We start from the raw sequence: 288,358 nt of genomic DNA, 5'->3' as shown, positions 1-288,358 counted from the left end.
ACTGGACTTAACCGTCCAGGGGTCCTTTATCTTTACCTTTTACCTGGCTCAGTATAAAGCAGTTGTGCTACTATCATTCAGAGCCCTGGGTATTCAGGGTTGTGGCCTGGGAAGGATTCACTCCCCTGCCTGTCTTCTCCTGCTTCTGTTTGTACCTTCATGTCACACAGCCACAGTCCTTACTGGGGATTCTGCCAAAGCCTGCCTTCTAACCAACTGAACTGAGTCCCGGAGGATAGATGGTGTTGTAAAGAAATAGACTGCAAAAGAGGACCATTATTCTGCTTCTGACTCCGGCAGAATGAAATGTTGACCACAAACCTTTTGCTTACAAAGTCCTCCTGTACATGCAGCACCAGGCTGAAGCTGTTTTGTATATCTGCTCCAGTTTGGAGCTGTTTCTGCATGTTTTATTATGCCATGCATGTTTTGTGCAAAATGAAATACTTCTCTCTAGGGCTAGGCCACCCAGACTTTCTTCTTTGGATGGAGAAAATTACCCAGGCTCTGGGCTCTGAAGCAAGGGTGCTGCTTGGTGCTTAATGGACTCAGTCAAAGACGACTATGGGATTGTGGCGCTCTTATTGCTTTAGGCAGAGGGAGCCGGCGTTTGTCCACAGACAGCTTTCCAGGTCATGTGGCCAGTGTGACTAAACCGCTTCTGGCGCAACGGAACACCGTGAAGGAAACCAGAGCACACGGAAACGCCGTTTACCTTCCTGCCGCAGCGGTAACTATCTACTCGGACTGGCATGCTCTTGAACTCTTAGGTTGGCAGGAGCTGGGTCAGAGCAATGGGAGATCATCCCGTCGCGGGGATTCGAACCACCGACCTTCTGATCGGCAAGTCCAAGAGGCTCGGTGGTTTAGACGACAGCGCCACCCGCGCTGGGCAGTGCCTGGATGACAGACTATCTGGAAACTCTAGTTTGCTAAGGATGCTGAGAATTGTACATCCCATAGGAGTAAGCTACAGTCCACAGGATCCTTTGGGGGAATTCAAAGAGTGCTTAAAACATACGCAGTCTTCAGCTGTATTCAAGCATTCAAAAGAAAGTGTGAGGGATGTAAAATAGGGAGGCGGGGAGAGGAGCAGACAGGACAGCCCCCAGTGTCCTTGTGTGCACTGAGCATGCCTGCTCCACCCTGTGACTCTCCTGGAAGGAGCTATAGTCAATAGATGAATGAAGAGACTGCTGTGGTGGCTGAATCTCTCTCTCTGTGGGTTGAAGTGCAGCACAAAAGCCCCATGCACCCTCTTTGTGGTCCAATGGGTCAGTGTGTCTGGCTGTCAACCAGAAGGTAGGTGGTTCGAGCCCACCCAGGGATAGCTGTGGGCAGAATTCCTACATTGCGGGGGGTTGGTCTAGATCAGGCATCCCCAAACTGCGGCCCTCCAGATGTTTTGGCCTACAACTCCCATGATCCCTAGCTAACAGGACCAGTGGTCAGGGAAGATGGGAATTGTAGGGATGCCTGGTCTAGATGACCCTTGGGTTCCCTTCCAACTCAACAATTCTATTATTCTTTTTGATGTGCAATGGGGGAAATATACCCACTTTCCAAATTCAGGTGCATACTTCTCCAAAAGTACTCCCAGCAGCCTCTCCTCCTTCCAGGGAGCATGGCCTTAAACCTGCCAGCCTCTGGAAGTTTTGGACTACAAATCCCATCAGCACCTGCTGGTTGGGGCAGATGGGAGTTGTAGTCCAGAACACCCAGGGGCTGGCAGGTTGGCAAAGGCTCCCCTAAGCCAAGAAGTAGGTTATGTGAGAGTGGTCACTGTCACTTTGATTGTGGTCAGCGGCCTTTCCAAACCAAGCCAGTACAGCAGCCTGGGATAAGCAGCCCACCCTTCCAGTCAGAATGCAAAAGGAAGCATTAGCACACACCCCCACCCCGCCCAATACATAACTTTGTGCAAGTTAATGGTTCTTGAGTTAGATGTTAAAATGATGCAAATTGGGGGAGGGGAGTGGATGGTTGGGGAGGCTTTTGAAACTATAATTGAGTTAATGGAAGCTCAGCAAGTGCCTCGTTTTGGGGGAGGGGGTAATTGGTCGTTTTTTTGTCACTTGTGTCCATTTACAAACTTCGCTTTTCTTTTCTTTATTGATTCCCCCCCCCTTAACAAAGTGAGGCACTTAAAGGCAATTTCTGAAAGCCCCAAATGATTAATAAAACCCCATTTCCCTCTCTCATTAAAACAAAGGAATTAGAAGCTACCACTTGATTTGTTTAACAATCCTGCAAAAACTTCACCGGAAGCTGTTAACAATGGCTGATTCCTTGTTGTAGTAATGGATCGAGGATTTATTTTATTTTAAAAAATCAACCCTTCAGAATGAGACAATGAGAGGGACAGCTCTCTTTGTTGAGAGGAAAGCATGAACTGTGTTGGGTCAATGTACCTCCTTGCTAAAGGAATCAATGATCAGGATTTTTAGTCCTCTCTCTCTCTCTCTCTCTCTCTCTCCCTAGCCAAAGACACTGGTATCCCTGAGACAGATGCCTGGGTTTATACCTTTCCCTTGTCTCCAGTCTCTGTTCTATAGACAGCGAGGAACAGTGAGATTTTGGAGCTGCTATACTATTCAGCTGCTAGTCTGTCTTAGAACAGTATAGTATTGTCTAATCTGACTAGCAGTAATTTCCCAAGGGTTCACACAGGGCCATTCTTGTGTGTGTGTGTGTGTGTGTGTGAGAGAGAGAGAGAGAGAGAGAGAGAGAGAGAGAGAGAGAGAGAGAGAGAGAGAGAGAGAGAAGGAGGGGGAGGGGGAGGGGGAGAGGGAGAGGGAGAGGGAGAGGGAGAGGGAGAGGGAGAGAATAGGGGCCATGGCTGTAGTGGCCTTGCAGGTGTTGGCACCACTAAAGCAGCAGCAAAAGGGGGAAAAAATGTCAGCAAGGAGGAGAGGCTGCAGCTGCTAAACTGGTGCAAAACAACGAAAACAATAAAAAGTTAAGCTGGAGGAGAGGAAGAGAAAGGGTGGTTGCCATCACCAAGGAGGAGTGAGCATTCCTAGTGAAATACTGAATGTCTGGTGTGAGAGGACCCTGAAAAATGAGGAGAGGAGGAATGGAATATCCTGGAAGAGGGCATGATTGGCTGGATTATTATTGAACAGCAGCACTCCCCAACCCACACTGCAACACTTTGCTGCAGTTCCACTGGTCCTGTTACGAGTCTGTTGGTGGGAGACTCTTTATGCTGTGTATGGAGGTCTTGGGTGATGGCAAGACCCCCCCCCCCTTGGCCTCACTGATACAGCCCAAAGGAAAGCAGAGCAATACGTTTGGCACATGGGCGTAGCCAGGGGGGAGCAGCTGTCCTCCCCCAAATCAAGTAAATCAATAAATATACTTAACTAACTGAGGTTTTCTCTCCCCTCCCCCCAATATAAATCCTGTTGGCTACACCCATGGTTTGGCACCAGCTTGGCTGCTGGAGTTGTAGGAAGGAGATGTACAAGATGCCATCCAACCATCTAAATGTTATTGATATTTTAGAGCAGGGGTCCCCAGACTTACCGTGTGGCGGGCCGGAGGGCAGGGGAGTGCGCGCGCAGCGGGCCGGAGGGCGGGGGAGTGCGCGCCCGTGCGCATGCGCACACGCACACGGGCGGGGGGAAAATCGCCGAAAATCGCTTGTGCGCATGCGTATGGGCCTCCCCCGACCCGGAAGTGCACCAGAAATGACCTCTTCCGGGTCGGGAGAGGCCCATACGCATGCGCACAAAGGATTTTCGGCGATTTTTTGCCGATTTTTTAGATCGTCGCTGCGCCGCACGCCGTGAGAGCGGGCGGCGGCAGCGGGCGGCGGGGGTCGTCGCAGGCCGGATTGGAAGGCCGATTGGGCCACATCCGGCCCGGGGGCCGTAGTTTGGGGACCCCTGTTTTAGAGGGAGACTAGTGCAACTGACTTCCCCACAGTTGGCTCTCTCACCACCCTGGAGTAGCTAGCAGCTGAAGTGGCACTACAGAGGCTGGCATGAACGGTTAAAACAAAACATTTATTTAACAAACAGCAAAAGAGCTGACTTCTTCATAGAAGTTATCAGAGGCACACACAAACTTCACTTCTGACAGAAATAACCGACACCAACTGACACACAGTCACATGACCCCCCCCCTCTCTTAAGGTGGAATGGAACATTACAACACTTAAGGCAGGGGTCAGCAAACTTTTTCAGCAGGGGTCCGGTCCACTGTCCCTCAGACCTTGTGGGGGGCCAGACTATTTTTTTGGGGGGGGGAATGAACGAGTTTCTATGCCCCACAAATAACCCAGAGATGCATTTTAAATAAAAGGACATTCTACTCATGTAAAAACATGCTGACTCCCGGACCGTCTGCGGGCCGGATTGAATCATAGGATCATAGAATCATAGAGTAGGAAGAGACCACAAGGGCCATCCAGTTCAACCCCCTGCCAAGCAGGAAACACCATCAAAGCATTCCTGACAGATGGCTGTCAAGCCTCCGCTTAAAGACCTCCAAAGAAGGAGACTCCACCACACTCCTTGGTAGCAAATTCCACTGCCGAACAGCTCTTACTGTCATGAAGTTCTTCCTAATGTTTAGGTGGAATCTTCTTTCTTGTAGTTTGAATCCATTGCTCCGTGTCTGCCTCTCTGGAGCAGCAGAAAACAACCTTTCACCCTCCTCTATTGAGAAGGCAATTGGGCCGCATCCGGCCCCTGGGCCTTAGTTTGGAAAACCCGACTTAAGGACTCCACTCTGAATGTGTGTAGGGTTTACTTCTTAGCCCTTCCTTCTCCCAGATGGGTTGCCTACCTTCGCAGGCTGACCATCCCCACCTGCCCCTTACTTTCCTCTACAGCAAGTGCAGAAACCTCCTTCTTGACCGTTGGATCCACTATTCCTCCCCTGAGCCTGTCTTTGCACACAGCATAGCGGGATCGAAGTTACTTATTCATACACCTGGAGATGATGCTCTTCCAGAATAAGTATCTGGGGAGATGATACCTAGAAGAGGATTGAGGGGAGGGGAGGGGAGGGAGGGGAGGGAGGAAACATCTCTAAAGAGACCACAGAATCAATTTTCTAAAAAGAAAGCAGAGAAGAAAGCAGGGATGATGAGAGATGCATTAGGCTGGTTCTCTCCCTCAGGATGTTTTCACTACGAGGCCTGGGAACTGAAGTACTGTAATACAAAGGATTCCAGTAAGGGTCCACCCTCATCTCCTTGCAGGGAACTTGCATCCAGCTGAGGAGGAGTGAAGTTTTACAAGGCCAGGTGGGTTCCTTTGCGTGGCGAGGCCCCAGACCCCCGAGCTCCCTCCCCCCCCCCCCCGAAATAAATACACAAACACAAGTATATTGGGTTAATGGGATAAATAAGGCCACGACTTTATTGGTTACAGATGTGAGCGGTTTGGCTTTGGCAATTGGGTCCTTCCACAACCAGAATCCCCCTACAATAGTTTTTAAGAGAGCTTAAAGTAACCTGAGAGAGGCATCACCTTTTATGGTATACCTTTGTCTTACTGTCACATCTGGCCAGACAGGTATTTGTGGGTATTCGAAAGTTAGTTAGTTAGTACAACAACAACAACAACAACAACAACAACAACAACAACAACAACACAACAAATACAACAACCCAGCTGAATCAGAGGGGGCACAAGAATGAGTGCACTGTATTCTATACTGCAAGTACCATTCCTGTCTTCAGCTCTGTTAGGGTGAAGATAGATGTAATATAAACAGAGAAGCCACAGCAGATTCTTCACCTGCAATGTGAGCTTAGTTATTCAGTTTACATGCCAGACACCAGTGAGTCAGACACTGGTTCAGCCATCAGTCTTGCTTCAGGTGGACTGTCTAACCTTTTAAAAATATTTAACGTACCAACTGTATGTAGGGTTGCCAAACGTCTGGGTTTTCCCGGACATCACCGGAAATTGATGATGGAATTGAAGGCAGAATTGACCGGGGGGGGGGGGCGTTATGAGTTAATCATTGCTTTTTAAAAAAGGTTAAGAAAGAATGTTTCATGAATAGATACAGTCTATTTCTAAAAGAACTGCAAACCATTTCTAAAACAATTAGAAACTATGTTTAAAAGAATTGCAAAACTGTTTTGGGAATAGGGGGGATGGCATTGTGATGACACAGGTGCTAGGCAATAGGTACCCTCTACAGCTATTTTAAATTGAGGCTGCATTTTTTAAATTTTAAATTGTATTTTAACCTGTATTTTAATTAATTTGTTTTTTTTCCTTTTATGTCTTATTGTAATTTTACTGTGTCAGCCGCCCTGAGCCCGGTTTTGACTGGGGAGGGCGGGGTATAAATAATTTTGTTGTTGTTGTTGTTGTTGTTGTTACTACTATTGTTACAGGCAGCTCCATCATGCTGAAAACTCACACAACCCTTTTAAAAAAGGAAGAGCTTGATTCCACATGAAAACAGTATGTTGAACTAGTAAAACTGCCTCTAACACTCTCAAGTCTCCCAATGTCATGTTGCATGTGTTACGTCACAAGAAATATCTCTTGTTGGCATTGGGAAATATGGGGATGTTCCCTCCCTGTGCGCATACATAGTAATTTTGAAATGGCCCTTGATGCAAAGCAGTTGCTTTAATTTAGTTTCACTTTCCATTCTGTTGGTTGGTAGTTGTGTTTGTAGTTATGCCCAGACTGAAATCAGCAGAAGCCTTTTCCTTTTGGCTCAGGCACCCCCAAACTTCGGCCCTCCAGATGTTTTGGCCTACAACTCCCATCATCCCTAGCTAACAGGACCCAGTGGTCAGGGATGGTGGGAATTGTAGTCCAAAACATCTGGAGGGCCGAAGTTTGGGGGTGCCTGTTTTGGCTCAACACTTCTTCGAGGAGGTGTTTGTGGAATTATTAGAGTAAAAAAGTATTCTCTTGTTTCAGTCTCAGGAACGGAGGCAGAGAGAGATGGGATACTGTGTATGTGTATATGTATATGCACGAGATCAGTGGATGTACATACAGGATATATACATACATATGAGTTATATACACTGACACAAGTAAGGATTGGGTGCATGTTTGTGATCAACTATACATGCACAATAATTTGGGTTGGGGGAGTGAAACACAATTGCTGCCATTTCAGATATAAACCCTTTATTTGTTATATCGCATTGATGCCAGTGTGCCCCACGGCCAGGATGGATCTGCTTCACCCTTTTTTCATGCCGTGAAACATGGATTAAATCTTCTCATTGCAAAGATGTTGACCTGTTACTTCAGCATGAAGCCAGATTCGCACTGCGCTGCCACAGAAACTGCTTTCACAGCGGAGTTTCAGAAAGCAGATTGGCCATAGCAAGTCACTTGACTGCTTCATCACAGTTTGAACTGGCATACACGCGTCGAGCCAAGCCACATTTCACTGTATATCATAAGAAGTTGTGTGGATCATTAGCGATCTGTGCAGTACACGTTTTGATTGGCGGAGACTGCGGGCACACCATACATTCAAAGCATGCAAGGATCCTGAGAGCTGTAATCTACCCCTGCAGTTCCCATCACCCTTAACAAACTATAGTTACCAGGATTATTTGGGGGGAGTCATGTGCTTTAAATGTACGAAATACCTACATTGGCTTCCAGTATGTTTCTGAGCACAATTCAAAGTGTTGGTGCTGGCCTTTAAAGCCCTAAACAGCCTTGGCCCAGTATACCCGAGCATCTTCACAACCAATTGTACAGCTCAGACACTGAGGTCCACCTCCGAGGGCCATCTATTGGTTCCCTCACTGTGAGAAGTGAGGCTACAGGGAACCAGGCAGAGGGCCTTCTCGGTAGTGGAGCCCGCCCTATGGAATGGCTTCCCATCAGATGTCAAGGAGATAACCACACAACCTTTAGAAATCATCTGAAGGAACCCCTGTGTAGGGACGTTTATAATGTTTAAATTTGTATTATGTTTTTATGTATGCTGGAAGCTGCCTATAGTGGCAGGGAAAGGGACGCAGGTGGCGCTGTGGTCTAAACCACTGAGCCTCTTGGGCTTGCAAATCAGAAGGTTGCCAGTTCGAATCCCTGTCACGGAGTGAGTTCCCGTTGCTGTGTCCCAGCTCCTGCCAACCTATCAATTTGAAAGCACGCCAGTGCAAGGAGATAAATAGGTACCGCTGCGGCAGGAAGGTAAACGGCATTTCCGTGCACTCTCCGTGCGCCATAAGCAGTTTAGTCATGCTGGCCACATGACCTGGAAAGCTGTCTGTGGACAAACGTTGGCTGCCTCGACCTGAAAGCAAGATGAGCGCTGCAAACCTGTAGTCGCCTTTGAGTGGACTTAACCATCCAGGGGTCCTTTACCTATACCTTATACCTATAGTGGCTGAGGCAAGCCAGTCAGATGGGCAGGGTACAAATAAAACAACAACAACAACTATGATGATGATGAAGAAGAATTGATGATGATGTGCATGCACCCCTTTGGAGAGGTGAGGTTAGTGGGCAGAATCAGGTTAGAATATGGTATATTAGGGTTGGACCCTGCCTAGCCTCTGGAGTTCGCTGCCATTTAAGACTTCAGCCTTCCATTTCTTTACACAACACAGTTTCATCTGTCAGATTGCAAAATACTGGATGGTTGTCCACTTTGCAGAATGCCTGTAACATTTGAAGGCTGCTTTACTTGGGAGGTAGCCATGTTTCCAGTGAGGTTTCCTTCCCAGATCTGGCTTCCAGAGAGGCCTCTGCTAAACCCAACCGTGGGACCCACTTAATGGAGCTGCCCATGGTTGGCACTAGGCACAAATGAACTGAGTGAGGAAGGAGTACTGAGCCACCACTGGAGCAGGGTTGTGCACACAGGAGTGCGGTACTGGCTGAGGCGTGGGATACATTTATTCAGTAGCTCGGGGCTGATTAGTTGCAGGTGAGCAGGTGGCACGTGGTTTGGATTTCGGCAAGGTTCGGGAGCAGGCGATTGGAAACACATTGCTTGGCAGAGCCGGCTGGCTCATTGGGGATACATCTGAAGAAGTGTGCATGCACACGAAAGCTCATACCAATGACAAACTAAGTTGGTCTCTAAGGTGCTACTGGAAGGAATTTTTTATTATTATTTTGGATAGTCACTAAGAGCAGGACTTGGGAGGTTCCCAGGAGGGGGTGGAGGAGAAATTTTATTCAGTTCACATTTAAAGTCGAATCAGTCAAATCTGCACGTTCTGAAACAGCACGAGAAGCAAAGTACAGTCGTCCCTTGGAACTGGCACTTGTCCAGATTTTGAAATGCAGGTCTACAACCAAACTTTACCAAAATGCATAAATCAGGGGAAAGTTCACAGGGAAAAAATGAATATATTATTGAGGTTGACATACAAAGATGCATTGTATTCAAGGAAATTGCTTGCAGAAATGTGTACGTTAGTCCAAACTGCATACAAACATGTGTTTTTTAGGAGAAATTGGTACTGAAATGATGGATTTTTGTGAGGATCTTTTTTTAAAAAAAATGCTGCAGAGTTGTGGAGAACTGAACTTAAGATTGGAAGAATGAGAAAGTGACAGACATGGGCAAATTCCCCGCCTCTCATCCACCAACTCTTTAACTGTCCTTTTTGGGCAGGTTGATTGCTCTCAGCCTCTGCCCTGCATCTTCATTATTTTGATGAAAATAATAACAGCACTGCCTTACCTTATTGGGCACTGTCAAAAGCTGCCAAGATAACATCTGCAAAATACTTTAAAAACTCAGAAGTGTTTTATTCATGCTAAGTAGGTAGGATGATGCCGATGCTTAAAAGAGAAGCCAAAACGGGATCTTTTGCTAATCTGTTTTGGAAGAAAATGCCTCCCTGATGCCAGATAGGATGATCAGCCAACCCCACAGTAAAAACTACATCTGCCGGCTTTTGTCAGACTAATCTTGTCTCCAGTTGTGGTCGACCCTGAGGACTAGAGCCAGAGCCCAGTTGCTGTGGCAAAACAATATGAGACCCTGGATATTGATGATATGCAGAGCTCTTTTGCAAGGGGAAGGATTCAGCTGGAAATGCCTGCGAGAGGACCAAAACATTCTGACGTTGATGAAAAAATATTGGCGAGAAGTCCCCCACTTGTCAGCTCAACTGCACTGGCTTTTAAGGCCCTTCCCTCCAAAAGACACCTGTCCGCTGCCTTATGACTGCAAAAGTGGTGAGAGAAGGGCAAAGGATCAAGGGTTGGTGAAAGAAACCACGTCATTGTTGTTTTATCGATCTCCATCTGAAATAATTGTGCAAACTGCAGTGCAGAGCCGTTATTGAGGGAGTGGAGGGTAGCCATTTTGTGATGCTGGGTTGGGGTGGGGGTGGGGAGGGAGGGGAAAATTTGTGGAAACCACAGGTGTTTAATTTGTTGTCCGCCTTGAACTGCAACCAATGCTTTTTTTCTTAAAAAAATGTTTAGGGTTACTCTCATTTTGACTAAAAAAAAATAACCACCATTTTATAGTTCAACATGTGGACTGTTATGTATTCAGTGGTCTGTGTTTGCCTGAGCTTGAGTCTGGACTCAGGATTCTGAGCCCCTGTGTTCTGATATCCAGTCACAGAAGGATTTGGGCCTCTGCCACTGGCCCTTAAACTCTGAGTTATGATTCGCAGCTTGGAAGTTGAGACAGCCAATCACGTTGGGAGTGGGAGTGGCCCAGGCCTTCAGAAATGTATATAAGCAGTTGCTTTGCCCCTGTTGTCCAGTTCTGTTAGTTCAAAAAGTTCTTGCTGTTATCACTGTGTCATGCCTCATGGGAGCCCACCTATACTTCATGCAAGACCATGTATGCGTGCGGCGCTGGGAAGTAATTAAATAAATCAATTCAAACTGCGGGTTTTTTTTTTTAAAAAAGGGTTTTTAAAGGGTTTCCAGAGGTTTAGAGGGTGTTTACAGGCTTTTTAGATGATATTCCCCACTATACACAATTTCATGTATATGTGCGGTACCCAGGAACATAACCCCTGTGTAAGTGGAGAAGGTGCTTTTATTTGTGTAAATTCAGACCTCTGGCAATAGTAATCTCTCTACCTCTATGTCCCTCTTTCTCAGCAACCAATGGGACGGAAAGAGAGAAAGGGGTGGCTCCACCCAATTTTGGCTTTGGCCCTGCCCACATCTGGCCTGCAGTCCACCTTCCCAGAGAGTGTGATCCTCAACAGTAAAAGCTGTCACGGAGTGGAATATAAACCAAAAACATAAACTACAAGGTACTATATTGCAATTGATTAATCAGCCGGATTAATTGATTGCAATATTTTAAGCGCTATAAAGGATGCCCTCCGATAAATCGGGCAGCATATTTAAAATGTTAACATTATTTTTAGAAGCATGGTAAACAGTATTAGAATATTAGAGTGATCCCCGCCCCCCTATGTAAATGCATGCACATTTAATCAATCAGTCAACCGACACTCATGCACTTAATCAGTTTTGATTTTTTTTCCCTAATTGTGTGACAGCACCAATAAACAAATAAAGGAGCTGCAATTGGGGGTGGGCACCAATTTGTGGGCAAACAGGAGTAGGCATTACTAATAGGGATGATGTCATGAGATGGCGTCATACCTACAAAGGCTGCCCTCAAAACCTTGGTCAACGATATCATAACTATTGGCCTCAACTTTTTCCAGGACACTGAGTGAATGATTCATTCCCAAACACGGCATCCCTCCCAGAGGTTCCAGACGTCTCATATGCAGAAAGAACCCCAGTTGCAGGTAGGCTGCATGTATTTATTGGCACATAGGCTACATTGGCCCAGACCGTTTTTGGTGTGGCTCTTTTGCACTCCATGAAACCCAGAATATGCAAAGGATAAGGGCAAAGCAACCAATAAATATCCAAGATAAGGTTCGCTAGGTTTGAGAAGTAGCAAGAGGGGCAGAGGACTGGGATAATGGGTAATTGATTAACCTGGAAAGGTAATAAGAAAATACAAGAAAAGCCCTGGGTTGTTGTGGTTGTTATTTCCTCATACACCCCTAATTTTGAGCTGCTTTGGAAGCCTTTTTTGGCTAAGAAATGGGGCAAAAAATATATAAACAAAATATATAAAATCAGCTCTGTACACAGCCATCTCTGAGAAGGGGGAGCGGCCATGTGATTGACACAACAGCCATCCATGCTCAGCACAGTCAGATCATGCTAAAAAACAGATGAATCGGTTTCCCCCCAGCTTGATCTGTGGGAGAAGGCTGTACATGTGCCCCTAATGCTGTGATTATGATTCCACAGTGGCCTCACTGCTGTTATTAAGTATGTCTTCATGCATTCTGAGTCATTAAGTGACTCCACATGCGCTGACTTTCTCTGTGACACTACTGTCGGCAGCACCTGAGTGTCCATTTTGCCATTTGCAACAGGTGGCAATAAAGTTTCTGACTAGACTATCAGTTGATCTTTGATCCATTCTTCCTGGACTTTCAAAATGCTTGCCTGAGCCTAGAGCAGGGGTCGGCAAACTAAGGCCCTGGGGGCTGGATCAGGCCCAATTGCCTTCAGGATCTGCCCCCTGGACTGTACATGGATCGGCATGGGAATTCTGTTCGTCCGGGTTGCGCCATTTTTTTCCTGCGCCATTCCAACCCCCCCTCCCTCACAAACACCGCAGTGGCACCTTCTCCCTCTCTCCGTCTTCCTGGCTTCTCCCCGCCCTGCCTAGAGGAGGAAGGGGGCTGGGCTGAGCTGGCTGAGCGGCATTTTAAGCAGTCCCTCTCTGGAGCCAGCCCTTTTGTGCCACTCATTTTTCCTCCACCGCCGCCCTGGTGCTCCTGTGGGCCAGAGAGCGGAACGAACGAGCTCCCTCTGCCTACCCACGAGAAGAAGAAGCAGTGGTGGTGGTGGCGGCGGCAGCCCCTGGGAAGGTAAGCGCAGCGGCTGGGAGTGGGGGGTGGGGAGGAGGACTACTTGCCTCCCTCACCTCTTCTTCCAGCTCCCCTCCCCCGGTGCCCCTTCTCCAGCCCACCACAAGGTCTGAGCGATAGTGGACCCGCCCGCGGCTAAAAAAAATTGCCGACCCCTGGCCTAGAGCATCAGTGGTGAAGGCAGCAGAAATCAGTTCATCTCCTAAAAAAAAACAAGAACTAAATTGTGTTTCATCATTTACTTCCATCTCTTTGCCGTTTAGTTTCAGGACAGGTAAGGAATGGAGGAATGGAATGACAGTACTTTCATGGGGTACGCAGTGCAATTGCAGAATACTAGAGACTGAATGAAAGAAGAGGTAACTTAATGGATTGCTAGGTCCAGGAAGAGAAATGCTCAAAGGGAAGGAGGAGACCCACGGAGAAACTGTATAGGATACCGAAAGAGGGAGCATCCTTCTAGCAAGGAGTCCTGGAACTGCTTAGAACTGGACAGGATGAGATTGGCTGGATGGTTCCATCAGTTACTCAAATATCCTTCATTTTCTCTTCTACTAATGCCCCCAGAGGCTCTGCCTCACCTTCCCAGCCAGTGGAGGTGTTGAAGAAGCCACGATACTGCCTAATATTTAAAAGCTTTCAATTATTTTAATCCATCAGAAGCTACGCTAGAGAATTCCTGTCAGCAGGAGGGGGAGGGGATGTGATAAATGAGTCTCTGCCTTTGTACTATTATGAGATTATACTGTTTATCCAGTTTTCAAGTTAATGTTAAGAGCAATTATGCCCGCATCTCGGATGCTTTGGGGAGCCTTGTCCCTGAGGTCCCTTAGGATGGTTCCTTAGGATCCTTGTTGAAAGGCTAGGTCAGATTTCACCTTTTCCACCACATCTTCTTTCCTGTTCTCTTTCTCCGTTTAATTCCAGGTGGGGCTTTGCTCATGTTTCCATCCACTCACCAGCCCCTATAAAACAGAAGGCGTTAGACCCAAACAAAGTCTCTTGGTAGAATCTCTGGGCATTCCTGAAAAACGTGGGGGGAAACCAATTGCTACAACATGCCCTCCAAAATGGACTGATGGTTTTAATCTGGAATCCTAAATCCTGCACCTGCCCTTTCTCTTGGATGAAAAGTGTGTATCTAGGCTTCAGTTCCATATTTGTACATTTTTGCAGAGGAGATGTATCAGCGCCTCTGAAGCTGGGAGAAACCATGGACAAGAAACTCAGAAAGTTTGCTTTTGTTTTCTTCCATCTTGCCACCCACAAAACAAATGTTTGTGTTAATTTATGTTTCAGTTTATGTGCACGTTTATGGTATTGTTTTCTTACATTATCTGCTTTGTTAATACTTAATTGAAAACCCCGATAAACATTTCTTTAAAGGGGAATTAGACAAGTTGATGGAAGATAAAGCTAAATCATAGAATCGTAGGGCTGTAATGCAGGAATAGGCAACTGTCCCTTACGGGGATCAAACCTGCAACCTTGGTGTTATCAGTACCACACACTAACCAACTGAGCTATCAAGGGCTGCTTAGCCATGATGCCTATATGCTACCTGTAGTACCAGAAGCAGCTTGCATCCAAACATGGGAACACAATGGGGCTCATGTTTTGCTCATGAGATTCTTGGGGGCATAGGGCTGGCCACCGTGTGAAACAAGACCAAGTCAGCCTTGGGTCTGATCCAGCTGCAGGGCTCTTCTTGTGAGCTTATGAGGTTTTGCAGAATTCTTCTAAACAGTGGTACCTCGGTTTTCAAACGTAATCCATTCCAGAAGACCGTTAGAGTTCCAAAACATTCACAACTCAGTACGGAAGCCTCAAAATGGAAAACTCAATACGAAAAACTCAATACGGAAGCTGCGTTTCATGTTCCAACTTCTGAGGTGCGTTCAGAAGCATTTACTTCCAGGTTTACTGAAATGTTCGTCAACGGAGACGTTTGAAAACCAAGGTACCACTGTATAATGTTTCAGGTTAAGGATCAATACATGAGAAGCAGCGGATCCCAGGCTCCCCTCCAGAGCGGGAAAATCTGTGATCCAAGAGTGGCACAGTCTTCCCAAAGCTGCCTTCCTCTCAGGATGAGCTTACACACGCTTATTCATCACTCGATAGCGGCAAAATCAAGTGATGACCTACAAATGTGAAGCAGCCATCTCAGATCAAACATCACAGCCAGAGTGCTTTCATGCTGTCTGACATCACCTATTTAAATAGAGTCAGTTACTCGGTCATCTGAAAGTCACTGAATGATGAGATATCAGGTGATATATGCTCATCTGCGAACCAGCCCTAAGAAGACTTTCCAGAGTCCAAGCAATCTTTCAACCACTTTGTGGGCTCAGCTAGACATCCCTTTGTCTACCTGTCCATCTGGGCAAGCCTATTTGTCCCTGTTGACGGTGTGGGTCTAAAGCAGTATGGTGCAGTCAGGTTCCCATTGTCTTGTTTAATTGTCCTGGTTACATGCCCGGGTGCAGGAGATCTTTGTCATTCAGAGTATGCCTTATTATGCAGGGTTCCAGCTTCTTCGCCTTTTTAAGGGAACATTGAATTTTTAGCCCCATTGACACCCTCAGGAAATCTGGCGTTCTCTACGCTTGGCATCTTGCAGGCCTGTGGTTGTCTTATATGGTGCGGAATAACGTGGCATTCGGCACCCAGGCCCTGTTGCTTCCTAGAGGAGGGCTGCCTTTGTAAAACGACGTGGCCCAAGTTTATGCCCTCCAACATTTCTCTGATGAAAATAGGGACATTCCATAGCAATGACAATAATTTTGTTATTTATGCTCCACCCATCTGACTGGGTTGCCCCATTCACTCTGGGCAGCTTCCAACACATATAAAAACACCATAAAACATTAAACATTTAAAAACTTCTCCTAGACAGGGCTGCCTTCAGATGTCATCCAAAGGTTGTATAGTTACTTATCTCCTTGGCTCAGGGGTCACACAATTCCATACCCTCCAACATTTCTTTGATGAAAATAGGGGCGTCCTAAGGAAAAGCGGGAAAAGGCCCTGCCAACCTAGCTGCTCGGTGGTTCGAATCCCCGCGACGGGGTGAGCTCCCGTTGCTCGGTCCCAGCTCCTGCCAACCTAGCAGTTCGGAAGCACCTCAAAGTGCAAGTAGATAAATAGGTACCACTACAGCAGGAAGGTAAACGGTGTTTCCGTGCGCTACTCTGGTTCACCAGATGCGGCTTTGTCATACTGGCCACATGACCTGGAAGCTGTACGCCGGCTCCCTCGACCAATAACGCGATATGAGCGCCGCAACCCCAGAATTGGTCACGACTGGACCTAATGGTCAGGGGTCCCTTTACCTTTACCTTTTAAGGAAAAGCGGGAGAGGGACGCAGGGGGCGCTGTGGGTTAAACCACAGAGCCTAGGGCTTGCTGATCAGAAGGTTGGTGGTTGGAATCCCCGCGACGGGGTGAGCTCCTGTTGCTCGGTCCCAGCTCCTGCCAACCTAGCAGTTCGAAAGCACCTCAAAGTGCAAGTAGATAAATAGGTACCACTACAGCAGGAAGGTAAACGGCGTCTCCGTGCGCTGCTCTGGTTTGCCAGAAGCGGCTTTGTCATGCTGGCCACATGACCTGGAAGTTGTACGCCGGCTCCCTCGGCCAGTAACGTGAGATGGGCACCGCAACCCCAGAGTTGGTCACAACTGGACCTAATGGTCAGGGGCCCCTTTACCTTTAAGGAAAAGTGGGACATTCCGAGATGAAATCAGAAACCGGGTTGACTTCTGTAAATCTGGGACTGTTCCTGGAGAATAGGGACACTTGGAGGGTCAGTGTCAATAGTCAGGAGCAAAGCAACTAACTGCACACGGGTTTCATTGGTCCCCTGTATTCAATTACTGTAGCCCTCCCCTTTCAGGGTAAGCAACAAATCCATGTGCAAGACCAGTCATGTATTGTCCCTTTCAGATTCTTCTTGCTGCTCTGCCATCCATCTCTTTTTTTGACTTTAAGATACTCTGAAGACCCCTGCAGTTGAGACTCCTCCTTCCCAAACCACACAGAAAAAGGCCCTAGCAAAGAGTTCTTGTCTCTCACAAACCTCGCTCACGGGAGAGGTACGAAGCTACCCTATCTGCCCCAAAGACCGGGTGTTGTTCAGAGGTTTAATGCAACCCTTAAGAAAGGCTCCAGAGGTTTTGCCGTGTCTTCTTTTTTTATGAGCTCAATAAGCAAGCCCTTTATGGAAGGGATATGAGGAATATCCACAGAAATGTCTGCACACGCAATAAGGGTCCTTCGCACTCTGCCACCCAGTTGGGGGAAGGGGGTGGAGATAGGGCTGAGGAAGCAACGTAATAATTTCAAACAAACAAGGAATAAAACAGGGCAGAGCACCCTGACCTCTGGCAATAAAACCTGCAGCTCGGTATTGGGGTGGGGGTGGGCTTAAAGACGCAGGCCTTGGAGCAAAACGTGTGGGAGAGCCTGTGAAACGTTAATTACCATCCGTGGACAGATACATTCTGGAAGAAATGGAAAATATTTATTGCTGGCAATAACTGGCCCAGTATTACAGTAGTAGCCTGCCTTTTTATCCAACCCCCAACTTGCTTTTCTTTATTCATTCCCTCACTCCCTATAAGAATGTGAAATGCCTTGTTTGCTAGGCTGTGCAGTTTGCAGGCAAAACATCTGCCCCTTGTGGCCTGGGGGACTTTGAAATGCCAAGAGGCCCTAAAGCAGGGTCCCCAAACTACGGCCCCCGGGCCGGATGCGGCCCAATCGGCCTTCCAATCCGGCCCGCGACGACCCCCGCCGCCCGCTGCCGCCGCCCGCTCTCACAGCGCGCGGCGCAGCGACGATCTAAAAAATCGGCAAAAAATCGCTTGTGCGCATGCGTATGGGCCTCTCCCGACCCGGAAGAGGTCATTTCTGGTGCACTTCCGGGTCGGGGGAGGCCCATACGCATGCGCACAAGCGATTTTCGGCGATTTTTTTCCCGCCCGTGTGCGTGTGCGCATGCGCACGGGCGCGCACTCCCCCGCCCTCCGGCCCGCTGCGCGCGCACTCCCCTACCCTCCGGCCCACCGTGCGGTCGGCACGGTGGGCACCGGCCCGCCGCACGGTAAGTCTGGGGACCCCTGCCCTAAAGTAAGCGTTAAAGCCAATCTCCCCAGCCTTCTTTTCTGAATTTAGGTTTCCTGGAAGTCCATGTACTTCAGGCCTCTCTGTGGTGAGGAACTAAGACTGTGTACATACCCTAAATTTAAAACACATTCTCCACATTCATCCTAAAATCTTGGAACTGTAGTTTACCCATGACAGAGCTATAATCCCCACCACCTTTAGCAAGCTACATTCCCAGGATTCTTTGGGAGGGCATTGTCAGATCATAGGTCTCATCCTGCTCAGTATTGTCTACGCTGACTTTTAGCAGCTGTCAATTATTATTATTATTATTATTATTATTATTATTATTATTATTATTATTTATACCCCGCCCATCTGGCTGGGTCTCCCCAGCCACTCTGGGTGGCTTCCAACAGAAAAATAAAATAAAATAATCGATTAAACATTAAAAGCTTCCCTAAACAGGGCTGCCTTCAGATGTCCTCTAAAAGTCTGGTAGTTATTTTTCTTTTTGACATCTGGTGGGAGGGCGTTCCACAGGGCGGGTGCCACTACCGAGAAGGCCCTCTGCCTGGTTCCCTGTAACTTGGCTTCTCGCAGCGAGGGAACCGCCAGAAGGCCCTCGGAGCTGGACCTCAGTGTCTGGGCAGAGTGATGGAGGTGGAGACGCTCCTTCAGGTATACTGGACCGAGGCCGTTTAGGGCTTTAAAGGTCAGCACCAACACTTTGAATTGTGCTCTGAAACATACTGGGAGCCAATGCAGGTCTTTCAAGACCGGTGTTAATGTGGTCTTGGCGGCTGCTCGCAGTCACCAGTCTAGCTGCCGCATTCTGGATCAATTGTAGTTTCCGGGTCACCTTCAAAGGTAGCCCCACATAGAGCGCATTGCAGTAGTCCAAGCGAGAGATAACTTGAGCATGCACCACTCTGGCGAGACAGTCCGCGGGTAGGTTGGGTCTCAGCCTGCGTACCAGATGGAGCTGATAGACAGCTGCCCTGGACACACAATTGACCTGCGCCTCCATGGACAGCTGTGAGTCCAAAATGACTCCCAGGCTGCGCACCTGGTCCTTCAGGGGCACAGTTACCCCATTCAGGACCAGGGAGTCCCCCACACCTGCCCGCCTCCTGTCCCCCACAAACAGTACTTCTGTCTTGTCAGGATTCAACCTCAATCTGTTAGCCGCCATCCAACCGCCAACTGCCATCCAACCGCCATCCAACCGCCAACCAATAATAATAATAATATTCCACCCATCTGGCTGGGTTTCTCCAGCCACTCTGGGCAGCTTCCAACATATATAAAAACATAATAAAACACTACTTTTTATAAAAACTTCCCTATACAGGGCTGCCTTCAGATGTCTTCAAAAGGCTATATAGTTAGTCATCTCCTTGACATCTGACGGGAGGACGTTCTACAGGGATGGTGCCACTACCGAGAAGGCTCTCCGCCTTGTTCCCCATAGCTTCACTTCGTGCAGTGAGGGAACTGCCAGAAGGCCCTTGGTGCTGGATCTCAGTGTTCAGTTCAATTTCAGATGGGGAGCATTCATAACCCTGAGACCTTCTGCATGCAAGGTAGAAACTTCCCACAGAGCTATGGTCCTTCCCCTGCTAGGAGAAGATGAAGACAAAGGAGGAGCTGAGCAGTCCAATCTTCTTGATGTTGCCTGGTATTTCCTCATCCTATCATTCCCTCCCTCTTCTTTGGCACTGAACAAGCTATTCCGTTGCTCTTGGCATCCCTCACCAGCTTTTTCTGAGCTTTAGCTTTTCTACCAACCTGGGCTCCTCATCTGTATTCATCCTAGTGTCCACCAACCATGGCTTCCTTCCATTTCTAACATGTGCCTTTCTTTTATTTTCAGCTCCTCACAAAGCTTTTCACGCAGCCACTCTCTGGCATTTTGAGGTGCTTCCTCACTCCTGGGGGATTGTGCCTCTAGTAACTCCTTTAAGAAAACTCCCATCCATTTGGGGCTCCTTTTCACATCAATATATCCATCCCACGTAGCATTTCTCTGAATTTATTAAAACCTCAGCTTTCCTGAAATTCACAGCACACATTTGACTATGCTCACCTTCAGCTTCCCACAGAATCAGGAATTTAGAAGCACATTGCTTCCCCCAAAGAATCCCGAGAACTATAGTATCCCATCCCCCACAGAGCTACAATCCCCAGCACCCTCAACAAAGTACAGTTCCCAGGACTCTTTGCGGGAAGTAATGTGCTGTTAAATGTGCGTTGGATGTGTTCTAAATGGGTGGCTTGACTCTGCCTTGCTTCCCTATTGGTAAAGAACAAGTCAAGGGTAACCAATCCCCTCATTCCTTCTTGTGCCTTGCTCTGAAAGAGGAAGTTTTCAGCAAGGCATGTCAGGAATTCACTGGAGACTCCATGCTTGGCAGGCTTTGTCTGCCAACAGATGTCAGGGTAGCTGAAGCCCCCATCACTACTAATTGTTGCTTATCTGAAACATCTATTATTTATTTCAGAAAAGTTATTATCCACACCCTTGCCTGGGAAAGGCAGTCTGTAGTAGGCTCTGACCACAATGCTGTTTTTTCTCTTTCTCTATTCATTTTTACTCAAATGCTCTCCATGGGGCTATGGTACAATATTTGCTCTCCTTAATGTCTGTGAAGGTATACATGTTTTTTTTAAAAAAAATATATAATGCTTCCAGCCACTTCTCTTTTTTTGTTGTATCTCTTGATTTTGAACAAGTTATATCCTTCAGTTGCTACATTCCAATCTTATCAAGTCATGTTTATCTTCCTGTACTAGGAGTTCATTCAAGCTCATCTTGTTTGTTTCATATACTCTGCATATTAGTATATAAACACTGAAAAACGTGGATGGTCTGATCCAATGTCTCTTCTGGTATGGTATTTTGCAGTTTGCTAGATAACAGCACAACACCCCCAGTTTCTCCTGCATCATCCAAGTCCCTTCCTTTTGTGCTTACTTTCATATTTACCGTTGGGCTATCACAGGATTTAGTTCAAAGCCCTTTTGAGTAGGGACTTAGCTACATTAGTAAGGAAAAGGCGTTTTAAATGCGTTATAACCCTGTGGCACCAGATGGCGCTGTAGAGTTTCATCTTACACCCACTTGATTTCCCATTATGAGGCTTACCACGCGTTTTCCTGAAATGTTTTTTTTTTTTTGGTGTCTAGATCCAGCCTAGGTTGATTATCAATAGCAGCCATTGGGGTGGGCTAGGGTAGGCGTGGCAAGGTCAGCCTGGTGCAAACACACCAGCAGGAGTGCTGAACTGGCTCTGCTGGCAGGTCTGCACCATGCTGATGTCACCATTTCCTTGGCCCTCCACCTCTCTGTCCCAGTATGTAGCATCAATGCAGATGACTAGAGATCAGGGGAGCACCTCAGCCCCACCCGGCAATGCACTAATGTTCATAATCCTTCAGCCAAACACATTTCACCTAATCCTGGTGAGGTGCTGCCCATAGTCCGGCGTTAAGGAAGCTTTAAACCAGGGTCCCCAAACTAAGGCCCGGGGGCCGGATGCGGCCCAATCACCTTCTAAATCCGGCCCGCAGACGGTGCAGGAATCAGCATGTTTTTACATGCGTAGAATGTGTCCTTTTATTTAAAATGCATCTCTGGGTTATTTGTGAGGCATAGGAATTCATTGATATTTTTTCCCCAAAATATAGTCCAGCCCCCCACAAGGTCTGAGGACAGTGGACCGGCCTCCTGCTGAAAAAGTTTGCTGACCCCTGCTTTAAACTATGGTTCCAGAAACCAGACATCTTTTGTGGACACCATCTCTTTTCTGAAAGTTTTTTGAAGGTCTAAATACACAATGTTGACGAACATCTCATGTGTGTTTGGAGGAAGTCATCTGTTTGCAGTGTTCTTTAACTGCATAGTGTGTAAGCAGCCATAGTCCAAAATATCTGAAGGGCACCAGTTTGGTGAAGGCAGCTAGACCTCAGCTTTGCTCGAACTTTGCCCAAAACTCAAGCTTAGTTCATCCTGTCAAAAAGGTTTCACTGGTTATCTTAGTTTGGGCTGAGGTGAACTATTACTTGGGAGTTGCTTCAGTTGACTTGAATTTGGCTGTGAGCTCCACTAATTCAGAAGACTTAGGAAATTTGGCCCCGTTTGCCTTCAAAATACACTACGGTGGTACCTCGGTTTACAAACAGTCCCGTTTATGAACGCCTCCGTGTTTACATCCGGTGCGTGTGCAGAAGTGTTTTATTGGCGCTTCGCGCACGCGCAGAAGTGTGCCTTCAGGGAACGAATGCCTCCGTTTACAAACGCCTCCGTGGAATGGATCGCGTTCGTAAACCAAGGTTCCACTGTAATTTAATTCAAGTTAGGGTTTTGGTCAAGGTAGCATACATTGAGATGGTTTACAAGTACTGTAGTTAAATTAGCTTGATTTGGGAGCAGGTTATGATGGAGGCGGCAACAATTAGGGAGGATGGGATATTTTAAATTGAGTTGTCTTAGGTAATTGTTCCAGCTCTGCAGCAACTGTGCTGGAATGGATTGAGTTTCTGGCTTAGTAAACAAATGCTGGAAATGTAAGGAAAAAGAAGGTACTTTTAATCATATGTGGTGGGAATGTAAGAAAGTAAAGGGAAATGATTTATAATGAGATTTTAAAAATGTTGAAATATACATTTGAAGGGGGGAAAAACCAGAAGCCCTTTTTCTTGGTATAGTAGGAACAGAGATTTACAAGCATGATTAAAAATTGTTTTTATATGCGACAACTGCAGCAAGAATACTATTAGCCCAGTGATGGAAGCAAGAAGAACTACCAACAAAAGAAGAGTGGCAGATGAAACTGATGGACTGTGCCGATTTGGCAAAGCTAACTGGGAAAATTCAGAACAAACAAGACCAGACTTCCTGAATGATTGGAAGAAATTTATGATATATTTGAAAGACAATTGTAATCAATTGACATCGCTTGTAGGGTTGCAATAAGTTTTGTAAGGAGAACTACCAGTATATTAATTATTGTGGAAAAGTACTAAGAAGGAGTTTATTTAGGATTTGGATTTTATAGCAATAACTATGAAAATAAAATACAAAATCGGGGGGGGGGGGGAGTTTGAAAACCAATAGTTGAGGTTGACAGAAGTTCTCTAGACTGTGATAGCCAAAGGTTTGTTATATTGTATAAGATGGGATGTTATGTTCGGAAAACATATGCAAAAACCAATAGAATTATATATATATATATATATATATATATATATATATATATATATATATATAAGAGTTTCTGGTTTAGTAAAGCTAACCTGTTTAGTGGAACTGAACTGACTGAAACTGGTTAGTTCTGAAAAGGAATATATTGCTCTCACCACTTTCCCTCATTTCTGATTGGCTCCCTCACCAGTTATTTTATTGTCTTTAAGGACCACCCTTTTCAGTTCAGCCAGAAAGGGTGGAGGCAGTTACCATACAGTATTACCTGACTAAGGGAAGTCCATTGCTATTGATTCTTGCCCTGTAGGTGAAATAGGACTGGAAGCTTTTGTGTTCCATGCAAAATACCTTTTCATCTGCAGTCCAAGCTTATGAGAAAGGATGCTTCAAGGGCCCCTGGGGAGAGGAGGGGTCCTTTTGTTATACATGTCTGAAGAGAAAGGTCAATGTGTCTGTTAGACAAAGGGCTCTGAAACTATTCCATACATACACTTTCCCCATATAATCTCCACAGCACGCATTCAGCAGAGTAAGGTTGTGCTTACCACACACACACACACACACACACACACACACACACACACACACACACACCATTTCTCCAGCCTTCAGCCTGCAGTTCCTCTGAGAGGCCCTATCCAAACGGCTGCCTCTGAGGATCATGTTGAAAAATTCATGCAAAAAAACCCCACGTCACACCAGATCCCCAAACCACAAAATTAGTGTTGCCAAAGGCCCTAACCGAGAAAAAGGGGGATTCGTTTGAGCATCCCATTTTTGTCTCAGCACTTAATTAAGGAACAAAAGTTCTGGGCTCTGTCTGCGCAGGTTCAAACAGGTACATTAGTTTGAATCTCAAGTTTTGAGGTTATCTGCACAGCCTCGAGGCCTGAGAACAAGAGAGAAGAAATAAATGATTGCTGTTTATGACAGCCCAAACCAGATCATCAATCATTTCCAAGCACATCAGACTCTGGCACTACGTGACCCTCAACTGCATAGTTTGGACTGAAGAGGTTCTGCCTTTGTGTCTGAAGCCTACACTAGTCCCTCTTCCGCATGAGCTTTCGTCCTAGAGGTTTAAACATCGCCAATACTGCAAGGAGTAAGTCTCACAGCCTGAAGTAAAGGATCAGATTCCAAAGTTGGCTCACACATATACTTGAGTTGTCTCCTCTTAAGTCTCCTCTGCAACTTATGAGCTCTCTGCTTGTTAAGCTCACTGACCAAGTCCCAAACCGAAATAGCTGTCAGGCGCATCAATAGTTAGCCATGCTACACGCTCCAAGCGCCCCTATTTTCCAGGGACAGTCCTGGATTAACAGAAGCCATCCTGATTTGATCCTGAAATGTCCCATTGTTCCTTAGGACATCCCTAATTTCATCAAAGAAAGGTTGGAGGGGATGGAGTGATATGACCTCTGAGCCAACAAGATAAGTAACTATACACCCTTTAGAAAACATCAGAAGGCAGCCTTGAATAGAGACGTTTTTTAAGGTTTAAGGTTTTATTATGTTTTTATATATGTCAGAAGCTGCCCAGAGTGGTTGGGGCAACCCAGTCAGATGGGTGGATGATGATGATGGTGATGATGATGATGATGATGGACGTCCCTACTTTCATCAGAGTAATGTTGGAGGGTTTGGCTTTCAAGTCCCAATCAAAAATGGCTGCCATGCACATCAGTGGTTGGCCAGGCTCATATTAAGGGAGTGGGGGGAGAGACTATTGTGCAGTCAGAGTGAATTTGGCCTTCAACACCCATTAGAGCAGGCATCCCCAAACTGCGGCCCTCCAGATGTTTTGGCCTACAGCTCCCATCTTCCCCAACCATTGGTCCTGTCAGCTAAGGATCATGGGAGTTGTAGGCCAAAACATCTGGAGGGCCGAAGTTTGGGGATGCCTGCCCTAGAGGGTGACCAAGAACAATAACAATGTCCATTGCCACCAGTAGAGCAGCAAAATCTGTACCTGTACTTGTGGCCTTGGCACAGCATCACAACAGGAGAGCCAGTCTCTATTGTCTCATCACATTGTATGGAACAGGGGTGGCAAGCTGGCAGTCCACCATGTAATCTTGGCTGGAGCCTGACCTGTAAGGAATATAGGAAGCTACCTTATATCAGATAATCTAGCTTACTATTCTCCACACTGACTGGTAGCAGCTCACCAGAGTTTCAGGTGGGTCTTTCGCACTATTACCTGGAGATGATGATGTTGATGATGATGATATTTGTACCCCACCCATCTGACTGGGTTGCCCCAGCCACTCTGGGCGGCTTCCAACATACCGTATATAAAAACATAACAAAACATTACACTTTAAAAAGCTTCCCTATACAGGACTGCCTTCCTATGTCTTCTAAAGGTTATATAGTTACTCATCTCTTTGACATCTGACGGGAGGGGAGGTGCCACTACTGAGAAGGCCCTCTGTCAAGGATTGAACCGGGGATGTTATGCATGCATGACAGATACTTTGCCGCTGAGTTATGACCCTTCCACGGTTGTGCCAACTTCTGATATTCAAAAATGTGGGTATCTCATTGCCCACTTCTGCAGAGAATCTGGAGTAGCGAAGGAGGCAGCAAAGCAGGTGTGAAAGCATTACGCACTCTGCCACAACATCACATTTCTTTGTCTACTTCAGTGTTTTTCAACCTTTTTTGGGCAAAGGCACACTTGTTTCATGAAAAAAATCATGAGGCACACCACCATTAGAAAATGTTTAAAAAATTAACTCTGTGCCTATATTGACTATATATAAAGTAATTCTCCCACGGCACACCAGGCAACATCTCGCGGCACACTAGTGTGCCGCGGAACAGTGGTTGAAAAACACTGGTCTACTTTACATACATAAACGCACGCGCGCACACACACACACACACACACACTTTTCCTGGCTCAACAGAACAGCCTATGGATGGCAGCTATGCAAGCAGCTCTTCCAGGCACGCTGCCAACTCACATGAGATTGCGTAAGAAACACAGCATTAGGGTTTCGTTCGGTAACATGGCATCTTAGTAGTGTGCAAGTATTGACTAAACAGCTTAACCAACTAAAAACAATCCTTTCCTCCCTCCAATTCTGGTGGCTAGCTCTCACGCAGTGCTACAAAAACCAAATATTACACCCAGGCAGTTTTTAAGAACCTGACCAGCTGGAAATCTTAACAAATTTCACTCGAGATGAGCTCTTTTGAAAATTGCTCCCACTTCCATTCATAAGGAAAATGGTTTTCAAAGCTATGTGAGATAAAGAGATTCTGTACTTTAGTGTAACATCTCTCTGGTCTTTATTATAAAACCCGATCCCTCCCTAATAACTGAGCGACGAGAGGCAGGGTAGTATGACAACATACACATCCAGCCTATGGTCCATTGTTTAGAGAACGGGAAAGCCTTTGAGAATACAGAAATTAGCCATCCCTGGAATGAGGAAAGATGAAGCTTTAATGGTATGCCCCCCCCAAAGAGTTATTATGAGCCCCGGGCTCACATAATCACAACTTGGTGGCCGGTGATCCATAAGGCATGTTTACTCTGAATATAAAGAAGCCCATTTACCCACGCTTCTCCGTATTGCGCAGCTTGCAAAGCTCCCTAAAACGTTTTAAATGCTCACCCCCTGAAAAACAAATGGCATCTGAAGTCTCTACCCTTAAAAAACAACACCTCCAAAGCAGGCTGGCACAACATTAAGCCCCATGGGCGATGAACCCTCCCTGACTAGCTGCAACTTCTTGGGGGAATACCAAGTACTGTACTCTTTTGTTTACAGGCCATGTCCTTCCTCTTTGCGGGAACTTCTAATGCTCAAGCAGCCCATCAAAGGCGAAGGTGGGGATGAGGGAATGCCAGCGTCATCTTTATTGCTCATGCAGTCCTTGGATTCCCACTGGTGTGTGCTGGAGTTGGCACCGAAAGCCTTGTAAGTTGTCGGGTTTTTTGCTGCTGAACTCAGCAAGAAGTGGCTGGGAGGAAAAGGTAGGAAGGGATTTTAAAGAGAGATTGGAAGTGTGTGGTATCCGTGTATGAGAGATGGGGGGGGGAATTGTAAGAGATGGGGTTGCAGCAAAAACCACAGGGTGGAGTGAGAAGGGGCTACAGATCATAGCTGCCAAGTTTTCCCTTTTCTCGCGAGGAAGCCTATTCAGCATAAGGGAATTTCCCTTAAAAAAAAGGGAGAACTTGGCAGCTATGCTACAGATTTGTGGTGGTTCATAGAGAGGGAAAGAGTATTTCTTTCTGTGTGTTATGGGGGGGAGGATACCTGAGAGGAGTTTTCAGAGTGAGGGGGGGTACTGTGTACGTATGGGGCACAGAGTTCAAAGGGAGCCTACACAGAATGAGTTAAAGGCTAGCACTGATTTCCCCACAATTAACATAGCAATATGCGGCCCTCAGAATTATTTCAAATGCAAAAGTGGCTTTTCAAGAGTGATTTGACCCGGTTCCCAAGCCTATTCTGAGCAGGTCTGTCTGCTGAATATCCAGCAGAGGGCATGCTTAGACTCTTGAAATACCAGAAGAGCCAAATATGGGGTGGAGGGGGGGGCCTTGTTCCTTAGACAACCGATCCCCCATCCCACTCTCATGGAAAAAGGTCATTTGAAGCACCCTCGCACAGAAATCATTAACCAAAATGCCAAACAGCAGTTGGTGACATCAACTACCCAGTGGCTTCGGTTACAGGCCCTGCCATGCAGTATCCGTGTGATGTATACATAGATTTTGTTTTGGCCACTAGTTCCAGGAACTTGGGGTAGGTTGCCTCTATATCCCCATCTCGTTCCTTTATAGCTTGGTTCTGCTAGCCTACAGCATCCTTTAAGTCTGTGGTTTTGTGCCGACCCACTGTCAATCCTGGACTAATGTGATTGGCGGAGGGATGCAAGGATGAGGATTCCTCCCAGCTGCCACAGGATATTTGTTTGCTTTGTTATTTATTACCGAGGTATTTAACTAACCAGTCCCATAAGAGATCATTGTGCCATGGTTTCCTACTTTGTGCTTCCTGTGTATGCCAGTGGTCTTCCTGTAGCTTCTTGTCATGCTCAAAACTGCTCCTCACATCCTATCTTCTTACATGATAGCCATGTTCAAATATATAAAAGGATGTCATATAGAGGAGGGAGAAAGGTTGTTTTCTGCTGCTCCAGAGAAGTGGACACGGAGCAATGGATTCAAACTACAAGAAAGAATATTCCACCTAAACATTAGGAAGAACTTCCTGACAGTAAGAGCTGTTCGGCAGTGGAATTTGCTACCAAGGAGTGTGGTGGAGTCTCCTTCTTTGGAGGTCTTTAAGCGGAGGCTTGACGGCCATATGTCAGGAATGCTTTGATGGTGTTTCCTGCTTGGCAGGGGGTTGGACTGGATGGCCCTTGTGGTCTCTTCCAACTCTATGATTCTATGATAAGTACAGAAGAAAAGTGTGACAATTGCTCAACTGTTTTTTGCCTTGTGTCCACGGCTTAGGGAGCCACCTGTTGCCATGCCAATCATGGGTTCCCAGCATCTGTGCACTTTATAAAATAGACATATACAGTATGTGATCTGCATTTTTGCAAAGGTATCCATAGATATTCCTGTGACCATCGAAGCAGGAAAATTGTTCCGCGTGAAACTGTCCTTTAAGTATAGGTACTAGAAGCATCGGCTGTTTCTTCTGCATTCATAGGAAGCCCATTCTTGCAAAGGCTTGCTCTGCAAGCCACAATTTGATGCCGTGCAGCAGTTCCTGATGATTCATGGTTATTTGTTTTCAATGTGGCTTTTTGAGTCACAACACTCCCATAGAACCCTGATGAAGCAGACTCCTTCCTCCCCAGCATGAAAGATCTTGCAGAAGCAACGAAGAGTCCAAATGCATAAATGCTTCCTGGCCTTTTGGCTATGATCAAATGTAGTACCTGTTAACATTCGTAAATGCAAAAGAAAGCAATTTATGCTCCTCTCCCCCCCCCCCCGAGCAGAAAATGCCCATCCATTGACCTGTGATAAAAAAAATAAGTCAATAAAACTCACTTGGGGATTTTGCTGCTCAGGTTTTAGCATGTATTTTATTTATTTATAATAGTATTTGTACGCCAACCTCTTATGAAATATCAGGACATTACAAAAAACATAAAAAATAAAAGCAATACAGAACAATCATAGAAATGACTGACTACTCAAGGAAATTTTAAACAACTGCACAGGCTTGTTGGCATAAAATAGCCTTCAAGAGACATCTACAAGTAAAAAGTGAGGCTGCCGCCCCATCTCTGCTGAGAGAGTATTCAAAAGCATGGGAGCAGGGATACTAAATGGCTGGCCTGATTGAGGCCAGTCAGGCCTCAGTTACACAGGGGACAACTGACAGTACTCCTTCAATTGATCGCAGGGTTCAAGATGGGATATAAGGCCTCAGGTATCCTGTAATTTATATTTGGTGTTAGCTGCCCTGAGCCCAGCCTTGGCCAGGGAGGGAGGGGTATAAATAAATTTATTATTATTATTATTATTATTATTATTATTATTATTATTATTATTATCATGGCTTTATAGGTCAAAATCAGCACTTTGAATTGGGCCCAGAAACTAATTGGTAGCCAGTGCAGTCGGACCAGGATCGGTGTAATATGCTCAAACCGTCTGGCTCCAGTGAGCAACCTGGCCGCCGAATTCTACACTAGCTGAAGTTTCGTAAAAATAACGTAGCCACAGATGCAGCCGAATTGTCAGACATGTGCAGCACTGTGTGCATGGAGAACTGTCTCAGCATCTTCTAGGAACTGGAGGGGGGGAGACAGGAAGGAGTGGCAGGTTTCTCCCTGCTGTAGGAATGTGTCCATTGCTCTATCTGTAGCATGCATGTAGCATGTCAGTGCTATATATGTTCCTATCTCGTTGCCTGGGGCCCAGGAATTCTAATGGAAGAAGTCTGATGTTTTCCTAAGTCTGCAGACAGCCTGCGATATCAGCTTGGAGAAATGTGATCAGCTTGAATCGGAGGCTGAGCCCTCTGGCCTTGGGGGTCTGGCTTTCTCTCTGCGGTGCCACCGAATGGGTTCTCCTCAGGTCACTTGTCTCTAAAGAAATGCAGATATCTGCCCTACAGATGCAGCTACATGTTGCTTGATAGGAGGAGATACTGTAGTATCTCTTTCACATTCTCTTTATCTCTTCCTCTCTCTTTCTCTGGCTTCTGGTAAACAGAACTGAGCATATGACACCATGCCTGCTTTCTTCCAAGATACATTCCTTCTGGCCAGAGCACACCCTTTTCCTGCAAAATCATATCCTTGTGAAGCCATCTCTTCCTGCCTTTAAGCTGAATTCAGAAATACCAAGTAAACACCTCCAATAAGAGCCTTTAAGCCAGGGGTGGCCAGCTTCCAAGAGACTGCGATCTACTCACAGAATTAAAAATTGGCAGTGATCTACCCCCTTTTGGGGGGTTCAGGTCAAAGTTGTTGAGCTTTTTCTAGGAAGGAAAGCCCTGTTTTGGGGGATTCACATAGAAGTTATTGAACTTCTCTGGGAAGAGGAAAGCAGTGTTGAGCTTTTTTTAGGAAGGAAACCCCTGTTTTAGGTGGTTCAGGTCATTTTAGGGGTGCAGGGCAAATATGTTGAGCTTTTTTTAGGGGAGCCAAAGATTTTTAGCTTCTTTGTGGGGAGCCACTGATCTGCCAGTGATCTACCACAGCCGTCCAGTGATCTACCGGTAGATCACGATCTACCTGTTGGACATGCCTGAAGTTTAAGCTAACCAACTAAAATCCCAGGATATTCTACCTAACTCACTCACTAGGTGGACATCGCAAAAGAAAAGCGATAGAAGAAACGCCTTACATCGTTTATTTCTCAATATGACTGGAAGATTACTCTCCCCACACCTAGCGCATTTTTGTCGACCTGCTGTTATTGGTCCAGGATGGCCTGGTTTGGAAGAAGCCTGGTCCTAATGCATCCTTACTCAGAAGAAGTAAGTTCCACTGAGTGCAACAGGGCTTGCAGTCAGACCAATGTGTTGAGGATTGCGGGCTTGGTATTCCGAAAGCCCAATATTATGTATGTCTATTTGGAATTCCCATTGAGTTCCTGGTAAGAACAGCAAGGAGTTCTGCAGCACCTTAAGGTCTCACAGGGCAATCCAAACACCCAGTCAGCAGTGCAGAAAGGTGTCTGGGTGAGACAGAGGTGTCCCTCTGCCCAGTCCTCCCCAGATCCACTGCGGAAGCCAGTGTTGGGGTGCTGCTGACAAGGAGCACCCCGAACAATGGGTGGAAGTTACTGCTGGTGGCATCCTTTGCAGTGGTACACAGCAGCACCGGCATAGCAACCTCCATTGGCGCCCGGGGTGCAAAGATGGGCCAAAGTTATGGCGCTTTATTTGGGAGATTGCACCCGGGAGACGGACAGTGGCTCTGGGGCCCTGAAGCTCATGTGTCTCCCACAAGCCCCCATACCACCTCCCTTCCTGTGCTGCTACTGCTCAGCAGAAACTCCCAAAAGGAGTCGTTTTGCAGATGGGGCTGCATAAAAACACAGGATCTGCAGAATCATGACCTGACTGTATGGACAGCACATGACTTGGAGGTCCCTCCGCATAGCACCAAGCCATGGATCAGGCTCAGTTTGGGAAGGGGGAGCCAGAATTCTTGGATGAGTCTGGGGAGATACTGTTTGCACCATGAAGGGGGTTGACTGCAGTTTGTTTAAGGGGGGGGGAGTGGGTCACCTACAATTGTGCGTCACATGTACTTTTGCCTGAATAAGTAGGCCTTCAATGCAGCTTGTAGCTGGCAGTGCAGGAAGAGATGCTTTCCTTAGGGAGGGAGGGAGGAAACACATGTATATCAGGGCTAGGTAGACAGCAAGGAAAAGGACAGCCACTGGGCAGGAAGTTGTGCAAGCACTAGGCTAGACGGAAGCCTCACCCCGTGGCCTTTGGGAAGAAGCACTGCCCAGCCAGCTTCAGTTCCTGAGACTTCACTTGATCCAACACACACACAAAGTGACCATGGGGGCTAGAAACACGCTTTAAATTAAATAAAATCTAAAATTCTCATTATGCCGATACTTCGATCAAAAACTAACTCTGGCTTGCTGAATAGAATATACACTGCCCTGGCTGAAAAACTCCTGCGTTTCTGTACCATTGATTTTTAGAAAGAGAGGAGGCTCAATCAAGCAGTTATTCGATGGGACTTCTTACGGAGGCTGGGGAGGGTTGTAGAGTTTGTTCGCTGCCCTTCTCTGATCAGAAGGTCCGCGGTTCGAATCCCTGTGACAGGGTGAGCTCCCGTTGCTTGGTCCCAGCTCCTGCCAACCTAGCAGTTCGAAAGCATGTCAAAATGCAAGTAGATAAATAGGAACCGCTACAGCGGGAAGGTAAACGGCATTTCTGTGTGCTGCTCTGGTTTGCCAGAAGCGGCTTTGTCGTGCTGGCCACATGACCTGGAAGCTATACGCCAGCTCCTTTGGCCAATAATGCGAGATGAGCGCGCAACCCCAGAGTCGGTCACGACTGGACCTAATGGTCAGGGGTCCCTTTACCTTTACCTTTATGCTGTTGACTATGCAGGTGGTGCTGTGGGTTAAACCACTGAGCCTAGGGCTTGCCAATCAAAAGGTCGGCGGTTCGAGCTCCCATTGCTCGGTCCCAGCGCCTGCCAACCTAGCAATTCGAAAGCACGTCAAAGTGCAAGTAGATAAATAGGTACCATTACAGCAGGAAGGTAAACAGCGGTTCCGTGTGCTGCTCTGGTTCGCCAGAAGCTGCTTTGTCATGCTGGCCACATGACCTGAAAGCTGTATGCCAGCTCCCTCGGCCAATAACACGAGGTGAGCGGCGCAACCCCAGAGTTGGTCTCGACTGGACCTAATGGTCAGGGGTCCCTTTACCCTTTACCCTTTATGCCCCAGAGCAGATCTTTCCACTTTACTGTGAATCTCCTACCCCTCTAAGATGCCCTTGGACCACCTGGCTCCTCCATCGCTGCCGACTAGTTGGAGATGGACAAGCAGAAGGAACTGGGCCTCAGAAGAACCCTCTCCAACATGGGACAAGGAGGCGACCTGACCCCACCACCACCTTCTGGTTCATTGTCCAGTGGGGTCAGGTCATTATTTTTTTCCCCAGTGGCCATTGACCTCAGATCAGATTGGAACCTTTGACCTCAGAGAGTCATCTTTCCACCCATTGACAGATTTGCCTCAAGAATCGACTTCCGCTCTCTTCCCCTCCCCCCCTTGGCTTTCTGCTCTAACACTAGTTTTACCTGTCTTTAAAAAAAACAGAGCAGGTCTCATCTCATTCCATTGTTCCTTGGGCTTCCCGGATGACAGGTGCTCCCCATACATCATCCGAGGGGGTCTCAGGGAACTGGCGAAATGCATAGTTCCAGAGACAAATTTATAGGGTGGGAGGGTTGTGCCTGATTCTCCCCCTTCGCTTCTTCGACCTCCCCTCCTCCCTCCACTGAGAAACACCTGAGCAAGAGGCAACCTGCATTTGACACAGACACAAAAGGTGGTAGAAAGAATAGGAGGAGCAGGAGGCCAGGCTGCCTCCCTGGCCATCTTTATTAGCAGCCAGACCATGACAATTTTCTTGCCTAGTCTTGCCGGGTCTGCTACCTGTGGAGGCGCCCCGATTTCTCTGATAACAGAGGACTGTCTCTCCCAGGTGTCTCTCCATCTCTCTGTTACCATGTCACGAGCATGGAATTGCACTTGATTTACAAGCCCTTCAATTAAAGGTGGGACAACTGTTTAGGAAGCAGCAAGGAGAGGTTTTTCTTTTGGTCCTGGATCCTCTGATAGGCCCGTGCTAACAGCTTGCAGCGAGGAGATGCTAGATTTGACAGAGAGAGGTAACATTTTTTGGTGGGGTTTTAAGGCTCTGAAGGCTGCTGTCTGGAGGTTCTTGCAAACTTCAGCCACGTCTACACTGTGTACATTCAAAGCACATGACTTCTCCCAAAGAAACATGGGAACTATAGTTTGTTAAGGGTGCTGGGTACTCCGGTTCTTTCCAGAAACTAGCAATTTTCTACCTAGCAGAATCTAGGGGGTTGACTAGGTTGGCCCCCACCAAGGGTGCGGACCCAGGGGGGCCCCCAAAACTGTGCCTCTCCATGTTGGGCTAGGAGCCCACCCACCTGTCTGCAACCCACAGCCCAAGACTGGCAAAGGGGCTGGAGGTATCCCAGCCCTGATTTAGAAAATCAATTCGTTCAGCCACTTTTGGAGCCACCACTATGAGATCATCTAATCCTCCTCTGCCCTGCCCCCCATAATAAAGTTTTTGTGTAGATTTAAATCCTTTACCTTCTACAGCCTGATGGCCAATGACCTCAAAATGAAGTAATGACAGAGGGCTTCTCCCCCCCCCTTTTTTTAGGAAGGAATGCATAATACTCAATAGCTTAATAATCCTCCAGGGCAATGCTGGGATGCTCAATGGACACCTTAACAGAGCTATCTCAAGTAAACATCCTCTTGTTTGAGGAATGAGAAGCTGCAAAGGGAGTATTATCAGAAAGCCCACTATTCAAATTCTGGCCACAATAAAAATTGCATTTTTATTTGGTCAGGTGTTTTACGGACAAGAGAAAGACTGGAGTCATTTTTCCTTATCTGCTGAAGATGTTTAGTTAGTACATGTTGTTTGTATTGTCTACAACTGAAGCAGGAGCACCCTAAATAGTGGAGGGGGGGGCTCCTCTGATGCCTGATGATGAGATATGTTGACTTTGGTGACCTTTTAGTTGCATTTACCATTGCTGGTGTTGCTGGATTTAAATGCAGTGCTTTGAACTTCATATAGCCCAGTGACTGGCTTCTTTAAAAAGTTTGCCTCTTGCTTGCTTACTTGATAGCATTTTCTGTGCATACCTCTGAAATGTCCTCCATTGTGTCAGATTTGTTGGGGCAAAAGCTCACCTGTTTTTCAGATACTTCAGACTATTAAGAGGTGTGAGAAGCCTTAAGAGCTTTAAGACACAAAAAGAAGAAGAATGAAGGATGGATGTTCCTCACAATGGGTTACATTTCAATTTAAAATACATTCCCCCCACAGGAAGCTAAACACATGTAAAAGGGAATTAAATCATGGAATGGCATTTGCCCATTTCATTCCCATTAGCATCTTTAAAAGGTTGGATGTTGTGTGTCTGCTGTACCTGGAATGAGAAGGCATAGCTGAGACTGATCTAGTTATCCTATATTGTTCTAGCTCCTCCTCAGCTCCTGCAGAAGGAAGTGAGAAGGGGCTTCTGGGAAACAGGTCTAGAGTTTTTCACCTGTAAAAGGTAAAGGTAAAGGGACCCCTGACCATTAGGTCCAGTCGTGACCGACTCTGGGGTTGCGGCGCTCATCTCGCATTATTGGCCGAGGGAGCCGGCGTACAGCTTCCGGGTCATGTGGCCAACATGACAAAGCCACTTCTGGCGAACCAGAGCAGCGCACGGAAGCACCATTTACCTTCCCGCCAGAGCGGTACCTATTTATCTACTTGCACTTTGACATGCTTTCAAACTGCTAGGTTGGCAGGAGCTGGGATCGAGCAATGGGAGCTCACCCCATCGCAGGGATTCGAACCGCCAACCTTCTGATCAGCAAGCCCTAGGCTCTGTGGTTTAACCCACAGCGCCACCTGCGTCTGTACATTGCACCATGTTCTACCTCTGTGAACTAGGCCCTTGAACCTGTAGCCAGAGTCAAACTTCTGCTCACCTCCATCTGGTCTGGTGCCCTGGACCTGACCTTGTTTGTCTCTGCCTTATTTGTCTCTGGTAGTTTGTTATGGGTGCTGGGAATTGTAGTTCTGCGAGGAGTATACAGTGGTGCCTCGCTAGACGAATTTAATTCGGGTCTATTCTTATAACGAAAAATTTGTCTAGCGAATCCCATAGGAATGCATTGAATTTTTTTGATTATTATTTTTTGCCCATAGGAACGCATTAATTGATACTTCCGGTCCGTCGCGCTGGTGAAGTTGGACGCAGGGACTTCGTGCTCCGAGGTCCCTGGCTTCGTGGAGGGGGGGGAAGTCCGCAGAGCGAGCGGACTCCCCGAAAAAACACCGGGTAGAGAGTCCCGGTGACATAGTGCCCAGCTGTTTGCTCCGGACGCGAATCCTCTGCTGCCCGAGAGCTCAGTAGAGCAATCGAGAGCCAGCGGAGTGGAGTCGCGGGAGCCATTTTTGGGTTTCATCTTACCTCCTTGAAGTGAAGCTCCGAGTCCTCAGCCTGCAAGCGGCGGATTCTTCCAAGGAAATAAAAGACTTCTTCAAAGTAAGTCAAATCTCCATTCGGATCTTAAAAATTTTAAATTTGAAGATAGGAAGAGATTCTAAAGTAACGGAAGCCGATCTCTTCCAAATGGACAATCGGGAGGCGCATTAAACATTCCCAAGCCGAAAAGGGAAAACTTCTTTCAAGATTGCGGACCCGAGAGAAAGAAAGACTTTTCCAAACCTCCCCAGCCCCCGGTGTCGTTGCCCCTTGAGGTTCAGCAGCAACAAGGGGGAGGACGCTTTGACAGCTGTCAAAAGCTGTCAAATTGCTAAAGGACTAAGAAAGACGATTTTATTCCTGTGAATTGGAAAAATTGATTCAAAAGGTTTTAAAAGGATTTAAGTGGATTGTAAATTTGAAATCTGATGAGGTTAAAGACAAAGGATAAGAACAGCCAAGATGGAGCCGACAACGTGGTAGAGAGGAATTTTCCAGTACCCTTCGGCCCTTATCTCTAGTCTGCCTGTGGTTAAGTGAGTTATGAAAACAAAGTTCTCTCGAGCTTTCCAGGAGGCTGTGCGGAGCTACCTACAAATATGGGAAGATATTTACAAGGAAAGGCAATGTTTGAATCCAACAGAAAAGGAGAATGAGGTGCAAGAGCAAGATTTAGAGGACAATTTTGAATACGAGACTGTGTGTGAGAAGCAACAACTTGAGGACAATTTGGAGATTGATTTAGACCAAAAAAAATATGTGTTGGATGATGAAAAACAAAGATCTGAACAAGGAGACGAGGCCGACAAGGAGAAGCAAAGTGAAGAGAAGATTGATGGAAGTGGAATTCCTGGAGAGACTGAAATGTTGAATGGTGTTAGTGAAGGGAGGGAAAGGCAGAAAGAGGGGGGGAGCAAAGGCCTGGAAGTGGAAGTGGGATAGAATTGGTGTGGGGTAAAAATTTTAGTTTAAGGTATACTTTTGGCTTATGAATAACGTTGTCGGAGTCTTGGCCTGTTAAAGGATATGCTGATCCAATTGGGAGGAGGGACATTGGGGGGGGGGAGAGATTTTTTTAAAAGTTTAGGGTTAAGAGTTTTCTGGAGGGAGTAGAAGAATGGCTGAGGAAATATGCTTAGAGTATGTTTTTTTTAGTAACTTTGGTGATCAGAAGTTGTTTGGGTGGAGAACTGCTTGTCTCCCTCTCCTTACTCTTGGTACCCAGTGGCAGGGGGTGCTTTGGGGAGAGAGGGAGGGGTGGAGGGAAACCCAGACACAAAAATGGAACCTTTTGACTGCTGGGCCCCTCGGGCTGCCCCGGTGCCAGGGGGGGGACTCAGGGGGGGACAGCATGAAGAAGGAGGAGGATTGTGTTAATATTGTAAGAATAAGATTTTGTATTGGAGTAGAAAACCCGCCATAACTATGTAATGAAGTTGGGAAATCCAGGAGGAGGAGAGTCGTGGAAGCCACTAATATTTTCTTTTTTTCTTTCCCCCCCCCCTCTTTTTTCTCCCTTTTTATATTTTTTTCTTTTTCCTTTTTATTTTTCCCCCTTTTTTTTCAATATAGCGAAGAAATAGCTGGGGGACAAGCCAAACCCCAGAGATCCTCCGTCTTTATCCTCTCAGTGGCAGGGGGGGGGTGAGGGGGGAGGAAGGAGGGGGGAGGTCAAACCCAGCTTGGAATGGACCCCTTTGTTTCCCAATGCCCATGGGTCTCACTGGTGGCAGAAGGGGGCCTGTGGGTGGAGGGAAAATGAAGGGACAGAGTTTATGTTGTATGCTTTGTATGTGTTCTTTTTATAAAATTAATAAAAATTATTATTAAAAAAAGGAACGCATTAATTGAATTTCAATGCATTCCTATGGGAAACCGTGATTCGCTAGACGAATTTTTCGTAAAACGAATTCGTCTAGCGAGGCAACCTCCGCTAGAAAAATCCTTCCTTTAAGCGAAAATTTTGTCTTACGGGGCGTTTGTTAAGCGAGGCACCACTGTACTATGGTTCCCAGGAGGGGGAGGAAAATGTGCTTTACGTGAATGGTGTGTATGCAACCCTGTTCTCCCTTAACTCTGAACTGGGGTCCATTTCCCTCTACAGCTAATTCTCCAAAGGTTATTCACATATCAGTTCATTTCCCTGACATCTGGTCAGAAAATGTTTTGGATTGCTGTGTGTTTCTGCGTTTTTAAAATAACTTTAAAAAATAAGCCTGGACTCTTTTTTAAATAAAAAATTAATAATAATGATAAAATATACACACAACAGGGGGAGATCAAAGGCAGCTGGGGGGGGGAATCCAAAACAGAAAAAAACCAGCTGCTTGAATTTGTTCTTTTATCCCCAATGCGTTTTGATATATAATCTTTTTCTAAGGGTGGAGGAAATCTTATTCTCTCTTCTCTAAAAAGGAGGGGGCAGAATTCTTTATCCCTTCTTTTCCAAAGAGTCATCAGAAATAGATGCCTGGGAGTTAGTCAGTTGCAGCTATGAATATTTTTGAGATGTTTCTTACCTTGTTTTAGGAATAAATTACAACTAATTGGAGGGAAGGGTTCCCTTGAAAAATAATATAGCAAAACACACCGAGAGCAGAAGAGCAATCCCGGCACCTGTTCTCCTTCTGTGTTGATCGTTTCAGCTCACACACCCCTTATGTCGTGTGCAATTGCTTTGAAAATTCAGCAACTAAATTCTACCAAAACCTGAACATTTTAAATGGATAGAGTGATAAATGCAGTACAAACTTACAACAAACCAAAGGCACAGAACCAAACCATTGTTGTTGTTTAGTCGTTTAGTCGTGTCCGACTCTTCGTGACCCCATGGACCATAGCACGCCAGGCACTCCTGTCTTGCACTGCCTCCCGCAGCTTGGTCAAACTCATGCTGGTAGCTTCGAGAACACTGTCCAACCATCTCGTCCTCTGTCGTCCCCTTCTCCTTGTGCCCTCCATCTTTCCCAACATCAGGCTCTTTTCCAGGGAGTCTTCTCTTCTCATGAGGTGGCCAAAGTATTGGAGCCTCAGCTTCAGGATCTGTCCTTCCAGTGAGCACTCAGGGCTGATTTCCTTCAGAATGGATAGGTTTGATCTTCTTGCAGTCCATGGGACTCTCAAGAACCATAGCTGGGGTTAAAAAGGAATCCTTCAAAATTACAGCCGGGTCAGTTTGGAGAAAGACCATCATTTCAAAGGGCATCCATTCAATATACAACATTATTTGTTCGAATCATAGGATCGTAGAGTTGGAAGGGGACCTCGAGGATCATCTAGTCCAACCCCCTGCAATCCAGGAATATGCGACTGATCAAACTTGCAGCCTTGGCATTATCAGCACCTTGCTCTATCCAGCTGAGCTATCCAGGCTGACAATAACAAACAGGTGTTTGTTTTGTTTCAGGGATGCAGGATCAGACTTTCCTTACTGTGCGATGATTAGCTGACATGAGGTTATTTCTTTTAGGAATTTGCACTTTGTGGTGGTTTCCCCTCTGCTACTCTTCGACCGAACTTTCCTGGTGGAGGCAAATGCTATTTCATATGCTGCAGCAACCAAAGTCAATACCAAGCAATAGCAGTCTAGTGAGTAGTGTCTGCTAAGTTCAGATTTGCCAGTGATCCAGACATGTGGCTGCTGTCAGTTTAGAGCCAGGGGTGGCTAACCTGCGGCCCTTTCATATGTTGCAGGGCCACAGTTCCCGTCGCCCCAGACCACTGGAGCCACTGCAGGGCCGGATTTTGGTTTGATGAGGCCCTAAGCTACTGAAGGTAATGAGGCCCTTTATATGTCCAGCTGTCCTTTGTCAATAACAAATTGTCGCTGGGTTTTTTTGTGTGTGTGTGTGTTGAATATATGCTATATGGTAATTGATGGACCTAATAGGTATCTAAAGCCGTTTGCACATGCAACCAGTCCATGCAGAAGGTAGGCACCCTATATAAAGAAATGAGCAAACCAGTGATAGTTTAGGGAGCAGGCTAGCAGGCCTTACATCATAGGAGCCTATACGACACAAAACACTGTTGCTGTATGTAGGTTTTATTTTATTAGTTTTTTATCTTATATTTTGGAAATGTACATTCAGGGGTTTTTTTTCCTTTACATTTTTTTTGTGGGGGGGGGGGGTGGCCAAGAGAGCTATAGCTTGTTTAAGGTAAAGGTAAAGGGACCCCTGACCATTAGGTCCAGTCGTGACCGACTCTGGGGTTGCGGCGCTCATCTCGCGTTATTGGCCGAGGGAGCCGGCGTACAGCTTCCAGGTCATGTGGAATGACTAAGCTGCTTCTGGTGAACCAGAGCAGCACACGGAATCACCGTTTACCTTCCCGCTGGAGTGGTACCTATTTATCTACTTGCACTTTGATGTGCTTTTGAACTGCTAGGTTGGCAGGAGCTGGGACCGAGCAACGGGAGCTCACCCCGTCGTGGGGATTCGAACCGCCCACCTTCTGATCGGCAAGCCCTAGGCTCTGTGGTTTAACCCACAGCGCCACCAGCGCCACTAGCTTGTTTAGCTATACGTAAATCTGGCACTGTGCCACTGTGAAAGTTAAGAGTATGAACACAGCTAGAATGGCACAGGTTCCCCCATCCCTGATTCAGAGCCTTCTTCACAGAGCTGTCTGGGATAGTTCACTTGGCAGAGCACGAGACTCTTAATCTTAGGGTCATGGGTTCAAATCCCACATTCTGCTGCCTGAGGCGGCTGCTTCATGGGTGGGTCGGATTTGCATGCAAAGCAGATGGTCCACCCTTGAGCTATGATCTTTCCGAGGAGAGCACTGGTGGATTTAAAGGACAGTTCCAACCCTCTTATCGCCCACCCCCTTTGCCCCCACAGCCCAGGGGCCCAGGGCTGGCGTCCAAATGGTGGACATTTGCCCAAGTATGCTCTGTGTTGACACTGGGTCTGCCACAACCCCACTTATACCTATGTTATAAAAAAGTTCAGACTGCTTTTCCCTCTTCTCTCTCCATGATACGTAGTTCGTAAGCCAAACTTGATAAATACTCCCCCCCCCCCCTTCTCTCGTTTCTTTTTCAGTAATGTGGGGAAGGGGAGCCAAAATCCAGCCCTGCTTAGGAAAGAAGCAACTGTTCCACTCCTGCTTGAAATTCCAGATTCTTTTTCGTTGGCTTCCGAGAGCTAAAGCGAATAAATATGCCCCAAAGTGATGCTAGGAGGTTGTAATTATTTTAATTAGAAAAGGTGGCCTCGGAGAGTCCCTGGGTCTCAGTCTATTTTATGAAAATGCAAAGGGGGGGGAGAGAAAGGATAGGAAAGGAGGGGGGGGAGAACCACCAGGAGGTCTAGCACTTAATAAATGTGAACTGATTACAAATCTTCCTCCCGACAACTGTGCTTTTGTCTTAAACTGGCTTAATAGGTTTTTTGTGCATGGGCCCACGTGCATTGTTTTTGTGTTTTTTTAAAGGCGATATAAAGGGGCACGACAGCTTAGGAAATAGAGGTGGATTTGGAATTTTAATTTGTAACACTGTTCCTGGGGAAAACGACTTGATTTGTGTTTGGCCTGGTGGAGCCCAATTGCAGGAGTTTGGGATTCATGTCCAGACCGGCCCTTGCAGCCAACAATTGATTTCATTCCCACGGCTGATATTTTTCACTCTAGGCATTCATCTTGTTGGCAGGTGGATGTCCAATAGCGAGTGAGCCCTCCCTCCCCCAAACTCAAATTTTAGAGGGTTTTTTTTCCTTCTTCTCCCCCAGCGTGGTGAGACTCTCCTTGAGAAGCTCTGCTGAGGTCAGCAGCAGCGGAGGATTTCAGAGGGTTTAAGAATTCCTGGTGGAGGTGCCTCTGCAGGTGTGAGGTCGGTTTTCTGATGGGGAAAGGCTAAGGAGGGGAAACAACAGCAACAGCAAAAGCAGCAGCAACAACAACAACAACAACAGACTTGCCAAGTGTCCTTGTTTTCCAGGAACAGTTCTGGATTTACAGAAGCCGTCCCGGTTTCTGATCCTGGAATGTTTCTGCTTTTCCTTGAAGGTAAAGGTAAAAGGACCCCTGACCATTAGGTCCAGTCGTGACCGACTCTGGGGTTGCGGCGCTCATCTCGCGTTATTGGCCGAGGGAGCCGGCGTACAGCTTCCAGGTCATGTGGCCAGCATGCCAAAGCCGCTTCTGGCGAACCAGAGCAGCGCACGGAAACGTCATTTACCTTCCCGCTTGGAGCGGTACCTATTTATCTACATGCACATTGACATGCTTTTGAACTGCTAGGTTGGCAGGAGCAGGGACCGAGCAACGGGAGCTCACCCCGTCGTGGGGATTCAAACCGCCGACCTTCCGATCGGCAAGCCCTAGGCTCAGTGGTTTAACCCACAGCCTTAGGAGGTCCCTATTTTCACCAGAGAAAGGTTGGAGGGTATGGAGTTATGTGACCCCTGGAGCCAAAGAGAAGAGTAACTATACAACCTTTAGAAGACATCTGAAGGCAGTCCTGTACAGGGAGGTTTTTTGTTAATGTTAAATGTTTCATTATGTTTATATAGGTGAAACTCGGAAAATTAGAATATTGTCGAAAAGTGCATTTGTTTCAGTAATGCAACTTAAAAGGTGAAACCAATATATGAGATAGATACATGACATGCAAAGCAAGATATGTCAAGCCTTTATTTGTTGTAATTGTAATTATTTGTCGTTAGGCGGGTCAATTATCAATGGAATGTAATCAATGAAATGTAATAGCGATGTTTATTTTTGTATTATTGTAACCATTTGTTTTATTACTGTGGAATTTCCAAAAGAAAGCATTTGTAAAAATCAAAAGAAAAATAAATAATATTAAGTTGCCTTATTGAAATAAATGCACTTTTCGATGATATTCTAATTTTCGAGTTTCACTTGTATATGTCAGAAGCCGCCCAGAGTGGTTGCGACAACTCAGCCAGATGGGTGAGGTATAAATAACAATATTATTATTATTATTGAAAAGGACCTTCCTATTTTCATCAGATAAATGTCGGAGGGTATGCAACAACACACATTCTTAGGACAGCATTGTGTGTGAATCCTACTGAGTTGGTAAGAAGCTATTGGGAAAAAAGTAAGAGAGGAAGTTATCGGCCTACTAAGACATTCCAAGCAGAGACTAAAAAATATTGGACTGGCTTTCCCGCAGCACTGTTAGAATGCGCTTGTTTGCTGCCAAACAAGGACCATTTTTATTGTGGTCATTCCAAGGGACTTCATTTCCCACTCTGTCCCCACTACAGCTAAGAAATTCAGAAGCCTTTATGGTGTCGTGTGGAATTTCTAGTCCAGATTTTTTATGAGGACACTGTCGTAAGCGATGTTTAAATGGGTTTTCAAAAAAGCCTCCTGGCTAGCTCGAGGAAGAACAATAAAAATAGCCCTGCTTGATCAGCCCACAGTCCCATCTTGTCCAACACTCTGTTCTCAGAGCAGGAACTGAGCTCAGCAGCCCTCTCCCCATTCTGTCCCACTACCCTTTGGGAACTGGTATTCAGCAGTTCAGTTCTTCCAGAGATGCATTTTTCGTTGTTGTTTTTTTTGCCATCCTGACTCGTGGCAAATGGATAAACTTGCCCTCCTCTGTGAATTTGCCTAATTCTCTTTTAAAGCCTTCTTCTTTTTATTAATGCATTTTATCTTAAGTATTGTTAGGGGCAAAAGCCCTCCTAAAATGGCTTAATATTTCAAATTGTAATGCATCTGAGCTAGTGGCCATCGCAACACTTTGTGGCAGCGGCTTCAATTGCCAATTCTTTCCCCAAAGTGACACTGAGTTCTAGGATTATGGGATAGTATATCCCCCCCCCATTGGCCTTTCCTTCCTTTTCTTTCTACTCTTTCACCCCTTTATGGAAGCCTCCGTCACAGATTGCTTATTCTGCAGCTGTTTTGCATCCTATGTCCTTGCCCCTCAAGCTTTTCAAGCTTCTCAGAATCCCTCCCACTATTTTGCCTGCACTGCAAATCTACTCTTGGCTCTAGGAACAAATTTCCATCCTCCCACAGAAGCTGAACTGCAAGCATTCGGACAGCTTTTTGCCCTGAGCAGCTGGAATGTTTGGGAGCATTCTGTGTCACCACGTCAGCACAGCTAATGAGTGTCGGAGACATCATCACCATCATCATAACAGCGCAATATAAGCTAATCTAGAGTTTCCATTGTGCCACAAGCTTTGTATTAATATTTCAATACCTTCTAATATTTAGTTTATCATTATTATTTATTAAATTTCTATACCGCCCTCTACCTACAGGTCTCAGGGCAGTTCACAGGATAAAATCACAATATGAAAACACAAAATGTGACTGAAATATACTCGGAGTCGAGAGTGAATTTCATGCTCTTTATTCAGCTCATAGTCATCAAGGAGAAGAAGAGAAGAATGGCTCTTTTCCCAAAACCATCTGCTTATATACATTATTTACACAATGGGCCTTGCGTGATTGGCTACTTCAGGGCTACACCTGTGAGCCAATCAGGTTGTGGATTGACTTCTGTCTGCAGCCTGATTGGCTGCTCCTACAGGCCAATCAGGTTGAAGATTCACATCTACCAGCCTCCTGATTGGCTGCTCCTGCAGGCCAATCAGACTGCTGATTCTGAATCCTATTGTTCTAGGATTCAGCTCAGTACATAACAGTGACCCAATATGACCCAAAAGACAAGGAGAAAATGATACATTAATCTCATCCTTATAAAGACTGGGCGGGCTCTAGGTTGAAGGGAAACCCTGTGTGTAAAGCAGGCATCCTTAAACCTCCAGATGTTTTGGCCTACAACTCCCATGATCCCTAGCTAACAGGACCAGTGGTCAGGGGTGATGGGAATTGTAGTCCAAAACATCTGGAAGGCCGAAGTTTGGGGATGCCTGTGTGTAAAGCCATTCTGTTTCATAGCAGGCAACAGGACTGGAAACGAGGACCAAAATATACTTTTAAAATCTGGAAAGGTGTGCCCAGATGTTGCCTGGCTGTCAGGGCTCTTGAAACCAAGCAGGTTGCATAGCAATGGTGCGACTGTCATGGTGATCTGAGGTAGAGGTCATCTAAATAAACCTATGTCTATATGCATAGGTGTCTGCAGGAATGTTTCACAGAGTTTCCCCATCTGTTTTGGGGCTATAATTCCCATCATCCCTGAACACTGCTAGCTTAAGGATGGTGGGAATTGTAGTTCAAACAATTTGGGGGGAAACCCTGTTCCAGGGGGGTGAGGAATAGTAGAACACCAAAAGGGAGGTGCAAGCTAGTTCTTCAGGGAAAAAAGAAAAGAATACATTGCCTGTACATTTCACCTCCTATCTCAGGCTCTACAAATCCTAGAATCTTATTCCTTTTTGAAAATGGAATCTGGGGATTATGTTTCAGCTGGATCCCCCCTTGCCACACACCCCCTGCAGACACTTCTGTGGATTTGGCTATGAAACCGGTGCAAGCACTCCAGGAGGAGGGCATTTTCACACATTACCACATTGGCTCTTCCATAATAGGCTAACTTATTCAGTGCTCAGTTGCTAAAAAGAGAAGTGCCAGGGAGGCGAGCCTTTCCACAACTCCGAAGCCCTCTTGGGTTCATTCCAGATGGGTCAAAGCAGGCCACAGCGGAAATTCTGTCTTGCATGTTTTCAGATGCGCTCCGTTATTGCTCCATATATTCCCAGGGCGTTCAGAGAACGTGGGTTGTGTTGCGTGGTTGACCCTGCCGAGCCCCTGCTTCAGGTTGTGGCCCTGACGGTAATATCGAGGGACAGGGCAAGTTGGGATCGAACCAGATGTGGGAAGCTGTGTTGGAGACGGAGGACATGGGTGCAGATCCAGGCACTCCTTTTAGTGCCACCTGTAAATGCTGCGAACTGGCCCTCAGAAGCTCTCGCTTCCAGGGCTGATTGTGCAACAGGATGAAAGAGTGGTACACAGAGGTGCTGCCTCTGAGAAACGGAGCACACTGCGTTTGAGGCCTGAAGCACTGCAAAATTGCCACACCGTCATCCTCCCAGCTGCTGTGCTTTGCCTCCAATGCTAATGGCTTTTTAGCCTCTCTCTCTCTCTCTCTCCCTGACTCCCTGCTCACCCCCAGCCCGCCCTGTTGGGCCTGATTAGTAATGAGAAGAGAGCCTGCCATGCTCTCCATCGCAATCACTCAAGCTTCCTTCTGGGAAAGTTCAGCAATTAACTTTGGGTGAAGATGCTTTTGAAGCGCACAAGGCATCTGAGAGCCAAAGGGGAGGAGGAGGAATGGAGTGGTGAACCCAGGGTTAGGGTGGGGTGAGGCACGCCGAACCCAAAGGCATTCCACAAATTGGAACAGGCTGGGAAGGCAAAGGAGGGGGCCGTCCCATATGGCAACAACAGATGTTGCTTCCCTCCGCCCACCCCTTCTCCGTTGGATGCAGGGTCAGCCCAGTTCCAGAAGCACGAAGAAAAAGACTACGCTCGCTAAAACCAGAACTCCAAGGGTAAGAGGTATAAGAGAACAGAGGTCTTTCATGCAGCCTCAAGGAACTAGATTAGAAAAGTCTATGGAGTTATATGGTGCTGCGGTAGACTGGATAATCTGTGGGTCCCACGAGGGCTGGGGTTGATCATCATGCTGAGTAAACCATAGATTGCTCTTACTGTTATTACTGGGGCCAGTGTGGTGTAGTGGTTAAGAGCGGTGGACTCGTAATCTGGGGAACCGGGTTCGCTTCCCCGCTCCTCCACATGCAGCTGCTGGGTGACCTTGGGCTAGTCACACTTTTTTGAAGTCTCTCAGCCCCACTCACCTCACAGAGTGTTTGTTGTGGGGGGAGGACGGGAAAGGAGAATGTTAGCCGCTTTGAGACTCCTTCGGGCAGTGATAAAGCGGGATATCAAATCCTAACTCTTCTTCTTCTTCTTCTACTGGTAGAGGCGGGTCATTACTGGTAGAGGCAGGCAAATGGCATGGCTATCTTCATTTGGTCATTAGCTTTCTTGGAAACATCTGGCCCGCCACTATTGGAGAGAGAGAACTGGACTCAGCAGTAGCATAGGAAAGCAGGGTGGCACAGTGGGTTGCAGGACAGCATGGGGGCTGCTGGTTGTCATGAGGTGCTGCAGTGTGTCGGGGGAGTCACAAGGCTGCACAGGGGTTGCTGGGCAGCATGGGGGTTGCAGGGCGGTGGAGCCACTGTCCGTCCCTCAAAGAGTCTTCCCCCCCCCAAAAAAAGCTCAATAAGTTTGGCTGATCTCTGTAAAAAAGCTCAACAACTTTGGGCGATCTCTCGCTGCTGGGACTCGGTCTGATTCAGTAGAGGCTGCTCTTATCTGATTCAGTAGAGGCTGCTCTTATTTGTAGGAGGGCAAACCATGTGTGGGAATTACTAGGTCTGGAGAGCACACTTCTTGTTGTATAAATAAAGCTTTCAAAATCCTCCACCGCTCAGAACTAGAGCAACTTTCCAATGCTAGGCCTGGCTGTCGAGTCTACTGCTCAGCGCTGGTTGGTCCATTTGCCTGCTTTTCTCTCACTCCTGCTGTAGTAAACAGGATCCCAGGTTTGCCCCAGGCAGCAAGACAGAAGAAACTTCTGCAAAATGGAAGGCACATCCAAACCTGAAGGAGGGACAATCCCCAGCTGCATATTGCCTTGCTGCCCTGGAGCTCTTAAAGTTGGCAGGTAGAGTCTGGCAGCCCTAGACGCCATCACAAATTAGAGGAGCAGAAACCATTTTTCCAGGTGTGGGAAAATAGCAAAAATTGCCTGCCGCCTATTACAAAAAGAAAAAGATTGCCTGCACAGCTGATACATGCAGGAATAGGACAGATTCAGGATAAAGTAAATGTGTGTGTGTGTGTGTGTGTGTGTGTGTGTGTTTTAGGGGACTCAGTATGCTGGTGCTGGTGGAAGAACAAGTGTCATTAATGGCATAGATGGGAGATATGTATTGCTGGCCACAGTATAAGTCAAGACAGGGCCCTATTCTATTTCAGGCCACAAACCTATACCTACTTCCCTGGGAGTAAGTCTCACTAAGCTTTGTTGTTGTTTTTTAGTCGTTTAGTCGTGTCCGACTCTTCGTGACCCCATGGACCAGAGCACGCCAGGCACTCCTGTCTTCCACTGCCTCCCACAGTTTGGTCAAACTCATGTTCGTAGCTTCGAGAACACTGTCCAACCATCTCGTCTTCTGCCGTCCCCTTCTCCTAGTGCCCTCCATCTTTCCCAACATCAGGGTCTTTTCCAGGCAGTCTTCTCTTCTCATGAGGTGGCCAAAGTATTGGAGCCTCAGCTTCAGGATCTGTCCTTCCAGTCAGCACTCAGGGCTGATTTCCTTCAGAATGTATAGGTTTGATCTTCTTGCAGTCCATGGGACTCTCAAGAATCTCACCATAATTCAAAAGCATCAGTTCTTCGGTGATCGGCCTTCCATACATCACTACTGGGAAAACCATAGCTTTAACTATATGGACCTTTGTCGGGAAGGTGATCTCTCTGCTTTTTAAGATGCTGTCTAGGTTTGTCATTGCTTTTCTCCCAAGAAGCAGGCGTATTTTAATTTCGCGACTGCTGCCACCATCTGCAGTGATCATGGAACCCAAGAAAGTAAAATCTCTCACTGCCTCCATTTCTTCCCCTTCTATTTGCCAGGAGGTGATGGGACCAGTGGCCATGGTCTTAGTTTTTTGTTTTTGTTTTTGATGCTGAGCTTATTTCTAAGCAGATGTGCATGGAATTGTTGCTGCTCATTTCATTTTGGCTACACAGGAAACTGAATGAGATGTACTATTCTGCTGAGCTGTTTTTGCATCACCAAGGAATAGGGATGTTTCTGGTCTGTGTCTGGTTCACAAGTTTGTGTTCCTTCACAAGTCTGCTCTATCCAGTTTCTGTATCAATCTGCAATGCATGTTGTTATTAACCCCAGAAAAATAGCCCTGTTGCCCTAGCAGAAGAAGTCTTTGAATGGGTTGAGCCTGGCCCATAGACTGATGTTTTCAAAATGTAAACAAGTTTGATACCCTCAAATACATCTGCATAAGAAGGGAAGGGCCCCCACAGCTCAGCGACAGAGCACATGCTTGGCATGAAGAAGGTCCCAATTACAACCTTCAGCGCTTCCAGTAATTGACCAGTAATTTGGTGATGGGAAAGACCTCTGCTGGAGACCCTGAAGAGCTTTTGTTACTCGGTGTAGGCTGTAATGCTGGACTAAAGGTAAAGGACCCCTGACAGTTAAGTCCAGTTGCAGACAACTCTGGGGTTGCGGCGCTCATCTCGCTTTACTGGCCGAGGGAGCCGGTGTTTGTCCGCAGACAGTTTTTCCGTGTGATGTGGCCAGCATGACTAAGCCGCTTCTGGTGCAACAGAACACCGAAACCAGAGCAGGGCACGGAAACGCCGTTTACCTTCCCGCAGGAGTGGTACCTATTTATCTACTTGCACTTCTTGGTGTTCTTTTGAACTGCTAGGTTGGCAGGAGCTGGGACTGAGGAAAGAGAGCTCACCTCGTCACGGGGATTTGAACCGCCGACCGTCTGATCGGCAAGCCCAAGAGGCTCAGTGGTTTAGACCAGTGTTTCCCAACCAGTGTGCCTCCAGATGTTTTGGGACTACAACTCCCATCATCCCTAGCTAGCAAGACCAGTGGTCAGGAATGATGGGAGTTGTAGTCCCAAAACATCTGGAGGCACACTGGTTGGGAAACACTGGTTTAGACCACAGCGCCACCCGCGTCCAATGCTGGACTAGATGGGCCCAAATTCCTGGTCTGAACTCAGCATCTTCCTACGTTCGTAAGATCCATTTCCCAGCAGGACCCATTATACCTGTGCCAAACCAATAGATTCTGTATCAGACACATCAGCCCACGTCAGTTACAAGGAGTGGGGGGGGAAACAGACACCATGATTATTAAATAGGTGCTCCGGGAAGGAATGTGCTGCGGCAGTTAAAACTTAACAGAATCAAGCCAGGAGTTTCCTTGTTACTGAGCCGATGCAGAGCCAATTTTGTGATGTGGGAAAGTTTCCCTCCTCCTCCCTAAAGCTTATCTCCTGTACCAGCCTATGTGAGGAGAGAGGGGTGGGGAAGATGCAGGCAAAGAACATAACACATTGTATGCCAGCTGAGGACATATTAGCAATCAGCGTGTGAGGCTGTGCATATAGAAGCGAAAGCAGTTAAGTAATGGAGCAGGCTGCTGTACTCTTGCAGCCAGCCGCATGGCGTCTTCGCAGGTACGTATTTCGTTGTGCTTCATGAAATGAAGTACTAACAAGAATTCTTTCAAAGCGTTAATTCTATCATGAAATAACAAGCTATCACTCGGCTTTGGAACACATTTTTAAAAGAAAAGCCTGGCTAGCTTTTCAGACACCCTTTAATTGAATAACTTTTTAAAGAAATGCCTGAAGTAACTGATATTGTACAGTAGTTGAAGTCTTGTTTATTCTGTTACATTTTACTCCAAGAAGATACATTTATCCTAAATAGAACCCAATAAGGCAGACATTTTTAAATATGATCCCACTGAGATCCCAAGATGAAATTTTGCAGGTAACTCTTAGAAATATTAAATAATCAATACAAATTTTCTGGAAATTTTTAATCAGATTATTTTTTTAAAAATCACTTTTTTAAAATTTGAAATTTTGTAACTTACCGGTACCTTTAAAATTTAGAGTAAGTCAATCATGTGACATATCATATTAAAGACCATGAAGTTCTGAAGAGATTGGTGTTTTTAGTTTTGACATGAGTCCACAGTGTGATACAGCTGCAAACAAACAAACAAACAAACAAACAAACAAACAAACTATCTAACTAACTAACTAACTAACTAACTAACTAACTAACTAAAGCTAATGGTATTCTAGGCTGCATCAACAGCAGTATAGTGTCCTGATCAAGGGAAGTAATAGTACTGCTCTATTCTGCCTTGGTCAGACCACACCTAGAGTTCTGGGTATCACAATTTAAGAAAGATATTGACAAGCTGGAACATGTGCAGAGGAAGGTGACCTAGATGATAATGGGTCTGTAAGCAAGCATTAAGAGGAACAGTTGAGGGAGTTGGGTATGTTTAGCCTGAAGAAGAGACAACTGATTGGTTAACATGGAAGATGGAACAAGTTTGTGTTTTTTTGTTTTGCTGCTCCAGAGGGTAGGATCTGAACTACTGGATTCAAACTGCAAGAAAGGAAAGCCTGACTAAACATTAGGAATAACTTTTTGATAGTAAGAGCTGTTTGCCAGTGGAACGGACTGCCTTAGTAGGTGGTCAATAGACTCTCCTTCACTGGAGGTTTTTTAACAGTTGGTATGGTCATCTCTCTTAAAAAGGATACAGGTGGTGCCGTGGTCTAAACCACTGAGCCTCTTGGGCTTGCCGATCAGAAGGTTGGCGGTTTGAATCCCTGCGACGGAGTGAGCTCCTGTTGCTTGGTCCCAGCTCCTGCCAATCTAGCAGTTCGAAAGCACATCAAAGTGCAAGTAGATAAATAGGTACCGCTCCGGCGGGAAGGTAAAAGGCGTTTCCATGCGCTGCTCTGGTTGCGCCACATGACCCAGAAAAACTGTCTGCGGACAAACACCAGCTCCCTTGGCCTGTAAAGTGAGATGAGCACCGCAACCCCAGTGTCATCTGTGACTGGACTTAACTGTCAGGGGTCCTTTACCTTTACCTTTTTATTGTCATCTCCCAGGGATCCTAGGCAACAAGGATGATCAAGGGTCTAGAAGCCAAGCCTTATGAGGAACGGTTGAAGGATCTGGGTATGTTTAGCCTGGAAAAGAGGAGACCGATTGCCATCTTCAGATATCTAAAGGGCTGTCACATGGTGGGTGGAGCAAGCTTGTTGTCTCCTGCTCTGGAGGGTAGGACTCGAACCAATAGATTCAAGTTACAAGAAAGGAGATTCTGACTATAGGAAGAACTTTCTGACAGTAAGAGCTGTTCAGATGTGCAACGGTCTCCCCCAGGAGGCTGTGGACTTTCCTTCCTTGGAGGCTTTTAAGCAGAGGTTGGGTGGCCATCTGTCATGGATGCTTTAGCTGAGATTCCTGCATTGCAGGGGGTTGGACTAGATGACCCTCAGGATGGCTTCCAACTCTACAACTCTCTCTCTACAACTGCTTCCAGAATTCATTGGAGGAAGCCATGATTGTTTAAAGTGGCATCATAGATGTATGGAGTAAATGCGGCCTTGGCTGGACAATTACATGGGCTCTCTCAGCAGAATGGGCAAAAGATGTTGTGTGGGTCCCTGCGGTGTGGCCCTTTGGTTCTCTGGGCCCCTGGCAAACCCCACTCCCAGAGGGCCACATGCAACACAATCATGGCCTTTCCTCCGCTTGCTGCCCTCTTCAAGCTCCCCTACAAACCGACCCTAATTAGCCAGCGCTATTCAGGTCTAACAGAGTTTACCTCCTCCAACTAATGTGTGCATATCACTCCTAATCTGTCTCCATGACAACGCTGTTTGACATCTTGGCTAGCTAGCGTAGGTTTTATACATATATATCCAAATACACCCACTTCCACAACAGTTGAGTGGTTTTTCGTTCTACAGCAGCTAATTCCCCCATCTGTAATTAAGACAAGAGGCATTGCTCCAGAAGAACACAGCCTCAAGCCCAACTCAGGTTCAGCCATTTTGGGGTGTTTCTCGAGCATACATAACTTGGAAGTAAGGTCCCATGAAAGAAATGGCCGCTATAGATTATTATTATACCCTGCCCATCTGACTGGGTCACACGAGCCACTCTGGGCAGCTTTCAGCATATGCAGAAACATAATAAAACATCAAACATTAAAACCTTCCCTATACAGGGCTGCTGTCAGATATCTTCTAAAGCAGGGGTCCCCAAACTAAGGCCCGGGGGCAGGATGTGGCCCAATCGCCTTCTAAATCCGGCCTGCGGACAGTCCGGGAATCAGCATGTTTTTACACGAGTAGAATGTGTCCTTTTATATATGGGGCATAGGAATTCGTTCTTTTTTTTCCTTCAAAATATAGTCTGGCCCCCCACAAGGTCTGAGGGACAGTGAACTGGCCCCCTGCTGAAAAAGTTTGCTGACCCCTGTTCTAAAGATTATATAGTTACTTATCTCATCTGATGGGAGGGTGTTCCACAGGGTGGGTGCCACTACCGAGAAGGCCCTCCTTATTCCAAGCCACAGCTGTCAACTTTCCATTTTTTTGCTGGAAATTCCCTTATTCCAGTGCCGTATCCCGCTGCTATCCTGGATTGTAGACTGTCCCCAGGACAGGTGAGGCTGCTGCTGATCCCTTATTTTCAAATCCAAAAGTTGACAGCTATGAGTGAGGGAACTGCCAGAAGGCCTTCGGAGGTGGACCTCAGTGAATGATGGGGGTAGAGACACTGTTAGAAAACACCCTGGGGTGCCTCTGCAGCCCCCGAACTCCGAGCGTCCCGCGGTATGTGCAGCTCTGGAAAAGGCATTTCCCTTCTTCTCCAGTGCGCTTCAGTGACATATACTATCAAATGATATATACACACTAATCTTTTAGCATAACACAGCAAGAAGCGTGAGACATCGTAGAGCTAATCTACGTATTTATTTACACACTATGTACAGACAAAGGAGTCATGGCGTCTTCTCTCTCCAGCTCCAAGAGGAACAAGAACAAGTAAAAGCAAAAGTACAGTACAATAGTACACACTTCCCACACTCTTCCCAGACAGGCATGTGATTTACACCAATCTCATCTGCAGCATCGGAGGCATGAAATACTAACAGACACTCCTTCAGGTATACTGGATGGTGGCCATTTAGGGCTTTAAAGGTCAGCACCGAAACTTTGAATTGTGCTTGGAAACGCACTGGGAGCTAATATAGGTCTTTCAGGACCGGTGTTCTGAAAGCCACATTCTGGTCCAGCTGCCACATTCTGGATGAGTTGTAATTTCTGAGTCACCTTCAAAGTCATCCCCACATTGTCCTTGTCTCACACTGTTGGTCAATCCAAAGTACATTCTGCTGGGAGGGAGAAATGACTTTTCCAATATGCATGGGTACAGAGAGAGCACTTTTCCCAGGTCACCTCCTACTGGGGCAGACCTAGTGACATGGCAGGGCTGGGCCACTTGCCCTCACCATGTTTAACTCGCCTGTGAATGAAACAGGATGCAATGCAGTAACTGAGCCGCCTCCGTATACTGATATATACACCCATGGTATATCAGTACATCGACACACTAGTTTCCAGTCCCTCTCTTCCGAAACCGTGCCCACCTGTGTGTACGAACAACATGGATAGCAGCTTCTGCTTTGGGTGACATTGTCGCACGAAGGTGTGTACAATCGCAAACTGCTATGCACAAAAACGCACTGTGGAAAAGCGACCCCTCTTCACACAACCTCCGAAAGTGATAGACTCTTCTTCATCGTAGGTTTTCAAGCAGAAAACCGATCAAGTGGATCTCCTACATCCCAACTCACTGATTCCATTTAAGGATGCAACCTTCACGTTTTTAGCTAGCATCCCCACCCCCCGTTGCCCCAAATTTTAAACAACAACACAACATATATACAGTGGAACCTCGGTTTATGAACACCTCGGTTTACAAATTTTCGGTTTACAAACACTGCGGACCCATCTGGAACGGATTAGTTCACTTTCCATTACTTTCAATGGAAAAGTTCGCTTCAGTTTATGAACACACTTGCGGAACCAATTACACCCATGCTTCGGGTTAAGTACACTTCAGGTTGAGTACTCCATGGACCCGTCTGGAACGGATTAAACCACTTTCCATTACTTTCAATGGGAAAGTTCGCTTCAGTTTATGAATGCTTCAGTTTAAGTACTCCACGGACCGTCTGGAACAGATTAATCCACTTTCCATTACTTTCAGTGGGAAAGTTCACTTCAGTTTATGAACAGACTTCCGGAACCAATTGTGTTCATAAACCGAGGTACCACTGTATGTGAAAGCCACATATACTTCTGAATTTGTTCTTTTTTTTAATCATATTATTTGTAAGCAGAAGTTGAGAGATGTTGAGAGAAGTTTGCTATGGTATTAGCTCTGGTACACATCTCCGACAGCTCTTGCCATGATGACTCTAGAAAACATGATTTTTAAAATAATAATAAAAAGGTAAGATACTATGCATCTATTAGTTCAATTCTGTTGGTGATATTTAGCCCCGTCTTTTCCAGTGTGGTATAGTGGTTAAGAGTGGTAGACTCGTAATCTGGTGAACCGGGTTCGCATCTCTGCTCCTCCACACGCAGCTGCTGGGTGACCTTGGGCTAGTCACACTTCTCTGAAGTCTCTCAGCCCCAGTCACCTCACAGAGTGTTTGTTGTGGGCGAGGAAGGGAAAGGAGAATGTTAGCCGCTTTGAGACTCCTTCAGGTCATGATAAAGCGGGATATCAAATCCAAACTCTTCTTCTTCCTCTTCTTCTTCTTCTTCTTCCTCTTCTTCTTCCTCATCCTGCTGCTTTTTGACCTCCATTGCCCAGGTATGGTTGCAGTGTCGCAGTGCTGAGGTGACTGTAGACGTGACAACTGGGAGAATCCCCTTTTGGGGGTTTAGAGAAGATAGTAGGTCTAAGAAGCAACTCTATCCCTCCAGAGGATCCCTCCCTTGTCTGCTTTCTTCATTCCTACTAATAATGCACAATGCCTCAAGGCTCTGTTTACACTTTTTACCCAGTCCTGCTTTCTCCTTGACTCTTCTTCAGCTTCATGTCTCTCTCTGCTATCTATTTGTTTCCTCAGGTTTCTGCTCTTAAGGCAACTGGCTCCTTCCTTTAACTGCTCTGTCTCTTGACCCAGGGCTGGCGTCAAGAGGTAGGCAAAGCTGGAAGCCGGCGTTGGCCCATGTTCCTGCAAGAGGCTGGTGTTGACCCTCCAAGCCTCTTCTGCTTTCCACTTTCTGGGCCTGTTCACCCACCGTTTCTGAGCCTAGAAAAAGCAAGCAGAGCGTGGAGAAACACCCTTCATGTGCCATGCACATTCCTTCTGGAAAAGTTGTGTCGATTGGGCCCACAGAAAGAGGGCAAAAGGAATTGGCAATGGTGAGGAAGAGGGAGAGGTCCATTCAGGGCATATTGCTGCCCAAAGGACCTCCATACTCTAGAGCAGGCATGTCAAACCTGCGGCCCTCCAGATGTTTTGGACTACAATTCCCATCTTCCCCAACCACTGGTCCTGCTAGCTAGGGATCATGGGAGTTGTAGGCCAACACATCTGGAGGGCCGCAGGTTTGACATGCCTGCTCTAGAGCTATCATGGCCTTGGTCAGCCTCCCTAGTGCCCCTCTCTTCTTCCCCCAGAGGAAGAGAGCCTCTTTCCTTCTTCCACGCTATGATGTTCTTCCCACCCCTTGGCCTTCTGATTACTCTATCCTTGCATCAGTTCCTTTATGCACCTGTTTCCTCACAACTCATTCTTCACCTTCAAGTCCTTCCTATTACTATTGCTTCTACTACCAATACTATGACCGATTCCGCTGCCTGCTTTGCACCCTTCCTTCAACCTCCTCGCCTCCCGGCTTCTTCTCCTTTAATTCATCTCCATCCCATAACCTCTTCGCTGGCCTCAATTTATCCTCAATTTTAACCCCATTGAAACGAACAACTTTCGCAGTCGTGCACAAACTCTAAACTGCAAACTGTTTGATTCATGTATTCCAATTCCAAGTTCCCACCCCCTTGGCCAGTATGGAAGGTTTTGCTGCCACAAGCACAATAGAATATGGAATATGGAAACATTATTTGCAAATTGGCCCTCTGGAGGGAGGGTCAATAGGGTCATTTTAAGGGGGGTGTAATATTGCTATCACAGACTATCTAGCCCAGGGGTAGGCAACCTAAGGGCCATGGGCCGGATGCGGCCCAATTGCCTTCTCAATCCGGCCCACGGATGGTCCGGGAATCACCATGTTTTTACATGAGTAGAATGTGTCCTTTTATTTAAAATGCATCTCTGGGTTATTTGTGGGGCCTGCCTGTTGTTTTTACATGAGTAGAATGTGTCCTTTTATTTAAAATGCATCTCTGGGTTATTTGTGGGGCATAGGAATTCGTTCATTTCCACACACACACACACACACCCCCCAAAAAATATAGTCCAGCCCACCACAAGGTCTGAGGGATGGTGGACCGGCCCACGGCTGAAAAAGGTTGCTGACCCCTGATCTAGCCACAGTTTACATGAGGGGGCCATGGGCCAGAAAGTGATGCCTTTTACCAGTTTTAAAGTCTGTTTGGCCCCTATTTCAGCATTGCTTGCTGCTCAGAGGACTTCTAAAGCCTAGCGCTTGTGGGAAGAGCTGTAAGGATTTATCTAGGAGATCCTGGAAAGTCAACTCTTGACTGCAATTCTTTGCCCCATTTGCACAATACTCCTGCAATTTCCTCTCGGCGCATTATCCACTCCTCATGGGATGCGATGTAGATATCAGAGTTGAATGCCTTGTGGTATAGCTTTGTGGCTTCTCCCTATCTAAAGCAGAGAGTTGAAATTGACAATCGTCCTTTCTGAAATCCAGGCAAGATGTGCCCAGAGTGGAAAGCATGCAGCCTTCTCAAAAGCTGTGCCTTTTAAAAAGGGTAAGGTCAACAATACGGTGAGCATTGTTGCAGACATGGGGAGGGGGGAGGTTGTTTTGCTATCAATCACCATTTTGGGGGCCTGAAAGCACTAGACCAGCACTCCCTTGCTGAGTGCTACACCGGAGAAGCCGCCGGCTTCCAATTATTTATTTACCTTGTGTTGTCATTCATTGGTAAGATGACTCACCGCATCACCAATCTGTGACATAAACTGTGTGCAACCATGCAACTGTGCAGCGGTTGTGATGGAAACACCAGCTGTATGAAATTGTGCACCTTACCCAGTCAACAATCTGTGTGCCACTGAAGTACTCAGAGGGAAATGCAGCTGTCTGCAACAGAAGCGCTACTGTTTTGTTTACATTTTTTGGTGTTAAAATATGAGTTAGGCAAGTAAAGTAAATTGGATCCAGAGAGCGACAGAAGAGCCATACACGATGGACGTAGTCTTGAACTCACTTAGCAGGGGAACAGTATTTTGGTATGGTCAGTGAAATGTTAAAATGTCTCCTGTGCTAGTACCAGCAGCATCCTGGGCTGCACAATCTTTCCTCAACCTTACAGCCTGACATCGCCGTGCTGTGGTCTAAACCACTGAGCCTCCTGGGCTTGCTGATCGGAAGGTCAGCAGTTCAAATCCCCATGACGGGGTGAGCTCCCGTTGCTCAGTCCCAGCTCCTGCCAACCTAGCAGTTCGAAAGAACACCAGTGCAAGTAGATAAATAGGTACCGCTGTGGCAGGAAGCTAAACGGCATTTCCTTGCGCTCTGGCTTCTGTCACAGTGTATCATTGCGCTAGAAGCAGTTTAGTCATGCTGGCCACATGACCCGGAAAGCTGTCTGTGGATAAACGTGGGCTCCCAAGCCCTGAAGCAAGATGAGTGCCACACCCCATAGTTGCCTTTGACTGGACTTAACCGTCCAGGGGTCCTTTACCTTTTACCTTTGCCTGCCCCTCCATTCATATTCACGTATATAAATCCCCTACATGGCCTTCTATCACATTTTCCGAGAAGCAGGGCTGAGACAAGCAGCGGCTCACCTCCTCCTCAGATAGCTCAGTCAGTCGAGCATGAGACTCTTTTATCTCAGGGTCATGGGTTTGAGCCCCACGTTGCATGAAAGATTCCTTGCATTGCCGGGAGTTTGACTACATGATCCTCGTGGTTCCTTCCAACTCCACAGTTCTGTGATTCTATATGGGATACAAACATCCAAGGAAAAGAGGATAAGGGAGCTCTGTTGGAGAGATGAAGGGTTGTCCTTTACAGGGCACATCTTGCAAGTTAGCAGCCTTTTCTTCTTCTTCTTCTTTTGTTCCCAATTTTATACCGATGCAATAAGGAGAGATAGATAAAGCAAAACACAGCTTGTGGACGGGAGGGAAAGAAAATGAGAAACAGGAAAGAAGGGGAAGAAACAGAGGAAGCAAGTCTGCAATTCACCAAGCCTCCCAAGAGCCAACCTATGAGTCTTTCAAAGGCCATACACCTCAGTTTCCCTGATAGTACCACTCATCCACACCATTTGGGAGGCAGTGAATAGCCAACAGCCACCCACCTAGCGTCAATGAGGAAAGGAACGGAAACAAAAGGAGGAAGGGAAGATTGGGGCATTTGCAGCTCCTCTCAAGGAGCTGTAACATTATTATTTTTTTAACAAAATTGAAGAGGGAGGCCAGCTTGCTTATTCATATCTGCTATGGCTGTTTTGCCCCTGATCTTGTCAGTTTGCAAATGCCATTTCTGTTATCATCTCCTTCTATTTTACACACATCTTCCTGCTCTTCGGAGATGCTCTCCTTGTGATTTCCCCATCGTGCAGGTGGCGGTGATTCTCTGCCAGGTTGTCAGACATAAAAAATCACAGGCTTAGTTATAATACGGAGCTTGATGGATTTATGGGTGGCATCTTACAAGGGGCTGGGCCACGAGTGCGTAGGAAGGAGGCTCCTTTTGTAATCTAGTACTACTTCAATCAAGTTGCCTGCAGAGGTCACAGAAGAATTTCTGCTCAAATCTGTCCCGTGAGTTCCTGCCCCACCCCCCTTTTGTGTTTTGTTTTGCAGTTTCTTTTCCCTTGGCTCTCCAAGGCAATTTTTCTCAAAGTATTAGGCAGGTCTCCATAAGGAAACATGGACTATTGCCAAGGCAGGCAAATGAATGGGCCAGGAAGCACAACGCGAGCCACGCCTTCCTGCTTGGTGCAATAGATTGTGTAATAGCCACCCTGCGTACTGTGTCTCACTTTCGACACAAGAGTTTGCATCTCTAAGAGCCAATGTTTCAGAGGGACTCAGGCCCGTCTTAACCACATTGAGCGCCGTGGCGCAAAGGTCCCTCCACCACCACCACCACCACCCCAACTCACCGCGGACGCAGAGGAGGGATAATAATAATAATAATAATAATAATAATAATAATAATAATAATAATAATATGTAAGGCAGTTGGAGATGGCCAAGCCAGGTAAAGAGATGGGGCAACAGATGTCTCAAGGCTGTCGCCCTTCCTTGGCCACTTCCTGTCCATCAAGGTTTGAGTTGCCATGCCAGCTTGCCATCCCAAGGGATGGTGCTGTTGCTTAATCATAGAATTGTAGAACTGGAAGAGACCCTCAGGGTCATTTATTCTAACCCCCTGCAATGCTGAAATCACATTATAAAACACCCTGATGATGGATGAGGAGGTTGACTTGGTGTGCATTACCGAGACCTGGGTGGGTGAGCTGGGCCAAAAGGGCCTGGCCCAGCTGTATCCACATGGATCTGCAATACAGTGCCAGCTAGGGATGCCAGAAAATCCCAGTGGCAATGGAAACGGCTGCAGAAATGGCTACTGATCACATAGTCACTCATTGTTACTCCATGCGAATGTAAGCAGCATTTGTTGACATCAGATCCTTCCCCCCCAAAAGCTGTGAATATTATGTAATGAATGATGTTATTGAAGAGATTATTCTTCACCTATCTCAGTAGCGAAGGAAGGCAGGGGCGGGGGAGGGGTTGCACTGGGCGCCGGGGGGGTATAGGGGGCTGCTGGGCTGCTGGGCATCATCAGGGACTGCAGAATAGCAGGGCCGCATAGGGGTTGCTGGGCATCTCAGTCTTTTCTCACACAGTGCTTCACAAAGCTGTCACAGCAGGCTGCTGAAGGTCCAAATAGCCTGGGTTTGGTCTATCCAGCATGCTAATCGGCTTTTCTGCATGGCTATCCAGAAATGCAACAGAGCTACAGAAGTATGCTTTTTTTTCACCTCCTTTGCCGGCCCAGGGCAGCCACGAGTATAATAATAATAATAATAATAATAATAATAATAATAATAATAATAATAATAATAATAATAATAATAAATTTATACCCCGCCCATCTGGCTGGGTTTCCCCAGCCACTCTGGGCAGCTTCCAGAAGGATATTAAAATACAATAATCTATTAAACATTAAAAGCTTCCCTAAACAGGGCTGCCTTCAGATGTCTTCTAAAAGTCTGGTAGTTGTTTTTCTCTTTGACATCTGGCGAGAGGGCATTCCACAGGGTGGGTGCCACTACCGAGAAGGCCCTCTGCCTGGTTCCCTGCAACTTGGCTTCTCACAATGAGGGAACCGCCAGAAGGCCCTCAGCACTGGACTTCAATGTCCAGGCAGAATGATGGGGGTGGAGACGCTCCTTCAGGTATACTGGACCGAGGCCATTTAGGGCTTTAAAGGTCAGCACCAACACTTTGAATTGTGCTCGGAAACGTACTGGGAGCCAATGTAGGTCTTTCAAGACTGGTGTTATGTGGTCTCGGCGGCCACTCCCAGTCACCAGTCTAGCTGCCGCAAACCTGTGCTCTGTCAAATATGCTATGAAATGTACGCATACACCCCAGTCCTCTGGTCTGTTTCATTGCTTGCCATTCCCTGGAAAAGTAGGGAGATGCACAAGCTGTACGATGCCCAAGAGAGTACTCAGGAGTGATGGAGTCCAAGGCTCATCCCCTCTCACAGTTCCATAGTGAGACCATCTGCTATGACAGTTAAAAACTCTTCCATAGCATTCAGGAATCCTTCTGATTCCATTCATCTCTGGGGACGGACCATCTGAACTGGTCCCCTACACCTGCAGGGGGGAACTACCACTGCCAAACCAATCCTCACCATGGAATGAACCATCCGTGGCAATGGGGATCCTAAGTTTATCAGCTGGTCGTTTCCAAACCATTCTGCTGCAAAAACTGGGCCAAGAGTGCAGCTTGCCAATGATGTACTGAGATAGCCCTAGGGTTGTCATGGTGGCCATGAAGTCCTGAGCCGAACCAGATAAGGCAGCCATAGTGTGAATATTCTCCAAAACCACCTCTGAGCTCACCTCCACCAACTCAGGCAGAGGAGGTCATTGGGCAGTGAGGTGGGTGGTACAAAATCCCTGTATTGTTTCTTTGGCTCAACACAAGAAGCAAATCTCCAAATCCACCTGCCTAATAGATGGGTCTCCTGGTCAGAAAGTTGGAATTTCTATTAAGGGTGCCCCCCCCCACGCCAATCATCCAACCTGTGTTGGAGTTAGGGATGTAACATGCTCTCAATTCCCTTGCTAACATGCATCCGTTAAAGAAAGGACATTCTCCATCTCGTTGCTGCTTGCATTTAGCATCACGAACCACAATTCAGTTCGTTTTGTTTTTTCACTGCTGAGTCTTTACATAATTAATATCACCATGTTTTCCTTTCGTATTGGCTCTAGAGGCAGGCATGCCTTATCCCCTCAGGAGGCTAAAGAGATGCCCGGCACAACTACCTGGGGCGGAGAGAGCTTCCATACGTCTGATGCTCAGGCAGGGGCAAGTACTGGTGACTGAGCAAACATCTTACACTTTGGAGGAAAAGAAATTGCAGTTCTAGTCCAAACCTAGATATGTCTGCTCAGAAGTGCCATGGAATTCAACGGTACTTATTCCCAGTACGTGTATAGGATTGCAGCCTTAAATATTTCACAGTTTTATTAATGAATCTAATTATAATAAAGCTATACGGTTCTTTGTTGCAGTCATAGACTAATAATGTTTCCATTTTAGATCTTCAAAAAAAGTAGCCATGTCAAAGTTCTTATTTGTTGATTAAATTTATATCCCGCCGGCTCCAGGGTGGCAAGGCTCTGTGGGCCCCCTCAATATATATATTTTAAGGGGGCCGCCCCCCATCGTTGAGGCCAAATGTGGAGCCAGGTGCAGAGCAATGTCAGGACGTGGCATGTGCGACCTCAGGACATCGCCTTGGGACCCCTCAATGTTCTTTGGATCTGCTTCCCAAGGAGTCCTAACCCCATAAGTGGTTTAGAAAGAACAGCACGACAGCACATGATGAAGGAAGCCCCTCTCAGGGGCGTAGGAAGATAGGGGCGGTGGGGGCGGGCAGCCCTGAGCGGCGCGATCCCAGGGGCGCCATCACGGCTGCCTGCCCCGCCCCAAAACGCACGCCCCGCCCCTGTGCACGGCACACCCCGCCCCAAAACACACGCCCTGCCCCTGCCCCTGCGCACGGCGCTCCCGCCCCCAGAACGTGCGACACGTCCCTGGGGGCAGCGCGCCTGCTCTCCGCCCCCGGTGGCGGAGCATGAAGCTCCACCGCTGGCCCCTCTGTTTTAGGAATCCACCAGCTCACTTGCTCTGTTTATGGAAGGAGCTCCAGCCTAAGGTGTGGTTTGGGCTGCACAACATCTCTGAGGTGCAACATCTTGGACACATTGGGAAGCAAGGTTTTTCTGTTTTAGGAATCCTCCACTCACCTGCTCTGTTTCTGGAAGGAAGCGTTTAGAGCCCTGAAAGGTTGGTCTTGGTCAGATAGGCCAGTGGTGTAGCAACCCCTGCCAGTGCCTGGGGCAGAGCTATTTTTAAAAGGCCAAAGTGGTTGAGGTTTTCTTTTTAGGAGTCAAAGATGGAGTTTTTTGCGCACATGTACACACCACATGCATACAGACACTAAACACACAAGCATCTCTTTTCCCAAGTACGGTACATCTCTTCTTCTCTCTCACAGACCACTCATTCACACTTCCACGCGTACCTTCCCCGCTCTCTCACACATTCACAGACCTTTCCTTCTCACAGAACATACATACATACATACATACATACATACATACATACATACATTCAGTATATCTCCCCTCTGCCGCAGTCTCTGTCTACATGTACATCCCTTCCTCTATCACAGGGGTGGCCAACTCCCAAGAGACTGTGATCCACTCACAGAGTTTAAAAAGTGGCAGTGATCTACCCCCCATTTTGGGGTTCAGGTCAAAGAGCTTTTTTTAGGAAGGCCCTTTTTTCAGGGAGGAGGTAAAATGTTGAGCTTTTTTAAGGGGAGCCACAGTTGTTCAGCTTCTTTGGGGGGAGCCAATGATGTACCAGTGATCTACCACAGACGTCCAGTGATCTACCGGTAGATCGCGATCTACCTGTTGGACATGCCTGCTCTATCACAAACAATACCCACAGGAATTTTTCCAAGGGGAAAAGATTTTTCCAGGAGGGCATTTTTTTTCTTGGTGGTGGGGCCAAAGTAAAACACTGAAAACACTGGGTAGGCTAATTCCTCACAACAAAATGAGAAGAATTGTGTCTGTACATTTTTTTGCTTCACATTTCAGGTTCTAAGAATGCCAGAAACAGCATTTTGTTTTGTTAGAAATGAAAGCTGAGAATCTGGGAATTATCATTCATCCTGGGGTCACCAAGGGCAGGCTTTATGGCACCTGAGGGCATGGCACCAGGTTGGCAAGCCCTACATTAACAGAGTTGGTAGATTTGCCATCAACTACCATAGCTAAAAGCAGGAATGTTCACATTCAGACTCAGCATAACTCTTATTGCCAAAAACTGGGAGCAAAGAGCGAGGGGTGCCTGTATTCCTCATGCTCTGCTTTGAACACTTTTTCTGACACCGCTGCTCTGATCTGGCACGGCAGTTCTTTCATTCTGAAATCAATGCAGAATTGTGCTAAAAAATTTTATGACTGTTGTTTCCTTGGAGCAGAATTTCAGGTTTGCCGGCGCAAATTTTCCCTCCAGCTCTGAGCATAGATCTGCAGGACTCCACGAAAATACTTTACAGAAAATACTTGGAAGTCAAACAGCTTAGTTCTTGAACGTTTTAGCTCCTGCACGCTGAAAACCCGGAAGTGACTGTTCCAGTTTGTTTACTATTTTTGGAAGCTGATCGTCCGATGCAGCTTCCGCGGCTTCCGATTGGCTGCAGGAGCTTGCTGCAACCAATCAGAAGCGGTGCTTTGGTTTTTGAACATTTTGGAAGTCGAACGGGCTTCCGGAACAGATTCCGTTCGACTTCCAAGGTACGGCTGTCTTTCTCTTGTGGAACCTCCAGACTGTCCCATATTCTGAATGCTGCTCTAGCCTGCGATGCCCTAACACAGGGGTCCCCAAACTAAGGCCCGGGGGCCGGATGCAGCCCAATCGCCTTCTCAATCCGGCCCGCGGACAGTCCAGGAATCAGCATGTTTTTACATGAGTAGAATGTGTCCTTTTATTTAAAATGCATCTCTGGGTTATTTGTGGGGCATAGGAATTCATTTGTATTTTTTTTCAAAATATAGTCCGGCCCCCCATGAGGTCTGAGGGACAGTGGACCGGCCCCCTGCTGAAAAAGTTTGCTGACCCCTGCCCTAACACAATCTTGTGGCTTCTGTGGAAAATCTAAACAAAATCTTATCATCAGGGCATGTGAAGGGAAAAGACATCAACATTTTATCTGGGCTAGCCCCATCCTGAATCAGCCTATCTGCGTTCTTTAACCACTCCATCCTAGCCAAAATGTCTTGATAGCACAATTGTTCGAGTTGGGGCCCACAATCTCAAGACTTCCATCATGCATGTGAGTTTCGGCTGTTTCTCAAGTGCTGCTTGTTCTGCCTTCTGAGTTATGGCAAAGGTGGAATAGATGCACTCTGTGTGTGCTTCTCTTTTTGAATTCAGTAACTCTTTGTCCTCCGCAAACATGCTAAGGAATAGTCACCAGCGAAGCAACTGGGCTACTGCGCACGCCTCCTGCAATTTTTCTCCTTTTTGTGGAACTCTCCTGGCGTCAGACAGATGCCTGGCAGGGCCCAATGAAGAAACTCAATGAGGATTTTCCAACATAAATTAAAACAAATTGCATTTTTATATCGCAAATAAGGGCAGTTTTATAGTTTTTATTGCATAACAACCATTAATGAAGTGCAGTTTCAGGAGGCCTTAATTGCTCAGAGACTAAAGTTCAATTCATATCTTCAGCGCACACTAGAAAGATGCAATGTGTCATTGGTCATGTATCTGGCATATTAGAAATGTAAATAAATTTATGGTCACTATTAGGAAAATGGGAGAGAAGGGGCTCTATTTATCCCATCTATGTATGTAAAAAAAAAAAGTGGTTAAACAGCGCAGGAATAAAAACTCTGAGGAGAAAAACAAAGCACCAGGAGGACTTTTATAATACCTGCACCCATTGAAAAGAGCCAACTATATGCTCAAGACTAATTAGATGGAACTTTAGGACAGTTAAAGCCGGAATTGTTGTTGGATTTTTTTTTATAAAAAAAAAAACAGGCTCTGCTCCCATTTGGCAAACTGTCTTGAAAATCTGAAGTATGGAGCAGTGACAGATTCTGGAAGATGTCTCCAGAATCCTGTAGTGAAACCTTTCTTCCAGGTGAACCAATGACTCAATATGAGATGTGTATCCTAGGATCCTTTGCAGAGCCAAACAGCTATCTGGGTCCAAACTCCCAGGCTGTCCATAGTTAGGCAGCACCCAGGAGTTTAACTGCAGCATCCTCAGTGACTTTGTAAAGCATCTCTTGAACTTAAGAATGTGTACTGTTGCAAGTGTTGGGGACATCCAGCCCATGGCGATATTTGACCCACCAGGCCTCCATTTGGCTCGCGATCCCATTTAAAAAAAACCAGCCACTTGCCGCACTCATGATGTACTATGAGTGGTGGTGCAAGCTGATTGGGCACCTGGGGCGGTGTGCGTGCCCTGCGCCCAGGGCCAGGGCCAGCCAGGATGCTCAGTGGGGCCTCCCAGGAGTCTGCCTGCCTCCTCCCACACAGACGCCCTACAGCTGAGGGGGAGGCGGTGGGCGGACCATTTGGGCCAGCGCGTCACTCCCAGGAGAGATGTGTGGCTCAGGTGCACTGCAGGCCAGGGCCGTCTTAAGCACATCCAGCGCCGTGGTGCAAAGATCCCTCCGGCGCTCCCTCCCTTTCCCAAAATTTAGAGCTCACTGGGGCTTGCAGCTTTCCCAAAGAGGGAGGGGTGGGGAAGAGGTGTTACCCGCCCTCTTCCAGCCCCGGGGAAGGAAAGTGTGGGCTGCATGTCGCCCAAAGTCTCTAGCTCACGGGAGAAAGAGCAGAAGCCCCAGCCAGAGAGACGCAGCTGCGTGTGCCCGCCTCTGCCCTGCGCTCCATGAGCTGAGAGGCTGTGCCGCGTCTCTCTCCTTCTCCGAGGACTCCGTGCCACGCCTCCTTCTCCTTTCCCCTGCGCTGGGCTCCGCTCAGTCGAGCTTCGCCACCAGCGCGTGCACCGCGGGACCGCTGCTTGGGTGCTGTGCGCACGCTGGTGGCGAAGCTTGACTGAGTGGAGCCTAGCATGGGGGAAAGGAGAAGGAGGCACGGCGTGGAGTCCTGGCCAGACTGCCAGAACCCCGCGCTCACTTGCGAGGCTCCAGGGCGCCGCCTCCTCCTCCGCTGCCGGCGCTCTCGCTGCAGTGGCTCGGTGGGCAGCGGCTGAGGGGATTCCTGCAGCCGAGGGAGAGGAGGAGGAGCCATAGGGCTTAGTGGCTGGTTGCGCTCCACCAGCGCCCCTGAGAGGCCGGCGCCCTGGCGCAATGAGCCACTGGGCCCCATGGGAACGACGCCTCTGCTGCAGGCCCTGCGGTGAGTGCCACACGGCATTTTGTCACCCCCCTCAGGGGTGACTCCCAGGGCGAACCGCCCCCGCCGCACCTCCCTTCCTGAAAGCAGGATTGAACTTCCTGCTCATCAGCAACTCCACAGGGAGTTCAATGCTATTTGGCTCAAGTGGCAAGACAGCTCCCTATAGGAAACTCACACACAAACCCTGATCAGCTGATGCACACCCCTGTGGAAATCACATTTCTGCACTGATTTCAGAATGAAAACTGATTTACAAGGGAGTTCAGTCCCCATTGGTCACTATCTCCTCCCACCCCTGCTGCCTACCTTTGACAGGTGGGCAGGACCAACTGCCTTTCAATCACCTGACCATATTATGACATCAGATGATTGGCAAGTGAGTGTTCCCACCTAGTTTTCAAACAGGACCAAAAAAAGATTTCCCCACCCAAAAGCTATTAGATTGGAGCAAATGCGTTTGTCTAATCCACATCCTGTTTCTATCAGTGGTCAGCCAGATGTTTCTGGGAAGCACCCAATATAGGCATGGAAGCAATAGCCCTTCCCTGTTGTGACTTCCCAGCATCTGCTTTGCAGAGATTTACTGCCTCAGAACACACAGGTTCCATCTAGCATTTGCAAATAACTGCTCCTAATAAGCAAATGGTGCTTATAAAGCCCTAAACAAGTTGGGACCCAAGTACTTGAGGAGCCCCTCTCCCTGTTTCAGCCTGCCCATGTAATGAAGATCTTCTGAAAAGGCCCTACTCCAGGTCCTATCACCAGGAAGGGTGCATTCCCGGCTGGCATGAGAAAGGGCCTCCTCTGTGGTGGTGCCCTGCTTAAGTAATGCTCTCCCCCTGAACCAGTTCTCCATCCAGGCATTTGTGAGAGGTTAATACAATCACATGGTGCCCAGGGTTGAACCACCTGCCCTGTAGTATTTAAAGGCTGCTTTGATGTGTAGTTTATTGATAAGTGTTTTGATTATGTCATTTATTGTCTCTGCTCTGCTCTGGCTTCACTATAGCTTGAGATTATGTTTGATGTTGTGGATCAGTTATGATGAGAGACAGGTTAAAAATATCTTAAATAAATAAATAAATGTCCACTATACAGTAGTTTTTTGTTTAAAAGAACATGATCCTGCAACTCCCAAGCAATGTTAAAAGTCAGTCAGTCAGTCAGACAGACAGACAGATATAGAGATATATACCTTTTCAGCAGCTTACAAAGCTGTATAAATCTATGTCATATCTCCTCCCATTAGACTGCGACTCATATTTCAAGAAGTAAAAATAGGGGCACAAAAGGGGTTTTTTTTGAGGGGGGGAATTGGCCAACTCAAAAAATTGTTGAGACAATTTTTCAAAATCCCCCCACCCCCTCAGGCAAATCCAAACATATGGCAATCCTTTACGAGCCTGTAAACCTAAACTTGGTTTTTGAACTACAATTCCCATCATCCCTGACCACTGGTCCTGCTACTGTGTTTCTCCGAAAATAAGACACCGTCTTATATTTATTTTTCCTTAAAAAAACCCCACAGTGGCTTATTTTCAGGGGATGTCTTATTTTTTATTATGCGTCCAGCCTTGCCTCTTCCTTGGGGCCCTCCAGAACTGCGCCTATCACTATGTCTTATTTTCGGGGTATGGCTTATATTGTGCAAATGCGTAGAAATCCTGCTATGGCTTATTTTATGGGTATGTCTTATTTTAGGAGAAACAGGGTAGCTAGGGAAGATGAGAGTTGTAGCCCAACAATAGCTGCAGACCCAAGTTTGGGAAACCCTGCTGTAAACACCTATGTGGAAGTAACTCACATTGAACTCACATTTGGGCTTTCCTGCCAGTCCTATCTTCTTCTACGACCAGCACAGGTGGTGCAGTTGCTTGGAAGCCTCAAGTGTCTTCTTGGCCAGCCTTTTGTTGGCTGAAGACAAGCCTCAGTTTGTATTAGCCACTCAGCCTGGGGCAGCAGTGTGAACCCTCTCTCTCTCTCTCTCTCTCTCTCTCTCTCTCTCTCTCTCTCTCTCTCTCTCTCTCTCTCTCTCTCCTTCCCTGCATTCCACTCATTCCAGGACAAGCCAGTCCGTGGTGTCAAAGCAAACTGGCCTCCTTTCCCTGCTGCATGTTGGTAAATAATGCTAATTGCCTCCAGTTATCCTGAAATACCAAACATGTGGTGGTAGCCAGCAGGGCCAGCCTAGCATCAAAGCCAGATAAATTTGCACCAGTTTCTGCTCCCGGACAACTGCTTGCCTCACACAGAGGCTGCATCTCCCACTTACGCATTTATTAAATCAGGCTCCAAACATGACAGGTCTAATACCCATAACAAAACAAAAGGAGTGTGTTATACCCCCACAATGTACAGTTGTGCCCATTCCATCACGAACCGACCGTGTTCAGCTTCGTGCCCGGTACATTATGTCCAATACATTCAACATAATACATTAGATAGATTACATTCAGCGCAAAGCATTACATGCGACGTTGTACGAGATTCCCTTCAGATACAGCCTGTCCAATGAAGCATATGGAAATCATTTCCTTGGCCACATTTTCTGGGTGCTCATCATCAGGTGGTAGTGCCCTTGAATTATGGGATCACTCTTTACTGCTTCCAGCGGAAAATGATCCCCTGCCTTCGACTCTGCATCTGCCTGGGCCTCCCTTGTCTCTCGTACATTTACACACCCAGGGAATCTGAACTAGGCTTGCCAGGTCCTGAGCTTCCTATTACATTGGCCACACAACGCATCACCGAAAAGGATCAAATGGACCACAAAAAAAGGATGGCATGCACTGCATAAAATCTGCAGTGGGGTCAATTTGTGCGTATAGATGCAAATTTAGAAATGGTCGCTATTATTAGAGTTTAAAGAGAGACGCAATATATCTCACCACAGCAAGGAAATCTGTGTGCTATCTACTAATGGGCCACTTTTTAAGGTCCTTGCTGCTCTCCCTTCTTAGGGTTCATTCCCTTTAAACCAGATTTGAGCCAAATGGGGCAGGGATGGGGAACCTGTGGCCTGACGGATGTTTGTTGGACTTCAACTCCCATCAGTCCCAGCCAGCCTGCCCAATGATCAGAGGTGATGGGAATTGTAATCCAACAAACGTCAAGAAGAAGAAGAAGAGGAGGAGGAGGAGGAGGAGGAGGAGGAGGAGGAGGGGGGGTTGGATTTGATATCCCGCTTTATCACTACCCTAAGGTTCGAATCCCCGTGACAGGGTGAGCTCCCGTTGCTCGGTCCCAGCTCCTGCCAACCTAGCAGTTCGAAAGCATGTCAAGTGCAAGTAGATAAATAGGTACCACTCCAGCGGGAAGGTAAACGGCATTTACGTGTGCTGCTCTGGTTCGCCAGAAGCGGCATTGTCATGCTGGCCACTGTTGTAGGAAAAATACCCCCCCCCATTCATTCTTCTTATAATACATAGGTTCACTATCAAAGGGGGGATCTTGGAGGGTTGACCCAACGCAACACATATGCAGCCTCCTTTGGCAAGGGAATTTCCACCTCCAACTGTGCCAGACAGCCCACTATCTTCTACACAATGGATTTTCCTCCCAAACTGGATTGACTCAGGATCAAATCAAAGAACAGCTATCACCTTCATAATGACTGTGAAACTTCTCTTTGTCCTGTGGAATGTAACAGGGAGGGGGTGAGAAGAGGCCAGGAGCAGCTGGCCAGGTACTCAAATTTCTACCTCTGGACCCCTCCTTTCTGTGATGTATCAATGGCATGTTGTTGTTGTTTAGTCGTTTAGTCGTGTCCGACTCTTCGTGACCCCATGGACCATAGCACGCCAGGCACTCCTGTCTTGCACTGCCTCCCGTAATTTGGTCAAACTCATGTTCGTAGCTTCGAGAACACTGTCCAACCATCTTGTCCTCTGTCGTCCCCTTCTCCTAGTGCCCTCAATCTTTCCCAACATCAGGGTCTTTTCCAAGGATTCTTCTCTTCTCATGAGGTGGCCAAAGTATTGGAGCCTCAGCTTTACGATCTGTCCTTCCAGGGAGCACTCAGGGCTGATTTCCTTAAGAATGGATAGGTTTGATCTTCTAGCAGTCCATTGGACTCTCAAGAGTCTCCTCCAGCACCATAATTCAAAAGCATCAATTCTTCGGCGATCAGACTTCTTTATGGTCCAGCTCTCACTTCCACTCTCACCTTGGTGGTGGGATGCTAATAAAAAGGGGAGACCCCCTTTGTTCGGGGTCTCCATCTTGCTTCACCTTGTTGCAGGTGGGGCCCTGTCGCGACAGTACTTTATTTAATAAAGGCCAAGCCTACTGGCTGCTGTTTTGCTCTGATATTCTTGGTTGGAGTCTTGTTTTGTCCAAGGGGAGCCCTCAGATTTTCCGTTAACACCACATGACCTGGAAGCTGTACACCGGCTCCCTCGGCCAATAACGCGAAATGAACGCCGCAACCCCAGAGTCGGTCACGACTGGACCTAATGGTCAGGGGTCCCTTTACCTTTACCTTTATGGAGTCTCAAAGCGGCTAACAATCTCCTTTCCCTTCCTCCCCCACAACAGGTTTCCAGCCCCTGAAACAGAGGATGCCTTCTAACAGAGGACCATGCTCTGTAAAGTGGGGCACACAATCTCCTACTTCCTATACTGTATTTTGCTGATAGCACTGAGGCTAGGGATAACCTGTTGGGTTCTCTCTCTGTCTCTCTCTCTCTCCTGACACCTAACTGGCGGGACCAGAGAGAAGCTTGCAGCACGCTGATAATATACTGTAATGCTGCTTCCCAGGAAAGCCAGTCTCCTACTTGAAGAACCATGCATGGCCTACACCTGCAGTTCTACAGCAGTTGGAAGGCTTGTTTCTTAGAGTTGCTGACCCAGCGATGATCAGTGATACCCTTTCAGTTTTGTAGATTTCAAGAAGCATGAAACTTGAGGCAGTTTCATGGCGAGGGGGGAACCTCCTTTTCCCTAACCCGATGGTTACACTACATTCCCAACAATGACAAATCTGGGAAGTGTGCATGCACACGAAAGCTCATACCAAAATAAAAACTTAGTTGGTCTTTAAGGTGCTACTGAAGGAATTTTTTTATTTTGTTTCAACTACGTCAGACCAACACGGCTACCTACCTGTAACTAAATCTGGGAATGCAACTGCCCTGCATCTCTGGAACAATTTTTTTGTTTGTTTAATAAAACCTTGATTGGTTTAAATGCTTTCTAGCATTAGCACAGGGACGTGGGTGGCGATGTGGGTTAAACCACTGAGCCTCCTAGGGTTTGCCGATCAGAAGGTCAGCAGTTCAAATCCCTGCGACGGGGTGAGCTCCCGTTGCTCGGTCCCAGCTCCTGCCAACCTAGCAGTTCGAAAGCACGTCAAAGTGCATGTAGATAAATAGGTACCGCTCCAAGCGGGAAGGTAAACGGCGTTTCCGTGTGCTGCTCTGGTTCGCCAGAAGCGGCTTTGTCATGCTGGCCACATGACCTGGAAGCTGTACGCCGGCTCCCTCGGCCAATAACGCGAGATGAGCGCCGAAACCCCAGAGACGGTCACGACTGGACCTAATGGTCAGGGGTCCCTTTACCCTTTACCTTTAGCATTACAGTAGTACACTGCACCTCAGGGTTTTCAAAAGAGCTTGGATCCTGTTTTGTTTTTTTTTAGGAATGGGGGGAGGTGATTAACCCTTTTAGGGAGGGAAAGAAGAATCCTCCCTTACTTTTCCCTGGAAGGAGTGACATGACAGCCTTCTGCCCTCTGTGAATGTCAACATGAAGGGGAGCCAGAGACTTTGTCTCTCTGCAGAGATTCTCCCAGAAGGGGGGTAAGTCCTGTAATGTTTAACATCAAAACAAAGAGGCCCTTCTCTGAGCTGCTGAAATGGTAACTACAGGGCCCTGTTATCTCTTCTCTGCACAGAATACCAGCCTCAGCAAGGTTGGCTGCTCCGCTTGTTTAATTTTTAACCAACTTCTGATTGCAGCTTGGGGTGGGGGGGGGAGAGGGGAGTTAAACAACAACAACAACACCACAGGACTTAAAACTCCTTCCCCAAGACCGAAACTAATTTCCAGACTCTGATGCTTGTATTGCTATTTGCCTTTAAAAAAAACAACAATTAATTTTCTCTTATTTTCCAAAATGGGGACCTTGTGAAAACATTCCAGAAGTGTAGCCTTGTCTGCCACAAGGGGGGAAAAAGACAGAAACATCCTGCCCCTTTAGAAACGGGTTTATTTTTTTGGCAAATTTGCGTAGAAGGGTAGGTCCTTGTGTGATAGGGCTTTGAGGCGGCTGTCTATTGGAAAAGCAAAACAAAACCCTAAATTGTTACTTATGTGAGTATGTTAAGCCATCAAAATGTATTCCAGATGAAAACTGCCCATTGCCCAGCGCTGAGGTTGGTCTTTAAAAGAGAAGAAAAGTAACAGCCAGATTGGAAAAGCAAAACAGGATAAAACAAACTCTGCTTCAAACCAATTCAAAATTCTTTATGTGATGTTCTCCTGAAGCCTGACAGAATATATGAAAACTTGTCTATTTCACATTCTTCCCGATTGGTTCACACAAAATTTACACAGAGGTTAGACTATGCTCGTTCTTTATTGAGCGTTTATTCTGACCTGCATGCAGAGATGAGCATTCATCTTATTTGTCTGTTTGGTGGTTATACATTTTCCTGTTAACTTTTCAGTGCATTTCCCCCTCAATTTCCTATAAGCAAAAGTGCATTTTTTAAAAAAATGTGGATTTACTTTATTAAATTTACATACTACCCTTCATCTGAGGATCACAGGGTGGGTTACAGCATAAAAATACAAAAATACATAACGAACAAAACAGTAACACAGAGAGAGAGTGTGTGTGTTTCCTGTTAACTTTTCAGTGCATTTCCCCCTCAATTTCCTATAAGCAAAAGTGCATTTTTTAAAAAAATGTGGATTTACTTTATTAAATTTACATACTACCCTTCATCTGAGGATCACAGGGTGGGTTACAGCATAAAAATACAAAAATACATAACGAACAAAACAGTAACACAGAGAGAGAGTGTGGGCCATAGATTTTTTAATTAGCCAAAGGGCTGGGAGAAGAGGAATGCTTTTACCTGGCACCTAAAAATATGCAGTGAAGGTGCCAGGCAAGCCTCCCAGGGTAGAAAACTCCACAGAGGGAGCCACTGCAGAACAGGCCCTCTTTCATGTTGCCACCTCTCATGGAAGAAGGGCCTCAGGTGATGACCTCAGGGTCTGGGTCAGTTCATATGGGGCAGAAGCCATCCTTGAGGTAGTATAGTGGTACCTCTGGTTACGAACTTAATTTGTTCCGGAGGTCATTTCTTAACCTGAGGTACCACTTTAGCTAATGGGGCCTCCTACTGCCACCGCGCCACCAGCGCGCGATTTCTGTTCTCATCCTGAGGTAAACTTCTTAACCCGACGTAGTACTTCCAGGTTAGCGGAGTCTGTAACCCAAGGTGTTTGTAACCCGAAGTACCGCTGTACGGTCCTGAGCCATTTAAGGCTTTATAGGTAAAAACCAGCACTTTGAATTGATACCAGAAACTGATTGACAGCCAGTGCAGTCAGTGCAGTCAGGGTTGGTGTTATATGCTCAAACCGTCTTGCCCTGGTGAGCAACCTGGCTGCCAAATTCTGCAGCAGCTGAAGGTTCCAAACTGTCTCCGGAGGCAGCCCCATCCCAGGGCAACAGCGCCACCATCCCCGTTCATTGGGCAAATCTAAAGTTCTGGTATTCACTTGTCAGGGACTGGGCAGAGGAGGAATGGTGGAGACCGCCTCCTCAGCCTGACCCTTCCCGAGAAGAAATAGACAGTTCAGAATTACAACAGGGGTTTCAGGGAGATCACAGCTCAGAGGAAGATGAGGTGAAAAGTTGGGGAATAATGGGAGAGGAGGAGGCAGAGCCGGAGCAGCTGGCTGACACGTTCTCGCTAGAAAGCATTATCCAGACCTACCATCTCACCTGGCGAGCCTTAAAAGTAGGAGAGCAAAGAGCTCAGAAGCAAAGGGTCCCTCAGCGCCGCCTGTAGAAGGGATGACAAATGAAAAAGTGGGAGAGAAGGAGAGGGGAGATTTACTCGGGGCAACGCCATTATTCCAAGAGGCGGCATTTTCAAGCCTCTCTCTGTGAATATTGAATAAAAAGCAGTTGGTAAGAACTTTTCCTTGTCTTATCCATTCCTGGCGAGTAGCCATGGGGTTTGGATCCACTGCCGCCTGACATCACTTTAGAAGCAACCTAAGTAAGGCTCATTTTTTGGGGAGGGGGGGTTTAACTTGTTGCCCATTGTTTTCTTTATGGGACACCCTTTAGATAAGGAGTGGAGGTCCCAAAGTAGCTGTCCGTTCCCACCCACCTCCAAATGCATAGCCAGTGTTTCAGACCACAGCTGCTTGTTCCTCTGCACCACCTCTGCTTCTGGCTAGCTCACTTGTTCTACACACCGACTATTCGTACTCACAATTAAAAATGGGGGTAGGTATGAATGCCAAAGGCATAAATCACGTTGCTGCTTCTTTTCTTTTTTTTAAGGTAATTGTTTGACATGTGTTGATATAGCACTGCTATATATAAAAATGTAACCACAACAAACACTGGGGTAAAATACGCACACCCTGATCTAGCCCTAGCCAGGAACTAGTCATGCAGGACATTTGATGCCTCCAGGCCTGGATGTGCATCGGAAGAGACATCCAGCCAGTTGTGGGGGGGTGCATGGCGAACACGACAATACAGATGGGGATTTGCATCTAATTGCAGAAGAGGAAGCCTTTAAACTTGGCTGAGGAACTTCCTCTCTCCCCACCAAAATCGGAAAGAGCACCCCTGGCTTGTGGTGTTAGGTTGCCTTTCGTTTTTAATTGCTGCTCTCCACTTGTGAGACATAACATTGAGAAGCGGCTTATAAATTTCTTAAATTCACACTTCATGGAAAGCAAGGCAGGGCAGAGATACAATGCTGTCCACGCTTCTGGGTGTGTGTTTGATTTAGGCCTGCAGTTTGTGATCCGCCACGTGAAAATGAACATAGAAGGCCGACATACCAGGTTAAGACCTGTTTCTCCGATTCTAGCCTGTTATCATCGCTTCTGTGGTCTCGGGTACAGGTGATTTCCTATCCCTTCCTACCTGGTCTTTTTTAAACCGGAGATGCCAGGGATTGGATGTGGTGATCTACCAATGGTAGATGATCTGCCAGTGAGCCATGCTCTCTCCTTGTTTCCATGCATAAATCTTACTATATCAGAACCATGGGTGGGAGATGGAGGATAAAAGGAGAAAATGTACACTCCTGCTTGCTCTGTCTCTTCCTCCTCCTTCATCGCCATCAAGAGTGGAAGCAACCTACAGGGGGAAAAGATCAACAACTTTTGTTTCCGGATTTTCACTTTTTGAAATACATAGCAATCCTAAATTATGGCTGTGTACGCTTTGTAAAGCACCCACCCCAAGAATCCTACAGTTCCCAGAATTCTTTTGGGGGAGGGGGGGTGCTTGAAAATGCACTTTAAATGCACTGTATGTACACAGCTGCGGCTCCGAACATTCTGTGGCCCTCTCCAAATCTGTCACACCGTGGTGTGACCAAGAAACAAGACAGAAGCAGACCTGCTTCTCAATAAGTCACACGTGGGAGGGAAAAGTTTAGCCTCCATCCCACATACCCTAACATCCTCCTACATGAAAGGGTGCCATTCACTCTTGTGTAGCAAAGGAAAGCTTTGGGGAGGGGAGGGAAACTGATGTGGGGAGGGCAAGACTTGACTGCCTCTCCCCCTGACCAGCGCAGAAGCTACCGACCCCAAGCGTCTCTCTTTCCAGTACCAACTGGACATCATACACCCTCTCTAACAGAAGGCATGCTATCACCTTCCATTGGAGAGTTTCTCTGCCAGAAACACGGAAGAGTTCCTGTGCCGTTCCTGTGCTGGTGCTGGGCAAACCTAGCAAGAGACCTGGCTGGTGTGTAACTTTGAGGTAGCAATTGGACGGCAGCGATGTCTCGTCCAATTTTGATCCCCAGAAGAATGTCCTCTCTCACATACATATGGCTAGCACATCGCTTGCTATTCTGACAGCCTGTAGGGAGGAATGGAGGACCAAAGGTCTCCCTGGTATTGTCCTTGTGACATCACCCAGAAACCTAGGAATCTGCTTCCTACTAGGTCAGATCCATTGGTCCATCTGTGTCCACTCACTGACAGCAGCTCTCCAGGGTTCCAGACAGGGAACTTTTCCCAGCCCTACCTGGTGATGGAGTGGAGCAAACGTGGGACCTATGGAAATGCAAGGCAGAGGAGCTACAGTGCTTTCATAAGCGATGGATGATACCACAACATTTCCCCCTCTGGGCCTGCCCCAACCATTTTGTGTTTTGCTTCTTTAAAAGGGTGAGCAGCTTCTCACTCAAACACAAGAGCTGTCATCTAGCCTTTAAAAAAAAAAGTGAACAGCATCAAGGTTTTCCCTCCTCTCTGCCTCTCCCATGCCAGAAGCGCTCCACCATTTTGAGAGTTCTTTGCTTTTATTTTATTTTAAAAGGTTTTAGTGGATATTGTTGAAAGCTGTGCAAGCTTGCCTCTTTAACCGTGTTGAATGCGCACATTTTGAAAAAAACATCAAGGGAGGCTTCAGTGGAAAGCTGTGGTAGCGTAGTGATGGAAGAGATAGCATACCTTTAAACCATGTAAAGGTAAAGGTACCCCTGACCATTAGGTCCAGTCACGGACAACTCTGGGGTTGCAGCGCTCATCTCGCTCTATAGGTCGAGGGAGCCGGTGTTTGTCCGCAGACAGCTTCCGGGTCATGTGGCCAGCATGACTAAGCCGCTTCTGGTGAACTAGAGCAGCACACGGAAACACTGTTTACCTTCCCGCCGGAGCAGTACCTATTTATCTACTTGCACTTTGATGTGGTTTTGAACTGTTAGGTTGGCAAGAGCAGGGACCGAGCAACGGGAGCTCACCCTGTCATAGGGATTCAAACCGCCAACCTTCTGATCGGCAAGCCCTAGGCTCAGTGGTTTAGACCACAGCGCCACCCGCGTCCCCTTTTAAAGCATGTGGCTTCCCCCAAAGAATCATGGGAACTGTATTTACCCTTCACCAGAGCTACAGTTCCCAGCACCCTTAACTAAAGTTCCCATGGTTCTTTTTGGGGGGGAGCCATGTGCTTTAATTGCAGTTTAAATATGCTATGTGCATGCAGCCTATATTACATCTCAAGATGTTGACACTGCGTATAGGTCAGTCGGTAGAGCATGAGACTCTTCATCTCAGGGCCGTAGGTTCAAGCCCCACATTGGGCAAAGGATTCCTAGATTGCAGGGGATTGGACTACATGGCCCTCGTGGTCCCTTCCAGCTCTACAGTTCTGTGATTCCAAGTCCTTTGTTCAAATCTCACCTTTGCCAAGAACTCATAGGCCGTCTTAGGTAAGCCATGCTGTTTCAGCCTCAGCCTCTCCCCACACCTCCATTTACAATATTGGGGGGGGGGAATAAGCTGGAGCATGTGCAGAGGAAGGCAACTAGGAGGACCAAGGGTCTAGAACAGAGATCAGCAAACTTTTTCAGCAGGAGGCCGGTCCACTGTCACTCAGACCTTGTGGGGGGCTGCACTATTTTTTTGGGGGGGGGTGAATGAATTCCTATGCCCCACAAATAAAAGCCCACATTCTACTCATGTAAAAACACCAGGCAGGCCCCACATATAATCCAGAGATGCATTTTAAATAAAAGGACACATTCTACTTATGTAAAAACGTGCTGATTCCCGGACCATCCGCGGGCCAGATTTAGAAGGCAATTGGGCCGGATCTGGCCCCCGGGCCTTAGTTTGCCTACCCATGGTCAAGAAGACAAGCCTTATGAGGAATAGTTGAAGGATCTGGGTATGTTTAGCCTGGGAAAGAAGAGACAGAGAGGAGATATGAAAGCCACCTTCAAATATCTAAAGGGCTGTCACATGGAAGATGGAGCAACCTTGTTGTCTCCTGCTCTGGAGGGTAGGACTCGAACCAATGGATTCAAGTTGCAAGAAAGGAGATTCCGACTACAGGGAGAACTTTCTGACAGTAAGAGCTGTTCAGCTGTGCAACGGTCTCCCCCAGGAGGCTGTGGACTTTCCTTCCTTGGAGGCTTTTAAGCAGAGGTTGGATGTCCATCTGTCATGGATGCTTTAGCTGAGATTCCTGCATTGCAGGGGGTTGGACTAGATGACCCTTGGGGTCACTTCCAACTGTACAATTCTATGATTGTATTATTCTATGAATCAACCCTCCATAGATTATATTGGAACAAGCAGGTAACCCAGGTAGTGCAATTATAGTGTGTAAAAGCCCTTCACTTCGCTTTGCACACCTTACACTGGTAGTGACCTGCAGCTGATACACACTTTATAATAATTATAATATAATAATAAATTATTATTTCTACCCCACCCATCTGGCTGGGTTTCCCCCAGGCAATCTGGGCAGCTTCCAACAGAATATTAAAAACACAATAAAACATCCAACATTAAAAACTTCCCTAAACAGGGCTGCCTTCAGGTGTCTTCTAAAAGTCAGATAGTTGTTTATTCCCTTGACATCTGGTGGGAGGGCATTCTACAGGGCGGGCGCCACTACCGAGAAGGCCCTCTGCCTGGTTCCGTGTAACCTCACTTCTCGCAGTGAGGGATGAACAAGTAATAGTCTGAGCTACCACTGCGTCTTAGTGGCCTACCTGAGTCCCAGGAGTGATGACAAAACTTGTCCCTCTCACTTCTGTGAAATGGGGACACTCTTAAACTAGGCTGCTGATTTCACAGAGGGGCTCAGAAGATGGTCATTGGCTCTTAGTTTTTTAAGGTGATTGCGTAGCTACTGATTTTAAAGTGTTAAATACTGACCCTGCACATTTCATATTGGGTTTTTAATGTAAGATTAGAATTCAGAAGTGGCACTTAGAATAATGGCATGAGGCAGCCCGGTGATATTTCTAGCAGGCGAGAGAAGATCCCGTTTTAGAAGCAGCGATCTTTAACCACAGTGGCAGATGCAGTTTCCATTCCTAGCTCCATCTAGGACATGTGTTAATTCAGCTCTTTGGATTGTCCTACGACTAATTTTAAATGTGCTTTTTCATTTGTTGGGCAATATATATTTAAATATATATACCAGGACCCAGAACAAACATGTCAGACGTCCTGTTCGATACTTTCATTACTACCCCCCTCCCATCTCTCTCTGTGTCACATCCTCTTTTAAAAATATTCCCATTTTACAGATGGGTTATGATCCATACTGTCTCGTCCAGTGGTTTGTTTGTTTTTCAGGGGCGGGGGACGCATGGGGATGCATACTCCTAAACATTTTGTGAATCTAAGTTTGTCCTCATTGAGCGGCAGTATTTCAATATGAGTAGGAAAATTAGAGTAGCCCTAAACATTTTTTTAGGGGCCGAGGGGAGCACTGGTCTCATCTAACTAAAACAAAAATGTCCAATTGATTTCCATTGGGTGGCATTATTATTTATTTATTTATTTAAAATGTTTATATACCGCTTGCTATGTGGTGGTCTCAAGGTGGTGTGCAGCCAGGTCCGGCCCAAGACATTTCAGCGCCTGAGGCAACTTACAACATGTTGCCCCCCCCCTCCCCACCAGGGAAGAAGGGGTGAGTGAAGATCCGCATCAGAAACAAGGGAGGATAAAGATCTACTGCTCCTGTGGATCCTGTCACCTGATGCGATCATCTCACCTTTCCACATGGGCGGGCCCGTCCCTGTGTACAACAAATCATAAAATACAATACAGAGAACAAAATGCGGATTGAACTAATCAGATCCAATACATTCTTAACTTTTGTCATTCAAATCCTCGGGACCAAAAATGTGGATCACATTCATAGTTTAGGCCAGTCAATAACTAGGGGGGGCCTCCAGTTGTTGTTGGAACTCAGCTTGTCTCAAGAACCCCCAGCCGGAAGGGCCAGAGGTCTGGGATAGTGGCAATTGGAGTCCAACATTATTTGCCACTAGGATAGGGAAGTCTGATCTATTGAGTAGAACAGGAATGGGGAAACTGTAGCCCTCAACTGTTGACAGGCTCCAATTCCCATCAGCCCCAGGCACCATGGGCAATAGTTAAGGATGATGGGAGTTGTAATCCAACAAGATATGAAGGACCGCAATTTCCCCATCTCTCCAATAAATGAATGGCTAAAATAAATCTTGCAATGAAGTTGTCACATTTTATCCAGTGATTCATACTGACCTTCCAGTGAGGAACAGAGGACTCTCTTCTGAACTTCACACTACTCTTTTAACACACACACACACACACACACACACACACACACACACACACACACTCTTACTTCTCTGGTCATCTAAGGACTGGTGTCATGTAGTGGTGAATTTTGACATGGGAGCTTAGAATTCCTTTCATAAAATCTCACCACCACAGCTATTAACTGATTAGGTGTAACCCAATAATAAAATGTGTTCTTTTTAGATGCTGTTCAGCAAACTTCTCTAGTGCATCTGCAACATGGAGACTTTAATTCTGGCCTGCTTTGCACAGTTGTTTGGAAGAGTTCCCGAGATAATGAAGTTGAAGTGTTTGAAATACTTTGAAGCACCATATAAATTCTAAGGATTTTCGCTAATTGTGCCTGATGAAAAACTTAACTGGTGATACCCTTAAACTTTTTTTTGTTTTTGTTTTGTTTAAATCAAATGGATAAAGTCGGTCTTTCTAAAAGCACCGCCTGAAGCTATTTTGTGTCTTTCGTGCATTGGGTCATTTTCTCCAGTCCACTCAGGGATGACTTCCACCGTATCTGCAAACAAATCTTCCCAAAGGTAATATTATAGAATAGATGGTTGTTTCGTCTGGCACCACAAAACTGCACTCTCCCCTGTTGCTTCCACTTTTTAACCCGAGACAACTGTTGTGATGGAACAGTCTTGAGTGACAAGGAACCTTCAGACAAGGTGAGATCACAAGCTGGTGCCCTGTAAAAGCCAGGGCGACTATCAGCCACTCACATCTGCTAATCTTTTTGTTTAAAGCAACTTTTTCCACACACCCAAAATTGGCTCTGCTCGTGTGTAAGCCCAAATTAAACAGCTCAGGCTTTTCCTGGCATAGGGATAAAGAGATGATGCAAATTTTGCATGCTTAATACCTGCATGCCAAAAAGTTATTAAAGGCATGAGATTAGGTCCAGTAAAAAAAAAAACCCACCAACCTCCCCCCTTCCCCCCACCAAAAAAAAAAAACTGGCAACCTTACCCAAGTGGGTAGCAGCAAGGAAAGAAGGATTTTTATTTTATTTTTCTTGCCTATGTAAAACAAACAAACATGTTTGTAAATAGACTGTCTTTCCCAAGTAGTGCATTGGTAGCACCAGTACTGATTCTGTACACCATACAAAAATAAAAAATAAATCTCATTTGCTTTGACGTCATCTCTGGAGACTCTTCCCCAAGCGTCACTATCATTATCATCATCATCATCATCATCATCATCATCATCATCATTTCTACTAATACATCAGATTATAAGGATGGGTACCTGCCCCACAGAGTTTACAATCTGGAATTCAACCCACAGGAAACAACAGAGGAAAGGAAAGGAAGGGAATTACTGTAAATTGAAGGCAGGGCTAGACAGTGGAGGAATATGTGATTGTTTCGGATTTCAAATAATCATACAATTGTAGAGTTGGCAGGGACCATCTGCTACATGTTATAGACTCTGTTATAGACTTAGACAGGGTCTTCCAGTTCATGGGTTTGAGCCTCATGTTGGGCAAAAAGATTTCTGCATTGCAGGGGGTTGGACTAGATGACCCTCGTGGTCCCTTCCAGCTCTATGAGTTAGTGATTCTGTAATTTAAGGAACTCCTTCTTGAAAGAAGTTTGCCTGTCACCAATGTTACTATCTTCCTGATGCCCAAATGAAACCATTAAAAAAAACAAAAAACCACAACGTCCCCCAGCTTTTAAACATGTTATTTTTAAAACACTCTGAATGTTAATCAGTGTAAAACACTGATTAACCTGACTTAAGAATTTCATCTCATTTTTGTACACCAGCCTGGAAACAATGCTGATGGGCAGTATGTAACTGATGTAAATAAGCAAACGAATAAGTCTGTCCACCGCTACCACTAAAGATCTGACTCAAGCTATTTGGGCCTGGGGCAGGAAATCTAAATCTCACCCCTTCTCTGAGTGGATGGCGGCTAACAGATTGAGGTTGAATCCTGACAAGACAGAAGTACTCTTTTTGGGGGACGGGGGTGGGCGGGGGTGGGGGACTCCCTGGTCCTGAATGGGATAATTGTGCCCTTGAAGGACCAGGTGCGTAGCCTGGGAGTCATTTTGGACTCACAGATGTCCATGGAGGCACAGGTTAATTCTGTGTCCAGGGCGGCTGTCTACCAGCTCCATCTGGTACGCAGGCTGAGACCCTACCTGCCCGCAGACTGTCTCACCAGAGTGGTGCATGCTCTAGTTATCTCCCGCTTGGACTATTGCAATGGGCTCTACGTGGGGCTACCTTTGAAGGTGACCTGGAAACTGCAATTAATCCAGAATGCGGCAGCTAGACTGGTGACTGGGAGTGGCCACCGAGACCACATAACACCGATCCTAAGAGACCTACATTGGCTCCCAGTACGTTTCTGAGCACAATTCAAAGTGTTAGTGCTGACCTTTAAAGCCCTAAACGGCCTCGGTCCTATATACCTGAAGGAGCGTCTCCATCCCTATTATTCAGCCCGGACACTGAGATCCAGCACCGAGGGCCTTCTGGCGGTTCCCTCACTGCGAGAAGCAAAGCTACAGGGAACCAGGCAGAGGGCCTTCTCGGTAGTGGTGCCCGCCCTGTGGAACGCCCTTCCATCAGAGGTCAAGGAGATAAACAACTACCTGACATTTAGAAAACACCTAAAGGCAGCCCTGTTTAGGGAAGTTTTTAATCTGTGATATTTTAATGTATTTTGGTATTTGTTGGAAGCCACCCAGAGTGGCTGGGGAAACCCAGCCAGATGGGCGGGGTATGTATGTATAAATAAATAAATAAATAAATAAATAAATAAATAAATAAATAAATAATTGGCAATCACAACAGCAACTGACCTCTTGCTCTCCTTTGGCATTGCCTAATGTCTTCTCTATGAGAAAACTGCCTCACTCATTGGGAGAGCCATCCCTGGTTGTTCTCCCTCCCTCTATGGTTGGGTCTTTGTGTTTTGCTTTTGGTTCCATGCTGTCCTCTCACCTGTCCATATACCAAGCAAGGATAAATCTGGGACCAGAGCTGGATGTGCAGTCTGCATGTCCAGCCTCCTGCTGTCATCCTGGGTGTGATGAGAGACAGAGGTAGGTACCTGGCTTTTCCAGGTAGATGTCCCACACCTGGTGTTAAACTGCACCACCTAGCTAGTGGCTATACAGGCACCTGTTGTATAGACATGTTCTTAGGGACAGCCAAGCTCTTTTTAACTTCCCAAGGACGTTTTTACTAAAGCAAAGTTGAAATAGTGCTGATCCAGTTCTTTTGTACCTCTTCCCCTGCTTATCTGTCCATCAGTTGTCTACATCTGTCAGCTGTTTTATGTAATATTTAGACGGAAAGATTCAACAGTGTGAGTAATGTTAACCAACAGGGATGACCTTCCATGTTGCACCATGTGTGTAGAAATCAGAAATCACAGAAGTCAGATTCTGTGTGATCAGACTTCGAGAGTGCCCGTGTTGCGTTTCCACAAACCAGTGGCCCACCACTGCTTCCCAAAAGACTGCTCCTTCATAGGTGAGTTTCTCTTGCTCAAGCGCCACGGAATGAACCAGGATACATGCCAAGAATGATTGTGCCCCCAGAGCACTGAGTCCCATTTCCTTTACAGAAAGATCATTCCTCATGAAGTCCCATTAAAGTCTGTGGGGATGAATCCCATGAGTAACCGTGGCTTCATACAAATGCAAGTAATGGTCAAGAAACCCCACCCCCCACCCCCAAACCAGACATAGGGCGGCCCGGCCCTACCATTAGGTAGAGTGAGAAAATGGCTTCAGACACCGGGGACAGCAGTGGTATCTCCCTAGTTATTCCTCCTGAGCCCCTTGGAGGAGTAACAGTTCTGTTGGGAGGACAGAACTATGTGCACCACTTGAAGCTCCATAGCTTGTCTGCTCACGCATGGTAGAGGACACTATCCCGTCGAGGACTGCATCTTGTCCCTTGCCTCAGGCAACAAACTTTCTTGAGCCAGCTCTGCACATAAGGCCAGTCCTGCCATTGGGTCACATGAGGCAGAACACTTCAGCTAGCAGGTCTTGAGATTTCATTCAGGAGTAGCAAACTGTTGATCATTTAGTTTCTTGTTATGTTTTCACAACCACAGAAGTGACCAGCCAGCCATTGGGACTTTCTCTATTGAGGTTCTAAATTGTTTGTGTATGAGCCCGGACAAAAATTATAACTTGTAAGTGGTATGGGGAGTGAAGGGTGAATTCCCAACTATTCACCAACTGCTGGAGCATTAGGGGGTACCAAGGAACCCTGCACTGTGTGGCCTGGCAATAATCCCTTTGCTGAAATGGCCAGAGCGTTTTTATAGCAGTCCCACGTTCCGAATTGCCTTTCTCTCAAGGGATCTCCCCTGTTAGCACTGTGCCAGAAACATGTTATCCAATGGGTAAAGCATAAATACTAAGACTGGAGACTTGTCCTCCCTCCCAAGTCATTTTGATTTAATTGTTTGCATTTGTCCGGTGATCTCATTTGTCCGGTAAACTCAATAAATTATTTGTGTAGGCTGGAAAGCTGCTGCTGTGTGTGAGCTGCGGCAGTTCCTGAAGGCGTCCAAAAAAGCAAGGTTCGGGACAGGTGAGCACTTCCAATACTTTCCCCAACAAAGCAGAAAGAAGAAACGTGGGACAAATTAAATGCATCTCTGCCATTTGCAGTGGGCAACCTGGTTAGCAGAAAAACAGGCATGTGTTCGCAGGAAAGAGGGAACTTCAGGTGTCTTCAGGTCCATTCATTTGCAGATGCTCATCTGCTGAAACAAGACCCCAAACCAGGCAGATTCTCCATTTCCACAGAGCATGGACCATGAGAATAGAGGCTGTTCAGGTTTGACACATATCAGCATCAGCATCACGAAAGGGTTCAGTTCCTGAACCTTAAAATGAAAATGAGCCAGTAGGACCATCACAGTTATTAAGAAGAGTGAGAGAGCCACCTTAGGCAGTGGAAACAGGTGGCGTTATATCAGGTGTGGACTTCTGCACTCACACCCTCCCCACACACAGCCACAAGGCGCATGAAACACCTGCAACAGTGCATGGATACCTGGGGGCTGCCTGCCAGTGGGTGCAACTAAAAGGGATGTGGCTGGAGCCAGTGATGTGCCGATGGTGGATGAGGCCATTCACATTCACACACAGAGAGAGAGACTTATGGAGAAGAGACATCATCTAGTTATTTGCTTAATTAATGTTCCACCCTTCCTCCAAAAGGAACCCACAGTGCCAATGCTGTTAACTCTCCCCTCCCTGAGCGACTGCTCCTCCCATCACAATTATGCAATTCTTGGCCTGCTCAAACTGCATGGGGGATGGCAGAATGCAGGAAGGGTGCTCCCCAGCCTGCATCCTTCCTGCACATCAGAACGGTACCCCTCCGAGGTCACCAAGCAGCTGTTTGGCAGCCTAGCAGGAGTCCAAGTGTCATAGGAAGGATGGCGCATGGGCTTAGGTAAGCACAAACTCCGCAGGGAGGCAGCAGAAATGTGGTAGGTGGTGAACACTTTGTAGACCTCGCTGGAGGCCTCAGAGGGCTGCAAGTGCCTGGTAGTCACAGGTGCATTCAGAAAATGGTGCCCTGACCAGGGTGGAATGTGGATTTTCCAGCTCAGGAGACAACACGTCTTAGGATCGGGCCTGGGAGCCATTCCCAACATTAACTACGTGAGAATACAATTCCCACGTTAACCTTGCAAAGGAAAGGGAACTTTTTTTGCATGAAAAACAAAAATGCAGTTCTGCCTTGCCCAGAGTTGTCCATCTCACTCCAGTTCAAACTCTTGCTAGTGTGTTTCGGATTACTTTTATTCCCGCCGCACTGCCCCGCCCCGCCCCGCCCCGCCCCACCCTCCCAGCCCCCAACAAAACAAAACAAAAAACTGTTATTGATCTATTCATTCATTTATTTAAATTTATATACTGCTTGCTTGATTATAGAAAAGAAACTGCAAAGCCGTTTACAAAAAGATAAAACAATAAGATTATCAGCTTTAAAAAAAATTACAACCATAATCTAAAACAGTGTTTCTCAACCAGTGTGCCTCCAGATGTTTTGGGACTACAACTCCCATCATTCCTGACCACTGGTCTTGCTAGCTAGGGATGATGGGAGTTGTAGTCCCAGAACATCTGGAGGCACACTGGTTGAGAAACACTGATCTAAAACATACAAAAAAATTGAAACAACAACAGAGCAGGCCAACACTAATTAAAGTTCCTACCAACTTTCTAAACATATAATAATGTCTAAACATAATGTCTTCAGCAGGCACTGAAACGAATACAGGGAAGGTAGGTATCAATCTGCTGGAAGAAACCATCTAGATTAGGCATCCCCAAACTGCAGCCCTCCAGATGTTTTGGCCTACAACTCCCATGATCCCTAGCTAAGAGGACCAGTGGTCGGGGAAGGTGGGAATTGTAGTCCAAAACATCTGGAGGGCCGAAGTTTGGGGATGCCTGATCTAGATTCAAGGGCTGCCTCTTAGGCTTGTAGAATAAAGATGGAGCTGGGGGTGTGGGTGTGGGACGGACATTCAGGATATGCTCACTGTTTTGCTCACTGGTTTCAGAGACTCGGAACAGAAGCCAAAACTGCAGTCATCCTTTGGTGTAGTCCCATGGAAATCCATTGGGGGTATTTTTTGCTAGTGCCAGCATATATATAAAGTTGAACTTCATCATGCACTACATACTAAGACTGGAGACAAGCATTTTCCAAAGTGTTGCTGGAGGGATCGTCGTTGCTTGTGAGGTGTGCAGCTATCCCACTTTTGCCTGTAAGGAAAAGGTTTGTCAGGTTTTTATATTGTGCCCCAAACCTGCTTGACCAGAGGTGACCCCTGGCAGGGGAAGACAGCCTGCTTGTGCACACGTATGGATGTACAGCAGGCATCCCCAGGCTGCAGCCCTCCAGATGTTTTGGCCTACAACTCCCATGATCCCTAGCTAACAGGACCAGTGGTCGGGGAAGATGGGAATTGTAGTCCAAAACATCTGGAGGGCCAAAGTTTGGGGATGCCTGACGTACAGTATGGGAAACCCTTCCTCAACCACTTTCAGCATACCCTCCAACTCCCGGATTGAAAAATCCGGGATCAGCGGCGGCACGGCACCAGAAGTCGCTTCTATGCATGTGTAGACATGCGCAGAAGCGACTTCCGGTGTCAGGCTTCCTGTGTCTGCATGTCTGGGCACCAGAAATTGCTTCTGCGCATGTCCAGACATGCGCAGCCAGCCGGGAGCTGGGACATGGCCGCCGGCAGGAGCTTTACGGGATATTTACGGTATATAATCAATTTGGGATAAGAGTGGGAAACGGTAACAAAACACAGGGGTTTCCCGTGAAAAACGGGAGACTTGGCAGCTATGACTTTCAGCTCTCTCAGAAACAATTGTCTGTCTTCTGCCAAAAAGCCTTTTGCTGTGAGGTTTATATTATAAACACATAAATGCTATTTAAGTGCAATGTGCTTAAGATATAAAATTGCAGGGTAAGTGTATAGTATTTGTCTGTTCCCCTTGTTTGCTGTGATCGCGCCATGGCTTTATGAGGGCACCATTTCCTTCCCACATTTATTTCTCTCCTTTTTACAATTCTGCCCTAGACACAAATTTATTTAAAAGCCAGTCCCATTGACTTCACTCAGGATCCTGTTCGGTATGCTTTTTTTTTCTGACTGTGGTTTAAACCTGCTCATTAACGTGTCGAGGGCGTGTTCATCCTCACAACGACCCTGCAATGCGGTTCAGCACGATCCCTGCTGTACATGGAAGCCAAGATGGCTTGCTTCCTCGGGAACATCTAAGTGAGTCAATAAATGAGCCAGGATTTGAACCCAATGCACCTTTCAATATGCTATGAAGCCGGTCTTGCATAGCTGCCATGCTTAAAAATGCTTTCTTCAGAGCTGCCCTGTAGAAGCATTGTGGGGCTGCATTCAGAAATGTTGCTCAGTGTGACAGTAAAGCTCCCACCCGCAGCACAGGGAGGAAAGAAAATGTTATTGCCTCTCCCCCTTGCAGATTGGGTCTGTGGTCTAAACCACTGACTCTAGGGCTTGCCGATCAGAAGGTCGGCAGTTCGAATCCCCATGACGAGGTGAGCTCCTGTTGTTCAGTCCCAGCTCCTGCCCACCTAGCAGTTCGAAAGCACGTCAAAGTGCAAGTAGATAAATAGGTACCATTCCGGAGGGAAGGTAAACGCCGTTTCCGTGCACTGCTCTGGCTCACCAGAAGCGGCTTAGTCATGCTGGCCACATGACTGTCTGCGGAAAAAATGCCAGCTCCCGGGGAGGCTGGACTGATTAACCCACACAGGAGAAAGAACATCTGTGAAACCTTGTTTGATATTTATCTCAGCAGCTGGGAAACAATCGGTTGAAAGTGGAAAACATCTATGTGACTGTAAGGGGAAGATCTGGATTATTATGAATTTGGAGAGACGATTTGAACTTTAGAAAAAAGACGGCAGTGGACGGTTGCGAGGAATCCCCAATTTCTTGAAGCATGGGAACCCAAATAAAAAATTCTCTAGATGATTTGGCATAACATTCGGTTTGATTGATATATATATGTGTATAATTTGAAATAATGAATGTGATATAATTGGTTTTAATTGGAAAATTAATAAAAATATATTTAAAAAAAAGAAAAGAAAAAATGCCAGCTCCCTTGGCCTATAGAGTGAGATGAGCACCGCAACCCCACAGTCATCCGTGACTGGACCTAATGGTCAGGGGTACCTTTACCTTGCAGATTACATAGCCCTAAATCTACTCCAGAGGGTGGGGCCCCTCTTGAGCAGATTTAGGGGGTCATGGGGGCTGCCATGGCAAAAAACAAAACAATAACACACACCCATGCTTCTGACATGGGCATAGCCAGGATTTATGCTAGGGGTGCAGACTTTATGTTAGGGGGTGCAGAACCTCAATAAGTATTTTTATTGATTTACTTTATTTGTTGGGCTACGCCCATGGCTTCTGTCCCTGTTCCGCTACCAGAAGCCTTACCACCAATGAGCAATACCACTACATACATCCCACTGTTTCCACGGGTTTTGGCTACACGACAACTTTGTATGCTTTGAAGTCTGCTCCTATATGGATGCCCACAAATGATTCAATTAAACAGGAGGCCATTAGGCAAGCACCCCCACGCATCACTTTGTATATCATCATGTGCTATCTGTTCCATAAGGCAATTTGGTACACACATTCAGGTCACAGTTCTGCGTTTCATGTTCAAACAGCAGCAATACACAACCCAACAGACTATCGCCATTAAGTTGGGAGGAACAGAAGAGGCTAGAAAAGAGACCGAGCACAATGGAGATACAGTGCAACATGGTGTGTGTGTGTGTGTGTGTGTGTGTGTGTGTGTGTGTGTGTTTGTGTACTTACACCAATGATCCAATTCCCTCTTTGAAGTTGGAACACCTGGTCACCCCCACACCCATTTTCAAAGGAAAAATGCAAACGACATTGTAATGTAATATATGCCTGGGAGATTGAGATATCAAGATGAGAATCGTTGTGCTCATTCAGGATACATTTGTAAATTGTATCTTCAAAGATTACTGAACACAGCTCTCCCAAAAGCCAGGGGAACCTGTTAAACATTGTGCATTATTAGTTTATGTGTGTATACACACACACACACACACACACACACACACACACACACACACACACACACACACACACACACACACTGAAGACTAGGCATATCATCTTGGCTTCCTGAACTTGTGGGAGGGAGAGGAGGTAAAGGCAAAGGAGGCTTTCCTATGGAAAGAATGGACAGCTCTGATTTTACTGAGGCAAGATACTGTTTCTCCCTTGCATCTTTCTCTCAACAAAGCAAGGAAGGAGAGAGAAGGAGCAAGGTTTTAGAGACTTGGGCACAAGGCAGCCTGACATTGTCAAGAACAATCTTTTTAAACTCACACTTCCGTAGAGCTATCACGAGGGCCATGCAAGAGTGGGGGGTGGGTGGGGTTGAGGTGACTCCTGCAGGAGGAGAATGAGGGTGGTTCTCCCACTCTCCTTTGTGTTTGAAGTGGGCCTTCTCAGCTCAGGATCTGGCCCTTCCAGCGGGCTTTTGTGGGGTCAGGGACGATTGTTTGGCCAAAGCAAAGATGCTGAAGATCGAGAACTGAGGTTACTCCCTTCCGCTGCTGGCCGAGCTCTCAGGCCTTCGTGCCGTCCCCAAGTCGCCCCAGCAAGCCAAATCTGCACTGAGGCAAAGGATGAGGGAGACACAGCAGCGGCCAGCCATCGCTGCGAGGGGAAGGCTGAGATGCTGAGCCCCGGGAGAAAGGGGGGAACTTTGTAGAGGTGGAGATGCGCGCTGGCGTGGGAGACGCAGCCAGGGACGAGCCTGGTGGAAGGAGCTGACGCCAGAAGGTAGATGGGCGCAGAATCCAGGAGACGGGAGTTTGGGAGCATAGCAAAGGAGGGAGAAGGGTCTGCGTGGATGGAGCTCCCTGTCTAGGGTGCCAAGGAGTGCCTTGGCTCACGTTCAGGTCTCCCGCAGAACAGGGAGCCCACCCAGCAGACTGGAACAAGGGAAAGGCGAGTTCCTCCTGCCTTTGGGCCTCATCGCAGCTACAAAGGGAGGCAAAATCCAGACTCAGGAGTCCGGAAAGAGACGGGACCCACGCAGCACCTTCGGGCTCAGCACAAAAGGCACTAAGAAACACCGCCCCCGCGGAAATCCAGGCGTCCCCGCCCTCCTCTCTCTTGCGCGCTCTCACAGATCCCACCGAATCTGTGCGTCACAGATTTTGATTTAAAGAAACTATAAATTCAAACTGCAAAAAATCCAAACCTTCGACCTTTGCACACATGCAAGGCTCTCTACAGATCCTTAGCGAGGGAATCATTAAAAGGTGGGAGGAGATAGTGAGAGATTCAGGCGCTTTTTTTGGTGTTCAAAAATATTTGGAAAGGTAATATGTAATCTACGAGTCTGTGATGCGTTAGGCGGGGTGCATTTGGGGGGGTGTCTCTCCCCCCTCCCCCTTGTTCTACAGAAAAGAGATTTATTTGAAGAGAAGAAACTCGCCGTTCAAGCTCCTGGAAGCTCCGAAGGAGCTGGCGTTAAAATATTAGCCTTCTAGGCAGGTAGCACCGCCTTTATATAAGCAATTCGGCTTAGCTGTTGCCCAGTAGGTATCAATATATGCTTGAGATATGGGGGTGGGGGGAGGAGAGAGACAAGACCCCAGCGCTGTTTCCCTAGATCCATCGTAAAATACCTGATTAGGTAAGATTGCATCAAGTTGCCTCTGATCTCCGCCGGCGTCATTCTTTGCCAGATGCTGTATTCGCTCTCGTCGTGGGCATCGTAAGAACGAACAGGGGGTGCATCCACACAGTCCGCTTGGGATAAACCGATAAACACACGAGGCAGCGCCCAGTGGCGACCCCAGCCCTCGATGCAATACAATTCTGAGTTGGTTGGTTCCGTTTGCAGTATGGGACATTGCAAACTGTGGGATCTCATTGCCCTAACAGCCAAGATTGGAGCTTCGGCGCGGAGCGCTCTCCTGCTCCCAAACTTCACTCTCCCACTGAAATTAAAGGGACTTGGAAACACCGGGGTGGGGGTGATTCCACCCTGCCTGTAGGGAAAGGTCTCTGCATAATGCGCGTCGCAAATGCACCGACACGTATTGGGGAAGCCGCGCGGATTCAGCGTGGAGCCCGCTCGGCCAGCGCGCTTTTAAAGTGTGTGTTTAAGAGGAGACTGCGACTCCTCGTCGTTGGCTAAATTTGGGGTCTCTTCTCCCCAGCACTTCTTTAATCGTGGGGGCGCGATCCTGGATCCTGCTGGTAGCCAAGTGCGTGGCCCTGGCTCCGCTTTGCGCGGGTTTGTGTTCCCGCGGGGACGCGTGAACCCGGCCCAGGCCTGCAAGATGCAGAGGTAGGTCTAAGAGCCGGCGCGCCCTCGCGCATTCAGGCGCTCGGCTCTCCGCCGCTTTCTGGAAGCGCAAGAAGCCGGAGAGCCTTGGAGCTCCGAAGAGGGAACCGAGAGAGAAACCCACGTCCTCCCGACGATACCGGGGAGAGGCAGGCAGGCAAGCAGCGCGGAGCCGACTGCACAAGGTGGCCTGCGCAACCCGCGCGCTCTGCCCGGCTCGCCGGAAGCCTCTGGCTGCCCACCGAAGCTGGAAATGTGCCGGATCTAGAAAACGCCGGCCAAGCGCTCTCTCTCCCCGCCTCTCCGCCTCCCAACAGTACGCCCTGCTTCCTCTCTCCTCGCTGCCGCAGGGTCTCTGCGTTGTGGGTCGGCTCCTCCGTCTGCACCGAAGCCGCCGCCACCTCCGTCCTTGGATCTGCTGCGAACTGGTTCAACTGAGAGCAGGGGAGAGGCGACTCCATCATATCTACCTCCTCCGAATCCAGCCCTTTGTTTACAAAGGAAGCTCTGGAAAAAAGAACCGTTAAAAGGGGGGGACTGGGGACCCCCCCCGTGGTTCTTTGTGTGCATGGTGACGAGGACAGGTCTGTGATAACACAAATTGTGCAACTCGCATTTATAGACGTGCATTTATAGAATATACGCACATCTCACGCGCACAATTACTGTCAATATTAAAGAATCGGTTCGGAGGCGGATGGCGAATTGAACGGTTTTACAAGAGAGTCCGTGGAGCGGGAAAAGTGCGTGTGTGTGTGTATATGCATATAAAATTGGACACCCATTTCTGTGTTAGGCTTCTTAAAATGTGCGATTTGAGGCTTGCGTTGCAAGAGGAAAGGGCCCTTTCTAATCTTAAGGAACTCCCTCTCGCGTCCGCTTTTTTTTTTTAAAGCTTCCCCCTGCTTTTGTCTTCCTCCCCAAGGGCTCGAATAGAAGATCCACCGAGAAAAAACCCACCCCCGCCTTCCCTGCCCCATCATAAATTTGCACCCTAGTTCTGTCTTTCCAAATTTCTCCGCCGTGGAACTTCCCCTACTACCCCTGGCCCGATGTTCAGCTCCCGATGGAAGGCAACGAAAGGAGAGCTCCGTTTGTTGCTTTCCTCGGAGAGAAAGAAGTGCACTTTTACCAATCGCAAATGCGGACGCGGAATCAACGGTTATTATCTCTTCTTAATCTCTCCAAGTCACCAAAAAAGTCACCAGTAACCAAGGAATAAAAGTAGCGGTTTCCTTAAAATTTAAATAAAGCAACTACCCCCTCATGTACGTCCCCAAACTGATTTTATTTTAAATAGACAACACAAGGCTTTCCAAGTGTGATCAAACCCTCCTTAAGAAGCAGAGGCTGCTGGAGCCGAAGCGAGGACGAGATACCCTATAGATCTGGTCGGTTTCACACCTGCCGCGTTGTTGTTGCAGATCGCCTCTCTCTTTCCAAGTCTTGGCCTCCAGAAACTACGTTTGAATCGTTTGTGTCCTTCCTGGCTTTCCCAGGCCCCTAGATTATTTCCCCCCCTTCCCCCACCATCGTATTTTTTTACTTACTTTAAAAATTATATATCTTCATGTCACAACCGTTTCCCTTTTAAAAGCACAAACATCCAATTTGGCTCAGTGTAATAAAATCAGTCGGAGATCCTTAAACGCGACCATTCCGCTGAATTAAGTTGTGAAATCTAATCTATTATATCCATAAAGGAGAATGCTTTCATTGTAAATTCAGGTTATAAAGAAAACTCTACCTGGAGCAGTCAAGTTCCTCCCCCCCCCCAATTTCTCCCCCACCTCCTCTCCCTCCTCCCCATTCGGATTTGCTACTTGATGGCTTATCAAATTACTTCAAAACGCCGGGCTCCCCTTTTTCCATATCTCATTGGAACCAAAATTAAATGTGGCAAGACGTCCCTTTTAACAGCATGAAAAGGTCATAAACCGGCAACAACAACACAGGAAAGAATAAAGACACACAAAATTATTCCAGCCCTTTGCAACAGGAGTTCTGTGATTAATTTGGACCTTTATCATATATATATATTTAGCTAAAACAAAGGCGATTAGAACCCAGGCAACTCTGCAGAGTCGGGGTTCGTCAGACATGCACGCCGTTAGAAATCTATAACAATTCGATCGTGGAAGGAAATTCAATAGACAAGAAAGGGGGACCCTTTGAAAATGGATCGAGTTAGCTGGATTGAGAGGTGACAGTCACGAAAAAACCCCAAACGAAAATAACCCGTATGCCTTAAAACGCAGAGAGGTCTTATATCAGAGCAACTGGGGAGGGAAAGAGGGGGGGAGCGAAAGAGAATGAACCCATCAAAATTAAATTTTTGGAAGTGTGGGGAGGGGAGGAGAATAGGATCTGGCGCCTGGGCTTTCTCCTGGTTCAAAGAAATCTCTTTCCCGGAAGAAAAGAAATCCCATCCCCATCCCCCCCCCAAATCCCACCATCCACTGATTACACTTTACCTTTCCAAATAAATTTACAAACGCACACAATGAAATTAACCTCCGAGTACCTGGCAGCTTCGAGCTGAGGCGCTGGGGCAAAAAATAACTATAAAGCAGATGCAAAGTTTTAGGTATTAAAGGGAGAAGTGGATGGAAAGGGGGGGGGGCGGAGGAGAGGGAGAAAAATCTGTAGGATGCAGCTTTTGTCAGAATCTTGGGAGAAAGATTTATTAATGTGTGGCTTATGTCCCTAGTGTTATATCCTCCTAAAGCCCTGCCCGATTTCCTAGTCTAATCTTTTATTTCCATCTAATTATTTTTCCCCCCTGCCACTTTCAACTCAAGTCTTAAAAGAGGGGAAAGGGGGTGGGGGATAAGCAGGGAGGGAGAAAGAGGCAATATGAACTCTGCAAAATCTCCGGAGGGTTTTTTTCCCCCTCCTTCCCAGCGCTGAAAACCTGAACGCCCCAATCCCAGCTAAAGAATATTAACAAGGGGTTCTCGACACAAGCCCTGTACAATATATAAATCGCGGGAGGGAAAAATCAATTAAAAAAAAAACTCGAGAGGGGAAGGATTGGGCGCGGGGGGACGACGACAGATAGAGGCGAGGACCCGCGAGTTTAAGATGTTAAGCTCAGTATAATAAATACGCGTAAAGGGGAAGAAACCACACTAGCCAGGGCGAGGGTGCAAAGATTTGGTTTAGTAAAGGATATTCAAAATGGAAACATTTTGCAAAACAAGTACTGCACATATAAATAAAGGAATGGAAGCAAAGAGTCTAGCTCCGAACCCCTCTTTTCTAATGAAAATAAAAACATTTACACGGCAAGTTTTAATTCCAGTGTAAAACTCCACAATCGTGGCGATTTCGATGCAGCAATACAGGAGCAAAAGCTAGATGTTCAAAATTAGCACCACTTAATCTTTTGAGGTGTGGAAGGGGAGGGAGGGGGAGACTCAAATGGTGAGTTATTTGAACAAAACGAAGAAAACGTTCAGCTCCATTTTCATTCTGGCTCAGCATAATGGATATTTTATCAAAGGGAGAAACTGAATTTTTTCCTTTGAAAAAGGATTTACAGTTCGGGAGTAGCTACGTTTACTGGGAAGCAAATCACAAGGATTTCCACAGCATCTACTAAAAATTAAATGGGACTAAGAATTCTAACCTTAAAATAACCACCCTCAAAAAAAAAAAAGCCACGTGGCAGATAGATTGAATCTAAATTATATTCTTTAAATATATGGATACTTTTAAACGCTGGAGAAAGGGGGGAAATGAAGCTTAAGGCACCCTTAAAGTAAAATAGAAAGAATTGCATAGATGGGAAATATTGCAAACAAATCTACTACAAAAATAGTTGTTGTTTTTCCTGTCCTCCCCCTCGCCAGTTAAATCGAATTTTTTTTAGAGGGTGTTTTAATTAATAAAGGAAAAAATGTTTTAGGTATTCAGAATTGGGCTCTTCGAAACTCCCGATCCACAATATATTTAAATATATTTTAAAATCTTGTATATAAATCTCTTTTAATTTTTAATTTATTTTAAAGTTCTAGTTGATTCAGCTTTTATATTACCAAAAACGACCTCCCTCCCAAACACACCAGCGCTCTAGTTCATTTAGAATATTTGTTCATTGCAAAGTGGAGTATACTAGAGCAGAATTTCCCACGCTATTGGAAAGGAAAGCCCTTTAAAAACGCCTGGGAAATACAATGGTAAAACTGGCTGTGGTATTGGTGTATTTTAGAGCCATTGTTCTACAAACCATTAACGTTTTTATTCATGAAAACTTGGAAGCAAATAACGTCATGGGCAGTTTTGAAAGGAAACTGGCGAGTATATTTTCTGCAATTGAAACATTCTGAATCCTTAAAATAAAAAGGGAGCGAGCGTTCATAAAAATCCCCGTTTGCTTGTTCGTATTTGTTATTACAAAAAAATTTAACATTTCATTTTATCCAATGTAGTTGTTGTTTTCGGCCTTAGATCTACTTCCTTTAAATTTAGAAAATTTAGGGTGTTTAGAATCTGCCGGTCCTCTTCCATGTAAATAGGGTTGTTGTTTTTTGTTCAATTTAAGGGGAAAGATCTTTCATCTTTTCCTGCAATTTCGTATTTAATACAACTATTTTCCTTTTACGTTAACAACCGCCAAACCCTGACAAAAGTGGTTCCAGCTGCCCGAAGCCTAGATTAAAATTAAAATGCCAACCGAAATATTTGAACATTTACTAGTTTCTGACCTAATCACCTAAAACTGTTTTTGGGGGGTGGGACTTTGAGTACACTAAAGGAAAAAAGAAAAAGTTCAAGTAAAGGTCCACAATGGTCCAAATATTACCGTTTATTTGTAAATTATTAATCCAGTATTATTGGAAATAATGTTACTGGTATTACTATAGGAAATTATATCACGTGCCTGTTAGCATTAGGAAATCCCTTTACGAAAGTGGATCATCATCAGTGTTTTTAACGTTCAGAAATCAAACGCTTAGTTTTCCCCAAGACCCACGGTTTTAAAAAGTTAAAAATATGTGTAAAACCTCCCTAATTTTAATACACTTATAATTTCTTATTACGTTTTAAGCGATATGTGACTGTTATAACCCTGGCATTTCCATTTTGGACCCGTTTTGCATTTGAATACTGTACAACCCTAACATGGGTTATTTAATTTTAAAAATGTTTTATTTTCCCTCCAGTACGATGATATTTTGCGCGCTCCATTTCCCAAGTATTCGAAACAATCAGATCCAACATATTCTTTTTTGTCTCTTTATTGGTTGTTATTCTGTTTTAAATAAGGTACAGTATTGGGGAGAAGGGAATGGGGCGAATTGTTCACAATCACGGGAGGTGGGGAAATAATATGGGAGGCGGGAAATAAATAAAACCACATACCTGCAAATCCAGAGAGCCAGTCCCTTTCCCCCAATGAGTTATTAACATAGAGAGAGGGATTGGGGGTGGGGAGCAACCGCCCCAGTGTTTCCTTTTCTCCTCCTGCCCTTTTTCATTCACACACACACACACACACACCCCTTCCCCCAATGAAACAATAAAATTCAACGCGGATTTTCTCTGCAACCCTCAAGCGGGGGAGACTTGCTTCCTCGTTGGGATCTCGCCTCTGGCCAAAATATTTTACAAGCTCAGCTGGGAGGCGGGGAGGAGAGCAGAGGAGGAAGCGGCATATCATTACAGGCGATCCCTCTCCCGTTTCCCCGTCACCACGTGTCTTCGCAGTCCCTGGGCTTTCGCACATACATCCGGGTCTCCGGCTCGCCATGCCTACGCTTCGCTATGGCTCTGCAAGCAGTTCGTCGCTGGAGACCGGAGCGCCGCAGAGATCAACCGCTTCGCCTGCCTGCCGTCTCGATTCCTCCACTCGGCTCCTTTTTTCCAAGCTTTGCAAAGAGCACAACTCGCGCAGCTCCTCGGCACCCCTCCCCCCCACGACTGCAGACCAGACGCATTTGTTCACCCCCAAAAGCCAGCGGATTTGCATCTCCCCAGCTCGAGAGGACACGGTCCTGGTGCATCCGGGAGAGAGCAACCCCCTCCAGGATCGAAGGCGATTCGCCCCCGCCTCTGCTTGACCGGCGATCTGCTGCTGCTGCTTTCAGCAAAAAATAAAAGTTATTGTGAGCGGCGCCTTCCTGCCAGAGCTGCCTGCTCCGTCGCCGGGCTGTGCCCTGCAGCAGCCCCTACGCCGCTTCTTCTTTCTTTGCAGAATCCGATCCTGCCCCCAACTCTCCCTTTCCCTCCCCTCCACCTCCTTCCTCCGGCTCTCCTGCTGCTGCTGCAGCCACCCCTCCTCGCGTTTGCACACAGCTCCGGCTGCATGCCTGCTTGCAGAGAAGGATTGCATGGAGACGGCCGTAGTGCATGCAGCTGGCCGCGGATAAATAACGCTCTGCTGCAGCCGAGGCTGCCCGAGAGGCTTCGCTGCCCGGCTCTGCTTCAGGTCTCACCCCCAGGGAAAAGAACGAAACGAGAGAAGCAGCGGCGGCGGAGCTGGGGAGAGAGGAGCGCCCGGGGCGGGAGGAGGGAGGGAGGGGGAGAGAGAGGAAGAGGGGGGAGGGAAAGAAAGGCAGCTTTGCTGGGAAGAGCCGCTCGAGCCTTCCCTTCCCCCAACCCTCGCAGCTTTAATCAATGGGAACTTCTCCGCCGTGCCTCTCTTAAGGAGGGGCGGGCTTGTTCTCCCACCCCCAACAACACACTTCCCCCCACCGTAGTCAAAGCCAGGCTGGCTAGCAACTGGGATAAGCTCTTGCAGCTCCTCTTTCCCGGCTCAGGTTCTTTCCTTTAGGTGCAAAACAAGCCAGCCCCACCCGCGATTTTCCATGGAGGGGGGGTCCCGAGGCGCTCGTCCACCTTAAATCCCCGCAGCCTTCCTTTCTCTCGCGCATAGCAGCTCTCGGCCAATCAGCGGGACGCCTCGTCTCGCTTGAATGACTCTTGTTCTTTGTTTGCGGAGAGGGAGGATCTCTCCAATCTGATAAAGGAGAGGAGGGTGCGGGGGTGGGTGGGGAAGGAGGCCCAGCTGTTGGAGGCTTGTGAGCCAATCGGAGGCCAGAGCTCTTGCCTTGGGTGTGCTTTTTTGCTCCAGAAATTCCTGCCTGCGCTGGGGGATGCCCTTGCTGCGAGCGGGGGGCCTGAAAAAATCTCTCCCCTCGCTATATTTATACTGGCCTTTCAAACTCAACTCATCCAAGGAGCTATTAGGCTGTCTGTCTGTCTAGGGCAATAATGTTTGAACAGGCCTTCCAATCTGTGACCGTTTAAACAAGGGCCATTTCAAGGAAAGGCATATGATTGATATTTCAAATATGTCTCTTAAAAGAAAAAGAGGCCACACCGTCAGGTTGCGCAGAACGTAATAGGCGCTGAGCTCGGCGCTCCTTTGTAGCGGCGCTCCCCACGGTGACCTTCCGGCCCTCGACAGAACATGAACTCCCCACCCCCACCCCACGCCACCCCTGGTTAGGAACCGAAAGCAGGAAAGCACACGCGCTGCCGCTTTCTCTTGTGTTTTGAAAGGTGATGTCGGCTCAAAATCAGTCCCATTCGGGAAAATAACAACTTAAGAGAGTTGTTAACATTTCTAATTCAATCTATCCGTCCGTTCTGGGAGAGGGGTGTGTGTGTTTGTAACTAGGACAGTGAAATCTGTTAATGGTTTTAAGGCTGCAAGCAAGTCCTAAGAGTAAGTTTCCCTGAAGTCAATGGGGCTTCCTTCTGCTTAGACGCCTCTAGGATTGTGCTGCAACGTCTTTTTGTTGTTTTGCTTTTAGGCAAGGAATACTGTATTGGAAACAAATGGATAATGCCTGAACCCAGGCGACATCTGGAGAATATGGCATTAGGTGAAGCTTTTTCTTTTTCTTTTACAGAGCAGCGAAAACTTTAAGAGGGGAGGTTTTGTGGGAATTCATCTGAAGTACAGTGATATACTCCAAAATCCTTTTCAGAAAGAGCAGCATTGATTTAATGTAGTGTTTTCTTTGACTACTGAATGAAAGCATGCAATTTGCATGTCCGCAGGAGACAGAATTCTAGAATACATAAGACTCGCGCTTAGGGTGAGTGTTGGGGTAATTTTGCTGTTTTGAATTAAATTTTTAGGAAGCTTCCTTATAACGAGCCAGACTATTAATTCATCTATCTCAATATCTTCTACACTGACTGGCAGCAGCTCTCCAGGTTGTCAGACAGTGGTCTTCTAGTTTTTCCTGGAGATGGGTGAGTGAACATGTGACATTCTGCAAGCTCTGCCACTGAGCTCTACTTTGGCAACATGAACCTCAGCATATTTAATCAGGATTATGTGCCACTGAATTATTGGGAACTTGTTCTATAGTAAGTGAGCTTAGAACACCCCCAACCACCCTCACCCCAGTCCCAATGTGTTTGAAGCTGTCCTGCTTCTATGACAAGCAGGTTGCCTTTTCACAGCCTATGTAAACCCATAAACTGCCATTATGATAATTTATAAAGGATCATCTGGCCTTTAGATATTACATAATCAATAATGGTTCCAATTTTTTTTTGAAATGTAAGATTTAAACATCTCATTAAAAAAATAAAAACTTTCAAAATCACCATTTAATTTTGTGGTGACATTTCAGAATCCAGGCAAAATAAGATCATTTCATTTTTTTTGGGGGGGGGAACCCTACAATTAAAGAATGAGCATTGATTTTCTTTTTGTCCTAAATTCACTTTTTTAAGTACCACACACACAGAGAGGGGGGGGTTATTAAAACTGGTAGGGAAATAAGATCTTCATATCGTCTGTTTTGAACATCTAACCAGATTAGATTTTGAGGTGTACGTGGATGCAGAATATTTTTTTTTTGTGCGATCAAAAAGCCCTTCTCAAAGAAGGGACTGCTACTAGCATATATAGAAACATTCCAAGCAATCCACAGTTAATCAGCCTTGGTTTTGCTCTTTAATTACCCCCAGAAGGCCTGAAGCCATTCTTCCAGCCATGCAAAGACCTACTTCCTGTATACAACTCTTCTGTATGGCAGAGAGAACAGAATCTGAAGTCGATGACAGGATGAAATTGACTCAATATTGCCATCCCCCAAGTAAGTAAATGTGGGGCCACAAGTGCCTTAAATCTGCTCATGTAAATGTTATCATAGCCTTTACATAAATTCTCTTGGGGTAAATAGTTCCTCGGGAGTTCAGATTTTCTCCTGGGTGAAGAAAGCAGTTCTGATTCCACCCTGGCAGCAAATCCGGGCCACATGTGAGGAAATCAACCATACACTTCAGAAAGCAGTTATTTTGCAGCACAAGGAAACTGGGTCATGGCACTCTTTAGCTAGTCGTCTTACTTCAGAGTAGTATTCATCAGTAGGAGACATTCACACTCGATGTTCATTCACACAGTCTAGGGAAGGTGACTGTACCTAGTCACACTATTAGGCAGGGCACGGTGGCTTGCCTCAGAGAGCAGAGTTTTGAGTATCATTAAAGGGCAGCAAACTGTCAATGGCTATGTTTGTTTTATTTTATCTTTCACCAGTGGGGGTGGCAGTTTAGATTTTCTGCCTCAGGCACCAGAGTGTCTTGGGCTGTGTCTCTGGCTGTACTTGCTTAACATCTGCTACAGGGTGTATCGTCGTTGCCTGTATGTGTGAGATGCACATGCTACATATAATTGACTGTGCATTCTAAAATCCACACAGCAGCTGTCTCTCATTTTGGAAATTAAGCACTGGAAGCATCAGGACTGGGGAAACCATTCCAGACACTTTGTCACTCAAGGGCTTAACTGTTGGCTGACGGTACCTAAGTATTCAAATATTTCCTCGGTTCCGTACAGGGCCGGACCCTAAATATTTGATGCTCACTCTTCGGAATTTGAAATATTTCCCCAGAAAGTTCTTGTGTGTCGCTACGTTGCGTGTCACTGAAAATGTGCACCCGGCCTAAAGTAGAAGATTGCAAAATTGCCAGTGCTACCAACTGAAGCACATTGTGGTTTAGGAATACAGAGTGCATCACTCTATGCCTCCTGGCTGTCAATATCATGGCATACACAGCTTGCTATGGATGATGGGAGCGTCAGAGCCCTTGACACAAGGCACTTTAACTTCAACAGAATCTTCTAGCGAGTCTGTATTTTCAGGATCGTCTTAATGGTTGACCCTTAAGGGGGAAAACATATAGCAAAGTCAACCAACTGAAGTAGTAACAGGAAGATATAAATGTGCGTACAGTAGATGCTTGCAATTTTGCAAGTAAGATAAGAACCCTTTTGAGTTAGCTGCATATTCAAAAGAAAGAAAACTGAGTTGTTGATGTCTTGGGTTATTGAAAAGGAACACATTTTAAAAACTTGATAATTTGCTTCTCAGTCTTTATGTTGTTTATCCATGCCAAGGGACCTTAGGGGGGGGGGAGTAGTTCCAACTGGGTAACCAGTTTCGTCTCATTTTATTTGCTCGTTTTGTCATTCTCGATTTTCATCCACGGCTATGATAATGTTGCAATCCTTGGGTTGGGCAAATGTTCTTTAGGTCTGGCCCTGCCCAAAATTATTTGCATTGAAATGAATCTTAAAAGCAATTACGGTAAATAGATCCTGTTTGGCAAACCCCACCCTCACCTTTCTTTATTGTTTCTATTGGGGTGGGGGGCTGTTAAGAGTAAAAGAGCAGCTGCACTGAGTCAAGTCCACTAAGCCCTGTATTGTATCTCCCAACAGTGGCAAGATCCAGATGCCTGAGGAAATCTACATCTACAGAGTGTATTAGCCAAGTAATCTTTTTATTGTTCCTTCTCAGGGCTGAACGGGGCCTATCATTGCTTTTGCAAAGGGTTACTCTGCTTATCTTGCACACATTCCAGCTCTAATTCAGTTGCTCACTATCTGTACTCTGTGCATTTAATTTCCCTGGGACCACAATTCCACACCCCTCACAACAATTTTTTTCAATTTTATTTTATTTACTTACTTTTATATTTGCCTTATCTTCTATCAAGGAGCTAAAGGTGGCCATCCATGCATGCACTGACAAGACCCAGACCTGCTTAGTTTCGGCAGGGTGGTGATTTCATGTGCTTTCCTTCTATACCATGGAAACCATGTGCATATATTGTACATACCTGAGACTGAGGATTACATCGGTGCTGTGGTTCGCAAAAGGGTGTGCCACAATAAAATGGGTTGTCTTCAGGCTAATTCAGGCACTCTTCTCTCCTACTTGTGCAAATGCTCCCAGCCACCCCTGAACAAGAAGTTAAACAAGGACCGTGCTACTTGGGAACTCAAGGTTGCTGATTAAAGTAACTTCCCTCATCTCAGGAAATGTGTCCTTCTTGGCTGGTACCGGTAGCAATGCTCATAATCTAGCGGCAAGGCTGGGAAGTGCATCCCTGACATTGCAGACGGTGCTTCCAACCTTGATCATTGTTGTTGTTGTTTAGTCGTGTCCGACTCTTCGTGACCCCATGGACCAGAGCACACCAGGTACTCCTGTCTTCCACTGCCTCCTGCAGTTTGGTCAAACTCACGTTTGTAGCTTCGAGAACACTGTCCAACCCAGTGGCGTAGCGTGGGGGGTGCAGGGGGGCCGGCTGCACCGGGCGCAACATCTGGGGGCGCGCGCTCGCACTCGCAGCTCTCTCGTCCTCGCCCTCTCTGGCTCCGTCCGCCCTCGGAGGCCTCTGTCCTTCGGGGCCCTGGCCCTGTGCCCCGCTCCCTCGCCCATCTCTCCCTTGCCGGCCCGCATATCCCGTCGCCGCCTGAGCCGAGGGCAGGGCTGGGCTGGGCTGAGGAGCCAATTCAGCCGCGCCACGCCCAGCAGCGGCAGCGCCGTCGCCGCTGCGCACAGGAGCGCGCCAGACAAAGCGAGCGCGAGAACGCGGTCTGAGGCTGCGAGGACCAAGAGTGAAGGAGGCAGCGGCAGGGAAACAGGCGCCTTCTTCGACCCTGGCAAGTCCGCCCCAAGTGCAGGACTCTCAGGGGGAGCTGCCCTCAGCCGAACAGCCGGCTCTCCCTCGGGGCGCTTCTCCTGGGACTTGGCCAAGAGCTGCCCGCCTGCCCGGCACGCGCGCCGGGGTCTGCCAGGAGGCGAGGCACCTGCCTTTCCCACTTGCGGGACGCCATCCCGGGGGCTGCCGTTGGCAAACCCAGGCGGGTGAGGTCGCCGAGTGAGGACTGGAGCAGGATAGGGGAGGAAAGCTGTGCCCAGCACGTGAAATGATCCACTCCCACCCAGGCTTCTGGAGGACCCCATTTTCTTTTGATCTGACAGGCTCATTAATAGCTAGCCCCTCCCCAAGAATGGGCAATTAATAAAAGCCAATTCAATGGCCCCATGGGCTATAGCCAAGGAGGGCAGGGCGGCAAGGAGGGCAGGGGGCACAAATTACTTGCCTTGCCCCGGGTGCTGACAACCCACGCTACGCCACTGGTCCAACCATCTCGTCCTCTGTCGCCCCCTTCTCCTAGTGCCCTCAATCTTTCCCAACATCAGGGTCTTTTCCAAAGATTCTTCTCTTCTCATGAGGTGGCCAAAGTATTGGAGCCTCAGCTTCAGGATCTGTCCTTCCAGTGAGCACTCAGGGCTGATTTCCTTCAGAATGGATAGGTTTGATCTTCTAGCAGTCCATGGGACTCTCAAGAGTCTCCTCCAGCACCATAATTCAAAAGCATCAATTCTTCGGCGATCAGCCTTCTTTATGGTCCAGCTCTCACTTCCATACATCACTACTGGGAAAACCATAGCTTTAACTATACAGACCTTTGTAGGCAAGGTGATGTCTCTGCTTTTTAAGATGCTGTCTAGGTTTGTCATTGCTTTTCTCCCAAGAAGCAGGCGTCTTTTAATTTCGTGGCTGCTGTCACCATCTGCAGTGATCAAGGAGCCCAAGAAAGTTAAATCTCTCACTGCCTCCATTTCTTCCCCTTCTATTTGCCAGGAGGTGATGGGACCAGTGGCCATGATCTTGGTTTTTTTGATGTTGAGCTTCAGACCACATTTTGCGCTCTCCTCTTTCACCCTCATTAAAAGGTTCTTTAATTCCCCCTCACTTTCTGCCATCAAGGTTGTGTCATCTGCATATCTGAGGTTGTTGATATTTCTTCCGGCAATCTTAATTCCGGTTTGGGATTCATCTAGTCCAGCCTTTCGCATGATGAATTCTGCATATAAGTTAAATAAGCAGGGAGACATGGATCAATGCCTTGTCGTGGCGAAGGGGCTTGAATAACTCAGAGAAGCTATGAGCTATGCTATGCAGGGCCACCCAAGATGGACAGGTCACAGTGGAGAGTTTTGACTAAACGTGATCCACCTGGAGAAGGAACTGGCAAGCCACTCCAGTATCCCTGCCAAGAAAACGCCATGGACAAAGACAACCTTGATCATAGAGGCATGGAATTGTAGAATTGTAAGGCACCACAAGGGCCAGGATCCCGTTCAACCCCGAGATGCAGGAATCTTTTTTCAACCTGGGGCGCAAACCCATGACCCTGAGATTAAGAGTCCCATGCCGAGCCTAAAAGAGGACTTCGTTTGTTTCTATTTGCCGTATCCATCATGCAAATATTAAAACTTTTGTTGGCTGGCATGTGCTTTCAGGTTTTACGTTTCTTTCTCTTTCTCTTCCTCATCGTATTCATAGAAAAGAGTGAAAGGGTCAACTGCTCTTTTTGTGTCTTGTGCGAAAACACTTGCTGTGTTTACTTATACCAATAAACATCCAAGAGTGCTTTTGCAAAGAATAAGAATAAACCTGGAAACGGAACTGACTCTTAAGACTGAGTCATCCTGAATTTGATACTGTATTGTGCTTTGCCCTGACAATTGTAGTGTATGTTTGCTCCACAGTTCCCTAATTCCCTAATAAGACACACTCATGAGTTCACACAAATACTTGGGGGGTCTTTCCTAGTGTCCAGAACTCAGGGGATCCCTTAGATTGTGTCTTCCAGAGGGCTGCTTGCTCTGCAAGTATTTTAGGGGCTGGCTTTGCCTCATAGCTAGCCTAGCATTGTTATTCTTGCCCTTTGTGAATTTGTCTAATCCTTTTCTGAACTTAGTTATGTGCATTTTGACCAAGGCTTGTTAAACTTTGTGGCTGAATTATGTAGCATGTCTGAAGTGCAATAAAGAGGTAACCAGTGTCTCCTTACCTTCTCAACATTGCTAGTTGTTCTCTCTGGTCTGTCTTAGGGTTTATGAGGTTTATTTATAGGTAAATGCATTGTTTTTTATGACTGAGGCCACCTTGACACTGAAGTTATCCATTCGTTTTTGGAATTAAGTAGAAGCCTTGCTAAAGTGAGCCTGAAGGTACTGGCTTCATGAATTGGAGAAGGGAGTTGTGGACCAGCATCTTTTTGGTCTTCACTTGTTTTCTGGGTGGCATAAACATTTGAAAATCAGGCAATAGGTAGTGAAGTCCTAGCTATTATATATTCTGATTATTTTAGGAGGCAGCTTACTCAACAGGCTGGCCAAGATCTGCTCAACAGGTTGGCCAAAATATTGGTTTTCATTATGCAGAATATTGGTTTCCTTATGTTTTTCATTTGCTGATTTGCATTTAAGCATTTCAAAGATCTCAAACATTGTTCTTTGCGCTGGAAGTTTTTGAAAACGGAAGGGTTTCAATTGTTAACAGTGGAACAAACAAATATAGATGTCATGGCTAGTAGATGTTGTTAGACCCATGACTTTGTCTCTAATCCTTTCTTTAAACACACACACACACACACACAAACACACAAACACACAAACACACACACACCCTTCAGAGATAGCGGCCACCATCTCTGTTTCTTGTGACGGAAAATTCCGCAAGTTAGTTCTGCATTGTATGAAACATTAATTCCTTTCATCCAGATCATCAACTTCATTGGATGACTTTTTCTTCCCATTTTTAATATTATAAGAAAGGAATACAATGTTTGTATTGTTCTTACGTAGTTTACATTCAGTTTGTATTCTGCCTTGATATTTTCTATGAATGGGTAGTACTGTATACAATTTTTTAAACAAATAAAAGTATTCTCTCTATCTCCATTGCCCATGTTCTTCAGAATGTTATAACATTTCCCCATAATATCTCATTCTTTCCCCAAACTCCAGTTGCCTTAGTCTTGCCTTGTAGCTGAGGACAGCTGGTTTCAAGGAACAGGCTGCCTATGAGCACATCCTGAGCCTAGGGGTTCATTTTCAAAGCAAGAACTGAACTGAGCTTTCATAAAAGTCCATTCCTAACCAGCTTTCGTCACCAAAACAGCCTCATTTAGATGGTTAAAGCAGTTTTTGTTGTCGCTGTTAAGCAGATGGGAGTCAGAGCCCCTCGCTGATCTATGGTTGTGGGCAGGGGGGCAACTGCACCCCCCACTCATCAAGTAAATAAATTAAAATACTAATAGAAATAATCAGAATATGTGAAATGGAAACGCTTGCTGAGGTCACTTGGATGATGATGTGGCGCATTCTAGTGATGTAAATGGCAAACCCGACTGAGCGATGGGCATTGCTTCTGCGAACTGACCAATTACCGGTACGTCGGTTCTGGAACATGACAGGTGGGTGACCTGCCCCCCTAAAATAAACCCTGGCTATGCCCATGCATCAATCTACTGTACTGCAGAATACCTGGAGATCTACCACCACAGACCACCCCTGGAGGATAAGACTTTCATCGGCTCTTTCATCGGCTACAAACCCTGATAGTTATGTTCTGTTTCCACTGTAAGATGAGAATACTGTTGTATGAAGTTCCTGCTTGTAGGCTTCCCGTTGGCATCTAGTTGGCTGCTCTAAGAAGTAAATTCTGGAGTAGTTGGGCTTTTGGCCTGATCCAACAAGGCTCTGGCCTGATCCAGCAAGGCTCCTCTTCTTATGTTCTTAAGTGTAGACCATTCTCAGCATGACACACTATTGATCTGATCCAGTAGAACAATGGTTTTCAACCAGTGTGCCGTGGCACCCTGGGGTGCCTTGAATGATGGTCAGGAGTGCTGCAGACAACACCGGCCTCTGTCCCTTTTTCTTTCCTTCACTCCCTCCTCTGATGCCCTCTCTCAGGTCTCTTGCCTGCCAAGGGCTTGCAAAGATGTTTGTTGCAGCAGTCCTGGCTACAAGCCCCTCAGGCGAATGGTGCCTCTGGGGGCTGGCTAGGGGGTGCTGGTTGCCAGGAGCTGAGTAAGGGAGCGAGGGAGCCTAGCCAGCCAGTCTTTCAGACCTTGCTATTGGGAATGGACAGACAAGTGGGAGGCCAGGCAGGCGCTGTGCTGGCCTTTATTGTGCTTGCTGTGTGCAAGGCCTGCCTGGGAGCTGAATGCCCGGTGCTGAAGGGGAGCCTTTCCACCATGCAAGCCTGGCAGCAACCGCTGCTGCCACTGCTGTCTCCCAAGGTAAGGCGCTGGCCTCACATTCACCTTTGGCCAGTCTTCTTTCGGCCAAAAAGGCCATAAACATCCTTTTCCCAGGCCCCTGTGGGGCAGTGTGAGGAGGCACCTCTCTTTGGGGCAGGGGGGGCATCTCCGAGACCAGGGGCAGCAGCTGCAGTTGCCAACAGGACTTCCAAGGAGAGGGGAGAGGAGAGGAGGTTGAGGGAACACTCCACAAGGGAGGGTGTTTGAAAAACGGTGAGAGGCTACCAGCTCTGCAGGCAAGGGGTGACACAACTGGGCTCCTGAGCCCCACGGGGGTGCCACAGAAAGAATATAGTTGGCCAAGGGAGCCATGGACTCAAAAAGGTTGAAAACCTTTGCAGTAGAACCTCTGCAGAAGGAGGCTCCTATTTTTGTTCCTATGATGCTGCTAGTCCTGATCACCATAAGTGGTGCAGCATTTGGTAGTGCCAAGCCAGTCACCAAGGTGTCAGTCCTCCATGATCAAAAAATTCCTTGTGCTTGAGCAGAAACATAACATGTAATTTTCTGGTAACCATAAAGCCTGGGGCTTGCCGATCAGAAGGTCGGCGGTTCAAATCCCCGTGATGGGGTGAGCTCACATTGCTCGGTCCCAGCTCCTGCCCACCTTGCAGTTCGAAAGCACGTCAAAATGCAAGTAGATAAATAGGTACCACTACAGCGGGAAGGTAAACGGCATTTTCGTGCGCTGCTCTGGTTCGCCAGAAGTGGCTTTGTCATGCTGGCCACATGCACCGGAAGCTGTACGCCGGCTCCCTCGGTCAATAATGCGAGATGAGCGCCGCAACCCCAGAGTCGGTCACGACTGGACCTAATGGTCAGGGGCCCCTTTACCTTTACCTAATAAACTACCCTAATCCAGGATTGTGTGTCTTGCAGCCCCAGTGGTCTGTCTAGGCACTGAAGGGAACAGGATGTGCACAGCATCGGCCCCTGCAATTGGCAGGCGCTATAAGACCTCCACATTTGCCAAGCCATGTGCAAATACTAGGAGCCTGGTCTTCTGCCCTTATTGGGTCCAAAGAGCAGATTTTTTTTGTTTGCTGGGGGCTCCAGATTCCGCCTGCAGGTACACACTCAGAATCTGATTCCTGGTAAATTGCCCATGCTTCCAGCTTGAGAGTATCTCTTCCTTGAGATACGTCCTTTCCAGTCCGTGTTATACATTCAAAGAAGCTTTTATTGGGGTGGGGAATCTGCTGACCCGCACAAGCAACCAACGACAAGCCCCAAGAATTCTGTGGATATAACTGTGATGTTCTCAAAACCATGTAACATGGCTACAAGTTCGCCAATCCAATCTTCAGCTGCAGTCAGAAGTTTTTTTTAGTCCACTTGTTGTTTATTATTGTTTGGAATGGGATATGCAGTAACTACAAGTTATGTTTACAGAGGAACAGTTTTATAATAAGACCAAATCTTGACATTCACGGACAAGTGGGAGGAATAATCTGGCATATTTCCCTATGAAGATTAATCTGAAAAGTCTCTTCCCAAGGAAGTAGGCTAGCCTGGACAAACTTGATAAGGTCAAAACAGGCTATTAACCATTTCTTTCTGTTGTATGTTGTTTTACTTGTTTGTATGCTTTTGTCCATTGAGATATCAGAACGATACTCAGGCAATTTGGGGGCTTGTAGCTGGCTGCCTATGTTGGATACTCCCATTGTATTTTTTATGGTATCCTGAGATTTTGCTGAACTGACAAGATGGGGAGATTTTTCTGGCTGAGGTCATCACCTTCCTACCCGAAGTATAGATCACATGCAAAACAAAGGCTGTTTGGGATTTGTACTGCCTGCTTCAAGCATGGAAGTGTCCTAAGAATCCTAATAAACTGAATTGCCAGCACCCAGCCTTTTACAATAGGTAAATTCCTGCACGTTTCAAACCACAATTCAATCTAATCAGAGTTTAAAAGAGACCATCCCAGGAACCATTTTACATATAAAGGTGGGGGGAGTGCCTCTGTGCATGTGCAGAATGCTATTTATTACTGAGGAATGCATGACCATATAGGTCAACAAAAAAACAGATAAGAGGACGTAGCATTTAAACAGGATCAAGCCTCTGCATTTCTCTCGCTGAGAAGAACACACCAAGCAATAAATCCTTTGGAAAGCTGAAAGGAAGCGTGAGAGGAAGCCTTGGCTACACAGAAGGATCTGGTCTGAATGAGGAAATGCAGACCCAATTAGTTCCTGACAGATGGACAAATGGAAACAGAGACGGATCAGTAGATGGATGGCGATACCTGGATAGGAAGAGGGAAAGCAGCAAAGATGAAAACACAGACTGATGTACTTAAACATGTTCAGATGGCTCGCCTATTTCACTTTCTTCATTTTCTTCTTATCGGTTGCTGTTCTCCTGTTTCCCCTAGGAGGAAGAGGAAGAGCCGCTTCTCAACATAGATTTTGCAGCTTTAATTGATGACCGGCTGCAGGTCAAACATAAATGACCTGCCTTGACTAATTTTGGGGAGAACTGCTCCCCCTCTACCCCCTCATATTTTTGTCATGCCGTTTCATTTCTGGGAGACTGGTCTGGCCACTGGATTTGGCCAGGAGCAGCCAAGGGCATCCTGCAGCTTGCATCTGACACCATTCCCGATGTTTTTTTTTATCCTATCGTCTCTGCCGTTCCCTGTATGAGAATGGATGCTCAAGGCGCCCTGCCACCCCTAACCACCCCCCACCTCTGCAAAAATTAGGACAGGCAGGTTGCTGAGAAAGATAATTCCATTCACCGCTGGAGTACGAGCCCAAAAGGACAGGTGAGAGGAGCAGAGAAGAGAACAGGGAAGTCCAGGGAATAAGCCTTTCTACACAGAGGTAGAAGATGGTAATCGAAAGGAGATGATGGGCCTCTGAGACTTGCCACCTTCTCCAGTACCCAAACATTCCTCCCTTTTTTAAAAAAGTATTTTTTTTTATTTCCAAATTTAACAAAGGGTGCCGGGGGGGGGGGTTATAAATGAATGGAAACGAAAGGAGAAAGGAGGAAAAGAAGGAAGAAAAGAAATAATGGTTTTGGTAGAATTTCAGGGTATAAAACTGATTGGTTGAACTCTGAATTAATGCCAGCGGGCTACGGTAGACCGCTGACTATATACACCCAATGGCCATTTTATTTGTGCCCAGAGGGCATAACATATCTACGTAGGTATTTTGGTTCTGAGAGAGATTTCTCAAATGATTAAAAGGAATTTAATTAGGGTGCTTTCCAGCGATTTGGAAAGATGGGCGCTACATGCTGTAAATTTAGTATTTGGGGCAGTTAAGATGAATGTTCTACCATGGATAATATACATACTTAATACATACATACAAACGTGGAATGGGTATTATGTGGCTGTTGAGTGGGCAATATATGGGGGTAAGGCAATCTCGCAATCACAGTAGCCTTTTCAGAAGATCACTGCATTTCTTTTGTTTTCTGTTCTTGGTTTTATACTGTGCTTTCACTGATTATTTTTGTAAGCTGGCGCTGTGAGGGTTGGAAAGATAGTACAGCAATGTTCAAATGGATTAATAATACCTTTTTTTCCCCTGCTGTGGCTCATACTTAGGCTGGGAGCCTCCCTTCCAAGACCGCCAAGATTTTGCTCAGTTCTTGGAATCCTGGACTAAGGTCGAGTCTTCCTTCAGTTTTACTCCATTGCTTTTCTGGCGGTTCCAGTTAGTACTTTCCCCCAGCCAGCAGTTCGCTTCCCCACCCTCTCCAGCACCATGGGAGTTGCAGTTCACATGAAAAACAGATGAGGTGGTGAAACTTTTCCTGGACCTTAGACTGCAAGTTAGGGGAGGGTGGCATGACTGACTGAATGGTCCTCCATTCAACAAAAGGAACACGCCCTGTCCAGGAGAGCGGTTAACCCCTCCAATGTGCTAGTTTTCCAAAAAGAGTTTTGTTTTGTTTTGCACAGAGAAATATGAAGTCACCAGAGAAAATTTCCCACCTCAGCTGCTCTTCATGCAAACTAGACCTCAGATTTGCTTCTAAAGGGGGTGCCCCACGCCTACAACAGCTTTCCTGCCTTGCTGGTTCTAGGCTCTGGGCATCCACCACTTTTTTAGGGGCACATCTAGAGATCTGTTGTGGCCACCACAAAATGCCCATTTCACACAAAAAAGGAAGAAACTGACAATGCAGAGAAATCCCCCTCCTAAAAAACCCCCAGGAGGAACACCTATAGTCTCTCCCTAAAGGTAAAGGTAAAGGGACCCCTGACCATTAGGTCCAGTCGTGACCAACTCTGGGGTTGCGGCGCTCATCTCGCGTTATTGGCCAAGGGAGCCGGCGTACAGCTTCCAGGTCATGTGGCCAGCATGACCAAGCCGCTTCTGGCGAACAAGAGCAGCGCACGAAAACTCTGTTTACCTTCCTGCCGTAGTGGTACCTATTTATCTACTTGCACTTTGACGTGCTTTCGAACTGCAAGGTTGGCAGGAGCTGGGACCGAGCAATGTGAGCTCACCCCATCACGGGGATTCGAACCGCCGACCTTCTGATCGGCAAGCCCTAGGCTCAGTGGTTTAACCCACAGCGCCACCCGCGTCCCTACCCCACCAATAAAACTCAATAAAACTCCAAAACAGAAACCGCTACCCAACCAAGCAACAGAACACACACACACAACCACAAAACACTTGTTTTTTTAAAAAGGAGAAAGGGGTCTTAGCAAGCCCCAAGAGAGGTATCTGAGGGGGCTGCTGCTGTCCATGGGAATCATAGCATGGTACCCAGGTCTTGGGTCTAGGTTCTAGAGTCTCACATAGGCTGAAATAAGTATTGGATTCCAATCCCAGACAAGGCCTGCCCAAGGTGTGTGTACACACACCTTTATAGGGAGGAAGAATAGCTCAATGAATTAATACATGGTTTCTATGCAGAATTTTCCAGGTTCAGACTCTTCAATTAAACAGATCGTGTGAAAGGCCTTCTGCCTGAGAACCCTGAAGAATCACCGCCAGTCCAAGTAGACCACTCTAGCCTAGACAAATAGTACCAGGTAGCTTCCTAAGTGTTTGTGGTAGTATTTTAACTGGGAATTGTTTACCACACTTCACTGACACTATCTCAGCCAACTGCATTGCCTCAGAAATCCTGGGAGCAGTTCCATAAAGGAGGACATTGTCCTTCAGTTAGTGGGTCTACCAAGTTGTGGCCTGGGTTGCAATGGCACCATTACCACCATACAAATTTATGGTTTAAAAAAAATGAGATATGGGTCCCCCTGGTGGGTTCGTGGTTGGGGATAAAGTAGGGCAGTATTGTTATCCCCATATTGCAGATATAAGACTGAGGTTGAGAATCACTTGTCCAAGGCTATCCAGTGAACTCATGGCTGATGTGAGATTTGAACTGGGGACTTACTTTCACCCACTAACACCATTCGCATTCTGTCCAAACTTTCCTGACCTAGCTGGAATTCCTGCTGAGGCATGCAATGCAGTATCACAAAGGTACTCCTAAAAGCGAGAGCTTCCTCACCATTTGAATGTAGTCAAAGGACTGGCCCTTGAACTTTGCTGCATGTGGAATCGCAATTCTATTCCTGAGTGAAATCTGAAAAGCTGGGCCTGGTAAGCCAGTCTTCCATATATTCTCATACCTTGCAACATTTCTCCAATGAAAATAGGGACATCCTGTTCTATAATAGCAATTGCCCCAGGCACTCTGGGCGGCTTCCAACATACAGTGGAACTTCGGTTGCTGAACGTAATCCATTCCAGAAGACCGCTCAACTTCCAAAATGTTCGACAACTGAGGCGCAATGGGCAGTCTGCACATTTCATTGAGAAAATGGAGAAATACGTCTCGGAAACCGTTTGACTTCTGTGGCACGTTCGAAAACGTAAGCATTCACTTCAGGGTTTTCGGCATTCGGGTTCCGAATCGTTTTGCTTCCAAGACGCTCAAAAACTGAGGTTCCACTGTATATAGAAACATAATAAAACATTTTTTTAAAAAAACTTTCCTATACAGGGCTGCCTTCAGATGTCTTCTAAAGGTTGTATAGTTATACTTATCTCCTCGGCTCGTGGATCACATCACTCCATGCCCTCCAACATTTCTCCGATGAAAATAGGGAGAAGCAGGACATTCCGGGATCAAATCAGAAACCGGGATGACTTCTGGAAATGTGGGACTGTCTCTGGAAAATGGGGACCCTTGGAAGAGACAGGCTGTTAGAATTATGGAAGAGCCTGCTTAGAAGCTGTAGAAGAGAGAGGGGAAGCGGAGAGGGGGAGTGGAGGATTTTGAAGAATGTGTATATGCATTGGGACCACAGCCATGCCAAAGCCAGCCAGGATGTCAGTGGCAAAGACTTGGCCATGGATCAATGGCGGGGAAACTGTTCCCTCAGACTAAACAGGCCTGGTTCCCTTCCAGTCTCTCCAAATAGCAAGCTCCTGACATCTCGGGGAAGGGAAGGATGTTTGATTTTCAGAGCAGGTCTGAAGCCAGAGATAGGATGCTCTTAACCAAGGGCGGAGGAGAACCACCCCAGGCCTTGGGAGGGAGGGAGACCGTTCTGGGAAAGGGAGAAAAAAAGTGATGTCAATGTCTCCTTGGCTTCCGAGTGGCTCTGCCTCGCCCATGCCAACTCTGAGCACGGAGAGGCAGCAGAGCGAAGCCAGCAGTGAGTGCCACACGAACAGGCACTGGGCCCAAAAGCCTCCCTTTTCCAAAGCTCGTCAATCACCTGGGGGAAAACACTGCAATTTTCCCAAATCAGAGCAATTTTCCCAAATTAGCAGAGACTTTGTTGTTATTACCCCGGTCCGTCCCGTGTTTCCCCTTCGGTGATGGATCGCACAAGAGAGGCCTGCCCAATTAACCAAGCTACTCCCCGGTAGAGAACTGGGGTGGGTGCCAGGTTAACTCTTTCAGCACCAGAGGGGTGTTTGGAAGGCTCTAGCTGCCATTTATGTTCCATAAAAGCCTCTTTTGTCTCTCTGCAAGTGCCAGTTGGAAAGGAGGAGAAAGATTCTGGGCTTGTATCTGATGCAAGTTTGTTCGCTGTCCAGGGTGGTGTGTGTGTGGGTGTGTGCGCTTACGGGGTGGTTTTTTTTAAAAAAATGGGAAATTTAAAATCACCTCGCAAGAAAACCCCAACACATCGTTTTTGCAAATGTTCCAGAAATGTTTTGCAGCTCTTGAAAATAGTGAGTTTAATCAGAAACTGTTTTACCTGTCAGGAAAAAGGAAGAAGGGTGTGTGTGCTTACCATATAAATGGTCCAAATATTAAAAAATGTGACATTAAAAAGAACCCATTGGGCATAAGGGATAGCTCAGTCGGTAGAGCATGAGACTCTTAATCTCAGAGTTGTGGGTTCAAGCCCCATGTTGGGCAAAAGATTCCTGCATTGCAGGGGGTTGGAATAGATTATTCTTGTGGTCCCTTCCAACTCTACAATTCTATGATAAGGCTATCATGTTCATTGCTGATCCACACCTGCTGAATGGGAGATGACACATGCAAAGGTTCTCCTGTTTATTTCCCACACTCTCAGACATGTCTTGTTATTTCCTGCTGTGTGCAGTACACCTGGACTCCTGTTTGTAACAACAGAGGAAGGTGAACACCAGGATTGGGAGTGGGGAGAAGAGGCTGCGGTTGCCTCATCTCCTTATCCAATGGTATGGAAGGAATCCTGGAGACATAACTTAATATCTCTAGGCAAGAGATGGATCCAAGAAGAGTGAGATGCTTGGGTAGTCTATGGCAAGGGATGCTAACCTGTGGTCCTTCAGGTGTAGTCCAACTCCCCATCGTTCTTGACCAACCATGGACCATACTGGCTGGGGCTGAAGGAGTTCAACATCCACAAGGCCACTAGTTTTTCACCTCCCTGCTGTGGAGGAAGGGGAAAAACATTGCTGTGCAGAAATATTCATGTTAGTGTATTCCATTGGAGGCATGCACTACAGGAATTTTGGAATAGCTATCAAAAAGCTTTTTAAAAGGATGTAGCAAAACTATGGGGGCATTGAGTAAGCTTGAATGAGCAGAAGGAAAGCTGTGTTAATCAGACCAAAGGCCCACCCAGTCCAATGTTTCCAATGCCACCCACCCAGATGGCTCTGAGAAACCTATAAAGAAAGCACCAACCCAGGAGCCCTCCTCTGTTGTATGTAGGATTGCCAGACTCAATAGTGGGCAGGACTTCTGTGCCTTTAATTGCCCTGTTCTCTTTTGAGTCTGGAAACCTTAAAGAGAAACCAGCAGACCCTTTTCTTGGAAATTAAAGGGTCTGCTGGTTTCTCTTTAAGGTTTCCAGACTCAAAAGAGAACAGGGCAATTAAAGGCACAGAAGTCCTGTCCACTATTGAGTCTGGCAACCTTAGTTGTATGCCATTATCTGGTATTCAAAGGTATATTGAATAAGTGAAGGAGCACTTAGCATCGTCTGTTTTATTTTGATTAAGTAAAACAATTTATTCGAAGTACATAAAAAGGTCACAGACAAACTGGTGGTGGATTTCATGTTGTTATGATAGGCACTAGCCAGTAGGTGCTTGCAATTTCACGTGGCTACATTCCACACCATGGGTAGGCAAACTAAGGCCCGGGGGCCGGATCCAGCCCAATCGCCTTCTAAAATCTGGCCTGTGGACGGTCCGGGAATCAGCGTGCTTTTACATGAGTAGAATGTGTCCTTTTCTTTAAAATGGATCTCTGGGTTATTTGTGGGGCCCACCTGGTGTTTTTACATGAGTAGAATGTGTCGTTTTATTTAAAATGCATCTTTGGGTTATTTGTGGGGTATAGGAATTTGTTCATTTTTTTTTTCAAAATATAGTCCGGCCCCCCACAAGGTCTGAGGGATGGTGGACCGGCCCCCTGCTGAAAAAGTTTGCTGGCCCCTGTTCCACATGGTACTCATGAGCAAAGCAGATGCACAACATGGAAGAAGCACTAGAATTCGCCAGCAACAAGGATTGTGATATAAGTGTTGGGGAATTTTCTCACAAGAAGAGTGCTGCCTTGGAGAAAAACATCTGGGGACCCTGACAACAACTATGAAGTTACTGTTCTAAAAATAATTAAGGAAGACACAAAGATCTGGAATATTGAATGTTTTACAGCTTGATTCCATCTCAACCTTTTCTTCTTTGGGTTTATATTCCAGGTTTCTCCAAAGAAACCTGGTCCGCAATAATTTCTTCCACACCTTTTCTTTGAACTTTACAGCAGAAATGGGGAACATTTTCCTCACTCAGCCTGAGTGTTGCATTGCCTCATGGGCAAACCTCCCAGAGGTCTCGAGCCAGGGATGGGCTTCGCCAGAGGCAAAAATGGACAGAGCAATGGATGTGACTCTTATCTTTGTCCAGTTGGCTGTACTCCAGCCAAGAAAAAAACCAGACATTTCTACACAAACGTCTCTCCATTCAAGCAAGCAAGAGCCAACATCACTGCTCCAGGACATATTACAGCCAGGCAAAAGCATTTGAGGACACAGAACAGGGACGGTGAATCATGTGGCCTGAGAAGGATCCTGAGGGCCAGGTAGAAAGGCCAGGGAGGCCACATTCAGCCTGTAAACCTGAGATTCCTTGTTTCTGCTTAAGAGGCTGCAGTGCACCTGTTGATGTCTTACTTAGGATGAAGTGGAAGGGAGACAAAACTTACACAATCAGGATCACTCCCAGTCTGGTGCTAACCCAGCTCCTTCCCTGACTGTAAAATGGAAGCAAGGTCCCCCCCCCCCCGTTTTTTGCTTTGAACATCTTAGGCAATACCTCGAGGCAGGTATTATCTGTAGGTATAGCAGGCCATGCATCTCAGCATTAGGCACAGAGGAAGAGAGGAAGCCATTTATGATGGCAGTGATGCAGTACTGATAATAATAAGTTATATACCCACTCTTTAATTATCCTTCCTCATATATGAGATCAGCTGCTTCACAGTCCTCTCTGTGCTGTTCCATTTCCTGCCCTTATTCTGGTACCCTTCCTCCCACCCCAAGAAAGCTGCAAGATGAGGCTGCTCTCTCATTGCCGTCACATACAATCAGACCCTTTGATCAGCCAAACAGAAATGGGGGCCAGGAGGAGGGGGAAGAGGGACAGAATCAAAGAACACTCGAGTCTCAGTTTCTCCATGAAAGTCTTTTTCCCCCTGTCTGCTATATTTTGGTTCCTGCTCTCTGACAAATAACCCCCATCGCTAAGCTTCCAAGCACTAGGCTTTAGAGGGCGAGCCTGCTGCGTCTAACTGAATTGGCCTATAATGAGACCCTTGCCAGGATTAGCACTGAGCCCATGAGGAAGCAATCCAACCGCACCTGCCCTTTGGGTGGACCCAACACGGGCTGGAATGGAAATACAAACACAACGTGTTCTTCCTCTGTCTCTCTGTGAATCCTTAATGGTGCCATATCCCTGTTGCTACCCTGTGGCAAAGATCCATTGAGGGGAGCACCAAGATCCAGGTGGATTTAGAGATGAGGACTGGTCTAGGCAAGGTATCCACAGTCACTCAGACCTCAGATTTCTGTTAGCAGTGCTGCAGGCCAACAACATGGGCCCCGCCAGAGATCCTTTTAATTGTGCATTCGTGATTTAATTTGTGCTCATGATGGCGCTGGGGTGGTTATACGCTAACCTACTTTCAATGCTCTTTGTACCTGCAAAAGACTTCATTTCCAACCAGTTCATGTCCCATAGCTTCCTCCTAAAATCCTGTAACTTTTCATGCCACTTCTGTTCTGGGGTGGGGTGGAGGGGTAGAAGAGTGCAAGAGTGCTCTTCCAGATGGCAAATAAATGAACCAACATTGGGGAAGCACAGCAACTAGGCAAGTGGAAAGTGTGGAGGGTCCAGTAGAAATCCACTATTCATGCACTATGGTTCAGTCTTTTGGTGGGCCCTCATATCTGAATACTAAATCTCAGCCTTTTCCACCTCAGGTCCAATTATTGCACCTCTTGTAGTTTCATCAGCTAGGCTCTTCTTTCCGTTCCTGTGCCTCAGCATAGACAATGTGATGTCATTTCAGCTCTTTCAATTTCCTCAAGATGCTTTTTTCATCCATCTGGCTTGTTCAGCTGCTTGGCTTAACTTTTTAGCTTTGCTCCCAGATGTCTTCATACGGACTAGACAGGTTTGTTTGCTAACAAGTCTACACTGATTCACCACGGCAAGTTCTGAAGAACTTGAAGAACCACGTACTGTACCAGCCTCTGAGTTGCATGCAGAAGGTTACAGTTTCAGTTCCCAGCAGCTCCTCCAGGTAGGGCTGGGAGAGACTTACTGAAGACTGTACTGAGCTAGATGGACCAATGGTCTGACACTGACTCAATATAAGACACCTTCCTATGTTCCTATGTAAGATGAAGCAGTGATTAAAGCTCTAGGATGGAAACCCGAGCTTTAACCTCACACTCAGTTGCCCTTGTGCAAGTGTATCAGAGTCTCAGTTCTTATCAAAATAATAGCTAGAGCTTGCCAAATTGTCACAGCCATATTGCAAAGGCTATTGGAGTCTGAACTCCTGTATTCATGCATCCTACGGCGAAGTGCTGTGCAATGTTTTGCATGTAAAACACTTGTGTTCAGTCCCAGGTCAAGCCAAAACTCCCATCCTAAATTCTGGAAAGTGAATGCCAACCAGTGTAGACCATGAATGAGGAGCCTGTTCAACTACTCACTTCATTTTACAGTCCGTTCCATCCACTGAAAACGTAAGCAGGTTTTTGGCAGCACCAAAGCTGCCCGCCAGGAAACATCACAGCCTTATGATCCTTTGCAGTAAGTTTAGCCAAGTTTACCACAAGCGATCCTTGCCGATTCTTCTAAGACAGGCACCCCCAAACTTTGGCCCTCCAGATGTTTTGGACTACAATTCCCATCTTCCCCAACCACTGGTCCTGCTAGCTAGGGATCATGGGAGTTGTAGGCCAAAACATCTGGAGGGCCGCAGTTTGGGGATGCCTGTTCTAAGACATTTCTTGATTCACCCTCAGCTGGCTGTCCTTTGCTTTGGTCTATAGAACATGCATATGAGAAATATCTGGGGCATACATGTGAACGCTGGTTCCTCTGTGGCTCAAGTGGGCCAATATTGCTGAGGCTTCGTGGAGCTCAACCATCATAAACGCCACATCCCAATAAGACTCCCAGTGACTTTGGCCCCGTGGAGGCACTGCGCTGAGCAATGAAACCCAGCGGTGCTCAACACTAACAAGATGGGTGGCCTACAACCCGCTAACCTGGCGGAGAACATCCCCACACCAATTTGCTTTGAAATGAAGGAGTCACTGAAGGGGTGGAGAGGGAGGGATACACAGCGACAATGGAGTACTCAGCTTAACTAGCATGGCCAATGACTAGGAAAGATGGAATCTGTAGTCCAACCACACCCAGACACCCACAGGTTCCTCACCCTGATATCTACAGTGCTGAGCTGGATGGAACAATTGCTCTGGCTCAGCAGAAGGCAGCTCCTTAGGTTCTTAGCGGACATGTTTCAGCAATTAAAAGTTAAAAGAGGAGCCATTTTAGTCATTGCCCTTTCTCTGTAGATACTGACAGTGCTAATTGTGTTGATGTTCCTTTCATCTGTGGATACTTCCCAGTAAAGCACCCAGTGTATGTCTCCACCCCCCTACAGATGCCTGTTCTTATGAGGTTGCTTCCGAGGACGCCAGTGAAAGAAACTAGTAGGCAAATGAATAGATTCCCTGTCCACTGTTACGTTGCATGCATTTCTGTAGGGCATATAACCAAGTTAATATGGAGTAGGACAAAGAAGGAGCTTGACAGCAATGGATCAAACAGAGGATGAATTTCAGTAAGCAAGCAAAAGGGTTTTTGTTTTTTTGGGGGGAAATCAAATAGTAGCTAAAAGGGCCCAATGTTCATTCTGATGACCATTATCCTAATTCTGGCCCTTAGTTAAGCAAGGATAGGACTGAGCATTTTGATCAGACCAGATAGTTAGGCTGCGTTCATATGCACGTTTACCCAAGAGTAAGGCGCTGTGGTCTAAACCACTGAGCCTAGGGCCAGTGGCGAACGGTGCCGCTTGGCTGCCTGGGACGGTGCCCCCTGGGGGTGGGGCATCGCTCTGCAGTGCGCATGCTTCCTGACGTCACGATGCACACTACGCGCGTGCCAGGATGAGCCAGGACGGACTGCGCTCCCTACGCCCCTCCCTTGCTACGTGCCTGCCTAGGGCTTGCTGATCGGAAGGTCGGCGGTTCGAATCCCTGCGACGGAGTGAGCTCCCGTTGTTCAGTCCCAGTTCCTGCCCACCTAGCAGTTTGAAAGCACGTCAAAGTGCAAGTAGATGAATTGGTACCGCTACGGCAGGAAGGTAAACGGCGTTTCCATGTGCTGCTCTGGTTCACCAGAAGCGGCTTAGTCATGCTGGCCACATGACCTGGAAGCTGTACGCCGGCTCCCTCGGCCAATAAAGCAAGATGAGCACCGCAACCCGAGAGCCTTCTGTGACTGGACCTAATGCTCAGAGGTCCCTTTACCTTTACCTTTAAGCCTCTTTTTATTCAGTGGGTCATACTTTCATACAAATTATTGTTCTATTAGGCTACTTCTTCCTACATCAACATCCCTGACTACTGACCATGCTGGCTGTTGTGGCTCATGGTAGTTAGACTTCTGCAACATCTGGAATGCTACAGCATCTAGAGAGCCACCAGTTCCCCATGCCTGAGGATACCTACTATGCGTTTTTGCTCTCCTCCTCCTTTTCAGTAATGGACATTGGGAGGTGTCCCTTGTAGGGATATCCTCACTACAGAAGAATGTAGGGCTGTCAGCAACACCATGGTCTGCAGATGGTAACTGGGGGGAAGAGTGCAAATCCAGGTCGGCAGGAAAATCTGGATACAGCAGCTGTGGGTGAACAGCTGGAAACAGTTGGAGCCAAAAGGGTGAGAGAGGCAGAAGCAGGGCAACACATGTAGCCCAGCTGCTGTTTCCCATTAACTGTTTGCAAGAAGGTAGTTTACAGATGGAAGCTCTTTAAGGAAGAAATAGGAAGATAAATGTGGTAAGAGAACAAGGGTTACGTGAAGCATCTCTCCAAACTGGTGCCAAGGAGGGACACCTTTCCTAAGTGTTGCTGCAGGAGAAAATATATAATACAGAAAGGAGAATTCATGGATAACAAGTTCCAAGTTTGGGGCAAGTACTCTTTGGTGAGAAAACCCCAGCCGGGATTTAAAATCACAAAATATGCAGCAGAGTGTGGAAATATAGGCAGTTAGGCCTCTGAAATATGCCCGTCCAAGTTCCTTCCAAAGTTCCCCTCTTCCCTTAGCATAGAAAAAGACCACATTAGTAAGTTAAATGGTTTACTTACAAACTTTCCAAAGGTCAGGTTCATGTGCTTTTCCATACAGCGTTCAGAAAAAGTTGCACAGGCAGTGAAAGTTGACTTAGTCACAGTGGCGAAAGCTTCAAAATTATTGCTACAGGAACTCAAGAAATGCTTGTAAGAGCTCACAACCCCAAAGTCCCCATCTGAAAAATGGTAATAAGAGACATCCACTCTGCCATGAACGTGGCAAACGTCAAAGCACCTCCAGACCTGGGAGGCCTCCAGAAAGCCCCGAAGGCAGCCTAAATGGAGGGACTTTTTGTGGGGGGGGGTGAACCTGCCTCTGTCGCTGTGCCTTTATGGCTGCAAGGCTTGTGGGGGGGGACTGGGGGAGAGCTGCTGCCCATCTGTAGCTGCTGCTTCACATTTCAAGGGCATCTGCTCCTGGCCGTGTTGCGGCAGGCCCTGCCTAATCTCTTGCTTGGCCAAGTGGCAGAAGCAGCAAGCAGCAAGAACAAACCCAACCAGCGCCATATGTTGGCTCTGATCCACTGCAGCCCTTCTCTTTGGAGGGCGCCTGCAAAGAGCTAAAAGAGCCTGGATGCCCACATCCCTAGAAGCCAGCTATGACATAGGGGTCTTTAGCCTCCCTCCCCATAAAATATGTGTCTGAAAGTTGATGGGCATTACCAGGGCCAGATTTAGGTTTGATGAGGCCCTAAGCTACTGAAGGTAATAGGGCCCTTTATATGTCCAGCTGTCCTTTGTCAACAAAAAATTGCCGCTGTTTTTTTGTTGTTGAATATATGCTATATGGTAATTTATGGACATAATAGGTATCTAAAGCCATTTGCACATGCAGAATGTAGGCATCCTATATATAGAAATGAGCAAACCAGTGATATTTTAGGGAGCAGGCTAGCAGGCGGGGCTCATTACTAACATCATAGAATCATAGAGTTGGAAGAGACCACAAGGGCCATCCAGTCCAACCTCCTGCCAAGCAGGAAACACCATCAAAACATTCTTGACATATGGCTGCCAAGACTCTGCTCAAAGACCTCCAAAGGAGACTCCACCACACTCCTTGGCAGCAAATTCCACTGCCGAACAGCTCTTACTGTCAGGAAGTTCTTCCTAATGTTTAGGTGGAATCTTCTTTCTTGTACAGTAGTTTGAATCCATTGCCCCGTGTCCGCTTCTCTGGAGCAGCAGAAAACAACCTTTCTCCCTCCTCTCGATATGACATCCTTTTATATATTTGAACATGGCTATCATATCACCCCTTAACCTTCTCTTCTCCAGGCTAAACATACCCAGCTCCCTAAGCTGTTCCTCATAAGGCATCGTTTCCAGGCCTTTGACCATTTTGGTTGCCCTCCTCTGGACACATTCCTGTCAGTATCCTTCTTGAACTGTGGTGCCCAGAACTGGACACCTAGAAGCCTACACAACACCAAGCACTGTTGCTGTATGTATGTATGTATTATTTTATTTTTATCTTATATTTTGGAAATGTACATCCAGTTTTTTTCCCCTTTGAATTTTTTTGGGGCCCCCAAGAGAGTGGGGCCCTAAGCTATAGCTTGTTTAGCTTATAGGTAAATCCGGCACTGGGCATGACCATTCAGATAGTGTCCCAATAAAGGCATTGCCATTAAAACGGTGTGCGTGCAAAACATCATGTGATCGATTATGTGGGGCGGGGCTTACCTGCCCCCCTCCAATACTTCATTGAAGTTGGCAGGCAGCGCGCCTTTTGCTCACACGTGTGCGCGCAGAGCGGCGCTTGCTTGCGGAATTTGCCAAGGCTTGAAAGGGCCTTCGGTTTACAATGTTAACTTCCTGTTCCAGCCCGGCTGCCAATATGACCGCAGGCAGGTTCACCCAGAGTGTCCGGCGGCGGCAGCAGCAGCAGCAGCAACAGCGCTTCTTGGCCGAGGGGAGATCCCTCCTCCTCCCCGCCGCCGCTTCGGATTCCTGGCGGGCGAATAAAAGCGACCAGGGAACCCAGACGCTCTTCCAGGTAGACGAGGCTTTATTTAGTGACTCTTCCCCCTCCTCTGCTCCTTTCTTTCTTGGCCGCCGAGCGGTTTTTCAAACCCAGCCGGGGCGTGGCGTGGTGTCCTTCGCCTGGGTAAATATTTGAGCGCTCGCAGCCAAGAAGGAGGAGAGCCGCTGCGCAAGGCACATGGCGCGGAGAGACCGGCGGGAAAGGGCTGCGAGGGAAGCCGCCTCCTCCTCCGCCGCACCCTTTGTGCTCCGGAGTGAGGCCCCTTCGCTTTTTGCAGCATCCTTTACAGTTTGGGCGGGAAACTTCCCCTTCAGGCTGGGAAGAAGGGTGGGCAGAATTGAGAGGGGGATCTGCCTGAGGAAGAATTCAGACGAGAAAGGAAGCGGTGTGTTTTGTTTTGTTTTGTTGACAGTCCCCTTCTTCTTCTTCTTCTTCGTTAAAGTTGTTTTATGTGTGTTGCAAAACAAACAGATAAAGGGGAAAGGTACATCTATTGTCTCCACTTTCAGCCTGTAGTCATTTTAATAGTTTGTTTGCATTTAGTGAGGAGACACTTTTTGTCATGGACATCTTGCACTGGGGTAGAAAAAGAGGTGTTGGGAGTCTTCTTGAACTTGAGGTGCAGGAGTTGTGTGTTTGTGTGCCAGTTCACTTTGTTTGGGCCTAGTTGCCCCTTGACAAGAGTATAGGTACTTAATTAATAATATAATGATACAGTGGTTCTCAAACGCATTGGTACTCAAACAACTTGGAACCCAAACACTGCAAACCCGGAAGGAAGTGTTCTGGTTTGCGAACTTTTTTTCGGAAGCTGAACGTGCTCCATTCACAGTTGCCAACAGGTTTACCATACCTATCAGCCAATCACCCATTCCCACCACCCTTTGAGTAATACCCCTTCCCTGCCACCCTCACACTATATATAAGGGTCTGGTGACTTCTGTTTCAGTGTATCTGAAGAAGTGTGCATGCACATGAAAGCTCATACCAACTTAGCTGGTCTCTAAGGTGCTACTGGAAGGAATTTTTTTATTTTGTTTCATGCTCCGTTTTGAGTGTTACACTTCCATTCTGAGTGCCACACTGAGGTCTGTCTGTTTCTGCTATTTATTTTGCATTTTTTGCATTATTTGCGGCTTTTGTGTTTTGTTTTGTGACTGTGTGGAACCCAGTTCAGCTACTGATTGGTTGATTGTGTAACTGCAGTACATTGAGAATTGCTTTCATTTTATGGATCAAGGGTCTCATCATGTTAAATTGCTGTTTTGGGGTTGTTTTTAAAAGTCTGGAACGGATTAATCCATTTTGCATTACTTTCTATGGGAAAGGGCGCCTTGATTTTAGAACGGACTTCTGGAACAGATTAAGTTTGAGAACCAAAGTACCACTGTAATTTATTATTTATATGACGCCCGTCTGTCTGGGTTGCCCCTGCTACTCTGGGCAGCTCACAAAAAAAAATGGTAAAAGCACACTATACAGCATCACACTCTAAAAACTCCCCTGAACAGGGCTGTCTTTTAAAAAATCACATTGCTGTTTAACTGTTTGACGTCATCTGCTGGTAGGGTGTTCCACAGGGTGGGCGCCGCTACCAAAAAGACCCTCTGTCTGGTTCCCTGTAACCTCACCTCTCACAATGAGGGAGTCGCTAGAAGGCCCTTGGAGCTGGACCTCAGTGTCCAGGCCGGATGATGGAGGTGGAGACGCTCTTTTAGGCCAACTCCTGCCTTTGGTTACCAGTAGGCTTCTGTTTGCAAAGCCTATTGCTTGAGAAGAATAACCCTTTGTGCAGAACGTAACAGCTTTATACTAGACAACTAGATATACACTACACTATACTATACTATCTATACTAGATAAAGGAATTATTATTATTATTATTATTATTATTATTATTATTATTATTATAGAATTCAGAACTCTCCCACCAGCGTCCCATTCCCAGTGTGCTGTTCTCTAGTGTTCTCCCAAGTCAATTTCCTGGGGTGCAGGATGTTGGGCTAAACATCTTTCAGAGCTGGTTGACTAATATTTGAAAATACTGATAAAATCTTTTAACTGTGACTTTTCACTTTTTGTGTTGTACAGAAGAATGACATTCCCCAGTTACTTGTGCAGCACCCAGCACTCAGTAGCAAGCTCAGTTGAGTTTAATGGGACTTACTCCCAGGGAAGTATGTGTAGGATCGCAACCTTGCTGAATCCATCCAATTTTTCTGAGCGTCTGAGTACAGTTGTTCTCTTTATCTCCTCCTATTGTGCCTCGGTTCTGGTCCCAACTATCTTAAATTTAAGGGATGAATTGCAGCTGTGTGACAGAGTCTAGGCAAACAGTAGAAGTCTGTAGTACGCAAATAGGACTTTATACTGTCAGATGGAGGTGCTTTAAATGCTATTATCCAAACAGTGTTCTCGCTCATCTGAAATACTGTATGTACTCAGGCGGCTCATCTCAAAAAGGATATCAAATTGGAGAGTGTTCAAAGGAGAACCGCAAAAAATGATTAAGGACTGAGAGGAGCTCTCCTGTAAAGAGAGAGATTTGAAATATCTGATTTGTTTATTTTAAAGATGAGACAATTTAAAGTGGCAAGGCTAAAGGTCTGTAAAATAATGAATGGTATCAAGAAGGCAGATCAGGAACTATTGCTGTTTCTATTTTGCAGGATGAGTGTATTATTGAAATGCGAAGATTGCAAAGTCCTAGCAAAGAAAAGCCTTTTCACAGTTAGGGATAATTTTGCATGTGGAACACTCTAACACTGGATATTGCAAATGTTACAAAAGGGGACTGAACTCTTCTAAAGAATATTGTTTGCAAACCCAGCTGTCTTAATAAGCGAAGGATGGTTCAGCACCACATTCTGTCAGTTTCAAGATATCATATTCATCTCTGATTCAATAGCTAATACATTGATCCAAAATCTACACAGCCAAACAGCACCTTATAGGGATGAGTGGAATGTAGGGTGCTGCTGTGTCATATATTCGCTAGGCACTTTGATGACATAATCACTTGCCTTCATGCTCATCTTTATGCCACTGTTAATCCAGTCTCTGGTAAGGTTTCCAGCACCCTGTCTTATTCACTTCTGTGGAATGAGTTCCATTTATTGAGGCCTGAAGGTGTGGACAAGGTGCTTCTGGCTGTCCGTGTTTTACCTGCCCTTTCCTGCCCATCCTGGTTCATTCGTGCAAGTTGTGGGTGGGAGAGTGGACTAAATCTAAGAGGAGGTTAATGCATCGTTGCATGCGAGGGTGGTCCCCATTGCTTTGTTGGAGGTGTGCATCTGCTCCTGAAAAAACCTATCCTGAACGCTGGGGTATTTGACAACTATTGCCTGGTTGCTAAGGCACACTTTTTTGGGGAAGGTTGTGACAATTTTGGAGTTAACATAATCCAGTCTGGGTTCAGGTATGGCTTTGGCACAGAATCGGCTCTGGTTGCCTTCTTCAATGGGGCAACAGGGAGAGTGTGACTCTGTTGCTCCTGTTGGACGTCTCAGTGGCTTTTGATACCATGACCATGGTATTCTCCTGGACCGTCTCCATGAGTTGTGGGTTGGAGGTACTGTTTTATGGTGGTTCTGCTCCTACTACCTGCATGGCCAGTCTCGGAGGATAGCATTGGAGGACTATGTGTCCAGAATCTGGCAGGGTGTCCCTAATGGTATATGAAGCCATTAGGAGCAGTCACCAGGAGATTTGTGGTGTAGTCTCATCAGTATGCTGATGATACCCAACTCATATCTCCCAATTACTGGTAATTCCAAGCCTTGCAGAAGTTGAACCAATCCCTAGGTGCTGTGGTGGGCTGGATGAGGGCCAATAGACTGAAGCTGAATCCTGTTAAGACAGAGACTCTGTGTGTGAGTGGTTTCCAGGTGTGAAGAGCACCTATCACTTAATATTTTCAGAAATAACTTGACCACTGTGACTTATACGTTGGTAACCTCACATTTAGACTACAGTATGTTAATGCACTTTGTGTAGAGCTTCCCTTATGGCTGGTCCAGAGGATGCAGCCGATGCAGAATGCTGCAACCCAAGTGGTTGGTGCTCTGCATCAAGCACTCCAGTGCTAAGGGGTCTGCACTGGCTGACTATTATTACCAAGACGGTTTTAAGGTCCTGTAAAGACCTCTGGACTAGGGCATCTGAAAGACCACCTACTCCTCCATTGCCTGATAAAGGCATTCAGATTGACAAATGAAACCTGGTTAGAGTTGCAATAGCCTGATAATTAGTGGTCAGTGGTAACATAGAGATGGGCTTTTTGAGTGGTGGTTACCAGTGTTGGGAAATTCTCTCCCTGTTGAAATACGAGAGGCCCCCCCTCAATATTGGCATTCTGCTGGCTCTAGAAGGCATTCCCTTGATTTCCTGATCCGAACCTCCTTTCATTGTTTTAATTGCTATTTTAACTTTTAATTGTTGTGCTATTTTATGGGGCTTCTTTTTATTGTACTTTTTAACCGTGGATGTTATTTTAATGATGGAATCGTTTTATAATGCATTTTAATTATGTGTGTTGTTTGTAATTGGTTTTACACTTGTAAACCACTTAGGAGCCACTTTGGCAATTAAGCAACATATTAATTAATTAATTAATTAATTAATCATAATAATATGTATTGATTAACCCAAACTCTGCACATTAAAGACATGGGCAAGGATGTTGTGTAAGTGGAGCATCAGTTGGACTCTGACAATCTTTACTTGCTCTGTAACCGGAGACAAGCTACCAAGTGGCAGCCACAAGTCTTTTAGTAAGCGCCTTCCTTTTACAGCCATGGTGTCTTGCATCCTCATCATGTTTAGGAAGCTGATTATGTGTCATGCAAGCTAGGAGAATAGCTTTCTATATATGATGCTTTTGTACTATACCAGCAGCATAGGAAGTATTTCCCTACAACTCAAAAGGCAGTTTCCACAATGCATGAAGTTTTCTGCATTGTTTCCATGATTGATATGACATTTCCCACTTATGCTGATGTGCTCGGGGTACTACAGTGAATTGGCACAAGGACTAAAATGACAGGCAGGTGCTTTGCGTAGATCACGCACTCTGAATCAGCGTGTCTAAAAGTGAGACACTTTGGGTGAGCCCATGCTATAATATTATGGGAATTTGATCAATGTCTTTCTCCTTAGGCTTAAGATTGCCTGGTAATTAATGGGAGACAATGCAACTAATGTGCAATTTGGCTGCTATAGTGTAAAGTCAGTACAGTACCTTGAGTCACAGCCATCTGGAACCAGATTTGCTAAGCATTTTCAAAGGAGGAATATTTGGGGGAGGGACACGTTCCAAAGCTGCTGATGCCACTTTGCGATGAGCACTGCCTGCTTAGATGCATTTTGCTCTATCCTGCATATCTACAAGTAAACAGACCACTGAAAACACATACATGTTCAATGTACCCGCTCCAAAGGAAACACTTTTGTAAAGGATGCCCTGAACTTTTCACAACTCCAAATAATATCCTGAGGTTGCTACCCGGTAGATCTATGGCTCAGCTTCTGTTTGAATCTTTGCTTTCCCAGTTCTAGCGTGTCAGACAGTCTACTGAACCCAAATGCAATCCTTTGCAACGAAAGCCTGTTTCTAAATCAGGTGGAACTTGGCAACAGAACCCTCCGACACAAACATCAGCGGAACGGTCACTTTCAGAAAAAGGTACCCTGAAAAGAAATCCGGTCAACCACAGAGAGGTGTGCTGACGTCTTGTTTTGGCTGCATCAATTTTCCACGGTGCACGCGGAGTGCCGTTCCTCCTAGCAAAGCGATCTGTACAAGTGGAGTAGAGATTTACAACGGCTGACAACCGGCCCCTTCCACTCCTACTTGTAACACAGTGTTCCCATCGATCCTTCCCCAGACACTGACACTCTCAAAATGGAATGAGCGGCTTGTTCCCATTGGCAGTGGGGAAGGATTCTTCAATATTCCGCTGAGGAACAAGACAGCAGCAAGCAACAGTAGCAGCAGCAGCCAACCGCAGCATCAGCAGTCCCCGGTCCTCTGCAGCAGCCCAGCCCGTGTGCCAACACCACATCACAAGCTCCACAATCCGCCACGCCCCTCAGCAGCCACCACAATTGCTGTGACATCCAAACCGCCTCCAGCCATGGCAACATGCCACCTGCTATAGCATCTCTTACTTGCTGTTACGCCTCACTGTGACTTTCACAACCACACCGCACCACACACTGCAGAAACCCATTGCCGCCACACAGGCAGAACAGTAGCATGTTTCAGAAGGAGGAAGAGTCTGGCTGGGACTCATTCATCTATGGAAACGTAATTTGAGAAAATGAAATTGTATCAATTTTTAATCTCAGAGACGGAAGAAGGGGCGGGAGAGAATCCAGCGTTGCCAGCTTCAATGGCTTTTTGAAAAAAACAATAACCAATCAAAAGCCAAATGCTTAGACCAGCTGAAAAAAAATCTTTCATTTCCCCCCAGAAAATTGTATTCTTTGGACTGCGAGCTGTAATCTTTTTAATTTTTAGAAGGCACAACTAAAGCTTTAGCTGATTAATTAGTGGGGGCAATTTTGATCAGTAGGCTTACTATATATATATATAGTTATATATATATATATATATATATATATATATATATATATATATATATATATATATGTTGCTTTGGCTCTGATATGATATGATGCCATGAAGGTAAAGGGACCCCTGACCATTAGGTCCAGTCATGACCGACTCTGGGGTTGTGGCGCACATCTCGCTTTATTGGCCGAGGGAGCCGGCGTACAGCTTCCGGGTCATGTGGCTAGCATGACTAAGCTGCTTCTGGCAAACCAGAGCAGCGCACGGAAATGCCGTTTACCTTCCCGCCGGAGCGGTACCTATTTGTCTACTTGCTGTTTGACGTACTTTCGAACTGCTAGATTGGCAGGAGCTGGGACCGAGCAACGGGAACTCACCCCTTCGTGGGGATTCGAACCACCAACCTTCTGATCGGCAAGCCCTAGGCTCTGTGGTTATATATATATATATATATATATATATATATATATATATTGCTTTGGCTCTGATATGATATGATGCCATAGCAGGGAATTAAAGAGACAATATTAGCTGAGGCATTCTAACAGTAAGTGATAAATTTCTTTATTAAACTAAGTTATATTTTGCTCCCTCCTGTATTTCAGAAACCCATATTGAGGTTTAGGAACTTACATATTTAAATTTATTTAAATATGAATTAAGTAAACATTACTAGCAGGTAAAGTGTGCATAGGATTTGTTTAGGAATCACTTCCCATAAAACATCCCCAAATGATTTAACAATAAAAACATAAAAAAATGATTTCAATTTCGGTACAGACACAGATTGAGAAAAACAAAAAATCCACTTAAAGGGCTTGTTGGAAAAGGAAGGTCAGATAAATAACTTCCTGGACATCTAGGTTGTCCATCGAAATGGACCTCAAAGTTTTTTCTAAACATTAAATAAACAATCAGTAAAGCACAGTTAAATAATAATATTTAAAACAACAAATATTTATACAAACCTCAACAAACAATGAAGTGAAGTGCGGTGATTCATAATGATTAATTGGTGAATGGTTAATTTGTTGGTTGATTATATAAAAGGAAGGTGGTTAATCAACTTTAAACTCCTTTAATTGGGTGACAGCAATAAGCATTTTGTACTGTTTTATTGCACAAATTCAGAGCCTCTTCTGTGCTAATGGAAGGAGGGACTCAAGTCTAACTGGAAGTTGTGCAGCCATCTGACCTGGCAGCTCAGTGATCCCTGATCCCTACTGTGGAAGGCTTGCTTCAGTTACTGAGGGGGATAAAGCAAATGCACTCTCCCTATGCTCAGTGGCACTCTTAATATTCACTTGGAAAACACGTTTGAAAGCCTGTTGATATTGGAAAGCTGGCATTGGAAAACACGTTTTAAAGCCTGTTGAGGCCTGGCCCTGAAACCATGAGAAATCACAACTGGAGTTCTTCAGAGGGATACTCCAGCATGAAACCTGCTGAATTAGAACTGGTCAGAAGATTTCATTCTATCACTTTGGATAATGGTTTCCAGTCCTGCTACAAGCATTTACACCACTGAAAGTTGGAATCTAATTATTTGTGGTGTAGAGATAGGCATTATGCAGGAGCCTTCAGGGTTACAATGGGCCTTTCCATGTCAGCTGATCAAACTTCTCCCAGCCCCACATAGATGCAAAGCAGTTCAGGGGTACCTCGGGTTACAAACACCTCGGGTTACAGACTCTGCTAACCTGGAAGTAGTACTTTGGGTTAAGAACTTTACCTCAGGATAAGAACGGAAATCGTGCGGCAGTGGCGTGGCAGCAGCGGGAGGCCCCATTAGCTAAATTGGTACCTCAGGTTAAGAACAGTTTCAGGTTAAGAACGGACCTCCGGAACGAATTAAGTTTGTAACCAGAGGTACCACTGTATAAGGACAGGGATTTAGATTGCTGGAGCAAGCTGGCCAAACCAAACATTGACAGCAGTCAAACAACCAGGGTGTGCCCCCGCCCCCCAGCCTGAAGTCAATTCTGGCACCTCTCAGGTGGGCACCATTGCCATTCTAAGAGAACAAGGGAGGTGTTCATGGTGAGTTCTGGCACCTTTCCGCTGCCACTCTCTTTGCTATTTTGCTTACAAAAAATAGCACTGCAAACCACCAAGGCCCAATTTTAATAGGGGAAGTAGTCTTATATTAGTTGTTAGCTTATCAGAGCTGTGACATCTCTCTCGGTCTCTAATTCTGCTGAGCCGATTTCTGACACTCTGTTACAGCCTGCAAACAGGCAAGATGGGTGCCTGTAAGAGAGACAACTCCCTCATAAAAGGTGGCATATACTTCAGCTTCGTCACTAGGCAGCGTTGGAAAGCTGAGGGTGGGGAGGGGGGACAGGATAAGGGAGAGCTGGGTTCTCCTGTTAGTCAGCCCTCTCTATGAACAACACAAATGAGCCTACACGAAAGAGGAAAAGCCCAGCTCCACAGCTGATCGCTTCTTCCCCTGGTAGCCACAGAGGAACTGACAACAAGGAGGGCCTGTTGCTGGAGAGAATAGAAAGCAGCCCAATAGCTGACCTCAAAGTTTGACACCCACACCCCTTGTCTTTGGGGGGGGGGTTAAGTCCATGACAATCTTCTGACATGTTTGACAATGAAAGGCAGCCCTTGCCAGGTCAACCCCGAAGGAGGTGACCTGTGACCCAGCATGCGGTTGCATCTCATTAAAAACATATATTTCCATTTCTGTATCGACGGGCTCACAAGGTGTCATTAAGGAAATATTGCAGCCCTAGGGCCATGGCGTCAGCTAGCAGTTGCCAGCGCATCAGTGCAGACTGTCGAGTAAACACTGCAGTGATGGTGCAGGGACAAACTCTCTGGGCTTGCAAGGAGGACCAGTGGCTGCTCCAGAGTGGTTCAGCAGGTACAGGATGGGAGAGATTTAAGAACCCGGTGAAAGATTACACTTTGTTTGGTGCAAGAGGCCTGTTTAATCAATTCCAGAGGACTTGGTGGCCAGCAGTAGAGCTGCTTACCTGGCCAGAGGAAAGATCAGCATTTGGCAAGGTCAAATAATGGTCAAGCTCTCTTAGCTCTTGATAGAGGAAAGCAATGTCTCTTAGTGAAGCCCGATGCTATCCGTAGGTAGTTACATGTGCCTTATAGATTTTTAAACTGCCTTCCTCTATTTGGTCACCCCCAGATGTTTTGGTCTTCAACTCCCACCAGTATCAACCAGGTTGGAGAAGGCTATCTTAAATTACGGCAGATGTTCTCTCTCTAGTCACCTCACCCATTGGCTTGCTTTGTATTGATTTGTCACTGTTACGATCCCTGAACCTTCCCAATTTCCACTGCTAGGCCCTTCACACATGGTCCTCTAAGGTTGCTCCAAGAAGAGCTCAGTTCATCATCTGTCTTAAAGCATTTTGTTCAAAACCAATGCACTATTTGCTGCAGTTGCAACTGCCTGCCTAGAAAGAGGAATAGTACTTCTCCTTCTTCTATGCTTGGGAATCCGACATGAGCTTCAAAGAGCATTTGCCCCTTTTTAACCAATCCAGATGTTGTGACTGCTCCAAAACCTTATGAATCCAACTAAGAAAAGAATGTACCCGGATAATGCTACAGATAATGAAATCTAATTGCTATAAAAGTCCTAGTTTTATGCTACTGTTAACACATTCTTTGAAACCAATTATGTTCCTGTCCTATGGTGTCAACCTTTTACACTACTTTTTAATGTCTTGGACTAGAAGCACCATTCCCAACAATTGACCCTCTCCTGTTATTTGGAATCCAATATTAATTTGGAAAATACTCTCTACCCACCACCCCTGGAATCTTTCCCTCCAGTTGGCACATTTTTTTTTTGCGAGGGGAGACATTGGGATTGAGGTTCCTTTGTGCTCTTAACATTGAAGCAAGTGGGATATATGACTCCAAGAGGGACTCCTATTTCTGCCCCAGGAGTAGCCTTGAGTGATGTAAATCAAGAGGATGGATTTCTACCAGCAAGAACTGTTTCCTCCTCCTGCAATTAAAATCACATGAATTTGGCGTTCAGGAATATAGAAGAAGGGAGAATCCTGTCTTAGGAGTTAGCAAGTGAAGCAACAGACAGCCTAGATGAGAGGCTTGTAATATGTGCTGGAAACAAATTTTGGCTCTGGGCAAATTGGATAACTTTGGAATTGAATTAGACACTCTTACCAGGTGCTGAGAATCAAATGACGAGAAGGCAAGTGGTTTCTTTCCCTTACAAATAGCCTTTTCGTTCCTGATTTCTTCACCATGGAATCTGCTTATCAGGAGACTTAGGACTCAGCTACATTAGTCAAAAAACAGTGTTTTGAATATGTTATAAACATGCAACACCAGATGGTGCTGTAGAGGAGAAAACTTTTCTATGCGATTTTACATAGCGTGCTTTTTTCCTTTGGTTATAACAATTTAATTTCTGGCATATTTTTAGCATTCTCTTTTCCCCTGTGTGTAGACCCACCCTGAGTCTTCCTGTCCTTGAGAAAGGCATCTCTCAACTATATTTTACAGACTGTTTTCTTTGGCAGGGGGAGGGGAGCAAATAGCACTGAACTCCTCAGAATGTATAGATAATATATTTTACTGGTTTGTTTTCAAATCTCTGTGAGATATACAGTGTCCTTGTTTTCACATAACGGTAAATGGTGGTTTATTAAACCATGGCTAGGTGTTATGACTGAACCCTGCCCAATGACTTAGATATGTTTTGTTCACTGCCAACAAACCATGATCTAAAGCCATGGTTTGCTGCTGTCTTATGAATCTTGGTTTGTTTTAAATATGGCTTGGTGTTACATACAAATCCAACACCCTTCCTCAACCATGGTTTTTTGGCCAACCCACCCCAGACTTTCATCGTGCTTCAAAGGCACGAAACAAGAGCAGCTGGGAAACAAATCAAACTTTGGAGAACCAAGCCATGGTTTGTCTGATTATCTGTGGGATAGTTTGGGGTTAACTGGTCCTCCCCCTGCACCCATAATAAAAGCTTGAGAAGCTAGTGGGGCCATTCCAGGAACACCTTCATCTGCTTAATTTCTTCATATAGGGAACAGGACCCAAAAGATGATTATCCTGTATCTGACATCCTTAACTGAACATGCCATGACTCAACATTGGGACTTGAAGGCTTCTATTTTCTTTTTTAACTGAGAGTCTTGAATTATTACCGTGATTTTAAAGAACTGTAGGATTCGTTCCCAAGGGGTGGCAGCATTAAAACCACGTGCTTCTCCTCCAGTATAGTGTTCCTTGAATCCAGTAGCTAGGAAGCAAAAATAAAAATTGCCCCCTCCTGCCCACTCTCTTCTTTTGCTAGCACTGCTGGGTCTGTGCATTTATTTCCATGGTTTTACTTACAGAGGCTTCCTGTTGGCAGACTGTTCTGCTACAGCAGCTGAAATGCAACAACCTTAGCAGAATCCCTAGAGTAGGCTACGCGCTTCATGCAGCTGCCTATCACTGCAGCGTGTCTAAAGCAAAGCTAATATATGAAATAATTCTCTGTAGGATTGAGCCTGTAAGTTAACTGCTGTTTGAAATGAGTCCTTTTGCTAAAAAGGTGAAGGGCAATGTAATTTTTGCCATTACAGGCAAAGTCTGACTCCTGTGTTTGACTTTTCAAATCCCCTTCAGAGCTCCAGAATGGTCTGTTTGTCAAACTGAGAGCTCAACCTCACTCTGCCAACTCCCAGTCATATATGGAAATTCACTTCCAGTGGGATGGGGCTTCCTGATCCATGTAAGGGTCACTTCCTTTAATCTGGACCCAGAGGACCTTCTAAACAACTCCAGAGAGAATGACACGTGGCTTTCCTTAATTTTTCCCCCCTAAGGCTGTGCTCATGACAGGCAGGTTTAACATGCACACACACACACATTTCATGTTCTAGTGCAGACCTAAGACTCCTACATGTGTCCACTTCAGGCACATTTCTCAGATTATACTGCAGCAAATCTGGGTTTGTTACCAAGCAGGAGCCACAACCAATCATTTGCCCCTCTCCCTATTGTGATCAACACGTTTCCAAACCAAACGTTTGTCCCTTTTGCACTTCAGTTTCAGGTGCGCAATTAAATTCACTGTGTTCACCAAAAATACGTTAATGTGCAAACAGTAGCGTAGCATGGGTTGCCAGTGCCCGGGGCTGTGCGGAGGGATGGGAAGGACGGAAACAGATGGAGTACATATGCACATTCAACTGCAAAACAGTGTCCGTGACACCCAGGAGATCACAGCTGCAGAGATTAAAAAAAAAAAGAAGAGTCATTCCGTTGTCTGGAGAGTTCACTTCCTGGTTTGCACAGAGAAGCCATTTTCAGCAACGGAAGCATGCAGCTGTATTGAGGCAGCCCCGGGTGTTGGAATGTTGTGTCCCTAACAATTTTGCGACCAGGGCAACCACCCCTGTGGCTCCACACACCCGGCAACACTATGCCACTGTGTGTGAAATGTCCGAAAAGGCTGAAAGCAACTTGCATCTTAATCCACTGCAGGGAAGGGCTGATTCCCACAAAATGAACATAAGAAGGTCCTGTTGGATCAGACCAATCAGATGCCCATGCAGGATGCGAGCACAGAAGCATTGCTTTTGTTCTCTCTTTGTACACACATCTCATCATTGTGAGCCCACAGCCAGCTTGTGATCAGATGGGGAAGGGTGAGTTGGCACAAGATGTAAAAATAAATTATAAATTCTATTTGTAGTCAAAATAATTGCCACTCTGCCCAAGGTGAAAGTGAATAAAAAATAGAGGAAAAGCACATCAGGGTTAAGTTAGAATTGGACCACCCTGATTTAGGGCATAATAAACAATGCCAAATTCAAGTCCTGTTATCAGGCAGGCAGGCAGGGGAAAGACATTGTCTTGGGGTTTTACTCCCAAGTAAGTGGGAGACTCTTGAGAGTCCCATGGACTGCAAGAAGATCAAACCTATCCATTCTGAAGGAAATCAGCCCTGAGTGCTCCCTGGAAGGACAGATCGTGAAGCTGAGGCTCCAATACTTTGGCCACCTCATGAGAAGAGAAGAATCCTTGGAAAAGACCCTGATGTTGGGAAAGATGGAGGGCACTAGGAGAAGGGGACGACAGAGGACGAGATGGTTGGACAGTGTTCTCGAAGCTACGAACATGAGTTTGACCAAACTGCGGGAGGCAGTGGAAGACAGGAGTGCCTGGCGTGCTATGGTCCATGGGGTCACGAAGAGTCGGACACGACTAAACGACTAAACAACAACAACAACAAGTGGGTCTAGCATTGCAGGCCAGGAGCACCATCCTATGTATGAATTGAATCCCATTGGATTTGATAGGGCTTACTCCCAGGCAAATGTGCACAAGGCAGTGCAATCCTCTACATGCCAGCTCGGAAGTAAGTCCCATTGAATTAAGTGAGGTTTACACCCTGGTTTGTGTATAGGAATGCAGCCTTTGCTCTTGGGAGCTTCAGAAGCCAAGCCAGCTATGAAGCAAATCCAGCAGGCCATCATTTCCTGTGGCTTCTGCCTTTGATAACCGGACTGCAGTGCATTCTTCTCCCCTCTGATCAGTTGAGGCAGGGTCCTGCCCAGGGAGTGTTGTGTCATTCTATCTAAATAATATCTCAGCCCTATGAAACACACAAGGAGAGCTGCTAGCCTCTTCTGTGTAGGCTTTGCAAGTAGATGGTGCTAGTGAAGTGGAGGAAGGGGGCTTGGGAGGTACTAAAATGTGAAAAGAGCAAGGGGGGGGGAAGAGAGAGCAGAGACAAAGCCCTTGTGTCAGCACTTTGTGTTTTACTGGGAGCAGGGGCAAAAACTGCCCTTGAGACTGAAAGCAGAGTGGGGGGGGGGGTTCTGGAATTGCCCCGTGGCCATGGGAAGAAAAGGCCTTCTGTTTTGTCGCTGAACAAGTGAGGGGAGCTTTTGATGCTGGGGAAGATAATTAATGTCACAAATGTCTGCAATGATGATAATCAATGCAGATGGAGAGGTAGACAGCAGTATCTGCAGTCCAGCAACTATAATCCCCCGAGGGGCATCCCACCCACTAGAGCAACCACTCCGGCCGCATTCTTTGATAGCGTGCACACACACATCCCCCTCCTATTGGAACCCCTCCCTCAGTGTCTCCCACCTTCAAAACAAAACAGTTTCTCTTATTCTCACTCTTGCTTCTGCTTGGCTCCTATCCCTCGTTCCATTGGCAGCGTGTACCCGAAGACCCTGCTCTCAAAATGATGTACTGTGTATTTTTGAGAAGCTCTTCCCCTTAGTTAAGAAAGTCCCAGCTGAATCACAAAGTATTGGGGTGTGACACACATATAACTTTCCAAGAGTGCTGCGTATACTCTACTGATAATGATGATGATGATGATGATGATCCACCACCAAGGTATCCCAAATTCTGCCTCAGGAAAAATGAAATGTTGCGATCAACGTACTTTAAGCACATTTGTTTATTTTGGTTCTGCTGATCATGAAGAGAGCAGGCGGTTCCAGCCACTTGGGGACTTGTGAGCACCTTTGCAAAATAGGTATTGTGGGCACCACAAACACAAACCCTGCAACATGCTCTGTTGACTACAGCAGAAGGGTTCTCTCAAGCCTAATTTTAGGGGGAGGAGGGAGGGCACCCTGAAGGCTTCTAAAGGGTGTACAGACACTACCTTGGGGCCCCCGTACCACTGTTTGACTGCTGGGTATCCTTTTTAAATGCCTCCCCATCTCCCAGGCCTCTAGGATTCTACCAAGAATTTCCCACACATTCTGAATTCTGTCGACACAGACCTAGACAAGGTCTAGACAAGGGAGTGGGAAAGCTTTTTCAGCTTGATGGCCACTTTCCCTTTAGGACAACCTTCTGATGGCAGTGGTGGGCGTTTCCAGAGGCAGAAGCAGGCAGAGCAGCAAATGCACATTTCTGTCGTTCTATAGGAGGTCACTTCCTACACACATTCACAAATCCCCTTCTGTCCTCTGTCCAGGCAAACAAGAGGCATTGACGACAAGAGTCCAAGGACAAATTCTAGCCAGGCAAAAACATTTGGGGTGGAAAACAGAGTGGCCTGGCGAAAGTTCCGAGGGCCAGGTAGTGAGGCCAGTGTGTGTGTGTGTGTGTGTTTTTGTGTGTGTGTGTGTGTGTGTGTGTACATTTGCCTCCTAGGCATGAGGTTTCCAACCTAGGTTTAGAAGCTTGCACTTTAGATTGGGGGGGGGGGAGCTGAGTGTTACCAGTATTAATTTCTTTTGTGCCTCCACAGAGTAATACTGTGGAACATATAACCTTGAGTTTGCTGCTGTATGCTGTTCCTTTTATGTGCATCCATGCGACAACCCTGTGATACAGATGCTTCCCGTTTCATAGATAAAGAATGAATTTTGGGATTCAGTGATTTACCCAAGTCCAGTTAGGAAAGATCTTTATCCACTGAACGTCCGGGGATGCTTCCAAACTAGATGTTTCTTGCCTCGCTATGGGACTGACTTCTAAGTAGACATGTATAGGATTGCACCACTAATAGTGCTTGAGGAGGCCTAGCCCTCCTTCAACTTTTCTCTAATCCTTCACTTTGATTGGAGTTGCAGATTCTCTGCAGCCGAAGAGGAAACCATATAACTCATCTTGTTCCCAGGTTGCACTTCTAAGTGCTACTTTGCTTTCCGTCTGGAACAAATGGACCTCTTTGTACTCTGCTGGGTTCATTCTAATAGATTAGGAAGATGCCTGCCGTTATGGGGTTTGGGTGTGTGTGTATAAGTAAGTCTTCCACTGTATGGGAAGGATGGTAAATTGCCAGGCCTTTGCAGCAGGGCCCATTGCCATTGCACCTCTTCCTCAATGCGGACTGGGTTCCATTTTGTCATCATTGTAAACCAATATACCTGAGTGCGAAGTTTTACTTCTCTGCAGCCAACAAATGGCAACTGTTCATCTGGTGGAAGAAAGTAAAGGGATGCTCTGAGAGACAATTTAGGGGTGGGGGCTAAACCTGCTCTCTGCCCCTGGTGATATCAATGGAACTGGCAATTAAGGTTGACGCCAACCTGCTTCTTAGCACTGTTTTAGACTCTCTCTTGTTCTTGGTGACAGTAGAGCGTGACAGAATGCCTGCTCACACATTCCATGGAACACAGGTAAAAAGCTGTCTCTACACATGTTCAAGTGCTTGTTTGATTTGCGTGTACACTTGCTGATTTGCACAGCTCATCCTATGCGAACACAGACTGTACACTCCTGGACTGTTACATGTGAATAATTGTAGAAGCATACAGCTCAACTGTTTGTGTACACACACGCGGCATACTCAGTGCCATGTGCACACACCTTTACTGTGTTGGGAAGTGGGTCTTCCATAGCTAGATGGCCTTCCAACGGAAAAGCATAGCCTACTCCTGAGATTGCAGGTGCAAAACAGCCCCAGTGATTTTACAAGCAAAACAAAAGAGAGAGAGAAAACCTGACCCAAGTCACCGAAGAGGACAAAGATGGCAATAAACTTGTCACATGGCCACCTTTTAATTGTCCTGCTGTTTTGTTTTGCCTCTAAGCACCTCCAATGAAGCTCCAATTTAATGGAGCTCCAGCGTTACTCAATGTGCAGAGACTTTTCCGACTGCAGGCTTTTCGAAGTGTCATATATGCAAATGTGAAATAGTCCCCTTTTCCTCCCTCTGGGAGAGGTGTAGCCAGTCAAGTGCTTAAGCTGCTCCCTCTCCTACACTAATCATAGCAATTCAGGCTAGCTAACCACAGCCTGACCGTTGTTCTCTCATCTATTTTTGCTCTGGTCTTCCAGAACAACCTCTTACCAACTTCCTCAATCAGCACAGCTAAACAGTGTTTGCCACCCACTGGCAAGTGAAGAACCATTTTGGAGTGCGGAAGGGGGTTGGGGGAACCTTCCTGTCTCAAAGCTCTTAACCTGCTGTTTCCCAGCAACCTTCCATCTCTCCGGAAGACTTGGCGCATGCCTCCTCTCTCTGAACACTTGTACCTTGGTCTGATCCTCTCTCCTGCCTCAAAGTGTGAGGTAGATCTCCCTAGATTAATATGCAAGCCAGGAATATTCTCTTTGCAAACGCAAAAGTATAGGCTGCCACTTAAAGACCTGGAAATTACTTATACTGTATATTTGTTTAGTGGCGGTTGTTTATACAGCACCGCCAATATGTAGGACACCTTAGCAGTGCTTTTCTTCTAGAGAAAAAAAGGGTGCTAGTGCTCACCTATGACAAACTTAGTTGGTCTCTAAGGTGCTACTGGAAGGAATTTTTCTTATTTTGTTTTGACTACGTCAGTCCAACACGGCTACCTACCTGTAACTCACCATGAATTTGTTACAGTAAGTGCCACACTTTTAACCAGTGTTTTAATTCTAGGGGGAAAAGGTGCCAGGTACTGCATACCCTTGAGTCCCCCCCCCCGAAAAAAGCACTGCACTTTAGTATAAGAGAGCAAGTCTCTATCCAGACATCTTACAATCTATAAATTGATAGGCAGGAGGCAGCAGAAGAAATGGAGACAAGAGCAAATGGGGAAAATGTGTGCTATTTTAGTCACAGGTACTTTAGGCCTTGTCACTTTAGGTCAGGGAAAGGAAACATGCAGTCAGATGTTACTGGCCCACAAAGCTCATCTTCCGTGCCCACTGGCCATACTGGCTGAAGTCCAACAACATGGGGGGGGGGAGACTCACTAGTCTTAGCATGAGGGACCACAAGGGGCTGTACCAAAGGCTTTATGGAAAAAGGATTCTAAGGATGGACTTGAAGGAAAGAAGTGACGTCACTCATGTTTAGTGTAGTGCAGTTTCAAGTACTGTACAAGGAACATCAAGGACAAAATGGTGGAGTCATGGAAGAGATCAGGAGCTCTTTGAGTGACCGAGGACGGTGATGCTGGAAGAGTGAAGGTCATGGTCAGGGATGTGTTGTGATATAAGAGCAGAGGGCAAGGTCATGGAGGACTTGGAAGGTCAGGGACAGGTACCGTAGCTTCTGCTAGATCTCGGAGCGGATGTGAAGCCAGTGTAGGAAATTTAAGGATTTAAACTGTGTCCTTTGCAAACTAATTTGTGTGCTTTTCCTCATTCCTCCCCCAGAATGAAAGGCCGACAGCAATATATTGTTCCGCAATGAAGGAGGGAGGGTATGTGGGGAGAAAACCTATTACTTGGGCAAATGCTTCGGCCTGCAGAGAACACTTTGGATTCCACACACCAAAAATGTAATCCGATAAATCGTTAAAGAAATTAATAGTTGCCCCCAGGAGATACCTTGCCACTCCATAATCTATACTAGTGTGTTTTGGAAAGTTGTGACAGTGTATGTTTAAACGATGTGTCCCCACCCCCCATCCAACCCTCTAGATGTTATTAGACTCCAGATAGTCAGGGATGCAGTGGAAGACAGGAGTGCCTGGCGTGCTATGGTCCATGGGGTCACGAAGGGTCGGACACGACTGAACGACTAAACAACAACAACAGTCAGGGATGGTGGATATTGTAGTCTAGCTACCTCCAGAAGGATACAGGTTCGCTCCCCTTGATTTTTGTTCTTTTCTTTTTTTAAAGGAAACATATTTTTTTTAAAAAAAAAACTTTTTAGAACATCCTCATACTATGGGATGTTCAGCTGACACATGATCATCACTCATTGAAATGATTCTGTGGGTTTGCCCTTAGCTTCAAATAAAAAGAGCCCCTGAATTAGTCTGCGGGGACCCTAAACTCAAGGAGGGTGTTGACAAGCTGGAAAGGCTTCGGGGGATAGCTGCAAAGATGATAAAGGGTCTAGATAAAAGGTTCATGTGAGAAAGGTCTGAAGGAACTGGCTATGCTTAACCTAGAGAAACAAAGATTAAAGGGAAGGCTAGGCAGGTCATTTTTACCTATCAGCATGCCTCTCAGAAAGAAAAGGTGGAGATTCTGTTGCCTGCATCCACTGCGGGTAGAACATTTCAAAGCAATAGGTAGAGGTGCATTTAGGATCTTTTGCATTTCCAGCTTATTGCACAATATGGTAAATCCACATTGATTAGGACTGTTACACCCCCAGGTGCAAATGAAGGCTGGTCACCAAGTGTGCTACAAAGCCTAGATTTCTGGCTACTGTATACCTATGTCACAAGGGACGTGGCTGGCGCTGTGTCTAAACCACTGAGCCTCTTGGGCTTGCCGATCAGAAGGTTGGCGGTTCAAATCTCTGCAATGGGGTGAGCTCCCGTTGCTCAGTCCCAGCTCCTGCCAACCTAGCAGTTCGAAAGCATGCCAGTGCAAGTAGATAAATAGATACCGCTGTGATGGGAAGGTAAACAGCGTTTCTGTGTGCTCTGGTTTCCATCACGGTGTTTGATGCGCCAGAAGCGGTTTAGTCATGCTGGCCACATGACCTGGAAAGCTGTCGGTGGACAAATGCCGGCTCCCTTGGCCTGAAGTGAGATGGGCGCTGCAACCCCATAGTCACCTTTGACTGGACTTAACCATCCAGGGGTCCTTTACCCTTTTTACCTTTCACCTATACCTATGTCACAGGCATTTCTGAACATCTGTTGGCCACATTCAAAGTTTACATATTTAGGTGGACATCTTAAACAGGACTAAAATATTTCCCAAGCATGTGCCTGCTGGTTTAAATGAACACCCTTCCTATGCTCACCAATTCTGTTGCGCATATGACTGCATGGAGGAGAGAGCAATCTATGGCTGCTAGCTGTGATGGCTGTACCCTACCGCCAGATGCCAGTTGCTGGAAACTACAAGAGGGGAGAGTGCTCTTGTGTTCATGCTCTGCCCCCTTGTTTCCTGTAAGCATCAGGTTGGCCACTGTGAGAACCGGGCAGGCCAATTCTATGGGGCCGAGGTGTGTTCAGCCCCCTCAATATCTGTTGGGAGGGGGATAGGCCCCCTCAACACTGAGGAGGCCGAGTGTGGAGCTGACACAGCATGGCATGGCTTCAGTGGCCTCCTCCTGAGCACGAGAGAGGAGGAGCCACTGGCCATTGAAGCCGCAATGTGCTGGGTTCCATGCTTGTTCCCGGCGATGCAACATTGCACACTCAATGTGCACATGACATCACACACACACGAGGCCCCCCCTCCCGTCTTGGACACCAGTCAGCACCTCTGGTGATGTCAGCCTCCGGGGGAATCAGATCCCTCCCATGGACGCAGCCAAGAATCAGAGAAACGATAAAAGTTCTTACCATGCAATTTATTCAATAATTCACAGAGAGCGACAAAGGAATGCAGCCTTCCTTAAGTATGGCATTGCTCCAAGTAAAGTCCCCCCCTCCACATCTCCCCTATTTGACGTCATTCCTATGTTGGCTAATCTGAGCTTTCTGCCGCTGAGCTCTCTGTTCTACTACCCTAGTCCGGGGGTGGTGGTGGTCAGGAATTCTTTCTAAGGACACTGAGTCTGTCAGCTGTCTCCCCTGGTGTTTCTTCTTCTTCCTGCTGTTCCTCTTCCAATATTTCCCAGCTTCTGCCCTCTGCAGCCTCTGAACTATGCCCTTCTGCAAACCACTGTTCTAAATCTATACAGTCCTCCTGTTCTCGGGAAGGGGGGGGGTCCCCGCTATTCTTCCTCAGTCCAGCCCCTGACAGCTGAGAACAGGATGCTGGATTGGAAGGACCAATGGCCTGATCCCGCAAGCTATTACGTTCTTATGCTCACAATAATTTCTTCTGGCCTCTGAGCCTGTCTGGGAGAGAGAAAATAAAACAGTAACAACGGGAGGCATTTGCATGGGAAGATACATCAGGGTACAGGATGGTGTGGAGAAAATGTCTAGAGAGGTGATTTTTCTACCTCTCTCAAGGGGAATAGAACCAGGGCTCATCCATCCAAGGACAAGGAATGCCAGGAGGTTCTGGATAGACCAAAGAAGGTGCTTCTTCTCGCAGCACATAGTTAAGCTATGGAAGGTGCAGTGATGGCTACTAATTTGGAAGGCTTTAAAGGGGGATTAGAATAATTAGTGCAGGATAAGGCTATCAATTCCACTAGCCAGGATGGCTCTCTTACCTCTTATATCAGAGGCGATACGCCTCCTGAGTACCAGTTGTTGGGGATCACAAGTGGGGAGTGCCATTCGTTGTGCTCATGTGCCGGTTGTGGACTTCCAATCGGCATCTGGTTGACCACTGTGGGGACAGAATGCTGGACCAAATGGACCTTTGGTCTGATCTAGCAGGGCCCTTACATTCTAAAGAGCTTCAAACCACATAGCCACCCTTTCTAAATGTAAGGAATTCTTAAAACAGACAAGGAAGGCGGCAGAATATTCTTTGGATTTTTTTTTCTTTAAAGGAAAGGAAAATGAAAATACCTGTTGAGGACGCTTTAGGAAATGTTTATATGTGTGTTGTTGTTTTTTTAAAAAAATCAAAACCGTGTGTGTGAATGGATGTACCATTTGGCAAAATTGTGATGAATTGGCTTTAGGAAACACAACGATTTAGTACCATGCGAACATTCATGTTTTAAAAATGCAGCTTTGACTTGTTAAATGCATATCTAGCTTAGGGCAAGGTGTTTTTTTGTTTTGTTTACTTAGTTACCCTTAAAGTACTTCTGTGCTACCCCATAACAGGAGTTCTCTTGATGGAATACATAACAGGAAAATACTACAAAGACAAATTTTAAAAATATAGTGTAAAATGCCATAAGAAGCATACACAAGTTGTGGCACACGTTAAGTAATAAGATTAATTGAATAAAATTAAATGCAAACAGGTCTTACAGTCTTTAGAAATGCCCAAACCTCAGAATTGTTGTGATTCCTGATACACTCCATTCAAAACCTTCCTTGGAGGTTTCTAAGCAGAGGTTGGATGGCCATCTGTCATGGATGCTTTAGCTGAGATTCCTGCACAGCAAGGAGTTGGACCAGATGATTCTTGGGATCGCTTCCAACACTGCAATTCTATTATTCAGTTTCTGTGAAAATTGCCAAAACGTTTACCCCTGAGGGAAGGGGCATTAGCAGAGTAGAGTTAACCTCCAGGCATGGTTGCCCCATGAATCTGATTCCTTACGCCAACTCCATTTGGGATGTGTCACAACTCAGTGGCACAAAGTGTCTGCTTTGCCTGCAGGTCTAATCCCTGACATCTCCACATAAGCCTGGGCAACACCTATCTGTAACCCAGGAAAATCATTGCCCACCACTGTAGGTAGGACTAAACTAGATGGGCTGTTAGTCTCACTCATAACTGCCAAATACCCCGTATTCCCCGGGAAACCCCCGTTTTTCCTTACCATTTCCCGGCAGTCTCCCGTTTGAGCTCCTCTCCCGTAAATCTCCCTTAAATCCGCTCCTGCCGGCAGCCATTTTTCTGGTGCCGGTTTGCCCATCTATGGGCACCAGAAAATGGCTGCTGCTGGCACCGGAAATAGCTTCTACGCATGCCCGGCGGCCATCTTAGGGGTGGCCACATGGCGGAGGCCATCTTGGAGGTGGCCGCATGGAGGTGGCCCTAAGATGGCCGCCGGACAAGTTCCGGTGCAACTTCCGGTGCCGCTGCTGCTGCTGATCCCGTATTTTTCTGCAGGAGACTTGGCAGGTATGGTCTCACTCAGTGGTCCCTCGTGGTTCCTTCTAACTCTACAGTTCTGTGATTCTATGTTCACATATTCTTCCCTCTTCCCTGCCCAAACCTGTGCGAAGTCCATGCCCTTCCTCTCCCTCCTGATTGATTCAACTCCCATAGGGCCAAAACCCAGGGCAAAAGCAGTTGAATTACCAGAGATGGACTGAGCTCCTCTACTTTGAATAGGTGTGTTGAGACAAGGGAATGTTGGTGTGTTCGGCCTTTCTCATTCCTGCACAAGTTTCCTCTCCTTAGTTGTCTATGCAACTATGAAAGGTGCAAGGGCTCCTCCCTGCGTCCCCATCCTCTTGCATCCTGGTCTGGGCACCCTTGGCAGATGCCGCATACGGTTGATGAGTCAGTCCGTTCTAAGACAATCTTGGCTGGAAATATATTCCTTGTGATCAGGCGGTGTAATTTCCTGAGACTTACTAAGCGATAAGGATGTCGAATCTGTCCCACTCCTTGTGATGTGTTTGTCCTTTATCCTCATGCAACAATATACAATGATGCAGCTGTGTTCCTTTACAGAACATGGCTTTACAAGCCCCGTCAAAGGCAGATGTGAATGGGAGCATGTGATACAAAGCAATGGGAAGGAGTTAACCATCATTTAAAACACACACACACAACATTCTGATTTCAAAGTGAGTTTCTCAGGAAACAGGGAAGGGCTAATTCCCCACCCCACCCCACCCCTTGATTACTTTTACTTTATCTCCAATTGTTTGCAGAGGAATGTTGGTAGATAGGCATTAAGTGTCTTAACTGTGGTCACATCTACCTACAGTACAAATTTAAAACAACATGAAACTGATTGAGGGGTCAGGGCTATGTCTTGGGGACTGTGGTGCTGTGAAGATGCTGAGAATTTTTCTTAGGATCCCTATAGTGTTTTCACATTCAACTACAGTTCCCAAGTTCTATTGGCTGGGTGCTGTTATGGCCTGGTTCAAATTTCCAGTGCAACAATAGCCATAATTATTGCATCAACCAATCCATGTGCATATCTCAGCCTATTCCATGTTTATATTGTGGGAGAAAAATATGAATCTCTGTGAGGTAAATAACAAAAGAATTGGCTAGGTGCCTGGATTCAAAATGTTGGGCTAAACTCACTCTCCAACAGGAGCAATCCCCCAGTTGCAGAGTTTAAATTCACAAGGTAAGTAATATAGGTTGTTAGATCATTTTATCCCGTTAAGTTATATACAGCGCTTGCCTCTTTTTACTCCTCTTGCAATGAACAGACCACACACTGCTAAGTAAGTTAAAATGCTTTACTTACAGATTAAAAGGTCAGATTCATGCATTTATCCAAGCAGCAGTGAGGAGAACACAGGCAGAATACCCTTGGGGAGAAAATACAGAAAGATAGCTTCAAACACGTGCACTAAGCTTGGAGCAAAGCTTAGACATGTCCTTCCTCATAGGTTACTGAAGATAGGGCTTGCCCTTGGTAAATATGTACGGTGTTAGAGGATATGGAAAGAGGAATGACATCTGTTCAAACAACTGCTTTCTCGTGCGCATTCCTGTGAATGATTTTGTGCTATCCCTTGCTTATGCAGCGCAATCCAAAACATGCCTACTCAAAAGTGAATCCCATTGAATTCAATGGAGCTTACATTTAGGAAACAGGATTGCAGCTGCAGTGATGTAACATTCTTTGTGCAGTGTGCAGTATCTCACAGTGCTAACTATGGTTAACATTAACTATGGCTTTGCATTATGTGTTAAGCAGACCTCTCCCCCCCCCCCCCAAGAATCGGTGATCACATGTAAGATTCATTTATTCTTTTAATACTGGAGAAGAGGGGCATGAGGAAATGTTCCAAACAATTAGGTTGGTGTAAATTATATGTGCGTTTTGATTTGATGCTACTTATTTCACTGATAGCGTCATCTTAAAAACAACAGCAAGTCATCCCTTGCTAAGAGTCTATGGGTTTTCGTTAGCATCCATTTGTCTATTGGGACCCAGGTGGCGCTGTGGGTTAATCCACAGAGTCTAGGGCTTGCTGATCAGAAGGTCGGCGGTTCGAATCCCTGCAACGGGGTGAGCTCCTGTTGCTCGGTCCCAGCTCCTGCCCACCTAGCAGTTCGAAAGCACATCAAAGTGCAAGTAGATAAATAGGGACCGCTCCGGCAGGAAGGTAAACGGCATTTCTGTGTGCTGCTCTGGTTCGCCAGAAGCAGCTTTGTCATGCTGGCCACATGACCCGGAAGCTGTCTGCGGACAAACGCCGGCTCCCTCGGCCTATAGAGCGAGATGAGCGCCGCAACCCCAGAGTCGGACACGACTGGACCTGATGGTCAGGGGACCCTTTACCTTTACCTTTATAGACAGGTATAGGAAAAACTGAACACTAATGGGAAATACTGTGCAGAAATTCTCTCCCTGCCCCTTTTATTAGTTTGATGAGGGAATGCTCCTGTGTGCGGGACCGGGTCAGGAGCTCTGAAGCAGAGAGTGAAGGAGAGTGTGCGTGCCTCCCCCCTTTGCCCGCCCGCCTTGCCACAGGACTGGGGAGGGAGGGCGGCGCCCTGCGGAGCAGATTCAGGAGCCCCGGGCACCCCTCCCCTTGGGGCCTTGCCAGTCAGGGACCACCCGCCTCCTTAGACTTGTCCTCCTGCAGCTCCTTGGCCCCAAAACAAAGTGCTTCTTCACACAGCAAAGGAAGGATGTCACCCTCCCTTACGCCACATGCTTCCCTCCAACCTTCTTGCTGCATTGTGACCGTGACCTGCTGCATCCACTCGCCGCCATAGAACCCCTGCGCTCAAAGTCATGCTTGGTCTTCGCTTCTCCAGAACTGCCTGTTCAAATCCAGGAGGCAACGCCGGAAAGTGTCTGTTCCGAAAGGCTCTGGCGGTGCACCTGCAGCGCCCACTTCCCTTCCCTGCTCGGGCCCAGCCTCTTGCGGGAGTCATCCTTTGAGGTCCAGCACCGAGGGCCTTCTGGCGGTTCCCTCCCTGCGAGAAGTGAGGTTACAGGGAACCAGGCAGAGGGCCTTCTTGGTAGTGGCGCCCGCCCTGTGGAACGCCCTCCCACCAGATGTCAAGGAAATAAACAACTATTTGACTTTTAGAAGACATCTGAAGGCAGCCCTGTTTAGGGAAGGTTTTAATGTTTGATGTTTTATTGTGTTTTTTGGAAGCTGCCCAGAGTGGCTGGGGAGGCCTGGCTAGATGGGCGGGGTATAAATAATTTGTTGTTGTTGTTGTTGTTGTTGTTGTTGTTGTTATTATTATTATTAATTTGTGCAACCGGATTGAGGCTGCAGCCTTTACCTATTGAGGGGCTCTACGGGGCAGGCGGCTTTTGCTTTTTCATCCCACCAGTCAAAGTTAGGCGCATAGAATGAACCTCTTGGGCTGCCAATGTGGCACTGCTCTTGCACATTAAATAGAGCTGCCATATTTTGAAGGCTTTATCCGTGGAAACAAAACAAAAAACCCTGAATATTTTGCCAAATTTGAAAAATTCCCACCAGGACACAAATATTAAGGCCGAGAAAGAAGATGTATCCGGGAAGAACCAGACGTAAGGTAACCCTGGCCTCTCCCCTGGATCAGAGAGCCCTCCTCCAGCTCCCTGAGTTCCTCCCACTTTTCCTCCTCACCCAACCAATCCCCTCCATGGGGTTCATGACACTTTCAGCATATGATACATCTGCTTAGAGCTCTGCACTGGTTGCCCATTTGTTACTATGCCAGATTCAATATGCTACTTACACATCACTTGGGAAGGCAGGCAAACTAATGCCATTGTACTGGAAGAAGCAAATATTACCAGTGTTGAAGCAATGATTCTTCAACATCAACTTTGTTGGACTGGTCATGTTGTGAGGATGTCTGATCGTCTTCCAAAGCAACTACTCTATTCCGAACTTAAAAATGGAATGTGTAGTGCTGGTGATCAACAGAAGAAGAAGAGGAGGAGGAGGACTAGTAGTTTGGATTTGATATCCCGCTTTATCACTACCCGAAGAAGTCTCAAAGCGGCTACCATTCTCCTTTCCCTTCCTCTCCCACAGCAAACACTCTGTGAGGTGAGTGGGGCTGAGAGACTTCAAAGAAGTGTGACTAGCCCAACGTCACCCAGCAGCTGCATGTGGAGGAGCAGTGACGCGAACCTGGTTCACCAGATTACGAGTCTACTGCTCTTAACCACTACACCACACTGGCTCTTTAAACTGAAGCAGTTTAAAGACTCTCTCAAGGCAAATCTGAAAAAATGTAGTATGAACACCAACAACTGGGAAACACTGGCCTGCGAGCGCTCCAATTGGAGAACAGCCTTTACCAAAGGTGTCATGGGTTTTGAAGACGCTCGAACGCAGGATGAAAGGGAGAAACGCGCACATTTGGCAAATCCACACCGTGATCAGCTCTCGCCCTCAAACCAATGTCCCCACTGTGGAGGGACTTGTGGATCCAGAATTAGCCTCCACAGTCACTTACAGACTCACTTTCAAAACTGTGTTTATGGAAGACAACCTTACTTGGCTATGAGTGATTGCCAAAGAAGAAGAGAAGAAGAAAAAGCTACTGTACTTACTGCTGGTATGTAGGTTCTAGAATCAGGGTTGGGAGGAGACCCCAAGCGTCATCAAGCCGAACCACCTGCAACGCAGGAATCTTTTGCCCAATGTGGGGCTCAAACCCAGTAAAGCCCTTCACAGCTTGAGACCACTTGTAAGATCTCCCTTCTCCATAGATGTCCACTTCAACCACTTCGATTTGTGGAACTGCCACTGTTACAGGTACGCTGTTCTCTTTTTTGGCACCCGCTTAAAACAGTTTCATTTTGAGCCTATCCAGACATACAGATCTTGACGTGTTTTATTCTCCTTACTGTCGGTTTTAGTCACCTTCCAATGTTTTCTATCTGCCTTTCATGGACAATTTTAATATTTCTTGTAAACCGCTTTGAGATTTTATTGCAATCAAGGGTTATTTTCTTATATATATATATAAAGGAATGGACTAGCAAGTGATATAGTTGGGCTTTGACAGCCTGCCCTCCAAAACCTTCAGGATCTAAGCCGGGGGGGGGGGGGGAGAGATTTTTAACAGAGAGCCAAGATTCTCAGCAAAGTTCAAAGGCTCATCCAATATTAAATTGCACGCAAGCTGTGAATTTCAAGAGCAGAGGTGGCGGCAAGTTTTTGAGGCCTCACCAAAAAGAAAAGGAAAAAAAGAAAGCAATGTTACCCATACAAGGCAAGACCGTCTCTCCCTCTTCTTAAAAGTAGGGTGGGGGGACGTCCCTTTCACAATGCACACCTAGCATAGAAAGTAGAAACCCATAGATTATCTCGGAGGTTCAGAGAAGCCTGGCCATTCCAGCTTTTAAGACCCCTAGCTATAATAAAAAATAAAAATGACAACACCCAAATAACAGAATTAGGTGCCAAAAATAAAGAGGGGTGTAACTTTTTTTGGGGGGAGGGGATACTTAACAAAGCCTTCTCTAGCTGAGAGTGTGTCACATTTGGGTCCGGTGTGCATATAAACAAGCTGCGAAACTTATAAATTTTTTTTAACAAGTGTCTAAATCTGAGGCCTCCTTTGAGCTCGAAGCCCCTGGGCCAAATGGCCATCCTGACACCACCTGATTGTCCCTGGGGCCCCAATAAACAGTATATAACAATAGCCCCTCAGTGTGTAGGACCAATGAATTGGCCAGAAAAATAGGTTTTCCCAGGGAATTGTCACATGATGGCTGGACCGTGAGGGAGGGGGAGCCCTCTGCTTGGCCTTCCCCCTTTGGCACCTTCACCAGGACAGAGCTCCCCAGTGGCAATGGGTTCTGACAATTGGCTTTGTGTAGCCTGTCAGGAGAGAGCCTACATGGCGATGACATGCTTTCTCCTCTACTTCAGGACTCCTCTTGCCTATTTGCTGGCTGACCTTTTCTGTAGCCGGAGCAGACGGAAATCCCAGCAGCGGCGGCGAAAAGCAGGGAGTGTTCTGCAGAGAACTGATTGGCCCATCTGGATGGATAAATTGGGATGATTTGTGAAAATCCAGACAAGCAAACAAAGGGACAAGGACAGTAGCCCAAATAGGTCAAGGGATGCTCATTGGTTGTTGTTGCTGCCGCCGCCACTCCTTTTTCCATCTCGAAAACAGATTTCTGAGAAAGGAAAACACTGCTGCCTGCATATCCTGGTCCTTTAAAGTGCCCCCCAGTTCAGCCTCACACCAGGTGTCTTAAGTTCTCCATCCCCAGCTCGCCATTTGCCTCCGCTCCAGAAATAAATCAAAAACGTCTCTTAAAACTCATTTGTGTTCTTTTGCTTCTGAATGTCTTCAGCACAGTCTCTTTGCCAAGCCCTTTGGGCTGAATCGCAGGCAGACATTAGCAGAGGACACTTCATCTTACCAACCTTATGTATCTGTTTTGTTTCTTGGAGGAGAAAAAAAGAAGCAGGAGGACTCTGGCGGCGGGTGGGGAGGGAGGGGGGGGAAGCACTTATGCAGAGGGGGAAAGATAGGGAGGCAGCTCGGTGCAGAAATGAAAAGGGCCTGAGTCAGAATAATGAATTGGGGACATTATCTCCGCTCTGCCACGCCGCTTGCAACTTTCCCAGACCTGCATGGGTGACACTGACCTTTAAAATGTCTGTTGAAAATGCAGACTGCAAGCAGAGCCAGGCAGTGTAGGGGTGGGGTGGGGGGAAGGCATCAGATTCATTTCTTTCCCCATTCTATTGCATTTCCAAATTTAACCAGGACCTTAAAGTTTAGTGCTACTCCCAACATGAAAGCATTTGTTTTCTTCCCCTTCCTTTGCCACTTACCCTGTAGACTAGCCTTTTTGAACCAAGTGGATGTTTTGGACTACAACTCCCATAATCCCCTTGGCCATTGTCTGTGCTGGCAGGGGGATGATGGGAGTTGGAGGCTAAAACATCTGGAGGCCACCAGGTTCGGAAAGGTTGGCATGCTATGTCTTCTAGGCAGGATGGGGTAAAGATTAAAGATGATGATGATATATGGGGCAGTCAAAATAATAATAAAAAATTGTCCAGTAGCACCTTAGACCAATTAAGTTTTTTCTGGTATAAGCTTTCGTGCGCATGCACACTTCTTCAGATACAGTCGTACCTCGGGTTACGAACTCTATTCGCCGTGCGTGTGTTCTGCGCACGCACAGAAGCGCTGTGTGCGGTTTGCACATGCGCAAAGCGCGAAAATTGTGCTTTGCGCATGCGCAAAATGGCGCTTCGGATTACGACCATTTCGGGTTACGAACTGCGTCCTGGAATGGATCGTGTTCGTAACCCGAGATACCACTGTACACTGAAACAGAAGTCACCAGACCCTTATATATAGTGAGAGGGTGGGGTGGGGTTTTTCTCAGAAGGGTAGTAGGAGATGGGTGATTGACTCAATGGGTATGGTAAACCTGTTGACTGTTAATGACTGCAATTAGTCCTACAGGAAAAAGCAAGGAATACTATGCAGATGACCAAAAATAGCTTTAGCATGTGTAATGAGACAAGAATCCAATATCTCTATTCAGACCAGGTCTCTCCATAGTTTTCAATTTGGTAATAGGTTGTAATTCAGCAACATTGAATTACAACATCACCCATCTCCTACTACTATTCTGAGAAAAACCCCACCCCACCCTCCCACTACATATAAGGATCTGGTGACTTCTGTTTCAGTGTATCTGAAGAAGTGTGCATGCACACGAAAGCTTATACCCAGAACAAACTTAGTTGGTCTCTAAGGTGCTTTTTTTTATTTCTACTGCGTCAGACCAGCACGGCTACCTACCTGAATCTAGATATATAAGGCATCAGATTCATTTCTTTCACCATTCTATTGCATTTCCAAATTGAACCAGGACCTTAAAGTTTAGTGCTACTCCAACATGAAAGCATTTGTTTTCTTCCCCTTCCTTCCCCTTCCGGAACTCAAAAACTTGAGCAGGAGGGAGAAAATGTAATTAGTATGAGAGTGGGAGATGCCATTTATCACTCAAAGTCTTCTGCCAGCCTCAAGGGGAGGGGCCATCACTCAGAAGCAGGGCACATGCTCTGCATACAGAAAGTTCCAGGTTCAATTCCTGCTATCTTCAAGTAGAGCTGAGAAAGATTTCTTTGGAATCCCGGAGAGTTCGGTGGAGACAGTAGCGAACCTGGTGGACTAGTGGCAATAACACAGTTCCCTATATTCCTAGATATTCAAGCCAGTGTATGTGTGTGTGCTGGAATCAGGAGGTAGCACATTTTGAACATTTCTGTCCTTGCATTGTCTGCCAATCCATGACCTGAGGCAAATAGTTTCACTCTACCTTCTGACAGAGGCACCCTTAGGCTCTCGGTGACTGTGATTTCCCCCCAGATTCATCCAGTTCAGTCTTTTTCTACTCCAGAGGTTGCAGCAGTTGCTTTTAATTTCAGCCTGGACTTAAGGAAGCCGAAAGGTAAACATAACCAACAACAGTCCTCTAAGAAGCCGAGGGTCGCATTTGTGCTCCTCACTAGCACTTCCACTACCTAAAGGCTCGGAGAAATCAAGAGGGGAGCTCCCAACAGTCCTTGTCTCACTAAGGAGGACCACACACACCACACTTAAAACAGCCATTGTTTAAATCCCATGAAAACCCACCCTGTTCATTGCACCCCTATCCTGCTTGGCTTTTTCTAAATAAGTGTGAGCTCTGTCCGCCCATGAGAGGCCTAAACTCTGTTTGTGGGATTTGATGCCTGCTGCGCATTGTTCGTTGCAAGGCACTGCTGATGTGCGTATGCAACGCCTTGTGGTTCAGAGCAAATCTACAGAAGTTTCCCATCAGTGGCTTCCTTTCCTGATTCAGCTTTTTGTACACCTGCAATTTAGGGCACCGCACAGCACACTTAACGCAGGACGTTCAGAAATTTGGCTTTAAAAAAAAAACCTCCCCCCAAAAAGCACTGAGTGATGCGCTTTGTAATGAGGGACAGTTTGCAAGCTTTGCTCCAAGGGACATGGAATTAAAAACAGCCCCCTGGTTCTTCTGGACGGGCTATTTCTATAATCATAGAGCTGCAACAAACTGCCTTTGCCCATAGGCTTTTATTTGAGATTCTGATAACAGGCTGTGGTTTTGAGGAACTAGAGCTCTCGCTAGACAAGGCTCGGTCTTGTCGAATTATTGACTTTGTAGTGTATATCATCCCCCATTGTAGCGAGGTAATGGCAGCTCTCGCTAACACACTAGGAATATGTTAAGGAACTGCACAGTGCAGCGACGGCAAGTTTCTGTTTTATCTTGTTAGACTTACCCGACGTCACGTTGGTATTCAACCCAGCTAATGCCGTGCCGTTAAAAAAAAAGAGAGAGTCTTACATTAATGACTTTTGTCACAAAAGTCATTAACATAATAGGACTTCCACATCAAAATTGAATATTAATGCTACACCAGGCTGAGGTAGTAAGAGGGATAATTGCTCTAATACATTTTCCAGTCGGATTTTCGCATCGTGGTAGCAATTGCATTAGCAAACCCGATTATTAACACATCTGATACAATGGCAGTGGCTAATAGGAGTTAAGTTGGTTCTTTTTCTTCTCCCCACTCAGGGCCACAGCCCTTGTTCCGAAGCAAAAAAAATCACAGACGCTGCCAAAATCTACGCACAAGCGCCAGCAGGAAACGTTTAATCAGGATGGCGAGCACAGAGTTAGACCAGGAGTTTGGGATAAATTCGTGAAAAGTGCAAATTACTCCTCCCCACTTTGTTACTATGGGCAAATTGCTCCAGCCTCCTACCGGTACTTTCCATCTGCGAAATGGAGGTGAGGGCTTCCCTGCTTAGATATTGTGAGGAGGATCCTCTTACTGTCACAAACAATGCTGAAAGGGCTGGTGATGATCACACGGAAATGAAAAATGCATGATTTTTTTTAAAAAAAAAATGCAAATGTTGCAGTCAGGCTGATTGTGCAGGAGTGCAGCCATTGTCACTGCTAACTCTATGAATATTTCCCCTGATACTTTAGGACCCCTGTGCAAGACACATAAACATGGAAGCAAGCCCCTTTGATGATCGCATGCAGCATGCTTTGAAGTAAATGCGCTGCTTGAGGAAGCAATCCTGCGATCCACCGGGCAGGCAACCGAGAGGCTGTGGGATGGCTGCAGACCCTCTATTCAGGTGAGAGCGAGATCAAGGGCAGAATGGGAGGCCTGTGGGCAGAAGTCTCCCTATTGTGGCACCTGAAGCCCCACTGATGTCACTCTGTAACTGAAGATGCTCCAAGGGTAGCATGCCCAGAAACAGGTGTGCTCCTGGGGCATGTTGGGGTGGGGTGGATGAGGACGTTGGATCTGCCAGACCAGAAGCCACTGTGCCCTCATTACCATGAAAAGAGAATTGTAGAGTCGGAAGGGACTCTGAGGATCATCTAGTCCAACACCCACCCACCCACCCACAATGCAGGGATAGTCAGCTGTCCCATATGGGGATCAAACCTGCAACCTTGGCATTATCACCACCACGCTCGAATAAGGAGCTGAACTAAAAGCAAACGAACTGGACAACATTTCCCCTACTGTTCGTGTCAGTGGCTGAATGTGTGTTCAAAATCTGCCCTCACACCTCCAATTCTGGCTCACTTAAGCTAACAGGGCTTAGGCAGTGGCATTTTTACTGCCACCTTAGTCTGTTAGGGCAAATGACCTTTCTTCACCGAGATCACGCCTAGGATCACAGCTGTTTTTATAGCACAGGCATGTCCAACAGTTAGATTGTGATCTACTGGTAGATCACGGGGTGTCCCTGGTAGATTCTGGTTGATCTCTGGCCCCTCAGCCCCTAAAAAAATATCCACAACTTTGGCTACCGAAAAAAAGCTCAACAACTTCGGGTAGATCACTGCCAATATTTTTACGACAATGAGCAGATCACTGCCAGTTTTTTTATATATTGTGAGTAGATCACAGTCTATTGGGAGTTGGACATCCCTGTGAACACTCCTAGGCTTGCTTACCCAGAAGTAAGTTCTGCTCTAACTGCATGGGAACTGCAGCTGAAGCCAATCAAGGGTGTTTCGATCTTTCTTATCGTTTCTCCTCAAAATAGCCTTTGAAGTAGGTCTTTATTTTTCCTAGTTTTACAGACGGGGGAACTGAAGCAGTGGGAGTGTGGCTTGCCTAAAGCCTCCAAGCGGAAGTTCTGTCTGCTTGCAGTGTTCTGGTTTTTGCATAATTCCAGTATTCTGACGAGGCTGAATACTGAAGGAGACCCAGGCTGGATTGAAATGGATGTGGGAAGACTAGGTTCAGCATTGGACAGTGATGGTGATGGAGTGCTTTGCAGGGCGTAGTAACCTTGCCTCTAACAATTACTCTTCCATGAATTCTAATGTACTTCTGGAAATCAAATTCCTTGCCGGATAGCAAATTTCCAGTGATGTGAATGTGGGGTGGGGGTGGGTGGGAATAATATATTCAGCCAAAAGATCAAAAGTACGCAGAAGATCTGGTACTCAGGCTGAGACCCTACCTGCCCGTAGACTGTCTTGCCAAAGTGGCACATGCCTTGGTTATCTCCCTCTTGGACTACTGCAGTGCGCTCTATGTGGGGCTACCTTTCAAGGTGACTTGGAAACTACAGCTAATCCAGAATGCGATAGCTAGACTGGTGATCGGGAGTGACTGCTGGGACCATATAATACCAGGCCTAAAGGATCTTCACGGGCTCCTAGTACGTTTCTGAGCACAATTCAAAGTGTTGGTGCTGATCTTTAAAGCCTTAAACAGCCACCGCCCAGTATACATGAAGGAGCGTCTCCAGCTCCATCGCTTAGCCCAGACACTAAGGTCCAACTCTGAGGGCCTTCTGCTGGTTCCCTCACTGAGAGAAGTGAAGTTACAGGGAACCAGGCAGAGGGCCTTCTTGGTAGTGGCGCCGTCCCTGTGGAACGCCCTTCAGATGTCAAGGAGATAAAGAACTACACAACTTTTAGAAGACATCTGAAGGCAGCCCTGTACTGGGAGGTTTTTAATGCTTGATGTTTTTAGATATGCTGTAAGCCGCGCTGGGGAAATCCAGTCAGATGGGCGGGGTATAAATATTATTATTATTATTATTATTATTATTATTTATTAAGCTTCTATCAAAAATTGGAAGGGGTTTGTATAAGGTCTGTGTGCCAAAATACAATTGCTTAAACTCCTTGGGTGTTCCTCCTTCTCAGCCTAAAAACTATACATGCAGGATGGGTTTCTATACAGTTTGATGACAGTGTTTCAACCTGTTATACCTGCAAGGCTTCAGCTCAGTGAAAAAACAAGGGTTTCGCCTTAATTCACAAACAGGTTTATACCTACGTATCATTGCCTAGAGATCAGCTCAGTTGTTACCACAGGGCTGTGATTTTTGCTCTCTCTCTCTTTCTCACACACACACATAAATCAAATACAACCACAAAATGCAAATTCTGTAACCGGAATGCACCATGCAAATTGGGCACATTTAATTGTATAAACTTAGTGTGAACCATGCGTGTTCTACTTCCGCAGTTCAGATTCTGAAATAATGGTGGGAGGGGAAGGGCCTGGCCATGTTCTGCAGCTTTGGTAGCCAGTGCTGGCGCCACCATGAAGACACATCATTGCTTCCTCTTCCTCTGAATCCTTGAGAGGGTTTTCCCCCCAGCCTTGCTTGGCCACCCTTTTCACAGCTGCACACACCCTTTCTCATCTGCCCAGCTTCTGTTGCCGGCCAGCAGTTCTCTATTTCTTTCCTTAAACTTAGTTCCAAGACACCTTTCTAAGGTGGCTCACTTAGTTACATGTTTTAGTTAGAGATAGGTAGCCATGTTGGTCTGACGTAGTCAAAACAAAATAAAAAAATTCCTTCCAGTAGCACCTTAGAGACCAACTAAGGTGGTAATTGGTATGAGCTTTCGTGTGCATGCACACGAAAGCTCATACCAATGACAAACTTAGTTGGTCTCTAAGGTGCTACTGGAAGGAATTTTTTTATTTAGTTACGTGTTGTTTAGAAATATTGAAATATGCAAATAAAAAAATACTATTAATAAAGTCAAATTGTCAACAAGAAAGAAAGAAAGAAAAAGAAAGAAAGGAAGAAGAGGAAGGAAGGAAGGAAGGAATTAGTTTACTTTTCCAGCTTGCTATGTGTGGAATAAAGGTATTCGATTATTTGGTTGGTTGCGAAGTTTATACCCTGACCTTCAACAGATTCCCAGACCCAGCAGGATGCCTAATGAAAAGTTAAAATTTACAGTAAAGCAAATGAAAACACAAACATTAAAAGAAGAACAAGACACCACAGGATAAATGAACAGTCAGCAGAATTACAAACAAATAAGCAGCACAAAAGCAATGTAGAACGGATTAAAAAGCCTCTGGGAGGGAGGGGAGTAAAAGGCATTTCCCTTGAACCAAAATGGTATCAAGGTAAGTGACTGGCAAGATCCCCAGGGAGGGTGTTCCACAGTTGAGTGTCACCATCAAGTACACCCTATCTGCTGCAGCCATCTGGTGCACCTAGAATGTCAACAGGAATCCAAAAAAAAGACATCCATTTGAGTTCTTAGATTAAATGGTACACCAACGGAGAGGGAACCTGTAACCTGCCAGATGTTGTTAGACTTCAACTCCCATCAGCTCCGCAAGCATGGACAATGGTCATGCTGATGGGAGTTGTAGTTGAGCAATATCTGGAGGACCACTGGTTCCCCTCCCCTAGTACAGGAAGGTTTTCTTGGCTGGTGCGGTTGGTCTCCCTGAAGTTCTCTTTTGGCCAGAACTAGCTGGTACACCAACGGCTAGATTCACATCTACCCTTTCTTAGGTTCCCCCATTCAAGACCCACATCTGCTGGCACCGTCGCAGCTATAGCCAGCTAGTTCCTGCCACCCTCTTCATTCCAAAACTAGTACAGAGAGAATACCTCAGGTGGGGAGCAGGGAGGACTCAATTCTTCCTGGATTTTATGCCCCTGTGTTTCATCCAAGGGTCATAAAGGCATGATTACACCAGGAGCAGCATATAGTAGAAATGGAGGCACAGAGCATGGAAAAGGTCTCAGGACTTTTGGGGTGACTTTCGTCCTTTCAGGCTTAAGGGGCAGAGATCCCATTTCAGTTATCTGGTAATTTCAAACTGGCCTAAAATAGTTACAGGTAAGTTACAGGTAGGTAGCAGGTCTGGCGTAGTCGAAACAACAAAACAAAAAAAATCCTTCCAGTAGCACCTTAGAGACCAACTAAGTTTGTCATTGGTATGAGCTTTTGTATGCAATGACAATTACAAACTTAGTTGGTCTCTAGGGTGCTACTGGAAGGAATTTTTATTTACTTATTTATTTGGCTTAAAATATACCCTAAACTCCAATCCACGCCTTCAATCAGTTTAAAAGTAGAAGTTTCTGGGCAACCCTAGTTCCTTGCATTCTTGTGGTTGTTGGCACTTTTTTTTTTAATGGAAAGGACAAGATGCATTTGCTCATGTTAAAGTATTTAAATTTATGCCCTTTACTAACAATGACCTTTGTCCGGCATAGAAACTGACCTTAAAAAATTAATCTACATACCAGCTGAATTAGGCAAGCCATTTAAAACCAATCACAGGGTAAACCATCTTTTAATCAAGTCTACATGTATTCCAGACACGTGCGCGGCCCAAGATGACATCTGATTCATGATATTGGTTATTGATTAAAACTCTTAATTTTGGATTTTTAATTATATAAGTTTCTAGCCATGTTTGTGAGAAAGACATACAAACATTCAGGGGTGCTTCCTGACTTGCAAAGCAGTAGAGCTGCCCATTCTCAAGTCAGATCAGAAGTTAGGCTGGCAGTGATTGTCCCAGTGTCATCTCTCAGCTTTGCAGCTGAGGATTTGAACCCAGGTCTTGGTCCAAAGACAACACTTGAAACACTGCAGGCAGGATTCACCTAAACGGCCCCTTCGGCAGAAGAACTGCACAAGGACATCTGTTTGAGCAACAGGGCTTCCTCCCTCTTCTCCTCCTGCAGCCCCAAAATTGGTTTGGGGGTGGGGAAACCCCCAGAACAGCATACAGGGGGTGCAGATGGAATGATTAGAGGAACACAACGTTGAATTTTACCCTGCATCTTTATAGAAGAAGACTAGAAGACTAGAAACACAGAAAGCAAAAGAGCACTTTAAAGCCAAATGCTATAAATAATCTATAGAAGATTTAGTTTCTATACCCCACCCCATAAGGGGGTGGCGCTGTGGGTTAAACCACAGTCTAGGGCTTGCTGATCAGAAGGTCGGCGGTTCGAATCCCTGCAACGGGGTGAGCTCCCGTTGCTCGGTCCCAGCTCCTGCCAACCTAGCAGTTCGAAAGCATGTCAAAGTGCAAGTAGATAAATAGGTACCGCTCCGGCGGGAAGGTAAACGGCGTTTCTGTGCGCTGCCCTGGTTCTCCAGAAGCAGCTTTGTCATGCTGGCCACATGAACCGGAAGCTGTCTGCGTATAAACGCCGGCTCCCTCGGCCTATAGAGCGAGATGAGCGCCGCAACCCCAGAGTCGGACAGGACTGGACCTGATGGTCAGGGGGCCCTTTACCTTTACCCCACCCCATGCCACCCAACTACTTTTTGAGCCCTTGCAAAGTCCCTGCATCAACCTATCTTCTCAGGTGCTCTTCTGTAAAGCTAAAAAAATAGATAACCAGAGCATGTGCTTTATTCTGACTTAGAATGCCTGGATGTCCCTGATATCTGTGTGGCTCCAGGAGTCAGATCCATGCTCATTTCTTTACCCTGGTAGGCATTTCAATATTAATTTAGGGTGCACCTAGATTGAACAAGAAAACCAGGTGGGAAAACTGAAAGCTGCTTAAGTAACCTGCCTGCCCCCAGCCCAACATCAATTTGGTGCAGTTTTAACTGCAGTAAAGCCTGGCAAGAGTGTGTGAACCACCCCGAATCTAAAAGCAGCCTACAACAAGTGCAGACCTAACTACCTGGAGGCATAGAAAAGCTTGCGAGTCTTCAGAAACTCAGAAAAGCTTTTAAAAAGGGGAGGGTGGAGGGGAGGAAACAAAGCAGATGCCCTTCATGATGAAGAACATCAGAAAGGTATTTGAAATCACCCCTTGCCCTAAGCTAACAGGGCACCTTTCCAAAGAAAGTCAGGCAAAAGGGGTGCATTGACCTTCTCCATATGAAGGTAGGCATGAGTAGGACATTACCCAGGCACGTCACCTTCCTTGCCCCAGATGACTAACCTTGCACCCAACCTGAATGCAATTAAATACCCATATACTCCTCTATGTGGATATGATGTTCAAGACTTCAGCTCACAAACAAGGTGCTCTGGGGCATTTCTCTACAGTGGCGGAGTCCTCTGCCATGTGCTGAGGACAGTCTCTCCGGGCCTCAGCTACAGAATCAGCCTGAAACTTCCTGCTTTGCCCCCATGGGAGGTCTATGAAGTCCTCTGACGTTGCAGCAGGGAAGGGAAGGCAGATAATGTCACAGAGAGATTTCACTGGATCAGGGCTTGAGGGCATCCTGATCAAGTTTGCAGATGACACCAAATTGGGAGGGGTGGCTAATACCCCAGAGGACAAGATCACACTTCAAAATGATTAGATTAGAGAACAGATTAGATTAGATTAGAGAACAGATTAGAGAACTGGGCCAAAGAAAACAAGATGAATTTTAACAGGGAGAAATGTAAAGTACTACACTTTGGCAAAAAAAAAATAAAAAAAAATGAAAGGCACAAATACAGGATGGGTGACACCTGGCTTGAGAGCAGTACATGCGAAAAGGATCTAGGAGTCTTGGTAGACCACAATCTTGACATGAGTCAACAGTGTGATGTAGCAGCTAAAAAAGCCAATGCAATTCTGGGCTGCATCAATAGGAGTATAGCATCTAGATCAAGGGAAGTAATTGTACCACTGTATTCTGCTCTGGTCAGACCTCACCTGGAGTACTGTGTCCAGTTCTGGGCACCACAGTTCCAGAAGGATACTGACAAGCTGGAACGTGTCCAGAGGAGGGCAACCAAAATGGTCAAAAGCCTGGAAATGATGCCTTATGAGGAACGGCTTAGGGAGCTGGGTATGTTTAGCCTGGAGAAGAGAAGGTTAAGGGGTGAAATGATAGCCATGTTCAAATATATTAAAGGATGCCATATAGAGGAGGGAGAAAGGTTGTTTTCTGCTGCTCCAGAGAAGCGGACACGGAGCAATGGATTCAAACTACATGAAAGAAGATTCCACCTAAACATTAGGAAGAACTTCCTGACAGTAAGAGCTGTTCGGCAGTGGAATTTGCTGCCAAGAAGTGTGGTGGAGTCTCCTTCTTTGGAGGTCTTTAAGCAGAGGCTTGACAGCCATATGTCAAGAATGCTTTGGTGGCGTTTCCTGCTTGGCAGGGGGTTGGACTGGATGGCCCTTGTGGTCTCTTCCAACTCTATGATTCTATGAAATGCAGGTGTGTGTGTGTGTGTGTGGTGTGTATCCTTCATGGATCATTGCCTTGTCGTGACGAAGGGGCTTGAATAACTCAGAGAAGCTATGTGCTATGTCGTGCAGGGCCACCCAAGACAGACAGGTCACAGTGTAGAGCAGTGGTCCTCAACCTTGGGCCTCCAGATGTTTTTGGCCTACAACTCCCATGATCCCTAGCTAGCAGGACCAGTGGTCAGGGATGATGGGAATTGTAGTCTCAAAACATCTGGAGGCCCAAGGTTTAGGACCACTGGTGTAGAGTTTTGACCAAACGTGATTCACCTGGAGCAGGAACCAGCAAGCCACTCCAGTATCCCTGCCAAGAAAACTCCATGGACAAAGACAACAGGCATATAAGAGAGTGCCTGGTGTGCTCTGGTCCATGGGGTCACGAAGAGTTGGACACAACTGAACAATAACAATACACACACACATGGATTGGGGACGACGACATTCATAGCCTCTTATTAAATCTGGACTGTATGGCTTGAGATCTGTCAAGCCAAAAACATCCTCCTGCTGTGCATTTGGGGCCTACAAAGTGCTAGGGAACCTACCACTTGTGCAGGCCTGGGCAGACAAGAACGTCTCCTCTTCCATCTGAGTGGCTTCAGTATGAGGAGAGGTCGTGGGAAATGAGCCCCATATCACCTCTTGTTTCAGAAATCCAGCTGGCGTGAATTCCCTTCTGTGCGCGAAGGTCCAAGCTGTGCAGCAGGGGTGCCATGAGCTCAGAATGCCAGCTTTATTGTTGAGAGGTGAGCAACAAGAGAAGATGATAAGCGGTTGGTCCCAGTGGGACAGGAAGTGATACCGCCAGGTTTTGTTCCAGTCCCTGCGGCGTCCCAGCAACAGGTAATGAGACATCCAAATCTGTGTTCATGCTCATCCTTGCAACTCTGATAGGGAAGAGGTAAGAGAGAGGGTGAAGAGCAAGGGATCTAACCATAGTTCTTCAAGGTAGGCATGGCGCGAAGTGAGAAGGGCAAAACAAGGTCAAGGAAACAAGGCAGGTGGGAAGAGAAACAATGCACAAAATGTCAGAACCAGACTTCAGTCTTGTCTACCTAGACTAGAGGGTCATTTGCATAAACACCATTCCCTGGAATTTAGATCTAGAGCATGTATGGAGGACTTGTTTGGTCCATCAGACCAGGTATTGTTGGACTCCAAATCCCATCAGCTCTGGCCAGCAGGGCCAATGATCAGGGATGATGGGAGCTGTAGTCCAGCAACATCTGGAAGGCCAACATCTGGAAGGCATTCATCCAATGCACAGTCAGAAGACTAGGTTATAATATACTCTTAAGAAGATTTAAGGAATGAGCATCACTGGACATGGACACAGCCACACACACATGGTGACGATCCTCTAATATCACATTCCGCAGCAGCCAGCTGCCTTTGTGACTGCAGTATTGAATTTTATTTTATTTTATTTATAGCTTGCCTTTCTCCCAGCGCAGGACTCAAGATGGCTCATAGCATAAATTAAAACAGATACAGCTAAAGCCACTTAATATAACACATTACAAAACAATTAAATAAAGTAACCGGTTTAAAAACAGTGCTGAAAACATTTACAGTGGTACCTCTACTTACGAATAACTCTACTTACGAATGCTTCTACTTACAAATGGAGCTCCGTCCGCCATCTTGGATGCGGTTTAGATAGGATCTACTTACGAATTTTTAGATAGGGTTGCTTCTACTTACGAATTTTTTCTCCCAATGCATTCCTATGGGATTTGACTTACAATTTTTTCCGACTTACAAATGTGCATTCGGAACGCATTAAATTCATAAGTAGAGGTACCACTGTAAAAGCACACACAAAATCTATTCGTTTGAGAGCAATTTCACGGGAATGCTGCAACACTGCTCATAAACAAGTAGGCATGGCCATTGGTTGACTTTTATGGAACTCCAATTTGACCTATTGGATACCCACAAGTCCAGGTACCATTTTCATTACAAAGTGGCAGGTTTCAAACCAACAAAATGTAAAAAATTCCCCTTATTACAGGCCTACGGTACTCCCTGCTACAAGACTGAACTCTTGCATGTGTGTGTGTGGAGGGAGGGGGCGCAGGGCAGGGAAGGGAAAGGTGGAAAGCCGAGTCGTGAGGGAGTTTGTGGCGAGGCCGGGCTGGCTGCTTCTGTTGTCGATGACCTTCCAGGCATAAACAGACAAAAGAGGCTCGGGAGGAGCCAGTTGGGAGCTCCCGGTGTCGTCCCACCCCCCTTGGAAGAAAAAAAAGTGCAAAATCCACTAGATTCATCCAGCTCCTCCACCCGGCCATTGTTATGTCTGTGGCGCCTGGGAGCAGCCGCGGAGTTTGTAAACTCATCTCCAGACCAGGACGGTGATATGGGAGGTGCCGGGGGAGGGGGGGGGAAGCGGGGAGGAAGAAGAAGGGACGGCAGAAAAGAAACTTGAAAGTAAATGGCGAAGCTCTGGATAATGTCCCTCCCCGCCTCCCTCCGGCTCTTGCAGGGTGTCTTCTGTGGCAGAAATTGCGAGTCGCGGCCCGCGGGGGGGGGAGGGGGAGGGATTTAATTGAGAGGAGCCTGCTGCTGGGGCGGTGAATGGGAGCTTCTCTTGCTGTTGGAAGTACGTGTGCAACACACGCACACACAGAGCAGAAGTAGCCAGGGAACGCAAATCTCAGTTTCCTCTTCTTGTTTGGAACGTGGAGGTGCTGGGATTTCCTCTGCTCACTCCACCCCCCCCCCGCACGCGCGCGCGCACACACCCTCCCCCGCGCTTGCAGCTGCAACAGGGACGTTACTTTTGTCTTTATTCCAACAGATCCTGCTTGTGGTTCGCCCCCCCCCCCCCGCGCGCGCCTTCCTCGCTCCCTCCGCCTTCTCTCTCCTATGTGTGTGCGTATGTATGTGTGTTGACGAGCTAGATAGCGCCTGTCTTCTAATAGAGCGGAATGTAGCCAGCTCCAAAAGAAAACTTCTCATTTTGCGCATGAGTATTTTCTTTATTTTCTCTCCCCCCCCCCAAAAAAAGTATTTCTTGAGCCAGAGAGAAAATACCACTTTGCACTAAAAAAAAAAAAGTCAGGTAAATCTGACTTTTGGTAAATCTCCAAAGCCCAAGCGACGAATTCAAAATACAGCGAGATAAAAAGGGGGCGGTGAGAGGGAGTGGAGAAGATGTGCGTGAAGTAGGATTGGGGGCGATTTCGGAAACTCCGGCAAGCCTCTTGCTCTCCCTTCGCACATACCTCAATTGTACAGGGATCGCGAGAGGGTAATGAATAAATGGTTCGGATCATATTTGCCTCCGGTGACTATAAACTTTACTGCTCTCTCTCTCTCCCCCCCCCCAAGCGCGCTCCCTTCTCACACCCACCACCGCAACCAACAACAAGAAAATCCTGTCTCGCCCTCCCCGCCCCCCACCCCTCCGCTCCAAACCATGGAAAAAAAGGCCAGCGAGTAGCAGCAGCAATGGCGTGGAAGAAGTGGGGGGAAAGAGATTAGATTTCGCTTCTCTCTCATCAATTTTCTGTTTAATGTCACTGGTCTCCATTGTGGGAGAGAGAGGCACGTCATCCGGCCATAAATTTGAGATTATAGAGCCTCCAGCTCCGTCTTGGTGCCCTAATTGAATGGATTTACTCCACACGGGCAAGTAGGAGGGGAGGGGGACCTCGGAGTGGGAGCAGAAGACTCGCGACTAAATGCCAAATTCGTAATAATAATAATAACAACAGCAGCAGCAGCAGCAGCCAGAGAGAGGACTGTGCCGTCGCCGTAAAAAGCAAATCCTCAAACGCCTCGGCGGCTGTGTGGGGGGAAAAAGAGAGATCTGTGATCTTGCGCGCACACATGCAAAAACCATCTCCAGTTTCCGCTTTCTAGAGACAGAGAAAGAAAGGAGCTCCGGGGAAAGGAGAGAGAGAGAGAGAGAAAGAAGAGGGGGGGAAATCACCTGTATTCTAATATTGGCGTTTTCCAGTCCACGACTTGGATATCTCCAGTGGGCCCCCCCCTTTTTTTTACAGTGAAGTGGATTTTTTTTTTGTTCCTGCGGTTTGTTAAACAGAACTTTGACCCAGGAAAGCAGCGATCTGTAAGTAATTGTTTTGTCTCGATTTGTTCTCATTGTTTGTATTTGTGAAGTTTCTCTCGCCCCCCTTTTTATTATTTTTAACGCGTTCTCTTCTTCCGTTTTCCTTCTCATTAATTGCCGCATGAATGGAGATTTAATTCCAAAGCGGGAGGGGGGGGGAGAGAAATGTCGCCTTCTTCCTCCCCCACCACATGGCAAAAACATTCCAACTTACCCAGCCCCTGTCTGCCACTTTTGTACATCTCTCTCTCTCTCTCCCCCATCTTGTAACTCAAGAAGCTCCTTGCAGATTTCTCCTTCAAAACCTCCACGCGCGCATACCCAGCCAAAATCGCCCTCAAAATGAAAACAATTCATTCATACATTATATATATATCGCAATGCCCCTTTTGCTCTGTATTTACGTTAGCGCTGTAAAGGAACTTTATTCATTGAGGAAGAGTGTACAATTTATTGCCCCCAAGTTACGGTTTTGTGTTTAATTGGGGGGGGGGGTTCACACACACACACACACACACACACACCCCTCCACTTAAACTGCCCGCCCCCACAAAAGAGAGGTAACAGGGCTTCACACATCCTCCTTTTAGAAAACCGAGTTGGTTCCCCATAGCTGTATCACCTCGCTTATCTCTAAATATATTTGAAATCGGGCTGCTAGGAGATAGCTCACACCGCTTTGCAAGGCTGCGTGGGAAGGCACATTTTTTCGCCTCTTCTTTTTTTTGTTAACTTTGTAAACAACAATAAAACTAATGTTATGCCCTTGCAAAGAACAGTCCTCAATTTAGAAGGGGGCAGGAGGGCTCCCCGTTTAAAAGATTAATAACGGAGACGTTTTGCTTTTGAAGCGTACCAGCAGTCTGAGCAACAAAGCCTTAGCTTAGAACAAAATCCGCGGCGCCTCCACGTTGTCGCAGGAAGGAAAGTAGAACCCCCTTCCAAACGTTGGCCGCGACTCGCAGGCAATGTTTTAAAGATAGCCTTTGAATCGGAACGCAAATCGCCCTTGTATAATCAAAACTTACAAAAGCATTTTTTTAAAATATAAAACCCCACCTCGCTTCCCAGTTGCCACACTACCGACTACTGTACCGGACTTTTTCTTTACGCCCGTTTTTATGCTTGGCTCCCTGCGATCTGCTTTGTTCAGGCCTCGCTTTTGTTTCCCGCTCGAAGAGTAAGTAACCGAGCAATAATAATCCGATGCATGTTTATTCACAACTAATTTCCACCGCGTTCAATAAGGCTTACTCCCTCGTCGGGGTGCGGGCCTTACTCAGCACCCCCATGCGCGCTCACTCTGGGAGGAAGCCAGAGGCAGCACCGGGACGCTTACTCCCGAGTAAACATGCGCCGCGCCGCGAAAAGAAATCTTGAGAGATCCGGTGCCTGGGGGGGGGGGGGGAGCTTGCTCAGAGATCCAGGAGTTTCTGTATGAAGGAAAGCATTAACTTTCTGTTTTTTTCTGAAGAGGTCAAGAAGCATGTAGGTGTGCATCTGTGTTATATTTTAAAGACTCTTGTTTCTTTTATTTTCTCTTCCTCCTCAAATCAAATTATCTCTGGACCTCGCCGCGCGAGAACCTATCGATGTCTTTGCAAATTCGGTATAGAAAGTATATTTGTGCTAGTAAAGAGATAGATTTATTTAACGATTTTTAATTAAAGGGATTGACTTTTCTGTTAACAAAAGAGGTAGTGAAAGGACGGGTTGGCGCGGCGGCGGCAGCAGCTGGAGGGGGCGGCGGCAACAACAACTGTGCTTTAGGAAGGAGGCCTCGGACCCGGACAGCGTTTTTTTTCCAGCTCCCCGGCGTCCCCTTCTCCCCGTTCCCGTGCCTCTTTTGCTAGATCCTTTTCAGATTTCCTTGCCGGTCGGAATTTTGTTGTGAAAACATTGTTTCCTTGCCTCTTTCCGGTGCGCACATATATTGTGGCGTTTTCCCCTCTATTAATGGGAGAAACTCATCCACTGCTAGGAGGAACGGAGGGGAAACCCTGGTTGTTTTGTTCCACCGACCAAGGATCCCCTTGACACCTTTCTCCCTAACTCTCCCATTTCTTTATTTTTTTAATTAAACCGTGAAAAGGGGACATTGGGGGAGGGGAGGGGAGGGGAAGCATTTGCCTCTGCGCGCAGTTTGCTAGCAATCGCCGAGTATGATCTCTTTTTGATCAAGCAGGGAGAGATCGCACCGCACTTTGAAAAGCGCCCCTCTTATCTTGAGAGTGTGCGATCTCTCCCTGCTTGATCAAAAAGAGATCATACTCGGTGATTGCTAGGGAGAGAGCGATCGGCGTTGGCGAGGGGGACGAGTTTGTAGAAACCCAGGCCTCCTGCTGTTGCTGCTCCTCCCGGCCCTCCTTCCTCCCCGACATACATACGGCTCTTTTTGGGGTTTTTTCTCCTCGGAGGAATCGGAGCCCAGGAAGCTGAGCAGAAGGCGGCTTCCCCAACCAACCAAACCCGGAGTAAAAGAGGGCGCGGGTCAGCGCGGGAAGAAAGCAAGGAGGCCGCGAAGATGGCCGGTCGCCGATTCTCTCCGAGGCAGCCGAGCGCAGCAGCTTCGTATCCCGCCGAGGCCGCTGCTCCGCTCCGAGCCGGAGGTTCTTCCCTCGCTGGCGGAGACGAAGGAGGCGCTGCGACTCTTCGCTTGCCTGTTTCCGAGGGGAAAATAGTCCAGTGTATAAATACAAAAAAAATTAAACTTCTGCATTCTAGCCGACGGCCGGGTCCAGAGCTCCGGCGCCTGGATCTTGAGGCCGAGGAGGCTAGGGTGGCGGGAGGCGGAAGAGATCCTTTCTACCTTTGTGTGGAAGCCGAAGTTGGATCCTTTCGCCCCACGATCTCTCTCTCTCCCTCCCTCGCGATGGCAGAGGCGCGGGAAAAGGGTTTGTTTAGTCTGTCGATCCCGGAGGGGCAGCACAAAGGCAGCCTGGGACGCATTGGTCTCCCCTGCCTCCTTTTTTCTCCGTTTCTAGGGTAGACAAGTGAGGGGGGATCTCTTTTTCGTTCTCTCTCTCTCCCTCTTTCTTTCCTTTCCCCCCCTTGCCGCCCCTTTGCAACAGGAAACTGGAAGCTCCGTTTGGGGAGCAGGGGGAGGAGGTTCGGGGAAATGGAGAAATTTAAAGCGGGGGGGGGGGGAGAACCTCCATTAAGGAGAGATCGTATTGTTCCCTCTCTGATTTCGGAAGGGATGCAGAGAGAGAGAATAAAAGAATCTTGGAAGGACTTAAGACTTTCTCCCCACAACCACCACCTAATGTTCAGGGTAGAATGACCAGTCTCTTCCTTCGCCCCATTTTTGGACAGAAAAATAACATAAAGAGAGGTGTATAAAACGATGGCGTCTTCTGTCCTGCATTGAGGAGGAGAATGTAAGAATTATCTGCCCCGAACACTGGGCTGAATCTAGTTCCGCTGGAATATTGTACAGACGATATTTCATTCATGGATTATCTGGGGTCTAAAGGGAGGGGGGCACCCCAGATTCTCGCCCGCTTGTTTTCCGGTAGGGAAAATGGATGTAGAAGCGGAGGAGCCGGCTGCAGCTACGATATGATGCCTCCCGTTTTGAAAGAGAGGAAACGCACGAACTTAAAAAAGAAAAACTCCCCCCATGAGGTTTAGGTGGTACAATTTAACAACGTGGTAACAATGGTTGTATTCATAGTGGGCGAGAGGGGCTGCTAGTACCAAATGGGGAATGGAAGCGCGTGGAAACGGGCGATGCAATCAAAGGCAGGAAAAATAGGATGAGAAAAAAATTAATTCCTGTAGCTACTCTTAGAATCTATTGATCTTTAATAGGAAAAAAATAGGACTAATGCATGGGGCTTTGGCGAAGTTGCTGCTGTGTTGTGTTGTGTGTGCGCGCGAGTCTTTCTTGCTCACACAAGAGAGTTTCAGTGACTTTTAGTCTTTCACCAGCAATCCGGTGCAAACCCTCGCCGCTGTTTTTTATTAGAGAGCCGTGAAGTTAGGAGTGTTAAAAGTTGCTTGGGGTGGAAAGGGGAGTGGGGAGTTGAGGAATAAAAACAGGGATGTGATGTCAACCAGTCTCTTGGATGGCTTCCTTCTGCTTCTTCTGGGCATGGCGTTTCAAATGCTCCCCTTATGTGTTTTGGGTTCTAGGAGACCCTGCGTAAAGTGTGTGTGTGTGTGTGTGTAAAAAAAAAAAAAAAGCCTCTGCGCCCCTCCTTCCTATCCCTGGAACCCCCCCCCCCCAACCCCAGTTACTTTGCATTGATTCTTAATGAGCCCACAGTGCAAAGAGAGAGGGAGAGGGAAGGCGGGCGGCGGACACTTCTCCCTGGCTCTCTCCCGCACTGGAAGCCTGCTCCCGCACCTCTCCCTCCTTTCTGGGGGGTGGGGGGAGGGCCTTGAGTTGCTCCCTTCTCCTATCTCAGAAGACCATTCCAGGAGAGGAGGGAGCTTTCCCCCCCCTCTTTATTTTTTAAAATGAAGAAGATAAAAGGGGTCCCTTCTGAAAAGGGGCTCTGGATGGTCTAAAATCAAATTTTGAGATGGGGGAGGTGACCGGTTTTTTTACGTGGTCTTCCTTCCTGCCTGCCTTGTAGGTAGGAGCTTCCTGGCTGTGAAAGCTAAAGTGTCTGTCTTACTGCCACTGCCACTGACACACACACACACACACACACACACACACACACACACCAGGGCCTTCACTTTACACAACAATAAAAGTAGTTAAGGATCCAGCACCACCGCGGCAACAAGGCAGAGGGAGGGAGGGATGGACAGAAAGGATTGGAACCCCCCCCCCCACTCCACCACAGCAATGTATCCTGTCCGGTAGAGCCTACCTTAGAAATCACTTGCTTCTCCCCACCTTTCTTTGTGTGGATGTGGGTGTGTGTGTGCGGGGGGGGGGGCGTTTTGCTCCCTCCCTCCACGCTCCCATTTGCCTGGACCCCCCCCCAATCCGGCTGGGCCCCCTTCAGCCAATGGGGGCCCTAATGACCGCTTTAAAAGCTTTGCAAATCTGCTCCTTGGGTGTGTGCTGCTGCAGCGGCTATTATCTAAGTTGCGCCTTTTTACGCAGCTGCTCATACATCCTGGCACTAATTATGTGTTTATCAAAACAGGCACCCTTATGACATGTCACAACATGTTTGCGGGGGAAACGGTCTCTCATCTGCCCACCCCCACCCCAAATAACTCTTCCTTTCCCCCAATACTTGCTGGGATTAGGTTGCCTTGACTCTGAAGAAGGGACAGTGGGTGACAACCGAGGAACCTTTATTTCTGCATCTGCAGGTAGCTTAGGGCGGTGGGGGCAGGGTCCTGTGTGTGTTTCTGTGATCTCTCATCACCAAAGTGCCCAAACCCTCAACTTGATCCCGAAAGCGTTGAGGGGGAAGTTATATATGCTCGATGGCTAGTTGACTTAGTTATTAAAATAACCACACCTCTTCTCTTGCCTCCGAAGGTTTGTCCCAAATCTGGTCTACTTTTTCCATCTGCAGCTCAAGTTCTATAACTCCCTCAAAACTGAAAATAAAAAAATAAAAAGGTGGGGGGTGGGTAGGTGGGAATTGTATCCAATCAATCGATCGATTGGTGCTGTATATCTGCCTATCAATCTGGCTCCAGAATGGAAAGAGAGATTTGGCTACGCCTGGGATCATTTATTAAACTTGCTTTAATTTAACCCAGATGGGCGAGTTCCTTGATAACCTCACACAACAAACACAGTGAATTATACTTTCAGTGTGTGAACACACTAGGATATATTTAGCTACAAATTACAACTCTGCATTTAACAGGGCTTTAGCTCAAGGTTTGGGGGTCTGGAACACCGACTTGCCCCCCTTTCCCTTTTTAAAAAATCCCTTGTTTGGGGATGATCCAGCGGAGAATGTTTTTTTGGGAGGAGGAATTTACGCCGGGTTGGCCTCTTCCATCACACTGTCCATAATTTCTTTTTAAAGCTAACTTAGGCTTTCCCTTATGACTTGTACAGTTCATCAGGATTTGAGGAGAGGGTGCAGGGCCGAGCTGCCCTCTGGATGGACTGGATGCATGTAAATAGTGTGTCGTTGTGTGTGTGTGTGTGTGTGTGTGTGTGTGTGTGTGTAATATATGTGCAATAAGATTCTCGGTGGGTTATAAATGCTCATTATCTCTGAGCAAAGTAGGACCCCTTATTTGTTAGAAATCACTTCTTGCTGTGTGCAAAGAGCCCTTGCTCACACATAAGCCCCCCCCCCCCAATACACAAAACCTGCCTTTGGAAGCTGCAGAGATGTCTCTTTTGAGATTAAAAATGTGTTGTAAGCTCCGTGCAATATCGGTCTGTCTGCCACTATAAACTTTATCTATTTAGATTTATTTGATTACCAATTTTGTCAGTTTCCCTTTGTATATGCATAAAGAACGGGGCTAGTGGGGGATCTCCCTGCCTAGTGCAGAAAACATCTTGTGTTTGCCTGTGGAAGGATCTCTGTGGAAATAAATAAATAATGGATAGATAGATAGATAGATGATAGATATACAGTAGATGATACAGAATATTGGAGTGGGGGGAGGAGGAGAGGAATTTGACCATTTGATATCTTGTTCGGGTTTGATCGAAAGGGGGGAAAAGGGAGTAGATCTATTTGGATTTTGCCTCGCATCTCTTTCTCCCCCCCCCACTTATCTCTGCTGATTGGACTGTCCAGATCATTGATACTTCAGTCCTGCCGAATTTGCTTCAATGCACATCCCCCCCCCCAGATCTACGCCTTTTTCATTTCTCCGACTACTCTTTGTGGTCCCCATGAATAATGCACGCTCCTAAATTCTCCCAGCTTCAACAAACATACATACAATATTTAATAATAATAATAATAATAATAATAATAATAATAATAATAAGTCTATTTTAGCAGTGGGGGCGAGGATTCTCAAATAATCTGAATTCCTCCTGAGCTCTGGATTCTTAAAACTTGGGAGAGATATCTTGTCTTGACTTTCCTGCTTTCCTGATCCTGGTCTAGCTCACTTTGAAGGGACAATTCCTGAGAGATGGAGGGAGGCTAAAGAAGACGACCCAGGGCCAAAATCTCCAGCCTGCGTTAGTGTCCTATATTAGGCAAAGGGCTCAGTTTGGGAGAGGGCTGGGTGACCTTGCTCCGGATCCCTGACCACGAAACTGCAGCGCTCGCTTGCAAGTCTCTTTAAGCGACTGAGGCTTTCCGAGGCCGGTCAGCTGGCGGATACTCTTTGTAGGAGCTGCAGTCTGGTTCTGGAGCGGGGAGGGGGTTGCGCCCATCTCGGACGACTCAGGAGCCCTCCTTTCCAGACAGCGCGGAAAGCGAGGCGCGGAATGAACCGAGGCAGCAACGCGCTGCGAGCGGCGCTCCTGGAAAGCAGGCATCCTCTGGTGGAAGGAACCAGAAGGAAAGCTCAGGCGTTGCTTTTGTGGGTGTTACTGGAGGTGTTTGGTTCGCTTGTTTGTTTTGGAAAGGAAGGGGGGAAGATGCAAGATGTCTCTTCCCCTCCAACAGTCCATGGAGCAATTTTGGAAGAAAGGAGCAAACCTCTCAAAAAGGGGGAGCATCCTTCAGAAGGAAGAACCGGGTTCCCCTCCAATATATATATATATTCATTCTAGGGGATTCGTTCATTCCCTAGCTAGAATTCCCTAGAAACCGCGTGTCCAGTACACACGACCCAGCCTGCCCTTTCCCCTCTTGAAGATGCGCTAGGCCTAACCTTTAGCAGAGAATCCCCTGAACTGGGTCAGAGAGAGATTCGTGTACAAACCCTAAATGGGTTTGTTTATTATTTTGCTTTTTAAATGTCCCCCCATACCACCCAAAAGACTAGATTGGGTGTTTATATATATATATTATTTTAAAGCATTAATTCAGGCGCAGCGCAGACAGAGTGCCCCTTAAACTGGGTTTCCCCTCCTCTCGCCTTTGTCCTTGTTTGATAAGGGGAAGAGGGCAGGTTTTCAAGAATCAGTTCAGTAGGACAAGCGAGGCGGCGGAGCTGGGGGAAAAGAAAAGGGAAGCTCTGGGCATCTAAAACGCTGACCGAAGGAGCCTGACGCCCCGATCCGAGGGGGGGGGGCGCTCTCCTTTCTTGGAAGGAGCACAACTGGGTTTAACCAGGAAACCTCCGTGAACAGGCTCCTCATAAGCTAGTTGAACCGAAGTACTCAGACTGAGCCGAGCCAGGTTGGACAGGGGAGCCCAGAAAATAGCTGGGTTTGGAGGCAGATGCGGAGAGACGTGCACCTCCACGACCAAGGTGTCTCTTATTTCCCCCCCCCAAGTGTCTGTGTCCCCGAAGGGTTTGGATTTGCGTGTGGTTTTCTCTCTCTCTCTTTTTAATCCTACAGTAGTCTGTTTTTTAGCATGTAAAATAAAACAGGGCATGTTCGCGCGGGGCTGTTGGCAGCCAAGACGCAGCACGTGCTCGGCCTCCCCTCCACCCGGGGACGTGTGTGTGCGTGTGTGCCTGCGTGCTTGTGTGTGTGGGATCGCGGGATAGCTCATTGACTTTAAGGAGATCCGGGCTGCCCCCTCGAGCAAATGGAGGGGTGACTGACTGAGAGCCCACCGGACGGATACTTTTTCCAGAGGAACCCGGGAACTAGCTGCTGCAATGCTTTGCCTTCCTTTCTTTACGCAGAGATCAATTGGATGTAGTCCATGTACGTTCAGGATCGTACCGTGTCTGTCTTTCATTCATTCGTTTGTTCGTTCGTCTCTCTCTCTCTCTCTCTCTCTCTCCCCCTCCCTCCCTCCCCCTCCCTCCCCCCTCCCTCCCCCTCTAATCAACCAACCTCGCCAACCCCAGAAAATTGGAGCCCGTTTTAAAAAGTTTGTTAAATGTACTGAGTGGGTAGGGCCCCCCCCGCACCCTCCTCCGCGCCGCTTCCTCCCGATTTCCAATGAGCGTTTTGTGCGCGAGAAGAATTAAGAGTAATTCTTCCTAGCCAAGAAATTGTTTCTAATTTGCTCGTTGACCAAATAGCACATGGAACAATGAACCGGGTCCAAACAATTGCATTAGGCAAGGCACCCAACATACAATTACCCAAATGCAAAGATTTGCGTCTCCCAGCCCTTATTAGGCAATTATTTAGCGTGCTGAGTTAATCCATAATTTTATTTGACATACTGGGGGGAGGGGTCCCCCTTCCTTCCTTCCTTCCTTCCTTCCTTCCTTCCTTCCTTCCTTCCTTCCTTCCTTCCTTCCTTCCTTCCTCTCTCACTCTCTTCCAGATGGAAAGATATTAAATTGCAATATTTTAACACATTTCCCCAGAGTGTGAAGGTTAGCTGAGGTCTGAAAATTTAAAATGATTGCATATTCATTTGGACATGAAAAGGAGATGTTTTCATGTTGGTTACCTTGAGGAAAAAAGAAAGGTGCGGGGGCGGGGTGGGGGATAATCTGCCATTTCTTCCAATGCCAGCTTGTTTGAATACTGAACTTAATGTGAAGATTCGTCTCCCAGCGCGTTATAACAGAGGAAAAGATGCTAAGGGGCTGCACAATAAACGTTTTACCTACCATATAAAAACATAAAGAATGGGAAGGATATTGTGAGCTTAGATTGCAAGTTAGTTATGTAGAACAGCTTAATAATTATGATAATAACAGACCCACAGTGTTCTTTGAAGGGAGGAAGTGGGTGGCAGGTCCCTGCCCCGAGGAAATTGCATTGTGCGTTTTGACAGCGGGGAGACAATTGCAGAGGGAAGACGCAAAGGGAGAGGAGAACAATGTCCTTTATTTTATTTATTTTTATTTGTAAGGCGATCTCTTTTATTTCGCCAAAGCAAAGAGCCATGAAATAGTGTGCAAAGTCCCGAGTTCTCCAGAAGTCTTCATCCTGGTGGATGGCAAAAAAAAAAAAAAAAGGCAAGGGCACCAGCCGTGACAAGGTGGCAGAGACCTGGGCTAACGGGGAAGGAAGCCCATCGGGGGTCTTCTGCATCTGGTCCAAGTCGCCATGCAGTTCGTAGTCTGGGCTTTAGAAGTGGGATTCCAAATTTTCTCCTCTTCCGAGTAGCTCGTGAAGGATCCGAGCGAGATGGCTTTAAACCGGCCTACGTAAAAGTGGCTTCTGCTAGAGCCCGATCCTAAATATGTCAGGGGTGTGTGTGTGTGTCAGAGAGAGAGAGAGAGATTTCCCTGAGGGCTGAAGAGCTGTGCTGGACACGCATCCTGCTCTGTATCTGCTTGACCCCCTCCCTCAATACTTCGATTCCATTGATTCACAGACCAGGCCGTGGCTTGTGCTTCAAGACAGAACACGACACCGAGATTCGCGAGACCTTGTGCCAGTTCTGCTTTTAACGCGATTCCTTGACAAGGCACTTTCTCTCTCTCTATAGGAGAGAACGAAACTGACTAGGATCTTGCTGACCACCAAACCAGAGTTCTAGCAATTGCTTTCAAGAGAGGAGAGGAGAGAGGGAGACAGTTTGGCTTTTAAATCTGGTCTTGCGAGATGAACCAAATCTTCTTAATGTGTCCCGAGATAAACGAGCTTAATTCTCTGCATGAGACTGGCTATATTAACGGAGTCCCAAGCGCGGCTTAATGGCAGCAGCGGCAGACCAAGCCTGCGCGAGGCTTACTTGCGAGTAAGCACCCACTGAACCCAATCCGGACTACTGCTGAGGAGGAGCAATGAGGGTCGCCAGGGGACCCTGATCGATCCTGGATCGATTTATCCCAGTCACTTCAGCTCCTAAACACCCATTATTATTTTTTAAAGAAAAAAAAGAGAGAGAGAAAAGGTGAGTGTGACGGTTAAGCGGGCGCTTTGGACGAATTTACAAATAGATATATATTTTTGGGGGGTGCCAGGCGATCTTTCTGAAGCCTACTCTAAATATTTATTTCTCCTTCCATTATCTTCGCTCTCTTATGGAGGAAGTCTGAGAGAGATACCGAAGCTTTGCTCCTGTTAAATTAAAAACATTTGTTACCCCTGGACAGATTTTTAAAAATGGGGAGGGGGGAAGAGAAGCTGTAACTTCTGCTGACAGTGTACTTGCGGCCCATCTAAAAGCTAAATGGAGTTTCCTCCTTTCTCTTCTACCTCCTCTCCTCCCCCCTCCATTCCTTTCCTGGAGAATACAAAACTATCTCTAAACACACACACACACACACACACACAGACACACACACTTTGTGTAAGTGAGCAGGCAGAGTACGACTGAACTGGTAATTTGCCAGCAGACCTCTGGTTTATACACCAGTCCTGTCTAAAGTTATTTGCTGTAACAACTGTTTTGAAACAATAAAAGAAAAACAAAAAAAATCAGAAGTGAACAGAAGGAAGGGAGGGGGGGGAAGAGACTCTCAGGGGGGGAAGTACGCGGTGCAGATATGGAAGCCAAAATATGAATCTTCGACATCCGTTTCCTATTATTATTTCTTTTAAAAAATCTGGAACTGTGGATTGAAAGGGGGGGTTCTTCCCCCCCTGACCCAGCAAGTCCTAAGGTTGTTCTGATCGAACCCTAGAATGGTTTAAAAAAAGAACAAGGAAAACAACAACAGAGAAGCTTCAGGATGTGATTCAGGATTTAGATCGAGACAAGTTGGGTCTGATTCGTTTCTGGTCAGCTTCGCTTATGGGCGCATCTGTTTCTGGACTCTATTCCCCTCGCTGATCTCTCGCTCGCTCTCAATTTGTTAATCTTTTTTTTTTAAATTGAAATTATTTAGGGGGGGGCAGAACACACACACACACACACACACACACACACACACACACAGTTTCTTACTATATTATCGGTTCTGGAAATATACCCGCCTTAAAAACAGAACCACCACCACATAAAACCAGACAAAATCCCTTAGACGCGCACACAAAAACCATCTTTGCTAACCGTGTTTTGTCAAGATTCTGCACCCCCGTGGCCTGAGCCGGAGTGACAAAACGCAGCGCCTTCGGGTCCTCGCCTTCGCCTTGGGGCTGGGAAGGAAAGTGTCAATCAAAGGACGCTTCAATGACCAGGGACAATCCCCTTTGCTGGACTGGCCTTCTTCAAGAGCAATCAGTCACTTTGCATTAATTACCCTTCCATCCATTCCCCACTGCTGGGCAACCGCTGCTTTCTCGGAGACCTGGCGCATTCATTACAAAACACCACCTGAAAGAGTGGTCAGCAGTCCGCCTCCCTCCTCCCACCTCGTCTCTACCCCCCCTCCAAGCACCCCCAACAAATAGTTAAAAAGGGGAAGGGGGGGTAGAAGGCCTTAGAACTACTTCACATCCTGCACTTCGAAGTTTTGCAATCTCTCCCTTCTAATTTCCCCCCAGCCCCTGGAATTGCTGGGGGGGGGGCAGCAGTCCCGCCCGTTGTTGTTGTTGTTGTTGTTGTTGTTACAGTTAGTAATCAACTGTGTCCAAGTTTCCCGCCCAAAGGCCCTTCGGCTGCAATCCTCATAACCCTACTTACCTGGGAGTAAACCCAATTGAATTCAACAGGACTTACTTCTGAGTAGACGTAGTTAGACTTGCGAATGCAATTATGTGCAGAGTTGCAACCTTAAAAGAGTGGAACTTGTGCTTTCGAGTAAACTGTCCAGAATCGGGCTCCGTACACACCAGGCCATGCTTCAATCCTGAGAGTAAACACGTATAGGATTGCGCGTAAGGCTTGCTGTTTGCACGGTTCACACATCCCCGCCCGCAGCTATCCACATCAGCTTGGAAGTAAAGTTGTATATATTTCAAGGAGACTTTATTAAAGTGTGTTTTAGGATCGCCTTTTGCGCTTCTAAATATGATGACCTGGAAAAAGAACCCGGGCAGCTGGAATTTGCTTCCTCCCGGCAAACGCGTCCAGCTGCTTGTGCTAAATTCCCTTAATTTGAAATAACAATTCCAAAATCAAACCAATCAGCCTTATCCTCCCCCGCAAAATGGGATCAAGGGGCGAAGTTTTTTTGTTCGGACGTTGCGCGTAGGGATAAAGCGTCTTAGTGGTCTCGCTGTAACGTTTGAACGTAGCCATATTTGCCTTTATCTTTGGACATCTGGAGAGGCGATACGAGCAGGCGGGAGAGGAAACCTTGAGACCGCATTTCCCCTCTCATCTCTGCTCTGGACCTTCAGACCAAGGCAGAAACCTGGGGAAACAGCGGAGAGTTCTGGCACAAAGGGTTTCCTCTCACGTTGCTATTTAACGCCGGATCCACAAAGGTGGAGGTGGAGGGTTGGACGCGGAGCCCGTTTGACAAGGGAGCCACGGTTAAAAGGAGTTGGAAATTTAAGGGCGGACAGGAGAGACGCCCCAATGATGGGAATGCAGGAAAAGAAGGAGGGTTCTTAATGGGTGCCAAGCTGGACTAGCTGGATATACTATGGGGTGAAGGGGGAGAAGCCCGAAGCTAAGCAGGTCTGGATCTGGTCAGGATCTGGATGAGTGACCGCTCAAGGACCGCATGCATGCAGTCTTGGGTTCCACGGCGGAAGAAAGGTGGAATAAAAAAACTGAGGAAAATATGTACAACTCGTTTTTCTGTTTTTAAACCTACTTCCTTTCCTTCATTTGTATTTCAGAAGATGTAGGCTAATAATAATTTAGACAGATAATGCAGAAGACACGTAGGCACGTTGCCTCCGTCCTCCAGTAGAATAATCACGATTCAAAAGTTTCCCGTGTTTCTACTGTGTTGACCTGAATTTTTCTTGGGGCGAGTGAATATTTACAAAAATAAATCTGGATTCTCTACTTGCAGTTTAATGTAGATTGCTGAATGTATACCTTCATATAAGTTTCCCTGTCAAAATCCAGAGCCTACGGCTTTTTGTTAGAGAAACAGTCCATATATATATATTGGAAGGCAGGCACAATCGCACCTCTTGTGACACACAGTGTTCCCCCCAACCCTACCCCACCCGCATGTGTCCTGGCTAAAAGCCTGGCTTGATGGATGAGCAGAAAGAGGGGCAGATTGAAGCGATCGAGGATTGAACTCAATCGTTATTTTGTGCATGCGTGAGAGTTGTGTGTGTTTACTGGTGGGTTTTTTTAAATAAAAAACTGGAGAATACCACTCCTCCAATTTCCACACTCCACTTCAAATCTGCATGCCCATTCCGTAGCTTCTCTTATTTTCCCGGACTCCAGGTGAAGGTACCGTCTGAAAGTGCACTTGCGTGTCAGATCTTCCTTTTTCTCCCTCCCACTCGTCACTTTTTAAATGAGCAATTCAACAGCCTTGCTTTGTGTTTGTCAAACCTCTCCCTCTCCCCACCCCCTCGTCACAACACACTCCTTTTCGAAACCCATTCCCTTTTTTTTTTTTAACATGGCTTGCACGTTTGTAATTTCTTCTAGATACAATGTTATGATTCTCAGTAGAACTTTCTCAATCACTCTGCACACACATCGCCTGTGAAGTCACCCAGGGCCTCTTGGGTTAAAAGTTTCTTTCCCTTTGGAGACTGTCTCTTCCTAAGCAATCTTGCGCGAGTTTTAGTGGGAAGTCAGTCCGTCGCCGCTGCGTCCAAGGGGCCTTATCCTAGGAAGTGTCTTCCGAGTGGAAGCCTTCCTAGGCTTGTCCACGCGGCTCGTGCTTACGGATCGACTCTTTCACAGTTTAATATAAACACAGCGTTAGGAGCAGAAACAGAAAACTTGGCAAGTGAGCACCCAAACAATCCGCGGGGTGGCAAGTTTGTTTCAATCGGTGCCCTTCCTAGGTTTTTAACACGAGGCGACTTCGCTATAACCCTATCGTCACCACCGCGGTGAGAATTACAAACACACACACACACCCATTTGCGTGTATACAGGCGGGCGCACGCTTGCTCCTTCTCGGTCGCCTTAATTCAATTTGCCCCACCGGTTAATGAATAGCTCCATTGTAATCTAATATTGCTTACGGGTTATTCTGATTTATTCTGCATTTTCCAAATCAATTACACTCCCTTTTAATTTTTTTTTTAAAAAACCCCATCAGTATAGGGAAGAGAATCTTTGCGCCGCCACCGCACTGCACGCGCGCGCGCCTTTCCACCTCACTCGATCACTAGGGCGCGGACATTTCTCCCGGTTAGCGTCGCTGCATATTCCGCTTTTTTTTTGGGGGGGGGAAACTATCCTCGGAGGAATATCCCGAGGCACGCAGTTTGGCAAAATGGAGGGCGCGATGGCCCTGTTGGAAAACTGGGGAGAGATGTGGGAACCAGCTGCGCCTGCAAAGTGGGGAGCGGAGCAGGATCCGGACCCGCTTTCCCGGGGCAACCCGCCCATCCGGCTCTCTGTGTACGAGAAGGAGAAGCCTCGGCTCTGCCTCTCCTCCCCTGGAAACGCTAGAACTTCCCAGGCTGCTGTGCCCATTCTGCGCTGCTGCGACGGCGGGTGCTGCCGGGTTCCCCGGTCCCCAATCCTGCGCAGGGAGGCGAGGCTGCCCGTCCGCCCCGCGGTGCTTGAGCACCACCCTGCCTGGAATGAATGGCTTTGCTTTCAGACTCGCTAATAGTGACTCAGTCCGTTTCCCCTTTTCTTTGCTCCTTTTGATCCTCTCCACTCTTTGACCTTCTTTTGGCTCCAGGGACAGTCGGCTCGGCCTCGGGGGTGGGGGGGTGCCGGGGAGGGGGTGCGCTGGAAACAGTCCCCAGCTTATCTCCTTTCATCAAACCAGCCCCGGGCCCCCTGCAAACCGCGGGGCCAGTAATTGCTTTTTTCAGGCAGCCCAGTGCGGACTGGCGAGCAGCCAATCAGCGCCTTGTTTACACTGGATGATGGACAGCGGGCTGGGGGACTGCCAACCAATCCGGGCGTCTCCTGGAAGTGGGGAAGGGCGGGTTGGAAGAAAGGAAAGGGGCGGGGGGGAGGAGGAGGAAGGGAATAAACGGAAGGCGGTGTGGTTAACCTCTCCGTCGCCGGTGTAAAATCGGAGGCTCGGTGTGTGTGGGGTGTGTGTGTGTGTGTTTTTGCACCATGCAGCTATTTTTTTAAAAATGAGTTTTAATACTATATAGGAAGGATGCGGCCTATTTAAGGTAAAGGGACCCCTGACCGTAATCGAGGGGAGCGTAGGTGGTTGCAAAAGAACAATCTGCGAGCAGAATTGTGATTGCAGTTTGCTTGCTTGTTTGGTTTTTTTTTACAATTTCAGGGAATGCGTTGGGAGCTTTGCTTTGAAGGTGGTTGAAGGATGGGATTAATGGTGATGCGAAGTGTGCGGCGGGTGCAGAGAGCGAGCCGGGAGGGGAGGGAAAGGATGACTGTACAAATAAATAGATCTCGGTTTATGGTAACCCACCTGGGAGCTTGCATGTGCCTCGGCGTAGCGCGGAAGAAGAGGGGCTTCCTTGCGTCTGGAGAAGCACGTGCTCACGAAGCAGTTGCCCCCCCCCCCCAATCCCCATGGGAACTCGTGTCCTTGAGCGCTTTAAAGACGACTCAAACCCCCCCCCCCGCCGCCGCCCCAGCACGGAATATCATCCAGGGATGTTGAAATGCACGGGAGTGCTAGGGACCCCTATGGTCGTAAATCTCTCTCTTAAGTGTTTGGTTTGTAAAGGCATACCTTGCCCAAGAAAAAAGCTGCCGTGAGCCAGGCGCCCCCCCCCCACCGCACTTGATCGGTGCAAGGGCGACTCCGTGGCGATGACTGGGCTCTGCCGCTGCAAGACACACACGCACTGGCCAGTCTAGCTAAGCGAAAGAAACAACAACAAGCCCCCTGCAACCCCTCACCACCCAGCTGGCGTGCGTGTGTGGGCTGGAGCCGCTCTCTGGCAGGGCTCTTCCCCTCCCCATTCTGCAGAGCTTTCTTCCTTCTCCCTCCCTCTCGCCCTCCCCCCGCGTTCGCTACGTATCCCCCCATTCAGCAAAGCGGAGGCTAAGCTGCGCGAGGGGAGCTGCGCAACTGGAGGGACTTGAATTAGGCGCCATTGGGTTGAGTAGTAACCCTGCTGCTCTCTGATTGGCAGCTCCCTGGCCCCGCGCCAGCCTATGGGGAAGCCTGTTTACGCAGGGAGAGTGGCACGAGCTTATTACCGTAGAGGACCGGGCGTCCAATCAGCGAGCGTGCTCACCCTGAGTGAGTGGCACGAGCTTATTAGTATGCAGGGAGAGTTGCTTGCAGGACTGAGCTGCGAGGTTGGGGAAGCTGGAGCCCGCGACAGGGTCTTTTTCCCCCCTTTCTGCAAGGAGCAGCAGCCAGTGCATTTACAGTGCAACAGTCAGCACAGTGCAAATACCAGTAGGAATACAACAAAGTCCCAGTCACTGATTTAATTGTATTGCGTTCCCTGTGTGCAAAGGAACACCCCTCCCTCCAGTAAGTAATTGAAATTTATTTAGTGTATGAATATATATATATATAAATATATTTGAAAAGTGCATTATTTGGTTTTTTATTAAAATATATTATTTTTTTATTATCGAGCACACCCTCACGGTGGTAAGGTCTGAATTAATTTGTTTTTTACATTTTTTTTGCAAAATATTGCTAGCAGAAATTATTTTGAGCTTATTTTTCATTTTAAAGGCAATTCGGACACCCGGTATTCGCTGTGTGTAACATTGATAGCAATCCTCTGACTAAATTGTATCAATTCCTTAACTAAATTGAATATAATGTAACGACATCCTTGGGGGAAGGAGATGCGTATTGTTTCTAACGAAAAGAAAGCCTGCGAAATACGTGCATGAAGGTTTATTTTATTTCTCAGTGGTTCAGTTGTGCCTTAGAAATGTTGTACCGAGCTCCGGGCAGTACTAACAAAACCCACGATTGTTCGCATATTTCTTACTGAAATTCTAGTTGTTGAATTGGGTGGGGGTGGGGGTGTTTTTTCCCCTTCCCTCCTAACGGAGACGTGAATGGGGGCTTTGCAAGACAAACAAACGCAGGCATTGTAGTATTTTTTTGGGGAAGGGAGAAGGAATGTATGCAAATATGTAGCCTCCCTTGTTTAAAAATTAAATCACAATAAAAATTAAATCACAATGCAGGCGAGAGTTAGGGTTTTCTCCTCGACGTGCAGTCTGCGACCGAAAGTGTTTGATGCATATTCGGCTATTCCGAACTGCAAAGGAAAAATAAAATAAAATACTTGGAACAGATGCATTCTAATTTATTTATGCCCCTGTCTGTGTTTCTGCGCATGTATGTCGATTTTACGTAGGAAGTAGGGCTTTTAAGTTTTGCAGTGGCGAGGAAAATGCCGTGGTGATGTTGTGAGGAAATGTTTCATTAAGACTGGAGGTAAAGGCCTTTCTTCGTTTGTTTTTGGTTCAGCTTAGAAGGTTGAACCAGGTTGCGTTTTTGCACGGGAGAGGAATTCGTCTTGCAAGGGAGCAGCTGGGAGAGGCGCTTTGTCTCTCGCTCTCCGATCTCTCCCCGCGTCCGCCCCTCTCTCGGTCCTTCCTTCTCGGATCCCTTTAGTGATAGCTTTATTTCTAAAAGGTGTGCGGGGGGGGGAGGGGGCTCTGGCTGGAAAGCTACATCTACAGCAATTTCGGTCTGGCTTCCTTAAAATCTCTCTCTCTTTCTAGATTCACACACGCACACAAGCGATTTGGCAAATAACAAGATTCGGAAAAATGTATAATATTGCATAAAATGCACTGTGGGGTGGTAGGGAGGCGCCAGTGGAGGCACTTTTGGGGCAGATATCTCCAATTTCTTCGCTGGCCGACGATGCCTAGCGGAAGCTTTCTAGGTTCCCAGCACCGGAAGATCTTTCTGCTCGCGGCCGCTCGAGAGGCCTCTTCGCTGGGCTATAAAAACAGCAAGCACCGCCGAGACAGGCGGCCCTCTAGCTTCTCCCTGCCAGGCCCGAGGTCGGTGCGCCGAAGGGTTTGAAAACTCGCTGGATCTTCCAGTTCCCCCCCACCCCCAAACGCCTCGGAAGCGTCCGAGAGGATAAAATATTTCTGCTGCACGCAAAACCGCGGATACTCCGTAGATTTGACAACAGAGTGTAAAACTGGATTATTACATTTTCCCCACACCATTTTTTTCTGCCCCCCATATATATATATATATATATATATATATATATATATATATATATATATATATATATATATATGTAAACATATATTGGGGGGAGGGGGAGTAACTCACTGGAACCGAACCGTGCAAATTTGCAACATCCTTTTGTTCCCTTTGCAACGTCTGAATTCTCTGATTCATTCCGAACCTCCTCGCTCTCGCAAGCGTTTTGTTCTTCGAAAGAATCGCCTTAGTAGTTTTGGCTATGCGGAAAGCAAGCGCTCCGGATCGAAGCCTCCCGCGAGATCCTCTTGTTTTGTTTTGTTTAACGCGAATGGATCCTAAGGCCTTCCTTGTTCTGCAGATAAGCCCCCGTGGAAGAGGCCGCTGGGGGGAAGCCTGGTTTCCTCCTTCCCCTTCGGCTCTCACTACGACCAGGATGGACACGATCTTGCAGCAAGACCTTCTGCTGTACGGGGTGGTGAGAAAGCCTTACTGGAGCACTCAGACCGAAACTTTGCATAGGCCTGCAATCGCGTTTTTTACAATCAGCTGCTTGCTTTATTTCAGTCCTGCACCTCAGATTTTCATACTGTTTTCCTTCTCCTAGAGAGAAAAGGGGGCGGGAGGGAAGAGGGGAGAAATCCTACACAAGACGTTTCCATTCACGTTGATGTATCGAACCCCAAAGTTGCTGAAGCTGCTAATTTAGCTTTTGTCTTCCAGGCTTCAATTCTTCTCTCCCCCCATTTCCCCCCTTTCCTGACTCTTTGAAGTGGGTCCCTCATATATAATCCGCTGGTTTTTACATGATTTTTGTTGATTGCTGAAAGGGGGAAACTGCCCCTCCCCCCATTGTAGAAGACAGAAATCCTTTATAATTCCTTTTAATTGCAAAGCAGAAAAATCTGAGTTGAGGGCAGAGAGAGGATCCATTCAGGGAAATAGTGAGAGGAAAAACCCTGCCCTTTTGTATTTAGTAATTTCATTTATTGACAATGCAAAAGCTGCCCATATATTTATATTTTTAGCCTGTGTGTGTGATATATATATATATATATAAAGCTTATCAGCTGTGCAAATATGTAGTCACTTAATACATTATGTTTTCAGTTGTAGATTAAATCAAACACCAAATAGTCCGGCACTGTTAAAGAGCTGCAAGCGTTGAATCCAGCAATTAAAAACTGTATTGAGTAAATGGAAAGCATCTCGCAGTGCAGTCCTCTGCCTGTTTACTTAGAAGTACATCCTATTGTGTTCAATGGTGCTTACTGCCAGGTAAACGTGCATAGGACTGCAGCCTGTATGTGGCTTTGTTGTGACTGAGGCACATTACTGTGTGTGTGAATTCTAAGATTTACAATTATGTATTTTCAATACACTGTAGTCTTTACCTTTTTTCACCCACCCCGCACCCTTTCCTTTTGGATTTGGAGGCGATATGAATCCTTCAGACATTATTGAGTTCCAGAAATATTAGATGTGTACAGTAGTCTTAATTGTCTGGACATGGGGGTGGGCAGAAGGGTTCTAAATAATTTGGGTGTGTGTCTCCACCCCCCATAGCAGATGCAGTAGGGTAGTCGTCGTCCCCAATCATATATCACATTTTTACAGGGGAGTTGCAAATATTTGTAGTTAGAAGTCAGCAAAAAATATTCCAATACAACACAACCTTGCTTGGTAAATCTGAAAGGGGGGGAGAGGCGAGGAAGGTCTTTTATTCCCCCTTTTCCCTTCCTCTTGGCTTAATGTTACACATTGGTCCTAAGCCAAAAAAAACCCTTACGTGTAAATGGATTGAATGGATAGGAAGGACTTTACATAACTCTTTTGTCTAGGAATACAGTTGTAGGATTTAAACCTCTGTCCTTGGAGGAAGAATGCAAGGCTTTGCCACTAAGGTGTCTTGTGCAGTGAAATATTTGTTCCTGGGCTTGAGTCGTGGAAGGGCACCAAGCTCCTTTTCTCTGGGCTGATCTCCTTTTTCTCTAGTTTGCTGAAGGGGGGCTTCTTTTTGGATCCCATCAGGGGAACTCTCGCCCATAATCAAAGCCCGTGTACTGGGGAGGGGAGAAATCTCCTTTTCTCTTCAAAATACCATCACCCCACCCAAAATACAGTAACTTGAAAGGCAATCGATCGAAGCTTAAAAAATCAGGTTGGGAATCCCCCCCCCCAATTTTCCACTGTAATGTAAAGAACGACGCATTCCTCTGGTTTGGTTTGCCCATGGAAGAGAGCAGGACAGAGGACCCAAATATTATTGACCAGCTCTACATACAACTACAGCAGGCAAATAAAAACTTAGCCATTCGGGAAAAAGATGCATAATTCAATCTTCTTTCCCAGCCCCCGCTCTCGGTTCCTGGGCGCTCTGGGCTTTTTCTTTTTTTTGCGGGGGGGGGGAGTTTCTTTTCTATTTTTTCAACGCCTTCCTCTTCGTTTCTCTGTCGGGGGAGCCGCGCAACGCGCAAAGGGGCCAAACCAGCAGCGCCGAATCGACGGGGGTCTTGCCTCTCCAAAACAAATTTTAGAAAGGGCTTGCTGTTCTCTGCTTCGGTAATCTATAAGGACGGCTTGCTTAATTGTGTTGGGAAGCCTCCCATTATTATTTTAAAATAATAATAATTTTTTAATAACAATAATACTAAAAATCACTAGTAGCCTTTTGCTGCTATGGCGGGGAAGCCTTGGGTTCCGTGCGCCCCCGGATCGTCCCCTTCCCCGCTCACCTCTTCCAGTTCCCGGCTGCTTTCTCACGCTTTTCTCCGCTCTGTCCCTCCCCTTCTGTTTTCTGCAGAGAATGAGGCTGGATCCCCGGTGCCAAGAGAAGCGGAGGAGCCGCGGAGGGCTGCCGCCAGCCTCGTAGTGAGAGCAGAGAGCCCTTGGTCCCCGGCGCCTGGTGCGCTGCCCGTTTCCCTCCGCGGAGGGGGACCCGCCTGTCTGCCCGCCTGCCCGTCGGTCCCGCTCGCTCGCTCGCTCGCTCTGCTGGCCTCCCTTCCCTGCTGGGGTTTCGGCGGCGGCGGCAGCAGCGCGGCCCCGGGATGGATGGCCGCGAGTTCGCGCCGCCGCCTCACCTCCTGGCCGAGAGGGGCCACCGCAACGGCTCCAGCCGCCTCGCTTCCTCCGGGCACAACTCGGTGCAGCACGCGGGGCACTTCCAGCCCGGAAAATACTTCCCTTCGCCCATCTCCATGGCTACGCACACAGGTCAGTGGGGGCCACCAGGGTGAGGAGAGGGGAGCAGAGGAGGATCGGGCCTGGGAAGGAGGGAGGAAGGGAGAGGGGGAAGGGCCCGGTCACTTTCCTACCTGGCTGCAAAAGGGTCGCCATCGCCAAAGGATGAGCGGGCAATTGTGCAAAGATTATATATTTACCTTCTATATATATATATATTTAAAAAATGCGTCTTGATCTTGAGGCTGATCGATCCGGTTGCATCCGTGCAAAATGATCTCAACAGCTCACTGAGGAGCTGCCCCCCCCCAAAAAAATAGAGTTGAGGGGAGAGATATGTTGCAATTAATAGATTCACCATTGTAGACTGGCTGCTCTTTGCAAATGCCCTTTCTGCTAACATATTTTGTTTCTTGTTTTTGTTTTATTAAGCATTAATACTTTTTTAAATTTTTAATTAAAAAAAAACCTCAAGGAAAGGGTGTGTGTGGGGGGACAAACAAAAGCCCTCAGCTGGCCTTTGATTGCATGGAGGGCCGGGCAGAGATTCCATCGCATGCAGAAGCCGAGGCAGGCATGTTAGAGAGGGGAAATCATCATAATTCAAGAGGATTTGGAGGGTGGGAGGAGGGGAAAAAAGGAGGCATGGGTTTTCCATTCCTTACTTTTCCTCTTTTTTTTTTTGCAACATCTTTTATATGGTAGAATGGGGGTTCTCAAAAGTGAGGGGGAGATGGCCCTTTTGCCCTTGGCTAATAATTCATAATGATGGGGCTGCACATGCAGCTCGGTTTAGTGGATGTGGAAGAGGAGGAAGCTGTATATTTTCTCTCAAATCTGGATGTACTAGGCTGATAACAAGCGAAATGCGTCCCATCCTCGCTCCCCCCCCCCCCGGCAACCCACATATTCCTTACGGTGGAGTTTTCCTTTTTTTAAAAAAAAAATTTAGTCATTGGGGAGAAGTGGTTAAAATAAGGGCCTTTCCACCCCCAACCCCCTACTCCTACCCCCTTAGTAGCTGGAACTGAAGGGAAATAAATCCCACAGAAGAGAAGAGGGTGGGAGGGGGGGGGAGAAACCCTTTTTCTGCATTAACATCCTTAAGAAATTCTATTGCCTGAACAAAAAGGCTGTTATTTGCCAAGGAAGGGTGAGCACCCAGGAGCCGGCTATGCTCTTTCAGGTTAGGGGTAGCTGTATGTACAGGGTTAGCATTAATAGAGCGGGTGGTGTAAGACTAGAAAATCCTGTTTCTATATAAAGCCCTGAAGTGTCAGGGTGAGAATGGGTTTGCAGTGCATGTGTTAGCTTTAACAAGTGCTTGTGGTATCCTGCTAAAGACACAAAGTTTGGCAAGAAAAATCAGAAGTGGGGGGGGGGTATATGTGCCAGGAGATTGTCTGTGGCATCAATTAGTTGTTTGGGAGAGGGGGAAGGTTACCAAACAGAATCTATCGGGCTAGGTAGCTTTTTTGCGGGATGTCAGGACGCACAAAATTTAAACGTCCACTGTATGCTAAACAACTCAAGATTTCTAGTAACCCCACTCCAAAATTCAGAATCTCGTTGGAGGTAAGAACTATACCGTCTTGGAAGTCTTCATTAACATCCTTGTATACGATGAGGAGAAGGGATTTAAACTCACGAGGCTTGAATGCAAAAATTCCCTGGATTGGAATTTTCCCCGAGGAAGGAATAAGAAAATGCTGAGTAAGGGAATATGACTTTGTATATTTTGCCTTTTGTTTCTGGGTATTGTAGGCTTTTGGTTTGTGAAGGGTTTGATTTAGCTGTTCTGGATTTATTTTTGGAAATGGCAATGCTCTTATCAGGAATAGATGGTTTGGCGTTAGAAACATTTTATTTTCACTGTGAATGTTTGAATTAGTTTTCAGTGTAACCTAACCAGACACTATATTTAACCCAAAGTCGATAAATGTATTTCTGTCCTCAAAGTTTTTGTCATATAAGTTGATTTTCAAATGCTGTGGCAGGCTCTGAATATGTAGTGAGCACCTTCATTTTGTGTATGTTGCATATTGGCTATATATTTATGGTAGTAGGGATTTCATCTTAGATTTACAAAACCACACACAGCCAATTAAGTTTTGTTTACAAGTTACTTTAAACATCAGAGCAAAAAAAGGAAAAGATGTTGCAGTTTTTATTTTTCTCTAAACTCAGCAGTCACAGCCATTGTTGCTAGCTTGATGAACTGTGAATGCTAATAAAATTATATCTGCTTTAATGGGATTACAATTAGTACATGGATTAAAAAAGATGGCATGAGGTAAAATTATCTACTGGGAGTGCAACTCAACGTTTGTTTGTTTATTTATTTATTTATTCGTTTAAAAATACATACCCAAATTCAGAGTTTTTAATGGCTTTTAGCACAATCAGATTTAAAAAGTCCTAGCGAATGTTATGTGCAACACAAGTTACTTGTGCTTTATTTGAAATAATGGAATCGTAGATTTGCAGGGTTTTCTCTAGGCTTTAGATTTTATCCCTTTTCTTTAAATAAAATAGAAGATGCTCATTGGAGTGAAGTCGTCTTCTTCTTTTTAACCTGTTAGGTTCAAAGAACACCAGGAAAGAATTTTAAAATGCAAACCCAGGCAAATTGGATGAGGAGTATGATTGGTGTCAATCATTGTGCTTTTCTTCCATAGTCTGGATTCAATACCCCTTGTCCTGCTTCCAAGCCATATGAAACCCTTCTGTTGATCTCTTTTATTTTTCTATTCTATTGTGGGTTTTTCTAAAAAATGAGAATTTTGATTAAGCTCATAATTAGAAATATGGGGAAGGAATTCTTTTCCTACAGCCTCTTCTCCTTTTGAATGTGTGCTTTTAATGTTTTTGTTAGGTGCATTCCCCCCCCTTTTCCCTTTTCTTTTTTTTTACGTTCAAGAAGCAAACTGTCAATTCCCATAGAATAAATTATTGATGGAATCTTGACACTGATGCACAATTATAATACAGGGAAAGGCCTCTCCAAAACCAGAGGTCACAATATGTGAATATACAGGCTCGGCTGTGCTGAATCTTGGCCAGGTGCTTTTCATTATTGTTGTTGTTGCTATTTGTTGTTTGTTGTTGCTATTATTAAGTCTATAAAGGACGGCAAAGTCTGCCAAACGTTTCTTTTTCCTTTTACATTTGGAACAAGCCACACACTTTTATCTCCTTGTATCATTTCGCAGAGGTAGGGAAGAGACACTCCCGCTTATATATAGTATACTTAGGGCCTTATTTCTTCAAAAGAAATAGGTTGGGAGAGGCCGTTTGTAAGCTGTGTTTCGGGCACCCACAACTCTTTGGGCAACTAAAGCAGAAACAAAAACTGAACACAGAATTCCAAAAGGCCGGATGCAAAGCAAACCCACTGGGAAAAGGCTGGAACGCAAAGTGCTCTTGCAAGAGTGCGCTTAATTTTTATGTCCATTCGGACGAAATTCCACAAGGCATGCATTCACCGATCAAGCATATATTCCAACACTCCCTCCTCCCTGGAATTCTTTCCCCATGGAGATATGGCATACCCTCCCTATTCCTTTCCCCCAACAGTGTCTCTCTCTCTCTCTCTCTCTCTTCTCTCTTCTCTCTCTCTCTCTCTCTCTCTCTCTCTCTCTCTCTGAAACAACAACAACAACCTGGCCAACGAGACCTTGGAGTTTTTTCTGAAGCTAGCTTTTAGCGTTTAGCAAATTGTTTTTCTTAAAGCAGAGTGCTGATAGTTTTATAATCCTGCTGTAGAAATTTTATGGTAAAGCGCTGTTATAGTAACCTTGTCACAAAAGGTGCAATTAAAATGTTTTGTCTCATTATTTTTCGCACAGCATTAGATTTGTGTGTTTGCGCGCGTGTCTCTAATGCAGATGGTCCAAAGTCAAAGCTGTGAAAAAAAAATTATTATTATTTTTTTTAAAAAAGGAAGGAAGGAAAGAAAAGGATATTAGCAGCATTATTCATCATTACTCCTGCCTGGAGCTGTTTGGATTTTCACATTGCAGTTGACTCTTATTTGGTATGCAAACGAGAGTCCTACCATGAAGGGCTGGTGGAAGAAAGGGAGACCCAAATGCTATCCTTATCCCCCATATCTTGGGAAGGTAGTTGCACGCCATTCAATTCTCCCTCAAAGGTTGGCTGGAAATACTTGCCTTGAAATAGCTTGTGCAGGTACACGAGATTAAAAAGAACCAATTGTAAGTAATTGACAGGGAAAAGAGGGCACGATAGCTGCCAGGAATGGGCTTATGCTTCCAATGAGCATAGCAAAGGATCTCAAAACAGACATTTCTTATGAATGAAAACTCTCGCAGCGGTCCTAGGCTGGAAATTTTCTTGGGAGTAATAGGGTTGGGTTGTTGTTGTTTTTTGTAGATGTAGGTACCGTTAAATCCAGTGATAGGAAGAAAGACAATAAATTCCTGGGGAGGGAGACTCCGTTGCAGGATTCACCCCACCCTACAGTTTCCTCATCTAGTATGCTTTCCCCCCCCACCTACCCCTCTTTTAAAGAAAATACATTTTAGTAAATACCTCATTAACTATCTAACACCAGTGGATGTTTCTGCAACACAGTTCCTAGCATTAAATAGGTGCTAAAGGAGTTACTGTTCAAAGGCATGTTCTAAAGACTCTAACCAACTTTACTTATAAATGACAAGTAGCATGAGACATCAAAGGCAAGGCAGAGATAACAGCGAGGAACTGCCAGCGCTGATCTTTTGCACGGGAACTGCAAGGCGCACATGGTTACACAAGGTGGTTATGGTTTTACACGAGAGAGGGAGAGAGCGCACAAAAATTAAAGTTCAAATTTGAAATGTACATTATCCCACTGGGAATTGCTTTGCCATCATGTCTAATTATTCATATAAGAGGTAGATTTTTCCCCCCCCTTACAGGAGCAACTAGTCTCTCTCTCTCTCTCTCTGTGTGTGTGTGTGCGTGTGTGTGTGACTATGATGCTAATTTAGAGGCAAGGCAATATTTCCACGTGCAGGACAAGTTTCCCAGTACAAAATTTACACCGCTGCTTCGAAATGGGCCTTAGCCTCGGAGCAGAAGAGGCTGTTCAGCATATGGGGAGTCCAAATGCAAAGAAGGTTGTTTTAAATAACAGGCAGAAGCCTAAAAATATCCCTTCAGAAATATATATATATATATGAGAAAGAAAAATGCCAAACCCTAGAACAGAAAGATCTAAAAATATTCAGGGCTTTGGCAAGGCTCATGAAGTTAAATAAATTATACAAGAGCCATTCATGGGAGAGACTTACTTTCTCTTACAGGAACATTGTTCAAGCTAATAAAAATTATAATTTACTAGCCACCAAGCTTTTCATGAGTCTAAATTTAATTGGTCAGGCTTCTGGAGTCCATCATTTCCTGCTGGATTACTAGATTTGTATTGGAGTTTTTGACATAGCAGAGAACGGAAAAAGACAGAATCATGAAATGGCATATTTCTGGGCGAGCACACAAAGCGGGTGGAGGGGGGGGGGTGCTGCCTTGCTTCCTCCTCCCTCCCTCCCTCCCACCCAGCCCTGCACCCGGCAAGCTCCCTCTTTTATTCCTCCCTACAGCTTCCCCCCTACCCCATTGCATCTTGAGTAGCTTGGAAAGGTGGGAGGAGACTTCAGGGTTGGGGGGGGGGTTGCATAGATGCAGGGGGTATTAGGGACGCGAGAACGCAATTTAGATATTCAGAGCCCTTTGAAACACAGCACAGTTATTTTAATTTGATAAATGATCGGGCACCTTTAAGAGTGTGTTTGAACAATCAAGATACACTTCAGCAAGTTGATAGGATGTATGCTGTCAACTTGCATATGCCATTAGCGTAGACTGCACGCATAAATAATGTGAGAGCACAGCTCCTCTCCCTACCCTTCAATTCTCCATGCGCTACCCACTTACAAAAGAGCCCTTTACCCATTAAACCAGAGGTCTTCGGAGCCAAAAAATCCCAATATTTCTGGCTCCCCTCTCTTCCTCCTCCTTAAGGACAGACTGTTCTAGCTGAGTGCCTTTAAAACGGGAACATATTAGAATAATGAATGTACCAATCCACTTCAACCAGGGTTGCTTTTTTGGGGGGTGTGTGTGTGTAGGAGACAGACAGACAGACAGACCCTGTTAGCTATGAAAACTGCTTTCTTATCATCTCAGTTTTTTTTTTTACCTTCTCGTCCTTTTGACTGTTTTGCCTGTGGTATGTAAAACTGCAGGGTGGGGAGTGTGGTATATGTGTAAATGCGTAGGGAGAGCTGGCATTTAAAATATGGCATGTAATAATTAATTAGACCAAACTAATTAACACCAATCATTCCCAATAAATAATAAAATAAAACCATCAGTTAGCTTTGACTTATGGGCGAACATCAGAAAAGGCTTTTGTGATCATTCATAGGCTGGTTGGTGTGCCTGTGTGGATCAGTGAAACTAACATGAGAGGGTGCAGAAATCTACCTGCCTTCTTAGGTCAGTTCCTTTTGCCAGTTGTAAGCCAGCTGTATTTCAACTTCAGGATTTAATCCACTGGCCTGCCTATCTATGTTTGTAGGTTAGGATTGTGCAAACTGAGTCTTGCAGACCAAAGCGAAAAACTTGTAAGGCTCTTCTTGTCAGTCTTATTTGGAGTGCCATCTTCCTCCCCCCCCTCTCCTGCAAGTCAAACTTAAAACGTTTCCTATTTTGAACAGAAAGCTCCAAACCACATGGAGAAAATCCATTTTGCTTTTGGCCTTGTTCACTGCTTCATAGTTCAGTGACGATCTAAAAATCTATGGGATGGGACGGCCACATAAATACACGAAGCATCATTGGTGTTAGAAGTATAGTTTGTGGATTCCTGAAATGTAATTCTTAATTTCTCTCTCTCTCTCTCTCTCTCTCTCTCTCTCTCTCTCTCTGTATCCTTTCTGTTCCTATATTTGTATATCATTGAAATATGAATATGAATGCAAGTACTTAATCCATTTCTCACCAATGATTGAATCTCTCTATAATCAAAAAGGAGAGGTGACCATAATCAGAGATTCACAAAACACAGTTGTGTTCTTTTAGAGTGGCCATTGTTCTAACTATCTTGAAAACATAACATAACTGAAGAAGTAAGTAGGCAACTCTAAATGGTTCAGAGGATTCTTATTTCCCTAATTTACCAAAAAAGGGGGGGTGAGCCTTGTAAAGTATAGCCGTAATAATTTGTGGTTTATTGATCTGTGTGATTTCTAAGAAAATATCCATTAATGTTGGTGTGCTCTGACCACTTTGCCGCAGAATACGTTCAGGGGATTCAAAATATATATATGCTTGAATGTCGAGACACTGGGCTGAATATCTGAGAATCTACTCAGAAAAATAGTGGAGATATAGTGGATAAGATATAGATAAATATCAAAACCTCACAAAAGCTTTCTTTTGCATGTTATAGTTGCAGAGTTTTCAGACTATATCTGAAACTGAAGGCTTGTTCCAAATGTGTGTGCTATAACCTTAAACATGCCCTGAATATTATGCTTCTTGCATATAGTACTCCTGAGAACTTTATTACCAATAGATCATGTTTCCTGGTGGGTGTGTTTTTTTAAAATCCGAAATCTGCAAAAATAGCAAAAAAAGGTACTTTTATACTTCTAAACCTACAGGGCCAAGTCTTGATCATTCTCCTAAAACTGTTGAAATAGCTGAAAAGTCTAATTAGAGTGTTGTAATTAATAACATATAATGGTAGTAAAGCCTTTGAGCAATTAAAATTCTCTCAAGTGACCAGAAGGGCTATTACAGCAGGCCCACAATTGCCTTGTAGCTATAAGGATATCATAAAGGGAAAATCCTTGAGGGTGGTGAATTTTAGACAGGGGCAAATTAATAAAATTTCCTCTGGGTTCCCCCCGGTACTTTTAACCAGTGGTACCTGCCCCTTTAGGTTTATGCTAGAATGTCATTTCAATGTTCTGGATGAATACATAAAATAAGAGATGCCACGATAGGCATTTGGGACTGATGTGTCCTGCAAACTTATTATTGTACAAGGGGCCTGAATTGGTTTTCTCCCCCTTGGATATCTTAATAGTGCAATACAGTAGAAATTTCCATTTTCTAAAACCTTGGTTAGCTGAAGCTCGTGACTACCAAAACTCACCGTGGGTCTTCCATGTTAACACAGCCCTCGCATGTAAATGGCACACCCATTTATTCGTACAATTTGGATGTCCTTCAGACCATGCAGATGAATGAATGAGAAGCTACCATATAGAATACAGCCTGTTCCGTATATATGCAGCAGTGGGTTCCCCCCCCCCCCCACGTTCAGCATTCTACGCTAAATAATACTTTTGGACGGTGCAGCAAATTGCTTTGCTGGGAAGGGGGTTTGCATAAGGAACAGTGGGAGTTATGTGCAGGCAATCTCTTGAGTGTAAGCAAATGGCTGGATGAGAAGGAGATAGTGTCAGCTCTCTTTGGGCTAAGTCTTCCTGGCAAATTGTTTATTTCTTTTGCCTATCAGATGGTTGCATTCAGTGCCAAAGTTGCAATTGTCTCTCCTTCCTTCCCTACAGCTGTCTCAATGGATTAAATTCCAAACTGGGATCAGAAGCTGTTTTAAAAGGGAGGGGGGAGGCATTACTGGGAAATTGATGGGGCCTAAACAGGTGGGGTTGTGTACTATTTAAGAGAGTGAGAGAGAGAGAGAGAGTTGTTGCTTTTGATTTTCTAAGACCTTGAAAAGCAGCAGAGAGAGTCCAAGTCACCCAAGGTTGCTGGTGGGATCCCTTGATCTCTCTCTCACACACTAATATGTAGCTGTGTCTCCAACGCAGATCCATTGAGCACGGCAAATAAATAAAAGCAGCCCTGGGTGGGAGTGAATGGATCAAGCGGCAAGCTATCTTGAAACCTTCTATAAAATACTTTTTAAAGATTTCATCTTGGTGATTAGCGAAGCATGGGTCGAGAACACGCACGCACCCCCACCTTCCATCCAGCCAGTTGCAGCGTGAGATGATAACCCATCATCTTTTATGGAGCAAAGCTGGAAGATTTCCCCAAGTTTCATTTAGCTATTTATCATCCTGGCAGGTGCTCCCCCCCCCCCACAAATGCACATACTAGTCCTTCTCTTGCTCCTATCTCTCTGCAACGCACCCCTCCCCCCCTCAAACACACAAAAATATGCCTCTGCAGACTCACTAGAAAATGAATTGTGTATTCTTTTTTTTTCCTGGAGAAGGAAAAATAAAAAGTGTATGTCAAAGTTAAAACAGATTTTGAGATTAACTTGTCTACTCCTTATTAGTGGCACTCCTTCTGAAGCTTACAGAGGATGCAGATAGAGACACATGTGTCAGGCAGAAAGAAAGCAGAATCCTGAGAAACCAAAAATCTTAGAGAATTATGGTTTGAGTAGTTTCATCTGTTGGTTAGCGTTTTGTTTTCTGGATGCTATTTTGCCTCCTTGCATCTGTGAGAGATTGGATGGGCTAAGGGGCCGGAATAACTGTAGGGCATGTTTTTCACTTGTGGGTATGAAAGGGTTTTTGGATGTACAGCGGGTACCTCTACTTACGAATTTAATGCGTTCCGAACACACATTTGTAAGTCGAAAAAAATTGCAAGTCGAATCCCATAGGAATGCATTGGGAGAAAAAATTCGCAAGTCGAAGCAACCCTATCTAAAAATTAAGTAGAAAAAATCCTATCTAAACCACATCCAAGATGGCGGACGGAGCTCCATTCGTAAGTAGAAACATTCGTAAGTAGAGTTATTTGTAAGTAGAGGTACCACTTACTGTACTATCATTCGTCCCAAAATTTTGTAGCCCAGGATGTGTTCTTGGGGCTGCAAAGCGGGCCTTTGGTTTAGCAGCCGCGGGCGAGTCTCTCTTTGATGTATTGAAGCCTCCTTGTAAAATTGTGAGTCATCATGGTGAAACTCAGAGGTGTAAATTCAAGCAGTTGCTTGTGATCTAAGCTGTATGTTTGTGTCCGTGGGTGAAAGATAGAGAGAGAGAGAGAAGCAGAGCACACAACACATGATTAGGACAGGGTTTTTATGGAAAGCAATTGTTAATAATAAAACATTTGCATAGCCTGTTTTATCCTCCCAACTTTCAGAAGGCATCTTAGTGGCACAGGTGGGGTTCACCGAAATCTTTGTGAGGATGGCTGAGGGTGGGGCATCCATTCAGTTTCCTCCTGGGTCCAATCCATCAGTCACTGCAGCTGTGCACACTCCCATCATTTTTTGGGGGGGGGCACAGGTGTGGGGGTTTTGCACTGGGGAGGAGGAAATAAGCAGAGGTCCTGCCATGAGCCTGGAAAAGTTTGCGACTTAATGGCTCGGTCCTGAGTTCTGCGCATAGGATGGAAAGAATCAACTGCCGTGTAGGCAGGATGTAACAAATGGCTGTGTGTTAGCACTGCAGCAGCGGGGAAGGAGATAAAATCTTAAGTAGTATTTGTGGCCATTGCCCACAAGAGCTAAACAGAACTGCCACATTTAGGGGCAGTCTACATTGGCGACAGATGCTAAGGGCAAACGAGAGAGCAGGTTTGGTCCCATGTTGGATGTGGGGCTAACTAGATCCTTATCCCCAAACCAGCAGGGCAGTTCTTATGACCCAGGTTTGCCCAGCTGTAGTTCCTAAATATCTCACACCGCAGCGGGCCCCGAGTCCACTGGGATAGCTTGTAGTTTTTTCTTTTTTAAGCAGATGTCAAGTATCATTAAAAGGAAAACCAGAGAGGGAGAGAGAGAGAGAGAGATTGTGAATATTAAGGAAATCTTGGGATTTGGAGGCTGGGGGGTTTCTCCCCCCCCCATGGTGTTCAGGCGCAGAGAAGTTGCAGGCTCTTGCCATGCAAATGGGGTTTAGACTAGGGAGCAGAGGAATATTTCCCAGAAGTCGTTTATCATGGGGGCTTGCAGTGTAACAAAAGCTTTCTTCGAAAATGATCCCTTCATCCTGACAAACCACATCCCCAAGAGTGTGCTTGGACGCAGAGAGATGGGGGTAGGGGCTTCGCTCCTCCTCCTCCTGGGCTACTCCGGGACTCCCCCAATTCAGAAGGGCGTGGGACAGACAGTGACACTGGCCGGGAAACATCTGTTCTGCAAAATTGCTGGGAATATCCACCGAGCTGCAAGGACTTGGAGAGAGGGTTGTGCCAGGGTTTGGTCTGCTGCTGCTGTGTGTTTTGGTCTGTGTGTTTGGGGGCGGGGGGGCACGAGCGAACCACGTGCCATGTGGCGATAGCCTAATTAAATATTAAAACACCCTGGTATTACAGCATCTTTAAAATGTACTTTTCAGAAAGATATTTGTGACAGCTCATCTCTGCGAGGAGGGCTGACTCAGCTGTCTCTCAGAAAGGGGTGAATTCATCCTTGGCATTCAATCCCTTCCTCTGTGCAGAGTTGGGAGAAAGGCTGCTTCCAAGACATGGCCCGGGGCCTGTGCTGGGTGGATGTCTGAAGGGGGTCAGCTGCCTGCTTTCCGCCCTAAGGAGAAGAACGAGAGATTCACGGGCAAACCACGGGCAGTTTAGGAGTGGTCTTCGTAGCGACGCAACAGGGGTTTACAGATCGGGTTGAAGACCGATGGTCAAGGCTCCCCTCCCAAACATGGGATTTAATCTGAAACATCTTGGGCCTAATGAAATATTTTCCTGTGCACCTGAAGCCTCCCCCCCTCCCCCCCAGCAAATGATACCTTCTTGGGTGTTGGCTTCACACTAGTTTGTGACTCTCTGGGATGCTGCGAGTCAATGCAGAGGGTGCTTTAAGAACTTGGGCAGAAAAGAGAAACAGGCAAGCCTTGTCTTAATCTGCTGCATAATAGTTTAGGATGGACCTGAATGAAATCAGGTACGGCACCTGGAATGTCCCCAAACTAAATATGGGGTGTTGGGGTCCCTGTCAGCACAGTGCTTTGATACCTGGACTGGAGCCCGTGTTTCAATATACAATGCTTGAAACTGTATTCTTCAAGCTGCTTCAGTATAGAAAAGGCAGGTGCAATATATCAAAATAAAGGTTTTCGTTGCATTTAGGGATGTTTCCTTCCTTCACAGTAAACCTGCATAGGATCAGGCTGAAGGTAAGAGTACCTTCTATATGGACATTCCTCTTTTAAAGGGGTCAGGAGCACTTTTAATGCACACCTGTAAATTGCTGGTGGTGTCTCCTTAGGGGACAAAAAGGAAGAGTTTCAACTTCAGCATATCAGTGTGCCAAAAATGACTTACATTGGCATGCATTTTAAATGGCTAGGAACTATTGTAAGGCTTCTCTAATGGATTAACTAATGTGTGTGTGTGTGTGTGTGTGTGTGTGTGTGTGTGTGTGTACACCCCCCCCCATGTAAAATAAAACGAAGCAAGATGAGACAGGGAAGTCTCCTTGTGGAACTGCAAGTGTGCCCTGAACCCTAACTTGATCTTGTCTTTTCTTTTTGTCCAGAAACAGCATTGTTTTCTTTCACCCCGCCACACCCCATCCTGCAACATTTGCACGCAGCACACTTCAATTGCTTGACACTTGTAGCCCTCTCAGGGGCAGTTACTGTCTTTGTTTAAAATATGTATATCCCAGCTGGTGTACCGGGTGGCTCAAGTCAACTGCTAACCACCAAAACATCACAAGTTGCAATGTCTTCCATTCTAGATCCTCTGCCTGTACAACAGAAAAGGAAAGAAATGGATCCCCTGGGGGCCTCTCCCATCTGTTCTCCTAAAAGTTCAGCACCTTTTCTTCTTCTTCTTCTTTGCCTCCTCCTTCCTGAAATCTTACAATTCCAGCTTTGTCATTATTTGAAATCTGTAACTAGGAAAATGTGCCTGCATGTTTGGTTCTTTCCTCCTCCTTCCAAATTTCTTTTCCTTTTGTGTTATGACTTGGCAATCTCAGGCCTGAAATTTGTAAATTTGGGGGCTGAAAAGCAGAGTGAAAATCCTTTAACTACATGAAAGATGTAGTGTCTAGAGCCCTATCCAAGCAATTTCCTATGTTTATAACATCGTTTTGGAGAGAGAGAGTGGTATTACCTGTTCTAGACCTGCTATCACATTATTACTGTTACTATTATTAAAAATTATATGCCACCCTTCATCCAAAGATCTCAGGGCAGTTCACATCTCAGGAATTTGGTAAGGAAGTTGGATATTTTTTACTGTTAACACCCCCCTTCCCACAAAACCTTGTATTGTAGCAAATAAAGCAGGAGGGGGGGGGAAGGGTGAACAACAACAATGCAAGTTACTTTTGAAGTCCTTGGAGGAAAGGCGGAATATAAGTGCAAAAACAGGAATAAAATAAAGACACGTTTCTGGAACGGGGGAAGACAATCGCTCAACACTTGCCTTGGCAGTGTCTGAAGAATATGCACAATTTTGAGCATATGTATCCTGCCAAACCATCTGTGCACAGTCAACAGGATACATTTATTCAGACCTTTTGGACATTACCAGGATGTGCGTGTGTTAGGAGCAAGCAGGTTCACCCCCCTCCCCTTCCATTCCCCCCCCCATGTCATCTTTAAGACACGAGTAAGGAAAATTAAGCATGGAGGGGGGGGCAGACGTTGAATCTGGAACAGGTGCAGGTGTTCAAGTGGGGTTGTGGACCCTTGTTGGTGTGGCTGGTTTTGTAACCCCAATCTGTTCCCTTTAAATCATGCTCTGGGGATGCTCAACTCTTCCTGGCTGTAACTGTGCATCTTTCCTAATAGGCTGCCTGAACATTTTAAGAGCAGTGTGGAAGAGGTGTTTTCTATGGATGTAACTGGCATGCCTCTTCTGTAGAGTTCAGGAGTCCTGCCTTCTTTTGTTATCTGGCAACCCTGCTTCTTTAAACAAGCAGGCAAGTTAGCTCAGATGTAAATTTATTAATGTATACTGCTGGACCAGAGAGAGCACCTGGTGTAGTATTCTACCCAAACCGCAGTTGCAAAAGCAAATAGCTTTTTTAAATGGCAATCCTGTGCCACCTCTAAACCTTCTACTTTGTCCTATGTGCTTGAAGATTACGCGTTCTCTTTCACTATTGCTTCAAGTGTTACATTCTGAGAGTGGTCACATGGAACGATTTATTAACCTGTAACATTGTTAACTGATGGAACTCACTGCAGCAGGATTAGGTTGCATCTAAGGACTCGTTCTTGATGCAAGTATTTCTGTCATTGCAACAGGGCCCCCCTGCCCCCCAAAAATTGGCTGGTGGGGGGTTGTTGAGAGAACCCCCAGAACCAGCTCAGGACAAGCAGAAATGCTTTTCCTGATGGAGCAGTTGTAACAGTGAGACACCAGATTCTTCCCTTGGTTTGCTTTTCATCCACTCCCTTTTCTATGTAAGTAGTGCTCTCTTCTCAGAACACTTATGTCTATATCCTTTCCCAATTAAACCTAACAGTTCCAAATTTAGTTACACTTTCTCCTCGTACATTTCGCTATTTCATTCATCTACCTGCGTGCAATCACATAGCAGAGCAATGAAGAAGCCCTCCTCTTAAGGCTGAAGTGGGATTCACAAAATAAAACCAATATTTATCTTACTAGTGGTTGGGAGGCACGCACCTATAAATTTTACTTTATTGCATGCAGCCTGTTTTGGTAATTTCTCTCTCCCCTCTTTCCCCCTCCTGTGAGGCTTCAGTAAAAAAAAGCCAACCACCCTCTTAAGTAGATTTTCAAAGAAACTCCTGCGAAGTTAAATTTTTAGCTATTTGAAGTGCCTAAACTCAGGGCTCCAGAGAATGTATTGCCTGTCCTGGATGTTTCCTTTGCCCTGATTTTTTTAAAAATAAAGTTAAACCCAGGATGTCCTGTGACAACACCAAAGGAATGTCCTCAAGATCTTGCTGGACTACAACTCCCATCATCCCTGATCATTGGCCTTGCTGGTTGAGGCTAATGGGAACTGTAGTCCAACAACTTCTAGAAGGCCCCACATTGGCTACCCCCATGTTTCCCAGGTAGTGAACTATGGGAGTAAGGTCACCCAGTTTGGTAGGGGGACAAAGGATAAAATAAACTACTTTCAGGGGCTTATAACATTGGCCTATTAGTAGAAATCACTGCACCATATTGGAAGATGAGACCAAGCTTGGGTCTCCAGCTGTTGTTGGACTACAACTCCCATCCTCCCTAGCTAGCAGGACAAAGGGTCAGGGATTATGGGAATTGTAGTCCAAAAAACAACAACCGATGGAGACCCATAAGTGCTTAACTGCATAGGCAGCGATTGATTTGCATGGAGGTTAAGTTCCAAGGCACCGCACACTTAACGTGGCATTGCATATAATCGGAGCACCCATGGAAAAAGCCTGGAAACACCCTGCCCCGTTCTGCTCCCTTTTGGAGCCTAGACCAGTGTTTCTCAACCTTTTTTGGGCCACGGCACACTTGTTCTATGAAAAAAAATCCCGCGGCACACCAACTCTGTGCCGCCCTATATTTAGTTTAGTTTGGAGGGGAGACGTAAAGCATGCCACTGAAGAACTGCGCGGTAGCCAGGCAGACCCACCAGGCGCAGAGCCTGCGGAGCGAGCGGGGACACGTTAGACGGCATGCACAGACCCCAGGCGGGCAGACACGGGCGCGCAGCTGCCGCCGCCTCCCTCCCAACCGCCCCAGGCAGCCGCTGCCGCTCTGGCCCGGCGAAGGGAAGCCCTGCGCAGCCTTCCCCGCCTGCCTCCTCCCCAGGCGGCGGCGGCGCCCTCTCTGGCCTCCGGCTGGATGCCGACTCTAAATTTTGCCGCGACGTGCGGCGACGAGAAGGGCAATTTGCATTGTCACGTGCCTGGCGGCCGCCAATGCCCACCACTAACCCGCCGGAAAGGAAGCCAGCCAGGTCACGACGCGGGCGCTCGCCTCGCGTCATGACCCGGCCGGCTTCCTTTCCGGCGGGTCAGCGACGTGACAATGCAAATCGCCCTTCTCGTCGTGGCACACTAGCCAGCGTCTCGCGGCACAGTAGTGTGCCGCGGAACACCGGTTGAGAAACGCTGGCCTAGACTGCCTCCAGTTTTGGAGCCTAGATGCGGTTGGTGGGGAGAGGATGAATTTGTTACTCCTCCATCTAGGTTCCAAAATTGGTTGGGGGGGGGGAGGGAGATGAATTTGTGGTTTTCAGGGGTTAAGTGGCAGCTTAAAGGGAGGAGCTAAGGACTTCCACACACAGCAATGACCCTCTGCTGCACCTGCATTCCTCCTTGGAATTCTCTTGATGGCTGGGGAGGCTCACCAAGAGAATAAGGGGGGAATACAGGGACAAAATGGCCTTGGATCTTGTGCCTTTACCTGCTTGTTCACGCAGCTGCTAAGGAGGTGTGAAACTTGCCAGCATCACAGTAACAGCGATTTTACACTTAGTTTTTCCCAGAGTGTGAATTCCACCACCCAGTGTGAAGAGGGGGGGAACAAGAAACCACATGGATGCAGCAGTTCTGCGTTCTAATTTCGTTCGATATGAAGATTTCACTGCGAGGCAGAGCTGAGGAGGATTTGCTGCGTATCTGCCTTCATTGCTTACAGTATGCTGCATCATACAAGGCTAATGTTATCCTTAGCAAGGGGTTAGGGGCGGGGGAAGAGGGTGGGGAAAAGACCCAGCTCTTGACCACTGAAGGGCACCTGTAAGGCTGTTCCTGGGGTCTTGCACTCAGTTTTTGGAATCTACCTTTGAAACTTAAACGTTGCTGTGTGTGTGTGTGTGTGTGTGTGTGTGTGTGTGTGTGTGTGTGAGTGAAGAGAATGATCCAAGGTCTGAAAGAAATCCCTCTGAAAACTCCGCACCGTAATCTTAATCAACACAAACTCTGGGCAGGCAAGCGGGGAAAGGCTTTTACATCTTGTGGGTTTTTTTTGTTGTTGCAACATCTCATGATTGCACCAACTCTTAAAAGCCAGTGCTCTATAGGCATGAATTTATCTCTGTGTTTCTGTAAGGATGCCACATAAATGTTGCAACGGAACTGTATATATCAGGAGAACAGTCTTTTTTTTTAATGGAAGTGGGTTCAGGGGGCGATATTGTCTCAGTTGGTGACAGTGCTAGGGTTTCTTCTGCTTCCGTTCCTGCAGGACTAGGTAAGCAGTTTAATTTTTGCTAGAAAAGCAAAGGCACTTCTAGGAAGTGTACATTATGGATGTATGAACTGATTGCTCTACCCACCTCAGAATATTCAAAGTATGGTGATTATCCCTGCATGAGATATGGCGGCCAAGTACTTGATGTGCCTGTCTGTGCCACTAAAGATTGAGGAATCACCCTTTACTGTACAGATGTCAACAGTTCTGTTAGCTGTAAATGGATGTGGGTTCCATTGAGGTGACATGGGTCTTGGTTGAAGCTAAGCAGGTCTGGGTCTGGCTTCCTTACCTGGGAAGCGCATGTGCGTACCTTCGTTTCACGATGGAAGGAACTTTCATAAATGTAATAAATAAGCAAGATAAGTTATACCATAAGTTTGCATTTCTTAATCCATGCCTGTTGGATTGAATACAGCTGAAAATGTTTCTAGCTAATGTCCTAGGGCAGGGGAGGGCAGATTTCAAGCTTGCTGGGTCTACTTTGGTGGATCTCAGTTCTAGTAAACAACCACCACCACCAAAGTTAGGTGCAAAATAGCGTCTCTGTGAATAGGGCGCCTCTGAACACATGCTAAGTCCAAGTTACAAGACAGGAGATTCTGACTTAAAATCTGGAAGAACTTCCTGACGGTAAGAGTTGTTCGACAGTGGAACGGACTCCCTCGGAAGGTGGTGAACTCTCCTTCCTTGGAAGTTTTAAAGCAGAGGTTGGATGACCATCTGTCATGGAGGATCTAGTTGAGATTCCTGCATTGCAGGGGTTGGAATCAGGTGACCCCCAGGGTCCCTTCCAAGTCTACAGTTCTATGATTCTAAGATTTTAAGTATTTGTGATCCAGTCTAGAACTGAGCTCAGAAGTTCTTGCACGCAAAAGTTCAACACCTTGTTTCCCCCTGAGTATTCCGTTTCAGCAACCTCATTTAGAGTGGGCAGGAGAAAGATGCTTTTCAGTTAATGCTTCTTCCTAATTGCATCACAGCTAATAGTAGCAATGCAGCAATAGAGGTACTGCTGATCTGTGCCACTGGCTTTCCTCCGAAAACCAGTTGTAAACCTTTCAGAGATCCTTAATCTGCCTTCTGCCCACCTCTGTCCCAGAATATGTTTCGCCTTCCTGCTGGACTACAGGAAGAGATGAGAAGTTCTCCACATAGTTTGGCATTTCTGCCCACTTCTTGTTGGTCACTCGGAGGACTGAAAATGGAAAATTGGCATTTTAAATGCCATTTTAAAACACTTGATGGCAAAATAGCATGCAATAGGCAACTTGACCATGATCAGATATTTTTATCAGCAGGAACAAAAGATTTGATATTCTATATACAAGAAGAAACCCACTCTTGGTAATTGATTCTTTTCTCCTGTTGCATGTTCTCATGGCCCTTATGAATCAGAAACAACAGTGTACTCCTAGCCACATCTACTCAGAAGTAAGTCCAATTGAATTCCTAGGGTCTTACTTCCAGGTAAGCAGGGCTAGGATTGCAGACTAAGTTAGATGATACAGTGGTACCTTGGGTCTCAAACTTAATCCATTCTGGGAGTCCGTTCTACTCCCAAAACCATTTGAAAACCAAGACACGGCTTCTGATTGGTTGCAGGAGCTTCCTGTACTCAAGCAGACGCCACGTCGGATATTCGGCTTCCGAAAAGCGTTTGCAAACTAGAACACTCACTTCCAGGTTTTGCAGCGTTCGCGAGCCGATTTGTTCGACAACTAAGCTGTTCGAGAACCAAGGTCCCACTGTACTCCGTTTTATTCCGATCAAGTAGGCTGTCTTAGGCTGGAGACAGAAGATAGTTTTAAAGAGTGTTTCATTTTATTTATTGAGTATATATGTGTATTTCATTTTTATCACAGTCATCTCATGCAAAACAGGTTTTTATAACAATACAAAAATGTACATGAAGTGATAGTGCGATGAGACTGTATATACAAGATGGGCTTTGATGCCTCTTTCAAACCACCTTCCGTGGTCTTTAAAAAACAAACAAACCCGGCTGTCCAACTCTTATCTTTAGTGGGTAGCTTGTTGGTATCCAAATCCTGGATATCCTGCTTTCAGTATTTCCCACCCACTACCAGCAGACAGGAGTATAAAGAATGCTTTATAGTTTTGTAGCCAAAGAAGTTCAGGATCTATTTGGGGCTCTCAACCATTTGCATTGATCAGGACATCTATTCTGCATTATCTCTCTCTCTCTCTCTCTCTCTCTCTTTCACTCATTTCCCCCCACCCTCTCTCTCTCTCTGTCAAAAGGCGACAGATTGCAAGTGGCACTTACAACGTAGAGACTAGGTTGTGATTACCCATTGGATAACATTTTAATTGTGCTTCTGGCACTCTGTCAAGCTAATTTGAACTGCATTTCAATATTACAACATTTATTTAGGCCCATAACAATATGGATTAATCTTAAATTATAATACAGGGAGAATTCTGCATTTATTTCCTATTTGCCAAATATTTACAAAGGGAGCCCTGACAGGAAACAGAAACATGCAAGCACCCGAGAAAAAACAGCAACAACAACTGAATTGAGAAGAGCAAGAGGAGAAAAACTTGCATTTATTAAGATATGTGGACAGAAGTTATGAAAGTAACTTAAAAGTAAGCTTTCATAATGCCGTATCTCTTTCTTGATCTGCCTTTTGTGATTTGCATGGGAGGGCAAGGCAATGACTAGCTGCCATCCAAGTTGCACAGTTTCAGTTTGCAGTGAAATTAATAGCTGGAGCACACTGATTTTTTTTTAAAAAAATTTTTTGTCTAAACAAGCAGTTTGGAACGTGTTCATAAGCACACGAAAGTCCGGTTTGCAGGTTCCGTTAAACCAGAGATGATGAACCTGAGGTCCTCCAGATACTGTTCTATCAGCCACTGGTTTGCCACCCCTGTGTTAAACCATCGCTAAAGAAACAACCTTTGTTCCTACTTTAGGGAAGGGCCATAGCTCCTGGTAAGAGCACCTGCCTTGCAAACATAAAGTCCCAGGTTCAATCCCCAGCATCTCCAGGTAGGTTTGGGAGAGACTCTTGCCTTAAATCCTGGAGAACCATTGCCGGTCAGTGTAGACCAGAGTCTCCCAAACTTGGATCTTCCACTGGTTTTGGACTACAGCTCCCACCATCCCTAGCTAGCAAGACCAGTGGTCAGGGATGATGGGAATTGTAGTCCAAAAAAAAAAAAGCTGGAGACCCAAGTTTGGGGAAAACTGATGTAGACAACACTGAGCTAGATGGACTACCCGTCTGACTCAGTATAAGGGAGCTTCCTGTGTTCTTAATATGAATAAGCAAGATGCTGGTATGTGCAGCTCAAAAATTCTTGCTCTGTTCCTCCTCTGATGCTGCTACGGCACTAGAAACAAACTAGAACTTGGCTTGATGAGATGTCATAACCCAGGTTTGTGGTTTGTTCCACTCCAGATAAATCGTGAATGGTAACCCTTACTGCTCATGGTTTGATTGTGGGAAATAAGCCAATTGCAAGGGTTTCTATATTATGGCAAGCCAGACTCTGACTCATGTGGAGTGAGACCTTTTTAGCAGTGTGCCTCAGCACACTAGGTGTTCACATAAAACCATAGATTTTTTTTAAAAGGAAGCTATGGTTTACTGTGACATGCAAAGCATTCTATACATGTGGAAACCTAAGGTTTCAGGCGATATTGAATACAGGTCTGTCTGCGGCGATTCCTGTGATTGTGACAGCTTTAAAACGTGTTGTCAGAATTGAATTATTGCTGTGGACCAATATCCATGATCACCCCTTTTACAGATTACATTGTTTCAGCCTCCTAAATATGGTAAGTCTTGTAGACAGAAAATATAGCGTGTGTGAACGGGTTCCGAAAAATGTATTTTCGCCTGTACCATGGAATCTCTTAGATAAACTTTGCTAGTTTTCTGTCTTCTTCCCAAACAAAATAAGCCACTTACCCAAAGCATTGCAGATAATCTCAAAATATCCTGAATTTATTTTGGATTAAGCCAAGGCCACTTGTTTACTTATTTTGTTTTGTTAATACTTTATTAAAACACCTTTTCTGCCAGCAAAACCCCAATGAACTTGCCACGTAGCCATGTTGGATTTCAGGAATATTTCATGTGTATATCATCTTTTTGATGGTGCCCTGTGTTGGATACTTCAGAAAACAAGGTGTGAAAGAATCATATACATTAAATCCATTCTTTTAGTTTGCTGTCATTCTTCAACTACCAGAGATTAACAGCACAGTTCTATTGTACGTTGCAAGTCCAGCTAAGTTCAGTGGGGTTTAGACCCAGGTTAGTAGATATAGGATTTGTAGTCTTACTGATGCTTGGTTCAAAACGGCTTATTCTTCTCCCCTTACCATTTTTTAAAGGAATCCACATGCTGTTTGTTGTCAAAGCAATCAGTATCTTAAGCCAACATAATATCTATAGCACTTTCGTTAATGTTTATTAACTTCAGGTATTTTATATGCCTCCTTTCCCCGCTCCAGGCAGTTTATGTAACGGTGCAACAACAAAAAAGTAAATAAAAATTGCCAGCACTTTTGTATAATTAAAGCCTACTTCTGTTGCTTGCTAATTTGTCTGCTGAGGGAGAGTCTGGCCTTCATAATATTGCTTTGGTGCTGCAGAATATGCCTTTCTAGGAGTCCATGCCTTGATGTCTTAATGAAAGGCTTTGCCGTTCTCTCTGTGCCAAAGTTTGGGAACTTACAGGCAGCCGATGACAAGAGTCTTCTCTGGTATTACTCACTGGCTGATCCCTCATGGGCCTAAAAAGAAAAGAGAAAAAACCCACCCCATTGTTTTCCCTGGTTCCAGCAATGCTGAGAGGGAACATGGGAGTTTTTGAGAACTGCAGCAACGAGAGGGGATGTTCTGAATGTCTGACAAGTACCTTGCGCAGTATATTGTAAGGGAAATATTGCAAGCTGGTGTTCTCTTCTGCCCCACATGCACCCACCCCTTGGGTTCCAAAAGAGAGACAGAAGAGATCTGAACTGCCGGGAGGGAGCGGAAATGGCGTTTTCTCCCCACTTCGCCTCCCAGTTCTTCTCTGGAAGTTTATTTTAGGAAGAGAGGCATCGGTTGAGGGCACAGCACTCCTCGTTGGCCGGCAGCCAGGCAGACCCCAAAGTAATTATAGCGAAAATCCAAACAATTCTCAGGGGCTCGGAATCTTTAAATCTATACGGGGAGCACCAGGCCTCTTAAAGAAGAGGGTTACAAGCAATCCCCTCCTGCAGTGGACGCAGCCATCTTGGGAGACACGGCTGATAGGAACCGTCCTCCGAGGAGGCTGTCGCGCATGCATGTAGTCGCCTTGTTTTAACAAGTTCTGGTGCTATCAGCCGAAGGAACCAGAAACTGATTGGGAGATGAGGGGACGAGAGCCAAGAGGTAACCGTGTGCTTTGCCAGTGGGTCACTAGGATGGGTTCTGACCCCGGCTTGCTTTGACATGTAGCGGGTCTTGTTTGTTGAAGCAGCTGGTGAGCCTCTCTGAAGGGGTTGTGTGTGTGTGTGTTGGGGACAAGAGCCTCTTCTCTAAAGACATCCCTGGTGGTTTCACTAAATTGGTCCCTGCACTTCAAGGGAAGTTGCTAGGTTAAGTGGCCCACCAGAACCCCCTCCCTCCTTTGCTCTGTGATGGGTAAGGATGCCTGTGTCTTGTCACTGCCTCCATGTGTGTGACAAGCAGCCTAACTCAGGGCATTTGCTCTGTTGTTTACTACAAGAGCTAACAAGAGTGTTTTCAAGTTTCCTGGCCGAGAAATTTACTGAGCTCCTCTCCAGAGGTTGAGAGCAGACCCCGGGCCAGCTGTGTGCCCTTTATCCCAGTATGAAGGAGAGAGCTAGAGTCCTCTAGTCATTCACCTGCCTGTCTTATCTAAGTAAATGTACTCAGGAATCAGGTGTTGGTTGCTTTCTTATGTCAGACGTTTCTTATGTCAGAAGTTATGTCTAGAGCTCATCCCTCAAACAAGTGTCTGAGCTTGGAGGAATATGCAAAGAATTAATCGAATCCTCTGAGCATGTGCAGAGTGGTTTCCTCCCCTCACACACACACATTTTAGAGGATTAGAGACAAGGGTTTCCAAGGTATATGTCTTCCAGACAGGCTTGAGCACCAGCGCTTTTCAGTATAAAAATGGTAAGCAAGGGTGTCAGGTGTCCCTACTTGCAATGCCCTTTGCCCAACAAACTTGAATTTGTCACACACACACAAGCTCAGCCTTCAATCTCCATTTGTGTACACCAGGCATCCCCAAACTGTGGACCGCCAGATGTTTTGGCCTACAACTCCCATGATCCCTAGCTAACAGGACCAGTGGTCGGGGAAGATGGGAATTGTAGTCCAAAACATCTGGAGGGCCGAAGGTTGAGGATGCCTGGTGTACACCCTCTGCCCTCCACAGGTTTGTATTTGGATGGTGCTAACAGGTTCCTCCAGTCTGCCCTTCCCCTCCACTTCCCAGGGTTTCTTCCCTCCCAGAGGTCCCTGTTCCATGGAAACCCTGTTCTGCAAGGAAGGAGATGGGCATCCAGGAAGGTGGAGAGGGGGGCAAGCAGAGGAAGCAAACTATAGGCTGCTGGGAGGCAAAGGAGATATTCATTGATACTGGAAAGCAGATGTTTTATGAATCATCAAGAGGAAGACTTGCTCGCCTGCCCCTCAGCATGTCAGCCCTTAGGAGACCTCCATGCCACGGAACTAGGCCTAGGCCGCAATTTCTAACAGGACCCCAAAATTGACCGGGCACATATTTTCAAAGCTGAAAGGGTTAAAAGTGGTTTAAAAAAAGGTACTGTATTTCCAAGGGCTCCTCTTACATGATGGGATTTTGCCACAGGCCCCCCCCCAAAAATTTATCATATATCGTTAGCCGCTTTGAGTATCTCAATTGGAGTGGGAAATAAAGTGGGATAGAAATGTTTCGTTATAAATAAACTGGTTGTCTCACAATGGGGCGACTGCCAAGGTTTCTCTGAGGCGTGGAGCGTTGCCAGAGTCGGAAGTGGGGCAGTGGCCTAGCAGGGCTGAAAAGATCTGCTGATTTCATATGGCATTTATTCTTCAGTGACATAACTAACAAGATAATATCTGAAGAAGTGTGCAGGCACACGAAAGCTCATACCAATGACAAACTTAGTTGGTCTCTAAGGTGCTACTGGAAGGATTTTTAAAATTTTGTTTCGACTACGTCAGACCAATACGGCGACCTACCTGTAACTAACAAGATAATAATTAAAAGTCAGCTGCTTTTAAGATGCCTCCAGATAATCGGCATCAGGATCTAAGAATCTGTGCCCTAAGCTCATGAAGATCAGAAGTAATACATTTCTTTCTGGTATAGGAAAGTCACCAAGTCGTACCATGGCTGCAAACGTGCACAAACACAAATGGCTGTATTCAGGGTTGGACTAATTCAGGGTACCTAGAAATATGATCTTAAGCCATGTCCAGGGCTAATGCTGGGAAGTCCCAAGTAAACGTTTAAGATTAGCACTCAAAATATTTTCCTGGCCGTCATCTGTTCAGCAGGGACCATAGCCTATCCAGGTTCAATTCTTGGCACCCCTGGTTAAAAGAATCAGGTAGGAGGTGATGGAGAAGACACTGGATAGCTGATGCTATAGTCAGAGTAGACAATATTAGGCTAGATAATGGACTAAGTAGACTGACAGCTTCCTATGTTTCTGACTGTGGGTCCTTGCATCCCAGATTCCCTTCCTGTGGGTTCTAATATTCAGCATCATGCAACTCTTTGAACTGTCATGTGGGGGTCACTAGAGAGTTCCAATGAGGGATTGCGACACCATGACAGAAGTTGAGTTTATGTTCTTGTACGTAGTATCTCTCTCCCCACCCCCACCCCTTTTGTAAGGTGTCCACACAGGTTGTGATTGGGCACGTGATTTGCAGTCCAATATGGGGCGCAGGTGGCTTGTTGAGGCGAAACTGAGAAACCATCCACGCTTGCCTTTTGACACAGCTCCAGGAAGTTCTCTAGTTACCTTCCGAACAGGTTTGGGACTGGAGGGTGCTTTCAGGATGAACTTGGAAGGGTTACTTCCTTCTCCATCATGTTTCTTAAGGAGTACACTCCAGCAGTCCCGGTGAAGTCCCCTGCTTCCCAGACAGCGATGTTTGTGCAGCTGTGCCAACTGCTCTGTTACTTAGCTGTTAGAGCCAGGGAGGACCATAACACAGCATCCTTTTTTCCTTCCTTTTTTTGGGGGGGGGGTCCAAATTCTACAGATTTGACCTTATTTAGTTAGGGGCTTGCTTTTCTCCAGAGCTCTTTACAATAAGATTTAACTAGAGTAACCTCCATGAACCTAAAACACAGAGATCTGTTGGTGGAGGGGGGGAGAAAATACCTTGAATTTAGATTATCTAGGAAAACAGCCCAGGAGATTTGACTCCCATCCCACCCCCTACCTACCCTTTTTAACTTGCCTCAACTTCACTTCCTCCTCAGAGGCTGGGACTCCTATTGGGCCTTCTGCCTTCTCTCCTTATATTCTTTCTTTGTAGTGATCTGAGGGGCGGGTGTCTATTAATTATCACTTTTCATGCACATGAGTTTTGTTGAAAATGGACTATTAAAACATGTCTCGATTCTTCAAAGTCTTTAAAGTTTTTAGGTGTGCAACCTTAAGACTTTTACAAGGCTATGCCTGAAAATATTGAGTGAATGGGATGACTCACTTGTTTGTAAAAGGTGCATTTTTAACAAATAAATTATTTTTATTTCTAAGTTTCAGAAGTTTACAAATTGATAACATGCTTTTCCATTTCACATTTGACTTCCCCACCACCCCTCCATGGTTTGCCCCGTATTTTCTAACATTGCAGCACATCATGTTTGTTAAATGCGTGTGTTGCACAGGTACACGCGTGCAAGTTGCCCGCTCTAAACATCCTATAAGATGCACATCACGCTGTATCTTGTGATGGGCTTTCATGAGAAGCTGCTAAGGGAGTCTATCTGGGCTGAAGAGCAGAATATAAATAGAAGTAATCAGGGAGCTGGGGTTGACTGTTGCTCCCTGTTCAAATACATATTGGGTGACAAACCTGGGTTTGCTGCTCATGTGTCAAATGCGTGAAACCGTCTTGAATCACGGTGGCCTGTATAAAGGTACCAAGACTTTCCTGTGTAAAGAGACTTTCTTGCCAGGTTGGATGCGGTTGAAAAAAAAGGTCTCTGTAAGAAATTCCACCTCCTTCTCCCTCTCTCCCTCACTTCTTTGATCCTCCTCTGTCTCTAGCTTGTCACCCCTCATTTACCACAAAACATTCACCACATTTTCCATGTTGGTTGTAATTTATTTTTCTGTCACCAGCTGCTTTCCCAATCTCATTCTCTCTCGCATACAACCATGTTCTCTCCTTGCTCCTCCCATGCCGCCCCCCTGCTGCTCCCAACTATTATTATTATTATTATTATTATTATTATTATTATTATTATTATTGCAATCATCGTCGTCATTATTATTTTGCTGTAAATTAGGAAGCATAATCAATATTTGGAGAGGCCCGGTGAGATTTGTTCTATTTGCATAAGCTGATGGAGTGGATGTTTCTCTGATATTCCAGTGTGTCAAAGGGCTTTATGGGGCAAATTGATTGATGAGGAAGACAGGCTAAGATTACATCGGGTGATGGCAGCACTTACAGGGGAAGACTTTTGGAGACCCAACAATGGCGATGGGGGGGGGGGCATGGAGGAGTTCTTAGCCTGTCTTACAAAGCTACTTGGGTGCTAATTTGCAACCGTTGGCTTCTCCATTCCTATTCCGGCACCTGCTAAACTGTTTACAAAGGGAGCTGCCAGATTGCTGGTTTCGCCACAGGCCTTTTCACACTTTTAGGGCCAAAACTTTAGAGATTGTTTCAATAAAATATAATGTTATCATGGAAATGAGCCGCTTTCTCTTATGCTGTTGTTCCTCTACCCCCACCCTCAGATGAACAGCCGTTAATTGTGTGTGTGCGCGCTTGCTTGCTTGCTTGTGTGCAATTTCGAATGTAATCTTCCCACCGTTTTATTTGCAGCAATATATCTCTGGATTAGATCACTGGTCTTAACAGTAAATTGAGCTGGTGGCACCTTCATTTAGTTCTTCTTCTTCCTTCTCTTCTTCCTCCTCCTTCTCCCCCCCCCCCTCAATCTCTCTCTCTCACACACACATACACACACAGGACTTATGTGATGTGGGTGGGTGGGGGCAAGACTTGTGAGCATCTATAATAGAAATAGAAACCTGACTGGCGTCTTCATGAGTCAGCACAATATAGCATTAGGTTTTGACTTGGGAAAAGTTGCATTCAAATGTGTATACCAGTGTTTCCCAACCTCTGGTCTCCAGCTGTTTTTGGACTACAGTTCCCATCACCCCTGACCACTGGTCTTGCTAGCTAGGGATGATGGGAGCTGTAGTCCAAAACCAGCAGGAGACCAAAGGTTGGGAAACACTGGTGTATACAACCTTAAAAACACACACATACACACAACATCTTGAGGATAGCGCACTGCTCTGAGTGAAGCGAAACCAGTTGCATCCCTAAATCTAAGCAAGACGGACTTCTGTGCTGTCTTGAGTTGGCTCTGTTCACCTGGCACAGAATTTCTACAGTGCAGAGTGCACTACGACTGATTGCACATTCCCTCGTTTTATTCTTTTGAAAATGGGTTTGATGATGCACTTTCCTTGCAAAGCTGCATGCGGTTGCATGAGAGAGACAGGTGACTCAAGAGGCTGCAGTGTCTCAGTCCATTTCTATGCCTGGACCACTAAAATTAGGGTGACATGTGCAGGGTGTGTGTGGAATCAGCACTTATGACCTTGCACAGCTCCCATTCACTTCAGTGGGGTGTGCACAGGAGAACTTTCCCATGGATTTTATCCCGGTTTATTTTCAAGCAGCTTCATTACACCTTTTTTATTCCTCAAAATGCTCTGCAATTCCTTTCTCGCTCTGACTACTTAATGTGCTGCGATTGTAACAGGTACATGTTATAGCTTCACAGTGTGTACCTGCTAAAGCCACAATACTTGGAGCACATGAATGTGTGGTTTTTTTCCTTTTTAAAAAACACACACACACCATGCATACCACAAAACAGGATCTAGAGTGTCAGCAGATGCTTGGGCAATGTATGCCAAGTTTGAGAAAGACGTTCTACATTTCAGACATTTCCATTTTAGCAGAAGTTATTTTCTGTTGAAACGGCCCCTAACTGTAAAGTGTCCAAGCAAGACAGCGACTTGCCCAAGACTGCGCAAAAATGCTAGAATTTGAACCAGGATCTCTCCCAGCCACTGTGCTGGCCCTCTGTAAAAAAAATGCCCCCAATTCCTGCAAACTCAGTTGAATTTTGAGCAAGCTGGCCTTGCCTTCTCCCACCATCGCCAGCTAAAATGGTTGTGTTATCTGCCGTAGCTCAGCTCGCTCTAAGCGAAGCCAAGAGACGTCAGGCGTTGGAATTGCAGAGGTTTTGAAAGAACGCCTGTGTTGCATGCATCAAACCTTTACCCAAATAGCAACCTCCCATGCGAGCCAGCTAAGCATCTTGCTGCTGGCTTAAGACTTGCATCCATGATGAAATGCTATGAAAAGCTGAAAGAGCCCTGCGTGCAGTTGCTGTCCTACCCCAGCCTCCTGTATGAGCTTGCACAATGTTCTTTCCTCCTCCCAAGTTTGCCACCTCTTCCCCAATCTTCGCTGCCCATCCATTCCCCCACCCTCCACCCCACAACAGAATTACTCATCCAGGGAACATTGCGTTTGCAAGGGAGGAACCTGCTCTAGGGATTGCTACACTGGCCAGGAGTCGAGACTTTCCTGGCTGCCTGGGTGTCCGCAGAGATGCAGGAGAAGCCATAGCAGCAGTTGGAGTGGAGGCTTCCATATACGGAGGTTCCTGCTAGCGTCTGTTTTTGTTTCCAGGCTTTACAGTGCACTGCGAGCGAGGACAGATGGTTAGAAGTCATACCTATTGCTTAATGAAATGGGAAGTGGTGGAAGAGCTCGTGTAGCCTGGGGGAGGCAGATCTTCGGTGCATCTGGGACTCAAAAGATGAGGTAGAGAGAGGAGAGGGGTATAGGACCTGGTTTACCTTGATAGCCTTTGAAAGAGGCTGCTTCATTGCTTGGCTTTCCAACCTTTGTTTTGCCAACCTGGGCTTGCCAACCTGGCAGAGCTGCTGTGGCATCAGCACCTGAGTAATAGGCAGAAATCCAGGAGCAGGTTTCTTTTCTTCCACCCAACACTGTGCTTTCCTGCAGGGTAAAGGTCCAGGTGCTGGATTTTCAGCCTCTCTTGTGTGTAGTAGAGGCACAATAACTCCCACTTAGCCCACCCACCCCCCAAGCTGGCAACACGGTTTGGTGCTCCTGCTGCTTGAGGGTAGATAGATTTTTTGGTACTCGTCAAAGCACATTGATTTCCTTGCTGGGAAAAATGTGTGGGCATCCGGATAGAGAGAGCCAGCGCCCCAAACCTCATGCCCCACGATTCTCCGTAATTGCAGGCTTCCACATCCGACCGACTCAGGAATAGAACGGAGTGCTCTTCTTGCCCAGGACTGAAATAAGAAAATAGTATTTGCTTTGGGGCAAATGCCATCTAAGGAATTGATCCTCAACCTGCAAAGATGCGTAGCGGGTGACTTTCCACAGCACCATTTCATCTCTGTGACACCTGCTAAATTCCTAATCGCTAGCTGTTTAAAAGCACAGGAGCCCTGCTGGAGAAAATGGTGGCAACCGTAACTCCTATATTTGCAGAAGTGGTGCTGACTCCTACAGGGAAGGAGCATTCCAGACCAGTGTGCATGTATTCTGAATACCTGTGAGCTCTATTGTGCTAATGTGGACCCTTATATTTGACATCCTAAGAAACTTGCAGCGGAATCCTATGTATGAGCACCTGAGAACAAGGTTCTTTGTATTTGGTGTGTTCTGTGTGGCTTACAAATTGCAACCACACCTATATTTTCTTAAAACCAACTCTGTAAGTCTTGTAATTGCTGAGGATTGCTAGTGGATCATGTCTGATGTAAATTGCAGAAACCAAAGGAGCTGCTTGACTTGGATTTCAGCAAGCAAGTGATAAGGATTTAACTCTTTGACACAGCACTCTGTCCCTTTTCCAGAAAGTTACTGTTCGTAATTTCCCTAATCCTGCTGGTCACCTGTTGCCAGTTCCCCCACCCCTTCTTTTTCTCACCCTGGTTTTTTGTTGCAACACAAATTACCAGGTTCTTTGAAAAGGTGAACCTTGGAAGCAGAAACAGCCATCCAATTAAGTTAGCATATTCAGATTGATGCCTCGCATTGCAGAATTTGTGTGTCCTTACTGTAGAACTTTGAATGAAGCCCAAATGCTATCTAAAGGGACCAGGGGACATCAAAAGGGGAGAGAAGAGAAAGCCTGTTTTAAAAGGGGGGGCAGACCACAATGCTTATTACAACACACACACACACACACACACACACCAGTTCTGCTCTGTTTTAAAAGACTGAAACCCCCTGGTGTTACAGTAGGAGCTGCTGGGTCTGGCTCAGCATGCCGCACTTTTGAGCTTAAGGCAGACTTTGCATCCCTTGATGTGGCCAGGAGGAATTTTGAAATGTACACATCGCAGTTCCACACCAACCTGTGGACAGTCTGAAAAGACCCAGTTGAGAGCTTATATCCAATTACAGTTAATAACCTGTAATTCAGGCCAGTTTGAGGCTATTTTTCTCCTATGTTTGCCACTGCCGGCTATTAAGGCTGGGCGTTGATTATGGGCCTCATTCAGACGCCCTCTCTGATGAGATGCGCAGGCTGGGGAGGTGGGGATCAGGCGTTTCAGAGCAGAGAAAAGCCCCAAGTGGGAGAAGGAACGCAAGATACAATTGGGCAGTGCATGTGTTTATATTGCATTCAGGTGCCGTCTCGCTCCGTCATGTGTACACACAGAGGTTCTAGTGGGAATTGTCTGAATTGGGAAGGCAGGATGTTGCCCAGGGAATCTTTATGGTTGGTTGGTTTTGGAAGAGAGGCGATTTTTCACTTGCCCTTGAATGCAGAGGGCTGGCTGCGTTATCTAGAACCGGGCACGGCGCAGCTGGCTGTGCATCTGCCACAGAGAGCCTGGGCATCCTGGCAACGAGCTATGCATAATGTAATTTTTTTTTTTTAAGATGGGTTGCTAACAAGAAGGCCAGAGCTATGACTCTATTCACTGCTGTACATGCCCATTTGGGACAGGAGCTCCCAAATACTTTGCTGTACAGTAGAAAGTCAACCGATCTATTTTTATCTTTCTTTGGGATCTGCCTATTAGTTCCAGCTGGTAGCCTGGAAGTGATCCACCTTGTGCCCTATTGTCACTAGCACTGACAAGTGTGTTACTAGTCTGAACCTGGCAACTTTCCACAAAGCCGGTAGCAATCTACCTCTGGGCCATTTTGGGATTTTTTTGTAGGCATATGTGGAATTCAGAGATGCGGGTTCAGATGTCTCAGCATTACCTCATATTTGATCATGTGGGCAGTTTAACTGCCTTTCTTTGGCACCTGCTATCACCCTTCCAATGTTTCATTATTATTATTTTAAACAGAGTTTTGTTATTTAGGTGAGCTTTTTGCTTTTGGGGGGGTCTGTATTCTATTTGTTTGGGGGTACGTATGTTTTACGTGTCCTGCCTATTTCATGGGAGTTATGAGCATTGTCAGATTTTCTTCCGGCCCCCGGGCCTTAGTTTGGGGACCCTGGGCAAGACCATCAACCAGTCAAAATTTTACTAGCTGAACTCCCATGTTCTTATCAGATGTATACATAATGGCTTAGACATTTTCTATGACGCAGGCAATATCCCCCCCCCCCCCCCGTGTGTGTGTTTCTTATAGCTTCCCATAATGTCTATACAGATTCCACATATGCTCAGAGACACTGGCTCCTTCAGGTCGTTTTAAAGCGTGCACACACACACACACCCCTGAAGCTGGTTGCGTTCACAAAGAAAAAGGAAATATCTTTTAAATAAGCTCAGAGGCACTCAACCCGAAGGGAAGGGCCATAATTTTTGAAAACAAAAGCCAACAACCGTACATACAGACCTTGTGGCATTACTTTGCGGAAAACGGTATTTGGGCTGTGCAGCGCATTGGATATCGTGCTGGCTTCTGGGTTTGTGTGGTGGTGCTGGTCGTTGTTGTTTTCACACTTTCCCCCAGATCCTTCTTGATTCAAGGAGGGGCGCAAACCCAGGCCTTTCCCATTCCCAGAATTTCCGCAAATCCAAAGAATTGAGCAACGGAAGCCCTGGAGCCAAGTTTTTGCCTCCCTCGCCCTCACTGGCACAAACCCTTAACTGCTAGTCCCTGACTCATGTTGTGGTTTGCCTTCGCGGCCAAGGAGCTTGTTTCAAGAGAAATGAGCTCCTGATTGGGCTGAGCATAGGAATGGGCCTAGCAGTCCCTGCTACTGACTCATTAAGATTCCCTTGGGCAAGGTCCCCTCCCTTGTTCCAGGCCTTCCCTTCCTTTGCTTCTCCAAAGAGATGAAGAGGAAATGAATTTCTATGTGCAAAAAGCTGAGAAACTCCACACCAGGCATCCCCAAACTTCAGCCCTCCAGATGTTTTGGACTACAATCCCCATCATCCCTGACCACTGGTCCTGTTAGCTAGGGAGCTTTGGCCAAAACATCTGGAGGGCCGCAGTTTGGGATGCCTGCTCCACACGGAATGAACTTTCTTCAGCTGCAGACCCTCTGAGCGTCCCTATTTTCCAGGGATAGTCCCAGATTCACAGAAGCCAACCTGGTTTCTGATTTAATCCTGGAATGTTCCTTAGGGTGTCCCCATTTTCATCAAAGAAATGTTGGAGGGTATGGAGCTATTCAACCCCCCCCCCCAAAGCCATCGGGCAGCAGCCCTGTATAGGGAAGTTTTTAAATGTTTAATGTCTGGTTATGTTTTCAGATCTGTCGGAAGCTGCCCAGAGTGGCTGGGGCAACCCAGTCAGGTGGGCAGGGTATAAATAGCAGAATTATTATTATTAAATAGGCTGTCCCTGTTTTCATTGAAGAAATGTTGGGAAGGGTATGCAGTTGATGGTTTGGTAGCCAGTGGGGGTGGGGGCAGTCAGTTTCCCATCAGCCACATTGTTGGGTTTTTTATTTTTTAAAAAAAAGGTTAGCAAGGTTATGTCTTCCTGCTTCACAGTGCCTTACACATATTGAGGGCAGTGCGTTGAGGACCCTTGAATGCACCAAAGGCAAATTTATGATACTTTTCTGGTTGTGCATGACATGCCCTCTCTGTGTTTCTGGGTTGGTGCTTCTTCAGTCCTCAGCGTTACATTTCTGTTGTTTCGCACCATGCATTTGAATGCAGCCTCCCTATCCTTACATTCTGCACACTGGTGTGATTATGGTTGACTGTGCTCCTGGTTTTGCATTCATGGGCATGCTTTTGGGTAGGCAGCGTTTGTTTGCTGTGCAGATTACACAGCAGGAAATATGTGTGTTTGCATCACTTCTTCGAGACAGGAAATGTGCACTGAATAATTTGTGAAGCGCTTAATTTGAGCTGGGTTATATAACGGCTTGGCCCCGTAATCAAATTTCCACGTCGGGGCTTAGAATTAAATTGTGAAATAACCGTGTAACTGAACATGTGCAGAGTGCCTGTGAGATGTAAAGAAAATGAGGACGGGTCTGGGGTTAATGGAAAATACTTGCATCGCTCGGAGCATATAACTTCCGGCAAGAATTGAAGCTCAGCATCTCCTGTCTCGGAAGTACTACATTTGTGTATGTATGAGGAGAGGTTGGTTTTCGCGTTCTTCCTCTGAGTTTGGATCGACTAGGCATGAATCTGCTTCTCGAAGTTCTGTGTTGACTTCTGTTTTTAAAGTTGGAATGTCTCTGGCTTCAGCTCTTGGTGTGCGCTAAGATGGCGGCTGTTCCGTTTGCAATGGAGCCCGGAGCTGGAGGTTATTTTTGAGCCAGTCCTAGCTGCTGAACCTTTTCCCAGCAGAGGTGGTTTGGGCCAGGCCTCTCCCACAGAACTTGGCCTCCTTTTCCAGCCACTGAAACCTGACTGGGAGCTGCACAGATGTTTGTCTGAGTATTTCCCGCACAGCCCCTAGAGGCTGGGGCTGGGTGAGGCCCTCCCCAGCGCGCAGCTCTTCTGGGGAAGTCAAGCTGAGCGCAGTGACCTGTGTCCTGGGCTCAGCTACAACTTTCCAACCACCAGAGAATAGCCTGTTCCCTTTTCTGTAATGGCTCCTGAACCTGAAACTAGGAGTGGGAAAACCCCCACTCAGCTGCTTGAGTTCGCTCACTTGAGTTAATCATGAAACACACACAAGATAGCACACACACAAGATAGCTTAGTTGGGTAGGGCGTGGTGCTGATAATGGCAAGGTTGCAGGGTCAATCCCTGAATGGGACAGCTGCATATTCCTGCATTGAAAGGGGGTTGGGCTAGATCAGGCATCCCCAAACTGCAGCCCTCCAGGTGTTTTGACCTACAACTCCCATGATCCCTAGCTAACAGGACCAGTGGTCAGGGATGGTGGGAATTGTAGTCCAAAACATCTGGAGGGCCGAAGTTTGGGGATGCCTGGGCTAGATGATCCACGGGGTCCCTTCCAACTATGAGCCTATGGGAAAAAAGAGTTGGGCTTCCTCACTTCTGGCCATATTGTCCTTGTTTCCACTCCTCAGATTTGTTCTGTTCAGACACCTCAGTCCACTGGGCACCCAGCCACCCCTCTCTCTCTCACACCCCGCAAACCCATTTTGCTTCTGCCTCACTTGTAGGCTTCCCCCATACAGTATTGCCATTTCATGTCCAAGTCAGGGCCTGTCTGCTTTGTATAACCTCATATAGTTCTGTCACGTCTCTCAGGATCAATCTATAGCAGGCATCCCCAAACTCGGCCCTCTAGATGTTTTGGGACTACAACTCCCATCATCCCTAGCTAACAGGACCAGTGGTCAGGGATGATGGGAATTGTAGTTCCAAAACATCTGGAGGGCTGAGTTTGGGGATACCTGATCCATAGTTTCAGTGCCTGTTGCATTTCAGCCCGGCTCAAGTGGCTATTGAAATCTAGCTGGACAATTATAGTCCTTATCATTTATATAGAGCTTTTGACTGTGGAATGCTCTTGGGAACCTGCCATTTTTCATCTGTGTGTTTTGGTCTTAATTGCATTCTGAGCATCCAACTTTGGCAAAGGAAGTACATAGGGGCGCCATTACTTTTTCAAGCTAAATATACCAACCAACTATCCCTTCCTTCCTACTGGTGTTTGGTTAGGTGAGAGACATACAAGTTGCACTGGATTTGTATATCTATATCCATAGATACTGTATATGGATGCACACGAATGCATTTGCAGCACAAAAAATGCAATTTTTTTTCTCGATCTGGAATCCATCATGCAGCCATCTCCAACATGTTGCTTCCAAACTAGATTGATTCCAGATCCTGCCATCCACAAAGGTGGGTGTGGTTACTTAATACAATTTTGAAAACCCTTCCCTTGATTAGGTTAGCCATGCTTTCCCCTCCCTGCATGTGCCCCAGGTGAATGAAGAAGGAAGGGGTGATTGCAATCTTTAGTATATACTCACCAAATAGCATCACTGGCTACATCCATTTTCATCTGTTTTCAAATGGACACAATGCAGGGAAATGCAGAATAAATGTGCAATGAGCTATTATTTTCAGAATGGAAGCAGTTTCTCAAATAGCGCTTTTCGGGGCAAGAAATATGCAATAGATCTTGATTGTGTGTAGACTGTAAAAACAAAACAAAAACCAGGTATTCACTTTCCATTGATTCTAGTATAAAGTATTGTGCGTACGTATCCTATGTATTTGTGTGTGCATATACCCTAAGTATATGCTGTGTACTGTGAAGTATATCTTTATGGATGAACTGCTGCTTTGTCTGAAATAATCAATTGCATTTATCCACGGAGGGCATAAATGCTCAGCTTTTAATGTCATCTTCTGCTAAAATGGTTGTTCTGTAACTCAAAAGCTGGGACCAGTGAAAGATACAGTATACATTATCTATTACCCATTTTCATTTGGCAGTACCTTTGCCAAGTGTTGTTAAAAGGAAAGTGAACAAGGAGTTGTCAGCTCAAACTATGAGAGTGTGAGCCCAACTCTTATGGGGCGGGAGGGGGGGGTAGGAGTTTGTTGCTGGTTCAATTATTCTAGATTCTAGAATAAATTCCAGCAACCCCCCCCCCCAAAAAAAAACCCCTCACAAACATATTGAGTGTGTGAGCCACAGATGTCTGAGATTCAAGCATGGTTAGGCTGGGGCGGGTGGGCGGGTTGGGAGAGATATGTCCCACCACTGCTTTTAAACTCTAAAATTACTTTACAATTCAGAACAATGAGGAAGCTGCACATCGAATCAAGGAGACCCACAGAAAACAGGAGATGTGGGCTGGCTGAGTCACAGAAGGCTTGTCAGGTAGAGAAATGAGAGGCTAAGACGGATGGGTTTGGAGCTGTACATTGCCGTGCAGCAACAGGGCAGGAATGAATGGGTGCTGTTTGCTGCAACAATGGCAATCAAGGCAGCTGCCTTTGTAAGCCAGGGCAGCTCTGCGGAGAATGTGTGTGTCATGCGCTGTTTGAATTGATGCTTCCAGGGCTGATAGAGTTGCCTCAGTAACATGGGGTAAGTGGGGACAACCTGGGCTTATCCCCCCCCCCCCGGCTCCCGTCCCATTCACTTAATGATCTGGCCACAGCGGTGGGGTCCCTTCCCCGAAGCCCAAATAAAGCTGCCAAACGAGAGTTTCAAAATAAAAAACACTGTGGAGCAATGATGTCTTGAAATGTGGACTTGAAATGTGGTTGGAGGTTATTTTGGGCAGTAGAGGGGATGTTTGGGATGATCTGGAGAATGGGGCATTGCCTCGAAGAACAAGGGGCAGCTGCAGTATCCAGCAGCTCTCAGTGGCCAATTAGATAACTTCATCCAAGCCTCAGTGCAAATTAGCCTCTGCCCTTTCGCACACAATGCAGAAGCTGAGCTGTTTGGGGAGGAGAGAGTTTGGAGCTCAGAGCCCAGGACATCCCAAATATCACACACATTCTCACAGAAAAGTCACGCAGGCCTCCCACTCTCATCTAGTCTGTCATCGTCTCTCACCAACCTCCATGTTCTTTTTTCACGCTGGATATAAGATGGCAGACAGGCTGTGGATGGACCGAGGGGCACCGGCTCAAGACATGTGCGGGGCAAGGAGTGCATGGCTTTGGGGCAGAAAGGGGTGTTGCGGATTCCTGCCATGGAAAGACTAGGAGCCCTGGGCTTCTCTTGAGGGAGGCAGTGGGGGCGGGGGGGGGGCGCCTAGCGACATCTGGAAGGTTTTAAGTGGGAGGCGACGATGGGATGAAATCCAGGGCTGGAAATAACAGCCACCTTTTGGGTCAGAGTTAGTGCAGCTATGAATGATGGGAAAGGAGCCCAGCCCCGAGGGAGCAGCAAATGATAGCTCAGACTGAGGGGTGGACTGTAAAGCCTTGGAAGAAGGGATGCTGTAGCCCTGGCTGGGTATCCCACTAGTGCCCAGTCTGGAGCTGATTGCTTTGTTTAAATATGATTCACTGGTGGCTCCACTGATTCACATCGGGAGATCCTTAGGTGCGGCTAGCAGAATGTATCCATTACAAAGCAGCTGAACAGGCTTGGTACCAGCCTTGATGAGCCCTTCAGCCAGACTTTTCAGAGCATTATTATCTAGCTCCAAGGAAAGCCTCCCTCCTTTGGCCTAGCTTACAGAGCAGGGCTTGTTGCCTCAAACACCTTGTATTTAGGGAGAGGCGCTGTTGCTCCCTTGGCACAAGTGAAATTAAGCACGCCGCTGATTCCAAACAATGCCTCCTCTAGCTGGCACATTTTCCCAGTGGGCTGGCCACAGTTTGGCCAGAGGACAGGCGCTGTTCTTGGTGCCATCCTGCTGGCTGTACACTTCTCTCTCTCGTGCACTTTTCTTGAGTCGTAATGTCTAGAATCTCCAGGGTCACAAAACCTTGCAACAGTTTGTCCCTGCCCTGGACCAGAAACCACAAACACACCTCTCTGTGATCTTGAATTCCCAAAGGTGATTGGATTGGGCACCTTCTTCCAGCCTTTGCAAGTTGAAAGTGTCCACATGCATGTTGAAATCGGGCATCCGTGTTGGAGCTCCTGATCCTTCCAAACGAAGGCTGGACTTCCTCGTCCACAGCTGCCCTGAGTACCACATACCCACTGTCATCCAACTACTTTTCAGCAGCGCATCTTCTGCCCTTGTTGTGTGTTGTGAGGTCCCCACAACATTCTCCCGCCCTGGAGATTGGCACAACAGTTGAGGAAATCCCTATTCAGAAAAGGAGATGAAGAGAGTGGCTGCTTGTCCCACAGTTTTGGGCTTCTGAAAGTTGGCTTTCGGCTAAGCTGTTGTTGATTGCTGTTTTATATGAACATTTTTTGGTCCTGGTCTGCTTCTGCATGCGAAGTTCCTGTGTTTGACCAGGACCTGTCTTTGCTCTTATTTTAGTGTCAGGGCTCAGCTCTGGCATATGGGAAGCAAATATGAGAGTGAGTCCAGTGGGTGGTTTGGGAACAATAGGTACTGCAACATTCTGAAGCAAATGAGTAAACCTGATTTGTAGTCTGGATGAGACACCACTGGAAGCCTCATGTAATAGTAGGGCACACACAATACATTATAAGAACATCAGAAAAGCCTTGCAGACCCATCTAGTCAGCCCACAGTGGCTCGCAAGCAGGTTTTGAGTGCAACAACACTCTTCCCATCTTGTTTTCTGGCAGTAGAAGCAGAACATAGCAATTGTGGCTAGTAGCCTCTGACAGACTTAACCCTCCATGGATTAAGTCTTGTGAAGCTCCAAGCTGGTAACCATTACATACAGTAAATAACTAAAGGAAGGAATGAGTGCCACTGAATTTGTGCAAAATGGTTTTTCCTCTTCATTAAAAAAAAAAGAGCGCAAGCAACCAATAGCCATACATCTGTGGTTGGAGTTGCAAACTGGCTGTAAGACTCAAGACTTCTTTCTTTAGAAACATGAACACTTTCCCCTTCCTTGTCTCTTTACTCTGACATCATGAATGAATTTATGGTAATTCTTGCCCAGTGGTGAAAGGGGGAAAGTTCCCCCCCCCAAGTGTTGTTTTAAAAGTGGAAATTCCTGTTTCCTGTAACTCAGTTGAAGGGTTGGGGAACCAGCATAGCCTCGTTTTTTCCCCCCAGACAGTGGTGGATGGCGTTCCTCCTGGTCGTAATGGTTTGCTTGCTAAGATACTTGGATTCTGCTTCTATGAGGATTTTATAAGGATTTAGATTATTATTTTTCCTGGTTTCCAGTGGCCAGAGAAGAGTAAAATCCCCTGTAGAGCTCTGGTTTACTGACTAAAACCACAAAGAGTTTGAATCAATGGAAAAACATGGGAAGCAGTTGCTTTCTCAGCCTTTGTTGTGTTACTCAATGAATAATTCCTTTCCTAGACCTGCTTTTGCCTCCTGCATCCACATCTTGTAATGATGTAAAGCAAACTGAATTTCAAGAATTTGGTGGGATTGGACCTGGAATTCTCTTTTATACAGGCAAACTTTACAGTCAACAACTGCATAGGAAACGACCTACTTTGAGGAGACGGATGCTGTGCTCCTTAAAGCATTAAATTACAAAAGCAGGGTAGGGTGGGAGGTGGGGCGACTGAGCCCCAGTGGGCCCAGCAAACAAGACCCACCCCACCTTCCTTGAAACTTTGGAAACTTCTATGCTGAAAACTTGGGAGAACCTCAGCCCCTTGAGCTCCTGCTTGCACATACATAGAAGTACCATTAAGACTGATAACTGATCAGGGAGGGGGGTAGACACCTGGCTTGCTCCAGTGCTTTGAAACAGCAACCTGATCTGCAGAAATCTTCTGCTGTTATCACCCGCTAATCCCTGCAGATCCACAAAATGTTGCTAAAGGCACAGGTGCAGAGCCCAGTAAAATAGTTGGAAGCCCTTCTTCGCCAGCCATGTTGCCAGGTCCCACCAAACCCCAAGAGAGCCTTTGAAAGGCAAATTTATCAGAGCAACTAACTACAGCAAGCCCACAGCTTACGCACATTTAACTTGTGCGCATTCAGCTTTAATCGCTTGACAATTATATTGGGGGGGGGGGAGAAAGGGGCAACCGTCTTTTGAAAAAAGACTTTGGCAATCCCACCCACCATTGAACCCTTGCACAAATTTTAGGTGTGGATCCCCAGAACCTAAACCCTGTGTAAGTTGCAGGTTTACTGTATGCACCGACAAGTTGTGAATTGCTGGTCGTTTGAATTAATACAGCAGGAAAACAAGGGGACAGCACCAAAACTACAGGTGAGGAAAGGAAGGAGGTGAAGACTCAAAATGATTTAATATAAAAAAACCAATAGGTTTAGGGTGATACTTTTTTCATGTATGAAATAATATATCTTGTCGGCGTCCTTCCTTAGGGTCATTGCGCCCCAGAAGCGAACATCTCCATTCAGTTATGGGTTTCCCCCCTTTCCTTTCCTCTCAATTATTGTATTTTTGGCTCGAAATGACTGGGAGGAGGGAGTTGCCCAGAGATGCGTTCCCAGTTCATGGGATCCAGGGGCTCCAAGCGGAGCGCGAGAGGTTTGGCTAAGGATTTGGCTGTTTGAGGAGTGGGTGGGAAACTGGAGAGGAGTTGATCAGCTGCAGAGTCAGGGGAGCAGACACTGCCAGCAGCTTGTGACTCACAGGCTGGGAAACGCTGGCAGGCGTGAGAGAGCTGAGGCAGGGGGGCTCCGTTCTCAGGGAGACGCAAGCCAAGGCGCTGCTGCACCACGGCTTCTCAGATAGGCTGGGCCTAGAAACAGGAACCGCCTCCCTCCCCGTGCCAGGACCAACTGCTCCTCTCCTCCTTTCCCATTTATCCCGTCTCCTTGGCAGCTCGGCCTGAGAGGGCAACCCTTTTGCCCTGAGATGGCTTCAGAATCTGTGGGGGCTTGGATACATGGTGGGGGTGCGGGTGGGGAAGCTTATTTTCTGCAATGCATCCTGGGTTTGTCTCAGCTGCAGAAAAGCGGGATGGGAAAGGACAGGGAACATCGAAGGGAGAAGTAGCAACCACAGCTGTCGGAAATGGCACCGATTCAGCGGAATGGGGAACTGTGGGACGCAGAATGCTGTGTGGTCTGAGGCTGTGCTGCCAAATGGGTGGAGGTGCTAGGAATGCATGGCCACTGGCTTCCTGATTTGAAATTGTAGCTGCAGATAGGGTTGCTTGTTGAAGGGGGGAGCTGCAGAGCACAAAACTCCAGAGCCGGGCTAATCAGCTGCTCGTTTTAATGCTAGGTGTGTGAAGGGACAACAAGGCGGGGAGGGGAGGAATTTGGCCAGGAGCTTCTACAAGCAGGCTGGTTGTAAGCTAATCAGCAGTTTTTCCTGTAGTCCATGTAAAGTGGGTTTGGGCATGTGCACATGTGCTCCTTGGCCCCAACCACTCTTCTGAGTTCCGAGATTGAGAGAGGTAATTAAACCTGGTACTGATTTCTTGATTTATGGATTGTTCTAGCGGTACTTCTGTGCTAGCTGTTCACTCTGGAATAACCGCATCTTGTTCACTTGCTTTTACAGAGAATCTATATTATAATGTCACCAAATCATTGCCCTCGTGTTTTCTGCCTCTTTCAGACTCTAGAAAAATAATAATCACATTTTGGGGAAAGAGCACTCGCTTAAGGTGTAGATTGTGTTAGCAATACGTATCCTGCTTTTGTTTGTAAAAAGTGTGGTTTCAACGTGTGTTTGTTATTTAAATATTCGTAATAGGCACTTCCTTATGTCAAGGTGGCTGGTAACATGCAAAATGCAATAAAACCAGACCATGAATACCCGTAAAACATAAATATAAAGGCATCAGTAAGTACTGGTTAGCTAAGAAGTGACACTCGTCTTTTAAGGGCCAGCCTAAATAGTACAGTTTTCAGAAGACATCTGAAAGAGAGCAGGGATAGTTCCTGCCAAACGTCTATTGGCAGGCAGTTCCACAGGGCAGAGCGTGCTGCAATGAAGGTTGGGCGCTTATAGTAAAGGCAAAACAAACCTAAGGGGCGTGGAGAAAGATGAGCAGTGGCCACATCAGAGAGTGGGATTCAACTAATGAGTTCCATCAGCAGAAGCCCACACAAGGACTTCGGTTCGGACAATTCCAAGAACAGTTGCAGCTGGCATACTAGCCAGAGCTTGTAAAAAAAGCGCTCTTTGGCCTCTACTGATAGAGGTGGATCAGGGAGAACCCTAGATGCCGTACATCGGGGTGGCCAACTCCCAAAAGACTGCGATCTACTCACAGAGTGAGTGATCTACCCCCTTTTGGGGGGTTCAGGTCAAAGTTGTTGAGCTTTCTTAGGAAAGAGGAAAGCCCATTTTGAGGGGGTTCGGGTCAAAGTTGTTGAGTTTTCTCAGGGAGGAGGTAAAATGTTGAGCTTTTTTTTAAGGGGAGCCACAGTTGTTCATCTTCTTTGGAGGGAGCCAATGATCTACCAGTAGATCATGATCTACCTGTTGGACATGGCTGCTGTACATGATTCTTCCAACCCTATCCAGAACAGGCAATTAACCTATCTCACAGACCTGGGAACCACCCGCCCTCAAGGCCATTTGACAGTGATATCAGGCAGATGAACCTATTGCCATGCACCTTCATCGGCACACCCTCACTCTACCTTTCCTGTCAAATTAAATACTGTAACTGGTATAAGACAAAATCATGTGTTCAGAATCTTCCCTTCTCCACCTGCATCGCTGTGTCACACCTTCTAGGATACATACACACAGGAAAAACTATGCTGCCTCCAAAAGTCTAGAAAATCAATCGCAATTCTGCATGTTAAGTTACTGCAGGATGACAATAGGAGCTACCAGCCAAACTAGAGAGACAAACTGGGCAGGCCCCTATGGTGCCAAATTTCCTTTCTCAACTGGTTTGAATGAACTCTTGTATTCCTAGGGGGGAAGCCTTCAGATCTCCACTGGGTATCTCAGACAGACATAAATACAAAGATGTTGGTGGGAAGAAATGACGGGCATTAAAATTAAGATAAGAAAGTAGTATCCCGATCAGCCCTCAGTCATCTTATGTTATTTAATGCTATTGTTGTTTTACTCAGCATAGCAATGTTGTTGTTGTTGTTTAGTCGTTTAGTCGTGTCCGACTCTTTGTGACCCCATGGACCAGAGCACGCCAGGCACTCCTGTCTTCCACTGCCTCCCGCAGTTTGGTCAAACTCATGTTCGTAGCTTCGAGAACACTGTCCAACCATCTCGTCCTCTGTCATCCCCTTCTCCTAGTGCCCTCCATCTTTCCCAACATCAAGGTCTTTCCCAAGGATTCTTCTCTTCTCATGAGGTGGCCAAAGTATTGGAGCCTCAGCTTCACGATCTGTCCTTCCAGTGAGCACTCAGGGCTGATTTCCTTAAGAATGGATAGGTTTGATAGTAAGGCACAAAATGGTGAGATGAACGTTTTAATTCAACTAGGATAGCCCTTTGGTGGTGATTCCAAGGACTGGGGTGAGGATCTGTTTTTGCTTACACGATCACAGGCGTACTCTGATCTTCCAGTGTGGAATTGGGGGTGGGGGGGTGGGGGTCACAAGTGAGCTGTGTTTCCTCTTCCAGGGTTACTTTATGACATTTAAGGCTGAGCCTGAATAGTAGGGAGATCTGCAACTCCTGCTAGAAAGAGAATTGCTTCTCACTAGTATTTCCTTCCCCGTCCTCCTTCCTGCCTGAACTCTTGTGCCTTCCCACGTTCTGGGCGATTATATATCTGCTGACCTTACAAAGCCCTCTCTACTTACTGACTACATCACCCAGCTGAGCCCTCTGAAAAAAAAATCCACATAACGCCACCTGGAAGAAATAAGAGTTCAATAGTACAGCTTTTAGATATCTGGGGTGCGGTGCGGGGTGTTGGTATGCACAAAACAACAACAAACTTCTCTGCCACTCCCATTCTTTTCCAGTACGGTATTTTAAAATTAGGTGTCACTTAATTATTTTTTTCAAACTCAATAGGAGTTTAGGGATGTTATGGGGCTTGGGCATCCCTTAGGGAAGGAAGCCCGTGGCCCTGTTGGGCAGTTCTGGATCAGGTCTGAGATTCAGAAACTCCCCAGGGATCTCATTAGTGCTCATAGGTTTGTGCTTAGCCTATGGGAGAGTCTAAAGTAATAGGCTTTTAAGGCTCCATCCTGGGCTCTCTCTCTCTCTCTCTCACGCCGACGCCGCCTACTCTGATCTGACCTAGTCTCTTCTCAATGCCATGTCCAGAAAGGGACTTCCCTAGCTAGTGATCAGGCTCCCACCCCCACCCCAGCTGTGGGGAGAGCTGCCTTGGCCCTGCCCTTGTAACCACTTCCCCACACTCATCGCTGAGGCATCCCAGTGGGATTAGCCAGGGAGCGTGGGCAGGCTTAAAGAGAGGAGTACTTCCTGCTTTTTGGCTGGATTCCTCACCAGGCACTCGCCCACGTCAAATACCTAGGGGAAATGACTAAAAGGTCTAGGACCGTTGCCCATAGATAGAGCACAGCACTATTTGCAGGCCTGGCCGGGTCGTTCATGCAGCATTGAGCTGCCATCTTTTCTGGTAAGGTTCCCCCTTCACCTTTGAGCAACTGTTTCACAGGCAGATATTTGGTGGGTGAAGCTTTTCCCATTGATGAATTTGAAACCCGGCCAGAAAACACACACACGCACACACACGAGACATTTTAGTATCTGTAGAGCTGGATAAGCCCTTGTAGTGAGTGCCTGGGAAGCGGGAAAAACAAAGTAGGGGAACAGGCTTACAAACATTCTGCATCGAGGAGTTTCCATTGTTAGCTCAAGTCTTTTGCCCTAGCAGGGGCTGGAGCAGTAGCCCCCCCCCCCCGAAAAAGCCAGCCACCTTCAAGAGCTGCTATTACACCTGCATAGCTGTTCTGCCATCTTACAGGCAGATACAGTCATGATCAGTAAATACAAGGAGTCCCAAGTCTCAGCCATGGATTAAGAGTATTTCCTAAATAAACTGTTCTAGAGTCAGTTCTGGCAAGAAATCACAGGCTGGCCTGTGCAATAACACTGTGCATTGTCTAGGTGTGTGAGTAATGTAATGCAGGTGTACATGAAATCATCTGCTCCCTTCCATGAACTGTGTTCCACTACCCTCAGGTGCCTAGCTGATGTGCCAATAGCTGCATTTAAGGTTTGCTACACTGGGGAAGTGTGACCCAGGTGGCGCTGTGGGTTAAACCACAGAGCCTAGAGCTTGCCGATCAGAAGGTCGTCGGTTCGAATCCCCGTGACGGGGTGAGCTCCCGTTGCTCGGTCCCAGCTCCTGCCAACCTAGCAGTTTGAAAGCACGTCAAAGTGCAAGTAGATAAACAGGGACCGCTACAGTGGGAAGGTAAACGGCGTTTCCGTGTGCTGCTCTGGTTCGCCAGAAGCGGCTTCGTCATGCTGGCCACATGACCTGGAAGCTGTACGCCGACTCCCTCGGCCAATAATGCGAGATGAGCACCGCAACCCCAGAGTCGGTCACGACTGGACCTAATGGTCCTTTACCTTTACCTTTACACTGGGGAAGTAGGTTTGGGATGTGTCTCCACAGGTATTGCAAAATGAGGCAGGGTCCTCTTTCCAGTGGTTTGGAGGCCCAGTTGCAATGAACTTGATTGCCTAGGGAGTGATTGACTCAAAATGTAGGAGGAATGCAGTGTTTCACAGGAACTGTGAGCAGGTTTGCACTCTGTACAGTAAGCAATTTTGAATACTTCTTTCTGGAGAACTTGCATCCATCCGGTTCATTTCCCTATGGTTAATTCTCCCTTCCTGGAGACATTCTGGACATGGAAATGGAGCAGCTCAATATGCTGTGTCTGGGTTGTTTTCCTTTGATGGTTCTGCAGGGCTGGTACATTTGCGTAGAAGCTGCTAGTGTTGAGCTGATGTATGAATGCTGACAAGGTCACAGGCTTGTACAGTATACTAAAGGGTTCTGTATATGTGCCAGCTACTACCCAGGTTTCAAGGCCTAGTGACACATTTACCCACAGTCATTTGTTTCCTGATAAGTTTGTAGATGCACAACTATTAGTCGCAATGGATGCTCCCAGCCTTTCCTTTCCTTGCTTGCATGCATCTAGGTACCATGCTCAGGAGATGCATCCATATTCAATGGGGATTCACATCAATACCAACTCCTTCCTCGGAGTAGACAGCAGGCAGATGATATTTGCCCACCAGAGCTTGCCAGATCGAGTGGGAAACTGTGTTTTTGCATCCAGGCACTGCGTGTAAAAGCATGTAGGTGGGCCTTCACATCTGCTGGAAGTGTTTTCTTTCCTCCTCAATCCCAGTTCCTGGGACAAACATTTCAATGAACTAGAATTTTTATTAGATTAGGATGAGCTAGGCCTAAGCAAAAGTATGTACGGTGCTATTGCATAAATGTTGCTTTCAGATTAGTGCTTGGGTATTTTATTTGTAAAGTAGCACACTGTACCATGAGCCTATGGACAGGATGACAAACTGAGAACTAAATAATTGCCACTGTAGAAAGCTTGCTGGTCTTCATGCTGTCCATCCATATGCCGACACTCTTTTCTTTTTCCTCCCTCTCCTCTCTTTTTTTTTGTGTGCATCTAGCAGGAAGTGGGTTGATGGGAAACTCACCTGCCTCGTCTTTTATGGGCAGCTTCCTCAGCAGCAGCTTGGGCTCAGCAGCACCGCCACATCCCACAGGCCCGGCGTCATCCCCATCAGAACCAGCCTTCCGCGGCCCCCACTCCGGCACTTCCCAGATTTGGTTCTCACACTCCCATGAAGGTAAAGGGGTTTGGTGGAATTACTCAACGCTGCCTTGGTGGACTATCCAGAAGCACATGAAAAAAAAGGGGAGCGGCGCTTCTCGATTCCTATAAATCTCTCAGTCCTGCCTGTATTCTATATGTGCACAAAATTAAGTTGCAAATAATAAATCCAAGAGAGCTGGAATTCTGTGCTTTGACTGCTCACATTCTGCTAACGGAATAAATTATGAAAACCAATGCGTACATATAAATGTCCGTAATTCGCATTTCAGTGCTGTCTCTCTATGTAGATGGCATCTTCAAAAATGCTAGTTTTGTGACGGCAGAACAAGATGAATTGGTACAGTGGCATACATGGGAAGTGCGAAAAGAGGGAGAGATAGGCATGCAAGTATATGCATCTTTTGGGATTGTGCAGACTCTTGCATTTGCTGCCCAACCAGCCATATTGTCACAACCAGAAGGACTAGTAAAATGACTTTGAAATAAAAAGAAAAGAAGACCAGTATTTTGGGCCAGGCACCAGGCATCCATAGAATATTTTGTGCGTGCCAAATTGCAGAAGATACATGACCTTGTTTAGGGAGGTCCCAGCATTTGTGGAAGAGAATTGGCCTCATTAATGTTGACTCGAGGTTAATTCCGTATCGTTCCATGCCCCGTTCCTAGGAAGGAGCGGGAATAAAGTGTCCGGAAGGAACATTCTAGCCCAGGGACCAGGCCTATCTACTCACCGTTCCTTGAAGCTCTTGCTGCCTAGTTGTAACTCCTTAAATGACAGTTGGGGAACCTGCCACCTCCTCAAGATGTTGCTGGACTCCAGCTCCCTTCATCCCCAGCCAGCATGGTCATTGGTCAGGGATGATGGGAGCTACATTTAAACAACATCTGGTGGTCCAAAAGTCCCCCGTCCCTTGTTTAAACTGTCCTGTCGTGGAAACCCAGAGGTGGGGCCTTCCCCTTGTATATATGCTGGCAGGGTGTTGGAGAGGAAGAGGGATAAATAAGCAGGAGGGAACAATGGGGGTTGTTTGCATTTTCTCCTCACTAGTGAGCTAGCATTTTCCTTCTTTTTAGCTGTAGGAATTCCCCTAAGATTTCCCAACTGGCCCCTACTCCCTTCCGTTTTTTTTTTAATTGAAAAAAGGAGGAGGAACTTGGGAAATACTTTTAAGAATGTACTTGCTGCAGTGGGGTTCCAAGCTTTGCTGCCCCTCACTCCCACCAAACCACCTCTTATCCTGGCCCCAAAATCCCCAGGCAATGCTCCCAGTCTCCCTCTCCAGTTATTCTGTCCTTCCAGCCTTAGCTTGTTGATGGAAGAAGAAGAAAGTCCCGCCTTTGTGTTTCATGTGTGACCCACAGCCTCCCCCCCAGGGGGGGGGGAAAGAACCTGTGTCCCCCGTTCTGCAGCCTCCTCTGCTCCCAAACCACAGGTCTTCCTTGAACGCCCTCCCTCCTTGCCTCGGTCCCATTCCTGGCCGCCCCAGCCGTGCTGCGATGCTTGTCCCAACTCCAGCTACCCTAGCCCTTCGCAGCGTGCTTTCTTCGCTTCTCCCTCTGTGTCTCCCGCGGTGACTCGCTCTCGCTGATCCCTTCCCCCAACATCCTCCCCTCCGTGCGAGATGCAGAAAGTTCAAGTGTGAGCGGCAAGGTGCTGCTGGCACGGTGCCCTGGCAGCCAGCCCGACTGCTAGTTTGAACGGCTGCCAGCTGGCTTCCGGCATGCCGGGGCTGCTGGGGGGGGGTTGGGGTGCAGGCAATGCTCTCGGCATCATGCTGACGGGCGGCCTGTCCGGGGATGGGGGTGGGGCAGCGGGGTTGAAAGTGCTGGTGTGTGGCTGACTGGGGAGATTAACTTGGGCAGACAGAGAGAGGAATAAAGAGAGAGTTGGCTGCCTCCTCCTCCTAGAGTGGAGTCAAACAGACAACGGCGACGCTCAGACAAGGGTGCAGGTTAGGGTGGGGGCCGTTGGTGGCTTGGCCTGACGTGCTGCACGTAGTGATTGCCACTGCTCGGATCCTAGCCCTGGGAAGCTGTGAGTCACCAACGAAAGGAGTGTGGAAAAACTTTTCCTTGGGACTCGGCTGTGTACAGTGTCTGAGGAGATGTCTATTGGGATTATTATTAGTCTCATTATTATTAGTCATCTCTATAAATTGCAGGCATGTGTGTGTGTGTGTGTGTGTGTGCGCGCGCGCACTCTTAGTAATGCAAAGTCTTTTCCTTTCTAATTTTCAGGACGACAGCCACATACCTATTAATATAGTTCAACATACAAGAAAGAAAGAAAGAAAGTGAAATACTATCTAGCTCAGTGTTTCCCAAAACTCAGGTCACCAGCAGTTTTTGAACTACAATTCCCATCATCCCTGACCATCAGTCCTGCTAGCTTGGGGTGATGGGAGTTGTTGTCCGGAAACAGCTGGAGACCGAAGTTTGGGAAACGCTGGTCTAGCTGAATGCATGCATCTATCACCCCCCCGAATTAATAAAGTAAATGGCACTTTACTTTTTAAGTGATACTTCTAGTTTTCTTCCCTCAAAGCATACAAAAACTTTGTTATTGCGTCCGCCAGTTTAGTCTTACCAATATTAAACACCCATCTTTTGGGCTAATCCTACAAATTGGTTTCCTTACTCTGAATTGTAGCAAGAGGCAGTTTCAGTTTCCAAAGTGCTTATAGTAGCAAGCATTCCTGTATTCTCTCCCAAATCTCTAGTTTGGTTTTAGTTTTGCTTTTTGCTTTTTTAAAATGCACATTGCCGTTCCATCTTCGCAATATTAGTGAGATGTGTCACCCCTGATTGCTCTCATTTTACGGAGGAGGGAGCTGAGGTTAACTTGCACAGAGTTGAGGTATTTATCTGAAGTCACTGCAGGCGAAGTCTCTGGAGGAGCCAGGAACTGGGCCCACGTCCCCCTGAGCATTAACATCCAAAACCCAGAGCTAGTGTTTGTCAAGGCTGCAACTGGCAGTTCACCTTGGTGCCCATCAAAAACGCTTGGCTCTCCCCTGCCTTCCTTCCCAAGTAAAATCCTTAGCTGCAGCATTTGACACCTTGACCCAGACACAGACTGGCAGGAAGCCAGGAGGATACAATCCTAGTAAAGGTTGTAAAGTCAGTGGCTGTGTTTATTTCATGCCTCTCTGGTAACTGCTGCACAGGAATGGATTCAGGTGCATATGATAGCTCCAGGTTCTTTAAGATCTGGGCTATTCAAGTTAATATTTAAAGAAGTTTCTAGCCTGCAGAGAGACCCCCTCAGTGTGGGCCTGAGAGAAGGAGCCGGAGCATGTATTTTCAATCCCTTCAGCAACTCTGCCCATTTGCCCCTGACAGCATATTCACTTACTCATTGCCCGACCCCACCGGCACATTTCCTCCTCTACCAATCCCATTTATCCATTCTCTCTGTTGTTGTTTAGTCGTTTAGTCGTGTCCGACTCTTCGTGACCCCATGGACCATAGCACGCCAGGCACTCCTGTCTTGCACTGCCTCCCGCACTCTATCGGTTCTCAAAGCATTATTATTATTATTATTATTATTAATTATTATTAATTTATTGGTAAAGCTGAAACCGTGATGTGGAATAAATTATTGCAAATAAATGTAGAGGTGCTTGATTTCCATAATTAGTGCTAAGTTTAGTGAAGAATCCAGTGATTCATCAGGATTTTCTTGTGCATATGCTATAGGGTGTTTTCATTCCCCCAAACTGCCTTTGTTTCATGTCATCTCCCTTGCCAAAGTGTCCCTTGGGAGCTGCTTCTGCCAGCCTAGCACCAGAGGAGTTTTCTGCTGTGGTACCAACAATTTTGGACTAACTTTCTATCCACCCCTTGCTGTTTGAAAGCCAGATATTTCCCAACACTGAGCACCGGGTGGTTATTTGTAACTGCCTTAATAAAAATCTGCCTTAACAAATGTTTTGAATATCTTTTCCCCACCTACCCATCACTGGCAGTCTACTTTTGACATTTATTTACATAGAGACAGATCAGACTTAAGGGCCCAAGCCAGGGACTTGACTACATGACCACTGCGTTGTGATGCCAGCATTTCATTCCTCGCTGCCTCTTGTTTTAGCTCCAGGTTACCCGAGGTTCTCCGGGAGCTTAGCATCCACTTTTCTTCCCATGAGCCACTTGGATCACCATGGAAACAGCAACGTCCTGTATGGCCAGCACCGTTTCTATGAAAGCCAGAAAGGCAAGTGTTGAGTCATGGTTGGGATTTGGAGGGAAACGTGCAGCTACGCCCTTCTAAAGGGGTAGAAGAACCACTACGAAGTCCGGCACCTGATCAAGGCCACACATTTGGGAGGCAGTTGCATGGAGAGGGAAGGGAATAAGGAGTTGGGTTTCTCTGCGACTGAAGGGTACCCGAGGCCAATGCCCCCATCCCAGCACAACATCTAGGTGGCCCCAGACCCCCACCGCTTTAATCTCTGCCTTGCAAGTGGCACAATTCCTAAAAGAGAGCTATTACAGCATGCAGGCGGGAGGGGCTAGAACCTTTAGACTTGCTTGGGCAACAAGACATGGTGGATATTATTATTATTATTATTATTATTATTATTATTATTATTATTATTATACCACCGCCCTATACCCGCAGGTCTCAGGACGGTTCACAACATAAAATCACAATATGAAAAACACAAAGCACACAATAAAAATAAGAACCCAATAAAACCCTCCCCGCCCCAACACATTTTAAAAGCAAAATAAAAAAATTCCTTCAGTAGCACCTTAAAGACCAACTACTAAGTTTTTATTTTGGTATGAGCTTTCGTGTGCATGCACACTTCATCAGATACACTGAAACAGAAGCGTATCTGATGAAGTGTGCATGCACACGAAAGCTCATACCAAAATAAAAACTTAGTTGGTCTTTAAGGTGCTACTGTAGGAATTTTTTTTATTTTGTTTCGACTCAGACCAACACGGCTACCTACCTGTAACATTTTAAAAGGGCATTGGATGTCAATCAATATTTGTAGGGGAGGAAGAGATGGGGTATTTGCCCGAGACGCTTCCTAACCACTTTCCCTCTTTCTCCAGACAATTTCTACCTGCGGAACCTACCGGCTCAGCCCACCCTACTGTCAGCCAATCACAACTTCCCCAGCATTGCCCGGGCTGCACCGGGGCACCCCATCGGCTCCTGCAGCCGGGACCGGGAGGCCGGCCACGGGCAAAAGTGCCACAAGGACTATGAGCGCTTTGTGCTGTCCAAGGGGGACAAAGGGGCCAAGGGCGAGGGGAAGGACCGGCTGGCCGAGGAGGAGGCGGCCAAGGAGCGGCACAAGCTGGTGATGCCCATGACGCCCGAGGGAAACTGCAAGGAAGGGGCTCCCCAGCGGGGCTCCTGCGACAACCGCCCCAAGCACCTGCCCTCCTGCCTGCTGAGCTCCAAGGTGCTGAATGGCGACTCTGGCAAAGCCGTGCTGCCCAGCTGCGGCGGGGGCATCCTGCCACGCCACGCGGGAGCCCAGAGCCGCTGTGCCAAGGACCTCGGCCACCACGAGCCCCCCCAGTCCTACAGCGAGTGCCTGGAGCGGCGTCAGATGCTGCACCACTCGGTTTCCTACACCGTCCCGTCAAGCCTGCCCACCGGGCCCCCAGCCTTGAGCACGACCGCGGGCAGTTTCCCCTGCCTGCAGCTCCACTCCAGCCCCGACGGGATGTGCCCCCTGCAGGATAAGGCCGGCCGGGAGCTGCGGATCAGCGGAGCCACCTTTGTGCCTTCCGTAGGCCACTTGGCTGACAAGAGCCGCTCCTTCCAGGTGCCCTCCGAGCCCTGCGAGGGGAAGGAGCGTCCCCACGACATGGGCCCCGAGCACCCACCCCCTTACGGGAACCACCCCTTTTCTCACCTCAAGGTGGAGGGCAAAGCCGAGCGGCGGCTGGACTGGCCGCAGAATTCCAACGCGGCCCGCCTCAAAGGCCTGGAGTACCTGAACAGCACGGGCTCCGACGGCCATTTTGGGAGCTTAACCCACCAGCCTAAAGGCGGGCACTTTGAGATGGTGCCCCCTCAGGACTGCGCGCGGCCTAGCCCTCAGGAGACGCTGTGCAAACTCAGCCAGTCCTGCTGCACTTTAGACAAGGCCCCCAAGGAGCCGCCAACGCACGGCAGCCAGAAAGTGGCCCGCATCCGCCACCAACAGCACTTGCAGACGGAGATGGAGCAGGCCGGGGCCCACGCGGAGTCCAAGCGCAAGTCCATGGAGCTCAGCTCTCTGGGCTACAACGGGCCGCACCTGCCGCCGTGGCCGGTGCAGGGCCAGGGCCCTCCTCCTTTGCCCATGATGGAGGAGAGGAAAAGCTCCTACCTAGACCCTTTCAGCAGCAGCCTCCAGCAGGCTGCGCTCATGACTCAGGGCTCGGTGCTCACCCAGGAAATGCAGGCGCCGCCCGACGACGTGTCGGCCATGAAGAACCTGCTGAAGTACAGCAACCAAGCACTTATCGTGGGGCAGAAAGCTCCTTTCGTGGGACTAGGCAGCATCAAGGGCAGCTGCGCCCACCAGGACGGGGGCAAGTTCCTGGGCAACAAGGGCCAGCAGGAGATGGAGCGCCCAGACTGCGCCCGCAGCAGGGAACACGAGCTGGGACATGGGGATGGCGAAGTGCGCCAGCCTCCCGTGGGCATCGCCGTAGCTGTGGCTCGCCAGAAGGATACGCTTAGCCGGCCCGAACCGGCCTACGGCTCCAGCTCCAGTCGGCAGAGCAGGGCTGCCATGGGGCTCAAAGGTAAGGGGGGGGCAACTGCAACAAAGTCCTTGTTTGGGGGACAGAGCCACTGGCCCCTCCCCAACATTACTCTGCCTCTGACGTCTACAAACCTGCATCGCAGATGCCTACATGCATATAACCACTAAACTAGGGCTCCCCAGCCTTTTGGGGTTGATGGGCACATTTGCAAACTCTGGTCAGCAATACTCACATGCCCATGTGTGCAATCACAGCCCAGCAAACACCACACCCTGTTCTTTGGGTCTCGGTAGAATGCTTCTTTCAAACCTATTTTCAGTGGGGGGGGAACCCTGTGGGTGCATGCACTCCCTCAGGCAGCACCTTGGGGGATCCTGAGCAGTTGGGAATGCACACCCGTTCAGTTCCCTGGCATAGACAACTGCACTCCCCAGCATGTAGGCCCTACATGGATCTGGGTCGGTTAATTGGGAGAGATGCAACGCCATTGGCTTCCCACCTTGCGCCATTCCCGGACTTGCCACCCACACACTACTATTCCTGATTTGGCTGCTAAGTTATTGGAATTCCATTGTCTACCCATCTGCATTTGATTTATCTCAAACACAGGATTTTCTGATAAGCAGTCTAGTGAGATTCCTATCTGTTTAATTTTTTACATCCGGTCTATAACGCAGCCGCAACCGGAACTGAAACGTTGCAGCTACACTTTTGTGACCAGAAGTCTTTGGTTAGTTTCGAGGCGTAGGGCAGCATAGGGACACAATTTGGTATGCCAGATTTTTATTGAAGGGAAACTGATTTTGAAGTCTTTGCGTGGCCTGATTGAAGGCATTTATCCAAACTGGGATCCCGTATAGTAGGGTAGCTGCTCTCAATGTATGGGTGGCCAGGGGCAGGACTAGGGAGCTGTGCCATGCTGGATGTGGGGCCATGCCGCCCCTTCCACATGCAGAGAAAGGGAAGGGGCTTCAGCCTATAGGCTTCTGTTAACCAGACCATGGCCTTGCTCTCCCTCCTATCCGAGAACTCTCATTCCAGACTTGCAGCCCCTGGCACTTGAGCTGCAAGCTCACTCTTATAATTCCATGCCGAGTTCTTCAAAAGGGGCCTGTGCCCCATCCCAACTGGAGTGGGAGATGGAATGCAGAAGTGGTGTGCTGCTGTGACCTTCCTTTCTCCTGCCTCCTGCTCCTTTGCTTCCTGCCCCTGCTTGTGACGCCAGGAGGAAAGATGCCAGCCCTTGGGGAAGTCCTGCCAGAAGGTGATAGCTAATCTTGCCTTTTCCGTTTTTCTTTCCCTGCAAGCTGGCGCGGCGCGGCCTGTGCATGTCATTGACCTGGATGCCGAAGAGGAACGGAACCGGTTGTGTGAGGAGCGCCTGGGGCTTGCTGGGAGAGATCTCTTGATCCAGTAAGGGCGATTTATGGTGCTTTATGGTTAGGCTGGAGAGGCTTTCAGAAGGCCCACCTGCATCTTGGAAGCGCAGTTTTGTTGCTGGCTGCCTTACATCTGAGGGCAGGAACAACCAACTTTGTATTGATCTCTAAGCCACTCTGGGCTGGCACCAGGCTTGAATGGGCCCTGTTAGCAGTACGCCCTTGCCTTGCATCAACATGGGCCCCTGTCTGGGCCAAATGTTGCCAGCTCCCCTCCAGAGTCCCTGCTGCTGCTGCTGCTGCTGGCACTTTCCCTTACCTCCTCCCAGCAGAGGTCTTTATTGGTAGCGGTGCATATTACGCTTCCCGGGAGTGAGAGGCGAGCACTGGCTTGGCGTTCTTCTGTGGCAGCGGCTGCCACATTGCATTTCCCAACATTGCATCTTGGGAAATAAATCATGGTGGTCTCTCTCCACAGAACGAAACAGAGCCAGTGCTTACCTCCTGTAACAAGCAGAACTGTCTGCCACCATCAAATAACGAAACAAGCACCACTCCCAATAAACAGGGAGAAGGCAGCGAGGTGAGTTACAGAAATTGCAACAGCAAGTATAATACGATCTCAACACATTTCTGTTGTTGGTGGGCACTTCTGAGCCCCTGGGTCTCAGCAGGTGCCTGACTGCGGCGACCTCTGTCACCAGCCTTGGTTCCCTTTTGGGGGCGAAAAATTGGTTTAAATATGTATTGTATCTACCATCAATTGGTATCAAAGCTCGGGGAGGGAGTGCAGTGGGTTTTGCATCCAATGATCTTAACGCTGGACCCATGATGAGCCTGTTCATGTGATAGCTGAGCTTCTGGTTACTCCAGGAGCCTAACAGTGCCTGACCTTTAGGCCTAGAGGCCACAGAATGACCATTACAGGCAACCCCCCTGTCATTTGCGTGTATTCAACATGTGTACGACTGCACACGCATTGCATCAAATCCGAAAGGGTCCTGAAAATGTCACACAAAAGGTGCAGAACAGGGTGTTTGCGGGCTTTTTCAGTTGTATTGCAGAACAAAACTCCCATACAAATTTGGGGAGGGGGGGCATTGCCTGTCCATTACATGATAGCCCACATTGTGTAGTCCCTTTACAGGCCTGGACGATCCTGACCTGTTGCAGCTGACCTGCCTTTGTCTCGTCTGATTTTTGACGTAACAGGGAAAACAAGGACCTGGTGGAATTTGCCCGCATCCACCCATCCAGCAGCTGCCCTGGAGACCTTACCCCCCACCTGATGATTGCGGGCAGCTCCTCGTTGCAGGCCAGCCAGTTGGGAGGAGACCCGGCAGCCCATACCCACCCAGCTCATACCCACTGGTTGCCCCGGACACGCAGCCCTTCTCTTTGGATGGGTGGACACTCATACGGTCAGTATTGCTGGGTGTCAACGTTCTATCTAGAACCCTTGCTAGGTCACGCCGACAGCAGCTCCTCCCCTTATCTCTGGTCCATTTCTGATCTCACTTCATGCCTGATCTACAGCTTTCTACTCTGTACCCCTGGCAGTTTCAGTTTCCTTCTGTGCTTTCCTGCTGCCCCGTCCATTGGTGTTGATTCTAGTCTCTGGATTGCTATTGTCCCATTACTTGCGACCCCCTGTTATGCCTGTTTCCTGCCTGTTTTTTAAACTGGTTACTGCATAAGCCTCACAGTAACCTCTAGCACTAATTGCTGTCGAGAGCCTAAGGCAGGGGTCCCCAGACTACGGCCCGGGGGCTGGATGCGGCCCAATTGGCCTGCCAATCCAGCCCGCGACGACCCCCGCCGCCCGCCGCCTGCTCTTACGGCGCGCAGCGCAGCAGCGCTCTTCCGGGTCGGGAAAAAAGCGCCGAAAATCCTTTGTGCGCATGCGCATGGGCCTCTCCCGACCCGGAAGAGGTCATTTCTGGTGCACTTCCGGGTCGGGGGAGGCCCATACGCATGCGCACAACGGATTTTCTGCGCTTTTTCCACCCTGGAAGCGCGCCACCGCGCCAGTAAGCGCCCGTGTGCATGCGCACGGGCGCGCACTCCCCCGCCCTCCGGCCCGCCGCGCGATCGGCGCGGTGGGAACTGGCCCAAATGCCGGTAAGTCTGGGGACCCCTGGCCTAAGGCAACCCTCAGTGAGTGACATTTAGGACCACTTCGTATGCTTAAAAAAACTCTTGCCTCGAGAAAGAGCCATCCATACATGCGGCAAAAACACCTGCGTATACATAAGATTTTCCATATAGAATTTTACGCAGGCAAAACTGGATTATTGCCTGTCCTATGACTCAACCCTCAGAGGTATTACAGGCCTGGGAGACTGCCTTCCTGGGGCCACAGCTGATTGGTAGAGATAGGTGGAGGGGATTCTCCTAGATCTCGTAAAGACTGTGTGATACATGATGATCTTTCTAAGTGGATATTATCTGCGTGGTACATACGTGACCTGCTCCCTGCCTCTTGCGGTGGAATTTCGTTTGTCTGCATATGCACATGTGATGAGAAGCCGAATGCTTCTTGGCCTACCCTGAGGGAACCATGAAGAAGCAAAGTCTCTCTTTGCTCTGATACGATCTCTTTCCCTAGGGAAGATGTGGCTGCTGGGAGGGTGTGTTGAGTGGGCTGAGCTTTCAATGTCAAGTGCATTCTTCTCTCTAGGCATCGGGCACCCTGCTCTCCATCAAAACCTGCCTCCCGGCTTCCCGGCCTCTATGCCCAGTGCCATGCAGCCAGTCTTCCCCCTGTCGCAGGAACCACCTGCTCAGCTAGTAATCCTGCCTTCTGAGCCTCCAGCACATGGGGCCCCCCATACCCTGGGTAAGTAGCAGCCTAATTGGCTGGCACATCCCAACACCTCTGCTGGGTAGTAGCTGGGATGGGGTACACGGGAGCTGCCCCTCCTATGAGAGGAGACGGGTGCGGCTCTCGAATTCTGGGATCAGGGAGGCATCTCCATACTCTTTGGCTTTGTTTACCTCTCTGGTTAATCTCCCTGTCTCTCAGCAGCTGAGGTGATGGATCAGGCATCAATTTGGCCACCCATGTATCCCAGCCGGGGGCCTGGCTCTCACCTGCAGCACACAGGGCAACTCCCTGTCTATTCCCGCTCCCAATTCCTGCGTCAGCAAGAACTCTATGCCCTGCAGCAGCAACAGCAGCAGCAACAGCAGCGTGCAGCACAGGCACTGGAAGTGCAGCGGCACACACACAGCCAGGTAGGCGTGCGAAGTGAGGCCGTCATCACAGTAACCCCTCTCGGTACCCATCAGGCCTCCCTTGTTGGGCGGCTAGAAAGGATCTGCTTACTGAGGAAGGAACCTCCTCCCTCTGGGGGACATGGGTCATCTGATGTGGGGGGGACGGGGACCAAGGAATCATCAAATATTTTCTCTGCGTGAAAGTCTGGGCCACCCACGCAGCTGTTTTGAAAAAGCTCAGCCCCTACGGTCCAGGCTGACACACAAGGGATGTGCATTGCAGAAAGGTGACTGCACAGCTACAGACGACTCACCCACTATGCAACCCACCATGCTTCAAGGGAAAGGAAATGTGTGTACACACACACACACACACACACACACACACACACACCCCTCCAGCCAAACTGACGAGGAATCCCTCACTGGCTCAAAATACAGTGGTTGGCTAGATTCTGAGTGAGTGTAAGAATTTATCTCCTGAGTCATCTCAAAGGAAGTTCTATTGGCTGCAGACCTACGGTCGTCAATATCCTGCTTCTCGCTGCATGGTGGTGATAGACGCTAGTATCCTATGTGGAAGAAGAGCACTCTTCCTGAGGGTGACGATCAGGGCTTGTGTGTGTGTGTTATGATTCTGAGCAAGCACCACAAAAAGCAAATAATACTATGTTGGGCCCGAGGATCAGCTCCCCAAATATAGTTGCAAAGATGTGCTTGGAAAAGTGTGGGGTTGGCATAGCTGCCAAGTTTTCCCTTTTCTCGCGAGGAAGCCTATTCAGCATAAGGGAAAATCCCTTTAAAAAAGGGATAACTTGGCAGCTATGGGGATTGGTGCCTGGAGACATCTTGGAAATCAGAGGGGTGCGGCCTGATGAAAAACCCCAACAGTCAGAGGATGGGGTTTCTGCCCCCTGCATAGGTGATCTGCCTCCTGCTGCCTCAACTAGCAGAAGCTGAAGATATTAAGATGGATAAAATGATCCCTGTTTCCATAACTTCATCTAGGTTGCAGTATTTTGCTTTTTGCTGGTACTGAATCTGAGTTGCTTTGGCTTGGAATCCTGATTTATTTACTTGGAAGCACAAACGGCTCCCATCTGCTAGAGTGGCACAGAGCACTAGAATAGGAAACCCAAAATAACCTTCATCAGAAGTGTATCCAGGTTTTTCTTGAACCCATTGTTCCCGACTGAGAAGGGGGACACAATCTAAGATCAGGACTGGGGTGAGGAATCAGAGTTGGTGGGCTGATAAGGATGTACTAACAGGAAGCGACTTAGAACCAGACCTGTTGAGGATTGCAAAGCACTGGGGACGAATGCAAGTCTTAAGATGCATATACTGACTGTATGGCCGTTGGGTTAATTGCCCTTTTGTGAGGTTGGTTGCGTGGGGTTCAGGCACTCGCTGAACCGTCCATCTCTCTCTCTCCTTGTAGCGGAAGCCCGAAGAGCCACCCCCTGAGCTGGAGATGCCAGGCCCCGAGAAGCCACTCAAACCATCCCACAAAGCTGTTGCCTTAAACGCTCCCCCGAAGGGCCTGTCGCCAGCAGCCGCCTGCTCAGCCAAGCTCTCCCCGTGTTGCCACCCGCCCAAATGCCCTGCCCCATGCACTTTACCTGTCTGCCCTGCTGTGGTGCCACGCTCGCCTGCTGTCAGTCCAGTGCCCTCGCAGAGCTCCACTGGCCCTGAGGCCGAGGACAAGCAGCCTGAAGGGAGGCCAGCCCAGGACTATCCCAAATCACTGGAACCAGGTAGGGATTCGTGGCAGGCTATGCATGCAAGGGGGTGTTGGGAAGAGACACAGTATATTTGTGCACTGCTTGCACCCAGTATCGATCATAGGGCTGGTTACTAGCCCATGGCATGGACTCCCTCTCCCTGTAGTAAGCGTCTTGATCTGTGCCCTGCTAGGCACAGGCATCGGCATGTAGTTCAGAGTGCACTTATTTTACGCAGGCTTTGGCCAACACATTCCAAGTTTTCAGTCATCATTGTTGTGCAGAAAGGTTTGGAAAGGGTGCACTTAAAGGCCCAGGAACTGGACGGGCTTCTAGAACAGGGTTTCCCAAACGTGGGTATCCAGCTGGGTTTTTGGGGGGACTACAATTCCCATCATCCCTGACCACTGGTCCTGCTAGTTAGGGATGATGGGAGTTATAGTTCAAAAACAGCTGGAGACCCAAGTTTGGGAAACGTTATAGAATCAGTGAAGGATTTCCCACTGTTCAGGATCAGAACCTGATCAGACCCTCTTGGTCCCTGTTCATGCTCCCCGCCCCCCCCCTTTCCTACAGGCATGGTACCACAAAAGTCTGAATGCCATTCTTCCTAGGTAATTTGTAGAAAGTTTAATGCTGCCAGAAAATAAATAAATGGAAAGGGAGTACGTTCCGTTAGCATAACTTATTGCAGTCATGGAAGTTGTGAGAATGGACCAGCCTTCTGTTAGGAAGGGTGCAGGATATGAGGTCAGGCTCATCTGAGTTATCTTGAGTTTTGGTTTGGAGAGTCCCCAAGCTGGCCCTGTGCCATAGCTAATCTTGGTGCTCTTTCTTTGTTCTTTCTTCCTCTAGATCTTCCCCCTGGTTACTCCTACCCTGTGGCTGGCCTGGGCTATGCGTCACCTTTACCCCTGGACCCAGCTGATCCTGACACTATGCAAACGGTTTCCACGGCAGCTGAGCCCGAACAGTCACGCACCTTCCCACCAGAGCAGGAGCCACAATGCGAGGCGGAAGCTCGCCCGTCCAGTGGGGCTGGGGACCCCGAAGTGGATTCCTCCCACCCTCACCCTCCCCACCTTCTTGTGCACCCCCAGAGACCAAGCTCCACAGAACTGGCCAAGGAGACGCCGTGTTGCCCCCTGCTGGTCGGGGACAGCCCAGACGGCTTGGACTCTGCCCCAAAGGAATGCCAGGAGGAGCCTAGGCCGGAAGCTGCTGTTCCAGCAGGGCCTTCGCCGGAGGTGATGGCTGTGGAGGACAGCCCGGCCGCAGCACTGGAAGATGAATGCCAGGAAGACGAGAGCGACGACAGCTCAACAGATGACCTGTCGATGCATGCCGAGGTGCAGGTGGCCCCGTGCGGCCTGGATGCCCTCATTGCTGCCAGCATTGATCTGGGCGAGCTCCCAGCCTTGGAATCTCCACCTCCTGCAGATTCCCTTCCCCTGCCCTCGCCATGCAGCTCAGGGATTCCTGGCATTGCCCTGCTCAGTGAGCTGGCAGAACTGGAACTCCGTCGCCAGCAGTGTGATACCGCCGCCCATGGTAAGGAAGGCAGGGGCCATCTTTTCTCTCCCCCCCCCTCTCGTCACTGTTTTGTCCCTTCCCTCTCACAGAGGCCAGTGACCAGCAAGCAAGGAAGGGGACTGGGAAGAGGAATCTCTTATTTGTCTGGGTGACTTGCCCACTCATTTTGTTCATGGTAGCTAAGCGCTGCTTCCTTCTTTGGTCCAGGAGGGCAGCCTGCCAAGAGTCAGAGACGGGGCTAAATTTCCATCGTCGTTAGAGGAATGAGAAACTTCTACACTTTCCTATACACCAGGGATGGTGGCCCTGCAGATGTTGCCGGACTCCCATCATCCCTGACCATTGGCCTTCTTGGCTGGGGCTGATGGGAACTGGAGTCTGTCAACATCTGGAGGGCCAATCCCCCCCCCGCCGCCGCTGCCGCCGCCCTATCCTTGCTATGCACAGCCCTGCCTCCTGCCTGGACAGCAAGGAGTTGACCGCCACTCCTCTGCATGTTGTAGGAGCTTGGGATGTGAAGGAAGGATGACAGCCCGCTGGAGACTGAAAGGTTGTTCCATGATGGGAACATTATCTTGGGACTGGAACCAGAAGTTCTGGAATTTTTTCCCAGACCTTGGTCTTGTCAAGCTTGTACCTTTGAGACTGTAGAATTTGCATCCGTGCCAGGGTCTACTCCCTTGATATCTTCCATTAGCTCTCCAGTGTTGGCACTGAACGATTAGCAGCCGAAGGGCAAAGGCACATCACTCTCATGCGCAATCTCCCCTTTGCACTGCTCAAACAGCCTGTCCACAACTGTAGCCTTTCAGCGTTCTCTACTAGCTTGCCAGCAGGGCCCCCATTATAGGCCCCACATTGCTTCCACACCAGGCATACTGCTGGTTAAGAGAGTTGCTCTGCTTCTTCCTGTCTTACACCCCTCCGTGAGAGCCATGCCGGAAGCTACCTGCTGCTCACCTCCCCATCCCCACAGGAATATTTGTTTAATCAATATATAGATAAGATTCTTCTAGATCAGGGTTTCCCAAACTTGGGTCTCCAGCTGTTGTTGGACTACAACTCCCATCATCCCTAGCTAGCAGGACCAGTGGTCAGGGATGATGGGAATTGTAGTTCAAAACAACAACAACAACAACAACAACAGCTGGGGGCCCAAGTTTAGGAAACCCTGCTCTAAATAGACAACCTCTAAGCAGTTTACAAAGTAAAAGCCACAAAACCACAAAGCTAAAAAAAATAAATTGCCTACTGCGGCTATCACAATAAAAATGTAGAGTCAAAATACGAAGCCGTGTAATTGAACCATTGTGACAGTCAGTATCTAGTAAACTAAAAGATGGCACTTGGTTGAAATGGGTGGGGAACAGAACTGCAGGATCCACTTCGATCAGGAGCTTCTGCCTCCCCAGTACTCACATATCTTCACCTAGATAAGTGGCGGTGTCCCTAAGAACCCTGCAGAGCTCTTCCTAACAGCCCTGTAGGCCTTTGTTTGTACAAGTTAAAGGATCCTCTCCTGACCTTAAGACCCTCCTCGGGCTCGCAGAACAGTATCTGCACTCACTCAGATCACCAGTAGAACCGTACCCTATTTTTGGTCCCTCGAAGGCCATGATATCCTTATGCAATGCCTTATGGAGTTACGTGATCTGCCACCCAGGCAGGAAACTTGGACTGCTCCGGGGATCTGGAAGTGGAGAACCAAGGTGCAAACCCCAGAGTGGCATCTTGAGCAGCAGTTGCCTTCCTAGGCTTCTGCTCTAAGGTGCACTCTTTTATGAAGTATGGACTCTGCATGTCAGCCCTTGAAGCATCCTGGTGGCTAGCTAGGGAAAATGGTGTCTTTCATAATTGCCGCTGTAAAGGAGAGCTAATCGTTAGGTTGCTTATTCCTGGCCCGTGGGGAATGGAGTGATTTCCCCCCCCCCCTAGAGGCATGGAGTCTGGAGTCCTGCCAAACTGCGGAGTGAAGTCAGGGGTCAGGCAGCACATGGGGGGCTTGCCTAGCCACTGCTAGGAGTAGCTCAACCTTTGATTTAAGCTCTCGGAAGAGGATATTAACCCCTTGCGAGTCTGTGAGGCAAGAGCCTTTGAGGCAGCTACCCTGTTGCATATAGAAAACAATTTAGGGAGGCTCACCATCTAGTCTGGACCTTGAGTTTGGGCAGTGTAGAGACTTGGGATAGGCCCATTATTATTATTATTATTATTATTATTATTATTATTATTATTATTATTAGGGTCCTTAAAATTATTATTATTATTATTATTATTATTATTATTATTAGGGTCCTTAAAAAAATCTGGAAAATACCTGCCTTATTCAACTGCATTAACCAGTGAACCCCTTTAAGTGAGAAAGGGTTGCCTCCATGTCACTTAGATGCTTCCTGTTTCAGAATCTCATCACTCTTGAGAACTTTCTAGTGCTCGTTTGGCGGAGTGTTTTTTTAAAAATCAGTAGAATGAAAATAGTGAAAGTCTTGCTTTTTTAAGTCTCTACCACCTTTCTGCTGCCGTTTTCAGCCTCCCGTTTTCCCACCTCCCCAGACAGGGGGTCTGCACCACCAGCCCACATATGCAGATGGTTATCACCCCCTGTGGCTAAGCAAAGTCTGCGCTTTTCATCTCTACGGCAAACGGTTACTGCTCACACACCGGAACCGTTCTTTGCCCACAGTGGAACGGAAACCACATACAAGGACTCCCTGCATGCCTCCTCGCGCATGTGTGCGGGCGCATTTGCAGGCAGACATCCTTGTACACAAGCATAAAGCAAATTTATGTACAGCAAAAACCTTATCTACAACTCTCCGTCCCCCCCTTCCTCCATCCGCTCATCATCTCCAGGGACTTTTAAATTTGTAGTTTGGAACTATGTTACCCTTCCAATCAATCCCCTCTGGGCAAGGTTCTTCCCAAAAGCCTCCTTCCGAGTTTGATGCTATCTCAAGAGGCCCCTCTCCTTCCACCAAGTTCAGACAGCGCTGGCTCCTGGCTGCTGCCCCCTCGGCTCAAATTGCCTTCTCTTCCCCCTCCTCCCCCAACTGAAGTATGTGGCATCCCAATAACTTCCCCTCTGCCTGGATGGATGTGTGGTATGTGCCTGAGATAAACACGACCGTGTGCCTGATGTCTTTGAGTAGCAGGGTATGGAGAGCAGAGCGGGCAGAAGCAGGGCAACCTTCCCAGAGCTTGCTCTTCCGAGTGAGCATTGTGCCAGGCTAACCTTCCCCGCCCCCAAACCCTTGCCAGTGGGTGTGTCCGAGAAGGGAGCAGAGCCGCAGTTCGCTCGGAAAAGTAGGAAGACATGGCCAGTAGTATCAACAAGCCTGCACCCAGTCACTACCCAAGCTTGCTTTGGGGGCACAGAGGGGACACAGTTCTCAGGGTGGGGTGCCCCTTTTTTGTGCCCGGACACACCCAATAGAATCATAGAATTGTCGAGTTGGGAGGGACCCCAGTGGTCATGCAGTTCAACCCTGTGCAAAGTAGGAATCTCAGCTAAAGCATCCATGACAAGTGGCTATCCAACCTCTGCTTACAAACCTCTCCAAGGAAGGAGAGTCCACAACCTCTTGGGGGACCCAAGATCCAAAGACCAAGGTGTATGGTATCGTAATGTATGTCTCCCCTGTGGATGAGAATGGTTTTTCCACCACGGTAACCTTCCCCCCTTTCCACAGTGCTGGATGAAGACCTGGCAGCGTTCAACCTGCAAAGCCTGGCCACTCTCGCTGCCGCCTGGGCCCTGGTCGAGGCAACCGGCCTGGAGAGGAGGCCCCCTGACCTCCTCGACCTGGCAGAAGCTGCTGTGCCCTGTGTGGACCTGCGTCCTCGCGTGCGGGCCTCCCGCCGCAAATACATCTGGACCCCTAAGACCAAGCCTGTAAGTATCCTGTGTACCCAGGGCGGTTCAGATGGAGGACAGAGAGGATGTGCTTGTTCATTCATTGCAATCATTTGTGCCCTGCCGTTCATTTCCTTCCAAGGGAGCTAACAGGTGACGTTAATGAATTAAAAAGCATAAGCAGAGCCTGCTAGAGCAGGCCAGCAGCCCATCTACTCTAGCACCTTGTTCTCACAGCAGCCAATGGGATGCCTATGGGAAGCCTGAAAGCAGAACGCCAGTGCGGCAGCGCACTCTCCACTTGTGACCCCCCTGCCTCTGTCCGCAGAAGGAGAATCAACAGTGTTCCTTCGAGCTGCCCATCATTCCAACCTGGCACAGTTCTGGCCCTGACTAGAACAAGTCAGAAATCTGGTGTGTCTCTGAACCACACGTGCCCTGTTCCTTTTAAATCTGCAGAACTTCCAGCCACCTTATCTGATGAGAGCCCCCACCCCTGCTGCGGAAACCTGTCAGCTGCCATAGGGAACAGCTGGGCACGTGCTTTTAAAACCCCTGCCAATGCAGTGTTGGTTGTTCCCCACCTTTTTTGGGGTGGGCAGGCCCTTATTTCTTCCCCTGAGGGCATTCAGCCAAAACCTGACACTGATTGGGGTAGACCACCCAAAGGTCAGCTTTACAGCCAGCTAGCCTTCCCTACCCCTTCTTCACCTCCGGAAGGTCTTGGGCCTGCTACTCGAAGGGAAAAGAGAAGCCCCGTATGGCAGGTTAGGAATGAATGGACGGCTTGCACAGAGCATGGTGCACGTGGCACGGCCTCTTGTTTTCCCACCCAGGTGAAGGACCCTTCTCCGTCTCTCCCCGCAGGTTTGCCCCCTGAAAGCAGCTATTGAGAACTTGGACACCCAGGAAGTAGAGATGCGGCTGCGGCTGGCGGAACTGCAGCGGCGCTACAAGGAGAAGCAGCGGGAGCTGGCCAAGCTGCAGAGGCGGCATGACCACGAGTGAGTGTCTTGGCCCCTTTGCCTTTTCACAGCAGGTTTGCAGGGCGAGGTGCCCCAGAGAACGTGGGTAAGGCCACGAAGCATTGAGAAAGAGGCGAGGGTGTGAACGAAACACCCGATCTTGGGGTTGGACCTGTCTGCTATGGCACCTGCAGCCCAAGCAAGCAAATGGGTCTCTTGCATCGTGAGTTTCAAAGGCCTCTTCAGATTTGTTTGTAGATTATAGGCAGGCGTGCACATGCACACACACACACACAAAACACCAGCCCTTCCAAGCAGGAGCTAGGGAAGCGCTTGCCCTTTGGACGCGTGCTTATTGTGGCTGTTGCCCATAGGCGAGACGAGAGCTCCCGGAGTCCAGCTCGACGGGGACCAGGGCGACCTAGGAAGCGCAAGCACTCCAGCACTCTCAGCTCCCTGCGCCAGGGCTCCATCAGCAAGAGCGACAGCAGGAAGGTCAAGTGAGTGACCGGGCTCGGCTTGCAGGGGGCGGGGAGGGCACCCTAGCCGCTGCGTGCGCAGCACACTTGTGTTTCCAACGTGTGAGGAAGTGCGGGTGTGCGTGAATGAGCGTTTGCGTGTGCGTACATAATTACAGGAGTGCAAGGGGAGAACTGGGTGTGACGCTGGCAGGGCTGCGTGGCCAAATGCCGGTTAGCTGCCAAGTCCCTGTAGAAGCAGGGGTGGGGAGGGCATGGAACCTTTCCTCCGCCTGCTGCTTTTCTTTCCAGGTCACCTTTTCCTCCCCTGCCTGCCTCACTTATTTCCTTCCCACGCTGAGCCCATTTTTGGTCTTAGAACCGGGGCTTGCAGAGAAATGTGGGAAGCACAGAAAGGCTTATGCACCCCCCTCTGTACCTTCTACTCTTGCGCTCATGGGAGCCAGCTCTTAGGGGCCGAGGGGTCTTCAACACACACACACACACACCCCCGGTAAAATATTTGAAGGGGCGAAGCCGCCTCCCCCGAGTTGATGGACATTGCCATTCAAATGGTGTGCATGCCCCCCCGTCATGGGGTCTATTATGCAGGGCAGGGCTTAGCTGAGTGCCCCCCTCCAAGCTACCCCACTGATCACTTTGCAAGCGCCCACTCTGCTTACGTTTACTAGGGTGGCTGTTGCGCATGAAGCTGTGTGCATGCTTCTCCTCTGTTGTCCTGTCGTATCTTTATATACTTAGAAAGCCAGTTGCTAGGGAAGAGGGAGCAGAGGCACCCCCCACCCCCCACAATTCCCTGTGCTTCCAGTGTAGCTATTATAGAGCACTGCTTGCGTCAAGGGGTGGGGGGGTAGTGCTGGTGGTGTTAATGGAGTCCCTTGAGGTCAAAGTCTTCCCATGTTGTTGTTCATGGCTGTTAACCGGTGCCTTCGCCCCAGAAGTGGTTGCATTTCAACGCCGAGAGTGCAAGGGTTTCTCTTGCATGTTGCAAATGGGCACCAAGACCCAGGGGAGCAGCGGGGCTGGAGAGAGGCCTGCTCCTCTGTGCTCCCCTGCCTCGTGACTGCCTTGCCTCCTGCCACCGTTCTGGGGGAAAGAATTGCCCCTCTTTTGAAGAGGAAGGCAGTGTTGCATAAAAGCCTCTTTATCTGTGCTGTATAAAGTCATTGGTCACACTGCAGTGGTGTTCATTGCTGCTGGCGCTTTATGATTATCCATTAGCCGCCCGGCACAGTCATTCCCGCACTCACGGGCCCTGTATAATTGTCCTTCTCTGCTACAAATTGCCTCTCCCGGCAGGCCCATTTGCATAAATCCTCCAAGCTAGTCCAAACATGATTGGAGCACGCGTGTGTGCGCTGCATCAATCCTGATGATTTGGTAATAATAGTTAAATCTGTACTAAATGGTTCCTTCAATTAAGACAGAAGAAAAAAAATTAATCTCTAGGTTTTATGTCACAAAACATTAGCAAATGTAGTGAAGGTTACAGGGGAAAAAAAGCAGTTAGTGTTGGCTTTGGGTTGCAACATGGCTCCACCATATGGCTCGTGGAAATCTTCCAGGGCTTGCTGGAGAACTTGCTTGCCTTCTCCCATTCCTCCCTCCCTCCCACCGCCCTTGCCTGGACCCTTTCCCCTGGATTTATTCCTGTTCCCTCCCCAAACCTTGCAGAGCTGTGTAGGTTTATGCAAAACCAAATCCAGAAGGGAATACGTTCTTAGCTGATTTGGAAGGCAGTCCCCTGTTTTGGGCTCTACTAAACTGTTCTGTGGCTTCAGAGGAACAGTGGAGAGGAGCTCAGATGGAGCCGGGAAACAGGGACCCCTCCCAATGCCGGTCTTCCCCACCATACTGCCTGCATGGCTCCAGCAGTGTACGAGCAAATCTTAACAACCAAGCCTCACCACCACCCTGCTTTTAAAATGTGGGGTTGCATCCTTTTGAGTTCCGTGACTTGCACACATTCCACAGCAGTAGTAGAGTTCCCTACTGTTCAGAAAGGGAGAATACCCGGTCGGGAAACTCTTCCGCTTGAAAGGAGGGACTAATATCTTTGACCATTTTCATCAGTGTAGTGGTGAAACAAAGCTGTTTAGAGGTGGCAGGTTATTTGGAGACTTGAAGTGGGTATTGCTAGAGCCAATATCCTTGCCCCAGGACATTGGCATTCCGTCCTCGTGTGGTCTCTGCATTTTGCAAATGTTATGAGAATCTGCAAGATACGTTGAACCAAAGATTATGGCAGGAGAGGGGTGGGGGCGGTGACCTTCTGTAACAGGGGGCATCAACAGTCCATCATACTGCCTTCCTGTCTCCAAAAAGCTGCTTATTCAGTAGTTGGGCCCAGTTGGAAATAGTGTAACCACATTCTACCAATGGCATTGCATTGGTGATGCTTTCACTGTCCACAGTGGGGGTGTTATTCTCAGGTCCCAAATATAGTGTATATTTGGGACGCAATGTCTGTCTGTCTGTCTGTCTGTCTCTCTTCCCCCAATTTCTAATTCCTGTGCTTAGGGAGTGGGTGGTTGTTGTTTTTTTGCATTCATGAGTTGCAACCTAAATAATACCTGCACCCTGTTCTACATGCTTTAGTGGGCTCAGAGCCTGGCGTAGCTTTCCCTGGACTTTTCCAAATGGGCTCAGTAGGAGAGATGCTCTTCCAAAGAGCCCTATAAACACAGCAATGGCTCAGCCCTTCCTGGGAGCGTTCGCGCAACGGAAACATCGAACCAGCACCCACTTTCCCTGCAGATCAAAGTATTGCAGGATGGCTTCAAACCACACAGGCTGCCAGAGGGGAACTTGCACACCCATGACACTCACCACTCCACACCTGAACAGCGGCTTGCGCTCCTTCCCGATTTGCATCCTGGCGCACATGCCTTGCCTTGTAAACCCAGCCAGGCGAGCCACTGTGGCACAGGACCCCCTTGCTGTGCGTTGCCAGGCCAAGGCTCCGGGCCATCATGGCATCCCTTCCCTGCTTTTGGCCTCGCTGAAGCAACACATGGTCCTGTGGCAGCTGCAGACCCGGCCCCTTGGCTTGCTTCCTATCGGGAACATTCCCACAGCTTCCCACGCCGAGCAAGAGAATTCCTGCCAGGCTTGCTTCCCTCCAGCCACTCCCCGGAACTGAGCGGTGGCCTGGAGCCATGGTAGCTCCCTGTCCGCTGATGCCCGAGGTGTGAAGATGGGCAGCTCGGCTTTCTCCGGAGCCCTGAGATGCTTGCTGGCCTGTTTTCACCACTCCACCCCACCCCTTCTGCCGATGGCCCTTTGCCTGCCTGCCTCAGGGTGCTCTGCTCCCTTCCTATCCCTCTGCTTGTCAGGGAATTCCCTCCTTCCTCGCCTGCTGCAGCCACAGGAATGGAATTTGGCACCAGCTCCAGGGTCAGCCCCAGGTCAGAAGGTCGAGGTGCAGGGGGCAAGGCCCGGGAGAGGAGTGTGAACAGAAGCCGTCTTGGGGAAGGGAAAAAAAGGGGGTTTGCACGGCCTCAAACCCTGGGCTGCATTCCCAGGGTGGAGCAAACAAGAGGCGGCTTCTCTGGGTGCCGGAGTGGAGCAATTAGAACTAACGAGTGCTGGAGATCCGAGCGGGAAACCAGCCAGCAGTGCAGGGGGATGGGAACAAAGCCTTCAGGGAGCTAATTCATTTCATATTTACTATGCTGGGAGGATGCTGCTTGTGAAAGAACTGCCGGCGCGATGCGGAGCGGATCCTTTGCGATGGACTTCCCTAACCTGGAACCCTTCAGATGTATTTGGACTACAAATCCCATCAGCTAGCATGACTGGGCTAATGGGACATTTAGTCCCAAACTCCTGAAGGGCACCAGATTGCGGAAGGCTGATTTAGAAGGTGTCCAAAAATGAAGAAGAAGAAAAGGCGGCCTGCTTCAGATTAGGCCAGGCTTGATTATTTAATTGAACTCTTGTTTATGGGTAGGGAGTGTGCACCTCCTCTGGCTATTTTTTAGTCTTGATTCTGCTTGAAACGTAAGAGCGTTGCTCTCTTGGCCTTTGCTTCCTGCTCCTTTTCTCCTGACTTCAAGCAACGTGTCTCTTTGCTGCTTCTTTTTCAGTGTGTCGGATGAGTTTGATCCAGGCTTTCCTCTAGGTTGCTCTAGGTAGCTTGCACACACACACACACTGCCCTTTGTGGCGACAGGAAGTGTTCGGAAGGCAGCAGTACTCAAGTACACACTAGCAGCAGGGATCCTGGTGCTCTCCTCCAATGGGTTTTACTGATCCAGTGGGCCATGGCTTATTACATGGAAGAGCCAGGCACAGATGCCTGTGGAGCAACTACCTCGCTCCTCTAAGAACATGGCTTTGCATGTGCTGCAATTCCAAAGGAGCACAGAAGGGCACTAGGCATTCAGTTCAGCTTGAATGAATGCTCAGCTTCCAACAGAACTCTCAGCTTAATTTTGCTTTCTTTTTTTCAAAGGCATGTTTCTAGAACTTATCGCTGCAAAGATCTGCTTGAAAGTTACACACTTGGTTTCTCCCCAAAGCAGAAAAGGCTGCTCAGCAGGGGTTTGGGGGCTGATCTGTAGTGCCCTAATATATAGTTAAAACGGCAAACGTCCCAAGATCAATTTATGCAAAATAAAAGGAAATGGCACAAACATGCTCAAATTCAGATAGGTCATGGAATTCTAATTTCTGTGGTGCGGAATTTGTCTTTTATACAGTATGCACACGCATGCAGCCATGGCTGAGATACGCCAAGAGTCCTTGCCAGCAGCTGCAGGAGACTGTGTGCTTGCAGCAATACTACAGAGCACAGAGATTTAACTCCGATCCCATAGTTTGCAAAGAACCCCTGAAAATTTCACCTCGCTTCTTCTGCATCTCATTTTCCTTAGCTAAGTTTTTCCCCAGTGCTGGTTATGAAGAAACAGCTCGAAACCATGCTGGCTGTTTCTGCCAAACTCTTAGGACCACTTTTCACATTACCAGAGTCCTACACAGAAGGTACTTTGTGTTAGGAATTAATGGGATGATCATTCCCTCAGATTTTTATGATGCACATTTACTTGGCATGCGTATAGTGGGAATCTATATAATCTTAGCTCATTAGTACATGCAGGAACGTCAAACGTGATAATCTATGTGGAAGTTTCATTGCAGCCCCAGGAATATGGGAGAGCTGGCTGAGAGATGGCTTGCATTGGTCAGGAGGGCAAAGCAACTTCACTCCATGTTACTCCTAATCCTTCCCCATGGCTCCCAGTCCTCCTCCTCTTCAAGAGACCTATCCTGCTTCTCATATTTCTTCCATGAGTCCTTACAGGTCTTTTTTTGAAAAGCATAGTCTACATAATTTGCTTAATCCAGTTGCATAATTTGAGTTTTAATTGAGGGGATTTCCTTCCAGAATTCCAGATTTCCTTCCAGAATTCCAGATCTTCTTAGCTTGATTCAGGCATATCAGGGCTTAAAGCCAGTATTTCCCAAACTTGGGTCTGCAGCTGGTTTTGGACTACAACTCCCATCATGCTTAGCTAGCAGGACCAGCGGTCAGGGATGATGTTTTGGGCTATAGTCCAAAAACAGCTGGAGACCCAAGTTTGGGAAACACTGGCTTAAACTGAAGATAGGAAACCTTGTGACTCTCCATATGTTTCTAGGGACTCTGCGGCCATAAGCCCCGGGCGGCATAGCCAGTGGACAGGGATATTTGATGCCGTGGTCCCAGCAACATCCGAAAGGCCACAGGCTCCTCCCCATAATTTTGGAGGGGAACAGGACACACACACAAGCCCTGCCTCCAACATCCCAACCTACGCTGGTCCTTGGCAGCACCCTGTTATTCGGGTCCCCTACTGGAGAGGTTTCAAAGCCCTTTCAACTGAATGGGAGTCACCCCAAATTCAACATTTTCCAATTAACTGCCAGTTAACATTGGACTTCCCCTCCACCCCTCCATGGTTTCCCCAACTTTTCAAATATTGTTGCATGTAATACACCTTATCTCCACCACAATTTTCTCAGATTTTACTCCTGTTCTTATTCAAAGCCTACTTGCGTTTTAACATGTTTACAATAGTTTTTTTTCCCTTAAATAATCTACAAACATTTCCCACTCCTCCTTAAAAGTCTGCCTCCTCCTGATCCCCGATTTTACTTGTTAAATGTGCCGGTTCGGCATATTCCGTCAATTTCACCTGCCGGTCCTCTTTAGTAGGTACCACCGCATCTTGCCATTTTTTGCGCATATAGTATTCTCGCTGCGGCTGTTGCATATGAAAATAAATTTGTCTGCTTTGGGGGGGGGGGTACATCTACCGTAGTTATCCCTAAGAGAAAGCCTCCTGGTCTTTTTGGGAGTCACCTCAAAAATGTGCAGAGTTTTGAAGTGATGTCACCATGTGCCCCCCCCACACCCCCTTTTAAGTCTGTACAAGCGCCTGAACAGGGCTCTTATCATTGTGCGTATCGGAGAGAGGCACGCCTCACCCAGCTTCTTGGTTCCCCCCAAGACCCACGTCCACCCAGGCGTGCCCATAAAACCTGTTCCCTCAGAGCCAAGACCACAAGAGCGGCACCGAAACCGCTTACACAACATGCGCTGCCACCCCTCCAGTGCTGAGGGAGTTAAGCTGCCCGGGCAGGAGCTCCACTGTAGCTCCCCTGGCAATCCCCTTGCACATAAACCCTTCTGACAAGCTCAGCTGAAAGAAGCGATTGTCCCGAAGCGCCCCCCCCACTCCCTCCCAATAGCTGGTGAATTAATGAGCTGCAGCAGAAGTGGCAGCCGCTCCGGAATGTTGCTGGAAGGCATGAAAAGTCCAGGAATCTCCTCCTCCCTTTTCCTAAAGCAGCAACAGGACATGTGGGAGGGATGCAGCATGCCATCTTCCCCACCTAAAGGAACCAGGGAAGGAAGGAAGGTGTGTGGGAGCATGCCCTCAACACTGGCATCAGCTCGGACTCTTGTCTTGCGCAGAAGACCCTCCAGCTGCTTTACTCCCACCCCCGAAGCACCTTGTCTTGCTAGACTCCCTACATAAACCCTCATATATATACCTTTCGATCCATAAGGGAGGCACTCTTCGATTTCACTTGGTGAAGATGGGTGACATTTGACAAGGGCGCAAAGCAGGGCTCTTTACTCAGTAATGATCTCTTCCCCGTTTTCTGAGCATCGCACAAAGGGAATCCATTCAGTCTCCTCGCCCCTTAGGGAGGAATGTAAACCTTCCCTGCTTTGGGGAAAGGGTTTGCAAACTTGATTTGGCCACATTTAGATACCCGATTCTATCTGTTTGATGTGACCCTTTCTGTTTTAAAAGTTGCATTCTGGTTTTTCTCTCTATGGAAACAGAGGTGCAAGCAGAATCCAAGTGAGGTGTAAATGTGTGCACAGAACATAGAGGTGTATTTAAACACACACACACACACACACACACACACACACACACACATACTGCTCCCCTGCCTGTCAAAGCCTCAGACCTTTTTCTAGTAATACTAACTAGTCCTTGTATGTGTCAGGAGAAATTGGGTCTCCGGTTTTACACAGCTACCACAATTCAGTCTCCATCCAAGCGGCTTCCTGAGGAAACAGGGGAGTTCAATAAAACCCAGATGTCTTGGCACCTAGTTCCTGCTGTGCCCTCCTGCACAGGGGGGGGGGAGGAAGAAGGAAGTTCCCAGCTCTTCCCCAAAGGCAGAAGAAATGCTCTGAGGTTCTTAGAATCTTTAGTGAGCACCCAGCACCAAGACAGCTGGATCAAAGGGTAGAGATCGGGGACTTGAACTTGAACATTTGCCTGGCACTCTCCACCCATATATGGCAACCTTGGACTCAGGGGCATATAATGGTTATAATGAGGCAGGTCCATACTGTTTTACCAGAAGGAAGTTCCCAGATCCTGTAGACCAAGGCAATATTGATTTTCGCGCTCAAAATAAATTGTGCCAAACCGAAAAAAAAATCTCAGCACAAAATGGGCTTCTATTGTACAAGTTTGTTTAAAAGTTGTGTGTGTCCTTCTGATCCAACACATTTTAACCCTTGTTATGGAAGAGAACTTGGAATGAGTGTGAATTAACTGGGGGAAGGAAATGGAAGACAGGAGCGCGGGGCTAGGCAGGCAGCAGTAGCCACAATTATTCCCCCAATGTTTCATGGTAATTGATGCTGCATGGAATTGCAGAATGCTGAGAACATGTGTATGTCTGTGTGTGCTCATTCCATCCTGAAAACCTAGGTAAAAAATTCCTTCCTTTGTATAAGGCTCCACCCCTGCACCTCATCACCCCATGGCCTCCACCCCCCAAATGGAGGAGTCAGTGAGCTGAATTGTCTTTCTCCAAACTGAGCATTCTTTCCCATTCACAGGTCAGTAAAGGCCAGCTTATCTCTGCTGTGTGCAGAGCTGCGGGCTGAGGGAGAGCCGAAGAAGAAGAAAAGGAAAATATCAGAGACTGTTTATGGTGGCATTAAAAACTCCCAGGTGAGTCCAGCACAGAGCCTTATCTAGCACAGCCATCCTCTTCATTCTTTCACCTTCCTGATCGTTGAGTAAAAAGTAGCCCACTATGTCAGTGAACAAGCTGGGCCTGATCAGAGCCATTGACACACTGCCCCTGCCTTCCAAAGCCAGTCAGATGGGGAAGACATTTGCCACATCAGCCACGATGCTTTAGGTCAGGCATCCCCAAACTGCGGCCCTCCAGATGTTTTGGCCTACAACTCCAATGATCCCTAGATAGATAGATAAACTTTATTTCGGCCATAGGCCCATAATGCACAGCAAACAAGGTCCAATGATCCCTAGCTAACAGGACCAGTGGTCAGGGATGATGGGAATTGTAGTCCAAAACATCTGGAGGGCCCAAGTTTGGGGATGCCTGCTTTAGGCATAGCTGTCAAGTTCTCCCTTTTTTTAAAGGGAAATTCCCTTATGCTGAATAGACTTCCTCGCGAGAAAAGGGAAAACTTGACAGCTATGGCTTTAGGCCCCAAGGACTGGCTTAGTGCGATCTCTGGGATGCTATATCTTCATATGTGAGATAGTCACATCTCCTTCGTCTTCCAGTATGTTGCGGTCCTCCTTACCCCCCCCCCCCCCAATATGCAAAGTAAGGCAGAAATATGCACAATTGTACAATCTGGGTTTCATTTACTGATCATATAGGAAGCTGCCTTCTACTGAACCAGGCCATTGGTCCATCTTACTCAGTACTGTCTACACTGACTGGCAGCAGCTCCCCAGGGTACCAGGCTGGGTTCACTCCCCCCCCCCCACCACCTGGGTATGCCAGGATATGAACCTAGGATGTTCTGCCTGCAAAGCCAATGCTTTATCCCTATGCTGTGACCCTTCCCCAAAATTCCCCTTTATGGAAATTGGGTTACCATGACACAGGATTTTTATGGGTTGGGTGTTGTTGTTTTTTGCAGGTGGCCAAATACTACAAAAAAATGTTTTAAACCGGCAATGTACATAACACTTTTATATTTTTAAGAGGCTCAAGGAGGCCTGGCGATTCCTGATTGCCACCTTCCAATGTTTAAAAGAAACTGGATAGCAGATGAAACAAAAAAATGCACACTTCTTCAGATGCACACGAAAGCTCATACCTATGACAAACTTAGTTGGTCTCTAAGGTGCTACTGGAAGGAATTTTTTAAATTTTTTGTTTCTACTATGTCAGACCAACACGGCTACCCACCTGTAACTAGATGTTGTCAGGCCTGAAAATGGAGGTTGTGGTTTTAAAATGCAGGGATGCTTATGCTGATAAGACAATGGGAGCGGGGCTTCCTTAGATCAGAATGGTCAGAGTAAGGTGCAGAAGTTTTTCCTCGGCACACTCGATGGAAGGTTTGGATAGAGCAAATCCAGTTTAAGTGCTGGTGGTGGCCAATAAAATCCCAACCCCACTGTCCTTTCCAATACCCTGATCGTAAGAAACAGATGTGAGCGGGAGGGAGTGGGAGATGGCGGAGAAGGCATCTTTTGGACCGTAGTGACTCGTGTTTGTTTCCATGCTGCAGGAGAAGGTGCGTTGCAAGAAGAGCAGCTCCCAAAGCAAGCTGGCTTCCACCGTGGTGCACAAGGTCTCCCATCTCAAGCAGAAGGTCAAGAGCAAAGGCTTGCCCGCAAACATTGGCCCATTCCGACGGAAAGAGCCCAGCCCTGGTACCAGGATCCAAAAGAAACTCTCCCGGCCCAAGAGCTCCAAAGCAATGCCTTCTGCCAAATACCCACAGCAGGACCTCACTACCTCAGAGGTCAAGCCAAGCACAGGAAATACTGATGCAGGTATGGATGGCGGTAGAAAAGGGTGGGGTTCGCTGGGAAGCAAAGGTTGGCAACGGTGTAGACCCTGTTGGCACTTCTGGTCAGAGATGCGAGCCAGTTGCCTGTTTGCTACCAGCATGTTGCTATTAGTAAACGAAGCCCTTAACAGCTTGGGAGCAGTTGACTTGCAGGATCACCTTGCCTCATATTGCACTTGACCACTTCGATCTGTAGACGTGGCACTGTTACAGGTGCTGCAAAATCCTCATTCCACACTCAAAATAAATCAGTCTTCTAGTGTGGCAGCACCTGCACTTTGGAACTCCCTGCCTGTTGACAACAGGCAAAGCACCTTCACTGTACTCTTTTTGTGTGTGTCCCTGCTTAAACCATTGTTTCTTTAGGCAAGCCTCTTCAGACATGTAGCTGTGTGTTTCATCTCTTTTCAGCAACTGTTGGTTTTAATTTTCTTCTGGATATTTTTTTAACTGAGTTTTATCCACAACGGTATTGTTTTATTTTATGTCTTTGTAAGCCACTTAGCAGTTTTCTTGCGATCAAGTAGTAACTAGTAACTAAATGTTCTTAAGTAAGAGGTGAAGAGGATGTTAGTAACTTTGAAGCTGTTGTCTTGCTCTGCCTGTAACTGCTAAAACAGGCCCTGGGACACTTGCTGACCTCCGGCCCTGTGGAAAGGAGGGAGTATGTGTGTGTCCTGTAGGGCAGTGTGCTGGACTCATAAGACACAGAATCCCGACCGGCCCTCCCACCTTCCCACTAGGGAAAGGCAAAGCGCAATTAGTCGCTCCCAAGCCATTCACGGAGCAAGTCCATCCTCCAGGGAAAAAACTGTTATCTTCTGCTCTGGCCAGGAGCTTTTGCCGCTCAGCGCATTTCCTCCTGGCAAGCAGAGGAAGCTGTGGAATTTAAAAATAGCTGCACGTGCTGGCCTTTGCTGGGGCCAATGTCCGCTCCAGTTTGACTGCAGCCTTATGGGTTTCCCTTGGAGCTTCTGGGGCATCTTATCAGGAAGCCAAGGCTGAGACAGGAATCCTGCTTCCACTCCCCAAAGCCAAAAGAACAAAGGGACATTGTCAAAAGGGGCAAGAGCCAGGATGTAAGAACTCAGGTTGGGAGAGGGGGAGGAGGATACGCAGGCCAGATTTGCTGCGGGGTTGACAGAGGGGAGGAGGCAGTTGCGAGGCCCGAAACACCCTCCAAGTTGTGTGTTTGTTTTTGTTTGTTTTTTCATTACATTTGGAAGAACTTCTGCCCCACTGTTGTACCCATGATGAGCACCCCAGGGCAGTTTATCAGGAGCTCCTCCTGCATTAAGTCCTCAAATCCAATGGTTCCCAAATGGTGGACTGCTGCCAAAAATTCATTAAAAAAGAGGCAGTGCAATAAAATGCCCCAAACAAGATGTATAAAATGTTTTGCGAGCCGCTGGCTTTGAACTCTCGCTTCTATGTTCCTGTTAGGGTATAGGCCTCAAAAACAACGCGGCGATTCTCTTGGGTGTGCCTTGATGACAGAAGCGTGAACATCAGTGTAGTGAGGCATCATGTAGAATGCCTTGCATCCCCTCCCCGTTATTGTCCATAATGTCCTCTGAGTCCCTTCCCCATCTTGAGATGGCCTGCTCCCTCCCTCCCATTTCTCATGATTCACCTCTGCCCGCAGATGACAATCGCCACAAAGACTACGAAAGCGAGGACGACGGTGGTGGTGACGACTTGACCAGCGACACCAGCTCCACCCTTCACGTGACAGTAAACCCTGCTGTGATTGGCCCCTCTCCTTCCTCGGTGGTGAAGATGGAAGCGAATCAGAAGGCAAAGAAGAAAAAGGAGAGGCAGGGGCTGCTAGGTAATGTGAAATAAAAAGTGGCAAAATGTTATTGGTAAGATTCAGGATTCATCCCAGCTGGCAGAGAAGGCCTTGAAGCCTGGTGAGAAAATAACTTAAGATTGCATCAGGTCCTCCTGTCTTCCCAGTCAGTCTTATCCTGCCAAATTGTGGCTGTGTATGCACTATGCCCTTAAAGCACATTCGAAGCACATTTTCCCTCTCAAAGAATTCTGGGCACTGTAGTTTATCCCTCCCAGAGTTACTGTTCCCAGCAACCCTTAAACTACAGTGCCCAAAATTCTGTGAGTGCAGAGAACGTGCTTTAAAGGTATAGTATGTACATGGCTCTAATTTTACTCATGCACAAGGATGGATGCAAGATGGCAATGAAGGATCCATTACAGGGAACTCATAAATTACAGGGAATCTGTAGGCGCCCGTCCTGTAAGCTCCAAGGGAGGATCTGAGATCCAGCTTCTGGTACCACACTGCATGCCAAAAGCAAAGCCCCCACAGAAAGGGGGGAGGCTATCAGACTGGCCCACAAGCTGCTAATGGATATGGGGCTGCCCAAAATCTGGACTTGCATTATACTTATTCCTGTTGTATGAGCCGGGCTGTGCAAGGAGAAAGGAAGACCTGGCCAAGGCAAGGTATCAAAAACACAAAAACTCTTATACTCTTTTGTACCCACACAGGACCCTGCCGGATCCCCAGTCCCGAGGGCCAAGTCAAAATCAAGCGGCGCCCAGTGAAGCCCGGTGTAGGGAGGCTGGAAAAAGTGCCCGTCTGTCGGGCAGCTTCTTGCGAGGCTTCCAGCAAGAAGAAGTTGAAGAGCAAGGCCAAGGAGCTGCAGTGCGGGCCTGGGACATCGGCTGCGAACGAGGGGCTCTTCTCTGGCAGCCGACTGTTTGCAAGCCGGGATGACACAGGAAAGCTCAACAGTGAACGCCTCAAGAAAGCCACGCGGAAGAGCAAGGTGCTGCAGTCGGCCCTCAGGGTGAGCAGGCGCGCAAAGAGCCACACTGGAGGTGTTCCTCAAGGGAGTGAGGGGTGCCAGGGGCGCTGTCCCTGGAAGGAAGGTGGGACCCAATGGGCTGGAGCAAGCTGGGTGCAACAGGGCGGTGTTCCTGCCATGCAGACTGGCCCCTTCTAGGTATAAGGCAGGCATAGGCAACCTTGGCTCTCCAGATGTTTTGGAACTACAACTCCCATGATCCTTGACCACTGTCCCTGTTAGCTAGGGATCATGGGAGTTGTAGTTCCAAAACATCTGGAGAGCCAAGGTTGCCTATGCCTGGTATAAGGCATTGAGGAAGGGGGTGGATCTTAGAATTTGCAGGATTGACGCGTAGAATTGGAGATCAGAAAGAGACCAGTTTTAAAGAAGATTGGGAAATGACTGCAGAATACGTAAAAACTCATGTAAATAGGATATGAGTAAGGACAGCAGTGGGGGTGAACTTTCTGTTGTTCTTTTGTGATAAGGCAAAGGTATAAAATAACGTTAATATGCAGCCTAAATTGAAATTTTGGGGGAAGCATGCAGGGAGGGAAAGTTTTAGATGAAGAGATTGTTAAACTAGAAATGTCGATATTTTTTTTGTTAAAAATTTATAAATAAAGTTTTTATTTTTAAATAAAAAAGAGAAAGGCATTCGTGTCGGGGTAGGTATTCTGCAGAGCACTGCTCCTTTGCCCGGGGATCTCTCTGCTGGCTGGCCTTTTCCCTAACCCCATTTTCCCCTCCCTCCCTCTTGGCAGAGAAAGAATGGGGCACTGGCGCTCTCTCCCCGCAATGCCAAGGCCATCCTCAGCAAAGGCAAGAAGCTGGCCAAGGTCAAGAACAAGGTGGTCAGCAAGCAGGTAGGAAACGGCTGCCACCTCCTGCAATGTAGGGCATGGGTAGCTCAGCACCACTTGCCCCCCTCCTAAGGGTCCTATGGCTGCCGCCATTTTCTTCCAAGGAGGAGCTGATGGCTCAGATCTGCCTTGCTGCTGTCAGGGTATTTGCTGGGTGAGAACTCCCTTGACTGCCCTGAGAACTCTTCCAGCAGAAAATGGCCCCATCTAGCAAAGGTCAGGGTGGTGTGGAGGTTTCACTGTTGATTTGGGATTTAGGAGACCCTTGTTCCATCCCTTCGCGCCTTGGACAAAGACAGTTTGTCACGTGGGATACATTTTCTCCTTGGCTTTTGCAGTGTAAAGGCCGGGCGGTCAGCCGGCTGATGGAGAGCTTCGCCATTGAAGATCACTTTGAGTTTGACGATAACAGCAGCTTCTCTGAAGAGGAGGAGATGCCCCCCACTGGGACGGAGCAAGACATGGCCCCTGGTGAGTTTTGGCGCTCCCTCGCAGTTTAGCATTCAGTTGCTGGGGGTGGGAGCAGGGGCCAGTAGAGTCTCTCTCTCTCTGCATGTGTGTGAACCACACAGATTGTTGGTCAAGAGCAAAGGCAGATGAAAGAAGGAAAAAGTATTCGAGATGGAGGGTGGTGGTGGTGGCACATAAGCTGCTGCTGAAGGGAAATCTGAGATGGGGCAGACAGGGGTGCAGAGCAAGACTGCTGCAGTGGGTCGCTGGGAGGTGCAGATAGGATTCTGTTGAGCAGCTCTGGGATGATGCCAGGTATTAGAGTCCACACCACTGGGTGCAATTCTTGGCTCTGCTCCAGTCTCCACATGTGAACGAGGCTGGGGAAAACATCCCCCAAGAGCTGCGGTAATGAAGTTTGTTAAGCAGTCTGCAAGCCCACCCCCTGTTGTGTACTCGCTGCAAGGGATGCAATCTTAAGAGCTGCAGGTCCTAAATGAAGGTGCTTGCTGGCCAGCTGGATATTCCTTTTTAATAAAAGCTTTTGTCATATCCTGGAGGCAGATTCCAAACTAGAGAGGGAGGGAGAGTTGAGAATCATGCTGGTTTAAAGCAACTGGGGAGCAGTGTGAGCTGTGGATTCATGCCTTGCTCTGCCTTGTTTGGCTGCAGCCCAGTCATGCACCATTCATAAGGAGGATCTCCAGGATGGACTGCGCGTGCTCATTCCCAAAGAGGACAGCCTGCTCTACGCCGGGAGTGTGAAGAGTTTGCAGCCACCAGACATGTAAGAACCCCCATTTTTCCAGGCACAAACATGGGCAAGAGATGCAAGGAGAGTGGGGTCGTCATTTCTTGCAAAGATCAAATGGCAGCACACAAATATTTAAGGGGGCAGGCAGTTCCTTTCCTCTGCTCTCTGGGGCATCCTTCCTCCTTTGTGCCTGCAGACAGTTGCAGTCCCTTTGTACCCTTTCCTTTAATGCAGGGTTTCCCAAACTTGGGTCTCCAGCTGTTTTGGGACTACAATTCCCATCATCCCTGAACACCCGGTCTTGTTAGCTAGGGATGATGGGAGTTGTAGTCCCAAAACAGCTGGAGACCCAAGTTTGGGGAAACCCTGCTTGAAAGGGAGAGATGGGAAAACCATGGCCTTATAGATGTTGTGAGACCGCTACTCCATGAGACCCAACCAGCATGTGTTCAGAGATGATAGGTGTAGACTACAGATGTTGCTGGGCTACAAGTTTCCCCGTCTCTGCTTTAAAGTAACACCACCACCCTCCCCCAAGGCAACATGCTGCAATGTTCACATGATCTCAATTCAGTATCGTGGCCCTGTCTTCCTCACCCGCAAACAGAGTGGCAGGTGATCTCCATCCTGATACTTGGCAATTCAAAGCCAATGCTTTCCCTCCGCCTACCCATCCCGCTGCTCTGAACAAAAAGCACACTGTAGCCTCTGTGGTGCAGAGAACAGATGGATGTGAAAGTTCAGAGGCCCCTTCTACCATAAGTTTCTGGTTTGGTCTCGGGCAAGCTTTTACCTGTCTGCAGAATAAGAGTAATAGCCACTTGCCCTGCATTAAAATGGCTAACTTTGAAATGTGCTGCTCCATAAAAGCATTGGCCTTCCACTCCTGTGTTTCCTTACCTGTAAGTAAGCCTCACAGAGGTGAGACTTACTTCTGAGTAATTATACTATTGGGTTGCGCTGTTTATCCCTGTAGCATGTTTTTCCTCCGTTCCTGAACCAAGCTTTAGCACCCTTTCTGTCCCCAAATTGAGCACCGAGTGCTCTTCGCCTCCTACTCCTATGGACCTGTGGACTGAGCAGTGAGCACCATGCGCTCCCAACTGCACTGAGCTGGGCCAAAAGGCAAGCGCTCTGTTCCCTCCCCTGCAAACCGAGGATTGAATGTCCCATTTCACATCTTGTCAAAATGAGCCAAGCAGAGTTCTTTTCCAGCCTTTCAGATCTTCAGCTGTATAAATATCTGCCATTGATTTGTCCCTCCCGTAGCTACAGCATCGTCATTGAGGGAGAGCGAGGGAACCGGCAGAGGATCTATTCCCAGGAGCAGCTGCTGCAGGAGGCGGTGAGTCCCTGCAGATCATGGCCTGGGATTAATCAGGCCTGCTTAGGCAATTGGGGCGGAGAAGCTGGGCTGTGAATGCAACTGGGAGCAACAGCAAGTGGTGCATTCATGAATCTGGGATTTACCTGTGAGGCAGGGAGCAAAGAGTGCTGCTCCCCTGTGGAAATGTGCAACGCGCAAGCTGGCACAGCACACTGGAGAGAAGCATTTTTGCTGAGGCAAGCAAGGTACACTCAGGAGGTGCATGCCTTCTGGGTACCGGGGCCTGAGATAGTGTGGTTGTAGGGCAAAGGGCAAGATGCATTCAGGCAGGGGCATGTCTACATGATTCTTTTCAGTGCTTTGGGGGCCCAAAAGTGATATATAAAGACAACACAACACAATGCTAACTGGGAGGGATTAGATGCACTTGCACAGTGCACAGGATTTGTCATGGTCTGCCTAGCTTCAGTGCAGCTCTTCCACCAGGCGGTATTGTGAGGCTTGCATAGAGTTTGTAGCCACACCTTGACTTCTTGCTTTCAAGGACCTGGGGGACAGGATGCCTCCCTTTCTTCCCAGCTGTGCATCACAGTGCCTAACAGGATGTATGAAAAGCTGATGTTCATTTTGATAGTGCTGTGCTCCCATCCCCCAGTGAGGAGACAGCCTTAGCTGATGCTTGTGTTGTACTAAGACATATTCATCACACTTGGTGCAGACTTTTAGAATCCAAGCAGTTCCGACACTAAGGAAACATCAGCTCAGTGTTAATAAACTGTGCTAATCAAATCAATAATGCCCAGTTACTGATTCTGCGGTCCGTCTGCCATTGGCAACTTTCGGTTTTTCCACACCAAATCTTGGAGTGTTTGGAAAGTAAGGAGCTTTGTAAAAGTTGGAGGGAAAGGGCAGCACTCAGTGTCTAGGCAGAATGCGAGGAAAGAGAACGTGACTGGAGACCATGGCAGATGAGCAGATAGCCATGCAAGGCATGGAATGCTGGTGGCTTGAATACTAGAGCCTCACCACACACCCCGTTCTGCCAAGCGTGTTCCATCTTATCCTTGACAGTCACTCTATGATATACAACATGAAGCCTTGCCCTTGGCTAGGCAGTAGTGGCAGCAACTGTGCCTTGCTGAGAACACCTGCCAACCAGGACCTTTTGTTTCTTCCCAGGTTCTGGATGTGCGGCCGCAGTCAAGTCACAACCTCCCACCTGGCACCCGAGTCTGTGCTTACTGGAGCCAGAAGTCCCGCTGCCTCTACCCAGGAAATGTCGTTCGAGGTGAGAGGGGCTGGCCAATAGAGACCCCAAGGCGGGGAAGAGTTAAGCATGCAGCGAGCAACCAGGTCACATGCCAAACATGTGCGTGTGCGTTTGTCTGCCCCCAAAGTTAACACAGATTCTGTCCCACAGGTTCCTCAAGCGATGAAGAGGATGATGCAGAATCGGTGCTGGTAGAATTCGACGATGGGGACACAGGCCACATTGCAGTGTCTAATATCCGCATGTTGCCACCCGATTTCAAAATCCAGTGTAAGCATCCTTGGATGGGACAAATGCAGGGTCAGTTGTACCTGACGGGCTTCCGTGTTTTGTTTTGCCTCAGCAGATCCAAACCTGCAGAGGTTGTAATGCAGAGCCTCATCCATGTTGGGGCTTTTGCTAAGGAGCAATTTCCTTGCTGCAATCTGCACCTTGGGTGCAGCTTCACTGCACCTTGTGCTGGGTTGGTTATAAAACTCCCTGCAGCTCTGGGCACAGTGGCCATTCCCTTTGGGTGTACAAGAACACCCTGCGCTTTCTGGTCTACAGTGCAAGGGGGATCTTGCCAGCCTGCACATGACTGTGAAGAGCGGGAGATGAATATTGCCACAGGAGAAAGTATGAGAGGCAAATTCAGATGGGCCACCAACCTATGAATTCAGGAGGCACCCCTTAGTGAGTTTTCACCTGGATCTGTCCTTGAGATTTCTAACTCTCCCCTCTCTGCTACAGGCACAGAGCCTTCTCCTGCACTCTTGGTCTCCACCTTCTGCCGTCGCAACAAGAGGTCTTCCAGTGATGTTCCCCATTCCAGTGAATCTGCACCAAGCCTGTGCACTGAGGGGCGTGAGAGCTCAGAGTCAGCCAAAAGCACCGGCAAGAAGGCAATGAGCAAGGAAAAAGCTGGTAAGTCATTTCTCCATTGCTTGCCTTTCATTAGAAAGGCGCTCAAAGATCCTGTTTCTGTCTTGCCTTTTATCCTCACACAAAACCCTGTGAGAGGGATTAGGCGGAGAGGGTGACTTGCCCCAAGGCTACCCAGTAAAACTTTGCAGCTGAACAAACTTCCTTTTTAATATGTAGACCGCCTTTCTACATTGTTACACGCAAGGCAGTTCACAAGCCATAGAAATGATAAAAGATGCAACAAAGATCACAAGTCCTATAAACAATCTGATCCAATGCAAATCATAACAAAAAATATGACTAAAAATAAGCAGCTTAATGCAATAGTCAATAATCCAGTTTCAAATACAATATTGCACAATAAAATGAACCCTTAACGTATCAGCAAATAATAATCAAACAGAAAATCACACCCCAAAACAACAATAAATCATTACTAGACTGTAATCAATAAAAATAACAGCAAAGTCACAATGCATAAAACACCACAGATCATGTAAAAAAAGATATACTGAGCAGCAAAGTCACATAGCTTATAAAATTACAAAATATAGCTGGCTTCTTGCTCCAGGTCCATTATGTAATCCAGAAGTACTTGGAGCCCTACCTGCAAAAGAAGAAGTCCCTCTGAGTTATGGAAAGAGCAGTGTGTAGACAACAAAATGAAGCAGCACCATAAAAGGTGGGCCAGGGTTCATGAACCCTGACAAAGTGTTGATGGACATCAGTTGGGGTGGAACACCAGGAGTTCCTGGTCAGGTTTGATGAGTAACAGTAAAGCAGGGAAAGGGAGTTAGACCAAGATATAATAGAGTTATAAACGAAACCCTGTGAACTCTGTACCAAACGTTTTACTCTTTTTTTAGACTGCAACTGCCCCAAATCCAACCTTTTTCATGGTTGCTCATTACTATTCAAAGACTATTGCTGCTTCCTCGGTGGCCTTCTCCCCTCGGTCCCCCCTACATTTCATTCCTCCTCAGGAGATCCCAGCCAATCAGGGATCATATACTCCAAGGGACAACACAATTATGTGCCTATATATTGATGCTGCTAAGGGCAAAAAGAAGTGAGGTCAGTGCAACCTATACTGGACCCATGGGAGATTCTAACAAGCAGGGCCCTTCTTTTGGCCTCACCCTGTCTCTCAGCATTTCTTCTGCCAAATGAGAATTGTTTCCAAGTCAAGGGGTGCTGGTGGGCTGTGTCATGGATTCCTGGGGAGGGAGAAGTGAATGAACAGTGAGAGCTGCTGCTTCCTGCCTTTTGCCATTCTGCAGAAATACTTTGACAGTGTCTGAATCAGACACTTGCAAGATTCGTGGCACGCATCTAACTGTTATCGCTACCTATTTAATAGCTACTTTTTTAAAACACCCATTCCATTCCCCACCCCTTTCTGGATGGCTTTATAAAAAAAAAGCATACATAAGAGGATACAGTGGACCTTCTGGATACGAATTCAACTCATTCTGGGGGTCCGTGCACACCCCAAAAAATCTGTACCCAGAGGAGCTGCTTCTGCGCACGCATGTGGCACGATAGAGCGCTTCCGTGCATGCAGCAGAACCCATAAAAATACTTCCGGGTTTGCCGCTTTCGCAACCCGGAGTTTACATTACTTGAGAGTAATGTAACCCGAGGGTCTACTGTAGTCCTTATTGGCTCAGCCCATCTGACCATGCCCCGGCAAGAATAAATGAAAGCAGTTGCATGGGGGGAATGACATAGGGAGATTAAATGCAGTTTCTTAGCACAGTTGGTATTTCTCAGTTGGTATTCCAGTATTTCTCTGACCCTGTTCTCTGACCCTGTCCTTTCCTACCAGGTAAATCTGACCTGCTACACCCAAGTTCAAAAGCCCTGCCTGGAGATCACTTCCTGGGCCGCCGTGCCAGCCCTCTGTTGAGCTGGTCAGCTGTGGCTCAGAACAAGCGCAAGACCTCCAGCAAGAGCACTGTGATGCGGCAGAACCTCTTCCAGCTCAATGGCAGCAGCAAGAAGCTGCGGGCCAAGGAGGTGCTCTTCCCCGTGCACAGCGTGGCTGCCCCCATTTTTGGCAACGGCTTTGGCTCAGACTCGTTCAGCCGCATTGCCAACTCCTACTCGGCGTTTGGAAACGCCGGCCTGGTTCTGCCGTGCACCCAGAAGCTTTTGCGTGCCAAGAAGGCCGATCGGTTGGACGTCGAGATGGGCAAGGGAGGGCGCCGGAAAATAGGCGGCGAGTACTTGGTCAAGCTGGACCACGAGGGTGTGACGTCGCCCAAGAACAAAAACTGCAAAGCCTTGCTGATGAATGACAAGGACTTTGGCTCGCTGCCTGGCCACGGCTACGCTCACCCGGCCTTGGGGATCAAGGAGAAGAAGAGCGCATCGTTGCCCATGGGGCTGGCGCTGCGCAAGTACACGGGTCAAACGGAGTATGGTCTACACTGCGACAGCGACTGTCACAGTTCCTACTCAGACATGGATGAAGATGAGGTGGACGACCTGAGAGGAAGTGTACCCTCCCGCTTCCTGACACGTCTTTCCGTCTCGTCGTCGTCCTCTGGATCGTCCACCTCCTCCAGCTCGGGCTCGGGCTCCACGTCCAGCCTCTGCTCATCAGACAATGACTCGTCCTATAGTTCCGACGACGAGGACTCAACCTTGCTTGTGCAGACCTGCCTGACGCACCCTGTCCCAGCCCTGCTGGCTCAGTCCGAAGCCCTGCGCTCCAAGGGCAGCACCCTGCAGAGGTGCTTTGGCGCTGGGGCCAAGGGCAAGCTCAGGCGCAAGGAGGCCCTGAGCTTCTCCAAAGCCAAAGAGTTCTCCCGCCGGCAGAGGCTGCCCTCGGTGGAAAACCGGCCAAAGATCTCTGCTTTCCTGCCAGCACGCCAGCTCTGGAAGTGGTCTGGGAATCCCACTCAGGTATGGGAAATGGATCAGAGCTTTTTAGAACATTGCTCCAAATATATATATATATATATTCTATGCCATATGGTGCGATTGTACTATAGTATGCAAATTAAGGGAAATGTTTTTGAATCTGCTTTGTCTGGTTGTTAAAACTCTATCAATGGGGCTTTGTTTTGGCAAGAGCTATTGTGACAGAGCTGAAAGGAAATGGTAGGAGGAAGCGGTTCATAAGTCTTTCTGTGAATTTCAACAGGAGGATAGGCTAAACTTGGGAGGCTTCCTTCTCCGCTCTTCATACTGCCTTCCTGTAACTGACCTAGCGGAAAGACCAAAGTTCCCTTTCTCTTCTTTCTATGATAAAAGAACCATGAATTCCTGTTTTTACACTTCAGCCTCAGGTTAACAAATTAGGGCACACTTTGCTCAGAAGTACATCCAAATGATCACTTAACCACACAAATATGCTCAGAACTGGGCTGCAAAACAGCCTTTGGAGCTTTCCTGAGCCCCGCAAAGATTAGACTGGAGTTCGCTGCCATGCATCGGCGGTCACCGAATCCTCCAGGCTGGCAAGGGATCACTGTCTTTACTAACTGGCATTCAGTTGTCCCAGATACTTCACACAGGAAATCTGCAACGGCGGCCAATTTTTTTGTAAGCGTTTCTGCAGTTGTGGAAACACGACCAAGGTTTCGTAACGGCTAGCGGACTCCTGCAAGTGGCTGGCGGGAGCCAGTTTTCTCCTGAGGTGTGGGCTGGGTCTGCATTTAGGCTCTGGCGGGTACAGTGGGAATGAGCTGCTTCTCTTTCGCGCACTCAGTTATCTTGCTCCGTGTGAGGCACCAGCCATGTGCTGTGTGTCTTGTCCCTAGGCTGTGTTCCATGTACCTCGCAGGACATAAAAGGGCGCCTGGCAACCCCATTTGGGTTTTTTGTTGATTATCCTCTCCCAGGGATTCTCGCTGAAGCCAAGCTTGCTTTTGATCCAGAGTGGGCCCCCCACTTGTGCTCCGTTGCTACAGGCTGCGGAGGGCATCTTCTGCTGCTGAAACGCAGGGCTCTGTTTCCGTGGCAACAGTCAGAATCCCTTAGGTGGCAGAGCCCCACCAGGGCCTGTAGGAAGGCGGGGTGGTGGTGGTGGGGACCCTATGCGACACGCAGGCCCGTTTACTGTGCCTTAGCATGCTCTGCCCTTCCCTGCAGCGTCGTGGCATGAAGGGGAAAGCACGGAAATTGTTCTACAAGGCAATTGTACGGGGCAAGGAGACTCTGCGCATCGGTGACTGTGCTGTCTTCCTGTCAGCCGGGCGACCCCATCTGCCGTACATCGGCCGCATCGAGAGCATGTGGGAATCCTGGGGCAGCAACATGGTTGTCAAAGTAAAGTGGTTCTACCATCCTGAGGAGACCAAGCTGGGCAAGCGGCATAGCGATGGCAAGGTGAGAGGCCAGAAAGTGCCGGAAGCGAACTTAGGTGGGGGGGAAGGAGGGTGGAGGCAGGCACAGGGGCACAGGGTGTGGCTGAACTAGTAGTACCTGGGATAGCTCAGTTGGTAAGAGCATAAAAACTCTTGATCTCAGGGCCGTGGGATCGAGCCCCGTGTTGGGCAAAAGATTGCTGCGTTGCAGGGGTTTTTGGCTATATGACACTCGTGGCCCATGCCAACTCTACAGTTATACAAAGCAACACAACACATGCTCTGAACTAAAGTAAGGATGAGCTGCTGGTAGTTTGGCGTCCACTGGGAAATCACCTGCTGTCCCATGTGCAGCCAGGAGTGGAGGGCCAACAAGCGCCATGGCCAGCAAGCTCTGGGGAGGCTGGTTGAACTTGCCCCATACAGTGGTACCTTGGTTCTCGAACAGCTTAGGTATCAAACAAATTGGCTCCCGAACGCCGCAAACCCAGAAGTAAGTGTTCTGGTTTGCGAACGTTTTTCGGAAGCCGAACATCCAACGCAGCTTCCGCTTGAGTGCAGGAAGCTCCTGCAGCCAGTTGGAAGCCGCGCCTTGGTCAGGAGTTGAATGGATCCCCGGAACGGATTATGTTCGAGAACCAAGGTACCTACCACTGTAATCTAATTGGCTAATGCTACCACACTGGGAGGGAGATTTCCGGAATGTGTGCACCCCAGCTTTCCATATCTCTTGTTGCTTTGAGCTGCAAATTCCCACAATGCTGGGTGCTGGCAGACTGGCAAACAACAATTTTTCGCAGAGGACTTGGTCCTGGGGTCCACCTTGGCCCTTTTGTTTGCAAAAAACACAATGCTGAGGTGCAATATGTTGACATGTGGCCTTCTTGCAGAACGCGCTGTACCAGTCGTGCCACGAGGACGAGAACGACGTCCAAACCATCTCGCACAAATGCCAGGTGGTAGAACGCGAACACTACGAGCAGCTGACGCGCAGCAAGAAATACCAGGACCGTCAAGACCTCTACTACCTGGCAGGGAGCTACGACCCCACCACAGGCCGGCTCGTGACTGCAGACGGCGTGCCCATCTTATGCTGAGACTGCGGGATGCAACCACTGCTCCAGGGCCGGAAAACGGCTGGCGGGGTGGGGTGGATAGGAGGGCCAAGGGACAGTGGCAAGGGGGCCCATCTCCTCTCACCGTTTCCTGCCCGTTGGATGCAAGGCCCTGAAATATGCAAGGTTCCCGGCTTTGCCATGCCCCGGGGTTGCAGGCTGATCCCGGCTCCCCACACGGCTCTGTACAGATTTGAATCCAAGCCATACTTTCCCTAGTACCTCTGACTGTTTGCCGCAGGCCAAACACAAATCAGGTTACCGCTCTATTTATTTCATGTGTAAATAGTGTATTTCTGATGGGAAGTTTTATGGAAAAAGAAGCAAACGAGACAAAAAAAAGAGGCAGGTTTTATGGGGGTGGGAGGGTAAGGGGGCTATTTGATGGGTTTTATTTTGTGTTCGATGCACTGTTTTCCCTCCAGCTTAGCTGGGGGTGCGGATGCCAGGCAAGCGTGTAAATACAGAAGGGGGCACTTGAAGGCCACGGCAGCGCAGGCTCCGAAAGGCTACGCTGACCTCACAAGACTGTGTACTATAGACTCTCCTCACCTGTCCCCTCCTACCCTTTTTTATTATTAATTATTATTATTATTGTTATTGTTATTCTAATGATAATTATTCTGACAATGTCTGCGGATGTTAATATGCTCCTGTTAAAGAGAAGATTATATATATTATTATAAAATCAGGATCTAGTATTCTGGTCTCTGTATCTTGGGGGTCGGGGGATATTGCTAGTTTTGGTTTAGGTCCGCAGCAGCTGTAAAGCAACACACGCCTTGCAAGGAAAAGATCCAATGTCTGCTCCTTGGCATCTCCAGCTAAGGCTGGGGAAACTTCATCAGAAACCCCGGCTATCTGCTTTCCATCAGTGTAGTCCAAACTGAGCTGGATGAATCAGTGATCGGACTCGGTACTGTATAAGACAGCTTACCTGTGGCATCTTTGGACACTTGACCCTTTCACATAAGGTATAATTTCATTAAAGGAGCTTTGTGTGCAAGCCCCGCTGCAATGGATGAACGGGACAGGCCCATCACTCATGGGGAAATCCCATTCATTTCAATGGGACTTGTACAATGGATGCAGGTACCTAATTTATTACAACATTTAGCAGAAGCTGTCACTCATGGGAGCTGAACGTACTTTGGCTTATGCTTACCTGCACAGATCTATAGATATTATCGAGTTGATGTGTTCCTGTTTGAGCAGGCCTTGCAACAGACACTTTGGGTTTACAGAACGAACGGCACTTGTGATCTTTTAAATAATCGTACATGAAATTATAAATGCAACATTCCGCCAGAAAATAATTAGAGAGAACCCCTCCAACCAAAGGTAGCTGGACAGTATAATAGCAGATGAATTTTACAGTAAAGTTAAGATGTACAAAACAAAGCCCGGAGAAAGTAAGTTTTATGGCTGCCGCTTGCAATATGGGATAGGGTAGATAGTGCACAATTCTGGGCTGCATCCATAGGAGAATAGCATCTAGATCAAGGGAAGTAATAGTACCACTGTATTCTGCTCTGGTCAGACCTCACCTGGAGTACTGTGTCCAGTTCTGGGCACCACAGTTCAAGAAGGATACTGACAAGCTGGAACGTGTCCAGCGGAGGGCAACCAAAATGGTCAAAGGCCTGGAAACGATGCCTTATGAGGAACGGCTTAGGGAGCTGGGTATGTTTAGCCTGGAGAAGAGAAGGTTAAGGGGTGATATGATAGCCATGTTCAAATATATAAAAGGATGTCATATAGAGGAGGGAGAAAGGTTGCTTTCTGCTGCTCCAGAGATGCGGACACGGAGCAATGGATTCAAACGACAAGAAAGAAGATTCCACCTAAACATTAGGAAGAACTTCCTGACAGTAAGAGCTGTTCAGCAGTGGAATTTGCTACCAAGGAGTATGGTGGAGTCTCCTTCTTTGGAGGTCTTTAAGCAGAGGCTTGACAGGCATATGTCAAGAATGTTTTGATGGTGTTTCCTCTTCCAACTCTATGATTCTATGCCTCAGCAAGCTGGCTGCATCCCACCAGTTCTGTGACAGATGCTTGACAACATTTTTTTTTTTGCAGTCCAAAAAGAGATCCAAAAAAGAGAGGTAAACTGAGCTGGGGAGACTGCTAATGTAGCTATATCTATATTTTCAATGTGTTCTTTTCAGTCCAGTGAGTCACATGTCATGCATCAGGATCATGGGATAAGGGGGTCAGGAGCCAGAGCTTTGTATAGATCTTCTGCTAGACTTAAGCTTTCAGCTATTCTGCAAACGATACTGTGCAAGTTGTCTCCATAAGTGGAGGGTATCTAGAGCCTGCACCAAGTGCTAGAGCTTTGGAACAAGCTGTGCATGTGAAATGGAAAGTTCCTATGAAAGTAAGCAGAGCTGAGATTTGCTGCAGCAGCCATGTCCTCCCTCCCCAAGTTTTATTCATTTCTGGCTGGACAAGAGGCAACCAATAATTTCCAGAGCAAATCTGTATTTTAGAAGATCACATAATTTGTGTTTTGTGCTTTCTGGATTATCCTGGCTACTCAAGAACCTTCATCGTTCTCTATTCTCCATGGCATGCTTGCCACTTTAGATGCTTTATAAAAGAAGAAAAAATAGTTCAAACTATAACTTTCTGGGCTTTTCTCCCCAAGGGGGCGGATATTGGGCTCAGAAATATATGACCAAAGCGAGTTCTAGATATTTGGGGGGATTTTTTTTCAACATCAGGGTTTACAGACAGATTACCTAACTGCCCCACTGGTTTCAGCTGCTATTTTACAGGAGGTGTGTAATCATTTTGGGATAAATGAAAAACTGAGCTAAACAGAGCTCCGTGGGTCCAAATCCATTACTGTATTACGAAAAGGCACAGAAGATCAAATCACTGCTTATGGGGGAGGGGGATCTCTCTAGTGACAGCGGCAGCAAAGCTCTCTTTTCCTTTTATGGCTGTTCATGGCCACCATCCTTATATTTACTCACCATGCCCCAGAGACTGCAGTATCCCTTGACTTTGTGAGGAACCAATGGTTGCCATCTAAAAAAAAAAAGTGGCATGAGTAGTTTTTGACCGTCCAACACACCAGAATAATGCAACATCTGGGGCATGGTGCGAAAATAAAATGGCTACCTGTAGAGGCTCTGCTAAGATAGGCACAGCTCAGGAAAGTTACCAAGTCCAAGAGAATGCCCGCATGGTTAATGAGCAGAGGCAAATAAGCTATTGAAGGTATAAGAAGGGGTCCTTCAGAAAACTGAAGTCTTGCCCAAATGAAAGCAAAATTGGGCCTATGAAATGCAAGTGACAGGAATGAAGAAAATTAGGAGCCGGACACTAAAAACTTTAAGAGTATCAATTTCAGGAATATTTACATTATAATCCATGGGTAGGGAGGCAAGCTGGACCATTGAATGACAAGCGAAAGGCATACTAAAGGAGAGAACACAGATTGCATAACAGGTGAGTGAATTCCTTACCTTCCTACCTTAGTTCTTCAAACTTCCAGAAATTGTAAATTCAGGCATGGATACCTGCCCTGCACATCTCACAGTAAAGGTGAACAGTGGTGAGAAGAGATGAAGTTCCAGGCTTATTGACAAATTAAACTTTTTAACAAATCACCAGTTCCAGATGGTATTCCATCAAG

General features: G+C 47.2%; 2 protein-coding genes across 10 annotated transcripts; both read left to right on the top strand.

Annotated features, from left to right (window-relative positions):
• The first annotated feature begins 101,121 nt into the window (after nucleotides 1–101,121).
• LOC118081469 (uncharacterized) lies at nucleotides 101,122–106,750 on the top strand. The gene is made up of 2 exons (XM_060271939.1): nucleotides 101,122–103,178; nucleotides 104,807–106,750. Exon 2 carries the CDS (start codon nucleotides 105,553–105,555, stop codon nucleotides 106,243–106,245), a length of 693 nt encoding a protein of 230 aa, XP_060127922.1. The 5' UTR covers nucleotides 101,122–103,178; nucleotides 104,807–105,552; the 3' UTR covers nucleotides 106,246–106,750.
• A 19,872-nt stretch (nucleotides 106,751–126,622) lies between these two features.
• BAHCC1 (BAH domain and coiled-coil containing 1) lies at nucleotides 126,623–285,404 on the top strand. 9 transcript variants are annotated; one of them, XM_060271945.1, is made up of 31 exons: nucleotides 126,623–126,827; nucleotides 159,972–160,126; nucleotides 168,107–171,533; nucleotides 193,291–193,700; nucleotides 240,554–240,730; nucleotides 244,808–244,930; nucleotides 245,785–247,479; nucleotides 248,748–248,853; nucleotides 249,298–249,402; nucleotides 250,032–250,240; nucleotides 251,500–251,658; nucleotides 251,845–252,056; nucleotides 253,480–253,795; nucleotides 254,618–255,313; nucleotides 258,985–259,187; nucleotides 260,016–260,152; nucleotides 260,488–260,613; nucleotides 268,952–269,066; nucleotides 270,614–270,881; nucleotides 272,544–272,729; nucleotides 273,410–273,711; nucleotides 274,476–274,577; nucleotides 274,913–275,045; nucleotides 275,697–275,811; nucleotides 277,048–277,123; nucleotides 278,285–278,393; nucleotides 278,526–278,645; nucleotides 279,108–279,281; nucleotides 281,110–282,191; nucleotides 283,383–283,619; nucleotides 284,488–285,404. In XM_060271945.1, exons 4-31 carry the CDS (start codon nucleotides 193,535–193,537, stop codon nucleotides 284,692–284,694), a joined length of 7,656 nt encoding a protein of 2,551 aa, XP_060127928.1. In that variant the 5' UTR covers nucleotides 126,623–126,827; nucleotides 159,972–160,126; nucleotides 168,107–171,533; nucleotides 193,291–193,534; the 3' UTR covers nucleotides 284,695–285,404. The 9 variants fall into 9 exon arrangements, with proteins under 9 accessions (XP_060127928.1, XP_060127923.1, XP_060127926.1 ...); XM_060271940.1 differs by having other exon boundaries at nucleotides 240,551–240,730; XM_060271944.1 differs by having other exon boundaries at nucleotides 126,624–126,827; nucleotides 240,551–240,730; nucleotides 251,848–252,056.
• Nucleotides 285,405–288,358: the final 2,954 nt, after the last annotated feature.

This window comes from Zootoca vivipara, chromosome 2, assembly GCF_963506605.1.
Source record: "Zootoca vivipara chromosome 2, rZooViv1.1, whole genome shotgun sequence".
Classification (NCBI taxonomy): Eukaryota; Metazoa; Chordata; class Lepidosauria; order Squamata; family Lacertidae; genus Zootoca; species Zootoca vivipara.
The sequence above is the reverse complement of the archived record's forward strand: the minus strand, read 5'-3'. Positions and strand labels throughout refer to the sequence as shown.

Excerpts from the sequence above, each read along its gene's own strand:
- BAHCC1 (XM_060271943.1), top strand. The coding sequence starts at position 193,535 with ATGGATGGCCGCGAGTTCGCGCCGCCGCCTCACCTCCTGGCCGAGAGG. Across the intron at positions 247,480-248,747 it reads GGCTGCCATGGGGCTCAAAG|CTGGCGCGGCGCGGCCTGTG; the intron begins GTAAGGGGGGGG and ends TTTCCCTGCAAG. Across the intron at positions 260,614-268,951 it reads AGCGACAGCAGGAAGGTCAA|GTCAGTAAAGGCCAGCTTAT; the intron begins GTGAGTGACCGG and ends TCCCATTCACAG.
- LOC118081469 (XM_060271939.1), top strand. The coding sequence starts at position 105,553 with ATGGACCAGAGCACACCAGGTACTCCTGTCTTCCACTGCCTCCTGCAG.